The sequence below is a fragment of the Odocoileus virginianus genome, chromosome 31 (genome assembly GCF_023699985.2).
Source record: "Odocoileus virginianus isolate 20LAN1187 ecotype Illinois chromosome 31, Ovbor_1.2, whole genome shotgun sequence".
Classification (NCBI taxonomy): domain Eukaryota; kingdom Metazoa; phylum Chordata; class Mammalia; order Artiodactyla; family Cervidae; genus Odocoileus; species Odocoileus virginianus.
The window spans coordinates 26088103-26350810 of record NC_069704.1 but is presented as its reverse complement, the minus strand read 5'-3'; the positions used below and the strand labels follow the sequence as shown (position 1 = coordinate 26350810).

General features: G+C 45.1%; 3 protein-coding genes, 1 non-coding gene and 1 pseudogene across 9 annotated transcripts; 2 read left to right on the top strand and 3 right to left on the bottom strand.

Annotated features, from left to right (window-relative positions):
- Positions 1-21230: 21230 nt before the first annotated feature.
- Positions 21231-23662, bottom strand: LOC139032428 (iron-sulfur clusters transporter ABCB7, mitochondrial pseudogene; annotated as a pseudogene).
- Positions 23663-27286: 3624 nt separating this feature from the next.
- Positions 27287-27393, bottom strand: LOC139032502 (U6 spliceosomal RNA). The gene has a single exon (XR_011485044.1). It is a non-coding gene; the product is annotated as a U6 spliceosomal RNA (small nuclear RNA).
- Positions 27394-36037: 8644 nt separating this feature from the next.
- Positions 36038-40373, bottom strand: LOC139032427 (uncharacterized protein FLJ37310-like). 2 transcript variants are annotated; one of them, XM_070459436.1, is made up of 2 exons: positions 39332-40373; positions 36038-36751 (listed from the first exon to the last, which is right to left on the bottom strand). In XM_070459436.1, the coding sequence occupies exon 1, from the start codon at positions 40369-40371 to the stop codon at positions 40048-40050; it is 324 nt and encodes a 107-aa protein (XP_070315537.1). In that variant the 5' UTR covers positions 40372-40373; the 3' UTR covers positions 36038-36751; positions 39332-40047. The 2 variants fall into 2 exon arrangements, with proteins under 2 accessions (XP_070315537.1, XP_070315538.1); XM_070459437.1 differs by lacking the exon at positions 36038-36751 and adding an exon at positions 37307-38424.
- FAM120A (family with sequence similarity 120 member A) lies at positions 40291-155826 on the top strand. Of its 3 annotated transcripts, XM_020905481.2 has the most exons (18): positions 40291-40843; positions 64436-64682; positions 68085-68167; positions 83435-83563; positions 84318-84414; positions 103500-103597; positions 103837-104114; positions 114295-114382; positions 117372-117599; positions 120123-120297; positions 129909-130158; positions 136776-136890; positions 142198-142407; positions 144421-144604; positions 145190-145327; positions 147441-147582; positions 147879-147975; positions 153913-155826. In XM_020905481.2, exons 1-18 carry the CDS (start codon positions 40370-40372, stop codon positions 154222-154224), a joined length of 3345 nt encoding a protein of 1114 aa, XP_020761140.1. In that variant the 5' UTR covers positions 40291-40369; the 3' UTR covers positions 154225-155826. The 3 variants fall into 3 exon arrangements, with proteins under 3 accessions (XP_020761140.1, XP_070315536.1, XP_020761143.1); XM_070459435.1 differs by lacking the exon at positions 145190-145327; XM_020905484.2 differs by lacking the exons at positions 142198-142407; positions 144421-144604; positions 145190-145327; ... (1 more) ...; positions 147879-147975; positions 153913-155826 and adding an exon at positions 138260-138408.
- A 4807-nt stretch (positions 155827-160633) lies between these two features.
- Positions 160634-253823, top strand: PHF2 (PHD finger protein 2). Of its 3 annotated transcripts, none has more exons than XM_020905478.2 (22): positions 160634-160835; positions 215677-215762; positions 220988-221102; positions 226453-226613; positions 229388-229529; positions 230336-230522; positions 231599-231761; positions 232704-232791; positions 233262-233368; positions 234939-235030; positions 236368-236457; positions 237064-237423; positions 239078-239197; positions 239635-239753; positions 241549-241727; positions 241878-241948; positions 242779-242942; positions 247220-247494; positions 249447-249542; positions 250062-250171; positions 250778-251183; positions 251836-253823. In XM_020905478.2, the coding sequence occupies exons 1-22, from the start codon at positions 160822-160824 to the stop codon at positions 251922-251924; spliced, it is 3234 nt and encodes a 1077-aa protein (XP_020761137.1). In that variant the 5' UTR covers positions 160634-160821; the 3' UTR covers positions 251925-253823. The 3 variants fall into 3 exon arrangements, with proteins under 3 accessions (XP_020761137.1, XP_070315535.1, XP_070315534.1); XM_070459434.1 differs by lacking the exon at positions 160634-160835 and adding an exon at positions 169849-170291; XM_070459433.1 differs by lacking the exon at positions 160634-160835 and adding an exon at positions 170107-170291 and having other exon boundaries at positions 247241-247494.
- The last annotated feature ends 8885 nt before the right edge of the window (positions 253824-262708 follow it).

The following is a 262708-nucleotide window of genomic DNA, read 5'->3' as shown; positions in this document are numbered from 1 at the left end:
CCCATTTTAATCTATTGGAAGTTGGTTTGGACAATCACAAACATTTGAGAGGCAAACAGGAACAAGGTTCATCTCCTACACAAAGCCAATTTCTCAAGACTAGGGTAAGTGGTTGTTTCATTTAATGTAAATAAATCAATATAGAAATCAAGAAAAATGAAAACAGAGGGAAATGTTACAAACAAAATAACAAGAAAAATCTTTAAAAACCAAGCTTAATGAAGATTAGCTATTTATCTGAAAGAGAGTTTAAAATCGTAGTCATAAAGATACTCACCAAGGTAAGGAGAGCAATGCATGAACAAAATGAGAATTTCAACACAGAAAATATTTTTAAAAATACCACCAGAAATCATAGAGCTGAACAACAATAAATAAATTGAAAATTTCAACAGGGGTTTCAACACCAGACTGGATGAACCTGAAGAAAGGATCAATGAACTTAAAGAGAAGTCGATGGGAATCATCTATCAGAGGAGCAAAAAGAAAAAAGAATGTAAACCAGAGAAGATAGCATAAGGGACTTTGAGAATACCATCAAATGGACCAATACATGTGTTAGAGGTGTGCTAGAAGGAGAAAGGGGAAAATAAAGAGATAGGAAACTTATTTAAAGAAATAAAGGCTGAAACCTTTCCAAGCCGGGAAAAAGAAACAGACATCCAGACCCAGAAAACCAAAAAAACTACCAAAAAAGATGAATCCAAATAGGCCCACATCAAAATCCATTACAATTAAGTTGTCTAAAATTAAAGGTGGAGAGAAAATCTTAAAAGCAGCAGAGGAAAGCAAATTGTTACATGCAAGCAAACCCCCATGAAACTATCAGTGGATTTTTCAACCAAAATCTTGCAGGCCAGAGGAAGTGAGCTAATATATTCAGAGTGCTAAAAGAAAAAAAAAAAAAAAGACAAAAGATATAAAAGTTTCCCGGACAAACAAAAGCTGAAAGAGTTCATCAACACTACAAATGCCTTATAAAAAATGTTAAAAGGGAGTTCTTCAAGTTTCAAAATGAAAGAATACTAATTAGTACCATGACAATATATGAAATTGTAAAACTCACTGGTAAAGGTAAATATAGAGTTAAATTCATAACTCTAATATTACAGTGGTGATATGTAAATCATTTCTAATTCCAGTATAAAAGTTAAAAGACAAAAAAGTATTAAACACAACCAAAAACATGAAACAAGGGGAGGATTAAAATGTAGAGTTTTTGTATGCATATATATTCAAAGCAGAGTTATTAACAAACTAGACTATAAGATCTTTTATGTAAATTTCCTGGTAACCAGCTATATACTGCTTAAAGGGATTCACTTCAGCTTTAAGGACACACATAAACTGACAGCCAAGGACTATAAAAAAAAGATATTTGATGTAAATAGAAATCAAAAGAGAATGAGTGTAGCTATATTTATATCAGACAAAATAAACTTGAAGTCAAAAACTGTAATGAGACAAAATGGTCACTATATGATGATAAAGAGGTTAATTCATCAAGAGAATGTAATGATTATAAATAGTTATTCATGCAAAATCAGAATTCCTAAATGTATAATGCAAATATTAGTAGACCTGAACGGAGAAATCGACAACAATGCCATAATAGTAAGGGACTTCAATACCCCATATTCAACCATGGGTAGATCATACAGACAGAAAATCATTAAAGAAATCAGACATAACCATACTGTAAATTAAATGAACTTAACAGACATATACAGAACATTTCATCCAAAAGAAGTTGAATACACACTCTTCTCAAGTGCACACAGAACATTTTCAAGGATAGAGCAAGTGATAGACTGTGAAACAGTATTAGCAAATTTAAGATTGAAATATCAGTAACCTTTCCTAGGACTTCTCTGGCAGCCCAGTGGTTAAGAATCCACATACCAATGCAATAGAGACAAGATACCTGGTCCTGGAAGATTCCACATACTGTTGGACAATCAAGCCCATGCACTACGATAGGAGAAAAAGTGAAAGTAAAGTTGCTCAGTTGTGTCCGACTCTCTGCGACCCCATGGACTGTAGCCCACCAGGTTCCTCCGTTCATGGGATTCTCCAGGCAAGAATACTGGAGTGGGTTGCCATTTCCTTCTTCAGGGGATCTTCCTGACCCAGGGATCGAACCCAGGTCTTCTGCATTGCGGGCAGACGCTTTAACCTCTGAGCCACCAGGGAATCCCTATGATAGGAGAAGCCACTGCAATGAGAAGCCCGTGCACCACAATTAGAGTAATCCCTGCTCACTGAAATTACAGAAAGCCCACACACAGTAATGAAGACCCATGGATCCATAAAAAAGCAAATTTTTTAAAAAGAAAAATACTCATTCTTATTTTTAAAAAGAATCATTTCTAACCACAAACTAGAAACTAGAAATCAATAACAAGAGAAAAATTGGAAAATTAACAAACATGTGAAGATTAAGCAACATGCTCCAGAACAACCAATGGGTTAAAAAAGGAATAAAAGAGAAATTAAAAATTATCTTTAGACAAATGAAAGCATAAAATATTAAAGTTTATTAGATGCAACAAAAATAGTTCTAAGAGGGAAATTTATAGAGATAAATATCTATATTAAACAAGATAAATTTACACATCAAGGAACTAGAAAAAGAAGATAAAACTAAGCCCCAAAGTAGTAGTTGGAAAGAAATAACAACAGAAATAAATGAAACAGAAACTAGAAAATAGAAGAACCACAAAATGAAGAGCTGTTCTTTTAAGGGATAAAAAATAATCCACAAACTTTTAGCTAGACAAAGAAAAAAGAAGACTCAAAGTCACAAATGAAAAAGGAGATATTACAATTGATACCACAGAAATAATATGGGTCATGAGAAAATATTATAAACAATTATTTACAAGAAATTGGATAACCTAGAAGAAATGGATAAATTCTTAGAGATATATGACCAACCAATACTGAGACATGAAGAAATAAAGAATCTGAACAGACCAATTTTGAGTAAGGAGTTTAAATTAATAAGAAGCAAAACGAACAAACAAAAACCCTCCTGACGTGGAAAAGTGTAGGACCAGATCTCTTCACTGGCAAATTCTACCAAAACTTTAAAGAAAGATTAACTATTAATCCTTCAGAAAACTCTTCCAAACATTTAGGAGGGAACACTTCCAAATTCATTATATGAGGCTGGTTTACCCTGATAACAAAGGCAGTTAAGGACTCTACAAGAAAGAAAATTACAGGCCAATGTCTCTGAGAAATATAAATGCAGAAACTCCTCAACAACAGCAAAAAACTAACAAACCAAATCCATCAATACATTAAAAGGATTAAGTTTAGTTCAGTTCAGTCACTCAGTTGTGTCCGACTATTTGTGACCCCATGGATTGCAACACACCAGGCCTCCCTGTCCATCACCAACTCTCAGAGTTTACTCAAACTCATGTGCATCGAGTTGGTGATGCAATCAAACCATCTCATCTTCTGTTGTCCCCTTTTCCTCCAGCCTTCAATCTTTCCCAGCATCAGGGTATTTTCAAATGAGTCAGTTCTTCGCATCAGGTGGCCAAAGTATTGGAGTTTCAGCTTCAACATCAGTTCTTCCAATGGACATTCAGGATTGATTTCCTTTAGGATGGACTGGTTGGATCTCCTTGCAGTCCAAGGGACTCTCAAGAGTCTTCTCCAACACCACAGTTCAAAAGAATCAATTTTTCAGCGCTCAGCTTTCTTTATAGTCCAACTATCAAATCCGTACATGACTTCTGGAAAAACCATACCCTTGACTAGACGGACATTTGTTGGCAAAGAAATGTCTCTACTTTTTAATATGCTGTCTAGGTTGGTCATAACTTTCCTTGCAAGGAGTAAGTGTCCTTTTATTTCATGGCTGCAGTCACCATCTGCAGTGATTTTGGAGCCCCAAAAAATAAAGTCTGCCACTGTTGCCACTGTTTCCACCTCTACTTGGCACGAAGTGAGGGGACTGGATGCCATTATCTTAGTTTTGTGAATGTTGAGCTTTAAGTCAACTTTTTCACTGTCCTCTTTCACTTTCATCAAGAGGCTCTTTAATTCTTCTTCACTTTCTGCCATAACGGTGTGGTCATTTGCATATCTGAGGTCATTGATATTTCTCCCGGAAATCTTGATTCCAGCTTGTGCTTCTTCCAGCCCAGCGTTTCTCATGACGTACTCTGCATATAAGTTAAATAAGTAGGGTAACAATATACAGCCTTGATGTACTCCTTTTCCTATTTGGAACCAGTCTCTTGTTCCATGTCCAGTTCTAACTGTTGCTTCCTGACCTGCATAGAGATTTCTCAAGAGGCAGGTCAGGTGGTCTGGTATTCCCATCTCTTGAAGAATTTTCCACAGTTTGTTGTGATCCACACAGTCAAAGGCTTTGGCATAGTCAATAAAGCCGAAGTAGATGGTTTTTTTTTGGAACTCTCTTGCTTTTTCAATGGTCCAGCGGATGTTGGCAAGTTGATCTCTGGTTCCTCTGCCTTTTCTAAAACCAGCTTGAACATCTGAAAGTTCACGGTTCACATACTGTTGAAGCCTTGGCTTGGAGAATTTTGAGCATTACTTTCTCAGCATGTGAGATGAGTGCAATTGTGTTGTAACTTGAGCATTCTTTGGCATTGCCTTTCTTAATGATTGGAATGAAAACTGACCTTTTCCAGTCCTGTGGCCACTGCTGAGTTTTCCAAATTTGCTGGCATATTGAGTGCAGCACTTTCACAGCATCATCTTTTAGGATTTGGAATAGCTCAACTGGAATTCCATCACCTCCACTAGTTTTGTTCATAGTGATGCTTCCTAAGGCCCACTTGATGGGCCACTTGATGTCTGGCTCTAGGTGAGTGATCACACCATCATGATTATCTGAGTCATGAAGATCTTTTTTGTACAGTTCTGTGTATTCCTGCCACCTCTTCTTAATATCTTCTGCTTTTGTCAGATCCATACAATTTCTGTCCTTTATCGAACCCATCTTTGCATGAAATGTTCCCTTGGTATCTCTACTTTTCTTGAAGAGATCTCTAGTCTTTCCCATTCTATTGTTTTCCTCTATTTCTTTGCACTGATCACTGAGGAAGGCTTTCTTATCTCACCTTGCTATTCTTTGGAACTCTGCATTCAAATGGGTATATCTTTACTTTTCTCCTTTGCTTTTTGCTTCTTTCTTTTCACGGCTATTTGTAAGCCCTCCTCAGACAGCCATTTTGCTTTTTTGCATTTCATTTTCTTGGGGATGGTCTTGCTCCCTGTCTCCTGTACAGTGTCATGAACCTCCGTCCATAGTTCATCAGGCACTCTGTCTATCAGATCTAGTCCCTTAAATTTATTTCTCACTTCCACTGTATAATCGGGAGGGATTTTATTTAGGTCATACCTAATGGTCTTGTGGTTTTCCCTACTTTCTTCAATTTAAATCTGAATTTGGCAATAAAGAGTTCATGATCTGAGCCACAGCCAGCTCTTGGTCTTATTTTTGCTGACTGTATAGAGCTTCTCCATCTTTTGCTGCAAAGAGTATAATCAATCTGATTTCGGTGTTGACCATCTGGTGATGTCCATGTATAGAGTCTTCTCTTGTGTTGTCGGAAGAGGGTGTTTGCTATGACCAGTGCATTCTCTTGACAGAACTCTATTAGCCTTTGCCCTGCTTCATTTTGCACTCCAAGGCCACATTTGCCTGTTACTCCAGGTGTTACTTGACTTCCTACTTTTACATTCCAGTCCCCTATAATGCAAAGAACATCTTTTTTGGGTGTTAATTCTAGAAGGTCTTATAGGTCTTCATAGAACCGTTCAACTTCAGCTTCTTCAGCATTACTGGTCGGGGCATAGACTTGGATTACCATGATATTGGATGGTTTACCTTGAAATGAACACAGATCATTCTGTCGTTTTTGAGACTGCATCCAAGTACCGCATTTCAGACTCTTTTGTTGACTATGATGGCAGGTTCCTAAGCAATATTGCTCTTTACAGCATCGGACCTTGCTTCCATCACCAGTCACATCCACAACTGGGTGTTATTTTTGCTTTGGCTCTGTCTCTTCATTCTTTCTGGAGTTATTTCTCCACTGATCTCCAGAAACATATTGGGCACCTACCAACCTGGGGAGTTCATCTTTCAGTGTCCTATCTTTTTGCCTTTTCATACTGTTCATGGGGTTCTCAAGGCAGGAATACTAAAGTGGTTTGCCATTCCCTTTTCCATGGGACCACATTTTGTCAGAACTCTCCACCATGACCCATCCATCTTGGGTGGCCCTACAGGGCATGGCTCATAGTTTCATTGAATTAGACAAGACTGTGGTCCAGGGGATTAGATTGGTTAGTTTTCTGTGATTGTGGTTTTCAGTCTGTCTGCCCTCTGATGGAGAAGGATAAGAGGCTTATGAAAGCTTCCTGATGGGATAGACTGACTGAGGTGGATACTGGGTCTTTTTCTGATGGGGAGGGGCATGCTCAGTAAATCCTTAATCCAATTTTCTGTTGATGGGTGGAGTTGTGTTCCCTCCCTGCTATTTACCTGGGGCCAAACTATGGTGGAGGTAATGAGGATAATGGTGACCTCCCTCAAAAGATGCATGTACTGCTACAGTCAGTGCCCCCAACCCTGCAGCAGGCCACCACGACCCTTTGCTGGAGACTCCCGGATAACCACATTCCAATTAAAAGGATTATATACCATGAATTATGTGAGATTTAACCTTGGTATGCAAGAATGGTTCAACATATGCTAAACATATGCAAAATGTGAAACACTGTTAATATATTAACAAGATGAAGAGTAAGTCATATCATCAACTCAATAGATGCAGAAAAGACATTTGACAAAATTTAAAATTCAACATCCTTTAATGATAAAAACCCTCAACAAATTAGGTATAGATGGAATGTACTTGAACATAATAGAGATGATATAAGACCAGAGTTAACATCATATTTAATGATAAAAAGCTAAAAGTTTTTGCCTCTAACACCAGAATAAGACAAGGAAGTTCAGTTTTTCCAGTTCTATTCAACATAGTACTGGAAGTCTATGGAAGTACTGGAAGCCAGAATAATTATGGAAGGAAAAATAAAATTCATACAAATTGGTAAGAAGTAAAATGTCTCTGCTTGCAGATGACATGATACTGTATATAGAAAACCCTAAACGCTCCACAAAAGAAAACTATTTCAACTAATAAGCAAACTCAGTAAAGTTGCAGGATATAAAATCAATACATAAAAATCAGTTACATTTCTATACATTAACAACAAACAATTGAAAAGAGAAATTTAAAAAAAGATCTCATTTACAATAAATTAAAAAACAGAAACTTAGGAGTAAATTTAACCAAGGAGGTGAAATTTGTACATTGAAAACTGCAAAACACTGATAAAAGAAATTGAAGAAAGCTCAGCAAATGGAAATAGTCTGTGTTCATGGATTAGAAGAATTAATATTATTGAAATATTCATCCTAACGACAGCAATCTACAGATCCTTAATGAAAGGAATAGATTTCTATCCTATCAAAGCAACTCCTGTCAAAATTCTAATGATATTTTCCACAGGAAGTTATTAATAAATTTATTTATTTTCAATTAGAGGATAATTGTTTCACAATATTATGTTGGCCTCTGCCACACATCAACATGATTCGGCCATAAGTATACATATGTCCCCTCCCTCTTGAACCTCCCTCCCACCCACAGAAATTTTTTAAAAACAAAAGACCCTCACATAGCCAAAGCAAACTTAAGCAAGAAGAGGGAAGCTGGAGGTTTCCTTTTTCCTGATTTCAAACTATATTGCAATGCTATAATAATTAAAATAGACAATAAATCAATGAAACAGACCAGAAAACCCAGAGATTAACCAACACATATGATCAATTAAGGTCTATATAGTCAGAGCTATTGTTTTTCCAGTAATCATGTATGAATGTGAGAGCTGGACAATGAAGAAGGCTGAGCATCAAAAAGTTTCAAACTGTGGTGCTGGAGAAGTCTCTTGAGAGTCCCTTGGATACCAAGGAGACCAAACCAGTTAATCCTAAAGGAAATCAACCCTGAATATTTATTGGAAGGACTGATGCTTAGGCTGAAGTTCCAATACTTTGGCCACCTGATGTGAAGAGCCAACTCATTGGAAAATATCCTGATGCTGGGAGAGATGGAGGGCAAGAGGAGAAGGGGACAACAGAGGATAAGATGGTTGGATGGTATCACTGACTCAATAGATGTGAGTTTGAGCAAACTCTGGGAGATAGTGAAAGACAGGGAAGCCTGGTGTGCTGCAGTTCATGGGGTCACAAAGAGTCTGACATGACTTAGTTACAGAGCAACAATTTTTGTCAAAGGTGCCAAGAATACATATGGACAAAGGATAGCCTCTTTAACAAATAGTGCTGAGAAAACTGTATACCTATATGCAAATGAATGAAACTGGACTCCGATCTTATACCATACACAAAAATTAACTCAAATGGATTAAAAACTAGAATTTAAGACCTGAAACCATGACACTCTTAGCTTATAGGGGGTAAACTCCTTGACATTGGTCTTGGCAATGAGTTTTTGGATTTGACATCAAAAGGAAAAAAAAAAGGTCACAGGCAATGAAGGCAAAAATAAGCAAGTAGGATACATCCAATGAAAAAGCTAAAAGCTTCTGTACAGCAAATGAAACCATCAACAAAATTAAAGGCAACCTATGGAATGAGAGATAATACTCGCAAACCACACATCCAATAAAAGGTTAACGTCCAAAGTATATAAGAAACTCATACAATTCAATAACATAAATCAATAACCAGATTTTTAAATGTGCAAAGGACCAGACAGACATTTTTCCAAAAACAATAAGTACATAAAAAGTTGCTATCACTAATCATCAGGGAAATGGACATCAAAACCACAATGAGTTATCTTCTCACAACTGTTAGGACGTCTAACATTATTAAAAAGACAGGAGATAAATTCTAATGAGATGCCAGAAAAGGGGAACACTTTTACACTCTTGGTGGGGGTGTAAACTAGCCTAGTCACTATGGAAAACAGAATAGTTTCCTCAAGAAAATAAAAATAGAACTACCATATTTCCCAGCAATCTCACTTCTAGATACATATGTAAAGGAAATAAAACCACTACCTTGAAAAGATATCAGTTCTTCCATGTTTGCTGCAGTGCTGTTTGCTCAGTCATGTCTGACTCTTTGTGACCCAGTGGACTGCAGCCCGCCAGGCTCCTCTGTCCCCTGGAATTTTTCAGGTAAGAATACTGGAGCAGGTTGCCATTTCCTACTACAGGAAATCTTCCTAATCCAGGGAGTGAACCCACATCTCTTGTGTCTCCTGCATTGGCGGGTAGATTCTTTACCACTGTGCTACTTTTTTAATACTCCCAATGTTTACTATAGTATTATTCACAATGGATCAAGGTGTGGGAAAAAATGTCCATTGACAGATGAATGGACAAAAAATATCAGATAAGTATACACACACACACACACACACACACACACACACACTATGGTTTAGTTGCAAGTCATGTCCGACACTTGCGACCCCATGGACTGTAGCCCTCCAGGCTCCTCTGTCCATGAGATTCTCCAGGCAAGAATACTGGAATGGGTTGCCATTTCCTTCTCCAGTGGATCTTCCTGACCCAGGTATCAAACCCGGGTCTCATAGAAGGCAGATGATTTACTGACTAAGCTATGTAAAACAATGGAATATTATTCAGCCTTATAAAGGAAGAAACTCCTGCTATTTGCAACAACATGGGTGAAACTGGAGGGCATTATACTAAGTGAAATAAGTCAGACAGAGAAAGACAAATGCAGCATGGTGTCACTTGTTTTTTTTTTTTTGTCTTTTGGCTGCACTGGGTCTTCATTACTGCATGCAAGCTTTCTCCAGTTGTGGCAACCAGGGGCTACTTTTTGTTGCAGTGCGTGGACTTTTCATTGCAGTGACTTCTCTTGTGGAGCATGGGCTCCAGGCATGCAGACTCAGTAGCTGAGTAGTCGGCACAGGCTGAGTTGACCCCTGTCATGTAGAATCTTTCCAGACCAGGGATTGAATCCTTGTCCCTTGCACTGTCAGGTGGATTCTTAACCACTGGACCACTAGGGAAGTCCTACGTGGTATCACTTATATGTGGAATTTTAAAAAAGAAAAAAAATGTTGAACACTTAGAGAATAGGATGGTGGTTGCCAGAGGGTGAGAAGTGGAGGAAATTAGAGACTTTGGTAAAAGGGTACAAACTTTCAGTTATAAGAAAAATATGTGGGGGATTCCCTGGTGGCTCACAGGGTAAAGTGTATAGCCAGGACATGGAGGCAACCTAGACGCCCATCAGCAGACAATGGATAAGGAAGCTATGGTACATATACACCATGGAATATTACTCAGCCATTAAAAAGAATTCATTTGAATCAGTTCTAATGAGATGGATGAAACTGGAGCCCATTATACAGAGTGAAGTAAGCCAGAAAGATAAACACCAATACAGTATACTAATGCATATATATGGAATTTAAAGAGATGGTAACGATAACCCTATATGCAAAACAGAAAAAGAGACACAGATGTACAGAACAGACTTTTGGACTCTGTGGGAGAAGGCGAGGGTAGGATGATCTGAGAGAACAGCACTGAAACAAGTATATTATCAAGGGTGAAACATCACCAGCCCAGGTTGGGTGCATGAGACAAGTGATCGGGGCTGGTGCACTGGGAAGACCCAGAGGGATGGGATGGGGAGGGAGGTGGGAAGGGGGAATCGGGATGGGGAACACATGTAAATCCATGGCTGATTCATGTCAATGTATGGCAAAAACCACTACAATATTGTAAAGTAATTAGCCTCCAACTAATAAAAATAAATGAAAAACAAACAAACAAACAAAAAGAACTGATGTGCAGACAAATGGAGGATGGCTTATTTTTGTGTGTATTTCTCCCTGTTGTTAGTTTTTGTAATATAAAACATCAACATTGGCTATCCAGAAACAAAAAGAAAAATATGTTCTGAGGACCTAATGTAAAGCACGGTGGCGGGGAGGGTGAGAAGGAGGCTCAAGAGAAAGGGAATATGTGTATCATATAGCTGATTCACGTTGTACAGCAGAAATTAACACAGCATTGTAAAGCAATTATACCCCAATTAAAAATAAATTTTAAAAAGCATGGTGACTATAGTTAGTAATGCTGTATTGTACAATTGAAACTTACTAAGATAGATCTTAAGCATTCTCACCAAAAAAGAAAAAGTAACTGTGAAGTTATGAATGTGATTATGGGAATACTTTTATAATGTGTAAATATATATGTATATTTATATATATATATAAACTCATCACATTGTATACTTTAAGTATATTATAATTTTATTAGTCAATTTTACCTCAAAAAAACTGGAAAAATTTAATAAAATCATAAAAAAAAAGAAAATTGGGTAACCATAACACTTGGGATAATGGTATCTCCCATTCCAACAATTCTCTATGTTTTCAGTTTAGTATTTTCCCTAGATTTAGAAAGGCAGTGGGTTCAGGCCTAGGTGGTTTTGCTTGAAAAAACTCTTTAGTTTCATATTTAAGATCTTCTAAAGACAGATTGAAATTTTCATATCTTCACAATCTTAAAAGAGAAATGTTCTTATTTTTCTTTAAACATTTTCTCTCTGTCACATTAGCAACTTAAGGGAAAATTCAGTTCTCAAATATATAATAATGCTAACCATTTTATTTGGTTTTACTAAATTCTTTGTGCTTCAAATTTGAAATTTAACAATCGCAGTAAAATTTTATTTTTTTTGCTACCTACAAAAGGTGGCAGTTTTAGCAAAATGCATTGTATGTGTTAATAAACATTCACTTTATTATTTTTTTAAATTTTGATTTCATTGAGCTATTTGGGGGTTAATCTTTTGGCTGTTACACATGCAAAACTCCTTAGAGTTCAGAGCGTGTTATGTTCATGGAATAACTTGAGAACTGGGCCTTTGGTTTATTTCTCAAATACTCACTTGAATTGCCTTTGCTTAGCTTTCAAAAGGTAGTTTCCCGGATCTCTATTCATTTGTACTGTGCACAGTCTCTTTCTCTTTGTAAATTTGGACAATTCAAACCCCTACCCTCTATTTGGTTTTCAGAAGTTCTGATCTAGGAAGCATTGTTGCTTAGCAACAGGTTAACTAACTCTTTCTATGGCATTCTGCAAAAGAGCTGATCAAAACCTCCACACACTGGTACTCATCAAATGATTACAGATACAGTTTCTTAGGTTGCATTACTGATGGACTATATATTTTGTCTGTATTTAAACTGCAGCAAAATTATTAGAATGTGTTTTAAAATCAAACATTTCTAATTAAAATCTACCTACTTTTTTTACTTGATTTTAAAACAATCTTTTGCTTAAAAAGATTCCTTTCAATTGAAATAAGCTAAATCTTTCCCCCCATATTTAAACCAAAGAAACAGACATTACTTTAAGTTGATCATAAACTTCTTTAAAACACCTTTTCTTACTGAAATGTGCTTCATACAAATAGTGTTTTAAATAGAGGAGTGACAAATTAATCTTCATATAATTAAAATATATAGCAGAAGCCAATTTGGGATTCAATAAGTGCACTCAAGCCATTAAGTGCAGTACTTGTACTCTGAGAAATAAGGACTTTAAAAAATCTTTAAGAAATTTTAAAGTTAAGGACTATTGAACCAGGGAACAAGTGTAGAGAAGGTACAATTTGGTAGTTTCTCATTTAGCTGTAAACGATCATAACAAGTAGGATTCTTCACCTGCCAAATAAACTGTTATAAAAGTCCCTGTTGCTAGGGAAGGAGATAAAAAAAGAGAAGAAGAAGAATGCTAAATACCGCTTGGAAAAAAACATTTATCTAAAATAAATAAATTCAAGCTAACATTTTATAAGATTTCAAAGTTTTGGACTTCTCATGCTAGTCAAGATAGAGTAGGCACGCTACAGCCCATCTTTCCCACTCTATTATGACTAAACTTTCTGGACAAAATTATATAGCACCCACCTGTAAATTTTGTAAAGTAAATAACGTCAGGCACTTTGTGGGATATGGAGTCAAAATGTGAAAAAGCAACATGTATAGGAGTGAGTTTCCTAGTTTTTCATTCCGTTAACACTTTCAGCTTTGACACGAAAGTGGCCCCAGTCAGAGAACTCACCAGTTGGCACACATAACAAAACCTCCAAGAGAAGCCCTTTCTGGCTAGAGATCAGGAAAGAGGTCAGTGAGCCAGAAAGAGTGCAGGGGGAACTGGCTTTTGATAGATATAGATGATATAGACATAGATACAGATATAGATATGTTTACATGTATCGCTCATCCTGTTCATGACACCAGTTGTCTTGCTGTTCACACTGTTTGCACTGTTCGCTGAACCCAGGGTAGGCAAGGCTCAAGCTAAGAGGCTGGAAAAAGATTCGAGGAGCCGTGGGACTGCAGACATAGTTTCCTCTCCTCTCGCGGCTGGCCCAACGGACACAGCCGTGCCACAGCAGCCATAACATAACACAAGATAACTGCACACAACAAACCTGGGTTTTTCCAGGTGAAGTTTACATAGGCGTACCGCACAAAGTAGCCCATGACCAAGCGAGCGCCTCGTGATGCGCATGCATAGTGCTATCAATGATCTCAGTTATAGTCATTATTTACAGAATGTGGGGAGAGAGACTGAACAGGCCATCTTGGCTAATTTGCTCTCTCCCCACAGTTATATCTTCCTTTTTTTTCTTTTTCAGTTCTGCTTGAAGAAGACTCCAGGCCCGGCACTATAGAAAAAGGCAGCATGGGCAACAAAAACTCCAAAATTTCCTGTGAGCCAAACAGGTTCTGGGGAAATCCTACAGAAGTGGAACCCTTGACTCTGCATATGAACTGGCACAAACCCTGGCCTCAGGTTGAAGGTACACATTCATGGATAAACTCAAAGAAGTAAATAAAGTATCTGAAAACTGAACTGCCATTGGAAGCACCACCTATAGAAGAACAGACAAAATTTGCAGCCTGAACTTAACAGGGGTGATTGCCTGCTTAAAATAAGAATTCCCTGGGGGACTTTAATAGGTTGCAAAATCTCACAAATAATCAAAATGTCCAATACAAGATTACTTGGCACACAAGGAAGCAGGGACATATGATGTCCTCACAAGGGAAAAGACAAACATGTTCAGACAAAAATGACCCAGATGTTAGCTCATCAAACAAAAACATGAAATCAGCTATTATAACTCTACTCTTAAGACAAAAAACCAGAAATTTTGGACAGACACATAGAAGAAATCAAAATTCCAAATGGAAATTTTATAACTGAAAAAGTACAATTTCTAAAATTAAAAAAGTAATGCATGGAATAGCAGAATGGAAATAACAGAACAAAGAATAAATTGAAGACAGAACAGTTGTAATTAACCAATATTAGGAACACCAAAGAAAAGGATAAAAGAAAATGAACAGGTTCAGGAATCTGTGAGACAATATCAGAAGGCCTAATGTTTTTGCCATTGGAGTCTTATAAAGAGAAGGAGAAAAAATTATTCATGAGAGAAATGTTTTGACAAAATCATTGCTGAAAACTCTGAATTTGGTGAGCAATATAAATCTACAGGTTCAAGAAACTAAGTAAAACCTAATGGATATTAGTAAAATGCCCAGGATATCATAATCAAACTGCTGAACACCAAAGATAAAAAATCTTAAAAGCAATAAGAGACAAAGAACACATTCAATACAAAGAACAACAATTTGAATTGAGGATAACTACAAATACCCAATAAAAAATTGTGTAGGCCAGAATTCACTGAAACAACATCTTTAAAGTATTGATGTAAAAGGACGATTAACCCAAAATTCTATATTCAGTGAAAATATTCTTCAGGAATGTGGTGGTTCTAAAATATGTCCACAATCCATACTTATACTCCGTTCAAAAGTTGGAGCCTAATTCCCCTCCTGATGAAGGTGAGCCAGAATTGGTAATTCATTTCTAATGAATAGAGTATAGTAGAAGTGACATTTTATGATTCTGAAATTGCAATTACCACAGTTTGGTTGATACCAATACCCTAACACCATGGTTCAAATTTTAGTTACCACAGTAGATTATCTGTGAGTAAATGCTTAAAGAACGAACGTGCTACAAACTATACTGCTAGCTCCACAGTCCACCAATCATTATGTCAATTCAAGATATCACTCCAGTATCAGTGGCCAATGATGTCACTTCTTGCAGAGTCTATCAATGACTGATCACAAACAGTCTAATTAAGGAGTTAATTCATACACAGGCAGCAAAGCATGTGGTTGTGTTGCCTCCGTGTCACTCAGTGATAAACTCACATGACAATTTACAAAAATGGATCATCCAATGATGAAAGTCCAGTGAAGAAATGGAACACTAAAAGTGAAATTTAAATCCATTTAAATCCAACATAAGATATGTCATTCAAGAAGTAACTGACTGTGGTGATGTCAGTTTTGCTATCATTCCAGACACTCAGATGTGTAGCCAGGAGAACATAGTAAAGATAAATTTATCAAATACCTAAGGAAAGTGTTTGTGACGAAAGGAATGACGATGTTCTGGAAGAAGGGACACCAGCAAAAAGTCACATTAAAGAGACTTGGAGATAGTCCATGACACTAAAAGAATAAAGGACAAAATGTTAGAAGCTAATGCAGACTTAGGGAATATTACAAGTTGTCAAATAAGTTATATGAAGAAGACAAGTACTGTTCAAATGACTCTGAATACATTTTTATAAAGACTAAAAGCACTTTAATTCTCAGGGCTTCTAATGTTTTCAATTATAGTATACAAAATGAAGGTTAATTTTACTGCTTTGCTCATTTCCTTATACATTTATAAATGGTAGTATGTGTTTTTAATGTTTTGATGAAAATTTCTAGAAGTCAGGGAAAGTCCCCTTCATTATTAAAATCATATGGCACAGTTTCAGCTTGCACAGTCATTTTTATGGTCCCATACTGTTGGGCAAAACAAAAACCATCTGTGTTATTTTGGGAGGCCCAATGTGCTAAAATTATAAAAAATTTATCTGGAGAAAGTTGATTTTTTGTTTGCTTGTTTTAGTAGGCAATCACCCAGTTTAGCCTGACTGAAAAATCATGTCTTGCCCTCTGTTAGGGGTGGTTCCAACGTCAGTTCATTTTCAAAGTGCTGCTCTGCAGCTCTGTACTGAGCAAGACATATGTCTGTTCACACCCAGAACTGGGGAGCCCCCTTTCCAGGTGTCTAGTCTCCAAGATGTCCTCTAGGCTCTCTGGATCGTATGGACCCCCTTTCCCGGGTATCTGGCTGGAAAGATGGGGCTTCTCTCTGACTGTTACCTGTCGGTGTACCCCATGATATTGTCAAAAGGAACTGCCTTCAGGAAAAGAGAGGAAAAACAAAAACCGGAGGGAAAAAAAGAAACATAGACTCCTTCCATGTTCTTCAGAAGAGTCACTTCTCCATGCCTCTATGGCTGGAGAGACAGGTTTTTGCTCAGGGCTGAGCTGATTGCTATCTCCTTGGCCTCTCCTGTGCTTCTCCATGACTAGGGTCAACTTAAGGTCCAAGTCTGAAAGAGTAAAATGTCAGGGAAAAAACAAAAACAAAACAAGGGTATTGCCACATTCTGGCTTGCAGGGGCCCCGTTACTGAACTTTTAAAGAAAGTTCCAGGCTCTTTTCCTATCTGCATGTGAGAGTTCCAGTTCTAGTGCATCTTCATCAGCATTTAGTAATAGGCACTTTTAATTTTTGCCATTCCAAACATCACTGTGGTTTCTTTTTTGGTTATTGAATTCTAGTTTTTCATATGTTTTGAAAATTAAATCCCTTATCAGATATGATTTGCAAATATTTTATCCCATTTCTTGGGTTTCTATATACAACTTTGATACTGACCTTTGGTATACAAAAGTTTTAATTTTGATGAAGTCCCATTTTCCATTTTTTCTTTTATTGTCTGTGGTTTTGGTGTCACACTTGAGAAATTGTTGCTAAATCCAATGTCATAGATTTTTGCTTCAGTTCAGTTCAGCTGCTCAGGTGTGTCCAGCTCTTTGCAATCCCATGAACAGCAGCACAGCAGGCTTTCCTGTCCATCACCAACTCCCTGAGTTCATCCAAATTCATGTCCATTGAGTCGGTGATGCCATCCAACCATCTCATCCTCTGTCGTCCCCTTCTCCTGACTTCAGTCTTTCCCAGCATCAGGGACTTTTCAAATGAGTCAGTTCTTCACATCAGGTGGCCAAAGTATTGGAGTTTCAGCTTCAACATCAGTCCTTCCAATGAACATCCAGGACTGATCTCTTTAGGATGGACTGGTTGGATCTCCTTGCAGTCCAAACGACTCTCAAGAGTCTTCTCCAACACCACAGTACAAAAGCATCAATTCTTTGGCACTCAGCTTTCTTTATAGTTCAACTCTCATATCCATACACAACTACTGGAAAAACCATAGCTTTGACAAGATGGACATTTGTTGACAAAGTAATGTCTCTGCTTTTACATAGTTGTTCTTCCAAGAAGCAAGAGTCTTTTAATTTCATGGCTGCAGTCACCATCTGCAGTGATTCTGGAGCCCAGAAAAATAAAGTCTCTCACTGTTTCCATTGTTTCCCCATCTATTTGTTATGAAGTGATGGGACTGGATGCCATGATCTTAGTTTTTTGAATCTTGAGTTTTAAGCCAGCTTTTTCACTCTCCTCTTTCACTTTCATCAAGGGGCTCTTCAGTTCCTCTTCACTTTCTGCCATAAGGGTGGTGTCATCTGTGTATAAGAGATTATTGATATTTCTCCCAGCAATCTTGATTCCAGCTTGTGCTTCATCCAACCTGGCATTTTGCATGATGTACTCTGCATATAAGTTAAATAAGCAGGGTGACAACACACAGCCTTGATGTCCTCCTTTCCCGATTTGGACCCAGTCTGTTGTTCCAGATCTGGTTCTAACTGTTGCTTCTTGACCTGCATACAGCGTTCTCAGGAGGCAGGTCAAGTGGTCTGGTATTCCCATCTCTTCCAGAATTTTCCACAATTTGTTGTGATCCATACAGTCAGAGGCCTTGATGTAGTCAGTAAAGCAGAAGTAGATGTTTTTTCTGGAATTCTCTTGCTTTTTCGATGATCCAACGGATGTTGGCAATTTGATCTCTGGTTCCTCTGCCTTTTCTAAATCCAGCTTGAACATTCGGAAGTTCACAGTTCACATACTGTTGAAACCTGGCTTGGACAATGTTGAGCATTACTTTGCTAGTGTATGAGATGAGAACAATTGTATGGTAGTTTGAACATTCTTTGGCATTGCCTTTCTTAGGGATTGGAATGAAAACTGACATTTCCCAGTCCTGTGGCCACTGCTGAATTTTCCAAATTTGCTGGCATATTGAGTGCAACACTTTCACAGCCTTATCTTTTATGATGATGATGAGTTGGAATAGCTCAACTGGAATTCCATCACCTCCACTAGTTTTGTTTGTAGTGATGCTTCCCAAGGCCCACATGACTTCACATTCCAAGATGTCTGGCTCTAGGTGAGTGATCACACTATCGTGATCATCTGGGTCATGAAGATCTTTTTTGTACAGTTCTGTGTATTCTTGCCACCTCTTCTTAATATATTCTGCTTCTGTTAGGTCCATGCCATTTCTGTCCTGGGAAGACTTTCAGCACAATGTTGAATAGAAATGATGAAAGTGGACACCTTTGTCTTGTTCCTGCTATTAGAGGAAAAGCTTTCCATGTGTCACCATTGAGTATGATGTTTCCTATGGGCTTTTCATATTTGGCCTTTATCATGTTTAGGAAGTTCCCTTTTAGTCACAGTTTATTGAGTATTTTCATAAAGAAAATGTGTCAAATTTTTCTAATGTTTCTGCATCAATTATGATGATCATGAGGAATTTTTTACATTAATTCATTCTATTAACCTGGTGTATTGCATGTGTCATTGGAGAAGGAAATGGCAACCCACTCCAGTGTTCTTGCCTGGAGAATCCCAGGGACGGGGGAGCCTGGTGGGCTGCCATCTATGGGGTCGCACAGAGTCGGACACGAGTGAAGTGACTTAGCAGCAGCAGCATTGCGTATGTGCATGCCTGTATTGCTTCAGTCATGTCCAACTCTCTGTAACCCTATGGACTATAGCCTTCCAGGCTCTTCTGTCCATGGGATTCTGTAGGCAAGAATACTGGACTGGATTGCTGTGCCCCACTCCAGGGGATCTTCCTGACCCAGGGATCAAACCTGGGTCTTTTATGTCTCCTGCATTGGCAGGCAGGTTCTTTACCACTAGTGCCACCTTCGAAGCCCAACATGTTGTATTACACTGATTTTTTTTTTTTTTTAATGTTGAACCACTCTTGAATCATCCTGGGAATAAATCCCATCTGGTTATGATGTATAATCCTTTTAATATGCTGCTGAATTCAGCTTGCTAGTAATTTATCAAGTACTTTTTCACTTATATTCATAAGGAAAATTGATCTGTTTTCTTGTATTCGCTTTATCTGGTTTTGGCATCAGGGTAATTCTGGGCTCTTAGAATGAGTTTCAAAGTGTTTCATTCTTTTCAATTTTTTTTTGAAGACTTTATGAAAGATTGGAATTAAATTCTTCTTTAAATGTTGTTTTGAACTCACATTGAATCCATTTAGTACTGAAATTTCTCTGTTGGGAAGTTTTTGATTACTGACTTAATTGCCTTACTTGATGTGGACTTATTGAGGTTTTCTACTTCTTTATGATTCAGTTTTGGTAGATTGTGTGTTTCTATAAATTTGTTCAGTTCATCTAGGTTATCCGGTTTGTTGGCATACAAATGTTCATAGCATTCACTTATAATTCTTTTTATTTATGTAAAACTGGTAGTAATGTCTCCACTTTCATTTCTGATTTAAGTAAGTTTAGTTTTTTTTTTTCTTGCTGAATCTTTGTCAATTTTATCTTTTTGAAGAACTACTTTTGATTATTTTTATTTTCTCTATTACTTTTCTGCTTTCTATTTTATTTATTTCTGCTCTGACCTTTATTGTTTCTTAAATTACGCTAGCTTTGGGTGTAGATTGCTCTTCTTTTTACAGTTTCTTAAGGTGTACAGTTATTGGTTTATTTCTCCTTTTATAACATATATATTTACAACTATAAATTTCCACGTTAGCATTGCTTTTGATGAATCCCATGAGGTTTTGTACATTGTGCTTTTATTTTCATTTATCTCAATGCATTTTCTAATTTTCCTTGTTATTTTCTCCTTGACCCATTGTTTCTTTAAGCTTGCATTTTTTTTTGAGCACTATCATTATTTCTTTTTTTAATTTATTTTTTATTGAAGGATAATTGCTTTATAGAATTTTGTTGTTTTCTGTCAAACCTCAACATGAATCAGCCATAGGTATATATATACCCCTCCCTTTTGAACATCCCTCCCATCTCCCTCCCCACCCCTGTTTGGGTTTCCTGAAACATACAGCAAATTCCCACTGGCTATCTATTTTACATAGGTAATGTAAGGTTCCATGTTACTCTTTCCATACATCTCACCCTCTCCCCCCCTCTCCCCATATCCATAAGTCTGTTCTCTATGTTTGTTTCTCCATTGTTGCTGTGTCAATAAATTCTGCAGTACCATTCTTCTAGATTCCATATATACGCATTAGAATATGATATTTTTCTTTCTCTTTCTGACTTACTTCACTCTGTATAATAGGTTCTACATTCATCCACCTCATTAGAACTGACTCAAATGCATTCCATTTTATGGCTGAGTAATGTTCCATTGTGTATATATACCACAACTTCTTTATCCATTCATCTGTTGATGGGCATCTAGGTTGCTTCCATGTTCTAGCTACTGTAAATAGTGCTGTAGTGAACAATGGGATACATGTGTCTTTTTCAATTTTGGTTTCCTCAGGGTATATGCCTAGGAGTGGGATTGCTGGGCCATAAGGTGGTTTTTATTGCTAGTTTTTAAAGGAATCTCCATACTATCATCCATAGTGGTTGTATCAATTTACATTCCCACCAAGAGTGCAAGAATGTACCCTTTTCTCCACACCCTCGCCAGCATTTATTGTTTGTAGACTTTTTGATGATGGCCATTCTGACTGGTGTGAAGTGATATCTCATTGTAGTTTTGATTTGCATTTCTTTTTTTTTTAATGTCTAATTTTTCTTTAATAAAACAATTCTGCCTCAGTGCAAATGTGTAGTCAAGGTAAAAAGAGGAAGGAAGGAAGGAAATGAGAGAGGGAGGGAGTGAGTGAGTAAGGGAACGATGAAGGAAGAAAAGAAAATGTGAAAAGAAAATGTTTCATATGACTTAGCAGGAACAGTTTCCACAGCCTTTGACACTGTTGAAAATTTCTTCTTGTAGTCTCTTCCTTTCTTCTTCTTTGGACACATTTTCTTTCTCTGCATCCCATTTGGGGTTATCATGGTTCTGCACACGGCTGCCCTGTGTATGCCACATTTCTGAATAGATACTGCTAGGGTTAGCAAGCAAATCATGGTGGGTACCACGTTCAGCTACCTTACCCTGGTTCAAGACAATAATTTCATCTGCATCAACCACTGTTGACAATCTGTGTGCAATGAAAATAGAAGTTCTGTGTTTCACTGCATCGCTCATGGCACCAAGAATAGTCTCTTCAGTAATTGAGTCTAATGATGAAGTAGCTTCGTCATACAGAATGACTGGGGGGTTCTTCAAAATGGCTCTTGCAATTGCTAGTCTTTGCTTTTCTCCTCCTGAAAGCTTGAGTCCTCGTTCCCCTACTTGAGTGTCATATCCATGTGGCATTCGAAGAACGGCCTCATGGAGTCCAGCTAATTTTGCCACTGCATATACTTCCTCGGATGAAGCACTGATGTTTCCATATAAGAGGTTGTAGTAAATGGTATTATGGAAGAGGACAGCATCCTGAGGTACCACTCCCACTGCCCTCCGAAGGCTTTCCAGGCTCACATCTTGTATATTTTGACCAGCAAGGTAAATGTTACCCTTTCGAGGCTCATAGAAGCGAAATAATAGCCTCACTATTGTGCTTTTCCCTGACCCACTACCTCCTACAATAGCCACTTTCTTTCCTGCAGGGACTTCAAAAGATATTCCATTAAGGACTTTCTGCCCCTCAATGTATTCAAAATGCACATTATCAAAGGCCACCGTAGCTGTCTGTGGTGTGATCTGAAGGGGAGATGCCATCGCTTTGTCTTTAATTCGGGTGTCTACCTTGAGTAGAGTAAACAAGGTGTTCATATCTATAAGTGCTTGTCTAGTCTCTCTGTATACAGTTCCCAGAAAGTTAAGGGGTAATGAAAGCTGAAAAAGCAGTCCATTCACCATTACTAAATCTCCAACAGTAAGGGTACCTGCCACAATTCCCTGACTGGCGAGCACCATTATGGCTGTTAAGCCAACACTGAAAATAGCACTTTGACCAAAGTTCAGCATAGCCAGAGTAGAGGTACTTTTCAATGAAGCAGCTTCATATGTCTTCAAAAATCCATCATATCTTTGTGCTTCATAATTTTCATTATTAAAATACTTCACAGTTTCATAATTCAGCAGCGAGTCTATGGCAGCATTGCCTGCATCATTATCTGCTTTGTTCATTTCTATTCTAAATTTAGTTCTCCACTGTGTGATGGCAACTGTGAATGCTGTGTATGCACCAAGTGTCCCAAGGGTCACCAATGCAAACTGGGCACCACATCTATAATACAAAACACCACTGACAAGAGTCACCTCAAACATGATGGGAAGCAGATTAAATACTAAAGCACTCAGGACAAAACTAATACCCCTTGTCCCTCTGTCAATAGCCTTTGATAAAGCTCCTGTCTGTCTGCTCAGGTGGAAAGCCAGATCCAGGTTGTGAAGATGGAGAAAGACATTTTTGGCGATTCTTCGGATTGAATTTTGGGCTACCTTGCCAAATACTGCATTTCGAACTTCATTAAAAAAGGCAGCTCCTGCTCTTGATACACCATAGCCAATCAGAACTGCTGTTGCCATGGTTGCAACTGTATTTGGTGCATCACTCAGGTTCAGCATGTTTCCCGACATCTCGTTGAGACTGTCTACAGCATATTTAAACATGAAGGGAACCACAATATTCATGGCCTTTGCTCCACCTAAAAATCCCAAGGAAATGGCAACTCTAGCTCGTAGATCTGGTCTGTCTTTGGGCCATACATAAGAGAGCATTGCTTTTATGATCTTCCGAGTATCAACATCTTTTAACCCTTCTTTCGGGTCTGTGTGGAGTCCTCCTCCTGCATGACCATGCCAACATGTCCTCTTTTCTATCAGTGGCCATGCCTGGAGAGCACTTGTAGCATCTAATAACTCTCTTGAATTGCCTTTTCCTGGTCTCTGCCATGAAGTATGTCTTAATAACTCTGGGATCTGAGAGATTCCAGCAGTTCCTGAGCCGCGGAGCTGACGTGACCTCCACTGCGGACCTGGGCCCCGGAAAGAGACTAGAGGCCGAATCAGAATCACCCCGTGCCGGCGCTTTTCGAAAGCAGCCGCCGCAACTGTCCAGCGCCAAGAATGTATCGCGAGCAGCGCCATTTTAAGCGAGGAAAGAGGAACCGAAGCAGAGGATTGTGGGACGCTGGCGGTCGGAACTCGCGGCCTTAATCTTTCTCCTGCATTTCTTTACTAATGAGCGATGTTGAGCATCTTTTCATGTTTTTGTTAGCCATCTGTGTGTCTTCTTTGAAGAAATGTCTGTTTAAGTCTTTTTTCCACTCTTTGATTGGGTTGTTTGTTTTTCTGGTATTGAGTTGTATGAGCTGCTTGTATATTTTGAAAATTAATCCTTTGTCAGTTGTTTCATTTGTTATTATTTTCTCCCATTCTGAGGGTTGTCTTTTCACCTTGCTTATAGTTTCCTTTGCTGTGCAAAAGCTTTTAAGTTTAATCAGGTCACACTTTTTTTTTTTCAGGTCCCACTTGTTTACTTTTGTTTTTATTTCCATTACTCTAGGAGGTGGGTCATAGAGGATCTTGCCTTGATTTATGTCACTGAGTGTTCTGCATATGTGTTCCTCTAAGAGTTTTATAATTTCTGGTCTTACATCTAGGTCTTTAATCCATTTTGAGTTTATCTTTGTGTATGGTGTTAGGAAGTGTTCTAATTTCTTTCTTTTACGTGTAGTCCAGTTTTCTCAGCACCATTTATTGAAGTGGCTATCTTTACCCCATTGTATATTCCTGCCTCCTTTGTCAAAAATAAGGTACCCATCGGTACATGGGTTTATTTCTGGTCTTTCAATCTTGTTCTGTTGGTCTATATTTCTGTTTTCCTGCCAGTACCATACTGTCTTGATGACTGCAGGTTTGTAGTATAATCTGAAGTCAGAAAGGTTGATTCCCCCAGCTCCATTCTTCTTTCTTAAGACTGCTTTGGCTCAGTTCAGTTTAGTTGCTCAGTTGTGACCGACTATTTGCAACCCCATGGACTGCAACACGCCTGGCCTCCCTGACCGTCGCCAACTCCTGGAGTTTACTCAAACTCACATCCATCAAGTTGGGGGTGCCATCCAACCATTTCATCCTCTGTCATCCCCTTTTTCTCCAGCCTTCAATTTTTCACAGCAACAGGGTCTTTTCCAATGAGTCAGTTCTTCATATCAGGTGGCCAAAGTATTGGAGTTTCAGCTTCAATATCAGTCCTTCCAATGAGTATTCAGGACTGATTTCCTTTAGGATTGACTGGTTGGATCTCCTTGCAGGCCAAGGGACTCTCAAGAGTCTTCTCCAACACCACGTTCAAAAGCATCAATTCTTCAGTGTTCATAGTCCAACTCTCACATCTACACATGACTACTGGAAAAACCATAGCTTTGACTAGGTGGACCTTTGTTGGCAAGGTCCTGCTTTGGCTATTCAGGGTCTTTTGTGTTTCCATATGAACTGTGAAATTTTTTGTTCTAGTTCTGTGAAAAATGCCATTGGTATTTTGTGTGTGTGTGTGTGTGTGTGTGTGTGTGTGTTGAGTTTATTTATTTTTTTTTTAATTTTTTTTTCATTTATTTTTATTAGTTGGAGGCTAATTACTTTACATCATTACAGTTCCTATCCAGGAACATGGAGAGGTATTCCATGTTCCTGGATAGGAAAAATCAATATTAAGAAAATGACTATACTACCAAATGCAATCTACAGATTTCATGCGATCCCGTAGTATAGTCACTTTCTTAATATTGATTTTTCCTATCCAGGAACATAGAATACCTCTCCATCTGTTTATGGCATTCTTTATTTCTTTCATTAGTGTCTTACAATTTTCTGTGTACAGTTCTTTTGTTTCTTTAGGTAAGTTTATTACTAGATATCTAACTCTTTTTGTTGCAATGGTGAATGGGATTGATTCCTTAATTTCACTTTCTGATTTTTCATTGTTAGTATACAGAAATGCAAGTGATTTATGGGTACTGATTTTTGTATCCTGCAACTTCGCTAAATTCAAGATTAGCTCTAGTAATTTTCTGCTACAATCTTTAGGGTTTTCTATGTACAGTATCATGTCATCTGGAAACAGTGAGAGCTTTACTTCTTCTTTTCTGATCTGGATTCCTTTTATTTCTTTTTCTTCTCTGATTGCTATACCTAGGACTTCCAGAACTGTGTTGAATAATAATGATGAAAGTGGATATCCTTGTCTTGTTCCTGATCTTAGAGGGGATGCTTTCAGTTTTTCACCATTAAGAATAATGTTTGCTGTAGGCTTATCATATATATGACCTTTACTATGTTGAGGTAGTTTCCTTTCTATGCACATTTTCTGAAGAGTTTTAATCATAAATCAGTGCTGAATTCTGTCAAAGACTTTTTCTGCATCTATTGAGATTATCACATGGTTTTTAATCTTTCAATTAGTTAATATGGTTTATCACATTGACTGATTTGCATAAATTGAAGAATCCTTGAATTCCTGGAATAAACCCAAGTTAATCATGATGTATGATCTTTTTGATGTGTAACTGAATTCTGTTTGCTACAATTTCGTTAAGGGTTCTTGCATCTATGTTCATCAGTGATATTAGCCTGTTGTTTTCTTTTTTTGTGTTGTCTTTGTCTGGTTTTGGTATCAAAGTGATGGTGGCCTCGTAGCATGAGATTGGAAGTGTTCCTTCCTCTGCAATTTTTTGAAAGAGTTTTTAGAAGGATGGGCATTAACTCTTGTCTAAATGTTTGATAGAATTCTCCTGTGAAGCCATCTGGTCCTGGGCTTTTTTTTTTGGAAATTTTTTTATCACAGCTTCAATCCCTATGGGTTCAATCCCTGGGTTAGGAAGATCCACTAGAGTAAGGCATGGCAATCCACTCCAATATTCTTGCCTGGAGAATTCCATGGACAGAGGAGCCTGGTGGCCTACTGTCCAGGGGATTGCAAAGTTGGACATGACTGAGTGACTAACACACATTGCTGTATTATATGTTATCAGTGTATGATGGGTGCATGCTCAGTCACTCTGTCATGTCTGACTCTTTGAGACCCCATGGACTGTAGCCCACCAGGCTCCTATGTCCATTGGATTATCCCAGCAAGAATACTGGAGTGGGTTGCCACTTCCTCTTCCAGGAGAACTTAGCAAGCCAGAGATTGAACTTCTGCATTGACAGGCAGATTCTTTATCCCTGAGCCAGCTGGGAAGCCCCAATATATGATAAACCTTTTAAAATTTAATTTATATTTGTCTAATAACAGTACAACCAAGTCAGTTCAGTTCTGGTTATAGTTTTCATGGAATATCTTTTTCTATCCTTTTACCTAAAATTAGCTTTATCTCCATATCTAAAGTGAATATATTGTAAACAGAATGTTGATGGACTCTATTTTTTTAAAAATATAATCTTCCAAACCTTTATTTTAATAGGGAAGAGTCATCCTTTTATATTTAATTTGACTACTGAAAAACAAGCATTTACTTTGCCACGTGGCTATTTATATTTTATGCTTTCGTACCTCAATTTTCCATTGTTAACATTTGGAGGATATCAATTACCATGTTAAACTTATTAAACACATGGCTTGAATATACGTAATAGTATATAATAATTTACAAAAATTCTACTTCCTTGCATCTCCATTTATTTCCTTTTGAGTTCTCTGCTTCAACCCTTTGAGTTGTTATTTTTTTTTTTTTTTTCCGAAAGAGGTTTTAGTGAGGGCGCCGAGCCATCCCTGAGCCCCCGGGCACTAGTGAAAAAATATGGAACACTTCATGAATTTGCGTGTCATCCTTGCGCAGGGGCCATGCTAATCTTCTCTGTATCGTTCCAATTTTAGTGTATGTGCTGCCGAAGTGAGCACTGAGTTGTTATTATAACAGATTATCACCTTGTGCATTATAGTCCCCTTGACATGAATTTATAATTATTGTTTTACACATTTGTCATTTAGTTTATATAGGAACAAAAGGGAAGTTACAAATTAAATGAAATGTACAATTTCATTCATTCAAAAGTCCAATATTACTGAAACTTATTATTGTTTTATGTCTGAGAGTTACTGTCTGGTGTCCTTTCATTTCATCTTGAAGGAGTCTCGTTAGTAATTTCTTGTACAGTAGGTCTGTTTACCTGGGATTTTCTTAATACCTCTTTCATTGTTGAAGGATACTTTTGCCAGATACAGAATTCTTGACTGAAACTTTTTTTTTCCCCTTCGGGATACTAAACATGTCATCCTACTGTCTTCTGGCCTCTATGGTTTCTGGAGAGAAATCATCTGTTAATTTTATTGAGAATCACTCATATGTGATGAGTCACTTCTATATTCCTGCTTTCAAGATCAACTTGGTGTAGAGTCTGTAAGTATCAGCTTGGAGTTAGTTGAGCTTCTCAGATGTATGCATTCATGAATTTCACCAGATTTGGGATTTTTTTTTTTTGCCAAATATATTTTCCTATTCCTGTCTCAATATCTTCTTCTGGGAGCCTTATAATGCATATGTTGAACACTTAATGGTATCCCACAGGTCTTTCAGGCTTTGCTCATTTATATTCAGTATTTTTTTCTGTTTCTCTGAATTTATTATTTCATTTGTCCTTATCTTCAACCAATCCTTTCTCTGCCTACTCAAATCTGATTTTGAACACCTCTAGAGAGTTTTTCATTTTAGTTTTTGTACATTCCACCTCCAAAATTTCTATTCAGTTCCTTCTATCTCCTTATTTTTCATCTTCATTTGTATTTTAATTTTTTACAATCATTATTTTCTCAATTTCCTTTAGCTCTCTGTCCATGATTTCCTTAAATAAAATTAAGAAAGTCAATGTCTTTGATTAATAACTTAAATATCAGAGGGGAGAAGCACTGTCAGTATTTATATTTCCCTCTCAAAAAAAAAAAAAAAAACCAACAAACTTAAATATCTGGGCTTCCTCAGGGATGGTTTCTGTCTAACTCTTGTTCCTCTGAAGGGGTTGTACATTACTGTTTCTATGTACTGTATTTTTGTTGTTGTTGTTGAAAACTGGACTTTATGAGTTGTGGTAACTCAAACTATAATGCTGTGGGAATTCTAGGATTCCAATGCTGTCCCTCATTGGGGATTGTTAGATTTTGCTTGTTGAAGGCTGAAGCCATACAACTGTAACTTTTCCAAACTTTTTGGAAGTATGTGCTTCTTATGTGTGATCAGTAAAGTTTCTGTTCCACTGTCTCTGCAGACAAAATGCAACCTGACAAAGATATCCTTAAGCATTTAGCTCCCAAAAGGGGAAAATGTAAATGCTCTCTCTTTAAATCCTCTACAAATCAGGAAGACATGTTAGCCTGTTGGGAATGAAACAATGATTAACTTCTGTCTCAGTCCTTGCTGATTAGCAATAAAAAATCTATGATACCAAGTTTTTGGAAGACAAGATCCATATTCCCCACCATGGCCCCAGAAATTTGCACCAGGAACTGAGTTGCTGCATTGTGGGGTGCTGAGGTGTGAGGCATGGTAGCCACTACCATGCAATCACTAAAATTTACCAAAATTAAATTTACCAGCTTCTTCATCAAGCACTCCTCTGGATCCTGTAAGAGATCTATTAGACTAGGGCTGCAAAATAGTTGCTCAGACAGTTCCTACCAGCTCATATGTCATTTCTGTGGAGAGTTAAATTCCTGGGGCTTTGTACTCTGCCATATTCCCTGATATCACTTCACTGTGGCTGCTTTTCCCTAATAACTAATGATGTTGAACATCCATTCATGTGCTTATATGTCAGCTCTATGTTTTCTTTAGTGATGGGTCTGATCAAATTATTTCCCAAATTGTACATTCCTTTTTTTCTTAATGAGTTTTCAGTCTTATTAGGTATTATATGTATTAATGACTATGTATGAACTCACATTTTTTCATGATTTGCAAATATTTTCTACAACTGTAACTTTCTTTTCATTATGTTAACAGTATCTTCTGAAGAGTTCACATTCTTAATTTTGATGAAGTTAAATTTGCAATTTTTTCTTTTACAGATCATGCCTTTGGCACTATCTAAAATATCTTTAAAAACAAAATATCACAGAGCTTTTCCCTTATGTTCCTTTCTAGATATTTTAAACTTCTAGGTTTCACATTTAGGTCTAATAATTATTTTTCTTTTTGCTAATTTTTGAGCTAACTTTTGTATATGGCTTGAGATGTAGATTAAACTTAACTATTTGTTTTACTCCCGTATGATATCCAATTATGTAAGCACCACTTCTTGAAAAGGTTACCTTCCTCCATAAGTTGCTTTTGCATCTTTATTGAACATTAACCCAAAATGTTCGGGTCTATGTCTGGTCTCTCTACTTTGTTACACTGATCTCTTTATCATGATGCCAGTATCACTCTACCTTAAGTAATCTAGACTTAGAGTAAATCTTTAAATTAGGTAATGTGAGTCCTCTATTTCTGTTCTCTTTTTCTTCAAAGTAATATGGTTAAAGTAGGTCTTTTGAATTTCATATAAATGTTGGGTATCTCTTTATTTAGATTTTTTCATGATTATTTCATTAGCATTTTGAAGTCTCTTCTTAAATTGAGGTATAGTTGATTTACAATATTATATGTTTCAGGTGTACAGCATAATGATTCATAATTTTTAAAGGTTATACTCCATGTATGTGGTAGTGGTTTAGTCACTAAGTCATGTCCAACTCTTGTGACCCCGTGGACTCTAGCCTGCCAGGTTCCTCTGTCCATGGGATTTTTCAGGCAAGAATACTGGAGTGGGTTCCCATTTCCTTCTCCTGGGGATCTTCCAGACCCAGGGATCAAACCTGCATTATAGGCAGATTCTTTACTGACTGAGCTATGAGGGAAACCCATACTCAATGTATGGTTATAATAAAATATTGGCTATATTTCCTGTTCTGTACAGTATATCCTTGTAGCTTATTTATTTTACACATAGTAGTTCTTCTTTTTTTTATAAATTAATTTATTTATTTTAATTGGAGGCTAATTACTTTACAATATTGTAGTGGTTTTTGCGATATATTCACATGAATCAGCCGTGGGTGTACATGTGGCTCCCATGCTGAACCCCCCTCCCATCTCCCCTCCATCCCATCCCTACTTCTTAATCCCTTATCTCTATCTTGCTCCTCCCCTTTCCCTCTCCCCATGGTGAAAGCAAAAGTATTAGTCGCTCAGTCATGTCCGACTCTTTGCGACCCCATGGACTGTAGCCTGCCAGGCACCTCTGTCCATGGAATTCTCCAGGCAAGAATAATGGAGCAGGTAACCGTTCCCTTCTGCAGGAGATCTTCCTGACCCAGACTGGACCTGGATCTGGGTCTCCTGCTTTGCAGGCAGATTCTTTACCATCCGAGCCACCAGGGAAGCCTCCTCCCCGTGGTAAGCACTAGTCTTTTCCTTTAATGCCATTGTCACTAATTTTTTAATTTTTTATATTCCACATATAAGTGGTATCATACAGTATTTGTCTTTGTCTGATTTATATTAATATCACTTACCATCATATGTTCCAAGTCCACTCATGTTGTTCCAAGTGGTAACATTGCATTCTTTAATGGCGGAATAGTATCCCATTGTACATACACATCATATTTTCTTTATTCATTCATCTGATGGTGGACATTTAGGTTGCTTCCATATTTTGGCTATTGTAAATAATGCTGCTATGAACACTGGGGTGCATATATCTTTTGAATTAGCGTTTTTGTTTTCATCAGGTATATACACAGGAATGGAATTGCTGGATCATAAGGTAGTTGTTTGAGCATCTTAGGACAATTATTTTAAAGTCTTTGTTTAATATATATTTTATTAAGTCTACTTCAGGGACAGACTCTGTTTAATTTTCTTTGAATTGACCATACTTTCCTAAATCTTTGTATGCCTTGTCTGAGTTTTTGTTGAATGGACACTGGACATTTGAATATAATCATATAGTAACTCTGGAAATCAGATTCTCACCATTTCCCAAGGATTATTTTTTTTAATTGTTGTAGGCTCTCTCTGTGCCAAGAATCAGACTAAGGTGTGAAAACAATATCTTCTTAGGTCTTTTTAAATCTTTCTTTGAGCACATTTAGTCACTTTCTAATTTCCTCCATACCTAGTCTTTAATGTCTGACTCCCCAAATGGGAAACGCAAAAATTTAAGGGAGGAGAAAAGGGCCCTGGCCCTGTAAATTTCCCAGAAGGCTGTTCAGCTTGAGGGGATAGACTTGCAATGAGTTGATGGGTGGGGTCATGTGAGGGGAGCTGCAGCAACCATGGTTACCAGACTTCCTGCATCTCTGTGATCAGAAGAAGTGATCAGTGACCAGAACACAGATCCCCCTTTTTGCCTACCCTGACTCCTGCAGAACTGCAGGTAAGCTGCTCAGTGTCTGCTAAGTGGCTGGAAGTGGGGATGTGTAGCAACTATTGCCAGCTAAGAGCTGAAGACAATTAAAATCAACCAAAATTTATCATCCAAGCCTTCCCCAGAAGTTACAAGTTTTCAACAGACTTAATAGCTTCAGATTAGTTACATAAGACAGAGTCTGCCAAGTCCATTGGAAGCTGAAGACAGATTTCTTCTAGGTGGAAGACAGATTTCTGATGCTATCTACTCCATTATCATCCCAGAATTCTTGTCAAGAGTTAATTTGATCTCACTATTAAGGAAAGACCTTTTGAGTACTCTAGCTGATGACTCTGCTTCTGGCCTCATGTGAACTTCAGGCACCGTACACGTTCATCCTTCCCAAAGGCTTTTTCCTTTGCCTCAGGTAGCTTGCTCACACGTGTTCATTAATTGATTCTTAACTGCATATTTGTGGAGGAGTCTCTGCAGACCTCTGGAGTCTTCTCTGTACATCACTCCTCTTTCTAGTACTCTACCCTGTGAGTTTTAGCCATCTTGCCCCATCCCAATTCCCCATTACTTTCCCTCAACTTAGGGAGGCTGCCAGGTTCTGTGGGTTCGCTTCCTTACATCATGGTCTGGAAACGTTCACCAGGCAGTGAACTGGGTCACTTGGAGAGTTCATCTCCTTTGTTTTCCATCTCTGAAGGATCTCTGTCCTTCACTGACTTATGTTCAATGTTTTCAGAACGATTGTTTCACACTGCTGTCTGGGTGTTTTTGGTTATTACTGTATCAGGTGGGAGGGTGGCAGTCCCTTTACTTCAACTTGGCTGAAAATGATAGTTTGAAGCTTTGATTTAAAATTAGATGGACATGGACATGCATAGATGTACACACTGCTATATTTAAAATGGATAACCAACAAGGACCTCCTGTATAGCACATGGAACTATGTTCAGGGTTAATGCAGCAGCCTGGGTGGAGGGGAACTTAGGGGAGAATGGATACATGTATCCAGAGTACATCATGAATTGATCATTATATGCAAAGTACATCATGAGAAATGCAAGGAGATCCAACCAGTCCATCCTAAAGGAAATCAATCCTGAATGTTCATTGGAAGGACTGATACTGAAGCTGAAACTCCAATATTTTGGCCACCTGCTGTGAAGAACTGACTCATTGGAAAAGACCCTGATGCTGGGAAAGGTTGAAGGCGGGAGGATGAGATGGCTGGACGGCATCACTGACTCCATCGACATGAGTTTGAGCAAGCTCCGGGAGTTGGTGATGGACAGGGAGGCCTGGCGTACTGCAGTCCATGGGGTCGCAAAGAGTCGGACACGACTGAGTGACTGAACTGAACTGAACTGAACGAACTGGATACATGTATATACGTGGCTGAGCCCCTCCGCTGTTCCTGAAACTGTCACAACATTGTTAATCGGCTACAGCCCAATATAAAAGAAAGTTTTAAAACAAAATGAGTTTCTTTCTTATATGACCTCTTAGCATATATTTCTCTGATCTTCTCACTGGTACTAATCAATATACTTCTTGGTAATACAAGTTATACATGCAATTATTTTCTCAGTAGTTTGTGAGTTTGTGGAGAATAAGATATAAATTTGAGTCACTACATGTACTCTAAAATATGAAAATAAACATCTACTTAATAGATTAAACTATTAAAAATTACCCTTACTTGGCATAGATTTCTAGACTTGCAGGTCATAGAAATGTCATGGTGTATGTTGATGCTGCAAGGAATTTCATGCTGTTTCTTATGAGAAATATAGATAGTGATTTCTTACCGTAGTTAAGTAAATTTGCACTGAGTTAAATAATGGCAAATGGAAGAAAAATGGATCAAATAAAATAGGATATGTCATTTAGACATGTAGTTCACCAGTGAACTACAGTACATAATAAGTGGCTTAAGATTCAGAAGGCAAAAAAAAAAAAGATTCAGAAGGCATCGCTTTATAGTATCTATATCTTTTAAACAGGGTATAGGAGGGGTATTATAATTTATGTCATGAACATATGTATTTTGGAAATTTAGCATTTCTTTTCCCTTCCTAAAGATACCCAGATATCTTTCTCAGAAATTGTTTATAGATTTGGTGACATGGTCAGTCCATGTTCTTGCTTCCCCATATTAACACCAAAGGAGCCGTATTCTTTTCACCATTAAGCTGGGGACACATTAAATGTAATCTAATGTGGGGCCAGACTGATGCAACTTCTCAGTTAGTTAGGAGTTAAGCTCTTTTGCTAGTGTGCACTAGTCACATATGACCGTTTAACTTCAATTAAAAATTTAGTTCCTCAGTCATACACATCACATACTCAATAGCCACCTATGGCTAGTGGCTACCATGTTAGACAGTACAGCTCACTTCCTTCATCACAGAAAGTTCTATTGAATAGTATAGCTCAAGGAACATAAATGTTAGGATGAGATTATTGAGTATATAATCTTTTTAGTGACATGGAAATTTTTATTTTAAAATATTACCATTCATAGTGCTTCTTAGTTTGAGAAAACTAGAAGTATCTCTTATAAGATAGACTAACAGGTATTGTCTCATGACTGTGCTAAAATCCTAATTCTAGGTTGCAGTGATGTGGAAGATGGATCTCTGAGGCCCCAGTCCATCATCGTGGGCCAGTGTTGCCTTTACCAGCTACCTGGGATCTGCAAAGAGCAAGGGGCGGGGTGGAGGCAGTGAGCAGTGAGCAGGGGAGGAAGGGCTGTTTCTTGCTTTCAGTTCTTTCCCAAGCTCAGGCTAATGCTCCACCCCAAGGGCATCTGCATTTAAGGCAGAATGTTCTCCCTTTCAGTGGCACTTGCATTCTTGTAGTTCTAAAACCAAGCTCATCTTTTCCTTTGGCAGTACAGTCAGTGTGGAGAGTCTCAGCTCAGTTTCCAGAGAATGACGATGTGCTCCCACCTGTCTGAAACCCCAGATTTCCTGGAGGAAGTTGGATTCATGTGTTCGAGCTTTGTCAGGCCTGAGTGCTTTTCATGTTCTGATGTGAGAAAACTGCTTCTTCCAGAAACATTTTTATTAAACGCAACAGACCATTTAATGATAACTAGTCTCTAAATGGGCTCCCCTGGTAGCTCAGCTGGTAAAGAATCCATCTGCAATGCAGGAGACCCTGGTTTGATACCTGAGTTGGGAAGATACGCTGGAGAAGGGAAAGGCTACCCACTCCAGTAATCTTGGTTTTCTCTGGTGGCTCAGTCGGTAAAAAATCTGCCTGCAACACGGGAGACCTGGGTTTGATCCCTGGGTTGGGAAGATCTCCTGGAGGAGGGCATGGCAACCCACTCCAGTATTCTTGCCTGGAAAATCCCCATGGAAAGAGGAGCCTGGTGGGCTGTAGTCCATGGGGTCACAAAGAGCTGGACATGAATGAACAACAAAGCACAGCACAGTCTCTAAATAATTAAAATTTTAAATGGTTTTGTACTTATGAATGAAAATTCCTGGTATAAAAAGATAAAATTTTCACTTGATTTATATCATTTAAAAATAAAATTTAGTTTATTAAATAAATTGTGGAGGGCAGAGAAGGATTCCCTGGTGGTCCAGTGGTTAGGACTCCAAGCTTCCACTGCAGGGGCCATGGGTTTGATCTCTGGTCAGTGAACTAAGATCCTGCATATTGTGCAATGTGGCAAAAATAAGTAAATTAATTAATAAACAAAACTTTAAGATTCCATAAGGCAATAGGTAAGGGATGACTGTAGAGTTCTTCTATTCAAATGAGAACATATATGGCCAGCTGAGTGTTGTCTTCCAAAGTATCCCTGTGGATGTTTTTCTACTTACTCTTTAGCAGCTCCCAAATGAGAGGGTGGGAGTCAAGGAAGACTGATGTCTGAGTCTCTCATGTCGGTAATGGCTAATGTGGACAGCAAGAGGTCTTGGACACCCAGGAAGTGCTGGGAAGGCCTCTGTGTATTTCCACAGTGGTGGAGAGGGGACACAGACAATTCTTTACAGATTTCAGAAAGAACGGACACCAAAAAACTCCCGATTGTCGTGAGTTAGGGAAGGGAAAATTAGTAATCAATGAGTACAGCAATGGTAACCAATTCTTCAGCTGAGATGGTAACCAACTGATTATATCAAATGTTTGTCAGTCAAACATTTGGAAATTCCCTTTATTCTTGAAAAGCCTGAGAAATCTGCACTTAATGAAATTCACGTATGCTTTCCCATTGATGTACAATTTAAAATTACAACATATACTTGAAAGAGAAAATGAATCCATACTTCTGAAGAGAACAGGACTTTAAATCCACATCATCAAAGGCAAAAAAGCATTTTTAAATTCCAGAATGCTAAAACAACAACAACAAAATCCTCAAGACTGTAGGGATACATGTGCGCTCTTCCAGGTAATTTAAATGGACAATCAATTAGCAGATTAGTGCTAGGTAAACATTACACATTCAAATCCCAACCAGAGATTAATTTGCTCTCTTCCAGAGTCACAGAGTGCATGCTTAGCCCCAGCCTGCTGCTCTCCTAAATATATGCTAATAAGTACATGGGTCTCAGTCACCTTCCTTGAAACACTGAAAGCTTAACCTTTTATTACTGGATGTCTCTGCTGTGCTTAGTTGTTCAGTCATGTCTGACTCTTTGTGACCCCATGGACTGTAGCCATCCAAGTTCCTCTGTCCGTGGAATTTTTCAGGCAAGAATACTGCAGTGGATAGCCATTTCCTTCTCCAGGGGATCTTCCTGACCCAGGGATCGAACCTGGGTCTCTTGCATTGCAGGCAGATTCTTTACCATCTGAGCCACCAAGGAAGCCCCATTAATACTGGATAGAAGTCTCAACTAAGCAGAATATTAAGAATATTTAATATTAATATTAAAGTTATCATTCTACTATAAAACACTTTAATTTGGAAAGAATCATGTAAATAAGTAATATTTTCTTCCTTCGGGCAGTAGATGAATTGATCAAAACTAAATTGGCTGAAATAATGGAAGAGCTAAAAATAAGTATTTCTATCATTGGTTTTTCATATATTGGTAAATTTTTCACACCATGGGCTAGTTCTCTTTGTCTTTTTTTTTTTTTTTTAATTTTTATTAGTTGGAGGCTAATTACTTTACATCATTACAGTAGTTTTTGTTATACATTGATATGAATTTCTCTTTGTCTCTTAATCATAACTTTTTCTGAAATTTCTTTTTTAAATTTTTATAAAGCATGGGGCCATGTCTTTTTTTACCATTTTTATTTTTCAGATTTTTTTCTTGCTTGTAGGGCAAGAAAATTTTTTGGTGAAATTAAAAGTTTTCTCATACGCTCAAAGTGAAAAGTTCAAAGATACAGGTGGTTGGAATCAGGAAAGTCCCCAAACACTAGTTACTATATAGTGTGAATCCAAGAAGATATTATAATTTTATTAAATGTTAAATACAGATGTTTGCTTCTACTTTGACACTTAAAAAATTTAGCTTCAACCAACTTCTGAATTTGAAGATTATATAAAATATGGGTCAGCCAAACATTTTTCCAGCCACTAATAATGTTACTCAAAACATAAGAGAATTAGTTTTTTTTAAATGAGAACATATATTTAAAAAGGGAAAATAACGCCAAATGAATTTATACTTATGAAAATGAATTTTAAGGTTTCAAAAAGTAAGATAACTGTTACATGTCCTCAAGGATAAAGTCAATACAATTATAGGATGTGGAAGTAATAGTTATAAAAGTCAACATTTATTGAAAATCTGCGTGGCAAGCACACAAGTTACCTCATTTAATCCTTATAAAAATCTGGAAGGTAAGCACTATTAATACCCTCGTTGTACACATGATAGAAACCAAGGTTTTAAAAGTTTAAGTAAATTACACAAGGGCCCAGAGGTAGAACCAGACAGATTTGGTAATCTGATTCCAGAACCTTAGTCCTTTACACTGCCTTAAAGTGAAAATAAATTAATTCTCAGAACCCCAGACACTGGCACGAAAGTATTTAAAAGCAAGCCCATTTAAAAGAAACAAAAACAAACAAACAAAAATAATAAAAAAATAAACAAAAACAGAACATAGAAGAGTAAATATGGAGCAGAGTGCTATAGATTCAATTACGACTGATTAAAACTACTACTCCTAAATGTGTGAGCCTACAGTGGATTATAGAAGGGAAGTTGAATATTTTGGGTGTCAGTATTTAATGTGGCTTTAAATGACTAACTGTATTTCTAAATAACACATGATCCTGGCTTCATCGCTAACTTTGTGTATGAGTTAAGTGGCTTAACTTGCTAAAGTCTGTTTTTTAAAAAATTAAACACACTTATCAAAATACTAAGAGCATTTTACTTATGTATATATCATACTGGCCGATATTTGAGGTGAAGTTATAAGAAATGAAAAAACTCAACTTGCCTTTTTGGGGACAAGAGAGTATGGAGGCTTCTTGGAACCTGCGTGGGTGCAGGCTCCACTTGCTCTGCACCTTTTGTATGGGCCTGCTCCTCTACAGAGATTTCTCCAGAAAAGGATAGGAGAATTGGAGATAAGTAAAAACACCACTTCCAAACTCCTGAGTTCTGAGTTTATAAATGCTTTATTCTATAAGACATTAACCTGTTTTAAAAAACATTTTATTGATGCATAATGTATTTACAGTGTTAACCTCACTTAAAAAGTAATTACTGCAGAGCTCTGGGACAGAAGTCCTGAGAGGACCTCGTTTCAGAAGATGCTACTAGAGCAAGAAGGATTTAAATCATTTTCCTTAGGAGGGGCTGCACAGTCTCCGGAAAGGGGGAGTTAGAGAAGATAGATATTTCACAGTTGGAACCAAATGGAAGGGAGGCATTTCACGTGCTGTAACAGATCTGCTGTTTTTAAAGTCTCTTTGGTGATATCTGACACTAAGGCTACTTGTATATTACATTATAGACTGTCATTTCAGTGTCTGGGCTATGAAATGTTACTAGTGTGAAAACAAAAAAAGAGGAGCCTCCGGCTCCTTCAGATAGTGAGAGCATTTTGAGTGCGCTGAGTCAGATCTATCTGGAGGGAAATCTGCTACCTCAAAGGGAACCACCAATGAGGGTTCTGCTCACGTGGCTCTTAGATTTCTCCCAAAAAAGCAGTGAAGCAGTAAACCCAGCAGGCAGTGGGGTCAATCTGCCACTTTTCCAACTTCCTCAGAATTACCACCCTACTCCTGTGAACAACCAAAAAGTCTGGAGAGTTATTTCCCAAGTTAAAGATGCCGATGCAATTAAGGTGAGAGAGCAGGTGATCATTTCTAAAACCCGGTTGCTACACTTGGGCACACAGCGCAGAAACCGATTTCCGTTGGGGACTTGTGCTGACTCCTCCCCTAGACACATCCCTGACCGCCTCTATCTCTGCAGCCGCCTCGGCCAGGGCACTGGTCCCACCTTGGGATGGCTGGCCCTGTGGGACCAGGACGGGATCGCTTTGGGGTGGTCAGACCCCAGGCATTAGGCCTTCTCAGATGACTGGCTCTCAAAACGAACGCTGCCTCCTCGAGTTGACGAGATCCCAAGGTTGGGTTGGGGCCTCCTCAGGGTGACCAGCTCCTGGGGATGGAACTTGGAACTCCTCAGGTGGCCGACTCCCGAGAAAAAGGCCTTCTAGGGGGTGACCGGGCAGAGGGACAGGAAAGGGCCTCCTCTGGGTGACCGGTCCTTGGGGACGAAACAGGGCCTCTTCGGAATAACGGGACCCGGGGAAGAAGATGGGGCTTCCTTAAGGTGACTGACTTCCGGGATGAGGCTTCTTTGAGGGTAACCAGATCCGTAGGTCCGAACGCGGCCTCCGTGAGGTGATCGGCTCCGATCGTGGACGGGGACAGGGCTGCCGGACCGGCTTCCGGGGATAAGGCCGTCCCGGGGTGACCAGATCCTGGAGCCGGGGATGTGGTCCTTGGTGACCAGCTCTGGGAGACCAGGAAGGGGACGAGATGAAGCTACCGCCCCGACACCTCCTGGGAACTCGCGCAAGCACAGCTGCGTCGCTTGGACCCGATAGCTCCCTTCCCTGGGCTGGGCCTCGCGGACTCTGCCAGGGCTGGGACCGAAGTTCGGAGCCGGAGTCCGAGTCCTGGGCCGCCGGGCACCGGCCCCTCTTCTGGTTACCGGCCCTCGCAGCACCGCCTCTTCCGCCCCTTCCGCCGGCCCGCGTACGTCAGCTGGCGCCGCCCCGCCCCGCCGCCGCCCGCCCGCCCGCGCGAGGCCGCCTCAGCTTGGCCTGGGCCTGGAGCGGCGCACGGCGCAGGTCCCTCCCCGCCATGGCCCTGGGAGGCGGCAGCACATGGCGGCCGCAGCGGCCATGAGCGCGCCCGCGGCTCGGCCCGGCCCCCCCTAGAGCCCGCCGCCCCGGCCCCGGCCCGCGCCACGGCCCCGCCGCCCCCGGCCCCGCCGCCCCGCCGCCCCGCGCCCGCCGCCGCCGCCGCCATGGGCGTGCAGGGCTTCCAGGACTACATCGAGAAGCACTGCCCGAGCGCCGTGGTGCCGGTGGAGCTGCAGAAGCTGGCCCGGGGCAGCCTGGTGGGCGGCGGGCGGCAGCGGCCCCCGCACACGCCGCTGCGCCTGCTGGTGGACGCCGACAACTGCCTGCATCGCCTCTACGGCGGCTTCTACACCGACTGGGTGAGCGGCGGCCAGTGGAACCACATGCTCGGCTACCTGGCCGCGCTAGCCAAGGCCTGCTTCGGCGGCAACATCGAGCTTTTCGTCTTCTTCAACGGCGCGCTTGAGAAGGCGCGGCTGCACGAGTGGGTCAAGCGGCAGGGCAACGAGCGCCAGACGGCGCAGCAAATCGTCAGCCATGTCCAGAACAAGGGCACCCCGCCGCCCAAGGTCTGGTTCCTGCCGCCCGTCTGCATGGCGCACTGCATCCGCCTGGCGCTCATCCGCTTCCACGTCAAGGTGCGGCCAGCCGGGCGGGCGGGCGGACTGGGGTCCGCGTGGGCCGGGGGCGGGGTTGGAGACCGGGGCCGGGCGTGGGTCTGCGTGAATTTAAGGGGTCGCTTGCATTTGAGGGTGGGTCGGGGTTAGACTGGAGTTTGGGGGACCAGGGGTCTGGGCCTGAGTCCGGGTGTGGGGTCTGGGGTCAGGGTCCAGGCCTAGGTCGGAGTGTGGAATACGGTTGGGGTCTGGGTCTGGGCTCCGGGCAGGCCAGGGTCTGAAGTTGGAGCTGGGTCGGGTTTGGGGGTCTGGGCGCGGGGGACCGCAGGAGCCTCTCCCCTCCAGATCTGACCTGCTGCAAAATGGACGCGCCGCCTGGATCCCGGCCGGCTGCGAGTGCCCGGGGTCTGGGAACCTGGGCTATACCAGGCCGGCCGAGAACCGTAGGACCAGCGGATAAGCTGCAAGCTTGGAAGGTGCAGTGCCACTCGCTGAGATCCCGAGTATACCTCCACACTTTGAAGCAGGCATATTACTAACCTGAACTTTTATGAGTCGCTGGTTTTCGATTTTGGAAGGCTTGAAAAGCAACAGGTTTTTTGCGGGAGCAAGTGGGCTAGATGGCGACAGCAAGGGGTCTCCAGCCACTGAGGGTGGATAGGTCTGCCTACTGCTGTCACCCCGGTTCGACGTGGGCAAGGCCTGTGGAGTTGGCTTTCTCTTGAGAACACAGGGCTAGGACCAGGTTCCCAGTAAGGTAATAGTTTTTAGAGAAATTGTCGGATTTTTGTGTGTTGGGTTTTAAAGAACCATGTAGCTTGACATGATGGAATATTTTAAGTGCTGTGATTTAGCCTGCGTGAAAAAGTCTTTGGTTCTGTGTGTCTGATGTGAAAAGAGTAGTCCAGAGTCAGGCAAAGTCAGTGAATCAGTGTTTCCAGGATTTATTCTCCCTGCACAGAGAGAACTCCACCACTTTGGGCTGTGCACTCAGGTAATCAGAGCTTTGGGTGTCCAGCATTCTGCTGTCCTTTTGGCAGAGGGCTCCTCCCTGAACTCAGGCCAAGGAGTGCTTCAGGACCTAGCAGCCAGGGCAGCGATAACATGCAAACCAGTGACCCTTGACTTGAGTTTTGATTGCTTCGTTTTTCATTGTACTTCGTTTACAATTCTTAGGGGGAGCTGTTATATTTTTCTGACTTTGGCCACTCTGCCTTCCAATGTGTTTGTCATTCCTTTATTTCTGCTTGAACTGTGCTTAATCCCAAAGTTTGTGAAATTCGAACTTCCTGACTGCTCTTGCCTGTGCTGAGATGGTGGTGGTTAAGCCTAAAGTGATAGCGGAAGTCCCACCCCGATCCTAATGCAATTGGTGACAGGGTTTCCAAGTCTGCGGGTCGAGGCTGCTGGAAGAGCTGCGATTGGTCTGTGAATATGGCAGAGACCTAGCCTGTGTCCCTGGGGAAGATCGGGTGAGAGTAAGGGACTACTGCTGGCATTTTCTGCCCTGAAGCCTGGGCTGTCCGAGAAGTAAGACGGTGTAATTCCCCAGTGTGATACACCTCCAGAAGATGCTTTGAGTGTTAACACTTTTGTCTTGTGCAGAGATGGAAATTACTTACTACTGAGAAGACGATGAGCTTTTTATAGTCAAATGACTTTCAAAGGAACATCATAAATTTTACTTAGGATTAGATTCAGTGTTTGTACATGGTCTCTATCTTTTTGAAAGAACTGCTATATACTTTTTTAGTTGTAAAATTTCTTGATATTTCTCTTTGTACCCCTATAAATGTCTCACCTGCTAGGTGCTTAGAATTTTGACTAATGTGTGAGTAAGTAAGAGACTAGAATTAAGATCATTACTTCCACTTGATTTCTGGACACAAGGTATAATTGAGTGTATAATCACTTTGCTTTAGATGAACTTTGAATTCCTGATATAGAATCACAATATAATAATGTTAATTTTACAGTTTAATATAGTAGTGACTCAATTCCCTGGTGTACACATACCAGGAAGACTCACCTTTTTGGAAAACGCCTAAGAAACTTAGCTACTAAAAATTTCTCAGCAGCCAAATGAGAGGTCAGGAAGTTTTGGTATAGTGATCCAAAAAGAAAAGAAAAAGCTTTCTGTTTCCTCATTAAAGAATCAACTTTTCTCCCTTGTAGACTGCCCTCTCATTTTCAGATGTAATTCTGATAAGCTTAGTTACCTGTTTCTAAACTCAGCCTGAGAAAAGAGTGCAGAGGAAAGTCTGACATAGGCAAGCGCACCGTTAATAGCAAGAAGTGACTCTTTACCGGGGAGAAGATAGAAAATGCTATAAAAAGCACACATAATTCTGGGGCTTCTTTAGAAGCCCTCTGTACAACCCTCTGTACTTCAGTAGCCCCCGAGGGATAGTGTGGTTTACTCTTGAGGATGGTTTGGGGGAAAATGTATGTTCAGCATTCTTTAAAGAAGTGAAGCAGCATGTACTGTTTTTTAGGAAAATGCCTATTAAAATGGTTAAGTGAATTAAAACCATGATGGCATATCACTACATACTTGTTAGAATGGCTAAAATAAGTAATTCCGGCAATGCCAGAATGCTGGCAAGAATGCTGAGCAACTGGAATCGTCCCACATGGCTGGTGGGAATGCAAGATGGTATGCCACCCTGAAAAATAGCTCCCTAGTTTCTTATAAGATGGGTTTACCATATGATCCAGCAGTTGTACTCGTGGGTATTTTCCTAATGAAACTATTATTCACAGAACAACTATACTTGATTGTTCATAGTAGTTTTGTTCATAATAGCTCAAACTGGAAACAAGCAAAATATCTTTTAATAGGTAAATAGTTAAGCTATGGTACCAAGCGATACTACTTAGCAATAAAAAGGGAGAAAGTACTGATACACACAAGGAAGCTAGGCTCAAGAGGTATAATTCTATTTATATGACATTCTCTTGCAGATAAGACTGTAGATGGGAACCAGATAACAGGTTACACGAAGGTGTGAATATAAAGGGACAGCAGGAGGGAGCTTTTTGACGTGATGGAGCTGTTCTGTAGCCTGATGGTTGTGGTGGTAGCATGTTTTAAAATTGTAGAACTTACATCAAAAATAAATAAAAGTTAATTTTGTTGTATGATTTTTTTTTAAATAAATAAAAATTAAGTAAAAACTGGCAAAGCAATTTACACAAACATCTCACCATATATAATGTTGGGCATATGAAGCATTTTTCTTATAAAAATCCACCATTGTATTGGCCTTCTCCAGGGTTCTGTAAACTGGCAGAAAGTCTTAATTTCCTGTCAGCTTTGCTTCGAGAAATCTTTTTTGGCTTAGAAGAGTATGTCTTCACTAGAGTAATAATTGTATTTCTTTAACCATTAGAAGTTGGCCCACACATCAACTAATTTTGTTCAGGTCATTAAACTGCCTGGCCTGAATTTGGCTTCTGTTCGTTACTAGGAGCATTTCCTCTTGTGTGCCTTGAGTCATCATAACCTTTGAAACTTAGGAGTGATGTTTACTTAAAAATCTTGGTGGCATTAAATCCCTGGAACTTTCCTAAATGTTTCTGCCTCAAGACTTGTGGTGGTGGTGTGCAGGTTTATAACGAAGTCCTTGTGTATTCACTGAGATCTCACATAAAGCAAAGCTGGTGTTTTAAGTCACTGGAGGAATGTGAGATTAGACTGTGGCCTGAGATCCTGTGGTGATGATCTTTCTTTGTGTACTTGATGGGGTTGGTGGGACTACTCTGTAGGGTGCCAGTTCCATGCTGGGTTCTCTCTCCTGGTGCTGTCTCATTTAGCCCTCAGCGTTTTGTTGCCAATTTTTTATGGCAAGAAATGGGATTGAGCAGTGTCTGGGGAAAGGTAACCAGTAACCTCTTTAAGAGGGAAGTAGTGTGCTGAAGTCAAAGTTCAGTTTCATTGTGTAAGAATGCTATAGGGGTGTGCCTACCTGCAGTTCACTCTCAGGTCAGATCTGATAGCAAAAATGCTTTTGCTAGGTAGCACAGTTTCTATCTAGGAAACATTGAAAACTAGCAATATACTTTTATTCTTAACCATCACGAATTGATCAGGGAATACTTAGAATTCTAAACTGACCACATTATAAGTCAAACCAGCCATCCATTTAAAATACTCATTTAAAAAAAAATAATAAAATACTCATTTAAAAATATTTATTTTCTTCAAGTGTGCCAGTTTGGTGACTGGTTTGTTTCATTTAGCCTAATGTCTTCAAGGTTCATCCATATTATAACGTGTCAGAATTTCCTTCCTTTTTTCTGTCTGAATAATACTCTGTTGTATGGATGAACCACATTTACTTTATGGATTCTTGGGTTACTTCCCCTTTCGGCTCTTGTGAAATAGCCAAATGAATAGCCCTAATGAGTAGTGCTCCGGTGAACATGGTTGTGCAAAAATCTTTTGGCAGTCCCTGTTTTCAGTTCTTTGGGATATGTACCCAGGAGTGGAATTGCTGGGTCATTTGGTATTTCTATGTTTAATTTCTCAAGGACTCACCATACTGTTTTCCACAGCAGCTCCCTATGTATATTTTATACATCATATATTATCATAGTAGTTTTAGTTTTAACGTTAATGTGATCACTACATTATTCAGCAATTTGCTTTCTTTATAAGTATATAAAAAATCTTTTCATGTCTATACTTGCAGTTCTGATTCTTTTTAATGCCATAGTGTTCCATAATTTATCCATCTCCTACAAATGGTATGACACACATACTTGGTGGATCCAAGAGTGTGCACATTTTAAAAGCCTTACAAGACTATAGAAGCAACTTTGCCAGACCTTGAGATTTTCAAGGAAGTGAGAAATCCAGATTTTTATTTGAAATCATCCCATTTAAAAAACACCTTTGAGCCAAGCAAAATGGACTCCAGGCTAGATTCAGCTCTTAAGACACCAGTTTGTGACTTAAGCACTGATATTTATCAGCAATTACCACCCATTTCTAAATCTTCCCCCCTTCTGGCCTTTTTTTACAATTAAGGTTAGACTTATCAAAGCCCACTGCCTCTTCTCTTCTGCCTTGTTGAACCCTTTTTGTTTATCAAAGCACTTCCATTTCCTCGAGTTACTGAAATACAGCTTTCCACAAATGCCATAGTTCTCTGGAACTTTTCTGTTTTATTGTTGTTGTTTAGTTTCTAAGTTGTTTCCAACTCTTTTGCCACCGGGGAAGTCTGTATAGTATCAACTTCAAAAGATAATATTGGGGATTATGAGAAGAGTATATAACGGAGAGGGCTTCCCTGGTGGCTCAGTGGCAAAGAATTGTGGCTTCAATCCCTGGGTTGGGGAGATCCTCTGGAGAAGGACATGGCAACCCACCCCAGTATTCTTGCTTGGGAAATCCCATGGACAGAGGAGGCTGGTGGGTTACAGTCCATGGGGGTCTCAAAAGAGTTGGGAATGACTTAGCAACTAAAAACAAAACTATGCACATACTCTTTCAGCTTTTGACAGATTCCAGTGCACCCTTTTACTGTTCTCAAAGACTTGAACAGCTAGGTTAGCTAGTTTTATATACTTAAAGATTATTTCTACAATATCCTGTTCAGCACACAAACTGACTATTTTCATCTCTCATCTGGTCTCAGATTACTCACCTGTTAGTGACTGTTGTAATTTCACTTTAGCTACCCTAGAGTTTGTTCCCCATGATTATCAGGAAGATGATAAGTCTTCAAACTGCATGTCCCCCCCGCCCCCCAACCTGACTGCTACTGATGTATCCTTCATTCTTTTTTCACTTTCCACAATTTTCTCTTCTCCCAGTCTGTTCTGGTTTCACTTTTAGCCCTAACTGGTTTGAACCTCATGGTCACCCACTTCCAAGTTACACTTAACCACCCTAGAATCAACTTTGGCATTTTTATCATTCCATCCTCCACTCCCTGCAGTATGACACGTCAGTTCTAGCCCAGCAGCCTCTCACACTTCTCTTCCTCATTTCTGGTATCGCCAACCTGTGAACTCACCAAATTTACTGAAAAAGGCCTAAGTGCCTTGCACACATGCTGGTGGGTTGTAAAGCCAAATTATTGGGTGTTTATTGGCATTTAGAAAAGTTGACACAGAATGAAATAGAATAAAAAGTAGAATGCAAGGCATATACTAAGGGTAAATATCATATTAAATCGTGTCTTTACTGTGGGTGGTAGTCTGGATTGCCTCTGGATCTGACAGGTCCCCCACCCTGGTGTCAGCAGTGGAACTGTCTTGTACGCAATGTCAGAGCAGCCTGCAGGGTCATCAGGTGAGTCACTCTCCTGGCAGCGACTAGAGCGGAACCCTTAATCCAAACTTACTATTTAGGCTTTTAGACCCTCCTGCAGTCTGAATCCATTCTACCTTCTGTCATATTCACAATTCTTCTATTATACTTTTAAAATGCTCCCAACCAGACTGTTCACTGTTTCTTAACTGCTGATGTTGCTCCCTCTTGTCTGCCCCACTTTTGCTTGTTAGAATTTTACTTCTACCACAAAGCCCATCTCAAAAACTTTATTATAGCTACCTGTGTATGTATCTCTCTCATTAACTATAAGCTACTTGAGACTGGGGACTAATTTTACTCCTCCTGTATGTTTAGTGTAGGCATTCAGCTTGTTAATCATATATTTGCCTTGTTCTATTTATATAGGCAGACAAATGTAATTATTTTCTTTTAAAACCTGGATCAATGGCCATTAAGTAAGATTTATTTTCTCACCTTAAATTTCTCATACTCTCTTTTCTGACTTGTTCCCAATGATGATTCATGCTCCCTTTAGCAAATATTGAGTGCCTGTTATAGGCCAGGCATGGAGGAGTGAATATAACAGAAAAGAATGGAATCCTTTAAGGAGTTTAATGGAAGCTGGGGCTCCTTTACATCATTTTTCCCAGTCAGTGTTTGGAACTTTCTTTGATGCCATAGGACAGTCTGTTGAGTCAGTGAAGAGTAGTGAGTGGTTCTCAACCCGGGCTGGGGTCTGGTGGTTTTGACAATGTCGAGAGACATTTTTGATTGTCACAACTGAAGGCATTTCAGCTGCAGGCTAGGGATGCTGCTAAACGTTCTGCAATGCACAGTTCAGCCCCACAGTAAAGAATTACCCATTCCCAAATATCAGCAGTGCCAGTGCTAGGAAATCCTGGTGATCACAAGTCAGAAAATTCTAGGCTTTGGGCCTTAGTTCAGTTCAGTTCAGTCGCTCAGTTGTGTCCAACTCTTTGCGACCCCATGAATCGCAGCACGAAAGGCCTCCCTGTCCATCACCAACTCCCGGAGTTTACTCAAACTCATGCCCATTGAGTCGGTGATGCCATCCAGCCATCTCATCCTCTGTTGTCCCCTTCTCATTCTGCCCCCAATCCCTCCCAGCATCAGGGTCTTTTCTAATGAGTCACCTCTTCGCATGAGGTGTCCAAAGTATTGGAGTTTCAGCTTCAGCATCAGTCCTTCCAATGAACACCCAGGACTGATCTCCTTTAGGATGGACTGGTTGGATCTCCTTGCAGTCCAAGGGACTCTCAAGAGTCTTCTCCAACACCACAGTTCAGAAGCATCAATTCTTCGGCGCTCAGCTTTCCTCACAGTCCAACTCTCACATCCATACATGACTACTGGAAAAACCATAGCCTTGACTAGACGGACCTTTGTTGGCAAAGTAATGTCTCTGCTTTTTAATATGCTATCTAGGTTGGTCATAACTTTCCTTCCAAGGAGTAAGCGTCTTTTAATTTCATGGCTGCAGTCACCATCTGCAGTGATTTTGGAGCCCCAAAAATAAAATCTGACACTGTTTCCACTGTCTCCTCATCTATTTTGGGCCTTAGTAAAGCCATATAAATGTTTGAAACAGGAAGAGAAGTAATTAAAAAGAATCGCAACTTAGTTTTCTAAATAAGATACATACATATACATACCTTCTCTCTAATATATTTCTAGATCCACAGTGCTCTTCATTTTGTTTTGTACAGTGAGAATTCATACAGTGGACAGAAATGAATTAAAACATACTCCACATTCCAGTCTTAGTAAGAAATTGACCACAGGAATAAATGCCCTATAGTATGAAGAGGAGTTACTTTTTTAAAAAAAATTGAGATGTAGTGGACATACAGCATTATATTAGTTTCAGGTGCATGGCATAATGATTCATTATATATTTTGAAATTATCACAGTAAGTCTAGTTAACATCGATCACCATACATATACTTTTTTTTTTCCTCGATGAGACTTTTTAAGCCCTCTCAGCAACTTTCAAGGATACTGTGCTTAGTCTCTCAGTGGTGTCCTACTCTTTGCAACCCCGTGGACTATGTAGCCCGCCAGGCTCCTCTGTCCATGGGGATTCTCCAGGCAAGAATCCTGGAGTGTGTTGCCATGCCCTCCTCCAAATAGAGATGACCCTTGAATAGCACAAGTTCGAACAGTGCAGCTCCACTTACATGTGGATTTTTTTTCAATAGTAAATATTACAGCCCTACAACCAAATCTGTGGTCGGTTGAATCAGTGGATGCAGAACCATGGATGGAGGACTAACTATAAAGTTGGACACAGATTTTTGATTGTGTGGAGGATTGGTGCCCGTAAGCACTTCCCCCCCGGTTGTTCAGGGTCAACTATAACTGGAAGTTTGTACCTTTTGATTTTCTTTACCCATTTTCTCGACCCTCACCCTAAGAAAGTGATACTTTAGAATTTGAAAAGTTAGATTGATTTTCCAGTAGATTTATATAGAGAATGTTATAAATAGAACAGTTAAATGTAAATGAATCAGAGTTCAGATAGAAATACTCTAAAATCCTGCAAATGTCTCTGTATAGCTGACATCGTTTGTTCTTTACTTATGTTTATGTTTTCTCAAAGAGTCTGACACAACTTAGTGCCTAACAAAAATATTTTCTCTAGAAAGTAAGTCCTTTGATGGATGACCAGCATTCCTCAGTCCCCTTTGCGAGACAGTGATAGCAGAAAGATTGGTGAAAGTTTGTGTTCAAACCCAGACTCTTGTCATTTCCACAGATAAGTAGTCTCAGCTTGGTTACCTGGTGCAGAGGCTTTATCTTTGAGTAAACCGTTTATGCTGCTTAATTTAGGAGTCGTGTTGAAGAATAAAAAGGGTGACTGCTTAGGGTAATTGGCTGAAGTTAGCCATTGTTTCTCCCTTCTTATACGTGACTTCTGTCAAACATTGTTTCTAGGCATCTTAGAACTAGTGTCGAGTTGAATTTCGCACCCTGATTTATCTGCAAAGGTGATGGTGAATCTGTGGAATTAAGGATCTGTGATCTAGAAGCGTGTTTCTTTTGTACCCTGGTTACTTGCCTCCCACTTGTCTCTTGGAATAAATTTATTTCTTTGGAAAAATTGAAGCTACCCTGTTGATATTAGGCTAAATATTGTAGGGAGATATACTGAAAGGGATATTACTGGAGGGTTGAGTTTTCATGGCTCTGGAGTGTATTGTTCATCTTGATGAGCAGGAGTGCCAGCCAGTCCACACAGGGAGGGCCTCACTTGACTGCATGGATAAGCATAGACTCCATGGGTTTTCAATCTCCTGTACTTATGTGGGGGCTTCTCTCGTGGCTCAGACAGTAAAGAATCTGCCTGCAGTTTAGGAGACCTGGATTCGATCCCTGTGTTGGGAGGATTCCTCTGGAGAAAGGAACGGCTCCCCACTCCAATATGCTTGCCTGGAGAATTCCAAGGACAGAGGAGCCTGGAGGACTCTCATCCGTGGGGTTGCAAAGAGTTGGACATGACTGAGTAACTTAACACTTTGACTTTCACTCCTGTGAACCATGCCTGTGTACTTATGTGAGCCATGAAACTTTTAAATAAAAGAGGTTGCAGGTGTCACCCCCTTGAAATAGATTGCATCAATCTGAGATTCATTTTTCTAAATTCCAAAACTTGAATTTTGATGTTCTGGAACTAGATTTTTAAAAAGAATAGTATTGCTGGGAGTTAACTGACATCATTATATTAGTATAGTAGGCTGAATAAACACTGAATACAAATGATGTTGGTGTTTCTACACTCCTTTTATCATTTTATTTTAAAAACTTATGAAGTTTAACTTGCATTTCTTTTATGACATTTCACTCTTAATTTTTTTTTAAGCAGAGAAAGAAAACCGTTTTATTATTGAATGAGCGTTGAAACAGATTGCAGTTGCATCACAGACAACATGCTAAAGAGATTGCAAAGAAGAAATCTCACCCTTTTATGTAAGCTGGCAGATATAATACATTACATATATATTGTCATTACTCCAAGGAAAGATAAAACTTCTCTTTTGACAAGTAGGAAGTTATGTCTTGGCACCAAGTGCCTAGGTTTCCTGAGAAGATGGAGATGGGGTGCCACTCTTTTTTATTATTATATATTTTTATTTTTTAAATTGTGATAACCTATATACATAACAAAAGCTTTACCATTTTAAATATTTTTAAATGGAATTAAGCTTAATGGAATTAAGTACAATCTTCCCTTGGGTATATGCAGATGACTGATTCCAGGATCCCCCTCAGATACCAAAATCCAAAGATGCTCAAATCCCTGATGTAAAATGACATAGTACAGTGAGTGTAGTCAGCCCTCCCTATCAGCGGATGCAAAACCACTTTCGCATTGTCATGCAATCGTCACTAACATCAATCTTCAGAACTTTCTCGTCTTTCCCAAGTGAAACTGTGCTCATTGAACACTAACTTCCCATTCACCTCTGCCTGCCTCTGGCAGCCACCATTTTACTTTCTTGTCTCCATGAATCTGACTACCTCATATGAGTGGGATCACACAGAATTAATTTTTTTAACTGCATTTATTTCACTGAGCATAATATCTTTGAGGTTCATTATATCATAGCGTTTGTCAAAATGTCCTTCCTTTTTGAGGCTGAATAATAATTTGTTGTGTGGATAGACCCCATTTTACTTATCTGTTCTTCTGTCAGTGGACACTTAAGTTGCTTCTACCTCTTGGCTATCATGAATAATATTGCTGTGAAAATGGGGGTGCAAATATCTGTTTGAATCCTTGCCTTCAATTCTTTTGAGTATATGCCCACAAATGGAATTGCTAGTTCATATGATGATTTTATATTTTGAGATCTGTTATACCATTTTCCTTAGCAACTGCATCATTTCACATTTCCACCAGCAGCATGTGAGGGTTCAGGTTTTTCCAAATACTCGCCAACACTTGCTTGCTTCTGTCTTTTTTATAGTAGCCATTTGTGTGAAATGGTATCTCATTGTGGTTTTGATATACATTTCCCTATGACTAATGAAGTTGAGAGTATTTTCATGTGCCACTCCCTTATTTTAAAAGAAATTGCTTTCCCTTGCTTTTAAGAGCACTGTAAACAATTATTATAGAATAACCAAGAACTGTATAAGGTAAAAAACTTTGTTCAGCCACAATTTCAGATTTCCTGAAGAGGAGAGATTTACTTTTAGAGACATTGCTAATGTATGTTATGACACTGAAATTGCACAGTAAAATCTTCCACCAAATTGGCATTGACTTTCATGTTCTCACTTTTCAGCTCTACTTGTTCAGTTCAGTCAGTCAGTCGTGTCTGACTGTTTGTGACCCCATGGACTGCAGGATGCCAGGCTTCCCTGTCCATCACCAACTCCCAGAGTTTACTCAAACTCATGTCCATCGAGTCGGTGATGCCATCCAACCACCTCATCCTCTGTCGACCTCTTCTCCCATCTTCAATCTTTCCTAGCATCAGGGTATTTTCCAATGAGTCAGTTCTTTGCATCAGGTGGCCAAAGTACTGGAGCTTCAGCTTTAGCATCAGTCCTTCCAGTGAATATTCAGGACTGATTTCCTTTAGGATGGACTGGTTGGATCTCCTTGCTTTCCAAGGGACTCTCAATAGTCTTCTCCAACACCACAGTTCAAAAGCATCAGTTCTTCAGTGCTCAACTTTCTTTATAGTCTAACTCTCACATCCACACATGATTACTGGAAAACTGTAGCTTTGACAAGATGAACCTTTATTGGCAAAGTTATGTCTCTGCTTTTTAATATGCTGTCTAGGTTGGTCATAGCTTTTCTTCCAAGGAGCAAGCGTCTTTTAATTTCATGGCTGCAGTCACCATCTGCAGTGATTTTGGAGCCCAAGAAAATAAAGTCTGTCACTGTTTCCACTGTTTCCCCCCCCCCCATCTGTTTGCTGTGAAGTGATGGGACCAGATGCCATGATCTTAGTTTTCTGAAGGTTGAGTTTTAAGCCAGCTTTTTCACTCTCCTCTTTCACTTTCATCAAGACACTCTTTAGTTCTTCTTCACATTCTGCCATAAGGGTGGTGTCATCTGCATATCTGAGGTTATTGATATTTCTCTTGGCAGTCTTGGTTCCAGACTGTGCTTCACCCAGCCCAGCATTTCGCATGATGCGCTCTGCACATAAGTTACATAAGCAGGGTGACAGTATGCAGCCTTGATGTCTCCTTTCCCGATTTGGAACGAGTCTGTTGGCCCATGCCCAGTTCTAACTGTTGCTCTCTCGACCTGCATACAGAGTTCTCTAGGCAGGTCATGCGGGCCGGTATCCCCATCTCTTGAAGAATTTTCCACAGTTTGTTGCGATCCCACACAGTGAAAGCCTTTGGCATAGTCAGTAAAGCAAAAGTAGATGTTTTTCTGGAACTCTCTTGGTTTTTCTGTGATCCAGTGGATGTTGGCAGTTTGACCTCTGGTTCCTTTGCCTTTTTTAAATCCAGCTTGAACATCTGGAAGTTCACAGTTCATGTACTATTGAAGCCTGTCTTGGAGAATTTTGAGCATTCCTTTGCTAGCATGTGAAATGAGTGCAATCGTGTGGTAGTTTGAGCATTCTTTGACATTGCCTTTCTTTGCGATTGGAATGAAAACTGACTTTTTTCAGTCCTGTGGCCACTGCTAAGTTTTCCAAATTTGCTGGCATATTGAGTGCAGCACTTTCACAGCATCATCTTTTAGGATTTGAAATAGCTCAACTGGAATTCCACCACCTCCACCAGCTTTGTTGGTAGTGATGCTTCCTAAGGCCCACTTTACTTTGCGTTCCAGGATGTCTGGCTCTAGGTGAGTGATCACACCATCGTGGTTGTCTGGGTCATTAAGATCTTTTTTTGTATAGTTCTCTGTATTCTTGCCACCTCTTCTTAATCTCTCCTGCTTCTGTTAGGTCCATACCATTTCTGTCCTTTATTGTGCTCTACTTTGCATGAAATGTTCCCTTGGTATCTAATTTTCTTGAAGAGACCTCTGATCTTTCCCATTCTATTGTTTTCCTCTATTTTTTTGCATTGATCACTGAGGAAGCCTTTCTTATCTCTCCTTGCTCTTCTTTGGAACTCTGCATTCAAATGGGTATATCTTTCCTTTTCTCCTTTGCCTTTAACTTCTCTTTTTTCTCAGCTATATGTAAGCCCTTCTCAGACAGCCATTTGCCTTTTGCATTTCTTTTTCTTGGGGTAGTCTTGATTCCTTCCTTGTGTATGGTTTCACAAACCTTCATCCATAGTTCTTCACAGGCACTCTGTCTATCAGATCTAATCCCTTCAATCTACTTGTCACTTCCACTGTATAGTCGTAAGGGATTTGATTTAGGTTAAACCTGAATGGTCTAGTGGTTTTTCCTACTTTCTTTGATTTAAGTCTGAATTTGGCAATAAAGAGTTCATGATCTGAGCCACAGTCAGCTCCTGGTCTTGTTTTTGCTGACTATATAGAGCCTCTCCATCTTTGGCTGCAAAGAATATAATCAGTCTGATTTCGGTATTGACCATCTGGTGATGTCCATGTGCAGAGTCTTCTCTTGTGTTGTTGGAAGAGGGTGTTTGCTCTGATCAGTGCCTCCCCGTGGGAAAACTCTGATAGCCTTTGCCCTGCTTCATTCTGTACTCCAAGGCCAAATTTGCCTGTTACTCCAAGTATCTCTTGACTTCCTACTTTTGCATTCCAGTCCTGTATAATAAAAAGGACTTCTTTTAGGGGGGTTTGTTCTAGAAGGTCTTGTAAGTGTTCATGAAGTGAAGTGAAGTCGCTCAGTCGTATCCGACTCTTTGCGACCCCATGGACTGTAGCCTACGAGGATCCTCAGTCCATGGGATTTTCCAGACAAGAATACTGGAGTGGGTTGCCATATAGAAGTGTTCAACTTCATCCTCTTCAACGTTAGTGTTTGGGGCATAGACTTGGATTTCTGTGATGTTGAATGGTTTGCATTGGAAACGAACTGAGATCATTCTGTCATTTTTGATATTGCAACCATTTTGAGTACTGCATTTTGTACTCTTGTTGACTGTGGGGGCTGCTCCTTTCCTTCTAAGGGGTTCTTGTCCACAGCTGTAGATATAATGGTCATGTGAAGTAAATTCACTCATTTCCATCCACTTTAGTTCACTGATTTCTGAAATGTCAATATTCACTCTTCCCATCTCCTGCTTGACCACTTCGAACTTACCTTGATTCATGGACCTCACATTCCAGGTTTGTAAGTCACATCCACAACTGGGCGTTGTTTTTGCTTTGGCTCCATCTCTTCATTCTTTCTGGAGTTATTTCTCTACTCTTCTCCAGGAGCATATTGGGCACCTACTGACCTGGGGAGTTCATCTTTCAGTGTCCTATCTTATTGCTTTTTCATGCTGTTCATGGGGTTCTCAAGGCAAGAATACTGAAGTGGTTTGCCATTCCCTTCTCCAGTGGACCACGTTTTGTCAGGACTCTCCACCATGACCCGTCTGTCTTGAGTGGCCCTACACGGCATGTCTCATAATTTCATTGAATTAGACAAGGCTGTGGTCTATATAATCAGTTTGGTTAGTTTTCTGTAATTGTGGTTTTCATTCTGTCTGACCTCTGATGGATAAGGATAAGAGGCTTATGGAAACTTCCTGATGGGAGAGACTGACTGAGGGGGAAACTGGGTCTGTTTCAAACAGCTCTACTTGAGTAGGTAGTTAATAGCCTGAGTAAGTCTTACCCATCTAAAACCTAGTGTCTAGAATTCTTTGGATAAAGGTCAGAGCCTGATTTTTTTTTTTTTTTTTTTTTTTCAGAATTTAGCTCAACTTATATCCTCTTCTGTTCAGGTTAAGTTACATCTTTTAAATCTGGCAGTTGGTTGGAGGATGTGTCACGAAATTCCCTGAGCCTCTGAAAATTATTCTAAAGAAGAACCACATAGGATATTTTTTTCTTTGTGTCAGAAAATCTAAGAACTCATAGTGTTTTAGGTCCTGCATGAAAAGTGTGAACAAGCAGATCCTTTCTCACAGAGCTTACTAAAAGTAAATAGTAGCTGACATTTGTTGAGTGCTTATTTTTTATGAATGATTCTGAGCTGTTTACATGTAGTAACTCATTTAATCATCATGGCTACCCTCTAAGGTAGGGAGTAGTATTATTTTTACAGATGAATCAATGGAAGTACAGAAAGTAGGTAGTGGATCTGGTGCCAGAGATACAAAACCTCACTGTACAAGTGCTTCTTCACTGGAGATGAGGAGTAAGTAACACTGTTACTTTTTCATTCTTATTGGACTTTCCCCATAGCTGCTTTCAGCATTAATAAATGCATTTGCAAAGTAAGCTTGAGAATTCTTTAGTCATTATTCTTTGTAAAAATAGTGAATTTTTGATATATCTGCCTTTTTAATAATGAAAATTATAACTATTAAGATAAAAAGATTTACCTAAGATTCTGTGGCAGAAATACAGTAGCATAAAGTTACCCCTAGGTAAATATAAAGTACTTCACTGGGACCAAAAATAGGGTGCTTTGCCAGGTACTGAAGATCTTCCACATGGATTGTTGTACACTGTGTTTCCTGGTGACACCGTGGTTCTGGGTAGAGAGGTGAGGTGAGATGTTTGGTGGTTCCCAGCCTGGTTGTGATACCAAAACACATATCAAGAGTCAACATTGAATGCTCTATGCTGTGTACACAGGAGCTCCAGGGTTTCACACCCTTGATTTGGAGTTGCATTTTGATGCGGTGATGATGGCAGCCATGTCTAAAATCAGTCAAGGCCTAGCACCTTTTAAGGTGGTGGGTGGTCTTTGGTTCCTAGCCTGGGGTTTTCTGTAAGAAGGCTATGCATAATTCCAAATCTGGCTCACTCTCACAGGAGGCCTTTCTGTATCACCTGTAAGTAGGTAGGTCTCAGGGCTTAATTTTTTAGCTTGCTTTATACTCTTTGGAAGTTCAAATTGAAATAATCTTCGCAACATTGTATTTGATAGTTTTTACTCATTTCTAAAGTAAGAATTAAGAACTAGACACAGCATGTTCGTTAAGCATTTTATGCCCAGTCTGAGTCAGGAGCTGGAAGGCTAGGGAATTGGAGAAATGGAACACAGGGAAAGGGATAGAGTAGATAAGATGGGAAACAGGAGTGGAAGATGTTCAGACCAGAAGAAAGACACAACTGATACCTGTTAGACCCTAATTCTCAGAAGCTGAACCTCTAGAATTTAATTTTTAGTTTTAATTAAATAACTGCCTCTCAGGTTTTGTTTTGATATAACCCAGGCATTTTCCTATCCTCACCCAAACCTTGCATCGAGTCTTCTTTTCATCCCATCCAATTCTCTGGCCCAGATTCTTTACCAGGCTCTTTGATGTGAGTCTTGAATTGTTCCCTGGACCTCTTGCCACGTATTCTTGGTTATTGAAGTTCATCCATGCATTCATAGGTTTATGCCATCTGTGCTGGGCATTCCTACTTCCCTCAGTTGGACTGTCTGGGGAGAGTTATGTTTTCGTTTGATAGACTCCCGGAGACTTTGCCTTTCATGCCTTTCAGTGCTTTGTTCACCTCATGGAATAGTTTAAAACAGTCTTTAAAACAGTCTCCTGGTGTCTTGTAGACTTTTTTTTTCTTTTTAAAATAAACTCACTTGGGAATAATTCTGGTTTATAGAAAAGTTGCAAAAATGGTACAGAGAGTTGCTAAATATCCTTCACTCAGCTTCCATACATGTTAACATCCTATGAATTAGTCCAAGTATTAAAACTAAAAAAATTAACTTTGGTACCTCAGATATGCAGATAATACCACTCTAATGGCAGAAAGCAAAAAGTAGCTAAAGAGCCTCTTGATGAGGGTTAAAGCGAAGAGTGAGAAAGCTGGCCTTAAAACAACATTCAAAAAACCAAGATCATGGCATCCAGTCCCATCACTTCATGGCAAACTGATGGGGAAAAAGTAGAAACAGTGGCAGATTTTATTTTCTTGGGCTCCAAAATCACTGTGGATGGTCACTGCAGCCATGAAGTTAAAAGATGCTTGTTCCTTGGAAGAAAAGCTATGACAGACCTGGACAGTGTATTAAAAATCAGAGACATCACTTTGCTGACAAAGGTCTGTATAGTCAAAGCTATGGTTTTTTCAGTAGTCATGTATGGATTTGAGAGTTGGACCATGAAGAAGGCTGAGCACTGAAGAAATGATGCTTTTTTATTGTGGTGCTGGAGAAGAAACTTGAGAGCCCCTTGGACTTGAAGGAGATCAAACCAGTCAATCCTAAAGGAAATCAACCTTAAATATTCATTGGAAGGCCTGATGCAGAAGCTCAAATACTTTGGCCACCTGACGTGAAGAGCCAACTCATTGGAAAAGACCCTGATGCTGGGAAAGACTGAGAGCAGAAGAGGGCAGCAGAAGAGGAGATGGTGAGGTGGCATCACCGACTCAGTGGACACGAGTTTGAGCAAACGCTGGGAGATAGTGAAGGACGGGGAAACCTGGTGTGCTATAGTTCATGGGGTCACAAAGAGTCAGACATGACTTCGTGATTGAACAGCAACAAATGTACCATTAACCGCATTGTGTATTTCATTCAGATTCCTTCCATTTTCCACCTGTATCCATTTTGGAGCCCCTGTTGCCTTTAGGCGTCTTGTCTCCCTTAGTGACCTCTGGTTTCTGCTTGTCTCTTTGTGACCTCAACACTTTTGGAAAATTGATCAGGCATTTTGTAGGCTGGCCTCCAGTTTGAGCTGTCTGATGTTTTCTTGTGATTTGGGGAGAATGCTCCAGGGATGCAGTGCCCTCCTTCGGTACCGTGGTATTTACGGGGCATCTGCTCAGTGTCATGTCTGTTGTCCTCTTTGCTGGTTTGGTTCTTTGGAGGCTGTCATAAAGTGCAGCATATATCCCAAGGGAGGGGTCGGGGTTAAACGGCACCTGTTGGGAAGGGGTTTTACATTACTATTTGAATTCTGGGAGGAAGATTTGTCTCCCCTCCCCCTTTATTTCATTATTCGTATCAATATTGACTCATGTGTTCAATGTGCACTTTGGTTATACCCAGCACTACGATATTTATTTTGTAGCACAGATTGTTTCAGCTTTGGTCATTGGGCATCTTTCAGGTGGGCTTTTGTGTGCCGCTGATATACCCCATCTTTTGTTTTGTGAACACTACCTTCCTTCCTGGCACCGCAAGGTAGATATTCCAGGCTCACCTTGGACCTCTCTGCCCTGGCGTTACCCACTTTTTTCCCAGAGGCTCTGGGCCCTTTTAGTGGAGAATGGTATTTAGAAACCTGACTGGAGTAAAGATGTTCTTTCTCCTGGAGTGCTGCTGCTGCTTGGCTCTCTGCTGACAGATAGGAGATGTATGTGTGTGTTTATAGACCAGCCCATGTGCATATGCTTACCTCTGATGATTTCTGTGACTGTCTGTGTTGTCATCTGTGGATCTCTCCATGGCTAGCCTAACACCACAGGAGCATGCTAACCTCCTCCCTTTGCGTATTTGTAACCCTATTCTCTGACAGGGAGACACCCAGATCATCTCCTGTCCATTTACCCCAAGCTTACACATGTGAAAATGATTGCAGAGTTGTTCACCGGCACCCCTGTGACAGACAGTTTATAGTACAGTTCAGTACATTTGTCAGTTTGCATCTGTACTAGCATGCCTGACTGCGGGCTAACTTTTTTTACATTGTGCATATTAAAGTTGATTCTCCGTATGAGGTGTACAATGATGTGTGCTTGTACAAATGCAGTCATGTTGCATTCATCAACCAGACTCTCATTTAGGTGTTTTGTGAGGTTTTTATTTCCCTAATTGAGAAACTGCTGGACCATACTTCCATTGTTCATTTACTGAAAAGGATTTAATGTTTAATGTTCTGTACTCAGTCATGTCCGACCCTTTGCAACCCCATGGACTATAGCCTGCCAGGCTCCTCTGTCCATGGGATTATACCGTCTAGAATACTGGAGTGGGTTGCTATTTCCTACTCCAGGGGATCTTCCTGACCTGAGGATCTAACCTGCGTCTCCTGCGTTGGCAGGCAGATTCTCTACCACTGAGCCACTAGGGAAGTTTGCGTTTCTGTTACCCTGTGGCTCTTAATGCCATGTAGCCTCTCCTCAGATAAAGGCATAGTAGATGTTAACTAGTAGGGAAGAATACTAGAATTTTAGAAGGTGAAAGAACCTTGAAGATTCGTGAATTTTATTTTCCTCACCAGATAGGTTGGGCATCAAGCCAGAACTGGAACCTGGGCTTTTTGGTTTTTCTCCCCATCACTCACCATACTTGAAATAGGAAAGATGAACAGGATGAAAGATGAGCAAAGGGCACAAATTGCTTGATCTTGCTTTATTATTGTTATTATTTATTGAAGTACAGTTGATTGGCTTCCCTGATAGTTCAGTTGGTAAAGAATCCACCTGCAATGCAGGAGATCCTGGTTCAATTCCTGGGTTGGGAAGATCCCCTGGAGGAGGGATAGGCTACCCACTCCAGTATTCTTGGGTTTCCCTTGTGGCTCAGCTGGTAAAGAACCCGCCTTCAATGTGGGAGACCTGGGTTCGATCCCTGGGTTGGGAAGACCCCCTGGAGAAGGGAAAGGCTACCCACTCCAGTATTCTGGCCCGGAGAATTCCATGGACTGTATGGTCCATGGGGTCGCAAAGAGTCGGACACGACTGAGCGACTTTCACTTCATTTACAATGTTGTGTTAGTTTCTGGTGTATGGCAGAGTGACTCAGTTATATGCCTTGCTTTAGATTTGAAGTCTGTGCTTACTTAAGGGTGGGATTCCTTTATCTTTTGTTTTAGGAGATTAATTGGTCTTCCCTGGTGGCTCAGATGGTAAAGAATCCTCCAGCAATGCAGGAGACCTGGGTTTGATCCCTGGGTCAGGAAGATCCCCTTGAGAAGGGAATGGCTAGAGAATTTTATGGATAGAGGAGCCTGGCAGGCTACAGTCTGTGGGGTTGCAAAGAGTCAGACATGACTGAGCAGGTTCTTTTATCTTTTGTCTTAGGAGATTAATTCTAGCAGACAACTATTTGTTTCATGTTAGATGTGCTTTGGGAGAGGATTAAGATATTTAATCAAATGAACTTATAAAACAGAAACAGATTCACAGACTTGGAGAACAAATTTATGGTTGCAGGGGAAAGGAGGAGGATGGGGTAAAAGATACTTAAGGGGTTCATCTTGGGATGAACCTGTACACACTGCTGTATTTAAAATGGATAACCAACGAGGTCCTACTGTATAGCACATGGAATTCTGATTGATGTTATCTGGCAGCCTGGACGGGAGGGGAGTTTGGGGGAGAATGGATACATGTATATGTATGACTGAATCCCTTAGCTGTTCACCTGAAACTATCACAATGTTGTTAATTGGCTGTACCCCAATACAAAATAAAAAGTAAAAAAGAAGAAAGATAGTGTTAATCATTTGCAAATTAGTCTTGTAGTGAATTATTAATAGTTCATTTACCTCACTTTTTAATGCCATTCTGAAATCAAGTGTTCTGAATGAACAGGAAATTGTGTTTGGGGAAGGGTCTGTGGAAGGAAATGACTGTGAAAAGTGCTGTATGCCACTCTCTCCACATAGATGAAACCACTCTATAAGGCTCTGTTGGATGTTGGTTTCTACTGATTAGAGTTTATCCTATTAACCTTTATAGATACTTTAAAGACTGGGGGCCTCTGAACTGGGACCCCCAGAGTTTTTCATTTCTTAAGTAGTTTTCACTGTATGCCAGGCACCAAACTAGACCCTTGATACTCAGATGAGCAAGTTGTATGCCTTGTCTGGTGAGAGATGCATATGAAGGAGGAATATTTGACCCCAGGGCAGTGGCATAGTGATGGCCTTTTACTTTGAAAAAAAGTTTTTTTCTTTAAAAAAAGCATAATTGCATCACCCTGAACAACCATGTCAGTTTTTGCTTATTCCTTTGTGGTTGTGTGTACCAAATATTGTGTTCTGAAATGGTTTTGTTTAATATTTTGTTTCAAGCTTTTCTCAAGTTTCTTCACAATATTGTGTAGTTTCTGTATATGCCCAGCTCTTTAATATTATTTTTTCCGTAGAAGGCTACCTTCATCATTTTTATGCTTCCAGGATTTTTTTATCTGATAGGTTGGTTTCTTAGGCTGTATTTCCTGGAGTAAGATTACTCCAAGGTCAAAGAGTATGAGTGCTTTACAGCTCTGGAAATGTATTGCCTGTTGTTTTCCATTGCCAGTAGCCTTCCTTGAAAACCTGCCATAGACCTGTCCCACCTGCTGTGACTCCATCACCGGCTGCTTACCCCTGGGTCACTAGGATGGGGCTGCAGATACCACACTCACGTCTGAGCCAGTACGCTTGCTCTTCCCCTGCTTTTTGAACACCCTTCTGAGTGACCGCACAGGGCTGGCTCCTTTCCCCTTGCAGGGTTATTGTGAGGGTAATGAGGTAATATGCTGTGAGGCATGTAGACACAGGGTGCTCAGGGAGGGTGTCTCTGGACTGCTCTCGTCCTTGAGCTGGGCAGAGCTAGGTTCTGAACTGCTCTTAGCCTCAGTTTCCCAGAAGAATAGGTTACTAAACTCTTGCAAAATATACATTATACTCATTATATATTATACATTATACTCATTATACATTATTATACATTATACATGTATTATATACATTATTATGCATTATGACTCAACTCATACCTTTAATTCTGCCCCATCTGGTGGCTCAGTGGTAAAGAATCTGCCTGCCAAAGGAGGAGACGCAGGTTTGATCCCTGGGTCGGGAAGATTCCCTGGAGAAGGGAATGGCTACCCACTCCAGTATTCTTGCCTGGGAAATCCCATAGACAGAGGAACCTGGGAGGCTATCCTCCATGGGGTCAAAAAGAGTCAGACATGATTTAGCAACTATGTAACAACAATCTCCTTTACAGGATATCTAATTCTATGAAGCAAGCAGCCATGCTGCCTTTTCTAGATCTCCTGTGAGGGGAGTGGAGCAAGGGAATGGTAACTTACAGTCTCTTTTCATTTCAGAAACCTCTTAGGAGATTATGCAGACTTAATGTTAAAGATGTCTGGAAAACAGGAATCACTGGTGATTTTTAAATGCCTTAAGACGTTGCTGTAAATATAAAATTCTACCTAATAAAGTGATTTGATGTAGAGAGCATGGACTTGAAGATTATCATTTCTAGATGCAGCTGGCCTAATTTTAGAATTTTTTTAATTATAGTTTTCTGTACTCTCACATCCATACATGACTACTGGAAAAAACCACAGCTTTGACTAGACAGACCTTTGTCGACAAAGAAATGTGAGAATTGGACCATAAGGAAAGCTGAGCACGGAAGAATTGATTCTTTTGAACTGTGGTGTTGGAGGAGACTCTTGAGAGTCCCTTGGACTGCAAGGAGATCAAACAAGTCAGTCCTAAAGGAAATCAGTCCTGAATATTCATTGGAAGGACTGATGCTGAAGCTGAAGCTACGGTACTTTGGCCACCTGATGGGAAAAACTGACTCATTGGAAAAGACCCTGATGCTGGGAAAGATTGAAGGCAGGAGGAGAAGGGGACAGAGGATGAGATGGTTGGATGGCATCACTGACTCAATGGATACGAGTTTGAGCAAGTTCTGGCAGTTGATGATGGACCGGGAAGCCCGGCGTGCTGCAGTCAATGGAGAAGCGAAGAGTCAGACATGACTGAACTGAACTGAACTGAACACATGTTCATTCTTATTATCCCGTATGCTCAGTGCTTCAGGATCAGTATTAACTAGTAACAGACAGGTGGTGGATAATACTTGGCTTTCATTTTTGCTTAGAAAATCCTTCTGATTATTTCACCTATTTGCTATGGTCTTTGAAGAAATTATTTTGGTTTCACTGAGAGTGGCTGACTTCTTCCTTTATCTCCTTCCTTCTCATGTCATTTTCCTGCCCTGTCTTCCCCTTCTCCCCCCGCCCCTTCCTTCAAAATACTGTCACAGGGGCCACCTGGTGTTGTGTATTTTTAAATAGGGTGATCTTTGAATTTGATAAGAATTGAAAATTTATCTGCAGTATGGTTGGGATCATAAGTTAGTGACCGGAGATATTTCTCACTGAAATTCTTATTTGGGCAATGTGCCTCATGCTTTATTATGGCAGTTTTGACTGTTTGGCTCTCTCGCATATCTTCCATATCTGGCAGTTGCAGATTCTGTACAAATATGTCTGCATGTTGAGCACATGCTGCAGTGGTGCTGGCCTCTGATGAAGTGCTCTTCTTACTTGCACAGGTTGCACAGAGCATCGAGGACCATCATCAAGAAGTGATCGGTTTCTGCAGAGAAAACGGCTTCCATGGCTTGGTTGCATACGACTCTGATTATGCACTGTGCAACATCCCCTACTACTTCAGTGCCCACGCCCTAAAACTGAGCCGGAATGGGAAGAGTCTCACCACGAGCCAATACCTGATGCATGAGGTTGCCAAGCAGCTGGACCTGAACCCAAACCGCTTCCCTATCTTTGCCGCTCTCTTAGGTAAGTGGCAGTGTTAAAGCTCTCTCATTTTGTGAAAAAGTTCTGTGTATCAGGAACATAATATTTTGGATTGTGTCTTAAATTTTAAAAAACCAGGGAATGGGTTCCTCTTCAGTAACATTCTTTACTCATTATTTTTTGCTGATAATGTGCTTCTTTTGTTCTTAAGTGTTTGTTTATGTATTGTTTTGTCTAGGCCAATACACTAATTTTGGGGGAAAAGTGTTCTTAAATTTGGGGGTAAATAACATTTAAAAATCACAAATGCTAGTACATTCTCACTGTGAAGAACATTTAAACCTTTGACACAAATTACAGAAGAGAATTTGCTGTGAAGTTAGCACGATTCTCACTACTTTAAAAGGAAAACAACAGAAATAAACTATCCTACCTTTGTTTCCAAAGCCTGCATCTTAAGTAAATGTATAGATATCTTTAAAAACTCTCTTGGAGGAATTCTTTATGCTGAATATCTTAAAAGGATGAAATCTTGTTTTCCGTTCAGTTCAGTCGCTCAGTCGTGCCTGACTCTTTGCAACCCCATGAACTGCAGCACACCAGGCCTCCCTGTCCATTACCAACTCCCGGAGTCTACCCAAACCCGTGTCCACAGAGCTGGTGATGCTATCCAGCCATCTCATCCTCTGTTGTCCCCTTCTCCTCCTGCTCCCAATCTTTCCCAGCATTAGGGTCTTTTCCAATGAGTCAGGTCTTCGCATAGGGTGGCCAAAGTATTAGAGTTTCAGCTTCAACATCAGTCCTTCCAGTGAACACCTAGGACTGATCTCCTTTAGGATGGACTGGTTGGATCTCCTTGCAGTCCAAGGTACTCTGAAGAGTCTTCTCCAACACCACTATTCAAAAGCATCAATTCTTTGGTGCTCAACTTTGTTTATAGTCCAACTCTCACATAAATTTTTCTCTTTTAAGTAACTTGGTAATAGGTAATCCATTTATTTATCACTTTATGTCTGTAGTTTATAGTTATTTCTATCTTTTCTGTCAGTTTCCCTTTCTTGTGCTTGGAATGTGCATGTCTCTTAGCTACTTGAGTATCTGGCTCTAGTTTGCTGAGTCTGTAACAATTGTGTCCACAGTATAAGTAAATGTGTTCTGAGCAAGACCCTTACTGTGCAGGCTCCTCTGTCCACGGGATTTTCCTACTGGAAAATCCCGTGGACAGAGGAGCCTGGTCAGCTACAGTCCATGGGGTTGCAAAGAGTCGGACACAACTGAGTGACTTCTCTCTCTCTCTCTCATGTGAGTAAAACCCAAGAACTTCAGTGATGAGATTGAGAGCTGTTTGGTATACTCAGGCCCTCTTTGAGAGATGTGTGCTTTTAAGAAAAAGTGAGATCTTATTATACTCTCTCAGTTTTTATTCTGCAGTGCTTAGCAACAGGTTCTGGTTGTGCTTATGAGGGGGTCTTTTAGACCCCCTATTGTGGGCTCTTTTAGAAATTTCTAATTAGCAGATTTTTCAATAAACATTCCAAAAGAGTTTTATACAACTAGAAATTATAGTGAGGGAGCCATAATTTTCCATATGTTATTTGGTGATAACATTTCAAATTGTGTAACTACAAATTAATAAAAAAAAATTCTGATTTTACAAGTTGCCTTTATTTGGATCCAATCTCAAATACATGTTTTTAAGTTAGTACTTGGCTATTTTCTGTCCATTTTCTTAGTGAACTCCTGTGAGTTGGGATTCAGAGGATTAAAACCTAATTTCTAAATGCATATAGTACTTTTATATTTTCAGATATTAAAATATAAAAGGATATTTCCTCAAATGTTAAAAAGTGATGAAGTGGATGGACACATGAAGTTTCATATTTACTTAAATGTTACACCCATTGACTTGGGAATGTTAATTGACTTTAAATGAATGGGAATATTGTATACTTGTAGAATATAGGTACCTTAGCTACCCTGGGAAGGATATTTGTTTATCATATTTAAGAAACATTGAATAAATTTCTTGGGAGATAATACCAACTAATAGTTTATGAAATATTAAAAGAAATGAAAAAAAATAACATTGTGAATAATTTAGTAATGAATTAATTTAAGACTTGAAATTTCTTCAAAAAATTAGGCAAATTATAAACTCTTAATTGGGTGAACATTTTTAGAGCATTTTCGCTTAGATTTTTGTGAAAATTTGAGTGTCCTCAAATGAGAAATATTATTTTCCTTTTTTTAAAATAGAAAGTATAATTTTTCCTTTTTGTAATAGAAAGCATAGCAATATAAGATGTTTTGTTTTAGAAAAGTTGAGTGAAAATGAGTGAATACTCATTTAAGTATTTGGCCCAAGTTTTAACAGACTATATTTGATGTTGGAATTGGCTTAATATTTTTTCAGATAGTAGCTTCAAAAACAAATCTCAGATACGTTATACTTCACAGTAAAGTTCTGCAGTATCTATGAGCAGAGGAAAGTAATACAGAACTCAATAACTGGACAGTTTGGATCTAGCTCTGCGCTTGTGAATATCATGACAGTTTGGTACACCTGTGTCATGTGTCTGTTTAGAGTATTATGATTAGCAATGCTGAGATGCACTCGCCTTGTTTTACCTTCTGTTAGCAGCTCAGTAATGCATCTGCTTAGTGTGGAGGTGACTAAATCATAATATACAAATCAAAGAATTATTTAGGAAATCATTGCTTTTAAATTGTATCAAAACAACTAACAAATATGTTAGTGTATCAGGCATCCAAGCATTATAATGAAGGGAGAATGTTCACCCCAAAAATGTAGTTTCTCATCTGAATACAGTTCTTACTTGTGACACGGCCTTGGTGATAGTGCAAAGAGCTGATTGACACTTCTTGGTGGTAGTGTAGTCTGTGCTTTGTACATCTATTTTTTTGGGTGGTGCTAGAAATTTAAGGAGGATGGTGTTGATCCATGTCACAAACTGCAAGCGTTGTCACTTAACCTTAGGTTTTATAACTGTGTAGATTCTGCATCTGGTGTCGAACCTACTTCACAGAATGTAGTTTGAGCCGTAGTCTCTCATAACACATGAAAGCTTGTATCAGATTGGTATTTGGCATCTGTCATTATCAGACTGGCCTTAATACTGTGCTGGGGAGTTACTTAGGTTTTTATACAGTTTATTCAGTTTGAATGCTGTTAAACCTATAATGGAAATGTACTTGAAGCAGCTTCAAGAAGTTGGCCTGCTGTATGTTTTGTGTTAAAAGATGAAGAAATATTCTCAATGTCTGTGTGGACGTCTTATGTGGTGTATTAAACGAGGTGGTCCTAAGGAGTCATATTGCAAAGTCTTAAAACTAACAGAGGTAATCTACAGATATAACATGCAGTGATACTAAGTTTCCCCCATGTCAGTAATGGCTTCTGTGGTATCCCTGTTTGTATTCCAGGAAATCACATTCTACCTGATGAAGATCTGGCTTCCTTTCATTGGAGTTTACTTGGTCCAGAACATCCACTAGCTTCACTTAAGGTACAAATTCATTTTATTTCCAATATTTGTTGCTTTTCCTTTTCCTTTCATAATCTAAGTAATGTTTCTTTATTGTAGAAGGAAATATACCTCAAAATTAGCAATATCATGCTTCCCCCTAACTTCAGAATCTGTGCTGCCTTAAAAAAAAAATAAAAACCTACCTTATATTGTTCCCAGCACCCATATTTTAGGTAAATATATATAAATGTTGTTTAAAATTCCCTCATGAATTCTTCATGTCATGGACCTAGATAGGTGTAAATTTTTTAGCTAAAGTTTTTATGTATTAATTTTACTTTCTTACAAATATTATTTTTTCAATAGATAATATCATCTTCTGTTATGGATCAATATCTTAGCAGAGTTTGAATTTCATAATTTTCTTACTGATTTTCTAATATTGTAAAAATCTATAGTTTTAATGCTTTTTGAGTGATCAAGGAGACCCAAGTTCATTAGAAAAAATGGTCTATTTGTACTGTTTCATTAATATTTATTTTCTTATTTTTCTCCCCTTCCTGTTTGAAAGTAATGAACATCCAAGAAGATGTCCTTAACTTTGGTTTTCTAAAGTGGGAAGGTTTACAGTTTGATGTGCGCGTAGTAGTGGAATGGCAGTGGTCACTAGGGAACTTGTAGTTGTGAGTGGCTTCCTGTGATTTCCCGATCTCCCTTTGCCGGGTAAATTGCTGTGGTGTTCTCTGCTGTCAGTGTTCTGGCCAGAGCTGCCACTCACTAGGTCGGGAGTTGGGGATTCTGAACCTAGACTGGCCTGCAGCCCGGGCCTCAGTTCCTCGTGGTAACGGGGAGGTTACATGGGGTGGTTTCTGAACGCACGTTTTCCTATTGTCAGAATTGTCCTCCAAATAGGATTTTTCAGTGTTTAGCTTACAGCAAGCTTTTTTGATACTTGGAAGCTCAGGTGGCATTCCTCTCCTGCCTCTTTCATCTTGTTCCTTGGTGCCTAGAACCCTTTTTTTTTTCCATTTCTTATTGATGGGCCCTGATGTTTTCCTTTTTATCCTAACAGTTCTTGGTATGGGGCTTTTCAGCTTCTGTTGGAAGATCAGTTTTTCTCCTTTTGTTTGAGATTACTTGTTTTCTTTTGCCTTTTTTTTCCCCCTGAAGAAAACAGCTCTCTATTTGCTATTGGCCAGAGAGTTCTTCATGTGTGTTTTCATTTACAAAGTACTACAATTTGTAAACTTGATTCCAAGCTCCTGGTGATACCATTAATGACTTGCGGAATGGGAAAAGTACAGTCTGAAATCAGGTAGACTCAGAAGTATTATGCTCATTAGCTTATTAAACAGTATGCTTTTATAAGTTGAGACAAAATGAAAGCTCGTTTTTTACAGGGTTTGTATTGTTTTGAGTAGCAGGGGTGAGTGAGAGGCTCACAGGATCCCCAAACTGTATCAGTTCAGTTCAGTTCAGTCGCTCAGTCGTGTCCGACTCTCTGCGACCCCATGAATCGCAGCACGCCAGGCCTCCCTGTCCATCATAAACTCCCAGAGTTTATTCAAACTCATGCCCGTCAAGTCGGTGATGTCATCCAGCCATCTCATCCTCTGTCATCCCCTTCTCCTCCTGCCCCCAACCCCTCCCAGCATCAGGGTCTTTTCCAACGAGTCAACTCTTCACATGAGGTGGCCAAAGTACTGGAGTTTCAGCTTTAGCATCAGTCCTTCCAATGAATACCCAGGACTGATATCTTTTAGGATGGACTGGTTGGATCTCCTTGCAGTCCAAGGGACTCTCAAGAGTCTTCTCCAACACCATAGTTCAAAAAGCATCAATTTTTCGGTGCTCAGCTTTCTTCACAGTCCAACTCTCACATCCATACATGACCACTGGAAAAACCATAGCCTTGACCAGATGGACCTTTGTTGGCAAGGTAATGTCTCTGCTTTTTAATATGCTATCTAGCTTGGCCAGACTGTATACATATGTTTAAATTGAGCTCGCTTTATTTTGTGTGTCAGAGGTTAGAAGTGAGGAACTGTTTGAAGAATTATTGGAAAACCAACTCAATCCACTGATAGGTCACAAGCATCATTATCATGTATTTTTCCTAATAGTTTATTAATAAAAATAAAAATATGTAAAAAGTTGAAATAGAAAATATCTATTCGTATATCCATCACCTTGGTTCACCTGTTGTTAACAGTTTGCTGTAAAGTATATATGTATCTGTGTGTTTTTTAACTCAACTATTGGGAAGTAAGTTGCAGACATCATAACACTTTACCTGTGAAAACTTTGGTTTATATCTGCTGCTGCTACTGCTCCATCGTATCTAACTATTTGTGACCCTGTGGACTGTAGCCTGCCAGGCGCCTCTGTCCATGAAATTTTCCAGACAAGAATACTGGACTGAGTTGCCATTTCTTATTCCAGGGGATCTTCCCGACCCGAGGATTGAGCTAGCATCTTCTGAATTGTCAGGCAGGTTCTTTAGCCCTGAGCCACCTGTGAATCCCTTGGTTTATATCAACACCACCACCTAAAAATAAAGATAATTTCTTAATTATATTACTATTATCACATCAACTAAATTAATGTCATTTAATATAAGTCCACATTAACATTTTTCTGTTTTCTCTCAAAGTTGTTTGTAGGATTGTATGTGTGTGTGTGTGTTTTAAAATTATTTGTATATTTTTGGTTGCGTTGGGTCTTCATTGCTGTGCACAGGCTTTCTCTAGTTGTGGCGCACAGGCTTCTCACTACAGTAGCTTCTCTTGTTGTGGGACACAGGGTCTAGGCGCATAGGCTTCAGTAGTTGAGGCTCGTGGGCTTTGTTGCCTTTGGGCACGTGGAATCTTCCTGGACCAGGGATCAAACCCATGTCCCCTGCATTGGCAGCAGATTCCTATCCACTTGTGGATTTTTTAAAAAATCAAATTTTTTGCATTATCAACATGCATATTTTAAATATTAGCTAGGTATTTTTATGGCATAATAGCGAAGCAGTCCAGCATAATTTATCAATGACTTGATAAGTTGTAGGATTTTTTAAAGTCACATTATGAAAAGTAAAACATCTGGTTTTGAGTTAAAAAATTGCAAAACTTTTATGTTTTGATCTTTATACATAGTTTCTGTGTGTAGTATCATTTTAACAAAGACTGGGATTTTTTTGTCTTTTTAATTGGAGTATTGCTTTATAATGTTGTGTCAGCTTCTGCCACACAAAAACATGAAGCAGGCATAAGCATACATATGTCCTCTCCCTCTCAAACCTCCCACTCACCCCCCTACCCCGTCCCATCCCATCCCATCCCATCCCTCTCGGTTGTTACGGAGCACAATGCTGAGCCCCCTGTATAACGCAGCAACTTCCCACTATCTGTTTTACATATGGTAATGTATTTGTTTCAGTGCTACTCTCAATTCCTCTTGCCCTTTCCTCCCCCCACTGTGTCCACCTGTGTGTTCTCTATGTCTGTGTGTCTATTTTTGCCTTGCAGATAGGTTCATCAGTACCGTTTTTCTAGATTTCATATATATGCATTAATATATGATATTTGTTTTTCTCTTTCTGACCTCACTCTGTGTAACTAGACTGTGGGATATTCAATATGGTTTTTTTTTTCTCATGAACCTTACTACTGTTTACAATTGTCTGTACCCATCTGCTTTTTCAGTTGCTTCTTTTTCCCAGTAATAAAACTAACTACATCTTTTGAAAATTTGGTTAGTTGTTGATTATAAAACTTTATTATGATTTTTATTCCTTTTCAGCAGAGTATGTTGTATACAGTTTTTAAGGATACTTGATTTTGCTTCCCCAATTTCAAGCATTCCTTTTCTCCTACCTTATTTTGCCAAAGTATTTCACTGAGTTCGTATCTACTAGTTTATTGTTCACAGAGGGTTGGTGTTATATGAACTTATTATCTAATAAATTCAAATCCCCCCTTAACATGTAATATCATAATCGTATCCCTGTCATCATTTCGACATCACCATTCACAGTGCTGGCCGGGCCAGTAGGAGAGAGTGGCTGGGGCTCTGGATTCAGAAGCACAAGCAGAACCTGGAGTGGCTGGTGATGAACAGCTGAGGCAGTTGGATCATGAAGTGATGGCCATAAACATGTGCCAAATGAGTGCCTTTTTTATATGTGCTTTTTGAATTTTTAAAAATGGTTTTATGATTTTGCGTCCTTGAAAGTTATGGAACTTCTTATTTGGGTTTGGCATTGAATTTTTAAACTGGAAGTGTTTTCTTAAGTAGAATCATAAGTTGCAGGTCTTTGTATTCATTTTAATGCTTTTTTGTGTTCCTAAACTTCATATTCAGTTTCATGTATTTTGAATTTTATCCCTGTCAGTCATTCATGAGCCCCAAGAATTTCCTGCCTCAGAATCCCTTTGTCTTTTCCGCTTTGCAAGTTTTATGCTCACCTTTCCTCTCCTTAGACTTCCTACAAGTGTTGTTCTCCTGTATGGCTTTTCAGGTTTTACTTTGATCTCTCTATATCACTTCCCCAGTTGTGGCAAGCGGGCAGAGGAGGCCTTCCCCTGGACACAACTGCCCACGCCACCATCACCACCCCACTGCCCCAGCCCAGCTCTGCCCATCAGCCACAGGCCAGGCAGGTGCTAGTTCCTCTTGAACTCCTCCCTGTGTGTGTCCAGTTAAAATGTCTCCTCGAAAACATCCTTGCTTGCTTCTGGCTCTTCTCAAAATCTAAATCCTAGTTCTTGTACATGTCTCTTTCTGATTTAAATAGTCTTTAGTGTTTATACCTCTACCTTTGGATTCACTTTTTAGTCACCTTTCTTTACCAGCAATATCTTTTCCCTGAGGCAGCTGTATACCAGAACACTCTAGCAGGTCACCTCAGGAATGTTTTGATTTAAAGTTACCTAGAATTTTACTAAAAGTTACCTCTGTATGTTTTATATCTTAGTGTCTGCCACCAAAAGTCACCGAGTAATCCTTTTTACAAGTGTCTTTAGGGACGGGACGTGGCAGTTGACCCTGGGGAGGAGGGAGTCTGGTTCTGGGAACGTAGCCTGTCAGGGCCCCAGGAATGCGGAGGCGGACAGAAGAGTCGTCTGCGTCTCATCGTGCAGGCCACAGAGCCCCAGCGTCCTGAGTCATGGCAGACGGCACGGCTCGCAGTGGGCCCTCAGAATGAAGGACTTGATCTCCTCTCTCTTGGCTTCCCAGAGGGGCTCCTTGGGTAGCACCTGCACCTGCTGACCAGTGTCCAGCCCACCAGTGATTTTCATCTCCACTCCCCCTGGCCCCTCTCTGGGTTTCACACCACGGAGCCAGCTTCAGAGAGAAGAGCAGCATGATTTCGGGCCTTTTGAAGTTTTACGGTATATCTAACATACTGTGCAACTTTACTAGAGTGAGATTGGTGATCAGACTTTCTGGAATCTTTTTTGAAAGAAAGTTGAATGCAGCTTGTGCATGAATAGAAAGATGGGCTTCATTTATTTTAAAGAGTTCTGCCTTTTAAGGATTGCAAGAGGTGGCAGCATGGGCACTGTAGAACATCCTAAAGAAGGAATTCCTGCTTGTATGTTAGTGTTAATTGAAGTTAACTCATACCTTTTTCCCCCCTCAAAAAGTCGTTGTATCATAAGAGCTAAAAAGTACTTCCTAAAACCCAAGGACTTTGGGGGCTCTAGAGAAAATATTGTTAGGGACCTAGAAGCTTGAAAAACTCAACCATTATGCAGTGTGGAAATGGGAGCTATTTATAATTTCACTCTTGAAAGAGAACCACTTTTACCACTTTTAACAGATTGATATTTGTACTCCACAATTGTTTTAAAATGTACACCCTACTAATATTATTATTACAATGTCATGCATTCAGTGAGCTGCACATTGTTAACAGTCCATGGTATTTCAGTGCACAGATTCATGGTGCTGGGATGTAAGCTTTTAGGTCGTGGAAACTTAGGTAAGTTTTATTCTTTGCTCATTTAAAATTTATATAAGGAATCCTTAGATGGAAAATATGAGACTGAACTCAAAAGATCTTTGCTTATTTGTATCTTATCTGAACTTCTTTCCCTGTTCCCAGTTGCTTTTAGAGTAAAGATGGAAAGCTTGGTGTTCGAGGGAATCTTCTGGGATCACTGGGACTCAATAGCTTTTCTGTCTTTGGACAGAAGTCACTTTGCTGGGAAAGAGGGACAGAGTCATGGGAGAAGTCTGTGTTTCCTAGTTGTTGCAGGGTTACTTTTAGCTTAGCTTCTTTCTGTAGGGACTGTGCCTGCCTGCAGAACTCTTCCTGAGTGAGCCAAAATGCATAACCTGGAAGAGAGATTCATGGTTCAAAAGCTGTCTGAAAGATACAGTGTTTGTAGTGACTGACTTCTCAGGCCTGCAGTGGTGAGTGGTAGGGTAAGTTAAACAAAAGGAAGCTTACTGGAGTACTTTTGGTTTCTCTGTTTCTTCTCATGACCTGGAATATTCTAGTCTTATGTTTATTTAAGTGACATATCCTCAGTTTTTAAAATGTGTGCAGACACTTTCAAGTGTGTTTTCTCCCCTCTGGGTCCAAAACCTCAGCATTGTTCCTAAATAGGTCGTCTCCATCTCTCTAACAGAATAGATCACTTCTGAAAATGTGGCTTGCGTGGCAGCTTCCTCACCCTATATCTTGGGTGCATGCACCTATACCCCTCACCTTGCCAGTGGTCTCTGCCCTGGGCACTTCTAGGCAACTCAACCAGAGGTGTCACTTTTCTTGATACTATCCCAATCTGGGGCCAGGAAGATGTGACAAAACTGGGATTTGCTGGCAATTTACTTCCAAACTGCCATTCCTGATTAGAATGTTTTTAAAATTTTCTTTTTATAACAGTTTTATTGAGATGCAATCACATGTCATAAAATTTACTCCTTTAAAATACAATTCAGGGCTTCCGAGGTGGCTTAGTGGTAAAGAATCCACCTGCCAATGCAGGAGATGCAAGAGACGTGGGTTCAATCCCTGGGGTGGGAAGATCCCCTGGAGAAACTAATAGCAATTCACTCCAGTATTCTTGCCTGAAAAATTCCATCAAGAGAGGACCCTAGTGGGCTACAGTCCATGCGGTTGCAAAAAGTCAGGCACAACTGAGTGAGCATGTACGCAAAATGTGTAATTCAGCGGTTTTTAGCTTTCACAAAGTTTATGCATCTATCATCACTGTCTGATTTTAAAGTACTTTCATTCTCCCCAAAAGAAACCCAGTACCTCACCTGCTAGCAGTCACTTCCTACTTCTCTCCGTCCTCCACCCCTTGACAACCACTAGTCTGCTTTTTTCTCTATGGATTTGCCTCTTCTGGACATTTCATATAAGTGGAATTATATGACCTCTTGTGTCTGGCTTCTTTCATTTAACATTTTTCCCCCCAAGGTTCAGTCACATTGTCGCATGTATCAGTACTTCATTTTTTTAATGGCCAAATAACAATCTGTTGTGTGGATATACCTACCACATTCAATCTGTTTATCAGTCAATGGACATTCAGATTGTTAGCCACAGTTTGACTATTGTAATGCTGCTGTGAATATTCAGGTACAAGTGTTTGTATAGACATGTTTTCATTTCTCTCGGGTGTATACCTTGGACCGGAATTGGTGATCATCTAGTAACTCTGTGCTTAACTTTTTGCGGTACCGTTTTCCACAGCAGCTATGCTGTTCACACTTACCAGCGATGTGTGCGGGTTCTGACTTTTCCATGTCCTCACCAACACTTGTCTGTTTTATTTCTAATTGTCACAGTGGATGTGTCATAGTGGATGTGATATGGTTTTGATTTGCATTTCTCTGATGACTAATGATGTTGAACACCCTTCCTTTGCTCACTGACTATTTGTATACCTTCTTTGGATAAATATTCATATCTTTTGTCCATTGAAAAAATTTTTTTATTGGGTATATGAGTTTTTTTTTAAAATATATTCTGGAATATAAGTCCTTATCAGATACATAATTTGCAAACACTTTCTCGCTTTTTGTGGGTTGTCTTTTCACTTTCATGGCGGTGTCCTTTGATAACTCTTTAGAGACTCCGGCACGGTCATGTACTAGAGTTTACCCACAGATAACTTGGCTGCATATTCTTTCTTTGTCTCCAGTGGTGTCTACTATACTGCAGCCTTCTACGCCGAGTCATACACTGGGTCTTCTCCCAGAAGAGTTCTGATTCCTATCTTACACTTAATATCCTTTTGTCTCTGTTTCTTCTATCTTTAGTATTCTCACAAGCTGACATTTCGTTCTTTCACCCACCCTGGGGCTGTCTGCCCATTTACTCACTGTTTCTTTCTTCCCTAGCTGGCCTGGACCTTTTGATGGGTCATCTTGAACCAGGTGTATCAGCATCACCCTTCTGTTGCTCCTTCTTCCATCTCACCCATCCAGCAGACTTCTCCACCCTAGATAGGTACTATCTAGAGAAGATCTTGAGAACCACACAGCTGATGGGTTCCACTGCAAATTTATGATCTAAGTTAAAGAAGGATCTAAATAAATGAGGAAATGTATGTGTTTATGGTTCAAAAGACTATTGTTATATAGATTTACTACATCCTCATCAAAATCCACCCTATAGAAGGGAACAGCTACCCACTCCAGTATTCTGGCTTGGAGAATTCAGTGGGCTCTATAGTCCATGGGGTTGCAAAGAGTCAGACACGACTGAATGACTTTCATTTCACTTTCACATCAAAATCCAAGCAAGCTTTGTTTTAAAGTGGAAATTGAAAAGCTGGTTTTAAAATTCATGTGGAACTGCAAAGCACCTAGAATAGCAACAAAGATGTTGAAAAGAAAGAACAAATTTTAAGGACTTAGTGTTACCTAATTTCAATATGACTTTAAAGCTGTAATAACCAACTCAGTGTAGTACTGACATCAGGGTGTTGAATAGATCAATGGAATAGAGCGAGTTCAGAAATAAACCTGTATATACATGGACTTCACAAGAAGTCCATAAGTAACTAAATGGGGAAGGGTTAGTCTTTATAATAGCTGGATAGTCATATGCAAAAATGAAAAATATAAAATTTATTCTAGGAGAAAGTAGAAGATCTTTATGACCTGGAGTTAGAGATTTCTTAGTTAAAAGAATGAAAAGCAAGCAACAACAGTGAGAGAAGCTATTTGCACAATATAATTCTTACCAGAGGACTTGTATTCAGAATATATAAAGAACAACACAATAAGAAGATACACAACCCAACAACAAAGAAAAAGACAGGCAAAATTTTAACAGACACTTTACAGAATATTCAATAAGCACACAAGGAGATGCTCCATGCCGATAGGTAATGCAGATTAAAACCACCATGAGCTGCGCTACTAACCACTAGAATGGGCGAAATTAAGGAGACAGATGATGAGAAGTGTCAGTGCATGTCAGCACCTGCAGCTCTGAGATGTGGCTGTTGGGAAGCAGAATCCAGAATGGTCACTTTGAAAACAACCCAGAATGGTCACTTTGAAAACAATCTGGCAAAGTTTCTTACAAAGTTAAACATACACCTGCCATATAACCCAGCAATTCCACTACTAGACATTTACTCATGAAGAATGAAATCCTCTGTTCACACAAATGATTCAGTCTGAGTCCCCGGGCAACTTTATCTATTGTAGTCTCAAAGACACTAGGCAGTAGTCAGCTAGTGAATGGATGAATAAATTGTGGCACAGTCTTACAACGAAATGCTGATAGCAGAGAAACGGACCAACTAGTTTCTTATATTATGTATGAATCTTAAAGCATTATCTTAAGTGAAGAGTCAAAAACAAAGGAAATAATTGGTTTTATGTAAAATCCTAGAAAAGGCAAAAGTATAATGATAGAAAGCAGGTTAGTGGTTGCCTAGGGCTATGATGGGAAGGGGAACAGGAAACTGTTTGAGGTGATGGAAAAATTGTATTTCATAATTGTGGTAGTGGCTTCTCTAATTGGAGAAGGAAATGGCAACCCATTGCAGTAGTCTTGCCGGGATAGTCCCGGACACAGGGGGGCCTGGCAGGCTACAGTCCATGGGGTCACAAAGAGCCAAACATGACTGAGTGACTGAGCATGCGTCACACTAATGTATGCATTTGTCGGAGCTCAGAGAATTATCTGCCTCAAATTGGTGAATTTTACTGTAAGTAAAATATCTCAGTAATACTGATATTTAAAATTACCGTCTCCAACTTCAATCAAGCTATCAATATTAACAGTTAATCTTTTTATTCTCCTTAATATTTATCTTAAACATTGATCATGTTTACAGAGAGGTCCTTTGTCTAAGGATGATGAGAGTCCTTAGCTTTTTGTTGCCCTGTTTGCCTTCTTCTTCATCCAGGCTCACGTTACTTCCCTTTTCCAGCCTGAGACTAGACTCTACTGACGTTGTTGAGTCCGTGTCACTGAATGCATCCGGGGAGCCCTTCCTTGCCTCATCCGGTCACCTCCTTGCTCCTATGTAGACACTGCCTCTTTCGATCCTTGATCCACAGTTTGTAAATGTGGTCTAGTCTCCCATGTTCTCCTAACTCTTTTTTCATCCTCGAATCTTCCAAGGGCAATCTTCCACAGTTTCCCCAACAGCTTAACCCACCCTCACTGCCCGCTGTGCCCCTCCCCACGTATTTCTAGCAGACACAGGTGGGTCTTTGTCCAAGGCTGTGGATTTGACAAATGATTTGTCAAATGATTTTCAACCTGTTTGGAGCATTTGACAGTGTCAGTTCTCCTGTTCTCTTCACCCCTCTGGGAAATTCCTGCCTTGATTCCAAGACCCCAACTTCATTCTGTATTCCTTATTTCTGCATCCTTTCCTTGACTCTCCTGTGAGCTGGCTTCCCTTGATTGCATGTGCATTCCCTAGGGTCCATCTGTACCTTGCTGTGATCCTCACTCTTTCTGGCATGTCTCATTTGCCTTTAAGGTTATAAGTACCATCTCTGTATTGATGATTCTCCAGTGTGCTTCTTCCAGTGAGACCCCTTCCTTGAACTGCAGGGTGTATCCTACCATCCACTAAGTCATTTCCACTTGGGCATTCCACCTGTGCGCCAAATTTGATGTCTCTAAAAATGTCATCACCCTGCCTAAATGGTTTTGTCTTCCTGTGTTATGTTTCTCAGCTAGTGATACCACTGTCCCTGTCGTCATCTGGTTAGAAATTGGGAGTTATATTTGATTCTTCCTCTCGCTGGGTTTAACTCATCTGACCTTTCACAACTTGCTCATCCTAGCCTTCTCTACCACCTGTGGTGTTGTTGCTTGAGTTTGAGCAGGAGCTGCTAATGTTCCCTCCTTTGTTCTTTTGCCTTCATGCCCATCCTCTACATGTCTGACACCAGGCCTGATCTCATACCTCCCCTGTTGACAGTCTTTCTGTAGCTCCTTTCATCAACAACAGGAGTTTGGATTTCATAGATCTCTTGGGGGGAAAAAAAGTTGGGAGGGCTACTGTTGTGTTGCCAACTTCTAATTTTTCTAAATAAGAATGTTAGAAGAATAAGGAGCTCGCTATCGACCATCATTTTACAGAAAAGGACATTTAATGTTAAAAGAGGCATAATTTAGAAGACGACTAGGCCATGTGTGGTGGTCAAGTGTGCAGTCTGCGGGTCGGGTAGAGGCCCAGCTACTCACCTTGTTGGCTCCTATGGGTGCCTTAATGAGCTTCTGTCAAATGGGAAGTACATTTAAGAGTGCACCTCACAGCATTGTTTTGTGGATTAAATGAAGCGATGCCTGCCGAGAGCAGTGTGGCATACAGTCTAGAGGAAATCAGTCACAGGACCTTGCAGCCCCAGCTGGATGCAGACATTTCTGCAGGAGGGAGCCCAAGCCTGCCCTCCTTTCCATCAGAACCTCTGGGGACCCTTGCTCACAACATGTGATGGAACTTTTCTTTGTTTACAGTTAACGCTTTAAATTCAAATCTGTTGAAGTCTTCGGTATGTCTGCATAACTGTTTCCATGTGCAGAGGTCTCATTTAGCATTGTGTGTGATTAATTGCGTTTTAACATCCTTTTCAAGCTTGATGGCGCTAATGGTAAAGAACCTGCCTGCCAATGCAGGACACGAAAGAGATGTGGGTTCGATCCTTTGGTCAGGAAGATTCTGTAGAGGAGAGCATGTCATCCACTCCAGTGTTTTTGCCTGGAGAAGCCCATGGACAGAGAAGCCTGGTGGGCTCTGGTCCGTAGGATTGCAAAGAGTTGGACATGACTGAAGCGACCTAGCATGCACGCATGTACAAGATATTGATTCATGTCATAACTTTTCAAGAATCTCAAGGCATAGCCACTGGTAGTTACCTATGATTATAGTGTTTAAATGTTTTCCTTACTGTTGACTCTTCTAGAAACTACTAGGCTTCAGGGTGTGTTCAGTGATGCAATGGTTAGAAGGCTTATTACAACAAACTGCCTTAGCCCCCTCACATAACTCTTTTCATTGGTCTGGAGGTGCCAAGGCTACACTCAATTGGATCTCAGGGCTATGCTTTGAGAATCACAGAGGATGCAGAAACCTTTTTACCTCCTCAGCTGGGCCATGATTTTCCTCCAGGCTGTCCTCTGAGGTCTCTTTTGGAGTTTGGTCAGCATTTTTTTCTCCAACAAGAGTGTGAGCTTCTTGAAGTCGAGTACTGGGGAGCTGCTCCATATTCTTGTTTCTAGAATCATGCCTTACTCACAAGTGAACGTTGATCAAATCAGGTTTCTAGTTTTCTTCCTGAAAATTGCCAAAATTTGGCAGAATTGCCAGAATCATCTCCATGTTGCTGTTTTCCAAATGGCAGTGAAGTGGGTCAGGTTCTTCTGCTTCAGCAATGATATTATGTGCAAGTTGTGTTCATACTGAGTTTCGTTTAAAAAGCAGTTAAGAGATGGTTTGGGAGCAGTAGCGCCTACAGTCTCAGAGGAAGATGTGGCTGCTCACCCTGAGCTAGATTTGGAAGGCTGGATTGGGAATGAAGCTGGGGGAACGAGGAGGGGGTGAGGTGTGAGGGAAGAGTCTGGGCCATGGAAATTATAAAGGATATAGTTGACAGTGGTGTTAAATTAGCCACTCAGAAGGATTCAGGGGCCCTCTAATGACAGGATCTGTTTACTTCAAAGATTTTATGGCCTTAGTGTTGTAGAAGGTAGGAGTAGAGAAGACAGGGAGATCCATAGGAGCAAAAGCGACAGACTGACCTTTTCATTTGAGGTGGGATGGGGCAGTGTGTGGCTGCCCAGTCTGTTGTGCATCCCCTGGGAGAGGCTGCCTGCACCACCCCGTTAGCTCTCAACTCCTGGAGAAAAGCCCTTTTCACATTGTGGACATTTTCATTTCTAATAAACTCTTGTTCTCACCATGTTGTCATTTGTTCTCTATATAAACTCTTTCTGCAATGGCTGGCTTTTCCAGTACTCTGTGCAGCATAATGAGGTCACCATAGCCTTTCAGACTGCCGAGGGGTGTTCTGAGGCCAATTAGCCTCGAACTGTAGTCAGAGGCAGAAGGTTGAGGCCCAGAGAAGGGGTGTCCAGGGGCCTCAAGTCTGGTGGCCATTTCAGGCTGTTCCCTTCCCTGAAGTGTGTGCTCACTGGGAGTGAAATGTTGATGGTAGGAGGGCTCAGGGTTTCTCCTCTGGCTTCTCATTCCTGGGGCTGCCAGCAGCTGGCCCTCCTCCCTGCCCTGCTGTGGGGCTGTTAAACACCCCGAAAGACAGAGAGTGGACAAAGCTTCCATTTCTCCCAGACTGACTGGACTGTGCTGTTCCAGGGACCTCTTCACCGTGGAGCATGTGTATGTCAATAGTTTTTCATTCTATAGAGGGGTAATTGGGTTTCTAGGAATGTGCTTGTGATCTGTAGCCATGGACATCTTACTAGTTCCCTGGAGTTCATTATGATGGGATTGACCTTTATCAAACACTGACCAGAACAAGGAGACAAACCCTCTAGGAGACAGAGCAGCTAACATTTTTCAAACATGGAAAACATTGTTTTAAAAAAAAGATTGCTTTTCCAAAACGAAATTGAATATACTCTTGTGTGTTTGAAAATTTGTGTGATACTGTAATAGTGTAAGTATCTTATTTTTCCAGAGTTTCTTCCATTCTGTTTATGTTGAGTTTCTCTGATTTTCTTCTTTTGTTTTTTCTTTCATTTTTTCCTCTATTATTTATGTTTGGTGTCTTAAAACATCACAAAGTTAATAATCTTACAGAGATCACAACCAAAGTGGGTCTCACTGGGCTAAAAGCAAGGTGTGAGAGGGCCGTGTTTCTTCTGGAGGCTCCAGGGAGAGTGTTTCCTGCCTTTTTAGCTTCCGTAGGTGCTGTATTCTGTGGCTCATGGCCTGTCTTCCATCATCAAAGCTGTCAATGGCCAATAGGGTCCTGCGCTCCCCCATGTATGAAACCTGCTCCTCTGCCTTCCTTTCTACGTTAGAGGATCTGTGATGACATTGGACCCATCTGCATCATCCAGGGTAACAGCCTGGCCTGAGGTTAGCAGTCTGCCCACCTCTTCCCTCCTGCTGTGTAACGTACCACATTTATAGGTGTGGTGGGCAGGAGTGCACAGCTCTGAAACCACATTGGCCTTTAGAAGTTTTTGCCATCTTATTTATCTTGATCTTTGTGACTAAACAGGACATAAAACATCATTTTATATAATCATTAAATTAAAAATTTTATAAACAAAGTTCGTATGTGATTCATCTTCGTTTCAAAGAATATGGGCATACCTTAATTTTGCTAAATCAAGGTATCTTTCTTTCTTCACAGGGTTTTTTTTTTTTTTTTTTTAGTTTTCGTGAAAAAGTCCAAAAGAAACCTTTTTTTAAAAAAATTTCCTTACTTACCATTTCCTGGTGTCAAGTGTAAAATATTCCTACACTTTATTCCGTGTGTCTTTCACCAGATGTGTCCCTCAGCACTCAGGGATACTGTTTTCCATCCATTCCGAGTTGACCTTGGCTCTTTTAGTGGACTCCGGAGCTTGGGGCTGCATAGCCTTCTGCTGTGCTCACATGAGCAGGCTGCAGACATCTCTGAAGTGATGGAAGGCTGTCAGATGCTTTTTAACATAGTCAGGTTGAAGCCGCTGAGTTGTATTTCAAAAATTGAAAGGGAGATCCAGGGCTTAACCCTTAGACTTTCAAAGTCTTAGGGACAAGAACTTACAAATTGATAATAAGCAGGCCCTTCTAAGGAAAGCATTACCTGTAGTTTCTGGGCCCTGTGTTTGGAATTAGTGTATTGACATATGTGCTTTTTCCTTAGGTCCGGGCCCACCAGCTGGTCTTGCCACCGTGCGATGTGGTGATCAAGGCTGTGGCTGACTATGTCCGCAACATCCAGGATACCTCGGACTTGGATGCCATAGCTAAAGATGTTTTCCAGCATTCTCAGGTAGAAATGCAAGCTCTTGGGTAGTGCTTCGTGCTCTGGTGTGTGCTGAATTTGGAAGGGTCTTGAGAGGCACACACCAGCCATGCCCAGGAGTGCTTCCAGCTGTCAGGCCTCGGTGTCCGCCAGGATGGCTGGCCCCTCACCTAGCTGCTTCTCCAGCCTCCCCTCCGGCCTGCACAGAGGCAGACAAATAGTAAGGCCTCTGCTGCTCCTAGATCCTCCATCGTAATTCAGTGGGATTTCTACTAAGACAGACGGATCAAATGGGAGACAGAATTGTGGATCTGGTTTGTCCATCCCTCCAGGTGATGGTCAGGGATTTCTTCTTCCTTTTTTGAAAAGTAAGAAATTCAAGGGAGGTTGGACTTTGATAGAAGCAATGAAGTTTGTGTGACTTCCTGTTTGGTCTCTGAAGAGCTAATATTGTACCTCCACTTTGCTAGAGATGGAAAGTAAAACCTTTGCAGGTAGCGTCAGAGACCTTGCCAAGGAAAAGTTGGAGGACTGCATCCCAGAACTCAGGTCTCCTGACTGCCATGTCAGACTCTGATAAGTACAGTGTTCTAATAAGAGAATTAATGTTTGATTTGTTTCTTTAATGATAATCTGTTGATTTTCCTTAAAGGTTTTAATGTTTATTCTAAACTCTCCTCTAGCTTTAAAGGCTACAGACTTATACATGTGTTGAATTATATTAATATACAGATGACCAGTGGCATACTAATTTACAAAGGTTTTCCTGCATTTGTTTCAGTCTAGAACAGATGACAAAGTTATTCGATTTAAGAGAGCAATTGGCTATTATTCAGCGACTAGCAAGCCTATGGCATTTCACCCACCACATTACCTAGGTAAGTAATTCGAGGCCTCTGTGATGCTAACCATGCAGTAATCAAAGAGTTTTAAATATTCAGCCAATAATCTTGTGAGTTTATTGTTTTGAAATAAGATTTCTATCGTTATACAAATAAGTACTAGCAGAACTTCCTGGGCAGACTCAGTAGTAATTCCTGGAAGTGCTGAAAAGCAAGAGAAAACTTTTGAGACTTAAAAGACTGGAAGAGAAAAGGAGGCAGCCATAAGGACCAAGGCTAGCAGTAATGGTGATGCGTAAATCTGTGTCTGTGAGGTGTGGTCTTATAGAGTGCACCAGGGACACAGAAGACCCACCCCATCTTTAGGTGCCTTCAGCGCAGTGGATTGATGTCTCCTCTTTGTTGTCTTTTTGGGCAAAAGATCAGATTTCTCTCAGAGAGTTGAAATTGGGGAATTAAAAACAATTGTAAACTGCCTGAAGGCTGCTTGATAGTAAATATCTCATGGGAGGTTGTAAAGCACTAACCCTAAGTGCCAACCTCCTTCCTAAGTCAGATTGCATTTTTTAGGTTTCAGATCAGTAAAGCTGTGAGAAATCATCCTGCCAACTGTTGCTGCAGTTGTGCTTATTTTATATCATTTTATATCAATGAGACTTTTAACTGATTTCATATTAACTCTGTGGTTGAAAATGTTCCTGACAGTGTCCTTTGCATGATAGTATGCACTCATCCATTTAAGCACAGTGCGACTGTGTGGTGTATGTGGTTGGTGGGGGCGGGGGGGACGACACAGATAGAGGTAAGTGCTGGCTTTTGATGGCAGTCTCTGTGCATGGGTAGCAACAAGTGCATATGGATTGTGACTGTGGACAAGTGAATATGCTGTGTGATCAAGGAGGGTATAGGCCATTTCATCTGATGACCCAGTTCCCCATCATGGGATACCCACCCCCCTGTCCCTAGCTGTTTCTTTTCTTCTCAGCAGTCAGAGTAGTGTTTAAAAATGTCAGTCAGCCTATTCCGTTCCTCTCATGCTTGTAACGAACTCCCAGCTGCATACCTGCTTCCTGCCCCCACATTAAGCTCCTTCTCTTGCTGGCCTCTGCCCCTCATCCTCCAGGCCCTGCCTTCTTTCCTGGGTGAAATGTACCACACTGGCTCCTGCTGTGGGGTCTCGGCACTGGCTGTGGACCTGGAGCTCTCTCCCTGACTTCCTGGGCCCAGGGTATTCCCATTTCTGTTGTCCAGGCTTCACTGTCACCTTTCTTGGCTCCACTAGGCCATCCTGTCAAGTGATTTTCTGCACATCTCCTCAAACACGCCCTCTCAACCCCTAAGAATGTCAGGGGTCCAGGGATGGACAACCCCAGGATCTCAGCTGCCACCTTCATCCTTTACAAGAGTGGGGAGATATTTGCCCAAATGACTTAATCCATGAAGAGCTGCTGAATCAGGAAAGTGAAATGATTAGATGTAACTTAAGGTTACTCTTGGAAAGGCAGACAGGGAGCGCTGGGTGGGGGAACTCGATACCACGTGTCGCTTCAGTGAAGGTGAGATGTAACAGGGGCAGGTTGCGGTGGCTGCATTTTACTGCTGGCACGGGAATAGATGCTGTTGAGACTGGTGAGTAGCCGGGGTACTGATGCCAGGTTGTGGACATCTCTTTTTCATTGCCTCCTAGCTTCGTTTTTCCTGTTTTATTATTAAAATGGGATACTTATGTTAATATTAAAAGGGCAAATATAGGTAAAGTGCTTTAATGAGTGCTTGTTACAAGCAGATACTGTCATTTTTATTCTTGTAGGAAGGATGTCTGGCAAAAGCTCTGAATGTTGAATGATCAGATAGCCTGAAAGAAGTTAACACAAAGACGTACTTGGTGCCTCATAGATCTGTAGTGATGTTCTAGTCCTCATATGACAGTTGTACTTTAAACATTTATTATAATATACTTGGGACTGGGCTTCCCAGGTGGCTCATTTTGATAAAGAATCTGCCTCCAAGGCAAGAGATATAGGAAACTCAGATTTGACCCTGGGTTGGAAATATCCCCTGGAGGAGGAAATGGCAACCCACTCCAGTATTCTTGCCTGGAGAATCCAACGGATAGAGGAGGCTGGCGGGCTACAATACATGGGGTTATGCAGAATTGGATACGACTGAAGTGACTGAGCATGCACGTGTAGTTGGGATTAGAGCATTTATTAGAGAAGGAAAATAGGTGGGAGAAGAAGAGAGACAGGATAGATTGACTTACTATTTGGCATTTACCTGAGCTGATAACAGTTTGAAAGATGTTCTGAAGAGGAAGATGAGTTTTAAATTAGGTTTAAATTTGAGCTTCTTAAAAATATTTACTGTTCTATAAAGTGCTTTCTTGTTCTTATTAAATCATCAAAGGACATTATGGGGTAAGTATTTTATAAAAGAAGTTAATACTCTTAAAATTCTCTTTCACTTTCACTCAGTGGTTTATGAAGAACAGTGGTGTAATTGGTAAAGAACTGGAGATATTTAGAGTGATGTTCTCAAGCAGGTTAATGTAGGTGATAACCACCTACAACATCCTTCTATAAAGCATTTCCTTTTGCTTCTGACTATTGCAGTAATCTTAATTGTACAGCAAGGGACTTCACAAGGCACAGGCACAGATAGTTTGGGGCAGTGTAGAGTTCAGTGTATGACCCTATACTGACCTTGAGAGAGGGTGAGGCAAGATTGGGAAGGAAGGTTTATTTCAAGCAGAACCAGCAGAATCGGATAATGTAAAAATCACTCCTATTTTTTTTTTTTCTGGTTAAGTATAAAGAAACAAAAGTATCTGGAAATAGTGCTCACTGATTTTTGTCTACATGTGCTGTTGTTGTTGTTTAATCACTGACTCTTTGCAACCCCATGGTCTGTAGCACGCCAGGCCTCCCTGTTCTTCACCATCTCCTGAAGTTTACCTAAGTTCATGTCCATTGCATCGGTGATACCATCCAGCTATCTCATCCTCTGATGCCTTCTCTTCCTTCTGCCCTCAATCTTTCCCAGCATCAGGAACTTTTCCAGTGAGTCGGCTATTTGTACCAGGTGGCCAGAATCCTAGAGCTTCAGCTTCAGCATCAGTCCTTCGAATGAGTTTTCAGGGTTGATTTCCCTTAAGATTGAGTGGTTTGATCTCTTTGCTGTCCAGGAGACTCTCAAGAGTCTTCTCCAGGACCACAGTTTGAAGGCATCAATTCTTTGGTGCTCTTCCTTCTTTATGGTCCAGCTCTCACAATCATACATGACCACTGGAAAGACCATAATCTTGACTATGGAACTGTGTTGGCAAAGTGATGTCCTTGCTTTCAACACACTGTCTAGTTTTGTCATAGCTTTCCTGCCAAGAAGTGGTCGTCTTCTGGTTTCATGGCTGCAGTCACCATCTGCAGTGATTTTAGAGCCCACAAACAGGAAATCTGTCACTACTTTGACCTTTTACCCTTCTATTTGCCATGAAGTAATGGGGCCGGGATCTTAGTTTTTTAAAAATTTAGTTTTAAGCTGGCTTTTTCACTCTCCTCCTTCTTCTTCACAAGAGAGTCTTTAGTTCCATTTTGCTTTCTGTCGTTAGAGTGGTGTCATCCGCATATCTGAGGTTGTTGGTGTTTCTCCTGCCTATCTTGATTCCAGCTTGTAACTCATACAGCCCGGCATTTCTCATGATGTGCACAGCGTATAGGTTAAATAAGCAGAGTGACAGCAGGCAGCCCTGTCGTACTCCTTTCTCAACCATGAACCAATCAGTTTGTTCCGTAAAGAATTTTAACTTGCTTCTTGACCCACATACAGGTTTCTCAGGAGACAGGTAAGATGGTCTGGTATTCCCATCTCTTTAAGAGTTTTCCAGTTTGTTATGATCTACACAGTCAAAGGCTTTAGGTAGATGCCTTTCTGGTGATCCCTTGCTTTTTCTGTGATACAGCGGATGTTGACACTTTGATCTCTGGTTCCTCTGTCTTTTTTAAACCCAGCTTGGACATCTGAAAGTTCATTGTTTGTGTAATGCTAAAGCCTAGCATGCAAGATTTTAAGCATGACCTCACTATCATGGGACTTCCCTGGGGGCTTAACTGGTAAAGAATCCACCTGCAATGCAGGAGACCTGGGTTGGAAAGATCCCCTGGAGAAGGGAAAGGCTACCCACCCCAGAATTTCATGAACTGTATAGTTCATGGGGTCGCAAAGAGTCGAACAGGACTGAGTGACTTTCACCTTCACTTTACTAGCATGGGAGATGAGTGCAGTTGTCTGATGGTTTGAACATTAGTACTATGCTTCTTGGGAATTGGGATGAGGATTGACCTTTTCCAGTCCTGTGGTCACTGCTGGGTCTTCCAGATTTGCTGACATATCGAGTGCAACATGTTGATAGCATCATCCTTCAGGGTGTTGAATAGCTCTACTGGAATTCCATCACATCCATTAGCTTTATTGACAGCAGTGCTTCCTAAGACCCACTTAACTTCACACTCCAGAATGTCTGGCTGTGGGTGACAGACCACACCATCATAGTTATTCAGTTCATTAAGATCTTTTTTTTGTACAGTTCTTCCATGTATTCCTTTCGTCTCTTCTTGATCTCTTCAGCATCTACTAGGTCTCTACCATTTCTGTCCTTTATTGTGCCCATCTTTGGGCAAAATGTTCCCTTGATATTTCCAGTTTTCCTGAAGAGATTTCTCATCTTTCCTCCTCTGTTGTTTTCCTCTATTTTTATGCACTATTCATTGAAGAAGGCCTTCTTGTCTCTCCTTGCTATTCTTTGGAACTCCGCGTTCAGGTGGATGTACCTTTCCCTTTCTCCCTTGCTTTTCACTTCTGTCTTCAGCTATTTGTAAAGCCTCCTCAGAAGGCAAAAGCCATTTTCCCTTCTTGCTTTTCTTTTTCCTTGCAGGGATCCTCTAAATGAAGAGTGATAACTGAAATGGCAATCAGAAGCCTTGAAGAGTTAGGGAAATTCTTTCTTGAGTTAGGGAAATACTTTCTTGGCATGCCACATGAGCACCTAAGACATATTTTCCACAGAAAATATTCCTAAAAGCAGTAGGTTGATCATAAGTGGTCTTTTCAAATCATAGTTCGTTATGTCATTCTATAAGAAAACACATTCAGAATTTCAAACAACCAATAGCAGAACATAACTTCCCTGTTCATTAGAAGCTGTCTCTATTAATCATTTTAGAAACTGGAATATGTGTAGAATTTTGGGAAAAAATCTTACAGAACCATTGTAGAAGCTCAGGAGAATGAATACTGAGAATAAAAATGGGGAGAGTTGATTTTACCCCAAGTTCTTAATCTGGCTAGAATTTTAGGTTCTACCACAGAATAGTTTTCAGAATCTTACTTGGCTTCAGGATTCTGTATTTTCAAAAGAAAAACCTTCCTGGCCAGATCCATGTGGACTGGCATTGGGAGGTGACTGCTGAGTCTTACATGCTTTTCCTTCTGAGTCTAGGTAGTTTTCTGCAGGATTGAGGAAAAAAACCTCAGACCTCCATACTGGATTGTGTGGAATTTATAGAAGGAAGTGAACATGCTCCCTGTCCCATTGCTGGGAGGCCTCGTCTGCGTGATATATAGTCCGTTTCTTTTTCCAGTCCATACTGTATTTATACTGAGGACTCCCAGAAATTATATATTATAGATTAAGAATATATATAATAATGGATATATATAATATCTGTCTGTATTTATTCTATATATTTATGAATTATATCTATTAGGTAGATTTTTTAAGTAAGTTGCAGGTGAGATTAATATTAATTTTTAAGCATTTACTGTATCAGAAACACTGTGTTGGGAATTGGGGATCTAGAGATGAGTATATTTTTCCCCTTTCCATCATTGCATTGAACGTCCACCATCTCCAGAGAACCTCAGTCTAAATGTAAGCACAAATAACATGTGTCAAAATTGAGTTGTCAGTAGTATCTGGCTCCCTGATTGAATAAGTAGTTCTTAAACCTTAGCTGTGCTCCAGAATCATTGGCAGAATTAAAGAATAACAAATAACAGAGATGTTGGAGGCCACCTCAAGTCCGTGCATATGGATTCTGTAGGCATGAGCCAATCCTTGTCTATTTGTGAAAAGCCATGCAAATGATACAGAGGCCCACTGCATCAGCAAAAGCATGCAGCGTGTCCTCTTGGCCTTCCTCAGTGAAAAACAGATGCGCTATCCCTGCACACCTAGTAGAATAGCCACAGTCCACACACTGTCACCACCAAATGCTGGTGAGGTGGTGGGACACAGAGATCCTCACTCCTAGCTGGTAGGATTACAATATGAAGGTAAAGCCACTGAAGACATGCTGGCAGTTTCTTACAAACCCGAACATACTCTTACCATAAGATCCAGTAATCCTGCTGCGTGGTATTTACCCAAAGGAGCTGAATACTGATGTTCACACAGAAACCTGCACGTGAATGTTTATAGCAGCTTTATTCATAGTTGCCAAGACATGGAAGTAACTAGGATATCCTTAACTAGGTGAATGGATAAATAAACTGCTATATCCAGACAATGGGCTATTATTATCTAGTGCTGAAAAGAGATTGGCTATTTAGCCATGAAAAGACATGGAAAAACCTTAAATATACATTGAAAGAAGCTAATCTGAAAGGCTATATACTGTTTGATTCCAACTGTGACATTCTGGGAAAGACAAAGCTATGGACACAGTAAGATAGTCAGGGGTCCCAGGGTTGGAGGGTGAGAGAGGAGTGAATAGGCAAAGCATTGAGTATTTAGAGCAGTGAAAATGTAATGCTTTAGTTATGTCATTGTAAATTTGTCCAAACCCACAGAATGCACACCACAAAGAGGAAATCTTAATGTGAACTATAGACTTTAGTTAATAGTAATGTATCTAAGCCAGGCTTCAACAGTACATGAACCGTGAACTTCCAGATGGTCAAGCTGGATTTAGAAAAGGCAGAGGAACCAAAGATCAAATTGCCAACATCTGTTGGATCATTGAAAAAGCACAAGAGTTCCAGAAAAACATCTATTTCTGCTTTATTGACTATGCCAAAGCCTTTGACTGTGTGGATCGCAACAAACTGGAAAATTCTTCAAGAGGTGGGAATACCAGACCACCTGACCTGCCTCCCGAGAAATCTGTATGCAGGTCAGGAAGCAACAGTTAGAACTGGACATTGAACAACAGACTGGTTCCAAATAGGAAAAGGAGGACGTCAAGGCTGTATATTGTCACCCTGCTTTTTTAACTTCTATGCAGAGTACATCATGAGAAACGCTGGGCTGGAGGAAGCACAAGCTGGAATCAAGATTGCTGGGAGAAATATCAACCTCAGATATGCACATGACATCACCCTTATGGCAGAAAAGCAAAGAAGAACTAAAGAGCCTCTTGGTGGAAGTGAAAGAGGAGAGTGAAAAAGTTGGCTTAAAGCTCAACATACAGAAAACTATGATCATGGCATCTGGTCCCATCACTTCATGGCAAATAGATGGGGAAACAGTGGAAACAGTGACAGACTTTATTTTCTTGGGCTCCAAAATCACTGCAGATGGTGACTGCAGCCATGAAATTAAAAGATGCTTGCTCCTTGGAAGAAAAGTTATGACCAACCTAGACAGCATATTAAAAAGCAGAAACATTACTTTGACAACAAAGGTCCATTTAGTCAAGGCTGTGGTTTTTCCAGTAGTCACGTATGGATGTGAGAGTTGGACTATAAAGAAAGCTGAGCACCGAAGAATTGATGCTTTTGAACTGTGGTGTTGGAGAAGACTCTTGAGAGTCCCTTGGACTGCAAGGAGATCCAACCAGTCCATCCTAAAAGAGATCAGTCCTGGGTGTTCGTTGGAAGGACTGATGTTGAAGCTGAAACTCTAATACTTTGGCCACCTCATGTGAAGAGTTGACTCACTGGAAAAGACCCTGATGCTGGGAAGGACTGAGGGCAAGAGGAGAAGGGGACGACAGAGAATGAGATGGTTGGATGGAATCATCGACTCAATGGACATGGGTTTGGGTGGACTCCAGTAGTTGGTGATGGACAGGGAGGCCTGGTGTGCTGGGGTTCATGGGCTTGCAAAGCGTTGGACATGACTGAGCGACTGAACTGAACTGAATGTATCAATATTGGATCATCAGTATGCAAGGTTTGTACTTTGCTTATGTTTTCTATAAAGTATAACTCCTCAAAAAATAGTCTATTAATTTTTTTAAAAAGAGTAGATTAGCTCTTTGATATGTTTACTTACTACCAGGCACTGTGCTGAGTGTTGAACAAGGTAGTAGACAGGACAGATGTCATTGTTGTCCTTTTAGATGATTGAGATGAGGAATCATACAGGAATGTAACGAGACAGTCAAGGAATACCAGCCTGGTTAAAACAATACTTGATTGAACCGGTGTTTGGTTCTGTTCAATTAAATTAATGTTTAGGTGAGGTTTGAGTGTAAAGTAGGAATTTAGCAAGATTACAATAGAGAGGAAGAATACTCTGGTTTCTCTTCAGATGGTATAAATCTTTCGCCTTTTACTACAATAGAGAGGAAGAATACATACAGAGGAGACAGAATGTGTAAAGGTTCTGAGGTGGAGGACAGGATGTAGAAGAAACAAGAATATGGTTGGAACACAGGAAAGCAAGGGAAGGAGTAGTAGGTGATGCTTCTCGGGCTGGAGTGCAGTGACCATGTAGGACCTTAGACTTTAGACTTACTCTTTGGACCATGAAAGCTCGCTGAAGGCTTTTTCACTGTAAAAACTTAAGATTATTTTGAAACTATCATACACACAGTATATTTGTACAGTAAATAAAACAGACATCAGTGGAGTATCGCTAGTATCAGAGTCCTATCCTTGTCTCTCCCTGGGCACATTCCCCTGCACTCCAGCACCGTGAATTTTGTATTAATGTCTCCTTGCTTTTCTTTATTGTGTCTGTGCCCTGAGTACTAATTAGAGCCATGGAAATGGGTGGGATTCCTTGGGGAGATTTTTTGTGGAGGGCACTCTGTAGGGAGGTCTTGAGATCATGTGCCTCAGGTCGAGGAAGGGGGGTGGAGGTGGGGACACAGGGAGAGCAGTGTAACAGCCAGAGAAGTTGCGGCAGGAACAGTTGTCAGAAGAGGGGAGGAGGAGGTGCCTGCGGCACTCAGAGCTCCCAGACCCCGTGCAGGTGCATGTGGCTGCCTGGTTCTCAGCACGGTGTGAGGGATCCTAGGAAAAATAGTGTTTTAGCTTTGCACCTTCTTCTGTACTGTAAAATATGGAAGAGGTAGGATAGATGGCCAGCACCAGTCCCGCAAATCTACCTGAAGTGTTTCCATAAACGATAGGACTTGAAATGGGAGGGAGGTTTGAGCATACTTAACCTTTTAGGTGGATGATGAAATCTGTGAGGGGGGCTGTGAAGTTGGGAGGTGATCGTGGCCCCAGGCCGCTTGGAGCACAGATGTAGGCATCTGGTGGGGATCAAGGGATCCGTCAGGGCAGCAGTGCATGTGCAAATAATAGAGAATTGTGCAAAGAGAACCATATTGAAATAGGAGCTGTCACCACTAAAGCAAAGAACACATTCTATATAGTGATGACAAAGAAAGGACCTCTGGCTATAGATACTTCGTAGGTGCTGGTAGAGAGGCCCCATGGGCATTGTATCTGGATAGGCTTGCCCAGGTCAGGGGCCTGCACCAGCCTGTGTCCTGACATGCCCTCAAGGCTGGCCACATTCTTCCAGACTGGGTCAGAGGATTCTGATTTACAAAATGCTGAATGGCAAACTTCAGTTCCAACCACTGGTGACCCATCTACAGGAGAACATAAATGCCTCCTGTCTTAACAGGAATAATTAGACACTGTAGTTGGTGCTCCTGGACCCCAGCTCTGGGGATTGGGGCTCAGAAAGATGCGAGTTCTAGTATAAGGGAAAAATAAGAACCATTCAGTGGGCTGTCATTCTGGACCATGACTTTGCTGGAAAGCATGACTTTCTGTTGTCTTGAGAAGGTGGCTTCCTGTGAATATGCAGTCTGCACGGTGCTTTTTGAAAATATGACTCTACCTCCCCGACAACATGCATTCTCAGCATGGGAGGGAATGGCCAGGTAATGTCCCCCCTGAACATGAAGACAGTCTGTGAAGAAAGATACGGTACCTGCTGGGCTTCCTTGGCCGATGAGAAGAGGCTGTGAGGTCTCCAGGACCCAGGGCTGCCCGTTCAGGTCCACTGTGGGACACAGTAGCTGTGCAGAGTCCATGGTGTGACCTGACCAGAGCAGAGGGTGATGGCATTGCTCCCCAGCTGTCACTGTGCGCCAGGTGACATTGCCCTGAGGACCTCAGCCACCTGCTGCCATTGCCCGTGCACCCAGGCTCACGACGCAGGGTCTCCTGCCGCAAGCGCTGGCTGCAGCCAGGCCACAGGATCCATGTAAGGCAACCTGCCTTGTTCCCACCCAACAGTGTACCTTTGGGACTTCGTTGTGACTTCACAAAGGTTTGCTTTCGTAGTAGGTTTTTTTTTTTCTGCCTTACTATTTTTAAAGCTCGTCTAATGTTTCACAGATGCACTGTAATCTACTTAACCATGTCCTGTGGTTATCATATAGAATATTAAGTTTTTTTTTGTTTTTTACTGTTACAGTGATCATTTAAACATTTTTTTATTGTCACCAAGTATTTGACATTGTACTGTTGCTATACTTCAGTAATAAGTTCTTGAAATTTGACATTCTTTAAAAAAGTTATATAATATTCGTTCTTTAAAACTTTGTTTACTAAGCCCACTTTTTCCAGTATTTTTGCTTAAATTTTCTTACCATGAAAAGCTTTAAATGTAACTGAAAAATACAGAGGATAGTATCACGAGCATTAGGGTACCCACTAAATAGGTGGAACAGATGTCTTCAAAGACATACATTAGGCTTTTCTAAAAGTCATGTCTGTCCCCCTCTTAAGGTTTTTATATTTCTTTACCTCATATATGAAATAATAAATCATAGTGTTTTGATTGTTAATTAAATGCTGTATTGTACCAGCCATTCTGTATTTGCCCCCCCCCCCTTTTTTTGAGATGTGTGCATGCTCATCTTTTTCAGTTTTTATCTTTTTAAAGCTAATGCAGATGGCATTGATGTCAAGCCCCCAGGGGTCTGGCAGAATAGATACTGCCAGAGAGAAGCTAGGAAGTTTTCATGTTAAATAGAAAGTCCATTTATTCTTTCTCCTCCTTTCTCGTTAATTCTCATGCAGGTCATGAGAGTCTCTCAGTCCATTCCTGTGACCTTTCATTCAGTTCTTAGTGAGTTTATTTCAGTGGATGTGGTATGAAGTGCTATAGGCTGTCTGGTCTTGTGGTTTTTTTAAAGGTCATTAAAAAAAAACCCTGAAAATTAAATCATTTTGGAAGAACTGAAAATACGTCTCCTTTTACTTGTTGTCTGGTTTAAAAGACTGCAAGGGTATCTTCCTGAGGTGGACACAGCTTGTCATCGGGTCTGTTGGTAGCTTCTTAGTATTCAGTGACAGAAGGGGACTGACAGTTCAGTTTATCAGTGACTTCTGAATAAAGGTCTTTAGACTTTTCTTTGAGGTTGTGCTCTTTAGAATTCACAGATGGACAGAAACTACTTTGTCTTGATTTACCATTAACTGTGTAGGTGGCTAGATGAGATTTAAGAGTTCTTTTCTTATGCTCTTCAATGCCTGCGATTCAAACCTGATTAAGTGAACCCAGGAATTTAATAGATTTGAGTGAAATTTGGGATAAACTTGTCACTGCTCTGTAAGACTCAGTTAACACGTGGATTTGAATCATGCTGTATCCTTTGAGTTCGTGCACATGCTGTTTAAACTCAGGGGCAGAAGAAATTTGGATAGCCAGGGATTCTTTGTAAGCACCTGGCTACCTTCCAATTATGGAATGTTGCTAAGGGTTAAGCACCCAAAACAGTGCCGTCATTGGTGAGCTGCTCCAGTTCTCAGAAAAGTCTTTATATTTATGTTGACCTGAAATGTGCTTCCCCAGGTTGTTTCTCATTGCTTATAATTCTTTCAGGTACCTACTTCTTTATTCATGATCTTACTTTTCTTGGCCCCATACTTAATCTTCCATTGTGGGGGCTTCTCTCCTGAACGGTGACCTCTGACTTTTAACTGTGTGGTCTTGCCAGCTGATGCTCTAGGCTGGCATCAGCTGCCCCAGCTCTGAGCTCTTGGGAATTGGTACTCACTGGAAAATAAGTTCAGTCTTCTAAAAGCCCAGGACGACTTCTGTTGCCCCTTCCCAGAAAGCCCCATGACTCCCTTGGCTGAGCCCGCACACCTGGTCTTCAGTCCAGCCAGAGCTAACAGGCTTCATAGGCCACACCAGTGTCCTATTGGTTCCCACTGTCCCCTACCCAAACTTGTCTTTAGAAGTTATTCATTTGGGAGAGGTGTTAGTTGCTCAGTCATGTCTGACTCTTTGTGACCCCATGGACTGTAGCCCATTAGACTCCTCTTGTCCATGGGATTCTCCAGGCAAAAATCCTGGATTGGGTTGCCATTTCCTTCTCCAGGGGATCTTCCCAAACCACAGGGATGGAACCCAGGTCTCCTGCATTGCAAGTGGATTCTTTACAGTCTGAGCCACCAGGGAAGCCCAGAGATGAAAACAAATTATGTAAAATTCTCCTTCGTGTAACTTTGTGCCTTAACTTCTGTAGAATATTGGTATTGAGTAAATGTGTCAAAATGGTTACCATAGTTCGAAAATTTTGCATTGTTTTTTATAGGCACTGAAAGCTAGTTGGTGGTAGGGAATATACTGATTTATTTCATCTTTAATTTTTCAAAGCTATGTTTTTTGTGTAACACTTGAAAATTATGTGTCAGCACCCATCTCAAGTATTTTTAGAGTATTACTTTGTTACTGTTGTTTACTTAATGTAACAACATCACAGTAACATGCCTAGTAATAGATGAATAAATCTTACTTTCTAGAGAAAAACTGGTTAGCTTCATACAGGCACAGTGAGTAATTCAGGAGAGTGGATACTACACAACGTGTCTCATGAGTGAGAGTTCATGGCTAACTAAGAACAATTGAAAGGGCTGCAATGCCTGCTTTCTTTCTCTTATTCTCAAGTGTTTAATATTTACATATGTTTTAATTAAGATATTTTTCATGTAGTAATCGAACACTTTTTTCTCCTTTCATCTGTCTGCATGCTGCATACTTGAACAGAAGTCTACCTCTGTTAGTAAGCATTTGTGAAAGGAAGAGAATGAGAACCTGGTGGTGGTAATCTCCGCTCAGTGCACTGGTGTCAGTTTTGAGAAAGACGCCTTGTCACACAGAAGACAGACAATGATTCTGCTTAGCTGCATGAGGGCATTGAGAACAAGAACTGATTTACAAGAAGGCCTGCAATATGCAGAGGCAGGCTCTTGCTTATCAGGCATTTCTGCAGCCATCAGAGAAATGTAGACAAATTAATTCACTTAATAGACTAGGTTATGAGAGAAGAGTAACTAGTTCTGTGGGTTCTCAAAGGTTTGTTTGAAGTCAGTGATTGAAATATGACTTTAGAAAATATTCTGTCCTTGGGAATCTTTGCTTTTAAGTTATAATTTTGTGTGTATGTTTGTATTGGAGGGTTTCTTTCTTTCATTTTTTTTTTAGGGAAAGTGTGTGCTTTCAGGAAGTTTGTAGCATATGATGGTCAAAAATAGAGTGAAACATAAGTGTTCATCTTCACTTGAAAACTGCTGCATAATTGAAGGGTCCAGTCTCTTATTCTTATTACTTGGAAGTTAAGTATGGCAGGTCAGCTATAAGGCATTGTAAACTAGACTTTTCACAGTGATTTAAGTTATAGTATTAGAACTTGAGTGGACTCTGTAATACTCTCACCCAAAATCTGGCTAAAATTCATGATCACCAGGTAAGGGACTTGAACAGTTATAGCATCATGTATCTCATACTTGGAGGTTTGTTAACTTGTGGACTTACCTGTTTGATCAGGAGTGTCTCCTTGTGTGTGTGAGTGCACGGAAATGTGCATGAATGTATGTGTTCATGTGAGTGTGTGAGGTGAACATTTGCCTGTATGTGAGCATGTGGACATGTGTGTAGATGGGCCATCAGCTCCATATGCACATGTACCAATGTCAGCATTCCCAGCTGTTTGTCCTGCAGCCATCTCTCTTCAGCAAAAGGTGGAAGCTGGGCCACTGTTTGTGTCTGTGCGAGCTGGGATCAGAGAATTGTGGCATTTCCACCTTGAGCTCCAGGAACTAGGAGATGGGATCTTCCAACAGATCATGACTTCCGAGGCTCCTGACTCTCTAGGGTAGTAAGAAGTGAGCAGTGGCCCAAGCCTCAGTGCTCCCAGTGTTCTTTGAGTGAATGAGAGGGTGCATTTGGGGCATGTTATTATTTTGGGGGGCTATCACATGTACATTACCAGATGGTCAGTACTGAAATCAAATTGATTATATTGTTAGCAGCCAAAGATGGAGAAACTCTATACAGTCAAAAACAAGACCTGGAGCTGACTGTGGCTCAAATCATCAGCTCTTTTTTGCAAAATTCAGCCTTAGATTGAAGAAAGTAGGGAAAACCACTAGGCCATTCAGGTATGACCTAAAACAGATCCCTTATGATTATACAGTGTAAATGACAAATAGATTCAGAGGATTAGATCTGATAGACAGTGTGCCTAAAAAACTATGGATGGAGGTTAACATTGTACAGGAGGCAGTGACCAAAACCATCCCAAAGAAAAAGAAATGCAAGAAGGCAAAGTGAAAAAGGGAAAGATAAACCCAACTGAATGCAGAGTTCCAGAGAATAGCAAGGAGAGATAAGAAAGCCTTCTTCCATGAACAATACAAAGAAATAGAGGAAAACAATAGAATGAGAAAAAGACTAGAGATCTCTACAAGACAATTAGAGATACCAAGGGAAAATGTCATGCAAAGATAGGCACAATAAAGGGCAGAAACTACAAGGACCTAACAGAAGTAGATGAGATTAAAAAGAGGTGGAAAGAATATATAGAACTGTATTAAAAAGGTCCTAATGACCCAGATAGCAGTCATAATGTGGTCACTACTCTAGAGCCAGACATCCTGGAGTGTGAAGTCAAGTGGGCCTTAGGAAGCATTACTGCAAACAAAGCTAGTAGAGGTGATGGAATTCCAGTTGACCTATTTCAAATCCTAAAAGATGATGCTGGTAAACTGCTACACTCAACATGCCAGCAAATTTGGAAAACTCAGCAGTGGCTGCAGGACTGGAAAAGGTCAGTTTTCATTCCAATCCCAAAGAAGGGCAGTGCTAAAGAATGTTCAAACTACTGTACAATTGTGCTCATTTCACGTGCTAGCAAGGTAATGCTCAGAATCCTTCAAGCTAGGCTTTAGCAGTATGTGAACCGAGAACTTCCATACATGCAAGCTGGATTTAGAAAAAGCAGAAGAACCAGGGATCAAATTGCCAACATCCATTGCATCATAGAAAAAGCTAGAGGATTCTGGAAAAACATCTACTTCTGCTTCATTGATTATGCTAAAACCTTTGACTGTGTGGATCACAACAAAATGTGGAAAACTCTTAAAGAGATGGGAATACCAGACCACCTTACCTGTCTCCTGGGAACCCTGAATGCAGATCAAGAAGCAACAGTTAGAACTTTACCTGGAACAATGGACTGGTTTAAAATTGGGAAAGGAGTACATTAAGGCGTTTATTGTTACCCTGCTTATTTGACTTCTAGGCAGAGTACATCATGTGAAATGCCAGGCTGGTTGAATCACAAGGTGGAATCAGGATCGTTGGGAGAAATATCAACAACCTCAGATATGCAGGTGATACCACTTTAATGGCAGAAAGTGAAGAGGAACTCAAGAACCTCTTGATGAAGTTGAAAGAAGAGAGTGAAAAAGCTGGCTTAAAACTCAGCATTCAGAAAACTAGGATCATGGCATCTGGTCCCATCACGTCATGGCAAATAGATGGGGAAAAAATGGAAACAGTGACAGATTTTATTTTCTTGGGCTCCAGAATCACTGCGGATGGTGACTGCAGCCGTGAAATTAAAAGACACTTGCTCCTCGGAAGGAAAACTATGACAAACCTAGACAGCATATTAAAAAGGAGAGACATTACTTTACCAGCAAAGATCCGTCTAGTCAAAGCTATGATTTTTCCAGTAGTCATGTATGGATGTGAGAGTTGGACCATGAAGAAGGCTGGGTGCCCAAATTTGATACTTTTTTATTGTGGTGCTGGAGAAGACTCTTGAGAGTCCCTTGGACAGCAAGGAGATCAAACCAGTAAATCCTAAAGGAAATTAACCCTGAATATTCATTGAAAGGACTCATGCTGAAGCGGAAGCTCCAATATTTTGGTCACCTGATATGAAGAGCCAACTCATTGGAAAAAACCCTCATGCTGGGAAAGATAGAGGGCAGGAGGAGAAGGGGGTGGCAGAGGATGAGATGGTTGGATGGCATCACTGACTCAGTGGACATGAGTTTGAGCAAATTCCAGAAGATAGTGAAGGGCAGGGAAGCCTGTGTGCTGCAGTTCATGGGCTCGTAAAGAGTCAGACATGACTTAGCCACTGAACAGCAACAGTTATTTTTTGAATTAAATATGTGTTTATTTTTCTTGACAAATATTGATTTGTGGGTTGTTTGTTTTTCACCTGGTGTCACTTGGATTTTGAGGTAAGAAAAGCACTCTTCCTGTGCTAAATGACGTTTGTGCTGTGGTAACTCTAGACTCGGTTTTGTTCTGTTTTTAAATGAAACCTAATGAGATCGTGTGGCCATGGGCGTTTCAGTAGCGTCTATCCTGTGTTCTCTCAGGGTGTGTTTTCCATGTCTAATGCAGTCTGAGTCCTGATGCCACCCTCGGGTCTCGTAGTATCCATGCTTTCCCTCATAGGCTGTCTTCTCAGGCACCCCACAAAACCCTAAGGAGTCTCCTCATTTTTATCACATCAGTAAGCTGTGATATTTTGAAGGGTATTTAGCACAAGGCCCACACTAGTCCCCTGTCACTGCATGCTCAGGCCATTGGCCTGCCAGCCTTGCTCATGCTGGCCCCTCCTCTCCTCAGATCTACAAGGAGACCGAATGTTGTGGATGTGGAGTTTTCTGGACCTTGGACTGAGTTGATTGCTTTATGTCATGTCTTTAAGCTGATAGGCCACCCAATCCTGCCTGATGCTGTGTTTGGGGCTACTTCGCTACATGGTTTCTATTCTATGCTTGAGTTTTTTAAGTTAGCTGGAGGATAATGAAGAGCAAACTCCAGCGTACATCAGAACCGGTTTATAAAGTCATCTTCTAAGGAAGCACAAAATCCCAAGTTACTGACTCTGCACTGCCTGTGTAATGCATGTGTAACCTGATCATGGTTTCCTTAACAATGAAAAAAACAAGACAGGAATATAGCAACTACCACATTTCACTTTTTATACTTAAAAGCGTGCTAGTGGCTTAGAACCTAATTTTGGTTTAAACTGAAGAATTCTGTTGCCTCACATACGGTAGGGGAAGTGCTGTGTCCTTTTATTCCTTTCGAACCTAGAGTACTACAGGTCTTGCAGCTTTGTCAGCAATGAGCAGAGAATGAGAACATCTGTTAGGTTACAGACAGAGACAAACCAGGCATTCAAGGAAATGAACCTAAACAGAAACACTATCAGCTAGTAATTGAAAATTCTTGAAAGTTAGAAATCTAGCCCTAGTGTATGAAATTGATCATCATAAGATTAAATATTTTTTAATATTAAACATGAATTTCTTTTTTTTTTTTATAGTTATTTTTTTTTTTCCCATTTATTTTTATTAGTTGGAGGCTAATTACTTTACAGCATTGCAGTGGTTTTTGTCATACATTGAATTAGCCATGGATTTACATGTATTCCCCATCCCGGTCCCCCCTCCTACCTCCCTCTCCACCCCATCCCTCTGGGTCCTCCCAGTGCACCAGGCCTGAGCACTTGTCTCATGCATCCAACCTGGGCTGGTGATCTGTTTCACCCTAGATATACATGTTTCGATGCTGTTCTCTTGAAACATCCCACCCCCGGGTTCTCCTATAGAGTCCACAAGTCTGTTCTATACATCTGAGTCTCTTTTTCTTTTTTTGCATATAGGGTTATCGTTACCCTCTTTCTAAATTCCATATATATGTGTTAGTATACTGTAATGGTCTTTATCTTTCTGGCTTACTTCGCTCTGTATAATGGGCTCTAGTTTCACCCATCTCATTAGAACTGATTCAAATGAATTCTTTTTAACGGCTGAGTAATATTCCATGGTGTATATGTACCACAGCTTCCTCATCCATTCATCTGCTGATGGGCATCTAGGTTGCTTCCATGTCCTGGCAATTATAAACAGTGCTGCGATGAACATTGGGGTGCACGTGTCTCTTTCAGATCTGGTTTCCTTGGTGTATATGCCTAGAAGTGGTATTGCTGGGTCATATGGCAGTTCTATTTCCAGTTTTTTAAGAAATCTCCACACTGTTTTCCATAGCGGCTGTACTAGTTTGCATTCCCACCAACAGTGTAAGAGGGTTCCCTTTTCTCCACACCCTCTCCAGCATTTATTGCTTGTAGACTTTTGGATAGCAGCCATCCTGACTGGCGTGTAATGGTACCTCATTGTGGTTTTGATTTGCATTTCTCTGATAATGAGTGATGTTGAGCATCTTTTCATGTGTTTTTTAGCCATCCGTATGTCTTCCTTGGAGAAATGTCTGTTTAGTTCTTTGGCCCATTTTTTGATTGGGTCATTTATTTTTCTGGAGTTGAGCTGGAGGAGTTGCTTGTATATTTTTGAGATTAATCGTTTGTCTGTTGCTTCATTTGCTATTATTTTCTCCCAATCTGAGGGCTGTCTTTTCACCTTGCTTATAGTTTCCTTTGTTGTACAAAATAAACATGAATCTCTAAAGGTTTCTGGGAAGTGGGGCCGGTGATGTGCTTGCACCCTGGAGGTGTAAGTCAGATGGCAATGTGTGTTAGCTGTGCTGTGTCTTGGGGAATGTCCTGCTCACAATTGTTTATTGTTTTCTTTCCGCATTGATGAAACAGCCAGACCAAATCCATTTGGAATGCCTGGGATAGTGCCACCGTATGTCCCCCCCCAGATGCTCAACATTCCACAGACCTCTCTGCAAGCAAAGCCTGTGGTAAGGCCTTTCCTGTCCATCCGCAGCTGGTCTGCCCAGCCTTAGTGTGGGGGACAGCTGCCTTGAAAGCTACATATGAATCAAATCTTAATGAATGCTAAGATAATTTCTTAACACTCATAATATGTAAAGCAGGTGCCAGACTTTGTTGAATTAAAATTTAGCCAAGACCGGGTTATGCTAATGTGTTCTGGGTCATGCAGTGTGTGTGCACGTGTGATTTGTATGCTCTGTTTAAGGCCCCCCAGGTGCCCAGCCCAGGTGCTCCGGGCCAGGGTCCACACCCGTACAACCTCGCTGAGCCGGCTCTCACCTTGGAAACCAGCGGAAAGAATCTGACTGAGCAGAACTACAGTAACATTCCTCATGAAGGAAAACATACCCCACTGTATGAACGGTCCTCCCCAATCAACCCAGCTCCAAGCGGCAGTCCCAATCACGTGGACTCAGCATACTTTCCTGGTTCTTCTACGTCATCATCTTCAGACAATGATGAAGGCAGTGGAGGAGCTGCAAAGTGAGTGGTGTATGGAGTAGCTGCTGCTTCCTGGAAGTGTAGCAGCTGCATCCGGCTACTTAAGTAGCTTTTGGTCCGCAGGGAAGCCGCCGTCTGGCTGGCTGGCTGGCTGGCCGGCCCACAGCACTGATGGTTGTGCTCAAAGATGCTGTTTGTTGTAGGTAGATGACAGTTACCCTTTGCTTGACTGGGATTCCTCAGACCAAGAGAAAAGGTTAGACATTTCCTCTGGGCTTCCAAGGTTGAAAATGTGTACTATGCCAGCCCAAATTCTTGGGTTCCCCTCTCTTTTGGATGTAATTTTAGGAAAATTAGTTTGTGTGACCACCAAATGTCGTAAAGTTATCTGATCAAGTTCTACCTGACTCTCTTTGGACTGTGGTTTCCCTACTCCCACCCTCAGAAAGCATTTTAAGTTAGACTCGTATGGTTTTCGGTCTCTTGGCTTCTAGGTTGAAGGGGAATCAGAATTTCCTTCTGAATTCAGTAACTAGAATCCCAGCTCCCCAGATCATAGGACTATTCTTGACATAAGACTGTTCACTTAACCAGAACCGTAGAAAGCTGCCAGACCCAGGCTGAAATTCTCCCTGTAGAGAAGAATATTTTAAGCAATGTGTGTCCGTGAATAAATGAATTTTCAAATATTAATTTGTTAGAATCTGATTGAGAAAGTCTTGAAATGCATAGTCCTCCTCCTCCCCTTACATAACCTTATGTTTCTAAGAAACCTGGTTCAAAAAAAGAAAGAAGGAAGGAAAGGAACAGTCTTTCTCTTTGCATCTGCATCTCTTCCTCAGTTTGAAATCTGATTCACAGTAGATGCCTGAGGCTAGTTATTGCTATGTCAGTTTCTGCTGAAAGAAAATCTGAGACACAATTTCCAATCTTCCTGCAAGTTCTTATGGGTGTGTTACCTGAAGCCAGAGATTTTTCCTCTTTTGTACTCTTTTTCTCCATCTGTAAAATGGGCACTAAGTCTGCTGACCTCCCCAGCAGGGAGGTCACTGAGTCACCACTTAGTCACCACTAAGTCCCCAAATGGGCAGTTACTGAGGAATTTGCTGCCATCTAGGGATGTATGCTGTTCTGAAACAGAGAAGCATAAAGTGCACACACGTTTACTTGCTGTATGTGTAGTTCTGAAATTCTAAAGATGAAGTAAAAAGTTGTAATTTATTGTTCAGACTTTCAAATTAACCTTCTAGGAAGGTAACATATTGAAGACCTATGGAATGAGAATTGCTATGTTGGGGCTTAGAAATCTACTTGTGTAAATGACACCATGTGACTCTTTAGTGCAGAAAGTTTGAGAGTAGCTGATAGATGCCATAGGAGCCCTTTCACTCTCTAAGGAACTATATTGAGTGAGTGAAGTAGCTCAGTCATGTCCGACTCTTTGCGATCCCCTGGACCATAGCCTACCAGGCTCCTCTCTCCACGGGATTCTCCAGGCAGGAATACTGGAGTGGGTTGCCATTTCCTTCTCTAGGGGATCGTCCCGAACCAGGGATCAAACCCGGGTCTCCTGCATTGCAGGCAGACGATTTAACCTCTGAGCTACCTTCTTTTAAAAATCGACTCATGTCAGCAAGACCAAAGTATCTATAGTATACAGTGGTAAAGATCTGCCTGCGTGCAGGAGATGCAGGTTTGATCCCTGGGTTGGGAAAATCCTCTGGAGAAGAAATGGCAGCCCACTCCCATATTCTTGCCTGGAGAATCCCATTGACAGAGTAGCCTGGTAGGCTACAATCCATGGGGTTGCAAAAGAGTCAGACACAACTGAATGACTAAGCAACAAGAGCAAATTCTTTCTAGACTCTGAAACACGGGTAGAAATAAAACACAGAGCCACTCTTTGTGGCTCAGAGTGCTGTGCAGATGACAAGCTTGGTGAGCAAAGAAAGGCCCTGGTCTGAGGAGGTCCAGTGTCAATCCTGTTCCCATGGGTGGGGTTGTGGAGCTAATTTGAGTTACCTCCTTAATTTGGCAAACTGCCCTGTTAGGAAATGAGTTGGACTTGAGTGAATAAGATTGAGAGTGACTCCCTCTTTCTGTGCATACTCAGCTCTGCCCTGTTCCCAAAGATTCTGAGCAGTTGCCTTCTGTGGAGCTTTTTCTTGGTCTTAGTTGTCTCTCTTACCTCTAAGCTCTGTAGCACTTGACTGTCTGTTCCCCCAACTGAGGGCATTTTTATTGCATTTTTCTGGAAGTGCCTCTCTAAGATCTCCATATGTGGGAGTAGCGTGGGTGTCTCACCCTCTCATGGTGTGAATTGTGGTGAAAAAGGCAGAGCACATCCACAATCTGGAATTGAAAGATTGCTAAGATTGGATCAAGTTATGTGGCTTAGGAATGTTTTCATTTCCTTGAGTCCTTTTTTCCATTTATGATAACAAATAAGAAGTAGATGTGGCTGAGACGGTAAAGAATCTGCCTGCAGTCTGGAAGACTCAGGTTCAGTCCCTGCGTTGGGAAGATCCCCTGGCGAAGGGAATGGTAACCCACTCCAGTATTCTTGTCTGGAGAATTCCATGGACAGAGGAGCCTAGCGGGCTACAGTCCATGGGGTCACAAAGAATGAGACATGCCTGAGTGAATAACACACAAGAGGTAGACTTGTTAAAACTGAGAGGAAGGACAGAAGGAAAAGGGGATAGGGAACTTGTACCAGAGGTTCAAGGTCATGAGCCAAGCAGAGTAGGACCTGGGATCAACCCTGATTATGGGCACCCCTTTCTTGAAGGACAGTGTTCATTATTTCAGGGTGAGGATTCTGGTTGAATAAGTTGTGTGTGTGCACTTTTGAGGCCATGCGGCAGACAGAGGATTCCTTTCCTCGTTTAGAAACTAAGTAGAGGCAGTAAGTCAGTTAAGATTTGGTTTACCTTTGGTTTGGACTTAAAATTGAAACTCCTGGGTCTACACTGTGCTCTCAGGATGATCTTGAGGGAAAGAAATCATCAATTCATTTAGCCAAGCAACACTTAAGCACTTGCTGTCTATCAGTGAGCATGGTGGTAGGCAGCACCCAAGTGATGAGCATGTGAGGCACGCACCAGATGAGCGGGCCCGGATGAGAGTGCTTCCAGAGAGGCAGGATTTGAGCCCTGACAGAGTGGGGAGAAAGCTGGACGAGAGTGCAGAGTGGAAGAAGGGGAAGCCAGTGTGGCTGCCATGTCAAGTGAGATGGAGGCTGGATGGTGTGGAGTCTTGAGTTCTAAGTGTGACAGAAAGCATCCAGCATTTGCTTGGAATGATCCTGGGGCTATAAAGATCCCAGAGTTTCTTGGGAAATGAGTTTGCTCTGATCTGGGTGCTCTTTGCCCAGGGGATGGACATGTGTCTGGGTCACCAGGCCATTTGGCTGGGGAAATTACTGTACAGTTTAACTGAAGTGCGACTGTTCGTTTCAGCTTCTGCAGATTGAGTGTAGAAGCGTTTGTAACTGCCCTTCCCTCAGACACTGAGCTGTTCAGTAGAGAAGAGGGAGGCCTGTACTGCCCCTGGCTGGGCATGCCCTTTCCTGTTTGATTCCCTCAGGCATTTCCACCATGTTCCCCATGGTCCTGGGAAATAATCTTGAACCTGGAAGATTACAAAATAAGTGACCTCATTTCCCCAATGGGAAGGGAATGGCTTTTTTTTTTTTTTTTTTTTTTTAAATGATGGTGTGGACAAGTAATGGGGACTGATAAGAGTTAACCCTCCCCAAACTACCCCACCCCAGAATTAACCCCCAAATAAGCCCCTCCTCCCTCCAAAAAACACCCAGCTTCCTACAAATTAAAAACAATATAAACATGTGATTCACAGAGGAAACAGATGGTCAATAACATAAAAGGATGTTGTTTACTCTCATTTAAAGAAAAAAAAAAGGAAGGTAAGTTAAAACCTAACACAGTATCTTTTTTAACCTATGAAATTGGCAAATATTGGTGTTTTTTTCTTTGGTATTTATCTTTATGTATTTATTTATTTGGCTCTGCCAAGTCTTAGTTGTAACAGGCAGGATCTCTGATCTTTAGCTGCAGCATGCAGACTCCTAGTTGTGGCACGTGGGAGGGACCTAGTTCCCTGACCGGTGATTGAACCAGGGCCCCTGCACTGGGAGCATGGAGTCTTAGCCACTGGACTAGCAGGGAAGTCCCACATTGGTTTTTGAAGATAAAGTTCAGTGGGGGACGTTGGTGGAGTTGGTGGGGCATGAGGTTTGGGCTTTCCTGGCACGTCCTTGGTCTTTGTGCAACCTATAAAAGGTTGCTGTCAGTGCCCAAGGGACTGCTGACCATTGCAGGGACCCAGTGCTGTCAGGACCCAGCCCCCCAGCCTCCCGTGGGTTTGTCTTGATAGGTTCTAGTTGCCACTTGTAACCACAAGTGTGTGGCCTCCCGTGGGTTTGTCTTGATAGGTTCTAGTTGCCACTTGTAACCACAAGTGTGTGGCCTGGAGCTCCATGGGCCCAATGCTCCCAATGTGAATAGGAGGTCTTTGGGTTGTATATGGTTTAAATTAGTTGATGAGTGACCACAGTAAGTGACAGCCATCACTAATATTTAAAAAATAACCATGGAGCCAATAAAATGTCAAAACATTTACTTCACTCTTAATGTAAAATACCTAAAGAATTTCATTTAGCATCCTTCATATAGTGTCCCAGGAAACATGCTTCTAATGCATCTTTTTTCCTTTAAATGGTTTTGGTGTTCTACATTTCTAATATCTTCTGAGAAAAACTATTCTGAATTACTTTTACGCTTGGTTGAAAATACTTATTATCTTTGCCATCAAAGGTGGAGGGTCTGTGTAAGTTCTAGCCACTCACTGACCCATGCAGGCATTTAATGTCCAACTGGTATTGAAGTCCTGTCAGGCTTCCTTTCCAAAGAAACTGTTTGCAAAGATAGTTACATTTTACCCTGACCCTAGGGTACCCAGTCCCAGACAGGCTAAATAAGCTGCAGTTTTCCTTTCAGAGTGTCACACTGTTGTGCCAGACAAATGGCTACTTTATATTTATATTTTGAGGTTTTTTTTTTTTTTTTAGCACCAGGTAACACTTATAATATCTTTTGAGAAAAGCTATTCTGACTTATTTTTATGTTTGGTTAAAATTAATTATTACCTTTGCCATCATAGGTGGAGGGTCTGTGTAAGTTCTAGCCACTTACTGACCCATGTAGGCATTTTATGTTGAGCTCTTCTGACTCGGGTGTTTCTCAACATTCGCTTGGGTAGGAAAAGCCGTGAGAAGTCCTCTGGCAAACACATAAGAGGAGCGTTCGGAACATGAGCTCCATCCTGACTGCTGCATAAGAATGAGCAAGTACTTCTGAAAGAATCTGAATGTATGTGACCCTAGCTTAATTTGGGGCATAGGGAGATGTACCTCTAAAGGATATTTATGTATGTGATACTCTTGTGGCTTCCCTTATCAGGGAGCGCGAATCTTCACCCTCTGTTGTAGGAACACCTAGCAATCAGAACTCTTGGGGGGTCTGTTGAATGAGAGCAGTCTGTGGGTCAAGTCTCTTTTCCTTTCGTGGGAGCAGATGAAAATGAAAATGTATGTACGTTTGTTGAAACGCTCACATGGTTTAACCATATCTATGGCCTTATCCATATACACTAGATAGTGCTACTGAGGATTTGATCTTGCTCATGTTTTACTTCTTGCCATTTGTTTTTCTTAATTAATTAATTAATTATTGGCTGCCCTAGCTCTTTGTCATGTGGGCAGTTGGGGCAGGTGGGGGCTACTCTCTAGTTGCAATGTGTGGGCTTCTCATTGCAGGGATTTTCTTGTTGCAGAGCATGAACTCTAGAGCACTCCGGCCTCAGTAGTTGCGGCTCGAGGACTCTAGAGCGCAGGCTCAGTATTTGTGGCACGTGGGCTCAGGTGCCCCACCGCATGTGGGATCTTAGGTTCCAGACCAAGGATCAAACCTGGGTCCCCTGCATTGACAGGCAGATGCTTAACCCCTGGAAAGCCCCCCTTTTGGTTTTATTTGCCTTTTCTTCCTTTTTCATTGACAAATAAGTCAGCTTGTGGTCAATGCTATCTTCCTTTTCTGTTCCACAAGAGCAAAACCACACCCAGAACAGCTGTGCCTGAGAGAGAAGTCACTGTGATGGGTCAGACACTTGGTATAAATCTGGACACCAGTCTTCTTCATTCTAGCATCACCAACCTGCTAACTAAAAAAATGTGTTTGCGAGAATTCAGTGGTTAGGACAGTTGGCTACTTTCAACCAGCTTTAGTGCAGAAAAAGTCCCAGGTGTCCAGGAGCGAAGTGAGGCTTTGCATCGCCTGTTGAGAATTCACAGAGCCTGGTGAATTCTGTGTGGTACTGGCCTTCCCCTTGCCACCGATCTGGGTATGAGGGTAGTTCTTTTCTGTTGATTGCCTGCTGCATCATTAATGCATTTCATGGCTTTCTGGTAATAGCATGGGGTAATGTCTGGAATGGTGGGTCTAGGTGCTGTGGCTGTGAATGGATTCCTGAACCTGAATTTTACCCGCAGAGAGTTGTGCCTTTGGCTGAGCAGGAAAATTCAAATCCAGAACACAGTCAGGCTTCCTGCCCTGCCCCATCCACTTCCCTGTGGCCTGCCTGGGTCTCAGCAGGTTTTCTCAGCACAGAGCTGATGAAACTTCATGACACCATTAGCAGTTCCAAGTATAATCATAGGTGGGAGCAGTTGTGCAAAATGGAACCTAACTGAATATGCAAATATCCAGAAATTTCTAATCCATCTTGTTCTTCAAAGTATGGCATTTGTTGTATCAAATATTTTGTTTTCTTATGTTATAAAGTCATATAATTATCCTATTGAAATATTCTGAACTTTAAAAAATTAGCCACTGTCAAGATGATTTTCAGACAGAATTTTAGATTTTATAGTACAGTATTAAAAAATCTTGCAAACATTTAGGTTATGATAACATTTTAGCTTGGTAATCTTTATAAAACAAAAGTAAGATTTATAAATAAAACTTGTACGTGATCTTAAGTGGGACAAGCTTCCACGTTAGTCACATGGCATGATCTCCCCACTACAGTGTATCCATATAAAACCCAGATTTTATGCCTTTTTTTCCATATCCATTTAGGCTACAGTTATGTGATTTAGTCATTCAACTATTCTGTAGTGACTGTATGGTTTTATTATCTTCGTAGAGTTCATGACTGAGTGATACAAACAGACAGTAATTAGAAGTAGTGCTGAATGTGATGCATACCATGAAACACAGAAATGAGAATAGTGAGCACAGGGTGGTTCGGGAAGGCTGCACTCAGTCGCAGCCAGCTTGTACAAGATGAGGCATCACATGTGGCCGTTCTTCAGTCACCCAGTTGTGTCCAACTCTTGGCGACCCCTGCAGCACACAAGGCCTCCCTGCCCCTCACCGTCTTCCGGAGATTGCCCAAGTTCATGTCCATTGCATCAGTGATGCCATCCAGCCATCTCATCCTCTGGTGCCCTCTTCTCCTTCTGCCCTCAGTCTTTCCCAGCATCAGGGACTTTTCCAGTGAGTCAGCTGTATACATCAGGGCGTCACTTATAAAAGCTTAAATCTGTCCTAGAGAGGGAGGAGCGTCAGTCCAGCAGGACATGGAAGATGATTGCAGTCCATGCACCTGACCAAGAACCTGTATCCAGAACAGATGATGACTTCTGTAAGTCCTTAAGAGCATTCTGCACATTGTCCACTTACTGTAGAATGTCTGAACAGGCACGCCACAAAAGAAAGTATCACGCATGGGAAGATGCCCATCTTCATTATTATCAGAGAAGTGCAAATTAGACTGTGCTGAGTCACTGCTTTTCCTCCCAAGGCCAACCGAAGAACAACAGAGAATACTAAGTGCTTCCGGGGCAGGGATCTCCTGTAGGACTGGGTTGTAGACCCAGCTGTGGTGTGCTCCCACGGCCCTGAGTGCATGTGGCCCTGAGACGGAGCCAGCACTGCAATAATATTGTTGAGCCCAAACTCCCCGACATAAAAAGTGTACAGATGCATGACTGTGTACATGGTGTATAAAAGCAGTCTTTGCTGTTAGAAGTCAGAATAACTATTACCCTTGAGGAAGTCTCAGGAGCAGGTCAGGAAGGGGATTCTGATGTCAGTCCTGTGTTGCTTATGTGGTGTGTTTGTGGATACTCATTAAGCTGTTCATGTGTGCATTTTGTAGATAGGATATCCTTAAATATATAAAATTGTAGGTAATAAATGTTATATTTCTTTATAAAACGTGTCAAGTAATTTGTTCTAAAATTTCACACAATAAATGTTACTGACTTTTTAAGCAACTCTATTTATACCACCTTCTAAATAAACCACTTCAGAGAAGCTCACTTTTCCTCCCCTTTGCTTGAAATGCTCACTTTGGACCTGTGTATGACAAGATTGTACACCTTGTGATTCCCTGTTTCACAGGTCTTGGCACAGTTATCACATGACAAGTCCTGACCAGTAGATACTCAATGAATAATTGACTGACCAATCAGTTTGTCCAGCTTCTTATCTGCTCACTGATGTAGTAGCTGCTCTTCTCTTGGATTTCAAATAGGATGGATCACTATGCCCTTAGAATACTTGTATTTATTTTTATGCCTTCTCATCCCTAGAGTTTCATCTGGTTTTGCAAAGTTGTAGCCTGAGATTGTACACATGAGTAGCAAACTTGGACAGAGTAGTGGTTTCTCGGAGTCTTCACTGAAGCCTAGGAGCCTGGATTCTGGATGACCTTGTTTGATGTGGGGGTATTGGCATCAAGGAACTAGACTCCAAAATATCACAACATGGGACATGATTCTTGGTTTAAGATGGGTCAGTCTCACTCTCTCCTCTTTTTGGAGTGGCTTTTTTTTTTTTTAATAGAACTAAAATGAAGTTGATTGGAAGGTGGAATTACCAGGTTTTAAAATCTCTTGTCACACGAGTCAGATAAGGCAAGCCAAATAAAAGCTCTCTATGTTGGCTTGTCTTGCGGCCAGTACTGGTTTTAGAAGATAATTTTGGCTTGGAGCACTGCAGGGAGGGGGGCAAGTGAAGGGTGGATGCGTGGAGTGGCTCAAGTGATCCCCATGATCGTCAGCATCTCGTCCCGACTCAAGCCCCTTGAGACTCCCTACTCCCTCCAGGTTACTGCTTTTCACAAAGTTTGCCCGGGTACCAAAGTAAATTGTCTTTTACATTGTGGCCCACAATACACAAATGGAGAAAGAGTTTTTGAAGTAATGGGATTCATACCATACTTGCTGCATCTGGTCTATTCTGTTTCTCTCTCCCCTCTGGCATGTGGAACCATAGTTTCCTGACCAGGGGTCAAACCCCTGCCCCCTGCAGTGACAGTGAGGAGTCTTAGTTGCTGGTCTGCCAGGGAAGTCCCCATTTCCTTTTTTTTTTTTTTTTTTTAATGCTTGTTAAATCCCCTACATTGTTTTCTCAGGCTACTAATTGGTTACAACCCACAGTTTTTAAGAACATTGGTTGAAAAATACTTCATTCTGGTGTTTAAGATATATTGTAATCTTCTGCATCTTTTTCCCCACTTTTACTTTGCCAAAGAATGTCAATCCCCAAGTAAGATTCAGGTAACTTCTTATTCTCTGCACTCATAAATCCATTGCCTCTCCTCAGGCCTGCAAGGCGAACACCTCTGAGTGAGTTAGCGCTAGCCTTAGCTCCCATGCTCCCTACCATGAATAGGAGTGCCCCCCATGAATTGCCACTGGCATATAATACTTTACATTTATTTATAAATTATGAGTAAGATTTGACCTGGATAACATTTAATCTTCTACTGCCTGATGATTGTCAATTGAATGTGGTCTTATTTCTCCAAAATGACTGAGCTCCCAAAGGCAAGGCCTGCGTTTGTCTCCTATATACCTGCAGCACTAGCACATCCTAGACCATCTCTAAGCCGAGCCGTGAGGCATAGGTCAGGTGCCTGATTTCTCTTGCCCAGTGGGTGGTTACCGCTGAAGTAGGTGGAAGGTGTTGTTGTGATAGGATTTTCTGTGGACACAGGTGGTTTCACAAGGTGGGATCAGTAAAGCATAGGTATCCTTGGTTTGTAGGCTCAGGGCAAGCCCTTCTTATCATCATGAGTACATGTGGGAAGTGGTCAACACTAATTGGTATTTTGTTCATTTTATGTTCAGCCATATCAGTGGGAACAAGATTGGCTGGGAGAAGACAGGAAGCCATTCAGAACCTCAAGCACGGGGAGACCCAGGAGACCAAACAAAGGTAGTAAGTCTGTGTCTTCTCTTCTTTCAGATTCTCATTCTCTCAGCATGTAGTGCCAGGGATTGATTTAAAGTAACATTCTCTCTCTCTCTTTTTTTAAGCATGTTATTTGTGAGTAATACACTGGCAAGGGTGAGTGGGGAAGGGCTGTGCTACCCCCAGTTTGCTCTCTCTCCCAGGGCAGGGTGGTGACCTAGTAGAGATCTTCTTTTCTCTGCTCACCACTACATAGCCTTTCAGAGCCCTCATTTCTTGCAGGGTTTTGTCATGATTAGGTGAAAAAAGTTTTGTGATGTATACATTAAAAATGAAAAAATAAAAATAAAAATAAATTTTATCCCCCCCCCTTTTTTTTCTATTTCTACTTGTTAATATTCATCTCCAGATGAATATCTTAAACTTACAAAGCCACATCTGTCCCTACCTGTGGTCACTTAGGATGAGCTGGTCTCTGGCTGGAAGAGGGCTTGTTTTTATACAGGATGATAGAATGTTAGAAATATGTGTAAAACTCTGAAATACTCTCACTGTTGAATGATTATCCTGAAAATAAATAACAGAAATGCTTTCTGGATACATACTCCTTGCAAAGTACCTCCCAAAGCATTTTCAGTTGTTTATGTCTACATGCTATGGAATGGAAAGTGTAGAAAACTTGCGTGAGTTATCCATGAATTCTTCTTAAGGCTAATTTTGGCACTTTGTGTTTTAAAGGATGAAATTAAGCACTGAATGCTTACCACTAAAAGAATACATTTTGTTTCAGAACAGAAAAATCAATATTTTTTGTTGTTATTGTTGTTCAGTCTCTTAAGTTTTATCTGACTCCTTGTAACCACATGAACTGTAGTACGCCAGGCTTCCTTGTCCTTCACTATCTTCCGTAGTTTGCTCGAACTCGTCCATTGAGTTAGTGATGCCATCCAACATCTCATCTGCTGTCATCCCCTTCTCCTGCCCTCTAGTCTTTCCCAGAATCAAGTCTTTTCCAGTGAGTCAGCTGTTCATATCAGGTGGTCAAAATATTGGAGCTTCAACTTCAGCATCAGTCCTTCCAATGAATATTCACTGTTGATTTCCTTTAAGATTGACTGTTCAAGGGACTTTCAAGAGTCTTCTCCAGCACCACAGTTTGAAAGCATCAACTCTTGGGCACCCAGCCTTTTTTATGGTCCAACTCTCACATCCATACATGACTACTGGAAAAGCCATAGCTTTGACTAGATGGACATTTGTTGGTAAAGTAATGTCTTTCCTTTTTAATATGCTAAGTTTGTCATAATTTTCCTTCCAAGGAGCAAGTGTCTTTTAATTTCATGGCTGCAGTGATTTGGGAAGCCCAAGAAAATAAAATCTGCCACTGTTTCTGTTTTTTCCCCATCTATTTGCCATGAAGTGATGGGACCAGATGACATGATCTTAGTTTTTTGAATGCGGAGTTTTAAGCCAGCTTTTTCACTCACCTCTTGCACCTTCATCAAGAGGTTCTTGAATTCCTGTTCACTTTCTGCCATTAAAGTGGTATCATCTGCGTATCTGAGGTTGTTTTATTTCTCCTTGCAATCTTGATTCTAGCTTGTGAGTCATCCAGCCCAGCATTTCGCTTGATGTACTCTGCGTAGACGTTAAATAAGCAGGGTGTGATACACAGCCTTAATGTACTGCTTTCCCAATTTTGAACCAATCTGTTGTTCCATGTCCAGTTCTGTTACTTCTTGTCCCGCATATAGGCTTCTCAGAGACAGGTAAAGTGGTCTGGTATTCCTGTTTCTTTAAGAATTTCCAACAGTTTGTCGAGATCCACACAGTCAAAGCTTTAGCGTAGTCAATGAAGCAGAAGTAGATGTTTTTTTGAAATTCCTTGCTTTTTCTATGATCTGGCAGATGTTGGCAATTTGATCTCTGGCTTCTCTGCCGTTTCTCAATCCAACTTGTACATCTGGAAGTTCTCAGTTCACATACTGCTGATGTCTAGCTTTAAGATTTTTGAGCATAATCTTGTTAACATGTGAAATGAGTGCAGTTGTACAGTAGTTTGAACATTCTCTGGCATTGCCTTTCTTTGTATATTTTTTAGGGTGCCACAGAAGCAGTAAGTGAGCAATTTTTATTTCTAGAATTTATTGTGAGGAAAAAAATTTGCTGCAAAAAATAATACTTGCTCTTGGTAAACAATTAGGACTCTGCTAAAATTTGTAAAGAGAAAACTAAGAATCTCCCTTCAGCACTGAGGTAGCCATTTGGTGTCCATACTCTTTCCTATTCATGTACATATATTCTGTATTTTGGTGATTGGTTGTACAGAGTGGATATTTTTCACCTAACAATTTATCATGCACATATTTCTGTGTCAGTTTATGTAGATCTGACTCATCAGTTTTAATGGTTTTAGCTTGTTCTTTGGTTTTAATTTTTGGCAGACAGTTCCCTCTGTATACTTTATTTGGGACTTTAAGTACCCTAAGAGAATACTTGAGGTTTGGTTTTTATTTCTTCTTTAAATAAGAACTGTGGTGGTGGTGAGGACCTAGTGTGGTGGACTGAGACCCAGTTTTAGTCCTAGTTCACTAGTTACTGGTCTCATTACCACAGACAAGAGACATCCCCTCCTGGAGAATTAGTTTTTTCATCTGTAGAGAGGATGCTACCCATTGAGTTGAGGAAGGGTCTCCCAGGAAAGCAGAATCACAAGATTGGTCACTTGGGGGAGCCTACGGGGCTTTGGTTAGCAGCCACAGAAGGCTGTTCATCCTGTGGGGATCCCAGCGGAGGAGCCATGAGTGGGGTCACCCAGCGGAAGCTGCCCACCCCTGACACAGGCACAGTGGGCGTCCATTCACACTTCCTCTTCGAGGAGGAGTGGGTCACAGCTCCCCTCCTCCTCACGGAAGTTGTCAATCACATCTCTCTGTGCTGCAATTGGACGGACAGGCTAAAGGGGTGGGGACGTAACACGAGCCCAGTCTCTCCTCTCACCCTCGCTCCGCAGGCGGAAGGTTCGTCCACTGCCTCTTCTGGCAGCCAGCTTGCTGAAGGAAAGGGGAACCAGACTGGCACTGTTCAGCCAATTCCGTGCCTCCTGTCCATGCCCACCAGGAACCACATGGACATCACCACCCCACCCCTGCCTCCTGTCGCGCCTGAGGTGCTGAGAGTGGCCGAGCACCGGCACAAGAAGGGGCTGATGTACCCCTACATCTTCCACGTCCTGACAAAGGTATGCCCTGGGGCCGCGCGTGCGGCCGTGGTCTCTCTGTGGTCGCTCTTGTGGGGTGTGTCCTTGTTCCTGCTGGAACTGCTTTTTATCTTACAAGGTATTTAAATGAAGTTCATTTCCCCCTCTCTAAACTTGGAGGAAGAAGATGGATATTTATATCTATAATCACAATAAAATTAGAACTTGGGAAAAGTCTTTATTTTTCTCGTCAATTTAACCCAAAATTATTTTTGAAATTTCTAATTAATGGCACTTCATGTTATTCTCTGGTTTGTAATTTTACTTGTATCTCTAGTTTCAAAGTTTCCTGCATGTTTTTGCTGTAGTGTCAAGTTTAATTGTGATGTCAACATACTATATCTGGCTTGTCATCTGTCCTAGAGGCTCCCAGCTTCTGAGTGGCTGATGGCACTTCATACTTTGACTTATTCCTCTACCTCATTGAGTACTTACAGCAAACAATGGAATATGGGGCTTCATCACTTTATTAGTATCTTCCCAAATGTATGCTTAAATAGATATACAGTGTGGCATTAATTGTTTCTGAATCTTGGTGTTTTGAACAGATCTGCGTTTATTTAAATTTCCTCAGTGACTTGTCATATTTATGTTTATGATCATAGATCCACAGTTTAACTTGGTGACCAGATATCTGGTGTAAAATTGGTTCGTTACTCTATGTATTTTATTATGTTTTCATCTGTATATGTACCACCATATATAATCAAACTTTTTTCTTATTTTCTACAGTCCATGTATGGTTTATAGAATGGAGTCAGTAATTACAAGTGACTTCCATTCCACAGCACTCTCGAGCTGCACTTTTAACCGTTAATTGACTAATTTGAACTGCTTAATTTTATATTTTATAAAATAAAGGACAGGAAGACCAGTGATATTATTTGGGTCCTTTAATGTATTTTTGAATTATAATTGCCTCCAAGTCTCATCTGTTATTTGATATGGGTATGCATGTGTGGTATCACTTCTCGCATTATGGTTATAAAGTAAAAATTTTATCTTTCAGGTCCAACATAGATTATAAGGGTAAGTGAGGGTTACTGTTGTGGGAAAAGGATTTTGCTAAGTTTAAAGGGACTCGAGCGTTGGGAAGGCTGTGCCCTTTCACTCTGGGGTTGTTGGGGTACAAGGTCCCTGGACTCCCTGCTGTTTGTGCCCTGCCATGCTCGTGGGTCTGACTCAGGGACTTTGGTTAAATCAGTCTGAGTGATGCAAAACTGCCTGTCCTCCTCTTCAGTACTCACTGATTTCAAGGGCAAATACTGATGAAATGACTGTGTTGAGAAAAGTGAACTTGACTATCTTCAGATTTTAAGGTGTCACCTAAAATTTTTCAGTGTATTTGGGAAAAGTTTAGACTGAAATGTGTGCTGTTTCCTGCAAGCTGAGTGGCTCTGGTGTTAAATTTTCCAGGCTGAGACATTTGCTGTGAATTCAAGCTTGAAGTGAGAATGTAGAGAATCGTCAAAGCCTCATAATTTTGGGAGAGTAAATACTCACTAGATGAGTGTTAACCACATCTGTAGCTACTAGATTAATGAGTATGAAGGTTCTAATAAGGGAAAAGATCAATTCTAAATTAAATTTATGTGAAAGAAAGAATGAATGTTATGACATGATTAAAAGAGTACATATCAATAAATTTACTAGACATTGGGGTCATAAATACATTTTTATATTAAGAATATGCATAATTAAATTCCTTGTGAAGTCTCTTGAGATGTACCTTGATAACATAAAATATTTAGGACAGGATCACAGAATTTTTGGATTGATCTCAGGTGCAGGTGGTCACAGAGTCATTTGTCTCTTGGAGCCACAAGGAAGCCCCTGCTATGTTGGCAGAGAGGAGTGGGGGTGGGATGAACAGAACAGGGCTTCTTTCATTTCCAGCCCCTGGTGGCTGTCTCATTCAGTGGGACTCGTCTGTTGAGTTACGTGATGTACTGGGGCAGAGGCCTGATACATGCTGAATACTTTAAAAACAAATAGCACTTAAAAGAGTTCTCTTAGGTAGGTTTTTTGTACATGATAGTTTTTTATGAAAGAGCTTGGTAAAGAAAATTTGTGACCATTTTATTTTTAGGGTGCTCTTTTCTTGGGTTTCATATAGGTCATTGAAAATTATGAATTATATTACATATGACCATCTTGACATAAAATTTGACAGTTCTCAGCATTTTCTATTCTATTTGTTGTCTGGTGTTACCTATCTAGATTTTTTTGAAGACTTTGGAAGCATTTACATGGTTTTTGTTCTTGTTGTTGTTCCAGGTTAAAAATAAAACAATGTAGGTTTTATTTTGACTCTTTGAGCATATATTTTGACTAAACCTGAATGAACTCTCCCTAAACATCTTGATATAGGCAACTTGTTAAGCAATTGATTTGGAATAGAATTGCAATTTCGTTAACTGGAGATAATACAGTATATTTCTGTGAGTTTATTGTAAATTCAACATGAAAAATGTGCAATATTATTCTGCTTTCTTCCATGCAAAGGGTGAAATCAAAATTGCTGTTTCTATTGAAGATGAAGCCAGCAAAGACCTGCCTCCCGCCGCCCTGCTCTATAGGCCAGTTCGTCAGTATGTTTACGGAGTCCTGTTTAGCTTGGCAGAAAGCAGAAAGAAAACTGAGAGACTTGCTTTTAGAAAGAACAGACTTCCACCAGAATGTATGTACTGTAAAATCCATTGTTTGTTTTCCTCGGTACCTCGTAATCTCTTGTGCATTTTTAAAGCCTTAGAAGAATCGTGACTGAGTTCACCCTGAGAGTCCTCACATAAAGGAGATGGGCTCCATCGGGGCTCTTACGAAAGGAGGACAAGCCACAGGTTGTTTTCCTCAGTAACATCCAAGCAGTGGTGTTTATTCAGTAAAATGATAAAACAACAGGTTTACACTTCAAACTGAACGTTGATCTGGAAACAATCCTGACGGTCGCCACCCTCGTGGCTAACATGTCCTGGGCAGACTGATAGCAGTTTCTGCTGTGGTGTCCACGAGATGTGGTTCCCTCTTTGCAGAAATCAGTCTTCCTGGGGAGGTCCCACAGGCTATCCACTGGGCTGCTTCTGTGCAGTTGCTGAACACATCCCTGAAGCCAAGAGGGGACTTGTAACAATTTCCCTTAGAGGCCTCCAGCTGATTGATTCTGGGGATGGAGGGGGAAGCGGGAAGACAGAAACTGTTGTTTGAAATTTGGGCAAAAGTTGAGGTCAAAGTATTTCCATCTTCAGTAGGCCAATGTAATTTTGGAGGAGAAAATCATGCCTTTCTGTTCTAGGTAATTTTATCTACTAATGTAGGGAATATAAAAGTCACTGTATATTTAGTAGGAAATACAGAAATGTTTCCCAAAATGTGCAATCTAAGAGCATTTATGAAGTGTGGAAATTGTAGATTACTAAGTCATCCTCTAAACTGAGGATATTTAGTGACAGATAACCTGCTTGAATGGCAGGTCACTGCAGGCCTGGTGACATGGGTGAAGCTGAGCTCAAGGACAAGTATGAGAGTAGATCTTACCTTTGGAACTCAAAACTGGAGAGGTTCTAGCAATTTTATCTAAACATGCAGTTCTATAGATTCTTAAGTTTTCTGTTTCTATTACTGTGACAAAATTGTGATTCTGTAAGCCTTTAAAATGAAGCCATCTGTCACTTCCCTTACTTGAAGATAGTCATGCTGAGCTATTTGCGTGACTGTAGCCGGAGAAGGTGATGCCGGCTGCACAGGGCCTCCTCTAGCTGATGTTTCTACCACCTTGATCAGGCCGGAGGCATCATGTGAAACACCAGGTGTGTCTGTGGACACTTTTCAAAGGCCCAGTACATTCCAGGTATACAAATTCTTATCCTTTTCTCCCACTGTGTGACTTACTTGCTCAGAAAAGAAGACCTTTTTAACTTTGCACAGGATTGGCCAATTTTCTGTGCTGGCGCACCCAGGCCACCCTGGCCCCACAGCTGTGACCTCCAGTTCACCACCAGCCCTGAGCATCTTAGTCCCTGTAGCCTCTTGGGTCTCTGTTGGGCCTGGAATGCTGAGCGCTACAGGGTCCCATGCGGCCCTCCTTCCTGCTGTGTCCTCAGCTCCATAGCACCATATTGGCTTTCATGGTGAAAGGCTGTTCTTCATTTGCTTGTGTGTTCCAGAAACATAGTTATCTTTACACAGAAAATCCTCAAGAGTTTTCAGTGATCAAAACCTGAATACCCTCAGGTATATCCCAGGTTGGGCTCCACTTAACAGTGTCCATAGCTTCATAGAGCAGCCTGCATATGGCTCGTGTTCTCTGTTCATGTCCTCAGCAGTGGGCGCTGTGCATCCCTCGCCTGTTTCAGGGAGTTCTCCGTCACAGGTGAGCTGCAGGTGCCAGGTGCCCTTGGGAAGTAAGAGTCTTGGTCTCTTCTGCCCCGCGGCCGGTCTGTGACTTTAAAACACTGGGGGAAACACAGCCGGCAGCACCTCACGTGCTCCACTCCCTCATCACTGGATTTGTACCTAGTTGATACAGGTGTCTTACTGGCCTGGGAGAGGCTGGCCTTTTAGACAATAGGGGAAGCAGAAGCCAGGGGAAAGTATTGACTAAATAGATTAGCATCCTCTACACATAAGCAAGAGGGAGGCAAACTGTGGTAAAGAGCTGAATGTACAAACCACACCACAGGGCCCAATGCAGCTCTCACAGAGAAATAACTAGGTCAGCCTGCCTATGGCAGGCCAATTCTGGCTAGGGCTGGAGGGCATGGGGACTGGCATGATCAAGGGAAGGAGAAGGGTGGAAAAGTCTGAGGTGACTCAAATGAGCTCTTAGAGGCTCTGGATGGAGGTCTCTTGACCTCATTTGGAGGCTGGGAGGCACAGGGAAAACAAAAGAAAGGAGGAAAGTGTCCCAGTGTGAGGTAGATGGGGGAAGAGTCGGTGAGTGGGAGAAAGCCGTAACTTCAAAGAGAATTTGGCAGGCATGTCTGTTTCCTTTCCTCCTTCCTCTGCTCCCCTCCCCACTCCACTGACTTCTTTTCAAGGATGGCACACAGTCATTTGTCGTTGCTCTGTTACTTTGGGCCAGTGGAAAACACTGACTCTTACAATGCCACTGCTTTAGGTTTCCATACCTGAAACATCTACTAAGTGACTATTTTATGGAGAAAATACTGTAGCTTCTTTATGACCTAGATGAGATGGGAAAATAACAATGTCTGATCATGCCAGAGAGACTAACCTTGCGCAGTTTCTCAGGAGTTCTTGGTTGATAATATTTGAAATCTTGTTTTACCTACACTTATTCATAGACCATATGTAGATGAAATTTTAAAATCAGTGGCACTTTGCACATGAAAGTGCACCATAAGGTCCTTGGGACAAATTTGTTCTCCACGTGTCTGCTGCCTTTGCCTTCCACTTTGGTAGCCAAATCCGAGCTGTGTGGGTTCCAGGTAAACCCTCCTACTCATGTGGGTGATGTAGCTACTTCTGAATGTGAGGATTTTGATCTAACATGGTTTCAAAATGCTGTGCATACAGATGTATGTTCTTGGTGTGGTCACTGTTGCAATCAAGAATTTTCCCAGGAAGGGTTTGTTGTCAGAACTAGTCAAAGGGCACGTTGAAGCCTATAAGATTGTTCAAAAATACTTAGCTCCCATTAGATGTAAGGCATGTATCCATTTGGAATTATTTCTCTTGATTAAGGCATATGATAAAATGTTCATAATCTACAATGAATATTCATATGACTAACCAAAGTTTCATTTTTTAAAATATGGCTAAAGTAGGATATCTGCAATCAAATCCTTAAAAAAAATCATAGCCATCTAGAGAAAATAGACTTGTGGACACAGTGGGAAAGGGAGAGATTGGGACGAATGGAGAAAGTAGCCTCGATATATATACTCTATCATGTGTAAAATAGATAGGTGGTGAGAAGTTGCTGTGTAACTCAGGGAGCCCAGCCTGGCTCTCTGCAGTGACCTAGAATGGTGGGGCGAGGGGAGGCAAGGAGGGCTCATGTGGGAGGTGATATGTGTACTATTATGACTGAGCTGCGTTGTTGTACGGCAGAAAGCCACACAACATTGTAAAGCAATTTTCCTTTTGTTGAAGAATAAGTTATTAAAAAATTAAGATTAGATGATATGAAACATTCAACTTATTCATCGTCATTTGACAATTCCAAAAATAATTTAGAAGAAATACAAACATAAGGGGAAAAGAAAATTCAGCCTTTGAAAATCATATTGAATTACATGCTGGCAGCTTATTTTTTTGTTCTTCCCTGTCCATTTCCAGGTTCTATCATTTTGCTTTTAGAAGAGTAATAAGAATACTTGTTTATTGTGGGAGAATGCTACTGAAGTCACTGTTGTGGAATTCACGGTCCTACCAGTGGGTCAAGGAGCAGACTGTTGACCCAGCACAAACAGCCTCACCCATATGGGCTAAATGGTGATGGTGGCAGTTGCTCTGGGGAGAGATGGGCCCAGGGAGCTAGCTGTCTCTGCAGCTGCTGCAATAGGGGCTGGGCCTGGAGCGAGGCACCTGGTCTGAGCTGGCCCTGGCCTCTAGGCCTGTATGTGTGAGATCCAGGTGACGTGACTGCTCCTCATAGGCACTTCTGCCCTGGAAGCAGCTCTGACCTTTAGTGCCGTAGTGACGCTTCTTCTCCCTGGGGATGCTCCTCAGCCACCCAGGTACTCCCCAGTGATGAATGGGAAGGACCTGAAGAAAGGGATCTGGTACTACAAAGACTACAGGATGATGAGTCACCTCAGCTATAGTTGAAGAGAAAAAAACAGGCTTGGGAATTCCTTGGCAGTCCAATGGTTAGATTGCCACTGCAGGGGGCAAGGGTTTGACCCCTAGCCTGGGAACTAAGATCCCACAAGCAATATGGTGTTGTCCGTCCGTCTCCACTCCCCTTCCCCGCCCCCCCACAAATAGCAAGTTTATATACTATGCTTATATTTACTATACTCGTACTATGTTTAGGGCTTCCCCGATCGCTCAGCAGGTAAAGAATCTGCCTGCAAGAGACAGGAGATGCTGGTTTGATCCCTGGGTGAGGAAGATCCCTTGGAGAAGGAAATGGCAACCACTCCAGTATTCTTGCCTGAAAAATCCCGTGGACAGGGGAGCCTGGCGGATACAATTCAATGGATTGCAAAGAAACAAACATGACTGAGTGACTAATCACACAATACTACATTTGTATTTCCCTATATTTTCTCTCTTCTTTCTAAACTGTCAAGAAAAGCCAAAAGGAACACATTGATTCTCCCCACCACCACTGATCCAATTTGCTTTAGAAATTTTGTTAGTGCCAAGTCATTGGGATTGCTGATTGAAAATAAATTCGTTCATTGTGAATCACATTATAAAACAATACTTTAACATGACCAATATTAATTAGTGTATTGTTTTCATATGTGTGAAAATTGGTTGTCATAAACATTTTTCTTACGATTCTATGAAGGCTGTTTGTATATTAATCTGAATTTTTTTATTCCTCAAAGCTTTTCAGGAGTAGCATTAGCAAACTGCTTTTCCCTCGCAGAACTTTGAGTGGCTGAGCTCGAGAGACATCTGTGGGAAGAGCAGTGTTGTCTGACAGGAATTGTTTGATGGTACTCTTTTGGATTAATGTTTATGTCCTTGAACTTCGGAGTTTCTAATACAGTAGGAATGATGTAAATGGAGAAACTGAAGTCTAGGAATAGTGTTTAGCAAGTGTCTGTAACACCATGTAACACTGTGTTCTACCTGCCCTGTGGCCTACTGAGCATGTATATGTTTGTGGACTGTAAGATACTCCCAGCCTCAGATATAAAAAGTTTAAGGAGAAAATTCATAGTCTTTTACTTTGCAGAATCATGGAGGGTACTCACACGTGTCAGCATGAGGAAATGAGGGCTAGTTGGACACCCAGCCTGGACACAGAGGTGCTTGGAAGTTAACCAGCAGTTTTCCCATAAGGATAGACCAGCTGTCGTTGTGCCCATTTTCCTGTTTCTGATAAAACTCTGATATGAAGGAGTTGGAGTTTTGTTTTTATTTATTGTGTGTGTGTGTGTTTTCCTCTAACTCCAGAAGAGCTCAGGGAGTAAAACAGTGGCTTCTCCCCAAATACACACTGCACAGACCCAGACCAAAGGTCCAGTTGGCGCTAGCCTTGGAGGTTGTTTGTACCCACCTTTTCCCTTATCTTCTAACCATATTGTGTGCATGCTATAAATCTCACCACTCATGGTGCTCTGGAATGAGCCTAGAGACATAATTTATCGTATGGCACTGTAGGCAGCCACTACCGGTCAGTTGAAGTAGGCTCACAAAATGAAACATGTTCATTATTCCTGGCCTGGGATGGATCCCAAAATCAATATTATAACCGATTCCTGAGATAGCTAGTTGTCATATGTATGAATGTGAAAATAGAAGATTAACAACTGATGGAAAACATTGAGTTTTTACTAACAGCTTAAGTCTTCAGCAGTGTTTTATGTCTTGAAATTGTATTTTGAAGAGGTGCTTCCAGCAAAGAAACTGTGTTATAAATTTAGCTGCTGGCAGTAACAGAAAACTGGTACCCTGGAGTTGCTTTTTGCCAGTGTAAAAATTCAGTTTAGTTTCAGGTAGGGAAGACAGCCTGATGTTCAGATTTTTCAAAGTAGTCCACTTGAAATCATGAGTTTTTCCTGTCAGTAGAAAAGACAAGATAAACCTTTATTGATAGTGATACATGAAGATTTATTCATGTATAGTAGCTAGATTAGCTGACCTCTGGGATTCTCTTATCCTTGTTTTAACAAGGAGGCATGAACATGTCTTTCTAAAATGGTGCCTTCACAGAGAGGGTTTTATACCCCAGTGCTCTTGTCTGCACACAGAGTGTTCCCATAATCCAACTGTCCCATACCACTTGGATAATCCCTGTATGACTTTTTTTTCCAAAAATGATAAGATCCCAGATTACGTGCTATTAGTTGGCTGCTTTGCATCGGCTTATTCCTGTGAGCTTCAGGAGAGCTCATGGAGTAAAACAGTGGGCAGCAGCAACTTGGGAAGAAGTGCAGAGGCAGAGGGAGAGAAGGTACCCTGTGTGCATCAGCCACCCCACTGGATGAACTTAGAACACAGAGGCTGCTGTGTGTCTACCTGAAAATGGGATGTCCCTCGGAATTCATTCATTTATGAAACACTAACCTTTAATTAATCTAATGTTATGAGCCTATAAACGTAAGTTGACCTCACATACTTGTAAGCACATAACAGAGGTGCAGGTGTCTTTGCGTTTCCTCAACTGGACTGTGCGACAGAGTGAGTTGTTGGCCTCCCTTATTTTAGTGCCTGGTTCTAGGGCTGTGCTGGGGCAAGGGAAGTGAGGGACCCAAGCCTCAGAATTTAGGAAGACCCTTATTTTCACACTGGCACATGGTGGTTGACATCTGAGCCCTGGGTGCTTTTCCTACCTCACCCACTCCATAGTAGGTGCTCAATAAATATCTGTTGGGTGATTGGCCAAAGTTTCCACAGCTCTTAAGTGGTGGTATACACAAAAGATCTCCAAGTATTCAGTTTAAAAACAGATATATGAAAAAAAAACCAAAAAACAGATATATGTAGAAAATAAAGCAAATCAGGGCATCTTTGCTTTCGGAACAAAGCTTTTTGTTACTGCACATTTATTTTCTCTGAGAACATGTATTTCCCAAATTAGACTTGAACATTCTAGTCATGAATAGTGCAGATAGCAACAAAAATGCTTAGAATATAAGAGGAAGCTATTATATCTAATCCTTCTTTACAGCTACAGTCTCCCTTGCATGTACTGGGGAAGTCCGTTCACCAGGACGTGGGAGGGATGGCCAGGTAAGTTTTAGGTGGCAATTTTCAGGCACAGGTGTGAGCTCATCTGTAGCCTTTGCAAGCTGAATAGGCTCTGAGCACACAGCATCAGGCCAGGTAAATTCAGGCACACTTGGAGCCCCAGCTGGTGTAAACAGCTGTCTAGGGCAGCTTCAGGGAACACTCAGGAGAACTTGTGAAAGGACTGTTGGCATCTCTGACCTCCACTTCACTTTAGTGTAGGGTTTGATGCATAAAGTATATACAGCTATAAGCCTTTTGACCTTGAGAATGAAAATCCTCCACCAAAAATTTATTTCTAGAATGAAAACAATAAAACGATTGCTAAAAATTATTGAAGAGACGCAAGAGCAGAGATGACAAAGGGGAAAGATATAAATAGATGAATATAGTTTTAATAAGAATGCTTCTGTTGAGAAAACTCAAAGGAGACCCTGGCATTATAAACTGAGTTTTTTAAGATGCAGTAAGCTTAGGCTTTGTTTGTGTGCATGCATGTGTGTGTGTGTGTGTGTGTGTGTGTGTGTTTTGGGGGAAGAACCTGAGAGACCTTAGATAACTAGGTTATTAACCCACATTAACAGTCAAAGATAAAATATAATTAGTTCCATTAAATAAATCTTTGTCACCAAAATGAAGATGCTACATGGAAGAAATAGATTTATTCATTTTTACTGTGGGAGGGGGGCATGAAAATAAACTTTGTGGACTGACTGGAAACGCAGTGTACTGGTTAATGGCTTATCTTGTAACCTCCTTTCACTTGTTTTCTTGGGGCTGACAGCGTGCCAGCCTCTGTGAATGTAGTTGGAACAAAGGGAGGTGGGGTGTACTGCACCTCGGAGGGCGTTGTGGTGACGCCTCCCCTCTGCATACAGGTGGCAGTCTATGGAGCGGTGTGCACTGGAGTTCAGCAGGAATGGGGGTGGGCGGCTAGATTGTGAGTCCAAGGACAGGGTCTGCTGGACAGTAGGGACCTTACGAGTTTGTGTCTGGCACCTAAAATAGAGATAAATTTAAAGATGCATGTATTTATTTATACATGTGTCTCTCTGTTTTGACTCGATGGACTTGAAACCTTTTAAGTTTAGAATTTTTTTCAGCATTTAAACACTAAGATATTCAAATGTGATTTAAAGGGATTTCCTCAATGACAAAACAGTTACTTTTTTGTAAAAGAATTTTCAGAAACTGTCTTGATTTTGCACCCCTGCTCAAGCAGCCTGCTTCTGGGGGTTGGGGTCCCTGCAGAATGGCTGGTCATGGCCGCGCCTCTGCAGCATATTCCCACCTGACTTGACTGGGGTTGATTGTGCAAAGCTTGCTTTTCTGTTGCTAACAATCGTGCCTATCCAAGTATCTAACTCCTAAACTTCTTCATGACATTGGAAGAGATGATTGTCTAGACTTGGTGTGGAGCTGGAGATGAGCCAGTTAATCATTTATTTTGTCGGGATTTGGGTTCTTCATAGTCTTCAGTTTGCCTCAGGTGTTACTTTAAGGAAAATGAGCCCAGGAAGGGGGTATGGTTATTTGAATAGAATTGACGTGTCCGAGATCGCATTAGAATCATAGCACCATCCTGGCTTCTGTACCTGCTGTCAGCCCTGTGAGGGGAGGATGGGGGTCTCCATGTGGTCCTTCTTCAGCGCTCATGTTTATTGACCAAAGTAAGCTATTTGTTACAAAATGCACACCCACGTTTTACCATCTGACTGTTTATGTCAGTGCACTTCGGGGAGAAGTTTTAACATACGTCTGTGCAGTGTGCTTTATCTCCATTGTTCTCCTTTCCCCATCACCGTTTTTCCCTTAAGTTATTTGGGAATCTTGTGGAGAAATGTGCATGTTTGTATTTCCAGAATTAATTCCTGCTAATAGTGGTAAAACTACTGTTGATAAAAAGTTATTTATGGAGTTTAACAGTTATACTTGTTACAGTAGGAGATGCTTATGTAAAGTGGCTACCAAGGACAAATTATTTCTCAGATCTAATTAGTAAAAACATGGAGAAAAAGATCAGCTATCTAAATTGGATTTTCCATGATTTCTGTGATGATCACAAAATATGTATAAGTTGTACCCATTGTTATTACTAAAACTATTAATGGATTTATAATGTTAAAGCAAATTTTGTCTAACATCCTTGATTTACACATACTAGTTTTATGGGGAATCTTTGGTTGAGAAAAAATTTATTGATGGTCTGACTGGAATTCTGAGTGAGCCTCCGAAGTGCATAGAGTAGAAAACAAAATATTTTAGAGTTGAGGATTGAGAACTGATGGCTTACTAATGAGAGAATGCATTGTTACACAAGAAGTGGCATCTTCATACTGTAGTTACTAGAGCTGCTTTTGTCGGGCTTAAAGTGGCTAAGGTAGGGCATAAATGGTTCTCTCATTTTCCTTTCTGTAGTTTCACCAGTGATCATTAAAGAGTGGGCTGCTTACAAAGGGAAATCGCCGCAAACCCCGGAATTGGTGGAAGCTCTTGCCTTCAGGGAATGGACCTGCCCCAATCTGAAGAGACTGTGGCTGGGGAAGGCGGTGGAGGACAAGAACCGCAGAATGAGGGCCTTCCTGGCCTGCATGAGGTCAGACACACCAGCCATGCTCAACCCAGCCAGCGTGCCCACTCATCTCACGGTGCTGTGCTGCGTCCTACGGTAGGTGCCGCTGGCCGCCTCTTCAGCCACTGCATGTTCTCCAGCAGGCGCTTGTACAGATGCCTCTCAAAGAAGTGTCCTGTATGAAGTTACAGCTCAGTACCCCAGATTCACCTGGGGCTATTCCAGATGAATCAGGTTGTCAGTTGAATTTGTCCTCATCTAATATTTTCATATACTATAGAAACATAGGCCATGTAAATACAACATGAGTTTGAGCTGATGCTATATAGTGTATTTATAGAATAGGTAACATTTGATGAACCTGTATTTTATGTAGATATCATGATGATTTTAAACATAGTTTATCCTTAAATGTTAAAGCTTTTGAAGACTATTGGGGGACTATATTATATGTTTATATATTAGTAAGTTTTCTTTGGTAAAATGTGTCTCTTCTTCCTCCTTCATTTATTTAATCATATGTAGGTCAGTATGGACTTATGGTTATCTCTCTTCCTAGGGTTATAACCTGATACAACCTTGTTATTTGGTTGTTCAGTTTGTTCCAGCTCAGGCCTTGGGATCTTGTTAAGTGGCTCCTATGTCCTTTGTACCCCCCCACCCCCCTCCAGCATGTCCTTGCTTTCTGGTACCATAGGATGCCCAGGTTCATCCTGTGTCTGCCCTGCCCTGGAACCTGCCGTCTCTAAGGGGCTGACTCCTGCCTTGGAGAGAAGGTTAAAAACCCAGATATGTGCAGTGTTTTCTTCCAGACTCTTATCAGCCAATGGGCCACAAAGGCCTGGGTGGAAACTGTTGGTTTTTGGAGTAATTCAGTGGTAGAGTTCTCGTCTGCCATGCAGGAGGCCTGGGTTCAATTCCCGGCCAATGCAAAAGCAGCTCTGTTGAGCTTCCCAGGTGGTGCCGGTGGTAAAGAATCCACCTGCCAGTGCAGAAGACACAGGAGATGCAGGTTCAGTCTGTGGGTCAGGAGGATCCCTTAGAGTCGGAAATCTCAATCCACTCCAGTATTCTTGCCTGGAAAATTCCCTGGACAGAGGAGCCTGGCAGGATATGGTCCATGGGGTTGCAAAAAAGTCAGACATGATTTAACCAAACAACAATAGCAATATAGCATGGAATATAGCTTTCTTATCTTTATCTCCATTGAGGATTAGTCTAGTGGGAAAGACTAATTTTTTCATTTAGGTTTTAGAATCTTCTGATTTCCTCTGATGGAATTCATTTTATATTAGCCAAAACATTAAGACTTTGGCTTACTCGAAGATCAAATAGCAGTAGTGAATTTGGTTACTTTGTGTTTCTCTCTTCCAAGTTTAAAATGATGTGTGGCATTTAATATGTTGGGTAGACAGCTAACTGTCTACTGTATGCCTGGCTTGAAGGTCCCATTGGGCCCTGAGTAAGAGCGATGTGTGTGGCACTTGGGGCTTGTTTGGTTGCCCCTTGGCCAGAAGCAGCCATGCATTAGTGCGGGACAGCCTCTGTTGATGCTTGCACAGTGCTCAAAGTATTTCATGATGCTTGGGATTGTGGTGCTTTCACGTCTTGTCTGTTCGTTCACTGGACCTCATGGGGTACTGGGATACCTAGCAAGTGCAGACTGGACAGTGATCAGGCCCCACTCTTCGGCTCAGTCCTCCTGACTTCCTTGGCTATTACTCCAGAAATAGCTCTGCCTCTTAGGCACTGTTCAGAAGGCCTTTGGAAAGTCATGATTTCAGGATTGTCCTGGTTCCCATTTGTTTGTTTTATGGTTGTCTATAAACAAATACTCATTTTAGAACTTGAAAAGGTTAATAAATGCAACGAGTAATCTTGAGTTTGATTGAACCTCCTCTTGTGCTCATCTCTGGGGTGTTAAGAAGCTTCCATGAGTGCAGCACAGGTTCCCTCATACTTGCTACTTGGGTGGAAGCCAGAAGACTTGCTTGGTTGTGCAGAGACTGTTGTGTGCAGTGTGGGCTTGAAACCATGGAGTTTCCCACTTGGTAAGATTCACAAAGTTTCAGATCCTGAGGAGGGACTGGTTGGGAAGAGATGAGAGAGAGTGGCTTGTGGGACAGGTCTCAGGATTTCGAGTCAGGACATCAGTAAATGGATTGGTCCATCTCTGCGAAGAGAATTTGTTCTACCTTCAGTAGTGTTTTGGGCCACAGGGACAAGCAGGTAAAGGAGTTTACCCTGCATGGCCTGTTTGATTGATGGGTATGGCCTGCTAAGAATGTGGAATGAAGGGCATGGGGGTGGAGGCAGGGGCAGGTGCAAATGAATAAGAAGGTTGGTTTGTGTCTCCAAGGACTTGCCAAGGACAGGCTATAGTCTAGGGCCCATGGGCCCAGTGGTCTTTCTCTGGAGAAATGGCAGCTGTGTGACAGCGGTCTGCTGAGGTTGGGGGAGGGGCATCAAAGGACAGCCTTGGTGTCCCTGATATGGTAAGGCCCTGTTGGAGGCCATGCAGCTTGACCCTTGGCCTTGATGGCTGGGCTGGGCAAATGTCAGCAGCCACAAGGCCAGGCTGTCATCCCAAAGGCTCTTCCCTTCCTTAATCTTTTCTTTTTTTTTTTTAACGTAATTTTAAACTTGAAATTGCAAGATTAGTACAAAGAGTTGGTGGCTATTTTTCACCCAGTTTCCCTGCATATTAAATTTTTACTGCAGTGGCTATCTCCTCTTATCTCCTGGGTGTTTGTCCTGAAACCCTTGAATGGAAGCTGTGAGTATGATACCGCGCTTACCCCTAATCTGTTTCCTTTAAAACAAAAAAAAAAGGACATCCTCAAAATCAGAAAAATACTGATACATCTCATCTACAGATACTCAGATTTTTCTTGTTATCACAGTAACATCCTTTATTAGTAACGAAATCTTGCCTTGTTCTTGTGTTCAGGTGCGTGTCTCCTCCAAGCTTCTCAGGTTTCTTTGGGTTGATGCAGAGATGTTTCTGAAGAGTAAACACTGGTGTGTTTTGTAGATCAAGGATCTGGAGATTATGTCTTTTAGACAACATGTGAACTAATGGTTGTGGCTGCTCCAGGAAATTGTGTTTCAAAACAGTCAGCCAGTCCCTGGGTGCAGTTTGTCAATCTCTGGGTAGACTTTTCCTCAGTCTAGATTTGCCGATGTTCTTTCGTGATGAGGTTCCACTTCTGCCTTTGGGGCAGGCATAAGCTAGCCAGGAGGTGGTGATCTTCTCTGTGCTTTCACTAGTGATGTCAGCACCCATATGTTACATATGTTCCAAATGTGACATTGCAAGAGCAATCAGGACTTCACTGGTGGTCCAGTGGTTAAAAATTCCCTGCCCATGCAGGGGATACGGATTCCATTCCTGGTCTGGGAGGATACTGTCTGCCTTGGGGCAGCTAGTCCCATTCACAGCAAATGCTGAGCCTGTGTGCCACCACTTCTGAAGCCTACACGCCCTGGAGCCCGGACCCCACAACCTGAGATGCTGACGCAGTGAGAAGCTGGCGAGCCACAACCAGAGAAAGCCAGTGTGCAGCAGTGAAGACCCAGCATAGCCATAAATAAGTGAACGAATGAATAGAGCAATCAGAAAGGGAGAGAATGATAGCCAAATCTCTCGAATCCTTGTAGTGTCGCCAAGGAGGGGCCAGCATCTGAGCAGAGGTTCAGTGTGAGGGCGAAGCACGTGTCTAGAACGAAACAGAAAGCAGCCTTCCTGGGGGACAACTGAGACCAGACAGATAAGGTCCTTATCCAAGAGAGCTTCTGAGAAGACAAACTGAGTTACTTTCTGGAGGAACTTAATGAATTCAGTAAGGCAGATAGAGGGTTTGAGCCCCCCAAACAAGTGCAGCTTGTTGCAACACCCCCAGGAGCATAGCCAGGGTCCAGCTGCCCAACTGTGCCAGTCAGAGGCAGACCACGTTGGTTCTGTCCACCAAGCGACTTGGAGACCTGCTTCTAGTCCCGCTTCCGTGCTTCTAAACGGCAGTGAGAGGAGAGGTGACTAGCAGCGAACTCAGATACCCTCAGACTCCAGTGGTAGAAAACTTAAAGCCTGGCCCAGGAGGAAGACATGGAAAAGAGTGTCTGGAGAAAACTGAGAAACATAAAGAGATTGAAAACACTGTCAGTGCACAGATAAGAATAATGTGGACACAGGAGATTACCAAGGGTCAGCTTTTGTTCACTGCAGTGCCTGTGGTACTGTCCACGTTCTGTGGTATTTAAGCTGTCTGTCTGTGTATATGCATATCTTTAGGAACACACATCATGCTCTTTCTATATACAGAAGGTCCTTCTGAGGACTTGAATTGAAAGAGAGATAAAGGTTAACTTTGTTAAAATGTAAATAGAAAGTCAGACGGAGGAAATGGTGGGTATTGGGATTCTCTCATAGCTAAGTTGGTAAAGAATCTGCTTGCCATGCAGGAGACCCAGGTTTGATCTCCTGGCTCGGGAGATCCTGTGAAGAAGGAAATGACAACCCACTCCAGTATTCTTGCCTGGGAAATCCCATGGACAGAGGAGCCTGGTGGGCTAAAGTACATGGGGTCGCAAAGAGTTGGACACAACTTAGCGACTAAACCACCAGTAACCCCAAAGACTTTCTATTACAGCTAAACTGAGTGCTGAGAATCTTTGCTGCCAGGAAAACCAGGAAAGAACTTGAGCAAAAGAACCCGTCCATGAAACAGTCTTTTCCTGAATCATAATATTTAAAGAAACATCTAGCCTTAGGGCTAGGGGATGAAGAGGGGAATTAGTGTTTGCAGGATGAAAAGAATTGTAGTGATGGATGGTGGGGGATGTCTGTTGGAATACAGTGAATATATCTAATGTTGTTGCACTGTCCATTTAAAAATGATTAAAATGCTAGATTTTTTGTTATGTGTATTTTGAAGTGTTAGCTGCTCAGATGTTATTTGTATTTTACCACAGTTTTTAAGAAATAAAAGGGATGCATAATATGGATACTTAAGCAAAGAACATTTTTATATTGAGGACAATCTTTCCACAGTGATTTTTTTCAGAGAGAAATAGGGAGACTTTCTTCAGATTTGCTGTTTCTTGCATCAAACTCTGGTTAAAACTCAGTAAGACTTTTGTTTAAGATATTTGGCACTCAACCAATTGCATAGGGTATTATTTTTATCTTTGTAAGTGTTGACAGTTTAATGAAATAAAACTTTTACATCACACTTCTAAGTATATCTGATCGAATCTAAATACCATAGAGATTTAACACCCACCTTGTTTACCTTGTTTGTTTACCTTGAAATTGCATTTCCTTTCTGCTTCTACTGCATGATTTGACCATGAAGTACATAAGCTCTGTGCCTCCACTGCACCATCTCTATAATGGGACAGTAAAGGTTCCCGCCTCAGAGTGGCTGTGACCACTTAAGGAATCAGTTGTGTGTAAATACTCAGACTAGCGCCTGGCACCAGCGATCACGTTGGTTTTTCTATTGGGATTTTTACTGAAGATACTCCTTTTAATCATTTGGATAGAACTTTCTTCTTCCCCTTTTATGTTTACGTTCCTGTGGATGAATATTAATTATTACCGAAATGAGAGAAGGCTCTGCACTAACTCTGATCCTAATTTTTCTCAACTTAAATTTTAAGCACCGAGAAACCTTTCTCAGCAGACAGTACTGGAAAAGAGCTTTGTTAGGCATATCACAGTTCTCCAGACTCCTTTTAAGCTATTTGCGAGAGATCACATAGGGATCACCAGGAGTTATTTGGGGGGATCAGCTGGCAGCTTGATTAGGTCATCCTTCAAGTTTGCTGAGTGTAGACTTAGGAACCATTGGATATGCAGTGAGACTTATGATGAAGTTCTTAATGGCTAGCTCCTCACTCTCTCACACCCAAATACTGTTTGGGGTTGTGCCTTTTCCTAGTGCTCTGGAGGTTGCCACTGGGCCAGGGCTGAGTTGGCACGGTGAGTAAAGGGGAGTGATCCGTAGAGAAAAGGGACTGTGGACACCTGGCTGTTCTCAGGCAGATAGTACAAACGGAAGTTTGAAGATTTAGAAATTGATTTCCCTTTAGGTGCTTACACCAGGGTGGCCCCAGTAAGTCTGCACTGACCCCAGGGATTGCAGGCACTAGTTCTTCAGGTGCCGGTTCTGAAGCCTGAAGCTTTATTGTCCCTGCTATCACTTCCTATTCCACTGCAGGGCATTCACCTGCCACCACCAGAGCCCCTTCCTTGCAGGTGGTTTACACAAGACCTAACTCTTCATCAGGAGGTAAATCTTGCTTATTTGGACTTGGGGCCTGCCTCCCAGGTACCCTGTGTTGAATTAAAATAGATAAATCATATAAATTGGTGCTTAACATGTGTTTTCAGAGTTTAAACCTCTCAGAAAAATATATAAGTTGTATCAAAAAAAAAAAAAAATCACCAGCTGGTTTGCAGTGTGTTCTTATCTAGTGTGCTATTTTATATTATTCCAGAATCAAACATTCTGATCAGCCCAGCTAATGATTAGGTTTCCATTTGTAACTGACATCATCCACTGAAACTAGAGAAGCTGGCTGAGAAATCCGTGTAGGCCTCCTTGGTTTGCGTCATCCTGACTCTTCCCTAGAACCGGAATACCAGGTTGTGCCTGTGACTGATGACTGCTCCATCCTAACGCCAGACCCTCTCTCTCCGCCCCCTGTAGGTATATGGTGCAGTGGCCTGGAGCACGGATACTGCGTCGCCAGGAGCTGGATGCCTTCCTGGCTCAGGCGCTGTCCCCCAAACTCTATGAGCCTGATCAGCTGCAGGAGCTCAAGGTAATCTGCAAACCTCATTCTCTGTTTTGGGAGGTCTTGTTTCGGAGCCATGGCTCAAGCCACTCAGTGCACTAAACTAGTAATACTAATGCCGTGAACTTGAGAGCCTTCAGGGCAAAAGGAATTTCCTTCCCGGTTATAGAAACAGTCAAGTCTACTTTTGTGCGATAAAGATTTTTCCCTTGTTTACCTGTGGGTGTTTATTCTTGTTTTTCACATCAGGAAGTAAACTTGCCTTTTATTTCAGGTGGGAATCCCAAACCCTGGGAGGGCTTGGTCCTAAGAGTTTACTAACATCTGGCCAGGATTCTTTTTCTTATTTCGTTCTATTATTCCTAAATACAACATTCGTTTTCTCTAAAAAAAAAAAAAAAAAAAAAAAATAGTCTTTGCCCTCCTGGTATTATAAATCCCTTTTAAAAAACCACTTGAAGAACAATGTTATGTCATCATTCCTGTGCCCTTTTAGTCAGCATTTAACATCGTATTCCTTTTAATTTTCCCTTCTAGTATTCTTTTTTTCCTTTGATTATTTTGACAGTATTAGTTTTGTCCATTTTGTCACCTGAGTTTTTGGTGTGCTTATCTTTTCAGTGCACTTTTATTAGTCACTGTGTCCATGTGGCTGTACTTGCTTTCTAATTTCTACACTAAATTTTAGAAAGTTCAAGACTTCAGAGTTAGCTAAATTAGTGGATCTGCCTTTTCTTTTTAATGTGCAGGGTTTTGGTTTTTTCTTTGCCATTGGTTTGATTTTTTTGTTGTGGTTTGTGTTTTTTGTTTGTTTTTTTACAAAATTTGATTTGTAATCAAGTAATCTCTTTTGACAAAATCGCCTTCACTTTTAGATCTTTTTACCATTCTTTATGAAGGCGTTCTTTCCCTGCAGAAGAGTTTGAGGCTCATTTGATGGGTTTTCAGTATTCTACTGTTGGGGCGTAATAAATCTGTAGTTGCCCCTAAATTATGGAGTTAAATTCAGTAATCCAGTGTTGACCCTCAACTGTGTGGAGCCCATGTCATTTGTGATCACCTTAGGCTTCTGATGACTTTGAAACAAGCTAAACTAAAGACAACCAAACTTAGGAGAGTCTACCTCAAATTATATTCTTTACTTTGTAGTTTAAACTTTTCTGTTAGACAGACTTTTTTTTTTTTAATGGTTTTGAATTTAAGTTTTCGTTCTAGACTGTTTGGCCGGGTGTCCCCTGAGAGGCTGGTACTAAGTGCAGGCTCTGCGTCCTGTATCCCAGAGTGTGGTGCCATCACCACCGTCTTCATCAGCAGACTGTGCTCAGGGGTGTTGTAAATACTTTTACTAGAGTGTGGTGCCATCCCTCTACCTCTACTTCCTGTTTCTCTTATTTAGATTATTACATCAGTATTGACATCCCAGTTCTGAAAATCAGACCGCCAGGTATCAGGTATGCCCACCAAGCCTTATTCACCATCAACTTGCTTTTACTCAAAGTTCATCTTCTCCCATATCCTTTTCATTTTTGGATCAACACATAGGATATAACTTTTGAAAGACAGTCACACTCTAAGCTTTCATTTTGGTTCTTTTGAGGTCTTAGTGCTTTCATGATTTTCTCCTGATTCTTCATCTAAAGCCAGGCATTTCTAGAGCTGTGTTTAGAAAGACCCATTTTATGTGCAGTTACTTCAAGCCCACCACTATCCCTTTGGGTCTTGCTGGTCTGAAGGTCTGTGTTCCTTTCACCAAGGACAGCCTGCATCATTAGTGCTTCATTCACGAGCACCATAAATTCTGAAAGAGCTGAAAGGGAAAATAACAGCATTCATTGGGGGGAGAAATAGTTGGGGTGTTTTGTTTTACTTTGTTTTTTAAGATCAGTGATCCTCTCAGTTATCAGATTGAGAACTAATCATTTAAATGAACAAAAATCCTTATGCAGAGGCTGAGTCCCAAAATTCAGTGATAGAAAAGTAAATTTCAAAATTGCTTTTTCACTTAACCATTCAAGTTGTTTTGCTATTTCAAAAGCAGTGACAATGCTTTTTTTATAAAACACCATTTTCCTGCTTAGGATATAGTCAACTCTTGATTTTTGTTGTTGTTTTAGAGGCCATTGTCCAGTTTGTGGATTGCCCAGATCCTGTTTTTCTTCTCCCATTTTTGCCCATCATGTGCTTTGAGAATAAAGAGGAGAAGAGAAAAGACCTAATTTTGACAGTTTGCCCTCTTGATGGCTATTCTGATGGGAGGTTTGGGAAAAGATGTTGAAACCATTGGTTTAAATGAATTTGCAAGAGTTTCATCTTGTCCATTCTCTGTCCTCCCGCCACAACCCTGAACAATTGAGTGTTCTGCGTGGCTCAGTGATTGACAGCCCTCACTTTTTCCCTGTTATTTTTTTTTTTTTTTGGCACTTCTCCTAGGTTACCAGCACAAACATAAAGACTAAGGTAAAATCAGCACTGATGCTGTATTTGAAGGAGGGTGGGTAAAGGATGAAGAGAAAGATCTTTGTACAGTTTTAATATTTATCCAGTTTCTTTCTCCCTTGCTCTTGACATCCCTATAATTGCCTTAAATTCTTTTAACAGTTTCACATGCCAAGTGCAGAATTAAAAGATGGAAAATGAAGAGCTTTAAGACAGTATTAGGGACGTGCAGCATGTCTGTGATACCTGTAAGAATTGTTGTGCGTATAGGTAAATATGCCAAATCAAAGTAAGAGTCTGTTGCCCAGTAATTAGAAGTTGGACAAAGTAAGCCTCACTGGAATTTGGTTCTTCAACTAATTGCTGGAGATACGTTCCATATTTGTGTTTCCTATAAGATCAGAAAATCTTGTCAGTATTTTTCTAGTTGAGGAACTTTGAATAATGGTGAATATTTCATCTTCTGTGGTATAAGAGAATGAGGTTAAAATGTGAATTTTACAGCCATTTCTGTGATCAAGGGTTCAGATTCTGGTGCTACCAGTTATCAGTTTTGTGACCTTGAGCTCTCTGTGACTCAGTGTCTCCATCTCTGAAATGGAGTACTAACAGAAGTATCACACATACAGTTGTTGAGATGCTAATGAAATAATATATGAAAAAATACTTAGTGTGGTATCTGATACATACTTATTAAGTGCCCCATAAATATTAGATAGTGTTATATGTATAATTAACATGTAGGGAGTGAAATATAAAGTGCCATGTAAAATAATTAAAATTCAAAAAAAATTTTTTTGAATAAAGTGAATCCACACAGCAATTGAGATTTTATTCACTTTATTTAGACAGTTTCTAAGAATTTTCCTCTATTGAATTAATAGTAGTTGCTATTTCTAAAACTAATTGACTTGAAAATCATTTTTTAAACCCATAAAAACAGTTCATTAAGTAATGATAAGGTCGTTTAAAATAAATATATATGTGTATGGATAAGGTAGACGTAGCCATCCCTCCCATCAGCTCACTGGGAAGTTGTTTTAACTCCGGTGCTTCTGTGTTTCAGCTCTTATTTCTTAGCCTCAGCACTCAGATGGCCATCTGCCAGAGTGGTTTTGAGCCCTGTTAGTTAAGTAAGGCCTGAGGGTGGGTCTGACCAGCACCGCCAGTCACTAAGAAGTGACAGTAGGATCGAATTTCCCCAGGACACTGCTGGCACTGTGTTTTCTTCAGAGCAGCATCAGCACCATCGTTGCCCTCCCCTCAGCCTTGACCAGGCCCTCCCTCCCCTGGCCTCGAAGACTGTGGACTGGCAGCAAGAGCGTGGCTAGAGGCCGCATTGCCATCGTCCCTGCGGAGAGGCCAGGAGATGGGTGCTGCTCGGGCAGCCCCCAGGCTCAGGCTGGCATCACTGCTCTGACACTTTCCCACAGCGTCAGTGTTTAGGAAGGAGAAACTCTTTCTGCCTCGAGACTCAGAAGAAAGGAATTTCCACTTCCTTTCTGCGGTGCAGAGAGAGGCAGAGTCAGTGGGGATCTAAGTAAGTCAGGTGACCTTTTTTTTTTTCCATTTTGCACCCGCCCCGATTTCTGCTCATAAATGTAAAAATTCATCTATCATCCCGAACCCACCTGCCCTCAACTGAATATGCTTATTAGTTACTCTTTCCAGCACTACACTGGAGAAGCAGAAGCCAGCAGGCGTGGGCTGGGAGGGGTGGACAGACTTCTCCGGATTCAGGAAGTTCTTCACTGCATTGACTTCAAGTTTTGTTTTTTGTGTTTTGTTGTTTTTTTTTTTAAGTTGAAAAATATGGTGTTAGCTGATAATGGGGAATGTTGACACTGACAGCACGAAGCGTCAGATAATCATAAATTCATTAGTATTTGTCACTGGAGTCATCTTTTTTCTCTTTAATGAAAAGCTAGTTTACCTGCCACAATTAGGCATTGCTTAGTTTGGTACTCATGAAGACTGCATTCTCAAGATACAACCACCTTAGAAAATAAGTATGCATGGTGGGAAGACAGAAACCAGGACAGTTAAAACTCAGTCCTGGATAATCCACAAACTAGGTCCTTCACAGATAATCAAGAGTTGACTGTATTTGTCTTGTGCATTATCTTGTGCATTAGCTGCTAGAAGAAAGGGCTGTGTGTACAAGGGAAGGCTCACATTGCTCACAGCAATGACTTGAGGGAAAAGAACCCAGAAATGCAAGTCTCTAGACTCTGATAGTCTGCATGGTTCAGATACAGTGTTTTTGCTGTTGTGTTCTTTCATTTATAAGCTATCCATTTCTCCTAAAACATTTTGACAGTCTCATTAATAAGTTGCTATCTAAAACATTAACATATAAAATAATGTAGACATAAAATATAAGCGTTAGAATGAAATTACACCATGTAATTTCTTTCCAAATAATTTTTTTAAGATAACTACTTTAAAAATGTAGAATCTTAATACAATATTCCTTTTTACCACATTTCTGTTAATATAGTACCAGTGTTTAGAATCTACAGTATAAAATTTTATTTCATAAATGAATTGTGGGCTTCTTAACTGCTAAGGAGACCATGAATGACTTGTTACTTTGTCATGTGTCCACCTTAAATACAGTATTGCTTTACACTTATATAGCTCTTTACAAATTCCAAATGGAAATATTTCAGTATGTTTATAAAACAGCTTCTTAAACTTAAATTTGTTAAATAACATAAAAAGTCTTTCTGTTCAGATAGGTTAGTGTTAAGTCACTGTAAGATAGTGATAGGGCTACTTAGGGGGCATTTGGTTGAGGGGTGTCCTTATGACCCATGGAGAGTTATAGTCAGACATTGCAAGAATTGGATGCTGTAGTACTCTTACTCCATAGAAATAATTCTTTTCCATTTAAAGATTGAGAACCTCGACCCCCGAGGCATTCAGCTGTCAGCTCTCTTCATGAGTGGCGTGGACATGGCCCTGTTTGCAAACGACGCATGTGGCCAGCCAGTACCCTGGGAACACTGCTGTCCTTGGATGTATTTTGATGGGAAGCTCTTCCAGTCCAAACTCCTCAAAGCAAGCCGGGAAAAGACCCCACTCATCGACCTCTGTGATGGTCAGGTCAGTTGCAGGAAAGCAGGCTGGGTGGGGCAGGGAGGAGGGGGTGGCCACTTCTAACCAGAATGAAATAATGCTCACTAGCTAATCTGTTGTCTTTCCTACTGAATTTGTAATGAGCCCATGCAACAAGAATTTAATTGAGATTGAGCCCAGCCCAGTGTGTAACTAAATGTCAATTCAGTGCCCACATGAGCTAAGCCCAGGACATACACTTGGTTCTCATTATTCACAGTAATTGTATTGTATGAATTCGCCTTGAACACTGAATTAGCAAATACTGAATCTTTGCACTTAGGGGAAATACAGGATTAGGGTCCTGCAAACCTTCTGTTGCATCATCTTCATCAATCAGTCAATAAGACAATAACCTTATCTTATGTATATATCTGTTTAAATACTTCTTAATGCATATATATTGTTAACTCACTCACATTGAACTTACGACTGGCAGCGTTATAACTCAGCTTCAACAAAGCTCATTTAACTAACACACGCATTTTCTCTGTATGGTACATCACAGCCTGGCCCTTGGGAACATTAGCCGATACTCAGCACTGTGCTGTTCTAACAGCAAAATCATTCACGAAACACAGAACCTGGGGCACTCAGGAGACAGCGGCAGGACACATGTTTGCAGGATAAAAGCTGGAGCGTGAAGGCAGGGCTGCGCTTGCTGTAACCTTAGGTGGCCATCCAAGCTTTATCCCACTCAGTGAATGTCTTCAGATGACTACGGAAATGCTAGGAGTATTGATTTTGAGTTTATAAATAAATTTTAGCAAGTGGCTGAGTTTGCAGACGTGGAACTCAAGAATAGTTAGGATTGAGTGTACTTTTTAAAGTTCTAATTTAAAAATAAAGTGAAGTAGGTCATCAGGTTATCTTGTCCCTTTATATAAAAGAGGCTCACACATGCTGCAAGCTTTTTGCTTTTTAACCTTAGACTACAAAACATGTATTCTTCCACATGCTGCTTAAGTTAAGCTCAGTTTAAAGACAAATTTACAGAGTAAGCAGATTTTCAGGTTCTCTGATTAAAGATTGGTTGCTGGTATAACGACTTAGCACATACATATTTATGTATTTATTAACAAAAGACACTCTGTTTTTTCACAGTATAATTTGACATACACAAGTTGTATTGTTCACATTTGTGCAGGCTACCTCACTGGTAGCCCCATGGACAGGTCCATTGGTCTATTGTCCCTTTCTCTATTAAAGAACTCCATGCATCCCTTAAGAAGCATCTGCTACTCTTTGCCTCAGTTCCTTTTCTGTAAAGTGAATGTTTGACTTAAAATTAAATTGATAGGAAAGTAAATTTTAAAGATGTGAACTAGGCATCATCTACTCCCTGGTGCATGAGTGGAAGGAAGGCTGTAAGCATGACCTGTCTGGACTTAGTCATTGATTTTGAGAACCAAATTTATTTTCAGTTAATAAATTTTATTGTAAATGGTTCTTGTTTTATAAGATTAAGATTATGAGATGAAGTATCTTTTTTTTTTTTTGGCATTTTTTTTTTTGTGGTCAGGTTTGCATTCTGTGGCCTTCCCTGGTGGCTCAGTTGTAAAGAATCCGCCTGACAATGCAGGAGACGTGGGAGATACAGGTTCGATCTCTGGGTCAGGAAGATCCTCTGGAGAAGGAAATGGCAAGCCACTCCAGTTACTCTTGCCTGGAAAATCCCATGCACAGAGGAGCCTGGTTGGCCACAGTCCATGTGTCAGACAGGACTTACGATTATACTACAACATCAACAACATTGCATTCTGTAAAAAAAGTGTCACTGAGCAGATTGTGGTTGTGTTATTTATGGGTAAATAAGCACGGACAGAGGAGCCTGGCGGGCTACAGTCCATGAGGTCACAAAGAGTAGGACATGACTAAGCGGTTAACACACATGTAGGTGTAGCATAGTGGTCAGCATGTCTTATTTCTTTCCTGTTCATTCCAATTCAATTGAATTGAATTTGTGAATGAAGTTTTCACATGCCAGTCCTTGACTTCCAGGCCGAGCAAGCTGCCAAGGTAGAAAAGATGCGACAAAGCATCCTGGAAGGGCTGAACTTCTCCCGGCAGAGCCACCCACTCCCCTTCCCACCGCCAGCGGCGCTGCCTTTCTACCCCACCTCTGTGTACCCACGGCACTTCGGGCCCGTCCCCCCGGCCCAGGGCCGAGGGCGGGGCTTTGCAGGTGAGTGTGTCCACCACTGTAGGTAGGGACTTCCTAGTGTGGGGAAACACACACACACAACATGCAGGCCTTCTCAGTGAGCTGTATCCTGCTGTGTTGAGAGCTTGTAAATAATTCTCAGCCTTAGTTATGAAGTTTGCAGCAACAGCTCTTCACATTAGAAAGGGACAAACTTGATCCTGGAAGAGATTACATATGGGAAAGGGAGTGGGGGCTATAGAAGCTATTGCAGAGATATGATTTTAAAATTGGTCAGTGTGGCCAAAAACTCTGCTGACATTTGTGGTTTAAGATTTTCTCATGTTGTGGGGTCAGCGGAACTCCCCTCCACTAAGGCTGCCTCCCAAGCCTGTGGCAGAGCCCATAGCAATAGTGTTTGGTCTCCAGAGGCTCCTCCAAGAGCAGGCAAGGTGACATTCCTGTGTTGCTGGTGAGGAGAAGGGTCAGGCGGCTCTTCCTTGGCAGCTGATGGTGTAAGAGCAACTGAAGGACATGGGGGTCTCTCTGCCTGAAAGCCCATGGGTGGCTTTCCCTGAACCCAGTTCCTCATGGCTTCTCCCGTCTCTCTCCACCCGGGTCCCACAGGAGTCTGTGGCTTTGGAGGCCCCTATGGGGAAACTGTAGCGACAGGCGCTTACCGTGCCTTCCGAGTGGCGACAGCAACAGGACACTGTGGAGCCTTCTCAGGCAGTGACAGCAGCAGGACTAGCAAGTCACAGGGCGGTAATTATGCCACACCTCCTCCTAGAGCTTTTGTCCACCAGCAGCTTCCGCTCCTTCTGGCTCTTCTTCCTCCTGGTCTGTCCTGACTCCAGCACCAAGTCCTTTCTGATAGGCCCCCACTCTGGTATTTGCCGCTGCTCATCTGCCAGCCTCTGCCTGCCCCCAGGTTTCTGCGGCAGCTTTGCTCTGACCCATCTCTGTCTTCCAGCGGGACCACTGTGTCCACACACAGCCCTTCTGTGCACCCGCCTCCTAGTCGTTGCCTCCTGTGATAGAACAGGTTGCCCATTCATTGCCAGGGATTTTTTTTTTCTTTCATGTTCTTTAACAGCCCTCTGTCAGTAAAGAGGATCATGCTTATATAGAAGAGTCTAAGGGCATTGTACAGTTTTTGGCGTAAAAGAGTTTTTCAGTTTGTTTCAGAGAAACATCAGTAAAGAAAAATCTAATAAAATAGTCTGGTTTAAATTTCCATTGCTTCTCTTCTCATTCATATTAGGCTTGTGAAGGTGAGAAACAGTCTTAACATTGAGTTTTAAAATATTATCTTGTGATTTTGCTGTACTTTGAAGCCCATGACTTGTAACTTTGTCGTAAATGCCACATTTTGGGACTGCAAATCTAAACCTGTCAAGTCTGTGTTACAGGATTACTCAAATACAGTTTTGAAGAACTTTTAGGATAGGCAAGCCTTTCTTGATCAGAAATATTTTTCCAGTTGAGTTACTTGGGTTCTTACAGAAGCTACTAGAGACATCTTTTGTAACAGTAATACTCATGGATGAATGCTGCCCTCTCTCTGTAGCTGTAGAAGCCACTTTTCTTCCACTGGACGTGCATGCCCTCTCCTGCCTCCCCTTAGTTCTCCTGGCTCTCCAGGGTGCTTTCCTCCTGTTACTGCGCATCACACAATGCACAGTAACGTGTGTTCTCTGCTTTACAATCAGCTTCAGCTTTTTGCAACCCTTGCCTGGAAACTCATGCTGGCCTGCAGTTGTGATAAAATACTGTTGCGGGGGTGGGGAGGAGTCCTGACTATGAACATTGCTCTATTAGAAGTGGTTTAGTCTGAAATGACAGTAGGAACTTACTTCCTAACTTCTATCAATTTGTGTCTGGAATTCAGATCTCCACTGTCCAGTATAGTAGCTGCTGGCCATATGTGGCTTTCAAGCACTTGAACTGTGGCTCATCCAAACTGAGCTGTGTCCTAAGTGCACATCTAATTTTATAGACTTAACATAGAAAGAATGCAAAATATCGATTAGTAGTTTTTTATATTGATTACATGTTATTTTGGGTATATTAGGTTAAATAAAATATATGTTATTAATATTTACTTCATGTGATTTTACTTTTTTAATGTGGCTACTAGAAAATGTAAGACTTATTTGTAGGTTTTGTTGGACAGCGATACCTGGCTGTTTATGGTCATGGCTAACACCAGGATGATGGAGAATTTATTATAATCCTTTCCATCTCCCAGAAAAGAAGATGCTTGAGGTTCTATTTTGTTTTGTTTTTGTCAGAAATTTTGGTATCAGTTAATTGTCTAAGCATTTTCTTAGGTAAGTTAGAAAACTTTGGAATATTCAGGCTACCAGTAATTAATAGAAGTTAGTGAATACAAAATATTTGTAACCCTGCCTAAGGAAATTATCATTTAATAACACAATAAAACTTAACAGGCTAGCTTTACTGATTAATTTCTGTAATGTTTGGTTAAGGTAGTAAAGTCTTAAGTAATTACCCAAAGAGAAAAACATTTGAATTTGCAGATTTCTATCTTGATAATGTAGAAGGTATGCCATATATACCCAGTACTGTACTGGATCTGTTTCTACCCAACAGCTGTACTCATTTTTAAGTCATAACTTAATTTCAGTTGTGATTTCTTCCAGTAGCCAACACAGTTGTCTTACTTTCAGATATATTTTTAATGACAAATTAAAATCAAACTGTGTGCAAAGATAGTTCACATAATAAACAAGTTTTTACAAAGGAAGAGAAAGGGCTTCATGTGAAATAGAAACCACATTTGAAAGGAAATGCTTGCTTGTTTCTCTTTGCTGTTTCTGTGATTGTCAAGATTTTTTCATCTACTTTTGTGCAGGAATCCAACCTATACCTTCTCAGGGAGGGAAGCTAGAAATAGCTGGCACCGTGGTTGGCCACTGGGCTGGGAGCAGACGGGGCCGAGGAGGCCGTGGGCCTTTCCCCCTGCAGGTAGTTTCTGTTGGAGGACCAGCAAGAGGGTGAGTTCTGAACAATGAAAATGTATTTGTATAAATAAAACCAACCTCTTACTTGTTACTTTAATTATAAGCTTACTAATAACATCTTTATATCATTAAACATATTCTTAGTGGTTATGTAGAATTCCATTATATACAACATTATGTAATTATTTACACCATTGTTAAATCCAGAAATTAAAGTCTGTGCTTCCTATAGCATAGACTAGACACCTTTAAATCCATTTGATATTATTTTAAATGTTATCTTGAACAGATACAAGTCTGTTTGCTTTTGTCCTCTTTGATGTGTTTAGGCGTCCAAGAGGAGTTATTTCCACTCCAGTGATCCGAACATTTGGAAGAGGTGGAAGGTACTATGGCAGAGGCTATAAAAACCAGGGTGCGATTCAGGTAATAACACAGCGTAGTGCTGGTGCCAGCTCACTTCTGGGCGCCTGCTCTCCCTGACAGTATCTCGGTGTCCCTGATCAGGGAGGAGGGGCGTCAGAAGGTTTCTGTTGCTGCTGAGCTTCTAGCCCAGTAGTGGCACGTGGTGGCTTTCAAATGTACCTTCCCTCAAACCCAGACCGTTTCAGCATCGTTTGGGGTAAAGAGTGTGAGCTCATGTTCGAGTGCTGTACCTGGGAATTTAGCTGAGAATAATCCAGAAGCTGTTAATGCTATCTATATTATAAACCATTATTTAGGTAAATCACATCTAGGATTTAAAAAGAAGTTGTGACTTTGTAAGTGCTAGAACAGTGCATCTTCTTTTCCTCCTGCACCATCTACTAGTTCTTCCATGAAAGGATCAGCTCATGAGAAAATAAAGTCACATGTCTGTCTTCATGAAAGAGCTAGAACTTTCTTCCGCTTTGGATACTCCATTTTAGGACCTGGATTCTGATGGCTTTCCCCTTGAGAATGATGTTTTTAAAAGACCAATCAGCCCTAACACTGTATTACGTTGCCTCATTTATTGAATTATGGCTTTAATCAAAGTACACAATTTTTCCTTATAGCATCCTTGTAAACATTAAGAGGAGTACACTTGTGTGACTCATTTATTAATTAATAATCCTAATTTGGAAATAGTTGGCCAAGAGAAAATAAAACTCTGCCTTTGCCAGGTGATCTTAGCATCTTGATAGCTTCTGTTTTGGTGAAATACATCAAATAAGTCAAGTACAGAAACAGTCTCTTGCCTGAAAACAGGTCCAGGCAACCCCTGTTTGCCGTGCAGCATCCAGCAAGGGGGAGGTCCTCAGCTCATTCCGGCTCCCCTGTAGTCCCACCCTGACCGTCCTCAGCCTTCATCAAAATGCTCTTTTGAGCCAGAGGTACTCCCAGTCTCTCGGCAGGTTTATGAGAAGGAGAACTTTCTTCTCCAGCCTGGAGCTTGTCCTGTAAAGTGCCTCTGGGTTTTCATTACAGTCATCCTTGGTGGGTACAAGGGCCTTTCCTGAGCTAGTAGTGGGAAATATGTATCCCTGTATTGCTTAAGCACTTTTATTTTCATTATAAAACCTAGATACCAAAAAAACCACACACATGTATATCAAAATGTAGTTTAATGAGATATAAGGCAAATAGCCATGTAGCCATCACCCATGTGATGAATAACATTTTGCCAGCTCTTTCCAAGAGTTTTGTACTCACTAATTTCTCCCTTGTCACTTTCGGGTTTTTTATCGCTCATATGTGCCTTCCTAAGCACTTGTTGACCCACTCGTGTTCTTGCCTGGAGAATCCTAGGGACGGGGGAGCCTGGTGGGCTGCCGTCTGTGGGTTCGGCACAGAGTCAGACATGCCTGAAGTGACTTAGCAGCTGCAGCAGCAGACACTTGTTGAATTCTATTCATTTTCTTTAGTTTGCTATGTCTTCTGAGCCTCTCTGAATCAGCAGGTTTCCCTCTCTCCCTTTTTCCTTCGTTTAGGGACAACTCAGGCTATTTCACCTTCAGAATCCTGGCTTTTGCTGAGTGCACACTCACGGTGCTCTTCTTGTGTGACTCTGACCTTTCTTGCCCACTAGTAGCTGGATCTGGATGCTTGATTGTACTTGGGTTTGTCCCTGTGGCAAGACTGCAGTGGAGTCATGTGCTTTCCTGTCTGCTTATCTTTTTTATGTGTCAGAACCTCTTGATCTATTCATATATTGCAGATTGCAAAATGAAGATACTCTCGTTCCATCATTTGTTTTTCTTTATTGGGATATTTTTATAAAGAGATGCTTCCCATCGCTTTCTATTTGGTGCCTCAGGGTTACAGCCCTTTGGGAAAGCTATAGATCAACACACGGTTCTGTAGCTCAACTCACCTGTCCTTGGCCCCTGGGGCGCTTTGCTGTGACCTCTAGTCTTCAGTAGCTTCTTATCTGGTGTATCACCCAGCCCAGCAAACCAGTGACAGTCATTTCTCTTTGTTTCTTGGTTTCTTAAGTGAGAAACAGCATTTGAAGACCACAGTAAGAGCACTCCCTGATGGACATAAGCTGCCATAGTGTCAGTCACTGTTCCTAGTGTTCTGTGTACATAGACACACACAGTCCTATTTCTTTATATATATATAAACACACACACAAACGATATGCTTTTTATTATATTTTTTAAAGGTAGGATTCTCTTGAATCCACACTGATGTTTCCAGTTTAAACTGAAGACTGTGAGGCTTTTATTTAATTTCATCTCTGTTACATCTGTATGTTCTTTCTTCTAGACCAAGTCACCATTTCTGGGCTTTTCCTATGAACAGACCTAGAGAGAAAAGGTGTACCCATGCACGCTCATGTATAATGCACATGCAAACATATATACATGTAATCTGCTGTTCCCTCTCCCACCCCAATTAAATTGGCTTCTAATTCAAATTCAGAATTTCAGGAATTTGACTTAAAGTTTACTATTTATGTCAGTATGTCCTTTCTTCCCTCCTGAGAATCTTGGTTCCTAAGAACCCAGAGAATGATTAAATTAGAACATCCCATAACTCATCATTTATTTCATCTCACATTGCATACATAGTCTGTTGCTGCTGCTGCTGCTAAGTCACTTCAGTAGTGTCCAACCCTGTGCGATCCCATGGACTGCAGCCCACCAGGTTCCTCCATCCATGGGGTTTTCCAGGCAAGAGTACTGGAGTGGGGTGTCATTGCCTTCTACATAGTCTGTTAGGAATAGCTAATACTTCCATCACCAGCACAATCACAGGAAACAATTAAAGTGTTGGTATATGCTTCCCCCATTTCCCCCCACCATTCTCACATTTTAAAAAGTAGCTATGCTACTACTGTCTACATTGTCCAAGGTACATTATTCTTTCAGCTACATTTGTCCAGGGTCTGTAGATAACTATGTCCTGTGCCCCATAAGCCTTAAGGCTGCTGGTCCATTTGTCCCTCTGAGGCTCTTTTCTTTAGTGAGTTCCTAGGGAGGACTTAGGATAACAGTATTTAATTTGGAAGTAGTTTATTTTCCCAGTAATTAGAAATATTGGTTCACATCTTCTCAAGAGACTTTTACACATGTTATATGATTTTCTTCTGTCATAAAGTTTTGCTTTATTAGACTAATAAAGACTAATAATAATTGAATTGTCTTTACCTTTGAAGTTTTGACCTAAATTGTTTTCTGCCCCCCCTTCCCCTCACAACCCCTGGTTTCATTTTTTTGCTAAAGTTTAGTGACATGTCCTGCTGCTGGTCCTTCTTGGATCATTGCAGTCAGTATGCAATACTTTTTTCCCAAGCGCAATTTCAAATTTTATGTCAGAAAATTTTGTTGAATTGCTTGTTTTTCATTTCAGTTCTTTTGCTTTGGTTTCTTTTCATCTCTGGTGCTCTGTCTTCAGTGTTTGGCATACTCTGGATTCCTTTTTGTCTCAAGATGTGACTCATATACTATGCAGTTCACCTGTTTAAAGTGTACAATTCAGTGTATTCTCAAGGTCATATAGCAGTCACCCCTAATTCCAGAACATTTATCACCCCGAAAGAAACCCTTCACTCATGAGCAGTCACACCCCACCCTCACAGACTCTGATGATCTGCTTTCTGTCTGGACTTGCCCTCTGTACATACCATGTAAATGCACCTGTTGTACCCCAGACCGGGGCTTCATTCTCTATTATTGCTGAGTGATGCCCCACTGTCTAGATAATACTACATTTTGTTTACTTGTTCATCAGTTGATGGGCATTTAGATTGTTTCCACCTTTTTGCTATTAGGAATAATGTTGCTATGAACACATATATACAGGTTTTGTTTTTCGCCCCCCCAAGTTTTAATGAGATATAATTGACAATATTATATCAGTTTCATTTATACATCATAATGATTTGATACTTGTATTTACAAAATGATCATCAGAGTAAGTCTAGTTAACATCCATCACTGCACATAATTACAGATTTCGTTTTCTTGTGATGGGAATATATCTTTTAAGATATTCTCTCTTAGCAACTTTTAAATATATAATAGAGCACTGTTAATTGTAGTCTTAATGTGCAAGTTTTTGTGTGGACACATTTTCAGTTCTCTTGAGTGTATATGTAAAAGTGAATTTCTGGGTCATACGGTAACTCTGTATTTAAGCATTTGAGGAGCACAAAATTTTCAAAGTGACTGCATTTTCCATTCTTATTTGCATTGTATGAAGATTCCAATACTATACATTCATGGCAACACTTGCTACTCTCTGTTAAGGAGTTTAGCTGTCCTCGTAGGTGTAAAATGGGATCTCATTGTGAGTTTGATCCGCATTTCTCTTTGTCTCTGATTTTAAAATTTTTCTTCTTTAGCCTTCAGGTATTATATGATGTTTATTTAGTGGTGTTTCTTCTAGTTTAGTGTTTCTTTCTGGAATTATTTTTTCTTTTATTTTTAATTCTTCCCTAAGGTTTTCACCTCACTTGATGGCTTTTCCTGGTTTAATATGTGTTCCTCTTCATCCTGTCCTGTCATAGCCTGTTTTAAAATCAGAGGAAGAAGTCTTAATCATTTACTGGTGTGCCATCCTGACATATTTCATTGTCCTTGGGGATGCTGTTCCATCTTTAATTGGTATAATGTGTGAATTCACCGTGGTACTTCCTGTTGCTCATTTTTAAGTGAAAGTAGTATTCTTGCCCCTTGAGAAGGACAGATGGTAACTGGCACCTTGTTTCCTGAGTCGCTGGCCTTCTTGTCTCTGTTGTTGCCATCCTGATGGGGCAGTTCTGAGAGGCTGTGTCCGTGGGACAGGAGGCAGTGCCGCCCCGTGCTCATGGTGCTTATAGTGGTGGGCGAACCTTGCAGGGGTCTGAGCTCATGGGAGGAATTTGCTGTGGAGAGAGGGAGTGTCTGTTTCCAAACAGCTGCAGGCTGGCTTTCCTTCTTAGTCTTCCTGCATCCTTCACAACTATAGGGAGGTTCCCTGTTAAGCAGGCCCCTCAAAGCATTTCCTGTAGCAGGCATCTGTGAGGGAACTGCTTCATCACTACTGGCATCACCACTGCACCAAGTATGTGTTTAGTCTGGGAAGTGGACTTTTCCTTAAGAGAGGGAGGGCTTTGAGATTTGAAAGCATGTACTTGAAATCTTCAGTATTATCTTTCTTCCCTTTTGGCCCTCCTGTATTTTTATATTAATTACTTTCCTCAAGGTTTCTAGAGAATGACAGAAGTATTGACTTCTAGAAAAGTTTATATGAGTATTTTTGAACTACAGGATTCAAAACTAAAATGAGAAGACACTATGTGAAAATGAGCCCAGATGGGAAACATGATAACCCCTGGTGTACAAGAGGGTGTCTCTAAAAGTCAGGGTGATAGGTACCTCCAGTTCTACTCTGTATATGGACTGCAGAGTGGATAGAGTATATAACAGAATGAATAGAGCAGATATAGAGTGTATAATATAGACTGTATATCTATTATAGAGTGTATATGTATTATAGAGTGTATATGGGCTATGAAGTTGACCTTGGACAACATGCAGTCAAAAATCCACATATAACTTTATAGTTAGCTTTCTTCCATATCCACAGTCCACATTCGCAGATTCATTTAGTGCTATAGTATGTATTGATTGAAAAAAATCCATATAATGGTGGACTTGGGCAGTTCAAATCCATGTTGATCAAGGGTCAACTGTATAGAGAATATATAGTGTATATAATAGAGTGCATAGAGTATATTATAGTGTATAACATGCATAGGGTATAGAGTACGTACAATGAGGGACACAGCCACACATTCACTGCATTCTATTCTTGAATCTGCAGTGAGTCACCAGGCCTCAGTTGGTGTCTCCTCTCTCCCGCTGTTTATCAAACACTGCCTTATTGCTTGCTGTCTTTCATTTTTAACAGGGCAAGCCTCCTTATGCTGCTTCAGCAGAAGAAGTGGCCAAAGAACTGAAGTCGAGATCCGGGGAATCTAAATCCTCCGCCATGTCTTCAGACGGGTCCCTGGCTGAAAACGGAGCGGTGGCTGAGGAGAAGCCGGCCCCCCAGATGAACGGGAGCGCGGGCGACACCAGGGCCCCCGGCCACTCGGAAAGTGCCTTGAACAATGACTCTAAGACGTGCAATACGAATCCTCACTTAAATGCACTAAGTACAGACAGTGCTTGCCGCAGGGCTGATGCTCTGGAGGCAGCTGTCTTAAAGAAAGAAGAGTAAACTTATTTTTTATAGAGGGTGAAGGATGCTGGAAGGGTAAGGATTTAGGAATATCTGGAGAGAAAGAGAGCCTACAGTTATGTACATTTTTTCCTTTCCGTAAGAGAAAAATGAGGACTTTGGAAATTCGGATCCCTCTTTGATATCAGAGATTTAAACAACACATTTTTAGTTTTAACCAGTTGTAGTCAAAATGCTACAATAAAACAAAAAGAGAGAAAGAAAATGAAGAGCATTTGACTCCCACACTTAAAATGAAGTACACACAAAGTTTAAACTGGTTAATGACAAAAGCCTATAGTTGTGTTTCTTGAACTATAAAGAAAACAAATTTTGGCAGTCTTTAAGTATATATAGCTTAAAATATCATTTTTAGCATTTGGCACCATATGTATGCCATTATCTTTGATTTTGCATTACTGTTCACAAGAAAGCTTTGTCTAAGGCTTTGATTTTATGATTATGAAAGAAATAAGGCACAACCACAGTTTTTCTTTCTTACTTAAAATTCATCACTGTTGATGTGGTTCTTTTGTGTTAAGAAAAAAAGTGCAACTATCAAAACAAAAAATTATAGAGTAATATTGCCGTTCTGCTGATTTTAAATATACAGTACATCATACATACTTTACAAGCAAGTTAAATGGAGATAAAGTTGAAATCATAGAAGATGCAAATGACCTTTCAAAATCAACACAATGTGTTCTGAAACTTTTCGTGACTTAATACCATGCATCTGTGATCAATGAACTATGTGGTTTTGAATCGGATGTAGACCATTAGTGCTACTTACTTGAGCTAAACTTCTGCATGGTTCATAATTTTTAAAGTGTGTAGTTAATATTATGCATGTTATTGTCCTTTCTTCCATTCTTACCAGTATGTGCCCATTTGCAAAACAAAAATGCTAATAATCAGTAATAGTCCTATAAAAGATGTTAACTCTGTTTAGTCATTGACTGATCTTGCTCTAACCTTAAAATTTTGTGATTATTGACCTCTGTTGCATTTATTCTAAAACCCCCCAAATTATCTAGCTGTTTCAAATATCAACATTACCCTGGTGTATTCACTGCTGTATGCATTATTGTTCTTTGTTGCTGTTTTATGCCTTCATATTAGCAAAATATGAAATTCTGTGAAAAACAAAAAAAAATCCCTTTGATCTTTAAAAGAAAAAACACAAAAAAAACAACCCCCCCTTCTGTAGCAGGAAACAAATTGCTTGTTCTTGAGAACTTTCCCATCAAGAATTTAGTAGAAGCAGGTATACTTATATCATTTTGATGTTTTTGTTAATGTTTCCAAACAATGTACTTTGAAATCAGAATCACTTCTTATTCGTTTTCATATAATTCTCCTGATGCTCTTCATCACACATTAGTGATCAGAAATGAGATGTAATTCCCCAATCCCTGCCCGCAAGACCTGAGTAGGATCTTACTGTAAGTTGAAGGGAGTTTTGCCCTAACTCATGGATTGTGCAAGAATGAACTGCTGTTGGGTTTGACTGATTGTAGATGGGTTGTGGTGTGGTGTATCTGAAGGCTATTGAATGCAACTTACAATGCTTAATAAAAATCTTTATTCTTTTAGTATAAAGATGGTGTGGCTTTAAATTCTTTGTAAGAACATCCATTTTACTGAGGTTTAATGCCAAATGAAACAACTAATAAAGAACCTAGTCAAATAACCAAAATTTAGAAGTATTTTGCCCATTGCAAGTAATTCCATTTCTTGCTCTAAAGGAACATGTGTTGTCAAAGTGCAAGTTATGTTGATGCTGATGTCTGAATTTCATAATTACAAAAAAGACATTCTTTGATAGAGCAGGCTTAGAAATAGAAATTTAATTTTTTTTAAAAAAAGCCCAAGGAAGAAATACATTTGATCTTGATTAAACCACTTAAAAAAAAGCCAAATCCATACTGTATTTGTTTAGTTTTTACTTAATGCACTTTTTTGTTCTAGCACATTACATTTAGCTGTTTACATCTAGCACATTACATTTTTTGTTCTACCACATTACATTTAGCTGTCATGTCTCCTTAGGCTCTTCATTGTGACAGGGTCTCAGACTTTGTTTTTGATGACCTTGTGACAGCCTTGAGGAGTAGCAAGATATTTTGTCAAATGTACCTTAACTGTTATTTGTCTGATTTTTTTTTTCATGAATGGACCGGAGTTAGGCTATGTAAAATTAGCGTTCCTTATCACCGTTGATGGTGACCTTAATCAACTGACTGAGTTGGTGTTGTCAGGTCTCCTCACTGTAAAGCTGACCAGCCCTATCCCCTTTCCACGGGTTTCCCAGGGGGCCCTGGTGGTAAAGAACCCGCTTGCCAATGCAGGAGACCTCAGAAATGCGAGTTCGATCCCTGGGTGGGGAAGATCCCCTGGAGGAGGGCATGGCAACGCATTCCAGTATTCTTGCCTGGAGAGGCATGGACAGAGCCCGGCGGGCTACAGTCCGTGGGGTCACAAAGAGTCGGACGCGACAGAGCAGGCAGGCACTCCTTTCTGTACTGTGCTCTTTGAAAGAGCCACCGTGTTTCAGCCCTCAGAGTGAGAAGTCATGCTTGAGTTAACTAGTAAAATCATTTGGAATTGTGAATGGCAAATTTGTCCCTTCTTTCATTTTTCCATATGTTTTTACATCATCGAGTTCTGAGTGCTTAGCACCGAATGGCAGGCATTTAATACATATTATCGGTCCTTGTGAACATCCACTGCAAACCTTTCAGATTATAATAAACCTTAAATGATGATACTAAAAGAGGACATGCTTTTTTAGTAGCACTGCTCTAGGTTTTTGTTTTGTTTTTCAGATTCTTTAACGTTCACAACAGTGCTATCAGTATGACATTATCACCACCAAAGATGATTTTTAACTTATTGGAGGCCACACTGCTAGTGAGCGGTGGAAAGGGGATCTGAGTCTGTGCCCGTCTGAGCCTACGCTCGGAACCTTGCAGACACCCGGTGGTCTGTCAGTCCCCTCTGCGCTGCTCCTCCGGAATCGTTTCTTCGGGCCTGGCGGGGAGGTGGGGCTGCGTCCCCGCCTCCAGTGGGTGGGCAGGAGGGGAGGAGCCGCAAGGGAGAGTAGGAGCCGTGGGGAGGAGGAGCGATGTGGTATCAAAGATACAGGGACTGCGGGCGCCCGCTCAGGACCTACCGCGCGGAACCCCGGGGCGGAGAGGGGCGGGCCGCCTCAGGGCCCCGCCCTCCCGCCTAGACGGAGGAAGACGCACCCGGGATGCGCGCTTCCGGTCTTACGTGCAGCGGGGCGGGGCCGTGCGTGGGGCGGGCCGGGCCGGGGCGGGGCCTTGGCAGGGTCGGCGGGTTGTTGTCCTGTGCTGACTGCGCGCGCACCTCCTCCGGAGCTTAGGGCCCGCGTTCCGGTGCGAGCCTTTGCAGCTCCCTAGGCGAGGCCTGAGGCGACCGCCAGAAGCCGGCGAAGGCCAGTTCGGTACCTACACCGCGGGCACTGGGACTGAAATCCGCGCTCAGAGCGCCGACCGGATCCTCGGGGACCGTGAGGGTTGGGCCGGGGTTCCCCACACGGTCAGCACTCAAGTTCGTTCCTGGAACCCGATCGATCGCAGAAAACCCCGCCTGTCCTGGGGCTGGGCGCCGGCACCGCGTTCCCTGTAGCCGGGGGCTCTGCGCCTCTGTGAGACCGACCGTGGTCCCTGGTCCCCGGTCCCCGGGGCTGACCAGCCATTGTCCTGAGCTAATCCGTACCAGGCAAGCCCTGGTCCTGACGAGTGTACCGTTAACCCTCTGCTCCTTCAGATTGTGGCTCTGAGATCTGGAGGAAATAAAGGAAACACCCACACTTCTCCCTGACTCTTGTTTGGTCAGTCGTGCTGGCCCCACCGTTCCTCAGGGACTTGGATTTGAGCTCCTCCGCGTTCTATCGTGCTCTGTTCCACAGTACCAAGGGCCACTGTACGCCCCACCTCCGGCCCCCTCCCCCGGTCCCCCGTCCTTGCTAGTCCTCGTTTTGTGAGACACTGGGGAGCAGGGAGGGCTTCCGTTTTACAGAAACCACAGTTCCAGGGAGGACTTGCTATACGGCTCCCCTGAGTTTGTACCCGGAGCATTTAATCCAGTGTCCATTGCAAATGCCTGGCGAGGTTCTCTTCGGGGAGGGCTGTATTCAGTGCCACTGGCCTCTGTCCCCGGATGCCAGCGGGAGCTCCCCACCATGACAACTGCAACCCTTCCTTCCCCACCACCCCCGCCGCGTTTCTCCTCTCTGGAGCAGGTCCTCCCCGCTGAAGAAGAACCCTGTGTGCTGGAGAAGGGAGAGAGACAGGCGCAGGAAGCAAAGGGCCACTGAGGACCCCATGCTTTCTTGGGGATGGGCTGGCCGTTTGTCCCACATCAAGAGTCACAAGGGACAGCCTGCGTGGCATCTGGAGATTCGCAAAGAGCCAACAGCTGTGGGTGGCCAAGCTGGGACTCAGGGCAGCTGGATTCTGACCCTGGCATTGACCCCTGGACAATCCCCACACTCTCCTGGGCTGACGGTTACTTTCCCCTTTCTTTTTGAAAAAATAGCTTCTACTGATTTTTTTGTTTGTTTCAAAAGTAATATGTTTATTGTTGTTGTTTTTTCAGTTGCTAAGTCGACCCCATGCACTGCAGCACTCCAGGCTCCTCTGTCCACTGTCTCCCTGAGTTTGCTCAGACTCACGTCCAATGAGTCAGTGATGCCATCTAACCATTTCATCCTCTGCCACCCCCTCTCCTTTTGCCTCTAATCTTTCCCAGCTTCAGGGTCTTTGCCAGAGTCAGTTCTTTGCATCAGGTGGCCAAAGTACTGTTAATATTGTTAATTACCATACTGTTGATTTTCAGCCTTTATCTTTCCTTTTTCCATGCAATGTATAATTTTTTGTTTTTACAGAAAATGATAAAATCATCATACGTATTTTGTCACATTTTCTCCCTACCTAGAAAAATTTTATGGCTCTCTAAAGTTTCATATTCTGCCATAGTCCCACAGTTCCATGGGTGGCTGCTCCATGATGTACCTGCTTGCCCAGTGTAGCTGGACATTGCTTTACTTTGGCATCCTCCAGTACTGATGGAGGATCTGTGTTGGGTACTGCCCTAGGCCTGGAGGCTCAAAGAGGGCAGCAAGGGCCCTGCCTTTGAGAGCATTTACAACTGGGGACTGGGGGAAGTATACATGTGTACAGATAAAACTCTGACAGAGAAGATGAGGAAAATAAAATGGGGTGATGGTTGCATGGCAGGGCGGGCCTCTGGAATGAGGAATGAGAAGGATAATGTCTGTGGAGTGTGCGGTCAGGCATGGGCCCAGGGAAGGAAGTAATGGATCCATGAGTGAGGGGGAAGGGCAGTGCTGCAGGGTGAGGGTTCGGGGCATGCTGGTGGCCCTTTGGAGGTTGTGACCAGTCTCCAGGTGGTCACAGCCTGGGAGGCATGCAAACCCTACAGGTGATTAGCATTTTACCAACAGGACTGCCTAAGGTGGGATGTGAGGGCAGGTTGTCTTGGTCCTTGGTGTTGGCCAGACCTTGACTCTTTGCTAGAATGATGCAGAAGATGGGTTTCTGGTTTTCATCTGCATTGCTTGATTGCAAGCAAGGGTAATATATCCCTTCTTAGGTTTACTGTGCCCTCATGTCAAAAGAATGTCCTGGCTCTTTTATGATTCTGAAATGCCAGACCAAGGCAAGAATGTTAAGAAATAAGTCACCATTTGTACCCTTATCCGTACAATCACCTGTAAGGACAAAGGGAGTTTCGGACACCTCCCTCCTCACCCTCCCTCTCATACTTGGCCTCAGAGAGAGTCTGTTGGTACACTGGGTGCCAGTTCTTTCCTGATGTAGCTCTTGCTTCCAGGGAACTTATTCTACTGTCAGATTTCTTGAGAATTACTAAATTTATTTAGTCATTTACTCCTTAATCCCCACTTGGTAGAGTGGGCCCTTGCAGAGGCCACTTTGCCTGGAGCCCTGTCTTTGCTCTCCCCATGTGGGCCTAGGCTATTGAATGCTTGTCCTATGCTCCTTGTCCTGTTGGCTGCTGTAGACAGCCTGGGCCACAGGTGACCAGTGGACCTGTACACAAGGCTAAAATAGCTCTGCACTAGATGCTTTACCTTGTGCTATGAGCTGGACTGTGTCCCCCCAAGTTTCATATGTTGGAGCCCTAAACCCCAGTCCCTCAGAGTGGGACATTATTTGGAAATAGGGTTGTTGTAAATGTAATTAGTTAGGATGATGTCATCCTGGAGTGGGTTGGGCCCTAACCCAACAAATCTGTTGTCTCTATAAAAAGGGGAAATTTGGACAGAAACAGACACCCACAAAGAAACAAAATGATGATATGAAGACTGGACTAATGCTACCACAAGCCAAGAAACTACCAGAAGCTGGAGAGAAGCCTAGAACAGACACTTCCTGGGGTCTTCAGAGGCAGCATGGCCTTGTTGGCACCTTGATCCCAGACTTCTGGCCTCTGGAACCTTGAGACAACACATTTCAGTGGTCCTATGTAGTAGGACTCAATGTAGTACCTTGACAAGGAAGCCCCAGGAAGCCTGATGTACTCTGCATGCTGCTGTCCTGGTAAGTTACAAATTGTGCTCTGTCCAAGGGTCTCTGAAACCATGGGGGGGAGGGGGAACACCACCATCCCAGACCCTTAGCTGGGTGTGATTTAGCTGTGGATGCATGTGTTTCTTTTTTCTTGACACCCAGAACAGTGACCAGAAATGGCCCAGTCAGAGCTGAGTGCAAATGGTTCCACTTGGAATGAACCTGCCTGAACATAGCAAGAACTATGGCCCTGCCTCTCAGGCAGGCAGAGGCTAATTTCAGGCTGAAGATCTTAGATCTTTCTTGCTTAGAGAGATTCTTGGCTTTCCACTGGACTCTTTATCCATCTGTTGGTCCCCTGGCTGCTTGGGGGCTCAGCCATGAGTAGAACAGAGACCTGTCCATGCTGGTTCACTTCCTCTGAGTGGACAGTCATGTGGAATTGCAATGCAAAATTAAACCCATGTGAAAATGCAATAGCAATGATAATATACTCTATGAAGGAAAATGCAGAGGAAAGTAGGAACTTAACTATGATGGAGGAGGGTATCCCTCTGAGGGAAGATGTGGAAGCCAGGTGGGAATTACCTAGGAGAGCTTGAGCTGCTTCAGGGTGGGTATCCTGGCTGGCCTTAGCCTGCTGTGCCTGGCAGGCACTAGCACCCATGGTAGACCTAGCCAGACCTGTTCACACCACCTCTTGGCATCTTTGCATGTCCATTCCTGCAGACCTGACTAACCCAACAGTGGGCTATAGGAGGGCCACCTTATCCCAGTTTGACCAGAATAGCCTTGTTTTTCCCTGTTCTGGTGTTTTATTACCAGCACGTTTTTGGATAGTAAATTATATGGTCATCCAGCTGAGGGACCTTGATCTACAAACTCACAACTTCTAAACATCACTGGGCCATCCTAGAGATGGACAAAAAGAAGGCCAGTCTTTTATCAGTTCAGTTCAGTTACTCAGTCGTGTCCTGGCTTTCCTGTCCATCACCAACTCTCAGAGTTTACCCAAACTCATGTCCATTGAGTCGGTGATACCATCCAACCATCTCATCCTCTGTCACCCCCTTCTCCTCCCGCCTTCAATCTTCCCCAGCATCAGGGTCTTTTCCAATGAGTCAGCTCTACACATCAGGTGGCCAAAGTATTGGAGTTTCAGCTTCAACATAAGTCCTTCCAATGAACACTCAGGACTGACTTCCTTTAGGATGGACTGGTTGGATCTCCTTGCTGTCCAAGGGACTCTCAAGAGTCTTCTCCAATCAATTCTTCAGCGTTCAGCGTTCTTTATAGTCCAACTCTCACATCTACACATGACTACTGGAAAAACCATAGCCTTGACTAGACAGACCTTTGTTGGCAAAGTAATGCCTCTGCTTTATTATATGCTGTCTATGTTGGTCACAACTTTCCTTCCAAGCAGTAAGTGTCTTTTAATTTCATGGCTGCAGTCACCATCTGCAGTGATTTTGGAGCCCCCAAAGATAAAGTCTGTCACTGTTTCCACTGTTTCCCCATCTATCTGCCATGAAGTGATGGGACCAGATGCCATGATCTTAGTTTTCTGAATGTTGAGCTTTAAACCAACTTTTCCACTCTTCTCTTTCACTTTCATCAAGAGGCTTTTTAGTTCCTTTTCACTTTCTGCCATAAGGGTGGTGTCTTCTGCATATCTGAGAGCCCCATGAACAGTATGAAAAGGCACACTTTCATACCTATCAGAAAAACCCAGAAGGCTTCTGAAGTTCCCATGGCTTACTGTTCATTTCAACTGCTTCTGGTTTAGCTCACTGAGGTCCGGGTAATCCAAGAAGAGCCTGCTCTTAGAACTTTCTTTGCATTCATCACATGAACTCATCCACTAACAAAAGCACACACCCAACCTTGAATTAGTATCTCCTTTCTGACATCTCCCCCATGACAGCTATTAGTTGTCTGTTTCCTGCTCTGGCATATGAGGTAGGAATGGTGTATGCCTTGTCCATTACTATAACATATGCACTAGTTGTGTGCCAACACATTGGATAATCTAGATTAAATGAACAAATTCCTAGAAACACACAGTCTACCCAAATTGAATCATGGAAAAATAGAACATCTGAATAGAGCTAAAGAAAAACTCATAATTTAGCTTCACTGAATTCTATCATGCATTTAAAGAAAAATTAACACCAATCCTTCTTAAAGTGTTCCCAAAAACTGAAGAGGAGGGAATATTTCCTAATCCTTTCTATGAAGCCAGGATTACTCTGACAAAAGCCAAATAAAGATTCTGCAAGAAGACTACAAAACAATATCCTTTATAAACATATGTTGAGGATGCAGAATCCTCAACAAACTACTAGGAAACCCAACTCAACAGCATATTCAAAGGATCATGCACCCTAACCAAACGGGATTTATTCCTGGGATGTAAGGATGGTTCAGTATCCTTAAACTCAATTCTAAAAAATCAGTGTAATACAGACCACATTAACAGAATGAAGGGGAGAAAAACAACCATATGATCATCTCAATTGTTGCCAGGAAAAAGCATTTGACACAAAACAAACAAACAAAAATAAACAAAAAAAACCCCTACAGACTAAGAATAGAAAGAAACTTCTTCAATATAGTAAAGGCCATATATGAAAAGCCCAAACCAAACATCATACTCATACTTTCACCTACTCAATGGTGAAAGACTAAAAGCTAAAAAAATAAACAAAACTTTCTCCCTGAGATCAGGAACAAGAGAAAGATGTCCACTTTCATCACTTCTATTCAATGTGCTATTGGAAGTTTAGCCAGAGTAATTGGGCAAAAAAAATAATAATAATAATAAATAAACAAAATAAAAGAAAGAAAGAAAGAAAAGGCATTTAAATTAGAAAGGAAGATGTAAAATTATTTCTCTTCATAGATAATATGATCTTATGTAAAATCATCAATATTTAAGAACTCTGAGGACTCTACAAATAACAGAACTAAAAAACAAACTCAGCAAACATAGAACATACTGAATCAATAACAAAAATCAGTTTGTTTCCATATACTAAGAATGCACAATCCAAAAAGGAAATTAGAAACACAACTCCACTTAAAATAGCATCCAACAAATAAAATACCTAGAAATAAACTTAGCCAAGGAGACAAAACATTTATACACTGAAAATGATAAAACATTGCTGAAAGCAATTTAAAAAGACATCCCATGTTCATGGATCAGAAGACGTACTGTTGTTAAGATATCAATACTACCCAAAGTGTTCTACGGATTCAATGCAATCCTTGTCAAAATTACAATAGCCCTTGTGCAGAAAGGAGAGGCCAATCCTCATGGCTCAGATGGTAGAGAATCTGCCTGCAATGTAGGAGACCTGGGTCAATCCCTGGGTTGGGAAGGTCCTCTGGAGAAGAAAATGGCAATCCACTCTAGTATTCTTGCTGAGAGAATCCCATGGACAGAGGAGCCAGGCAGGCTACAATCCATGGGATCACAAAGAGTTGGACACAACTGAGTGACTAACACACAATCCTCAAATTAATATGGAATTGCATGGGGCCCAGAAAAGATAAAACAAGCTTGAAAAAGAAAAGCCAAGTTGGAGGTCTCATCCTACCAAATTTCAAAGCTTACTACAGAGTCATAGTAATCAAAATAATGTGGTACTGGCATAAAGATACACAAACCAATGAAATACAATAGAGAACCCAGAAATAAACCCTGGTCCAAATGGTCAAATGATTTTTGACAAGGGTATGATGACCATTCAGTGGGGAAAGGACAGTCCTTTCAACAAATGGTGCTGGGAAAACTGGATATTCACATATGAAAGAATTAAGATGAACCCTTACTTCACACATCCTATACAAAAATTAATTGAAAATGGACCAAAGTCCTAAACTTAAGAACTACAACACTTTTTTTCTTTTTTATATTATTAGTTTATTTTTTAGATTGCATATGTGAGTAATAACATACAGTGTTTATCTTTCTCTGACTTATTTTACTAAGGATAATTCTTTCAAGGTCCATCTGTGTAAAACTACAACACTCTTAGATGAAAACATGTGGAGGAAAGCTTCATGATATTGAATTCAGCAAAGATTTCTTGGATATGACATCAAATGCACAGGCAACAAAACAAAAAATAGATGAATTGGGTTTCATCAAAATTAAAAACTTAAAGTGCACAGGATGGGAGAAGATAATTGCAAATCATATATCTGATAGGCAATTAATATCCAGAATATATTAAAAACTCTTCTGCAACTTAGCAAAAAGCAACCAACTCAAATCAAAAATGAGGAAAGGATTAGAATAGATATTTTCCAAAGAATATATATATATAGCCACTAAACACACAAAAGATGCTCAACATCACTAATCATTAGGGAAATGCAAATCAAGGCCACAGTGATCATGGAGTTTCAGTGGAACTAAATTTTTGCCATTAAAAATTGGTATTATATTGGACTATACATCGAGAAATCAATCAAAATAGAAAAAAAAAATGTACGTCAAAAAAAAAAAGAAAGAAAGAAACACAATGAGACGCCACTTCCCACACATTAGGATGGCTACAAAAAATAGAAACAAACAAACAAAACCCAAACCAGAAATAATGTGTTGATGAAGATGTGGAGAAATTAGAACCCTTGTGCACTGTTGGTGGAAATTGAAAATGCTGTAGCTACTGTGAAAAACAGTATGGTGGTTCCTTAAAAAGTTAAAAATAGAATTACCACATGATTCAGCAATTTCACTTCTGGGTACACACACAACAGAAGTGAAAGCAGGGACTTGAGCAGATATTTGTACACCCGTGCTCTTAGCCAAATGGTGGGGACAACCTGTGTCTAACAACAGTGAGCAAATAAAGCAAATGTGGCACATCCATACAATGAAGTATTTTAAAGTCTTATGAAGTAAGGAAATTCTGACACATGCTACACCATGGATAAACTTTGAGGACATTCTGCTCAGTGAAATAAGCATCACAAAAGGATAAGTAATGTATGATGCCACATATTGAGGTCCCTAGAGCAATCAAATTCATAAAGACAGAAAGTAGAATGGTAGTTACCAGGGGCTGGAGGTAAGAGGTATTGGGGAGTTAGGGTCAGAATTTCAGTTTGGAAAGATGAGAATAGTTGTAAAGATGGATAAACTCGATGGCTGCACAACATTGTAAGTATACTTAATGCAACAGAGCTGTACACTGAAAAATGGTTAAAATGGTAAATTTTATGTTATGTACATTACCACAATGGAAAATCCTGCACCTGCCTGTGTACATTTTGTTGAGTAGTAGGTGAATGAATAAACACATACTGGTAGATGCTGCTTTTCCACTGGGTAATAAGGTGACTGAATCACGTCATGTCCTCAGACGCTTTCTGCAGAGCATGCAGCACTGCAGTTGTGCTTCACCAGAGCGCCAGGGTGGAGGGGCAGTGTGTGGGCCATGTAGTTTGGTAGCCCACCCCTTCACCCCTACAGTATGCCAGGGGTGAGTGGTGAGGTCTCAGATGCTTGCACAGACTCACGGGTGATGTGCCACGAGGAATGGGGCAAACTTGGAGGAATGGGTGTTGAGGCAAGGGAGAGACCACATGGAGGGCCACTGATCTTAGGGTGGAAGAGTACCAAGGCCACCCCCCATTTTTTTTCTAGGTCTTTCCATGTACATTCCCTTTGTTTTCCTTCCCCGACTCACCACTTCTAGGCCTCTGCTTTCAGGTCACCTCTGAAGCTCTCCGCCTCTGCCCAGCCCTGACCTTGTGCCAGTTTCCATAGGGTGCTATGGTGCCCAGCCCGCTACATGTGTTGCTGTCTCCCTTAACAACCATATGAGCGTCACGACACTTGGGGCTGCTAAGCGCCCTGTGGCTACAACACTGCTCGGGACACAGCAGGTGTTCAATATATGTTGACATCAGTATATATGGAAATAAATGACAGAGACGGAGGGCATAAAGATAAGGCAGGCTTTCTGACAGAGGATAAGAGAGAAATCATAGGGAGAAAGTCTCTTCCAAAGACAGGAAGAGTCTGGGACCCATATTGAGACATTTTAGTCTGTAATTGGCAGGCAGCCTTGGAAGTGGTTGAGTAATAGGAAAGTATCTCAGAAGACACTTCCAGATACAAGAGGTCATGGATGTAGACAGGGGAGTCCTGGAGGGCAGGGGGTGGAGATGGGTGGGGTGGGGTGGCCAGAGCCATCCCAGAGGTCTGCAGTGAATGACCTGGGGTGGAGGATGGGCTCCCATGCCTACGGCATGTGCTCAGGGTGCCCTTGGAGGCGACCAAGGGGTGGCAGTGCAGGCTCAGGCCCTGGAGAAGTCTGGGTTCCTGGCTTGCTCCTTCCTCTCTCTAGTCAGCTGACTTTCTCCATTCAGCTGCTCTGAGCCTCAGTTTTCACTTTCAGAAAATGGCATCAATACTCTACCACATCTATTAGTTGCTCAGTCGTGTCTGACTCTTTGCCACCCCATGGACTGTAGCCCGTCAGGCTCCTCTGTCTGTGGGATTTTCCAGGCAACCATATGGGAGTGGGTTGCCATTTTCTCCTCCAGGGGATCTTCCCAATCCAAGGATCAAACCCCTGTCTCCTGTGTTGCAGGCAGATTCTTTACTACCTGAGCCACCAGGGAAGCCCTGTACCTCTCTACAACACCTGTTTATATACCTATCTCTAGAGTGGCAGCAGTAACACCTAAGGTGTCAATGTGAGTGCTGGTTTGTAATAATCACTACCCAGGGGATATGCTAAGTGCTTTACAAGCAGCTGGGTGAGTTCTGGTCCATGTCTGTAGAACTAAACACAGTGCACTGTACCTGGTAAGCATTTGATAAATGCTGGGCACCTATTATCATTATTTGTAAAGTAGGAAATGGAAGTGTCAGAGATGAGGACTGCCCACAGTCAGGATGGCTTCCCCTGGACCACAGTCAAGTTGGTCTCTAGAAGTTTCTGGCTCCAACAGATGACAAGTGGAGGGATGGGGATATTGCTGATTTAAGTGCTTCAGTACTGCCATGAAAAGTGGAAAGTAGTGAAACTGCTCATCCCTCAGTCGTGTCTGACTCTTTGTGACCCCATGGACTGTAGCCCACCAGGCTCCTCTGTCCATGGGATTCTCCAGGCAACAGTGCTGGAGTGGGTAGCCATTCCCTTCTCCAGGGCATCTTCCTGACCCAGGAATTAAACCTAGGTCTCCTGCATTGCAGGCAGATTCTTTACCATTTGAACCACCAGGGAAGCCCATTCAGTACTGACACAGGAGAAGGTAACTCAGCAGTGCCCAGGCCAGGCTCTTTGGGCCTCCTCGCAGACTTTGATCTACAGGTTGAGCACTGTTTACTTGCACCAATTCACATCAGGGTGTTAACTGTGGACCATGCTTAATAGTTACTCCCTTTCCAGGGCCATCCAGGCTGTCATCAGAAGGATCAGAAGGAAGGATTCTGGAAGGGAGGATAACAGCTGGAATTCAGATAGGAAGGTAGTCCAGATCCTGGGCAGCTCACCAATGTCTAAGAGTGTGTGTGTGTGTGTGGGGGGGGGGTGGGGGTGGCGCAGAGATAATTCCTTTCTCCTCACTTCCCCTTTCTCCAGCTTCTTTTCCCCACTGTCACCTAGTCCCTCCCAGCTAAGGCCCAGCTCTGGGCATTGCTCAGGCTGCAGTGGAGGGGTCACCTGTAGAGGGAAGGTGGGCAACAATGTGAAGGCAGATTTTGACTCAACAGGAGAGAGGGCTTCAACTGAGCTGCCTACAAGTGGAGCAAGTGACCCTCAGGAGCTGTAGGCCATGGTCGGGTACCTGTCAGGGATGCTTCTGTGAAGTGAGCTGGACCGGGTTTCCTGCCCCAAATCTGGAATTCTGTGCTTGTGGCGGCCAGCATCTCCTAGCACCATACAGGGAAGATGGGGAAGACCAAGAGAGTGAGGGAGCACTGACAGGTTCCTTACTTTGAATCAGGAGCCAGCTCTGCTCTAGCATCCTGAGATGATCTCAAATGCCCAAAGTATGCAGCAGCTGGGTAGCAGGCAGGGGAGAGTCTGCTGTAGAATGCCTTGGGAAAAGATTCCTCAGAGCCAGGGCCTGAACCCCTCACCCCCCACCCCCCAAAGACCCTGACCATCATAGGTGAGGTAGGATGACCACTAGCCCAGAGCAACATGGCAGCCCTCTCCTCCTATATCCTTGTTGCCACGAGCAGAACTCAGCAGTTTGGGACACAGACAGGAGGCCTGGGGCCTACTGTCCTTCCTGCACCTTAGGTCTCCCAGGCCTGGGAGCTCCGACCAGGGCTCCTGGGCAGCTCAAATTCCAGGTAACCTCTTCCTCTTCACAGAGCTGACCCGTGCCGGCGAGCTTCTGGAACCTTTGAACTATGTCCTCCCTCTGCGGGCTCAGCATCAAGGGAAGTCCACAGATCCTGTGAAGGAGGGAGGGCAGTCCCCAGCCAGGAATAAGGGAGAAAGGGAAGTTGTATTCCAGCCAGAAACTCAGTTGGGAAGGCAGGAGGGAGGAGGGAACAGGAGGAACAACCCCCAAGCTGCCCTCCTGCTCTGCTGCTTATCAGAAGAAACTTGAGTCAAGTAGTTGCTCCTCTGCCTTCTTAACCAGGAAGGACGTTTTCCTTCTCCTCCTCTAGGGTCTCACCCCACACTCAGGGGTCTCCCAGATCTGCCTTCCCCTAGTATCCTCATTCCACCTTCTAACCCGGGAATCCCCTGACCCACCTTCCTCCAGGTGACGGTCTTCCAGCTCCCCTTCTCCCCTTCAGGGGTCTCCTTGCCCACTTTCTCCCTTGGCAGGGTCTCCCCAGCCCACCATCTCTCCCTGCAGGTCCCCCGACCCACCTTCTCCTGGCAGGGTCTTCTGGTCCCTCTTCTCCCCCAGCACGGTTCCCCCGGACCACTTTCTCCCCCGGCAGAGGGGTACCCCGGCCCGCCTTCCCCGCGGTCCCCGGCCCGCCTTCCCGCGGCGGGAGCGGCGGCCCTGGCTGGCGGGCGGAGGCGGCGCCACCCGGGGCGCTGACGTAGAGGCCGCTCGGCGGCCGGGGGTCCCTTCGGTGGGGCCGCGGCTCCCCGCCCGCCGCCCCCGCGCGTCCATTCCCTTTTGTGTCCCGCGCGCGGCCCGCTCCCCGCGCACACTCGCGCCCTGCGCCCCGCGGGCCGGCGGGCGGCTCCCGGCGCGGCCCTGCACCGCGCGCCCCGCTTTGTGTGGACGCGCCGGCCGGGTGCGCGCGGGCTGTCGTGCGCCCCCGGCCCCGTCCCCGGCCCCGGCCCCGGCCCCGGCCCCGGCCCCGGCCCCCGCCCGGCCCGGCCCGCCTGGCCCGACCCGGGAGCGCAGCGCGGGCCGAGGGGCGGGCGGGCGGCGCGCGAACATGGCGACGGTGCCCGTGTACTGCGTCTGCCGGCTCCCCTACGACGTTACCCGCTTCATGATCGAGTGCGACGCCTGCAAGGACTGGTTCCACGGCAGGTGAGCGCGCAGCCGCCCGGCCCCGGCCCCGGCCCCGATCCCCGGCCCCCGGGCCCCCGGCCCCCCGGCCCCGGCCCGGTCCGGTGAGCGCCCTGCAGGCCCCCGCCCGCCGCCTCCCGCCGGCCGCGCGCCCTTTTGTGCCCGGGGCGGGGGCCGGGGGCCGGGGCCGGGCGGGCGCCCCTCACCGCTGCCGCGCACAAAGCGGGTCCGCGGGGGGCGGCGGGCGGGGGCCGGGCCGGGAAGTTGGGGCGCCGAGCAGGCCGGACCGCCTGACAGCGGGCCCGCGGAGGCCGGGCTCCCGAGGCCCAGGCCCGGCGCCTCCCCCGCGAAGTTGCAGGAACTTTCCCCGCGCGGGCCCGGGAGACGCGCGAGTGGCGGGCTCGGACGCCGGCGGGGCTGGGACGGACGTGGGGCCCGGCCAGGTGGCGGCGGCGCGCCCACCGTCCGCCGCAGCCCGGAGCTCCGGCACCTTGTCCGGGAGGCAGGGACCCTTGCCCGGCCCCAGCGGGGCTCCTGGACTCGGCCGGCCTGCACATCCCCGGCAGGAGTGTGGGTGACAGAATGGTGGGTCTGTGTGGGTGCTGTGGCTTTGCCGCCTCCTCTTTGGCCGTCGCGTTTCCCCGTTCCCCTCCTCTGTGTTCCAGACACAGGCCCACCCTGGTTTTGACTTGACCTTCTGCTCTCAGAGGAAGATGGGGTGGGGGGAGGTGAAGCTTGGCCTTTGCCCGTGACCATGACCTGGCCCTGTGCCGAGTTTTCAAAAGCCAGAGGCCCCTTCCCACCCAGAAGTAAGTGGCGGAGGAGGAAGAGGAGGTGATCCTGCCCAAACTGCTCCAACAGGTTCTCCAGTGTTTGGGCCTCAGCGGAACCGCCAGAGGCTGGCCGGGGTAGTGTGCCCTCCTAGGCTCCAGTCTTAGACCCAGCAGGAGCAGGGCTGGGGGCAAGAGACTGCGTGTGTGCTGGTAGGTGGTCCCTCAACTTCCAGAGAGGCGAGTCCCATTCCCCCCGCCCCCCACCCCGGTTTTAACTGTGGATGGGCGAGTGGCCCTTAAAGGTAGGTTGTGTTATCTACTTCTGACAGTTTGCATGTGTGGGGGCTAGGCAGCCAGATGTGACAGGGCCTGCTTAGGTTGGTCAGTGCCAAGCCTGAGTCCCAGCTCAGTGCCCGTGACAGGGACTCCAGTGAGGAGGGGTGAGACTCCACGGGATAGGAGCTCCCACTGAAATTGTGGGGCTCCTGGGCTGCCTTCCCAGGACTGTGGAGACCCTGCAGAGCCGTGGAGGCTGGAGTCTGAACATTGGGCTCTGCCCAGAACAGTGCTGCTATGCACACCCACCAGTTGGCATCCTCTGAGCTCATGTCTGGATCAAGGGTGAGAGCTGCCATATGATCGCTCATGGCGCCTCAGGTCCAGAGATGCTGAGAAGCTGGCCTGGAGTGCCCTGAAAGTGGTGGGACCTCTCCCTCCTCCCCCGCCCCTTCCCAGGGCCTGCACGCCTGCCCAAGGTGCCCAGGCTGGAGGAGTGTGAGGGTCTGGGAGGACCCTTGCCTGGCTTCCCTCCTTTGAGTTGGGCAGGCAAAGCCAGTTCTGAGCTGGACTTTGAGAAGGGGCGCAGTGAGTGGGAGGAGCGGAGGGGGTTATGAGAGCAAGCCGGGGAAAGGGGCTGAGGGCTGGCCTGAGGGGATGGTGGCATTTACTGGATTGGCTTAGGTGGAGACAGGGAGAAAGATGCGCCCTGACACCTCAGGGGATGTTTTGGGGAAGTCTTATCTCTTTATTTCTTATTTCTCATATGACATCTTTGATTTAATCTGATATACACACAGATCATTTGATCAGCAGAGATTCATTTCCACCTATGTGGGGTCACCCTACGGTCTGAAAGGGGCTGTGCTTCCTTTGTGCCATGGGGCACATCTTCTCTGTGTAATCAAGGGTCGCTTACAGAAGTGAGTGAACTCTGAGGGGCCAGAACACCTCCTGTAGTTCTTCGTCTCCTGAGTGGCTCGAGGGAGGTGCTGGGATGGGAGAACACCGGGTCAGAGTTTGGGACCATTGTTGGCGAGGCTGGGCAATGCTATATGCCGCCCTCACACCCCTGGGCAAACCTCCCACCTCTCTTGTCATGACCCTTCACTGTGACAGAAAGGTGTGTGACATGATCCACAGTATTTCCAAATCTCCAGATATTCCTGGATGGATGACCCGCTACTCTTTGCAGATCCATGTACCATCTGTACTGTTGTTCACTTCATATCCAACATCTCAACTCATTTTCTAAAAGTTTGAATACTTCGTAACTTTTTATCTTGAGAGAATTTGAAGAGTTACAAAAAAAGGTACAATTTCTCTATACCCCACACCCTGCCTCCCCTGAAGTTAACATCTTATCAAATTATGTTGCAAGCATAGAAACAGGCAGAAACACTGGGGCCTCACTGCTAACCAAACTTCAGGCCTTGGACAGATTTATTTAGTTCCAGGACCCCACGTTGCATTTCACTGTGGTGTCTCCTTACTCTCCTGAATCTTTCTGTTCCAAGGAAACTTCGTATCATTCCCTGAAATAGAACATTAGTATAACTTGCTGTAGACAGTACTTGTAAAAATGAACATAACTGTGAAAGTAACAGGCTCCCTCTTGTTCCACCTGTGACCCTTCACATCCCTACAATGAAGCCCACTTTGGATGGATTAGAAGGGAGTCTCTAAAGTTACTTTCACTCCCAGTGGCCGTAGGACTCTAGCAGAAGTGCTGGCTGAGATCATGGTTGGGGCAGTCTCCTTCTGTAGGGGAAGAACCTGCTCCCAGGATGTGTTCACCATGGCAGGAAGACTGGAGAACCCTGGCTACCCCTTCTGGCATTCTCTGTGGCGGTCTTTCTGCTGGACTGAGCTGGTACTTGGGCAGCCAGGAAGGCAGGAGCTCATGTTCCACCCTGTCTTGACCATGACTGTCCACTCCTGGGGCTAGGATAACTTGTCAACCCAATCTGCCTTCCTTGCACTCACTGCAGTGTCACCTGGAAGTTGACTTTGACTAGGAAAGGGTGAATTTTGTGGCTGGGTGTCCTCAGAGCTGTCTTATGTGTCTGAGCAGATATGGCACTGCTTAGGCATTGGGAACCTTCCTCCTCAATTAGGGTGCCACAGAGCTACTTAGGCCAAGCAATGCGGGGCTTCTCATGCTCTGCCTCCTGACAGACCCTGTGTATCCCTCCATCCCTGCCTTTGGCAAGGCGTCTGACTGTAGACCAATAGCTCTAGGGAGTGACCTGGGCATCTCACCTTCTTACCATCTTGATGTGAAGCGTCTCTGTGGAATATGAAAATGATTCTGTTGAAATATCAGAGATCCCGAAGCTTCCTGATCCTCTTTAAGCTCCTGTTGTTTTGAGCTTGAAGGGTTTTGGGAAGAATAATCAGTAAAGTTGATTTTAAAGAGTTTGAAAGCTGAGGTGCTGTGCCAGTCCTTTAGAGGCGGAAGTTCCATTTATTCCTCAGCAAGTACTATGGGGTGCACGTTCTGTGTGGGGTGCAGTGCTAGTTTTGTGGTTTCCTGGGGTAACAAGGCAGATCCCCTTGCGTCTTACAGGTTTTCTCCTTTGGGAGTCAAACTGGGAGTTCCATCCCAGCCTGGGGAGTGTTTCAGAGCCGGAGGGAGCACTGCAGGGGCAGGGAGGCTGCATCAGGGACAGCCCGCAGGTGTGGCTGGAGACGGGAACCCCTCTGGGGCGCTGAGCAGAGCAGTAGGAGGGGACTGAGGACTTGAGAGGGCCCCTCTGGATGCTGTGCGCACAGCTGGGGAAGAGGACAGGAGCAGGAGTCCCTGCCCAGGTGAGAGGTGACAGGCAGGACCTGGGGGTGAGGACTGGGGTGGGGGAAGGGGTTGAATTCTACAAGTACTCAAAGGTGGGCTGGTAAGACTTGCCTGATGTAGATCCCCACTGATTCCTGTGTGTTTGTCCTGCCCTCTGGACTGCACGTGCCCTCCTTGCCAGGGTCCTGCCTCTGTGCCCATCCTCCCCAGGACTGGTTGGCCTCTGTGGGCTTCTGCCATGTCTTTCACCCCACCCAGCCTTAAGCTTTTTAGGGCAGATCCTCCTCCTGGGTCCTTGGCCCTCATGGCTGCTCAGTACCATAGAGTGGGATGGTGGCTAGCTCTGTTGGCCAGTGAACTATGTGCAGTTGGAGAGAAAGAAGGGCCTGCCAGGGCTCAGGCCTCAGTGTCACAATCTGGGAGAGCAGAGCTGACAATTAAATCTTCCAATGTGAGATCCCTTAATACAGTGGGAAGTGCCCTTCACATGGCGACCGAGTAGTGGCATGTTTGACGTGGTTAGGAATAATGATTTGTCATTTGAAAATGAAGAATTCTCACTGAATGAGCTTAAGAAGTTCCAGAAGAGGTTGGGGGAATGTCCTGCCAAATTATAGAGGGCAGAACAGATATCCCCTGTCCATCGATCCTTTCCAAATGAGATGAATCTCAAAGGAAGCTACTTGGAGCTCATGTTAATCACCAGAATGTTTGCTTTTATTGAAAATATTGGCCTGGAAGCATGCTTGATGTGAGCCTCTGCACTGCAGCCTACATTTGTTTGGGGCCTCTTGGGCTTAGGTGCGGCTGCAGATGGCCTGAGTTCGGGCAAAGTTTGGGATACTTGAAGTGGACCCTGCCCCTCTCGGGTACCATCTGTGGGTCCATCCCCTCACCTCTGTGATTATGGCATTTGGCCATGTGGAGGGCCTTTTTCCAAAATAATGAGAAGTTTTGCTGTTGGGAGGGAGTGTTGGCCAGAAAATAATGTTCCACAACAAAGTATGCTAGAAGAATCTAACTGCTAAGATTCTGGTGTGGGTAAAGCAAAGCTGTCAGTTGACTTCTAAGTGACTGATGTGACTAGTAGCACTGCAGGGCTCACACTCTGTCTGGCTTTTATGGTGTCAGCATTAGTTCCCAGTCATCCTTTTTTATTGGATGGTGGTGGGCCGGATGGGCCACCTTGGCCTCCCACTTATAGTAGAGGGAGAGGGCCCTTGTCTCCTCACCCACAGCTGGTGTATGCATCTTTGCCAGGGGTGGGGGCAGAAGTGGCATTTGGCATATTCTGGCTCAAGTGTGTTGAAAACTCCATACCTGCCCACGGTTTTGAAAATGCAATGTGGGTAGAGACATCTCAGCAGAAAGGCCACATCCAGTGGCAGGTAGGGAAGCTGGGCTCTCTGCAGCACCCTTGGTGTCTCAGGTGTCCCCAGCATCCCCCTGGCCCCCCACTTAGAGCTGCGTCTCCTCTCTGCACCTTGCCTCCACGTCTCACTCCAGCTCCATCCCCTACTGTCTGTCTCAGTTCTCAGCTTTTGGGCTCGGTGGTGAGGCTAATGGCCCTCTTTGGAATGGGTCTTGGCCCTGTGCTTTAGGACACAGGGTCTCTTCACATCCCCCCAAAGTGTTGGGTCATCTGTGGAAAAACATAGTTAGAATTCCAGCCGGTGTCTGGCTTTGTCCCTCAGCATAAGAACTGAAGGTCCTTGTGGTGTTTGTCCAGGCAAATGGAGAAACGAGCCTCTCATCCTTTTTTTAAAAATTAGGGTGAAATTCACATGCCATGAAATTAACCATTTTATAGTGCACAGTTAATAGCATTTAATACATTGAGGATATTTCGCAGCTGTCATCTCTGTCTAGGTTGTGAACATTTTTATCACCTCAAAAGAAAACCCATTCGACAACTTCCCCATTCCTCCTCCCATCAGTACTGGACAACCACCCATCTGTTTTCTGTCCCTGTGGATTTATCTATTCTGGACATTTTGTATAAATGGAATCATACTGTATGTAGCCTTTTGTGTCTGTCTTCTTTCACTTAGCATAATGTATTTTTAGAATCATCCACATTGTGGTGTGTATCAGAACTTCGTTGATTTTTTATGGCTGAATAATACTCCAGTGTAAGGATATACCACAGTTTGTATATACATTCATCTGTTTATGGTTATTTGGGCTTTTTCCACCAATGGCTATTGTTAGTAGTGCTGCTGTGAACATTTGTGTGCAAATATTTGTTTGAAGACTTATTTTCAATTGTTTAGGGATTTGCTGGGTCATATGGTCATTCTATGTTTAACTTTTTTGAGTAACCAGCAAACTGTTTTTCTACAGCAGCTGCACCATTTTACATTCTTACCATCAATGTGGGAGCAATCTGATTTCTCTTCATCCTTACCAACACGTTGTTTTCCATTTTTAAAATTATGGGTGTCCTAGTGGGTGAGAGGTGGTATCTCATTATGATTTCATTTTGCATTTCCATAATGGCTGATGATGTTGAATATGTTCTTGTGCACTTGTCCCTTTACATATCTTCTTTGGAGAAATGTCTGTTGAAACAGGTTGCCCATTTGAAATTTTTTTTTAAATTTTAATTAATTTAATTCTTTATATATACTGGACAATAGACCCTTATCAGATACAAAATTTGCATGTGTTTTTCCATTCTGTGGGTTGTCTTTTCACTTCCGTGTTAATGCCCATTGATGCACAAATGTTTTTAATTTTGATGAAGTCTAATTTGTCTTTTTTTTCTGTTGCTTATGCTTTTGGTGTTATATCTAAGAATCCATTGCCAGATTTGGAGGTCATGAAGATTTACCCCTTTGATTTCTTGTAAGAGTTTTACAGTTTAGCTCTTATATTTAGTTTTTGATTCATTTTCAGTTAATTTTTATATATGATTTGAAATATGGATACAACATCATTTGTTTGCATGTGGATGTCCAGTTGTCCCAGAACCATTTGTTGAAAAGACTATTTTTTTCCCTATTGAAAGTCTTGGTAACCTTGCTGAAAATCATTTGACCATATACACGAGGATTTAATTCTGTACTCTATTCCATTCCATGGTCTATATGTCTGTCCTCAGGCTAGTACCACACTGTTTTGGTTACTGTAGTTTTGTAGTAAGTTGGAAGTGTGAGACTTCCAACCTTGTTCTTTTTTAAAAATTTCTTGAAGTTTTGGGACTCCTTGCAAATTCCATATGAATTTGAGAATTAGTTTTTCCATTTCTGCATAAAGGGCTTTTGGAATTTTGACAGGGATTGCTTTGAATCTGTAGATCACTCTGGGTAGTACTGACATTTTAGTATTACATCTTCTGATGTATGAGCATGAGGTGTCTTTCCATTTATTTAGATTTATGTATTCCCTGATTGCTTTCAGCAATGTTTTGTAGTTTTCAGTGTACAAGTTTGAAATTTCTTGATTGAGTTTATTCCTAGGTACCCCATCCTCTTGGATGCAACTGTAAGTAGGATTGTTTTTGTAATATCTTTTTTTGTATTGTTCATTGCTAGTGCTCTTACCCATTTTTATTTAAAAAAAAAATCAGCTTTTAACATGTGGCAGTGAAATTTCCTGAACCGGACATGCTTGGGGTGCAGGTGCTGAGGTATTCACACACTCAGCTGCACGCCTTTGGATGTCATGTGTCCAGGGTGTCTGCATGCCCTGGGAGGGGTGCTACTTTCCTTTTTAACCTTTAGTGTCCATTGAGCCTTCCCTCTGTCCCATCCTGGGTTAGGCAGTTTTCACATACGTGGTGGGGGTGCTTCTGGTGTTGTCTGGGGATTGCCGTGCAGGTCTCTGCATCCTTTACGGTGACCATTGAGCAAGCTACAGCTGAGTAGTCAGGGCTCGCTGCTGGGCGTGTAGTGTATGTGGCCTTGCTGACCTTCCCACTGCCTCTGAGTGCTTGGTGGTGGGCTTTTCTGAGGCGAGCAAGCTGAGGCTAGAAAGATCAGCTGTCTGAGGTCAGCACTACAACATGATAGGCTGGGACAACAGCAGCTCCCTCTGCCAATGCCCCTTCATTGATGTTAATGACAGGGTTCGGTGCCCAGGACCCCAGAAGGCGAGAGTTCCCAGCAGTTGTGAACCTGCGGGTTGGGTCAGCACTGCGCCTTGGGCTGAGCAGGGCGTGAGGGCAGTGAATAAGCTCCTGGGATAGTAGTGCAAGCTGCTGACTAAACTGTGAGCCTTATGCTGGGGTAGGCCACTTGCCCAGGAAACTTTGGGCACAGTCTCTGGCTGGGTGCATCTGGATCTGGGTCCCTCCAGTAGGGTGCCATTTTCTGCTTCACATAGAAGTGCAGGGTGGAACTCGTTTCTTATGCTCTACACAGCATGGGCTGGGCACAGGTCCCATGGTACTGGATAAGTGTGAGTGGCTGGATAGGCCTTGGAGACTACCCTGGGGCCAGGTCTGAGCTCGTAGATGCCTCCCCCTGGGACAGCCAGACTTGGGCTGGTAATCCCAAACTGATGCATGATCAGCCCAACTACATGGACTCTGATACTTGAAAATCTTTTTGTAACTTTGTGACGTTGCCTCTCATTTTATCCAACCCCTAAGAACTGCCCCCAGATCAGAGTCTGGATGTGAATCCCAGTGAGGTTGGGCTGGAAGGGGAGTGAGAAAGTGCTTTCTGGGAACAGTGGGGGCACATAGGCCCTTCCCTGCCTAGGCTCCGTCTCACCACCCTCCTGGGCTGACTTGCTGTCACCTGGAGAGATGACACAGATTTAGGGGTTCAGCCCCCATCTCCTGCAGAAGAGGCTGAGGCCTGGGGCCCTGTGCAGTATGACTCTGGGCATCCTGGGACAATCAAGAAACTGTGGCCTGATCCACTCTGCCTTCCAGATGAAAAGGCCCAGGGAGGTGTCCAGTGAGCTCCCGAGGCGGACACCCTGGACCCTGTGGGGAGGGAGATCCCACGGCATCCCGTGAAGCAACACAGCGGGTGTGCATCAGAGCTGGGATGAGTTCTCACTAAATATCCTTCTGCTGCCATTTGCAAAACTCCAGGGTTAGTTGCCTTTGTTGGTACTTGTGGAGTCTCTTTCCTGGAAAGTTTAAGATAACTGTGGCTAATCTCCCAGCTGTTTTGGAGCTATTGCTCATAAAAAAAGGGGGTACCTGGGGGCAGTGATGGGTGTTTCTTGCCTCATTGCTCCCAGCAAAAGATACTTTCTGTCATTCCCTTGTTCTTTCAGCCGCTCCCCGAGGGCACTACACTTGGGTCTGCTTAGGAGAATTTGGCTTGGAGAGGGCCAGCAGCCAGCCTGGGTCGCTGGCTGATAAGGGCACGAGTGGCTTTGCCACCCTGCCTTCCCCTTGGCACATTCAAAGTCTGGCAGGCACTGCTTCACCCGTGCTTTTGGAGGGCTAAAGTCTTAGCTGCTGTCTGGTCTTATGGTCCTCATGATACCCTGTTGTCATGGTGACCTTTTGATACTAGTTTGGGTACTTATGTAGCCGACCCCCGTCCTATCCTGGTACTGCCCCTGGGCCTCTCCAGCATCCCTCTCAGAATCCTGGGCCCCTGTCTGCCAGAACCTCTGCTCCCTGCCCAGTGTGTAAGCATCAGGTATTTGCATTTCGGTCCCTGGCTCCAGAAGTGGAGGTGGACAGGTGAACCTGGGAGTAACTCGCTAAGGGAGGGTGGGGCATCTTTATGAGTCCTGGGGCCATGTTGTATTATACCCCCTCACTTCACGGGGCCACAGCTAGGTGTGGGACTAGGGCTCTGAAGACCTTTTCCCTAGGTTCTGCCTCAAAAGCCATGCTTTCCCAGACCCTCCACGCCATGTCCCAGTCCTGCCCATCCGGTACCCTTCTCCAGCTCCCCAGGGCACGTGGTTCCTTTCCTTTCCTCCACAGACAGTGTGACCCTCTGGAATAGAAGGTGGGTGTTGGTGGGACCAACATGTGGCTCTGCTCCTCCCAGCGCTCAGCAGCCGAGATCCGGAGGTGCAGCCCTGCATGATCCTTCTGCAGAGCAGCCGTCCCAACCTCAGGGCTGTGAAAAAACCAAGTGCTGGATTGAAGCTTGGAGAAAGAGGAGGACAGATTTGCATTCAATTTGAGAAAAAACTTTTTGATAATTGAAATCGGCCCCAGACTGGACATGTCTCGGGAAATACACCATGCACGTTAGAGCAGGATCTCTCCACCTGGGCTCTGTGAACGCTGGGACCAGAAAGTTCTTTGCTCTGCGGGATGTGGAGCAACCTTGGCCTTTGCCTACTAATCCAGGAGCACCCGCCCCTCAGCTGTGACAGCAAAAGTGCCTCCAGGCATAGGAGTGATGTCCTTCAGGTGATACAGTTGTCCCTGGTGGAGGCGAAGAGGTGCCTGAACATCTGCAGAGACATATTCACTTTTGTTGGGTGGAAAATGGAGCTTCTGACCCCTTTTCTTTTTTTATGTTTATTGTGATAGGAATAACTGCATTTATTCACTTAGAAATAGTTATTTGAACAAATTGCAAGTGGAACACTAGGACATGGCTTTTTAAAAAGGAGTGTGAAGGAATTGGTAGTGAAAAGTTATCTTCTCTCCAGAACCAACTCGATTGCAGCTCTTTAGGAAAAGCTCCAGGGAGATTTCTGTTTATACAGCATTTTGTGGCGCATCCCTCTCCCTTTCCTCAGGCACACAGGCGCTTAGGCACATGCTGCGGGCACGGTTCTGCCTGGGATAGGGTTCTCACAGAGGACTCCCTTGTGCCATCTGCACTCAGGGATGCATTTTCCTGACTCCTCGGTCCTGGTTGGCATTAAGCTTGCTTCTCATCTGTAGCAACTACAGTTTTGCGCAGGGAGCATCCTGGTACATACAGTTATGTGGTCACATGTACAACTTTATCTGTTGGATAAATCCCAAGATACAAGGCTGCTGAGTTGAAGGGGACCGCATTATAGGTTTTAAAATTGCCAGATAGGTTGTACAGATTTCTCTACACACTGGCAACGCATTTTCTGAACTTTTTGATTTTTTTTTTTTTGTCAACTCTGTCTAGAAGGTGAAAAATTGTTTATCTCACTGTGGTTTTAGAGTACAGTTTTTATATATTATTCAGTTTGTAGTTGTCTAATTATTAACTCACTTTTAAATTCTTTTCACCCTGCAATTGTAGGATTTTGGAAATGGCCCTGATGCTTTCTAATAAAGACAACAAGAGCAGGTTGAATCTGAGAAGTAAAATGAGAGGCAGCCTTCTTCTGTTGGGTCAGGGCAGGGTGGGATGGGGGTGTCACTCCCATGCTCTCCCTCCTCCTGCCCCAGTAGTATTCTGAGCCCCTGCAAACCTCTAGGACTGGCAGAGGGTGAAAGCTCACTTGTTTGCTAAATACCGCCTCTCCCTTCCTTTTTAAAATAATTTTACTTATTTATTTTGCTGTGTTAGGTCTTTGTTGCTCCGTAGGCTTTTCTCTAGTTGCAGCGAGCAGGGGCTACTCACTGCTTTCAGTGAACTACTTCCCATCACGGTGGTTTCTCTTACTGTGGAACACAGGCTCTAGGGCGTGCGGACTTTAGTTGTTTTCGACCCCCGGCTCTAGAGCACAGGCTCAATAGTTGTGGTGCATAGGCTTAGTTGCTCTGCGGCATGTGAGTTTTTCCTGGATCAGGGATCAAACCCATGTCTCCTTCATTGGCAGGCGGATTCTTTACCATTGAGCCACCAGGGAAGCCCCCACCCCCCCCACCTCTCCTTTCATTTTGAGCCTTATTGTGAGGTCAGCCTCATTTGCTTTTATTTCTTTATCAACTTTTATTTTAGACTTGTTTTAGGTTTGTAGGAAATTTGCAGCCTTGGTTGAGTTTGTGCATACCCTGGCTTAGTTTCCCTGATTGTTAGCATCTCACATCACTGCCCTACCCTGGTCACAGAGCAGGAATTCACGTTGTTCCATTGCCACACTCCCAACTCCTCGTCCTCCCCACAGAACCAGGTTTACTGGAGGCTTTGCATGCCTTGTCGTGGCCTCTCAGATCCCTTTGTCCTCTGATCCTGACACTGAAGACCCTCCAGAGTTTGTGTACCTTTGAGGAGCCATGTCTCTGGCTTGTGTGACTTCCTCGTGGCACCTTCACACACCCCTAAGCCTGGGACCCCAGCCCCAACATGGGCACTCTAACTGCTCTTGGGCTGTCTGTGATCCTGTGAGAGAGCTGGGCATCACTTCAGCAGCCCATGGTGGTCCCTGCGGCACAGACGTGCGGTGTATTCCACGTGGTCCTGATCACAAGAGCTGCCATTTAGGATCATGGTGCTGCTTCCCTTTCACAGTTTCTTCTAGATCTCAGACTTGTTCTGTTTTATTAGATTTCAAACTACTCTTTGGAAAAGAAAGATGTAATTAGAGTGGTCTTTTGCACCTCCTCTCTGAAAAGCTGACCGAGAGAGTGGTCCCTCCCCAACCCTTGTGCTCCGCCTTAGGGACCAGTGTTACCACCATCCAGACACTTCAATGGCTCCTGCCCTCCGGACACACCACTGGAGTAGGATGTGCGAGTGGGGGTGTCCCAGGGAGCATTTGGTCCAGGCCGCTCTTTTGCAGATGAAAAATGGAGGCTGCCCATCAATCTGTGTCCTCTCTTAGCCTGGTGCTCTTTCCAGACCCTGGGGTGTTCCCCACAGATGGGCTGGAACCCTCTTGGTTGGTTCTGCCCTTGGGAAGACCTCCTGCCGCCGGTGCTGAGAAGCACACGTTTGAGTGCTGAAAGCCCTGTATCCTCGTGATTCAGTGAGTGACGACTGTGAGCCCCATTCGCCTTGTGGTCGAGCTGCCTATCTGCAGTGGGAGGCTGTGACCAACTGGCCTTGAGGTTCTGAGGTCAGTAGGAGGCGGCCCGATGCTGTCCTGTAGAGGCTTGCCCGCTGCTGGGTTATCCTGCTGGAGCCTCCCCTCTCTGCCTGCCCTTTTGCCCTGTCCGCAGAGCCTCTATCACCTAGGAGGCCTGGCCAGCTCCCCGAGGTCCCTTGTTGGAACCGTGGATCAGGATCCAGCCTGTCTTCAACACCCCCTGCCACCCCAGAGCTGGTCACTAGAGGCCTGAGGGATGGCAGAGCTGGGCCTGGTTGTGGCCTTGCCACTTCCCTGCTGACACTCTGGGATTCCAGGATTCAGTTCATTTTTAAACTCCTGGGGGAGGCTGTGTACAGATGGTCCCTGTGCTGGGGCCGCGGGTCTGGATGATGGCTCATGGTCACAGCACCCCGTTGTACCAGGGGCTCCTCTGGGAGTGCATAGTCACCTCACAGTGCTGGCCTGTTCACCGTGATCTGCACGCACTGCGAGTTAGTGAAGGAAAAGGCTCTTGGCGAAGTCACCCGGCAGCGATTGGCAGCCTGCCACTCTTACCAGTCACTTGGCCGGAGAATCTTCAAGGCCTTTCCGGAAGTGTCCAGTCTGTGGGGCGGAGCTGTGGACACGGCCCAGCTTGCTGGCATCGTCAGTGTCGGATGGACAGAGGGCCCTGGTGCCCCCGTACAGTGAGATCTGGGGTCTTTGTGTGCCTCATCTCAGCCGCAGGGCCTGTTCCAGGAGCCAGGTGAGGCCCCTAACTTAGGCTGGATGTGGTCAAGTGCAGCCAGTGTCCTTTCGTCATGCTCACTGCCCACTGGTTATGCTGGCTGTGCTGTTAAAGTGTCCCTTGAGGCCCAACTTGTACCATCCTAGCCTCATGGCCTGGTCCCCTGTGGGACAGGGTCCATCAAAAGGTGCATCATGAGATGCTTATCTCAGAGGGCTGCAGCACATGTCTGCTGCAGGCCCCACACCTTGTGTTTGTGCATTCTGAGAGTCTGGAGCAAGGGCCCACTGGAGCCCATCCAAGTTTCCATATCCTGATCTTTGCTTTTCTTGTCCTCTATGGTAAACACACGAACACACACATACACACACAGACCAAAAAAAAAAAAAAAAGCAAAGGACAGATACTAGAATGTTCCAGCAGGATAGAAGCACACCAGTGAGTCCTCCATCCAGATGTAGCCACACTACAACCAGAGCACACCCTTCATCTGCGCTGTCACCTGGAGTGTCATGGCACAGACCTTGATCCCAGGCCCTACCCCTAAACACCCTCCAAGGGATATGTTAGGGGCTGAGGACAGGCACCTCACCTTCCTGGGCCTCGAGTGTTATTTCTGTTGATCTGACCTTGGATTGTATCTGCTCTCAGGTCAAATTTGTCTTCCCAGCCACCTTGTGAGTCTCTGAGGGTTTTATCCAGATGGAAGGCTGTAATTCTCAGAGCTTCTATTTGCTCTATATCTGCATACAATTGGTTTCCTTAGAAACTGCTGGAATAAATGCTCCAGAACCTGCTTCTGATTTTTAAAGAGAACATGCCATTTATCTGGAATATCTACTAAAAATTCACCGGAACAGGTTTAAAAATATATAAAGAGACATTTTGAATATTCATTTAATTTATCAAGGATTCTAGACTCTTATTAGATTGAGAGGATGATTAAATAAATTATAATGTACTCACAATAGGAAATTATCCAGTCACAAACAGTGATGTTTATGACAAGATTTTAATGATATGGGAAAACATTTATAAAACATATATTAAATAGGAAAATAAAACAAGATGCTATATCATCTATATAGGATGTTAGTTGGTATGAATCAATTAAAACAGAAGACATGCTGGAAGAAAATGTTAAGAGGGTTGAGTGTTTTTTTTTCCTGTTGCTTTCATACTTATCTGTAGTTTTCAGCTTGTTTTCTAGGAACATAAGGTTACTTTTATAATCAGAACTAAAATAAGCATGAAAATAAGATTGTCAGAGTGTAGAGGTCATCCTGCCCTTCCTTGCATTTCACAGGTTTTGTAGACTATAGTAAGGCCCCTGTATATGAACAAGCTGTGTTCTGAGAGCAGGTTTGTAAGTCCAATGAAGTTAGCCTAGGTACCTAACTAACACAATTGGCTATATAGTACTATACTATGATAGGTTTATATTACTTTTCACACAAATAATACATAACAAACAAACACAAAAAATAAATACCATATTTTTAATCTTACAGTACAGTACCTTAAAAAGCACAGTAGTGCCAGCTATATTGCCACTGCTTTTACGCTTGCTTCCAGACACCTTGGGCTTGAAACACACTGTACTACGGAACTCTATACATTACTGTAGTGAATACACAAAAGTACAACTGCTTGTAGAGAATGCATGCATGTGACACTTGTGTGATTGTACATGAGAATGTACATTCGCGTCTTTGAAAGTTCACGAGTTGAAGGTTCGTATGTAGGGGACTTACTCTATAGGTTTTATAGACACTAGGGAATGAGTGTCTCCCAACCTCCCAGCCACCTGGAAGCTAGGCTGAGGGTGGCCTTCTTTAGGACCCTTGACTCTGAAGGTCCTTCAGGCACCCCTTCTTCTGATGCTATCCCCCCAACCCCCAGTAATGCTTAGTAGCCTGGCCTGCAAACTGTCTGCTGAGAAGGGGCTCCATCTGCCACGCTTGTGGAGCTTCAAGCCTCATAGGACCCTGTACCCACTTTGGATCTCCCAGGGATGGGGCCTCAGGCTAATGGGTTGAGGTAGGCCCCTCAGCTAACTAGGAGCAGTGGCTGAAGCCCTGTGACCACTTCCCAGAGCAGCAGGACCATCCTGTCACCAGCTGCTCTCATGCTGGAGTGTCCCACTCTAGATGGGGACCCAAGAGTGCAGCCAGCTTTGGAGGACAGAGCCTGTAAGCCAACCTCCTTCTGGTCTGTCCTCACATTTCTCTTCTTTAGACTGGCAGCTAGTTACTGCGCTCCATGTGAGGGATGAGCAAGTGGGGCCTCAGTGCCCCAAAGTGTGGTTTGCAAGGCTCATGGGGGTGTTACCCAAGAGGGGGCCCTTGGGGAGATACCAGCGGACAGCAATCTTACCAGACATGCTCAAGGCACAGAGCTTTAAGCCGTGACTTAGACATGCCAAATAATTGCTGATATACACTTGGATACTAACAGATACTAAATTAATAGAGTAACCTAAGGCCAAAAGTATGGAGAGCTACTTTCAATTGGATCTACTTTAGGAATGATAGCAAAGAATTCTGAAAATACAATATAAGCCATAAGAGATTTAGGATTTGGTGTTATAGAAAATATTTCCTGACCACATTCACTGTGAGACCCTTCATTTTCAAAATGCTGATTCTGGAATGCCCTGAGAACATGTGCATCTGTGTGTCTGTGCACACGTCCTTTCTGAGTGTGCCAGGTGGCACTTTGAAGCGCACGAGGATGAACATCCTACAGATGCACCTGCTGGGCACATGTCCTTTCCAAGTACGTGTGTCCACACAGCTGGTTTGCACCAAATACGTGCATATTCAAAGAGGCCCTATTCTTTTTTTCTTATACATTTTAAAAAATTCAGTTTTATTCTTTCCTGCTTTATTGAGTTATAATTGACAAAATTGTAATATATTTAAAGTGTACAATGTGATGATTTAATATAGGTATACATTGTGAAAAGATTCCTACAATTGAATAAATTAACATATCCATCATCTCACATAGTTAATTTTTTTTTTTTTTTTGGTTGAAACACAAGTTTTAGTCTCTTGGCAAATTTCAGTTATATAATACAGTATTATGAACACTAGTCCTGTGTTATACATTAGATCCTCAGACTTTGCCCTTTTACCAGCCTCCCCAACTCCCCACAAAGATGCCTTGTCTTGGAGGGATGGTAGACCTGGGATTCCTAAGATGACCCCATCAAACAGAAAATCAACATCCCTAAGTTAAGTTACTTTCTCTACTTCACTGAGCTCATATTACTGTTAGTTTTACTCCCATCACACAGGTGATACAGTACTGTTTCAGATTTGATAACTGGTTTCTGTTTGAATTGTGTCTGTGGCAGTCAGCAGGAGTGGACGTTTTCCCAGTTGCTCACTTTCCGACCGTCCATCCTCTTGGGTGAGCTGAACCCAGCTGTTCCTGACTTTTCTTTTGAGTCAGGCTCCTCCTCTCCTGTTTTCTGGATATGGGGTCTGTGCTGAGACAGCTGCAGGGTGCTTGAAGTGGAAGAACCAGAACCAGGTTGAGTGGGTGGCTCTCCTGGGGGGCAACCTTGAACAGCTGTGGGTGAGGAGAAGTCAAGAAGTCGAGGAGGTTTGCTTGTTTCTGTTAGGACCCTGTGCCCGGAACAGGAGGGAGGGAAACTGCGTGTAGCACTGGGTCAGCAACCCAAAGGGGTCTGGAGGTACCCACCGAGAACCAGAGCAGAGACCACCCTGCAGAGACTGGTAGCCTTGTAGGGCCTTGCCTTCTCCACCTAGCCCAACCCCGTGTTGCAGGGGCAGGTACTGGGGCTCTGGAAATGATGAGCGGGCTGTCAGGTGTGGCTGAGACCTCTAGAGGAGAAGGTGATGTCAAATACTTTCCCAGCCCTAAAGTCCTGCGCTTCTTGAATGTGATTGTTTTCTCTGGTTGGTTGGGTCTGTCCTGGGGAGAGAGAGGGTGTCTGGCCATTGCAGCTGGCCCCCAGAGCTTTGAGGAGCTGGTAGGCAGGGCCAATGGGTAGAGTTGTTCTAGCTTCCTGGGGACTTGCCTCCTGGGATGATGCTGATGCCGACAACTAAAGGTGTGTCTCTGGACGGAGTTAGGGAAATTGTGCCTGAGAATCTCAGAATTTCTGCCAAGTCCTAAAAAAAATACAAAGTGCCTGGCTCCGAGGCACTGGGAAGTGTGCAGCAGGAGAGGCAGGCATTCTGGGACCTTTGTTCGGGTTCCTCTTTGCTCCTGGACCCCCACTTGCTGGCTATGGGAAGGGGGAAGACAGAGCTCTGGAAGGGAGGAGAGCAGAGTCTGCCAAACCTCAGTTGCCCCACCTGTGGAATTGGAAGTGGCTGCTGCTGGGTGTGTGGAGCGGTGGACATGCAGTGCCCAGAGTGGTGTGGCTTAACAGGTCTGCTTATATTGGGACGTGAGAGATGGCTGAGTGTTCTGAGGTCTGCTGGGGAAAGGGCCCTGATGTCTCTCGGAGGAACCTGGCACATCCTCTCAGGAGTCTGGGACCTATCCTGTAGGTGACATTTCAGTTTCCCAGCTGCTGAAGCCCTGTCATTCATCCCCTACTGCATTTATGGACTCTTTCAACCTCCCTTTCTATTCAGTGTGGGAAATACGTGAACAGCCACGAGTAGGGGGTTTTAAAGAACTCCTCTCTTCCTATCTCTCTGTTTCTCTGATTTTTCAACTCCTTCCCTGTCCAGGAGCACACCTCAGCCTGGCATCTTCTTCCTGTAACACCCAGAAGGGGGATGACTGGATGTGTACTGTGGTGCTCAGGAGCACCTTCTTAAGTTTCAACACTTCATGAAGCTCAACTCACAGGCCTCTGCACTTCATCTTTCTGGAGGGCCAGCCAGTCTGCCCCTGTGGCCTTTGACTGCTCAGTCAAAGGTGGGAGGCCTGCTGCCTGTCTCATGACCACCAAAGTCCAGAGGCCCCTAAGAGAAGACAGGAGAGCCTGATCCATTCAGGCACAAAGCCCCCTGTGAACCCTGTTTATTCTGACAGGTGAGAATCGGGCTGACAGATGATGATGACGCCAATTCCCTATGAACGTGGCTACGCTTTGTGGGAGCCTTGCTGACTTCCTCGTTGCCAGATCGTTGACACTTGGCTCCCATCCCACCAGAAAGGCCATGACGAGGGGCATTGGGTATTTGCAAGGGATGGGCAGCCAGCAGGGACCCCATGAGCTGGATGCAACTTCCGCAGGTGGTGGTGCTGAGCAGGGAAAGCCACCAGCCTCAGTCAGAGTGCTGTGCGCCTGCTCGTCCTGGCCCTGGCGGCTGTCCTCAGGAGGAGGGCACGGCCCTGCATCCTGGCCCTTCCTGGGAGGCTCCGCTCACCTTTCAGGCTGTGAGAAGGCCCAGCAGGGTGGCCCTGAGGCCTGGGGTGGGGTCCCCTTGGCCAGGAAGATGGGCTGAAGAGGAGCACAGGCCTTTTAGGCCAGGTTGGCTCCACAACTGGAGTCTTGGTTGCCATGTGCTCAGGTCTCATCCTTGTTTCGTGTCCCCAAGAATGGCACCCTCAATGCTGGCCCCTGTGGGCCTAGATCTCTCTGCCTCAAGACTGGCTGTGATCCAGAGAAGAGCCCAGGAGGGTGTCCTATTGACCTTGAGCCCCAGAAAGTACAGTTGTCCTCCGGAGAATTCTACCACGGGCATGTGCTGTTGAGTGTGTCCTGGTGGGTCAGCTGCCTCTGACTCCAGGAGACAGTCTGGCACAGAGGTCCCGGTGCTGGGGACTGTGATCACTCCCAGGAGGGCATTTCCCTGAGGCCCCACTCTGCCCCCACGCTACTGGGGGTCCAGCATGAGCCCCCACTTTTCCACACGAGTGCTTCTTGCCTGTACCCTCAGAAACGGTTTTTATTGTGTGTGTTCTTTGTAAGTGATTTCATTTGTACCAGTTTTGTTCCGCAGCCCCTGCTTCCCCTCACTGCAGGCCTCAGCAGGCCAGCCCTGCTGGACACCCTTGGTTGTCCCAGAGTCCCAGGGTGAGGTCTGCTGACTGGCCCCCGCGTGAAGGTGGAGCCTCTGAGACACCTATGGACCCTGCAGAGGCTCCCAAGGGCAGTTTCAGGGGTGGCTTGTGCGGCTGGGGCTACCCTCAGGGTTAGTTTTCATGTCCCGTACATTCACCTTCCTGGGGCAGTGACAGGCAGCGGAGCAGGTGGCACTGGGCTGGCCTGGAGGCAGACATGCACTGCCCTGGAGCAGGCTCATGGGGCGCACACTACTGCCGCCCCTCCACAACCCTGGGTCAGCCTCTCTGATCTGTAAGTCCAAGAAGTGAGTTTCCAGAGGGATCAAGGAGGGGGTTTCAGACAAATTCTGGGTGAGCGATGGTCAAGGTTTTGTAAGGAGATGGGGAGTGCCCAGAGGATAAAAGACCAAATAAAAGGAGTGTGCTGCATTCATTGTTTGAATGCCAGTGTTTCAAAACAGACCCAGTGCCAGTAAACAGCTCGTGAGGGAGCCAGCCTGCCACCTGGAGTGTTTGATGGTCACGCCCGCATTTCGCCTTTCCTGGTCTCCACTAGAGCATGCAGTGTCTCAGCTGAGACAGGTGGAGTCCAACCACCGTTTCACATGTTGTGGGACTCAGAGCCAGAAGGGACTTAGACATGCAGGTAGCAGTGTTAGATAAAAATAGTTTTAGTTTCTATTTATCAGAAATTCATATCTGACTGGGTGTCCAGGATTTCCATTTGCTAACTCTGTAGCCCACACCTGTATCTTTGTCAGCCAGGAAAGGTGGGACTCCCAGCACGTTGCAGGGAGGGAATCTGGCCATTGGGGTGCCTTGTGTCCTGCAGATTGATCCAGCCTGCTTTACCAGTGAGAGGAGAACCTTGCAGTGGTGTGTGTGTGTGTGTGTATGGGGTACATGTGGGGGGATGTAGTGTGCACGTGTAGAGTGTGTGTGTGTGTATTGTGTGGCATGTGGGGTATGTGTATATGTGTTGTGGTGTATTTGTGTGTGTATATATGTGTGTGGATTTGTGTGTGTATATGTGTATATGTATTTTTGTATATGTGTGTGGTGTATTTGTGAGTGTGTTTGCATGTATATGTGTATGGTGTGTGTGTGTTATGTGGTGTGTGTGTGTGTGTGTGCAGTCACAGAGCAATGCAGTAGCATATTGCCAACTGTGTCAGCACCCTGAGAATTTGGGAGGGCCCTTGTAAAACGTCGAGGCCATGGATGCTGCACATGCTTTCTCCAGAGGGGAAAAAGCAGACACACTAGGAGGAGAGTCTAAGAATTTTCCTGAGCATCACCTTGTGAATCTCTTGGTCAGAAATCTGCCCTCACTGTGGGAGCCCAGGACAGTGCTCCACTGATCTGAGACCGCCTGGCCTTCCTACAGGGTGGGATGGTTTTGTACCCTCGGATCTGTGCAGCCTCCTTCAGCACCTGGCCTGAGTGAGCCCCTCACCTGTCCCAGCTTCTCACCTGTAATGTGAAAGTGGTAGGACCACTTTGAAGGTTGTCGTGCAGATTGAGTCCCAGACCAGCAGCCACGCTGTGATCACATCCTTGTGGTCTGTCAAACTCAGCAGGCCAGTGTGGACAGGGTCTCAGCCCTCCAGCCTGGAGGCAGTCAGCTGGAGGCCCCTTGGCTCAGCAGGGAAAGTTTCAAGTAGCATTATGTCATAAAAGGGTTAAGCTTTGCTCAGGCCAGAGAGAGGGAAAGACTGTCATGACACCACAGTCATGTTGAGTTGATAGCCAGGCTCTGACTGGTGGAAAACACACAAAGGCGGGTCTAATCCTTTTTTTTTTGATGTGTTTATTTGGTAAAAATTAGAGAAGAAATTAGGCAAATGGACTTTAAAAACGAGAGTTTTGGGTTACTTGGCATTTTGGAAGGGGTAATTGATTGCTGGCAGGAGAATCGGCATCCTTATCCCGTTCACTGTTCCCAGGAGGGTCTCCATGGGCTAAGAGGACCTGGGAGGTAGCTCAGTGCCCAGTGAGAGCCCCAGCGCCTAATGCGCACACCAGAAAGGCTCTCAGGAGGGTGGGAGCAAAGCCAAAACATTGTTTCTGGAGGACAAAGGAGGGATTGTTCATTCCCTAGGATGTTCCAGGTATTGAAGCAACTGGTCCCCCCACTCCCTATGAACATGATGGCAGCAGTGGGAAGAGGTTCTTGGAGAAAGGCAAGCAGGGCTATGCAGGTGGCACCAAGGTGGACGTTGGGCTTCTCCAGCTGTTTACGTTCCATCTTGCCCTTGCTTTGCGTCCTAGAGCTGGGCTAGGCCTTTCTTAGATTGCACACAGCCCTCAGTCTGCATCTGTCAGCCTTCCTTCCATCCTCCTCTCACCTCCTGGAGCTGTTTTTCTCTCGGTTGGGCCTTCTCGTTCGCTTTCACGGCCCTTAACTTCGCTTTCACATATTCCCATGTCTTTTTCTGTGTGTGTTACGTTCTTGGTGACTCCAGTTCACCAATTCTGTGAACTCCATGGACACACTTTAAAAAATGTGTCTAGTTGGTTACTTAAACTGCCCATGGGATTTTAAATTTTAATACCATTTTTCATTTCTAGAAGTCGGAGTTTTTCAGATTTGTCTGATCATTTTTTTTTCCCCCAGCATGTGTGAGTATGTGTTTCATGCTTTTGAATCTTTTTTTCCCCCCTCCAATTATTTAAAATTGTTTTATATCTTCTATTAGATGACTATTATATAATGTACTTGGGGGTTTAGTCCTACTTTCCCTCAGGGTAGGTCATCTACTGTATTTAAAATTCTGTTCCCCCGAGGTCTCAGAGAGCTGCTGTTCCCCTTCCACCCCAAGGGGCTGTGAGGCTGGCTTCTGCCCCACAGCGTAGTTTCTGGGGGCTGTTGGAGCATCTGAGATGGCCCCCTAAAGTGACCCCCTGTGTTTTTTCCATGGCCTCAGTTTTCCCAGGGTGTGGCTCCCCGTGGGTGCCTTGGTTATTGGCATCTGTGCTTCAGGCCTCCTGTGTGGGATGCCCAGTGCATCAGAAACATCCGGGGTTCTTTGGAATCACCTCTTTGGGGGCAGTCCCAGCAGTGAACTTGTGTGGTCAAAGGAAAGGGCCTGAGGCTGGTAGTATGGCTCACTTGTTGCAATATTGCCGCCTCAGGGGCACACAGGAGTGGTTCTTGTGCTGTGACGGACTGGTGAGGCCATAGGGAGCCAGAACTTTCTAGTTCTTCCAAAGCCTGGGGCTGGGGGCTCTGCCTGAGTCTTTCCTTCAGGCTGAGTGAAGGACCCCTCCCTAGGAGGGAGGACCCCTGAATCTCCTGGACCAGCGGGGGCACAGATGTGGGAAGGGGGCTGAGACATGGAGACGGACTCCCAGCTCTGTGGTTTCCCTTTCCAGGGGTCCAAGACTGCAGAGGCAGTTGGCCCCGGTGATGGCGCTGATGCTGGGAGCCTCATAGTGGTGCCCTGGGTCATGGTGCCCAGTTAGGACGAGGCCCAGTCTAGATCCCGGCCCCCTTCCCCAGGGCCCTTTCACACTTGGTGGGCACGGGGCACTGGCAGGCAGTGGACACAGTCTGTCCTTTGGTTGACGCTGATGTGCCATGGGACCCCCAGAGTACTGCTGGTGCTGGATTCCCACTGCCCACACAGCTGGGGTCACAGTCCCTCCCTCCTCCCCAGGCTAGCCCCCACCTCGGGGCTTTCTCAGTTGGTATCTGCCTGCAGCCTCCCTTCGCTCAAGCCCGCCTGTACCAGCTGCCCGAACATTCTCTCCTCTAGGGCTGACCACGTGGAGACCTGGATGCCCACAGTGTCTGCAGATGCCAGTGGCGACCCTCAGCCTGGGTTGGGACATGCTGGGTGCACCTGAGTCCTTGCCAGCCTGTCTCGAGTCAGGACCACACAGGCTTCTTGATGCACCCTATACCTTTGCCCAGCGGCACCCCTTACATGCAGACCTGCTTGTGGAAGGAAGCCTTATTCTCGCTTCAGGCTGGCTTGTTCTGGATACTGCTGGAGCTTTTATCTGATTGCATCCCCATGGGGTTGTATGTTGGGCCTGGCCGAGAGCACTCACCTTCAATGCTCACCTTGTCGTTGCCCCATTAGTCAGCATCTGGAGGCTGCCCAGTGGCCACCTCTGAATCCCCAGGCCACAGCCAGTTCTGGTCCTGATGGGCTCAGGGTCTGGGGTGGCCCATCCTGCACTCACTCAACCCTGCTAGAGTGTCTGTGGCCATCTCAGAAGCCTGCTGGCCAAGGGGGCATTTTTGCTGTTTGAGGAGACACCGTGATCCTGACCTGGGAGCATATGCGGGAGCACCAAGAGGGGGAAGGAGGAGATCCTGAGATAAGGAGGCCCCTCTGAGGTGGGAGACAGATGGTGCTCCAGATATGAGACCAAGAGGCAGATGGTGGGTGGTGGGTGGAGGAGCCCCTTCACCAGGTGGGTGCTGAGGGTCATGGGGGGCCTCAGCCTGGAGCCCTGAGCTCTGCTTCTGGCATCAGGGAATGAGGGAGAAGAGTGAGCTTAATGGGGGTGAGCAGGAGGCCTAGGCCTTGCTTTTCAATTTAGAGAGATGACTTACATTTGTGTCGGGTTCCAAAATTAAACAGCAGCATATTTCACCATCTTATTACCCAGTAAGTCAGCATTTCTTATATCCTAGTTTTTGTCTGTTTGCTTGCTCATTTTTAAGTTGTTTTAGGTAATCTGTGAGATATATATTGTTTCTATAGGTTTTTATTAATGTTTCCTTCGTAAGATTTTCTCATAAGGTTTTCATATCTTTTCTCCAGCATTCTCACTGGATGGCTCCTCCCTATGTCTCTCTGGGATTTTTCAGTTAGTAAGCATGTGGACACACGTGGAACTTTGCCATGTGATTAAAAAAAGACTTTTTAGAAGTAGTTTTAGATTTACAGGAAGATTGTGTGGAAAGTGCAGAGTCCCCATGTATCCCTTCATACCCACCTCCAGCCTCCCCTATTATTAACATCTTGTCAGTGTGATGAATTTGTTATAATTCATGAGCCAGTATTGATATGCTATTGCTAACTAAAGTCTGTAGTTTACATTGAGATTCACTCTTGGTGTTTTACACGCTGTGGGTTTGGACAAATGCATAATGACATGTATTCTCCATTATAGATATAATAGAGAGTATTCTCACTGCCTTAAAAATCCTCTGTGACCTCTCCCCCCATCCATACGCCCTGGCAACTACTGATCTTTTATTGTTTCCGTAGTTTTGACTTTTCCAGAATGTCGTATAGTTGGAATCATACAGTAGATAGTCTTTTTAGATTGGTTTCTTTCACTTATATTTAAGTTTTCTCCGTGTCTTCTCCTGGCTTGATGGCTCATTTCTTTTTAGTGCTAAATAGTATTCATCATGGCATGGATATGCCACAGCTTATTTATCTATTCAACAACTAAAGGACATCTTGTTGCTTCTAAGCTGAATAAAGCTGCTAAAAACACCCATGTATAGGTTTTTGTGGGAATGTTAAGGTTTCAATTTATTTGAATAAAAACCTAAGACTGCCGTTTCTGGATTGAATGATAAGAGTACACTAAGCTTTTTTTAAATTGAACTATTTATTTTGTATTGGAGATTAGCTGATTAACAATGTTATGATAATTCCAGATGGACAGCAAAGGGACTCTGCCACACATATACATGTATCCATTCTCCCCCAAACTCCCCTTTCATCTAGACTACTACATAACGTTGAGCAGAGTTCCCTGTGCTATACAGTAGGTCCTTGTTGGTTATCCATTTTAAATATAGTAGTGTGTACCTATCCATCCCTAACTCTCAAACTATCCCTTACCCCTGGTAGTCATAAATTCTTTCTTGAAGTCTGTGAGTCTGTTTCATAAATAAGTTCATTTGTATCGTGTCTTTTTGAATTTACATATAAAGGATGTCATATGTTATTCTGCTTCTCTAACTTCTCTTCACTCAGTGTGATAATCTCCAGGTCCATCCTTACTGCTGCAAATGGCATTATTTCATTCTTTTTAATGACTGAGTAATATTCCACTGTGTATATGTACTACATCATCTTTATCCATTCCTCTGTTGATGGATGTTTTAGGTTGCTTCTGTGTGCACCCCTATGTTTATTGCAGCACTGTTTACAATAGCCAAGGATACACTTAGTTTTCAAAGAAACTTGACAAGCTGTTTTCCAAAGTGGCCATACCATTTGCATTCCTGCCAGCAATGCATGAGAGCACCTACTGTTCCACATCCTTCCCAGCATTTGGTGTTATTAGTGTCCCGGATTTTGACCATTCTAATTGGTGGAGCTGTATCTCATTGTTTTAATTTGCATTTCCCTGATGACATATGATGTAGACCATTTTTTCATATACTTATTTACCAGCTATGTACCTTCCTTGGTGAGATGTCTGTTGTCTTTGATGCATTTTAAATTGGGTTGGTTTTTTCTTTTTTCATTTAATTATTTTAATTTTAGGATAATTACTTTACAATATTGTGGTGGTTTTTGTCATACATTGTTGAATTTTTAGTAGTTCTCTCTGTATTTTGGATACTAGTAATTTTTCATATATATGCTTTGCAAAGTTTTTTTTCAGTTTGTGGCTTATCTTTTCATTCTCTTAAAAGTGTCTTTTGCAGAGCAGAAGTTTTTAATTTCAGTGAAGTTCAGTTTATCAATTTTTTTCTTTCAGAATCATGCTTTTTATTGTATCTAAAAGTCATAACCAAACCAAGGTTATCTAGGTTTTCTTGTATGTTATCTTCTAGGAAATGTATAGTTTTGCATTTTATACTTAGGTCTCCCACCCGCCTCCTTTAAACAAATATTATTTATTTATTTTTGGCTGCATTGGGTCTTAGTTGAGACATGTGACTCTTTTCTGTGGCCTGTGGACTTCTCTCTAAGTTGTGGCACGTGGTCTCCAGAGCACGTGGGCGTGGTGGTTTGTGGCACATGGCCTCTCTAATTGAGGCACGTGGGCACAGTTGTGGCACACAGGCTTAGTTTCCCTTTGGCATATGGAATCTTAGTTCCACAACCAGGAATCCAGCCTTCATCCTCTGCTTTGAAGGGTGTATTCTTAACCACTGTACTGCCACTTTTTGCATGTGGATGTTCAGTTGTTCTAGTACCATTCATTGAAATGTATTACCATTGTTTCTTTCTCCGTTGTATTACCTTTGTTTCTTTATCAAGGATCAGTTAACCACGTGTATGTGAGTCTATTTCTGTCTTTCTTTTGCTGCATTGATCTGTTTATCCATTCTTTCACTGATACCACGATATCTTGATTACTTCTGTTTAATAGTAGTAAGTCTTGAAGTTGGGTAGTCAGTCCTCCAACTTCTTTCTTCTCCTTTAGGGTTGGCTATTTTGTTTAAAATTTAGATTCAGTTTGTCAGTATCCACAAAATAACTTGCTTTCTTTTTGATTGAGATTGCATTAAATCTGTAAAGCAAGTTGTGAAGAACTAACATCTTGACGGTGTTGATTCTTTGTGTCCATCAACATGGAGTATTTTCCCATTTATTTAGTTCTCATTCATCAGAGTTTTATATTACAGTTTTCCTCATATAGACCTGTGCCTATTGTGTTAGATTTATACCTCAGTATTTCTTTTTTGGGGGTGCAAATGTAAATTGTAAAGTGTTTTTAATTTTAATTTGTCTTTGTGGTATATAAAAAGCAGTTTACTTTTGTATACTCACATTGGTATCACACAACCTTGCACTAATCACTTATAGATTCAGAGATTCTTTTGTTGATTGCTTAGGACTTTCTACATAGATGTCATGTCTTCTGTAAACAGGGATAGTTTTATTTCTTCCTTCCCAATCTGCATATTTTTATTTCCTTTTCTTGTCTTGTATTACGAGCTATATTTTAGGAGCTTCTAGTGCCATGTTGAATGAGAATGGTGGTAATTAATATTTTTGCCTTATTCCTGATCTGGTTTCTCATATTAAGTATGATGTTAGTTGTGGGGGAATTTTGTCTGTTTTTTGTTTACTTGTTTTTTTTTAGGTCTTTTTTACCAAGTAGAGGAAATTCCCCTCTGTTCCTAGTTAGCTGTGAATTTTACATGAAGGAATGTTGGATTTTGTCAAATACTTTTTCTACAGCTATTGATATGATTATCTAATTTTTCTTCTTTAGCCTGTTTTGTGGTGGACTGTGTTATATTTTCAAATATTGAACCAATATTGCTTATAGGGGAAATAAATCCCTCTTGGTCTTTTTATATACTGTTGAATTTGTTGCTAACATTTTGTAGGAGATTTTTGTGTCAATGTTCATACGAGATATTGGTCCATCATTTTCCTTTCTGTAGTCTTTGTCAGTCTGCTATTCCTTTCTCTGTCTTTGCCTGGTTTTAGTATTAAGGTAATGATGGCCTCATAGAATGAGACTGCAAGTATTTCCTTTGCTTCTAATTTCTAGAAGAGACTGTAGAGAATTGGTATAATATTGTCCTTAAATGTCTGGTAGAATTAATCAGAGAGTCCATCTGGGCCTAATGCTTTCTGTTTTGGAAAGTTTTAAAATGTTGATTCAATTTTTTAAATATAATAGTTATATAGTTATCAGCAGATTATTTCTCCTTGTGTGAGGTAGATTGACCTTTTAAAAAAAATTGGTTCATTTAATCTAGGTTATCAAATTTTTGAGCACAGAGTTGTTCGTAATATTCCCTTATTAACCTTTCAGTGTCCGTGGGATCTGTAGTGATGGCCCCCTTTAATTTCTACATTGGTTGTCTCTCTTTTTTTCTTTGTTAACCTGGCTAGAGGCTCATCAATTGACTGATCTTTCCCAAGAACCATACTTTACTTTCTTTGACTTTTTTCTATTGGCTATTTTCAATTACATTAATTTTTGCTCTTATTTTTATTATTTGTTTCCTATGCTCACCTTGGATTTAGCTTTCTTTTTCTAGTTCCTCTAGTGGAAGCAGAGATAACTGATTTTAGACCTTCTTTTGTGGTGTTTGCATTCAGTGCTATAAATTTCCCTCTAAACACTACTTTTACTACATCCCATAAATTTTCTGAAGTTGTGTTTCATTTTCATTTAGATAGAAATATATTGAAATTTCTCCTTAGACTTAGTCTCTGTGTTATTTAGAGGTGAGTTGTTTAATCTCCAGGTCTTTGGAGGGAGGGGAGTTTCTAGGTATCTTTTTTTTTTTACTTGTTTCCAGTATAATTCCATTGTGGTATGTGAGCATCCTTTGTATGACTTATAGTCTTTTAAATTTGTTAGTGTGTGTTTTATTGCCCAGAAATGTGATCTTTCTTGGTGAATGTTCTGTGTGAGCTTGAGAAGAATGTTTATTCTGCTTTTGTTGGATGATGTATTGTATAAATGTCAATTAGATCAACTTTGTTGGTGATGGTGTTCTGTTCGATTATGTCCTTACTTAGGTTTTGGACTGTTGGATATGTCAACTATTGTTAGAGGATGTGAAAATCTCTAGTATAATAATGAGTTTGTCTATTTCTCCTTCAGCTTATCAGTTTTTGCCTTTGGTATTTGATGCTCTGTTATTAGGCATAGACACATTCAGGATTGGTATATCTTCCTGGAGATTGAACCCATTTATCATTATGTAATGCCTTTCTTTATCCTGATGATTTTTGTTCCTCTGAAGTTTATTTTGTCTGAAATTAACTTAGCTACTCTGGTTTTCTTTTTCACTAGTGTAAGCAACAATATATATTTCTTCATCCTTTTGCATTTTCCCCTTCATCTAAAATTTTTTGCTTATTTCCTAATAGACTTTTAATTTTTAAAGCAGTTTTAGATTCAGACTGAGCAGAAAGCGCAGAGAGCACCCATCCTGCCCCACCCCCACATTGTCCCTTTACTTTTAATCTCTCTCTTAATATTTAAAGTGTTAAACATATGTTTTATTCCCCCTGACTCTTATTGTCTCTTTTAGTTTGTATATTTAGATCATTGATGTTTAAAGTGTTTATTGAAAATGTTGGATTAATATCTCTTTGTTTTCTTTTTCTGTTTGTTGTCCTTGCTGTTTGTTTCGGTTTTTGTCATCCAGTCTTTTTCTACCTTCTCTGGTTTTAATTGAGCATTTTATATGATTTTATTTTTTCTCCTCTCAGTATATACTTCTTTTTAAACTTTTTTTTTTTGTGATTGCCCTTGAGTTTGCAATATGTATATATTTATGACTAAGCCAAGTCCACTTTCAAATACACTCTGCCACTTATGGATAGCTCAAGTTCCTTATAACAGTGTCCCCTACTCCTCCCTTTCAATCTCCTATGATGTGACCATTGTTCATTGCACTTATCCATAAGCTATAACCATCAAATTCATTGTTGCTGTTATTATTGTGAACAAATAAGACTGGGCACACAGTCTTCAGTAAATGTGGGACATAGGCTTAGTTCCTCTGAGGCATATGGCGTCTTCCCAGACCAGGGATCACACCAGTGTCCTAGCACTTCCTCTTGTTCCTTTCTTAGGATTTCCATCTCTGAGCTCACCTGGCCCGTCTGTTCTTACATGTTGTCCATTTATTCCATTAAAACCCTTAACAAAGTGATCATGTGCTGTGCTTAGTTGCTTCGGTCGTGTCTGACTCTTTGTGACCCCACGGACTGTAGCCCGCCAGGCTCCTCTGTCCCTGGGGATTCTCCAGGCAAGAATCCTGGAGTGGGATGCCATGCCCTCCTCCAGGGGGATCTTCCCGATCCAGGAATTAAACCCACATCTATCATATTGCAGGCAGGTTCTTTACCGTCTAAACCACCAGGAAAGCCCATATAGTAATCATAGTTATTTTAATTCCTTATCTGATAATTCCAACATCCCTGCTTTCTCTCTCTCACAAACTCATGCTTTCTCTGTTTCTTCAGACTGTTTCTTTCTTTTTTTTTTTGCCTTTTAGTATGCTTAATTTTTTTGTTCAAAAAAACATTTTAAAGACAAGAAAACTGTCCCCTCTCCAGTGATGCTCACTTGTAACCAGTGTTCCCGGTAACCTCCCTCCCGTCTCTTGTGTGTGGCTGTCGGGCTGAATCAGTGTGCTGCTTCCTGTATTAGAGCACAAGTGTATCACTGTCATTACAAACCTTTGGATGCATAATGATCTGATAGGTGGAAACTAACTGAACAGCTCCCCTGTGGTTGAGTACTTTAGTTTGTGAGTTTTTTAGTCTCTCCTGACCTGGGGAGGCTGAAAAGCAGGTTTTCTTGCTGTAGTTTATGGACATGGAGACTGAGAGAGGCCCAGAGGGGCAGCCCCCCTCCTGCCCCCAGCCACCCTCCTGCATCCTGCTCACCCTGACGCTGCTGCAGGCCTGGGTCGGACTAGGACTCTTGGCATCCCGGCGTCGTGGCGTTCCACATACTAGCTGTGCTGTCAGTTCTGCAGGTCAGGGTCCCAGGGGAGCTCCAGGCCCAGCGTCTCCTAGGACAGATGCAGTCCCTTTGCTGTTGTGCTGCCTTCCAGCCAGAATGTGTGCAGACCCCATGCTGGTGGGGAAGGAGGGGTTGCTGCCCCAGACATTACTGAGGCCTGGTCAAGGACATCACTGGAAGGCCTCAGAGGCTAGTGGCACCTCTCACTACCCTGACACTGGGCCGTGCAGGAGGGCCTCCGCTGGGCTCAGCTGCCCAGAGCAAGGGGGTACCTTCTGACCTTGTGTCTGGGGTAGGGGTGGAGCTTGCAAACTGCCCACTGGACCACAGGTGTGTGCTGGGCCCGTGATGTTGGTCCACACAGGGTTTTCAAAAAGAGTTCCATTATCTACAACAAACTAAAATCGCGAGTTCCCTGGTGGCTCAGATGGTAAAGCGTCTGCCTGCAATGCGGGAGACCTGGGTTTGATCCCTGGGTCAGGAAGATCCCCTGGAGAAGGAAATGGCAACCCACTCCAGTACTCTTGCCTGGAAAATTCCATGGATGGAGGAGCCTGGTGGGCTATAGTCCATGGGATCGCAGAGAGTCGAACACGACTGAGTAAGTTCACTGGTTTCCTGGTCACATAAAGATGCGCATTCCTAGGTTTTCTTGAATAGTTGGGAGATCTGACAGAGCTCAGTGAGCATCCAGTGCACATCCACAAGGTGCCCCCGGGGGCCTGCTCGGCCCTGGGCTGTGGCATCCTCATCTCCATCGCTCGCTGAGCTGAGCCGCACCTGCCCGCTTTGCCCTGTGGCCCGCGTGCAGCGTCCACTGTGCACAGTCAGGGCCCACTTGGCGGGTTGTTCTGGATGACCCTCAGATCCCCGCCGTGCAGACATGTGGTGGGTGTCTGAGGGCCAGCCGCATGGAGACCGGTGAGCGCCAGGCTTCTGTTGTGTTGTTAGAGCTGTGTCAGGGAAGGCTGTCCCCGTGCACTAGGCGGCCTGCTTCCCGCCGTGTCCCAGAACAATGCTAAACGAGATTCGTTAGAGGAATTAAAGCTGGGTGGGCAGGCCGGCTGACCATACTAGCCTTAGTGTCCTTGTCTCACAAATGAGAGGCTGGGCGGGATGGATTTTTGCTGAGAGTCCTTTCATTTCTGATGCTACAAGAGCCTTTAATTCCAACCTGCTTGAAGCAGCTCTCAGAAAGTTCTGAGCACATACCATAAGCACATGCCGGCACTTGTTTATGACCCACATTCTATGCAGATTTATTTTCAAGAGCCTAAAAAGTATTTCTTTAAAAATTTATTTGTATATACTTAAAAAATTCAAATAGCTCTGATGTGAATCATATCAGTTTATTGGGATTACAGTTGTTTTTTATAATGTTTAAACGGAGATAGCAATATCTACACACAGGAAAAAACTTGTCTTCAGTGACAAGTCTGTCTCCTCCCTACTGGCCACCAGGTTTCTCCAAAGGTAGCCACTGGGGTTCGGTTTCTGAGTCTTTCCAGAACATTCTGATTACAGAGGAGCATGTGTTTGCATTTTCTTCAGTTCAGTTCAGTCACTCAGTCGTGTCCAACTCTGAGACCCCATGAACCACAGAACACCAGGCCTCTCTGTCCATCCCTAACTCCTGGAGTTCACCCAAACTCATGTCCATTGAGTTGGTGATGCCATCCAACCATCTCATCCTCTGTCGTCCCCTTCTCCTCCTGCCTTCAATCCTTCCCAGCATCAGGGTCTTTTCAATGAGTCAGTTCTTTGCATGAGGTGGCCAAAGTACTGGAGTTTCAGCTTCAACATCAGTCCTTCCAATGAACACCCAGGACTCATCTCCTTTAGGATGGACTGGTTGGATCTTCTCGCAGTCCAAGGGACTCTCAAGAGTCTTCTCCAACACCACAGTTCAAAAACATCAATTCTTCAGTGCTCAGTTTTCTTTATAGTCCAACTCTCACATCCATACATGACTACTGGAAAAACCATAGCCTTGATGAACAGACCTTTGTTGACAAAGTAATGTCTCTGCTTTTTAATATGCTGTCTAGGTTGGTCATAACTTTCCTTCCAAGGAGTAAGCGTTTTTTCATTTCCTTCAGTGCCCTCCAAAATGAGTGTGTGCCCTGCCCCCTCCTCCAACTTGTGCTCTTTGCTGCACAGTATTTCCTGGAGATTGCTCAGATAGCAAGTGTAGAGTTTGTATTTCTTGGCGCTCCAGACATTTGCCCAAGTCTCCCCTGGATGGGGAGCTGGCTGCTGCTGCAGTCAATGCCCTGTGCACACCTTCGCTAGTGTACCTGTGCATTCTTGGGAGAGGGTCGCAGACAGGATGCGTACGTTCCCAGTATCGGCAGCTCCCATCCTAGAGGCTTTACCAGTGTGTGTTTTCGCCGAGAACATAGAATGCTTGTCTGTCTATAGTGTCACACACCAAGTACTCTCCAACCTCTTAGGGCTGTGCCGGCTAACAGGTGGGAAATCTTGCAGTTTTAGTTTGCGTGTCTTACTACAAGTGCTGTTGCATCCCTTTCCATATGTTGAAAAAATGCTTTGTCCTTTTCTATACATTGTTTACTTAAAGCCATGATTTGAATCACTGGTCAGGCAGTTTCACTGGTTTTTTTTTTTTTCCCTACAAAAAGTCTTCCTACTGTTTCCACCATTCTTGACATGTGGTCCAGACCTAAACTGAGGTCTCCCTGAGGCACAGCTCTCCACAGAAAGCTGTCATTGATTTGGGTACTTGGTGTTTTTGACTCCTGCTGCTGCTGTTCATTGTTTGGAGTTATTTGGATTTTTGTGTCCCTGAGGCCAGAAGCAGGGCACCCGTTCAGGGGCTTGGGGAGGTGTTCCCCACAGCTGCATCTCTGTGGGGTGTGGGAAGGGCCCGGTTTCCCTCGGGGCCCATGACCAGCCCTGATGTGGCCTTGGTTAATTAATGAGTGCCAGGAGCCTCTGTGTCCTGCTTGCTTCTCTCCAACAAATACTTGCCTATGCAAAACCTGCAGATGTGGTTTTGTACTTTACATGCTTTAGGGGTAAAATTTTAAGAAGGCAACCCTTAGGAGGATTGTTTTAGCTAACTCTGCATGAGCATCATGGGACCTTCAGTGCTGACCTGCCTCTGGTCCCCTCCTGTTCTTGTTTGCTCATGGTTGAGGGGTGTCTGCTCCGTGCTGTTCTCTACTGGGGCCTCTGTGCTGACTGGAAATCAAGGACTTCCCTGCTTCCTCTGGGATGGGGCTGCCTGTGAGTTTCTAGGTTGTGGAATTTCAGTGCTGTGGGGACTTGGGCTGGGCAAAGCAGTTTGCTTGGGGCTGAGTAACAGGGTTCATGGAGGATAAGTGACTTATGTCCCACATGGAGGGGGTCTGCTCCATCTGTGGTTTCCACCAGTCAGTCGCTCTGGGGGTTTTCCTTTAGCAAATATAGTCAAGAAATGAGGTTGAGCAGTGAATTCCTAGGTAAAGCTGGCACCTGGGCACAGATCATGGCCGAGGGCCAAGGATGCTGACTGGGAGCAAGCCTGGGACTCATGCTGTGCATGTGGCCTGCTTTTCTGCAAGGGGTTGTAGCCCAGTGAAGGGAGTTATAGCCCCGATGGCTCACAGAAACCCCAGGTGAGAGCTGAAAAGAGCACAGGCTTGGCCCCACCTGGCTTCCCAAAATAGGCCCTGCTCTCGAAGCTCCTAGGCCCAGCTTGTCTTTAGAAATGGGTCTGATCCAGTAAGTTAGGTGGGGCTTGAGATCCAGATCTTCAAAGCCTTCCCAGAAGTTGTCTAGACATATTGCCAAGACAATATATTTGCCAGGACATATTGTTAAGTGGAAACCCCAGGGCAATAACTGGGTCAGCCCTGGACACTGAGGCTGTAGGTCAGACGTTGCGGGGGCAACAGAGTGACCCCCCTCCCCCCCAGAGTCCCTTCTTTTTGGGACTGTCCCAAAAAGACTGGGTGGGCCTGTCCCACCCAGGAGACTCCAATCTGCATGTCCATAGGGGCACAGCTTGATCCATGGGGACACAGCTTTACTCAAGTCTGTGATCTATGCCAGCGCTCCCCATGGGGCACCTGTGTCAGAAATGCAGCTCAGGTATGGTCGTGCAGAAACACCAGGCAGTCTGGAATGCAGTGTACATAGGAGACCACCGGCCTGGAGCCTGCAAAAGGGAGCACCCCCTCCCCCATTTAGGACTTCCCTGGTAACTCAGCTGGTTATCCAGAATCTGCGGGAGACCTGGGTTCGATCCTTGGGTGGGAAAGATCCCCTGGAGGAGGGCATGGCAACCCACTATAGTATTCTCGTGTGGAGAATCCCCATGGACAGAGGAGCCTAACGGGCTACAGTCCGTGGGGTCACAGCGTCGGACACAACTGAGCAACGAAGCACACACAGCAGCGCCCCCATTTCAGGAGCCAGAGGCTGGGCAGCTGGTGCCATGTGTGATCTGGGGTCAAATACAAACAGCTGTGAGGAATGTTGTTGAGACAACTGGGAAAATATGGATATGTAGACATGTGCTTTAGGATATGTCTTATGGTGTTAACTTTGATGTTGTGGTTATGGTGGAGACAGCTCAGTTCTTAGGAGACTGCAGGGTGATGAATTAGGGGGCCGGTCCTCACGTCTGTAACAGATTTTCAAATGTTTCAGAAAAAAAAAAAAACAAACTACAGAGATATAAAGCAAATGAGGGGAATTGTTAACCATTGGAGAACCTGAGTGAAGGAGACACAGGTATCCATTGCAGTTTTTCTGTAGGGTTTCAGATTTCAGAACGGGCAGTGGGTTGGGAGAGCCCTCTCAGGTGATGGTGACATGGGTGGGCAGCACGCTGTCACCTGCCTGCCTCTGCCTGTGTCTCTCACCCTTGTTGGGGAGAGCCCTGTCTGTCCCAGAGTGGCAGCTGGGTGTAGACTCCCCAAGGCTGCACTCGGGACCCTTCCCAGGCCCCTGTGCTCGCTCCCCCGACCCTGCTCCTCTCTGTCCTGTCAATCCTCTCACTGCCCCTCGCACTGCCTTTGTGCCTGTACCAGATGAAGGAGACTAGGAGCATGAGTCACTTGCCTCAAGGTGGCTGGCAGAAAAGGTATGTGAACGTGGGGGACCTTGACCTCCACCTCTACCCATTAGAGTGAGCGACATCAGTTTATAAGGTCTGACCCACCTTGTTTAAACCTTTGAACTGGGAGAGAGGAGTTTCTTCCCCTACCATGGTGCTTCCTTCAGACTGCTGTGAGTGGTGCTCTCGGGTTGGCCTGGAGGATGAGGGAGACTCCTGTCCATGCTTGTCTGCCTATGGCTTCTATCTCCCTGGGGCTTTGATCCCCCCCATGGCTTCCATTCCCCATATCTTCCACCCCTCTGGAAGCTTATGTTCCCCTGGGTGCCCCATCCTGCTGAGGGAAATGTGGAAAAGCACTAACATAGACATTACAGCCAGGAAGGAAAAGCTGTGGGCACGATGGGGTGGGTCTCAGCTGATCAGAGGCCACTGGCCCCTCATTCTCTCCTTGGAGACAGGGAGGGCTGGCTGGAGTCCATTCACCTCTGAGTCCTGGAGGAGTGGACATGACACATCTGGGAATAGGAATAGACGTTGGCATTCTTTCCATGCAGATTCTTTGTTTTGTGCTGGAATTTTGCTCTTTCTGAGCCACTTGCTGACAGAAGGGAGAGCTTGTGTCATGATCCATCAGCTCATCAGGAGAAAATGATGACAATGATGATGATGGTGATGCTGGTGATGATGATAGTGATGATGGTGTTGATCATGATGCTGATGACTATAGTGGCCGTGATGGTGTGGGTGATGGTGAAGGTGGTGATGACTACAGCAGGCAGTAAACTGTCTTTGCAGGCTCTTGCATTGTGTCAGGCATGGCGCTGGGCATTGTATATACAATCCTTTCTGAGCTTACTTGCCTCACTGGCAGGGGTTAGGAGAACAATTGTCCTTCACGTTCTGGAACCTCTTTTCATTTCTTCTGAGTATTCAGTCCCTCCCCACAGCCCTAGTTATCTGTGACTGTGTAATAGCCACCCCCATATGTAGTGGCTTCTGACAATAACTGCCTGGGTTTTTTGTTCAAGTCTATGTCTGGGCTCAGCACCACCAAATGGGGGGCTTTGCCCCCAGCAAAGCTCTGTCATTGCTCTATAACTGGGTCCCCACATGGTCCAGATGGAAGCCACATGGTCTGTGTGACCCTTGTTCACTCTCTAAGTGATATCCAGCCCTTTGCGCCCCCATGGACTGCAGCATGCCAGGCCTCCCTGTCCCTGACTATCTCCTGGAGTTTGCCCAAGTTCATGTCCATTGAATCGGTGATGCTGTCTAACCATCTCATCCTCTGCCTTTTGCCTTCTCCTTTTGCCTTCAATCTTACCCAGTCAGGGTCTTTTCCAATGAGTTGGCTCTTCACATCAGGTGACCAAGATATTGGAGCTTCAGCTTCAGCATCAGTCCTTCCAATAAATATTCAGGGTTGATTTCCTTTAGGATTGACTGGTTTGATCTTGCTGTCCAAGGGACCCTCAAGAGTCTTCTGCAGCACCACAGTTTGAAAGCATCAATTCTTTGGTGCGCAGCCTTCTTTATGGTCCAACTCTCACATCTGTACATGACTACTGTAAAAACCATAGCTTTGATTCTATGGACCTTTGTCAGCAAAATGATGTTTCTGTTGTTCAATCTGCTGTCTAGGTTTGTCAGAGCTTTCCTTTCAAGGAGCAAGCGAGCATTTTTTAATTTCATGGCTGCAGTCACCATCCACAGTGATTTTGGAGCCCAAGAAGAAAAAAATCTGTCATTGCTTCCACTTTTCCCCCTCTATTTGCCATGAAGTGATGGGACCAGATGCCATGATCTTAGTTTTTTGACTGCTGAGTTTTAAGCCAGCTTTTTCCCTCTCCTCTTTCACCCTCATCAAGAGGCTCTTTAGTTCCCCTTCACTTTCTGCCATTAGAGTGGTATCATCCGCACGTGTGATCCCTGGGGGTCCTGATATACTGAGTCCTCAGGCTGACTGCCTTCCAGAGTTGGGAGCGAGACCCTTCTCTGTGGCGTACTGTCACCTTCCACTGCCCCCCGCCCCCCGCCCCCCAGGCCATGGCTGGCACTCTGTCATCCCGGGCACCCTGGCAACCCACTGGCAGGCTCCTCCAGCTGGGCCAGGTCTGGCTGTTTCCTCTTTTCTGTTCCTCTTTATGAACTTGTCCTTTGAGGGCTCAGCTTCACCGCGGGTCCAGTCCTTATTGCACCCCTGCCTCCTTCTGTGGCATAGTGTTTGCTGCCCACTTCTGCGCAGCAGGCCTTGACTGGCTAGGAGCTGTGAGGGCTCCTGAGGTGCATAGGAGGTGTGGGGTGCAGACAGACCCGGCTGACCTCACCTGCTCTTGCCCCACTTCTGTGTGGTCCGGGCAAATGTGGGGCCTCTCTGGGCCTCAGTTTCCCCCTTGCACACCATACCTGAGGGTCTTAGGGTGAAACCACAAAACCTGTGGACAGCTGCTGCCTGGGAGCCCCTGTATGGCTCTGAAGGTGTCAAGTCCCTTCTCCCGCTGTGATTTCTCCCCGTCGTGTGGAGGTTGTGCGGCTCCTGGACTCGTGGCTGGGCACTCAGAGAGCGGTTGCTCACGTGACCACCTTAAGTTTGATGATGTGTGGCTGGTGACCATCTTGAAGCAGAGTTGTGACTGAGTTGTGGTCCCTATGGCTTTGTCATGTGGAAATGTGCCAGTGACCAGTTTCTGGGCGCCTGCTAGAGACTGCAGGCAGGAATGTGGGAGAATGCGGGAGGAAGGGGATGGCCCTGAAGTGGGGCTGGCTTGACATGGGGTGAAGTCATCATGAGGGGAATCGCTGAGCACCCCCAGGCCTTCTGGGGCTCCCTGGCCCACCCAGGCTTGCATACAGGTGTCCACCCGCCCTGCCTCTCCCTGTTGTCTGCAGCGTGGACTCTTCCCTCCACCAAGCTCCCAGGGGAGGCCCAGGGGCCCTGAGATGGGTGTCCCAGGATGGACAGCTCAGGTATCCCCCTTCTCAGCGGGATACCAGGACCTGAGAAATGTGGAGGAGATGAGCTAGGAAGGGACATCGTTCTGATCTTCTGAAAAAAGCAAGTCTTTTGCTACTTGTTAGGAAAAGGAATACATACTCATTTCAGTGATTTAGGAAAATACAAAAAGTGTAAAGAGAAAACAAGCTTGCCATTGCCCGGTACCAGTGTGGAGCCCTCTTGTGTCACTATGTGCCGGGGCTGTAGTTTGAGTGTCTGCACATTGTGAACACGTAAACTCAAAAATGTATAAAACCTGAGTTTTGATTACTGTGTCATATCCTGCTCTGTGAGCATAGCATGACCTGGGTCTCTGACCTCCTGGCTGGAAAAGTTTACTGCTCTTAATTTTTTGCTATTGTGAATAATCATGGGGTGGACCATCTTGCATGTGAATCTTGTGTGCATTTCTACTTTCTGCCGTATACTAGGTTTGAGATTGTGGAATTACTGGCTCAAAGGACGGAAACCTTTTTTAAACCCAGGCACACACGACTGTGTCTGGGGAGGCTTCTTCCCATGTTAGATCCTCCATGGGCAGGATGAGTCCAAGTGGCCCCACGTGCCACGACCATTATTGACACATCAGCTGTGCCACCTCTGCCCTCCTGGGTGCTTCACAGTGCGGGGGCTGGAACGTGAGGGCAGTTCTGCCCTTCCACCTTCCCTCTGGAATTAAAAGGGGCCACCTCCTTTTTTGGAGGCTCCTCCTCTAACTTAAAAAAATCAAAACAGTGTTACAGAATTTGTGATTTACGGTAAATCAACATCCTTGACAACACAATAGGAAGAAACCACAATGCAGTCTAATTTTGGATTCATGAGAAAATTCCAGCCTTGATTCTCAAAGGCTGAGCAGAGGAGAGTGGTGCCCAGGCCGGGCCAGGAGCCTATGCCCTGGGGAGCTCCTCTGGCAGGGCCATTACCACGAGGTCATCTTGCTTGGGGGTAGGATTCTAGAACGTGCTACTGGAAGTCGCCCTACTGGCAGGCAGAACTGGGATTCCTGTGGGATGGCCACAGAAGAACTGTTCTCTCTTGATCCCCCTTGACCCTTGGTTCATGAGGGTCTCACAACCGGACCATCTCCAAGGGGTAGTTTTGGATTTTGCACAAAGAACAGGGAACCCAGGCTTCCTTGGCAGCAGGACTTCCTGGAGGGTGGATAGCCGCTTTGGCATTTCTGACCTCATTTTGCCACCTTTGCAAGTGTCTGAAACCTGCAGCATCAAACTCCTCAGTTCTCTTTTTCTTGGTCATCTTTGGTGTCTTATTTCCCACTCACCTCTGTCTTTGCAAATTCTGTTGTCTTTCTACTTACTGGGCTCTGGGCACCAAATGAACTTAACACTTGTTTGGGGTAGACTTTCTGGCATGCTGGGGTCCCTGAGAGCTCAGATCAAACCAGTCCCTAGCTTCGCCAGGTCATGAGCCCCTGAAAATGCAGTAGAAACATCACTCATTCATTTCAGCCTTCTCCTCCCTAGGAGGAGGACCTGGGGTCCTGGGTGCTCCTTCTCCTAGGGACTTGGGGTCCTGGGTGCTGACGACCTGGATTTTCTCCAAGGTAGGGAACGTGGGGTCAGCAAGGTCCATGTTGATGTCTTAGGTGGTCCTGGCAGTCTGTGCTTCTGCCTGCTGTCCACCACCTGGGTGGACCACAGCTTTCCACCCTGGGCATTGGGGCTGGGCAGGCTGGATTTGGCCCTCACAACTTCCTGTCCTTTAAGAAGGCATGTGGCCTGTGGGGTGCTTGGGGGACCACTATTCTCATCAGAATTAAAAAGGACAAATGCTACAATTATCTGGCTGCCTGTGTCTTTTTGCCAAGGTGTCAGAGCTGTTGAAGCTGTTCTGCTTTTGAACGGATATCCTGGGTGACGTTTGTCCCCATCTAGCCTCTGAGGTCTATGTAGGGTTCCCCTGCCTTGGTCCCACAGCACCTCTCCCAGCTTCTGGTCTTTCCCTTCTGCCCTGAGCTGCCTGCCTCCACTTTCCCTCTCTCTTGCTCCCCTCCCCTTCCTTACCCTCAGGCTCTCCCTAGTCTGCTCACCTGGCCAGCTCTGCCTGAGGCCTGGCTGACCCTCCCAGGCTGCACTTGGGACTGCCTTGTGTGGTTGTGATGATCCTAGGGACACGGATGCAACTGGGCCCAGCCACGTTTGAACCCTTTGAATCCTTGCTTGGGCCTGGAGTGTGTGGCAAGCTCCAGTGCCTGCTTCCCAGGAGGGCAATACCCACCTTCCATCGAGAAGCCCCTGAGTCTGGGGCAGGGTGCTGCGAGGACCATTCTCACCGCCTCTTTGGCTCACTGTGTCCGCAGAGAGCCTTTGCCTGCTGCAGTCCCACCAGGGGCACAGACAGGCGATAACCTTGGGCACCTTGCCACAGATGCAGAAGGACTAGCAGGCTGGGCCTGCTGAGCTCCATCCAGAGAAGTCCTTGGGTGCCCAGCTCTTGTTGTGAGCCAACAGGGGTCTCCAGTGGAGAGAGGGCCTTCCAAATTCAGTACAGTCTGGCTGCTTGGGTTCAGGCGGCCCTTAACAGGGCTCCTGTAGGGGGCATGCATGTGCAGGCACATGCATATTTGGAATTTTCTTCAAACTGATACTCGTTGGTGGGCTCAGCAGTAAAGAATCCACCTGCAATGCCCAGAGCTGCAGGAGGTTCAGGTTCGATCCCTGGGTCAGGAAGCTTCCCTGGAGGTGGAAATGGCAACCCACTCCAGTATTCTTGCCTGGAGAATTTCATGGACAGAGGAGCCTGGCAGGCTATAGTTCATAGGGTCGCGAAGAGTCAGACAAAACTGAAGTGACTTAACGTGCATGCTGAATGCTCTTTAATTATTGATACTTGCCCACTGTACTTAGTGAGGGCAAGGCAGGGGTTTTGTGTGTATTAATGTGAAATGTGTGCTTCTTTTTTTGTCTTTAAATATTGACTCATCACACTAGCAGCCACTTAATGTGAATACGTCTGCATTTCTCTTTTCACCATGGGATGGCATTGATCATGCACACTAAACGTGTGATCGATCCAGGTGCAAGTTGGGGTGACAGTCTCCATCAGAACAGCAGTGTCTTTGCTTCTGGCTTTGGGGCAAGAAAAATGCTTCTGATGTTTCTGTTGTTCTGATTTTTTTTTATAATTTCTCAAATAATTTCTTAGGAGCCCTCAGAAAGGCTTAATGTTGGGATAAAATAAACGACCGGTTTTCAGTAAACAACGCTGACAGAATGGCAGCGAGCAGATGTGGTCTAGTGCTCTGCACACAGGATCTTGAACTGGGCAGTGGGTCCCTGGACCCTTAAGACAGGATTAGGGGCGGTTCCCCCCTGCATATGGTACACCCAATGGGCTGAATCTGGGGACTTCATTTCCACATGTCAGGTGGCCTTGTTAGGGTCATGGGCACAGACAGGCAGGGTGGTGATGCATCTCTCTGACGGGGGTTGCTGCTGGTATTTCCCATTAGGAGAGGGCAGGCTTGCCTGGGGTCACCCCACTGGGTGGCCCAAGCCCTGGGTGGCTCTCCTAGGTGAGGGGCAGCCCTCAAGTGTGCCCAGCAGAATGGGGCCCACCTTCCTTGTTTCTCACTTTCGCTTTCAGTCCCGGGGCCTTCCTGCTCAACACAGCAAACAGCCAGACCCGTCGTGGTCCAGGTGAGACCTGTGCCCCCCAGGTGGTGGTGTTCTAAAGAGGGAGCTCCCAGGAGTGGGGTGGGGGTATCTGCATGCACAGTTAACATGGCTGTGACCTCCGGGTCTGTTTTCCCATCTGTCACAGAGGCCCCTGCTGTGGGCCTTCCAGAGCATGATGAGGCTTCAGCAATGTGTGGGACCAGCAGGTGGTGTTTGGGGGAGCCAGCCCCAGGAAGTAGGCCTGAGAAATGCCAACTGGGGGGGGGTTGTATTTTAAGGCGCTTTGGTTTCCTTCCCTTTGATTGACTTGAAACTCAACCCTTATGAGGCCTTTGGGTGGGAGTGGTTCCCGCTCTGCCCTTAGAGCCTACATTGGAGAAGCCCCCTTGGGCCTGCCATGGTACACCTGACTCCTGACCTGTTGAATGGGCCCTGTGTCACCTGACCTGAGACCTTCTGCCTGCCTGCAGGGTCAGTGCTGGCACATAGAGGCCTTGCAGCAGAACCATTGCAGCCCTTCTCGTTTGTCCCTGGGTCCCTGGGCAGGCAGGGGTTCGCAGTGGGCTGTGGGCATGCATGACCTCTGCTGGGACAGAGACAGACCCTTCAAGGGAGGTCGCCATCCTCAGCGTTTGTGAGCTCCAGAGCTGCCAGTGACGAGCAGCCTAGAGCCAGTGCCCAGTGTGGACATGCAGTCTGCACTGTTGATCTAAACTAATAACACAGCCAGCTATTTTACCAGCAAAATGGGTTTATTCAGGCACAACAAAGAATTACGGTTTGAGACATGCAGTCTCTGGTGAGCACAGGCCCGTCCAGGGAACAGAGGAGAGGACCGTTCTTCTATGGAGGAAAAGGGAGAGTTGGGAGGAGCTGCTGTTAACAGAGCCCCTTGGAGGAAACTGGGAATTTGAAGTGTAGTGGCGCTACCAGCAGGTCTCCGTCTTTCTACATTTACCTATGCTGGGTGTGATCATCTGAATGGAGTCACAGTTTATGGCCTTCTGTGTCTGGTTTCCTTTGCTCAGCACAATGCTTTTCAGGTTCATCTTTGTTGTGTGTGTATCAGTACTTCGTTCCTTTTTAAGGCCGAATAGTACTTCGTTGTATGGCAGCGTCGCAATTTGTTTATCTATTCATCAGTTAATGGACATTTGGGTTGCTTCCATCTTTTGGTTCTTGCAACTACCGCTGCTGTGAATATTTGTGTACAAGGGTTTGTTTGAGAAACTGTTCTTAGTTCTTTTGGGTCTATACCTTGGAGTGGAATTGCTGGGTCATCTGATACTTTTATGTTTAACTTTTTGAGGAACCGCCATACTGTTTTTACATAGAAATTGTACCATTTAACATTCCTACCTGTGATAAGTAAACCATTGTGAAAGTCAGTCAGTTGTGTCTGACTTTTTGTGACCCCGTGGACTGTAGCCTGCCATTGTCTTCTGTCCATGGAATTCTCCAGGCAAGAATACTGGAGTGGGTTGCTGTTCCCTTCTCCAGGGGATCTTCCCGACCCAGAGATTGAACCCGGGTCTCCTGCGTTGCAGGCAGATTCTTTACTATCTGAGCCACTAGGAAAGCCCTGTGATAGGAGAGCGTTCTAATTTCTTTGCATCCTCACCAGTCCTTGCTCTTTTCCCATTTTCTTTTTTTCAACTGTAGCCATCCTAGTGAATGTGCGGTTGTGTCTCATGGTTTTGATTTGCATTTCAGTGACATCCAGATGACTAACAATGTTGAGGATCTCTTCATGAACTTGTTGGCCGTTTGTATTTCCTTGGAGAAATTTCTATTTGGAACCTTTGACCATTTTAAAATTGATATGTCTTTTTTGTTGTTGAGTTGTGAAGTTCTTTATTCATTTCAGTGATAGATCCTTATTAGGAACATGATTTGCAGATATTTTCTCCCATTCTGTACAGTGAAAAGCCTTTTCACTTTCTTGATGTCCTTTAATGCAGAAAAGTTCTAAATTTTAATGATGTCCAATTTATCTCTTTTTCCTTTTGTTGCTTGTACTTTTTTTTTTTTTAAACTTTTAGTTACTTTGTCTTTTATTCACAGTGTTTGGGCATATTAATTTTATCTTTTTTTTAAATGCTATTTTAAAAGCAACAGTGGAGGTAAGAAAATATCTTTTACTCTTGAAAATATTGTTAGCATGGTCTTCTTTAGTTGCTAAGTCATGTCTGATTGTTTGTGACCCCATGGGCATAGCCTGCTAGGTTTCTCTGTCCATGAGATTTCTCAGGCAAGAATCCTGGAGTGGACTGCCATTTCCTTCTCGCGTTGCTTATACTTTTGATGTCCTATCCGTGCCCAAATCCAAGGTCGTAAAGAGTCACCCCTGTGTTTTCTTCTAAGAGTGTTATAGTTTTAGCTCTCATATTTAGATTGTTAATCCATTTTCAGTTAATTTTTGTGTGTGTGGTGTGAGGTAATTGTTCAGTTTTATCCTTCTGATATCTAGTTGTCCTAGCTCCCTGGTTCAGCTCCCTGGGGAAGGTGACTTACAGCAGTCCTCTTCATGGGGTCCGGGAGGGCCCTGCCCGCGGCTGCAGACTCTATGCTGAAATGATGGGAGTGCCTGGGCTCTGAGACACCCCACCTCCCGCCTCCTGCCTCAGCCTCTCTGGACCCTGTGGTGACAGGTAGTGGTGGCTCTCTTGGAGGCAAGCCTAAAGCCTGGCCAGTCCCCTCTGCTTCTCCCAGTCACATGGTGAGGCCTTCCTTGACCCTCCCTCTCCATTTTGAGTCCCCCACCCCATCCCTGTGAGCTGCTGTCGCCACACATACTCTGCCCCAACTGCCCTCACACCACCTTCCCTTTCTCCTGAGGTGTTGCCGAGCTCTGCAGGGGAAGCACTTGAGGAGTTGCTGACTGCTGGTGATAATCTGTTTCTCCTCCGTTTCAGCTGTGTTGGCGTGGAAGAGGAGGAGGCCCCGGACATTGACATATACCACTGCCCAAACTGTGAGAAGACCCACGGCAAGTCCACCTGTGAGTATAGCCCCGTGCTGCTGCCCCTTGGATCTGACGGTGGGGCTGAGGTCTCTGCGTGACCTTGATCCCAACCCCAGCTGGACCCTACCTTGCTGGAGTCAACTGCCCTGTGAAGCTGCGGCCAGGGGCCTCTGGTGCCTAGAGACCTCCTCCTGTCTCGTTTATTGCCCCTCATGGCCTTAGTAGGCTGGCTGCGGCCCTCCTGATCATCTCCTGCCTGCAGATGCAGCTAGGGCCCCTCATGGCCTTTAGAGAGCCCACCAGCCTCCAAAGGCCTGGACAAGGGTTGCAAACTCTAGCATTTGCAGTGACCAGGCAATGTGAGATGGGGACATAGACTGGGAGATGTCCAAGGGGCCATCCATCCCAACTCTGCCAAGCTCTGCCCAGCTGGCCACTTCTTATCTATGTAGCGGTCTAGGAATGTGCATTATTGGGGACCTGTTCTTCCCGTCTCTAGCACTACTTGCTTGGAATCTTAGGTGATCCCCTTTCTCTATCTTTTTTTCAGCAATGAAAAGCATTTTATTTCCTGTTGGTTCCACATTATTAATAAATAAGAGTACAGAGAGGACAACTAATAGTTTTTTTTTCTTAATTGAAGTATATGGCCAAGGAATTTTGTATTTTTGAAATGCAAAAGAATTCCCATTCTCACACTACTATTTGTGCATCACAGAGACTTTTTCATGGTCCCCTTCCGTGTGGCCCTTTGGGGGTGTGGGGGAGGCCCAGTGGGTGCTCTCCAAGGCATGGCCTCATCCAGGGTGGCTCTGAAGGGCCCCACATCAAGGCTGGGGGGCAAGTTCCAAGGCCAGGTCCACATGGGAGAACCATGATCTGCCAGGGCTGGAGCCCTGGAGCCCTAGCGGGGTAACCCTGTGGATCCAGTGGGCATAGAGGTGTGGAGTCCTGTGGATCCACTGGCGCGGGGTGAGCCCACCCCCAGCAGACCCTCAGCAGTCCTGTTCTGTAGGTTGAGGCCGGCCAAGGGAGCCCGTCTAGCCCTTTGGGAAGCTGGGTGAAGAGCGGTCTTGCCTCACCTTGACCTTTCTTGGGCCTCTCTTTTTGCCTAGCCTGTGCTCCATCATCACTGAGTGACCGTAGGAACTGTATTCATTTTGGCTCTTGTGCCCTGCTCTCCAGCACATTGTGGGCATGTGGTAAATGCATGAGAAGAAGACAAGAAGGCCTAGTGGCTTCTGAACTTCCCAGGCGTGAAGGTTCTCAAGTTCCTAACCCTCACAACCCTAGAAGTTGACAGCACTGATGCTCACAATACGTCTGCCCTAAATTACCCCATCCTTCTGATAATGGCTTCACAGCAGACACAGGAGGATGCCTGTCGCCCCATGGCTTAGTCTGCATTTGTAACACCTTATGAAACTCCAGGAAGGCTGGGAGGCTAGGGGAGATGAACAGGGTATGCGCTCAGGTCTGCCTCTCATGGCCCTGGGAGTGGGGTCGGGGACCATTAAGGGCTGGAGCTGGGAGACACCTCCCATATAGATGTGAGTGCCAGGGTAGGCACTACCCTGGGGTGTGCTCAGGGAGGGTGGGGGGCCAGGACACCTCTATAGCACTGTTCTAGATCAGCAGTGTGGGACCGCAGCCTGGGGGGACCTGGAAACCCCTCCCTGATTGTGTGCATTGCGTGTGTGCATGCACATGTGCGTGCATATGTGCTTTATAAATTCTGTGAATCAGACTCCCCTGATGGCCTGTGTGTCCAGCAGGGATGAAGGCACACCTTCCGCCAGTGTGCATTCCTACACTGCCCATCACCCTTCATTTTACATGTGTGTGCCCTGACCCGAGCCTGTCTGTGACAGACTGGTTGGTTTCTGCTGCGTGGACTCCGGTCACACCTTCTGCAGGAAGGCCCCTTGATGACCCTGTGCCCCCTGGGAACCACCCAAGCCCACGCGCCTGCCTCGTTTCCCTGTCCTGGCCTGGGTGTGGTTTGTGGTGGGCACAGTGAGGTGAGGCCAGCAGGAAGAGGGCCAGGACAGGATGGAGTGGGGGATGGAGCACTAGGAATGGATGGAGGCAGGGCTCCCAGAGCGAACTGGACCTGAGGCCACATCCCTCGTGCTTTGCCTTGTCTTTACGAGATCACAGGGTTCCCCCTCCACGCTGCTGCCATCTGTCCCTTTGAACTGATTTTGGTTTGTGACTTTCAGGCTCACAGGTTTACCCATGAAGGCTCATGGGAAGCAGGTGACATGACCCTTAAAGTGATTCTGAATCCTAGTGTTTCCTCTTGTTAGCTCCATGACTGCTTAAGAGGTTTTGTTGTTGTTCGGCTGCTCATTCGAATCCGACTCTTTGCGACCCCACAGACTGCAGCACGCCAGGTTTCCCTGTCCTTCACTATCTCCCGGAGCTTGCTCAAACTCATGTCCATTGAGTGGGTGATGCCATCCAACCATCTATCTGTTGTCCTCTTCTCCTCCTGCCTTCGATCTTTCCCAGCATCAGGGTCTTTTCTAATGAGTTGGCTCTTCTCATCAGGTGGCCAAAGTATTGGAGCTTCGGCTTCAGCATCAGTCCTTCCAATGAATATTCAGGATTGATTTCCTTTAGAATTTAAGGAAAATTTTAAGAGGTTACTTACTAATTTCTTACTTTCCTTCTCCCTGAGGCAAGCATCGCTGTCACACCTTTGGGATGGGGCAAGCCGTGCTTAGGAGGATGGGCTCAGCTGTGTTGCCGAATGTCTTAGGGATACCTATTGCCCCTGTAACCCAGGGGGATCCGCTGAGTCCCCGCCAGCTTCCATCCGTCCCTTAGGTACCTTGTCAGAGGGTGTCTTGGGCCACCCATAGGCAGGAAATGCTCAGCCTCAGAGCTCAGGAGGGTCTTAGACCCTGGGGAGGGAAGGAGCCCACCAGTCAGGGCTGCAGAGGTGTTCAAGAGTAGCCCTGTGAGCTCAGACCTGCCTCACAGCTTCATCTTTGGCTGTTGTCCTAGCATACCTGCTCCAGCCACAGTATCAGGCATATTCCAGCCTCTACCTGAGGTGCTTGAAGCTGCCCAGTCCCGAGTGAAGGCCCGGGAAGCCCAGATGGCCCAAGACTGCCACTGGCTGCTGGTCAGCAGGGGCCCCAGGCCTGGCTCCTGGCAGGCAGAGGAGATGCTGCTTCTTTCTTCTGCTGCCCACTGGTGCATGCATGGGCTCCCTGCATGTCTGCTGTCTCTGGGCTGTATGCCCCCTCCAAGACTCGGTCACCCCCTGTGCCTCCTGGCACAGGGCCCTCCATACTCACGAGGAGCCCAGAAGGCCAGAACCAGCATTAAAGATGAGACAGAGAAACACCCAGTAACTTGCCTAGAGTCACATAGCCTCAGGATAAGTGGGCAAGAAAGATTTGGACTCCTCTCTGGGTCTGGTGGGGCTTCCCTTATGACTCAGCTGGTAAAGAATCTGCCTGCAATGCGGGAGACCTGGGTTTGATCCCTGGGTTGGGAAGATCCCCTGGAGAAGGGAAGGGCTACCCACTCCAGTATTCTTGCCTGGAGAATTCCATGGACTATAGTCCATGCGGTTGCAAAGAGTCAGACAAGACTGAGCGACTTTCACTTTCACTGGGTCTGGTACTGCCACCAAAAGTTCTAGCTCCAGCACCTCCTTTCTAGGACCTGGCCTGATTTCCATAATATGCATTTGCACTTTGGTCTGGGAGACCAAGCATGATGTAAATATCACCTATTTTAGAAGACAGTCTCAAGGAACTCTGACTTGATGAGACAGGGAAGAGGTGGCAATTTGGAACAGAGGTCAGCTCAGCCACCCCACACCCAGTGCCTTCCTCTTCCTGCTTTAGGCAGGTCCCACCCAGGAGCAGTCTTCAGCTCCCTTCATCCCCACAACCACTGAAATGCAGGCGGACTGCAGCCCCCACCAGATCCCTGTCTGTGAAAGACAGACACTCTAAGGGCCCCGCCAGCTCTCCCTCACCTCCAGTCACATCTCTGCGTGAGGATCATGTTTAAAACCCTGCCAGGCAGCCCCCCAGGATGGGTCTCCATGCCTGGCCCATCTTCACTCACTGAGTTATCCATGGCTGCCCTGAATGGGGCGGAAGATATCAAGGAAATAGCCTCCTTCCCTCTGGGAGCTTGAAGTCCAGTAGGAGCGTATGTTAGTGTGTGTGCATATTTGTCCTTATATTTATGTGTGTCCTAATGTGCATGTGCGTGTCCTGGTCCAATAAGGGCATGTGTGCTGGCATGTGGATGTGCATATGTATATGTGCGTGATCATGTGTCTCAGCCCAGGAGGGACAGGTGTGCATTCTCATGTGTAAAAGTCCAAGATGCGTGTGTCCAGTGCCCTGGGAGCAGGTGTGGCAATAGGATACCCTGAGGATGGGCAGGCAGTGGTGAGCAGGGCGTGGGGAGGGCAGTGGGCATAGAAGATACCCTGAGGACGGGCAGGCAGTGGTGGGCAGGGCATGGGGAGAGCAGTGGGCATAGAAGATACCCTGAGGATGGGCAGGCAGTGGTGGGCAGGGCGTGGGGAGGGCAGTGGGCATAGAAGATACCCTGGGGACGGGCAGGCAGTGGTGGGCAGGGAATGGGGAGAGCAGTGGGCATAGAAGATACCCTGAGGATGGGCAGGCAGTGGTGGGCAGGGCGTGGGGAGGGCAGTGGGCATAGAAGATATCCTGAGGATGGGCAGGGCGTGGAGAAGGCAGTGGGCATAGAAGATGGGGCTGGCCTGCCCTGCCTGCGAGTTGTGGGCTGTCATGGCAGCAAAGATCCCAGTAGGGAAGAACAGTGGTCTGTCAATTTAAGGGCAAGTCCGGGGGTAAGACAGGTGAGAGGGGTCCTGAAAAATGAGCCTGGGTGGGAGCTTCTCAGGGGGCACCTCTGACGAGTTCTCAGCGGACTGAGTGCTGAGTGAGGTGGGGCCCTAGGAAGCCTCAGCTTTTGAGTGCCATCGTCTGAGCCAGCAGGATGGAGAGTATGGAGTAAGAGGTGAGGTGGGGGCTGTGACTCAGGATGTGAGAGGTGGGAGTTCCTGACCCTGTGTCACCTCGGGGTCCTGAGAGGCCGGGGAGGCTGGGTGGGTGGGGGCCAGGGAACCCCAACTTCTTTGCCTCCGAGAGGTCTGAGTCTTGCAGCAGTCATGGTGGCTGCCCTCCTGGCTGGGTCTCTGCAGGCATGGGGAGAGGAGGGGGTTGCAGGTGATGACCTGCCTCCTGTTTCCCCCACAGTGAAGAAGAAGCGAACCTGGCATAAACATGGCCCCGGGCAGACGCCGGAAGTGAAACCCGTGCAGAACGGCAGCCAGCTCTTCATCAAGGAGCTGCGGAGCCGGACCTTTCCCAGGTGAGCAGGCCTTGTCCTCTCCAGCCTGAGGTCTGGATACGCACCCCGCACTGGGGCTCCAGGGCCATGGGCTTCCCTCCAGGGAAAGCAGCAAAGTCCCAGAAGCTCCAGGTGCTCCCAGTACGGGAGCTGATATCTCCCTTCTCAGCACCTCTGCAGATAGGTGATTGTGACCCTCTTCACAGCCCTGGAGGGAAGAGTCTTATCTCCCCCACCTGGTACAGCCCTTCCCACAGCACATTCCTGAGAGACAGCCACTGTCCTCACTTTATGGACCAGGAGTGGGGGCTGGTATCCAGCCTGAGCCCACCCTTTGGATGTGGCGGGTCCTGGTGTCATATAGCCGTGGGCTTTCCTCCGTGCGCATGGCCTGCAGGGGTGTCCCTGTTCTTCTTAGAGTGCCCCTCCCCCTGTACACCCTTGCCCCGTGTGAGGGCAGAGGGCAGGATCAGGGTCATGGGAAATCACTTCCGGTGGGGGGGCACCCTGACTGTGTGGATATGTGGTTGTACAGACAGCTGCTCTGAACCACCCTTGGCCCTTCACGTCTGGAAGACAGCTTCTGTTTGTCTGACAGTCTTTCCTTCTTTTTTGAAGGATAATTTGATGGACACAGATTCCTAAGTTGGTGGGTTTTTTCTTTTAACATTTTAAACGACTCATTCCATTCTCTACTTGAGTGCATGGTTTCTGGTGAGAAATTCAATGCAACTCTTTTCCTTGCTGCTCTGTGGATAAGGTATTTTCCCTCTCTGGCTTCTTTCTTATTTTCTTTTTTCCCATCTTTATTGAGATATAATTCATATACCATACAATCCATCCATTTGAAGGGTAGAGTTCAGTGTATTCCCAGCTCTGGGCACCACCTTCAGTAAATTTTGGAGGGTTTCCATCACCTCAAAAATAAATTGATGATCCACATTCCTCCCAGAAGTCCTGCCACTAATCATGCTTTCTATCACTGTAGATTTGCCTGTTATGAACATTTCCTCTAAAAGAAATCATATAATATGTGGCCCTTGTGACTGGCTTATTTCACTTAGCATAATGTCCTCAAGGTTCATCCAGGGTGTAGCAAGAATCAGTGCTTCATTCCTTTTTTGTGGCTGAGTAATATTCCTTTTGGATAGATCACACTTTGTTTATTCATTCATCAGCTGATAGAATTTGAGTTATTTCTGATTTTTGACTACTGTGAAGAATTCTACCATAAATGTTCTTGTAAAATACTTTGTTTGGACATATTTCTCATTTTTTTTAGAGGTTACTTAATATATAATTGTTTGAAGAACTGCCAGACTGTTTTCTTTTTTTTTAATTAATTAATTTTTTAAATGGAAGGATAATTGCTTTACAGAACTGTGTTGGTTCCTGCCAAACATCAGCATGAATTAGCCATAGATATACGTATGTTCCCTCCCTCTTGAACCTCCCTCCTCCCTCCCTCCCCACCCCACCCCTCTAGGTGTTACAGAGCCCTGGGTTGAGTTCCCTGCATCATACAGCACATTCCCACACCACTTTCCCTTCCCATCAGCAGTGTCTGAGGGTTTCAGTCCATGTCCTCACTAGAATTTGCTATTATCTGACTTTTTGAGTTGCTTCCCTTGCGGCTCAGCTGGTAAAGAATCTGCGTGCAATGTGGGGGACTTGGGTTCGATCCCTGGGTTGGGAAGATCCCCTGGAGAAGGAAAAGGCTCCCCATTCCAGTATTCTGGCCTGGCGAATTCCATGGACTGTATCGTCCATGGGATCACAAAGAGTTGAACACAACTGAGTGGCTTTCACTTTCATGGTGATTCTGTCTATCTATCCTTGCAGGTGTGAAGTGATCTCTCACTGTGGTTTTAATTTGAATTCCCCTGATGACTAGTGATGTTGAGTACCTTTTCATGTTCTTGTTGGCTATTTGTCATTTGCTCATTGAAAGTTGTTTTTTGTCTTTTTGAGTTGTAAGAGTTCTTTGTGTATTTTAGATACAGACTCCTTATTGGATATATGATGTACAAATCCTTTCTCCAATTTTGTGGGTTGTCTTTTCACTTTTTCAGTGTTTTTTGAAGCACAAAAGTTTAAATTTTCAGTAAGTCCAAGTTATTTTTTCTGTTGCTGCTTGTGTTTTTAGACAAAAACAAAAAGAAACTATTGCTAAATTTAAGGTCATGAAGATTTATGCCTATGTTTTCTTCTAAAAGTTTTGTAGTTTTAGCTCTTATATTTAGGACTTTAACTCATTTTGAGTTAATTTTTGTATATGGTATGAGGTAAGGGTCCAACTTCATGCTTTTGCATGTGTATATCCAGTTCTCCCAGTTATTAAAATAATTATTCATTTGCCATTGAATTATCATGATACCCTTGATGAAAAGCAGTTAACCACAGATGTTTGGGTTTTTTCTGGACACTCAATTCTGTTCCACTGATCCATATGTCTCGTATTATGCTAATACCACACAATCTTGATTACTGTAGCTTTGTAGTGAATCTTGAAATTGGAAAGTACCCTCCAACTTGTTCTTCATAAAAAATATTTTGGTGATCTGTGTGCCTTGTATTTCCTTCAGTATTTTAAGTTCATCATGTCGTTTTCTGCAGAATAGTCAGGTGATACTAAGATAGGGATTGTGTGGAATCTGGAGATCAGTTTTCCATTATTTCTTGAATCACACTCCTTCCTTCAAGATTTGGTTTCCTCCTTGTTGAGTTATATCCTTTAGTAGTTCTTTCAAAAAAGCTCTATAAAAATATTCTGTATGTCTGAAAATATGTTTATTTCATCTTTATTTTTGCATGATTCTAATTTTCTAAAATGGATCTAAAATTCTGGTTATAAGTTATTTTCCTTTAACTCAAGAAATATTATAATATTTTGTTTCTTTTGACATTTCTTGTTACTGATATCAGCCTAGTTCCTGGAGTTTTTTTTTGTTCCATTTTCATTTTTGGTGAATAATCTGTTTTTCTGTCTGGAAACTTTTGAGATTTAAAAAAAAATTTTCATATACCATACATATAATGCAATGCTTCTAATATGTTGCTTTTATTTATCCTTCTCAGGACTCAGTAAGCACTTTTAATTTGAGGAATCATATTTTATCTACATTCTGAAACATATTCTGTTCTCTGTTTTAATATTTTCTTCCCTATTCACTCTTACTTTTTCAGATCTTTTTTTTTCAATCAAATTCAATGTTGTTTAGCCAGCTACCATATAATGCATCTGCTGAGTTGTAAAAATTTCAATCATCATATTTTTCTTTTCTATAATTCCTATTTCTTTTCACTGTTGCCTGTACTTTCCCCTCCTCCTCTGTTCTTTGCTTTATCTTCTCTTTATTCCTTTGAATGGATTTAATGTATTTGTCTTAAAATCCCCTTTGTGATTATCCTATTATCCTCAGTTCTTGGGCTCTACTTCTCTGGGCAGAAGAGGCTGCTGGCTCTTCCTCTTGAGGGTTTACCTCCTTGTGTGATGCGTGATCTTCAGAGGGCAAGATTCCCCTGGCAGCCAGTCTGCCCTGGGTTCTGAGGTGTCCCCACACGATGGTTTCATATTTGCCTCTTGCTGGGTCCTCATGGGTTTTGTAGCTCCAGACCCAATCCACTGGGTATGGTGTGAATCCGGAACTCTCACTAGTGACTAGGAAAGAGCCTGGGATTCCAGCCCGTCAAGGGCAGCCTTATACCTCCTGCTGGCTTGTGGCTTCCACGGCTGACTCTGCTGTCCCAGTGCTCCCAGAGCTTCTCACCGCAGTTGCCCAGCACACTCCTCCTTCTTCCTCATCCTCCGCTCTCTCCTTCTGGTTTATCCCTAACACTCCGCCCAAACCCCAGAATCGCTCTTCAGTCCTCGCTTTCACTGGCCCCTGTTAACATATGGCAGTGGTGCGGGCACGCCTCCTGGAGTCCTGTCCTCCGTGGAGGTGGACCGTGACACCATGCTCTGCTGGATGTCCTGCCCTCCTGTCTCCTCCCCTGCTCACGGCTCTTCTGAGGGATTCTGGAACCTCTGCTTGCGCCCCACTGTCTGTTTCTCTGGTCTCATAGATTGTCCCTTGGCCAGCGGTTCCTCAGCTTCTTTCTCCAGCCCCTAGTCCTTCTGAGTTCCTGACCTGTCTGGATGTGCACTTGCATCCACTGGCCAGTCCCAACAAGTGTGTCCCTACTCAGTTCTGGGTCTGCTCCAACCCCACTCCTGCCCATCCCCAGGCCTCAGTCAGCGGCCCCATCCCTTGATCACAATGACCAGTCCCTCGGCTGCTCACCTTTGCCCACACATCATCTGATTCTTGAGTCCGCCACCCCCCTCTCACTGTCCCCTTCTGGTCCAGGCACTGCACGCTGAGCCTCCTCCTCCGTGGTCACCGGCCCCACCCTGGCCCCGCTGCTGTCCAGTGTATGTCTGCAGAGATGCCAGATGAACCTCTGACTGTCATTGCCCTGCTCACACTGTCCAGTGGCTCCCTGGTGCTCTCAGCATGAGGTGGCCTGGCCCACCACTGACTTGGGTGCTTCCCTCTGCCCTCCTGCCCCAGCCACCCAGGTTCTTCTCATTCCTCACACTTGTCGCATTTTCCTCTTCCCAAGGCCTTTGCTAGTACATACTTTCTGCTCGGACCCTGCCCCTCTCACTCCCATTCCCCCAGGCTTCAACAGGCCCTGTCTGATCCTGCTTCCTGCCCTCTCTGCTGTAGCACTGCTCTCAGCTGTGGGTTAATGGCATTGCATGCTTGTCTGATGAAAACCCTTCTCCAGCATCAGCACACAGGGGTCTTTGCAGCTGGGCCCCGCAGGTCCCTGGTGCCCAGGGTGGCATCCAGCACACAGGAGACAGGAGAGCTGCTGACCACAGCACCCCAGCCCAGCCCTGGGTCCTGTGCTTTGCTTGTCCAGGGGGTAGGCTCTCTCTGAAAGGAGGTTTATCTCCATCAGCTGTGCCCATAGGATCTAACCCCTGTGCAGCAGTTTGACCTCTGAGTACTCAAGAAGAGTGCTATTAAATGAGAGGCGAGTGGAGAGCAGGGAGGTCGAGGAGGGATCTTGCTCATACCTCTCAAGCCTCCCTCTGTCGTAAGAGAGACAGGTGTGGTGTGTCCCCATTCTCCACTCACCCTGGCCCTGGACTCCTGGACCTCAAGGGTCTTGTGATGAGTGTGTGTGGGACCCTGCCATGTCCACTCTGTGACCACTGAGTGAGGTACTGCCGCAGGTCCTCCTTCTGGGGCGTGGGGGCGGGGGTGGTATGGCTTAAGCTCAGGCTCCATGTCTCCGGCCCTGAGGCCCTGTCCAGGCCTGTCATGGAGGCTGGGACCTGGGTTTGACGTGACCTCCGACTTGTACTTCCCTGCAGTGCAGAAGATGTGGTAGCCCGCGTGTCGGGCAGCCAGCTCACGCTGGGCTACATGGAAGAGCATGGCTTCACCGAGCCCATCCTTGTCCCCAAGAAAGATGGGCTGGGCCTGGCGGTCCCAGCGCCCACCTTCTACGTCAGTGACGTCGAGAACTACGTGGGTAAGTGTCGTCTCCTGCGAGTGAGTTATGGGTTCCCTGAGCCAGGAGCCCCTGTGTACACTGTGAGCTGGTATGACTCTGGATCCCTCCCCATGCTCCATTGTGGATGCTCTTAGAACGAGACCCCCATGCCCCAGCAAATGACGTGTGACCCAGGCCTCCTCCCTTCTCCCTGCCCATACAATAGAGGCTGCATGGGGTCCCCTGGCTTCTGCCAGCTACAGATTTCCTTATTGTTGGGTGCTAATGACAGTCGTGCCTGGGAGGGCCTCCACTGTGTGGTCCTCTGCCCCTGAGGTTTGGTCCGTGTCCTCCCCAGCTGATCTCCCTTGTTTGCCCCAGACGTGCCTTCCCGTGGCCCCAGGGCTTCCTGTCCTTCTGGATCCCTTTGGGTTCTCGCTGGAGCTGTCGGTGCTCTGTCTTGTGTTCCCCGCAGCTCTCAGTGCTGTGGGCACACTTGATCAGGACACCTCTGCGTGGAGCAGGTGCTTGTATATGCCGGCATCATCTGGCACAGAGAGGCCAGATGTAGCCTCTCTCCAGATAGCCCAGCATCATCTGGCACAGAGGCCAGCACGTGCTTGCAGTGACCTTGGAGGGGCTGGTGGCCACACTGCCCTGGCTCTGAGGTTGCCATGCCATGGTTGCCAGGGCTTGGGGTGGTCACAGGGATGCCTGGGTGGCCAGTGCAGAGAGGGGAGAGGAAAGAGCCTGAAAAGGCAAATGCCCCAGCCCGCTCTGGCCACATACTGGACAGGAGGGTTCAGGTACTTGAGGCGCTCAGACAAGTTGATCAGTCTATGAGCTCTTGACCCTCTGCATCCCTGATGCTGTGATTTGGGGGTGGGGGGCAGATGGGTGTGAGAATTCAGGGAGATCATCTGTACAAGCCATTCAGGAAGTCAGTGGCATTCTGGAGAATGGGGCTGGGATGGGGAGCACTCCTTCTCTGGAGCCCACCAGGGGAGAACCCAAGGATGACCAGCTTGTGGCGGGGAGGAAGAAAGGACTCACATTTTCATTCTGGCTGTGACCACCGTCCAGGGCAGTTTCTGCCATATTGTAGCACCTATAATAACAGGTAATATCTAGTGAGTGCCTGCCAGGTGTCAAGCATTTTTATAAGCAATTTCTACATAGGAGCTAGCGTTGTCCTGCTCACAACTCTGTCCCCAGGCCCCAGGCTCAGCCAGCTGTGAAGGGCAGGGCCAGCCCTGCCTCGGACACTGCCTCTCCTGCTCCCCAACCAGCTGTGCCTACAGGAGTGGGAAGAGGCTTACCGAATAAGGGAGGAGATGGTCCAGAGGTTTAAAGGTCTTTCTTTCACTTCTTAGTTTGTTTTTTCTTTTTTAATGCAGCTTTTCATACACACACAGAATAAGAGAAGTAAGCAGTGAACCCCTATGTATCCAGTACTGGTCACACAACCCACCAGCTTTGAGCTGTTTATCCATCTCCCCAACTCTGTCCTCCCCCAATTATTTGAAAGCAAATTTCTGGTACATAACATTATTTAACCCATGAAGATTCCAGTACACAGCACTAACAGTTTTCAAAAATATATAATCATTATTATATATTCTATTATTATTGTTATATTATGTAGTTATATATTATACAGTTATATATTATATAATTATTATTATATAGTTCCATTATTTCCCTTTATGACACTAATAATAATTCCTCAAAATCACCTAAGGCTCACCTGCATTCTCCCCAAATGCCTCAAAAACACCTTTCTTTGTGTCTGGATGTTTGAATCTGAATCCACACGAGACCCTCACACTGCATTTTGGGTTTTATGTCCCTTCAGTCTCTTCTGTATCAGCCTCCATCCTTTTCCCATTCCCTTGGTTTGTTGGAGAAATGAGGTTGTTACTCCTGGAGAGTCTTTCATATTTGTGACTTGGGAAAATCTTCTGTTGGGGGTTTGGTTGATAGCATCCCTGTGGTGTCATTTAACGTGTTCTTCTGTCCCAAGTGGTTGCTGTAACAGGTGGTTAGAGGTTGCTTAGATTTGAGTTCATGTTGTTGGCAGGACTTCTTAGGGTAGGGGTGTTGCCACCCACTTCTTTTTAGTGGTCAAGGCAGTGTGGTCTCAACTCTCCACAGAAAGCTCCATCAGCCTTTCAGCTCATTGTCTGAGCAGTGGTGAGGACTGTTGCAAAGGAAGAGTTGGCTGCTTCTGTCCTTTTCTCTTCTTCTATTATGAGTCTTCTGTAAAGAACTTTTCCTCATTACTTGGTTATCCAGAATGCTATGTCTGTCATTAAAAAATTTTTACCCTGAACTTTCCCCATCAGCTATAGAAAATGTAGGATCAATGTTTTTCCTTTTATTTATCAACCTTCAGAATGTGGAGTTGGCATCCTAGAAATGCAATTTTTTGATTTAAGAAATTTTTAAGTGTAAATATGTCCCATGCGTTATTTTGGATATATCTACAGTAAAAGCACCTCCATTGTTTAGCTGAAGTTTAAGTTCATGTGGTGTCCTGTATTTTTATTTGCTTATCTGGCCACCTCAGCTGAGGTTTCTGATTGTGCCACCCCACTGCACCAGGGGATCTTCATGGTCACCCAAGGGCAGGAGTGGGCAGGGCAGGTGGGAGGAGGGTCCTATTTTAGAGCCTAGAGCCTCAGCTTTCCGCCCTCCCCTCAGTTGTCTTCAGAGGGTGAGTGAGCATTCTCTCTGCACATCCTGGCCCCTGACCTCGTGGGAGGCCACATCACCATCCTGGGTGCACTCACCCTCCCCTGCTGCCTCCCCAGGCCCAGAGCGAAGTGTGGATGTGACAGACGTCACCAAGCAGAAGGATTGCAAGATGAAGCTGAAGGAGTTTGTGGACTATTACTATAGCACCAACCGCAAGCGGGTCCTTAACCTCACCAACCTTGAGTTCTCTGACACCAGGTGAGTGGGGCCAGGGCGGAGCGATAGAGAGAAACACGGGTTTGGAACATGCGGAAGATTTAAAGAGGAGGGCCTGTGACTGAGGCTGTTGAGGTCAGGGTGGCCTAGTTTATGATTTGTGACTGTCTTGTCTGAGCAGGCATGACCCTGAAGGCAGAGATGTGCCCAAGGCAGCAGGAACACTGGAGCTCTGTCCTTGGCTTGGCTGAAGTGTCACCGCACAGGTGCTGCTGAGCTGGACATTTTCGATGCAGTATTGTGTGTTCTGTCCAGGACAGTGCCATTGAACAGAATCACAGGCTGTCTTTGCCTTTTCTCATCTTCCCTGGAGATGAGCTCTCTGGTCTGACGTGGCCCAGCCTGGCGAGGAGTTGCCGCACCTTGTCTGTTCTGGAGGGCAGTGGCTTTTCCTTCGCCCAGGCTATTCATCAGCAATGACGTTTACTCTCAAGGCCCCATCGTTCCCAGTGACACTAGCATGAGCCCACCTGAAGTCTCTTTCCAGTTCTCCAAGAAGGAAGTTGTTTCCGGGGTAGATAGTTCTCGGGCCTTCTCTTTGGGTGGAGAGCCCAGTGTTAGATGCCTGCCATAGCTACACCTAGTAGCTGGGCTCCTTCTGTGAAGGAGGACCCTGTGAACCTCGGTTTGCTACCTGGGAGAATGGGAGCAATGCCCTGTAGCCTGAGGTGGAGAAATAGGTGTGGGACTCATATCGCAGAGCACCTTGCCCTCCCTCCCCAGGGGGCGTAACAAATGTGCTGATGGTTCCTGTCACTGTTGACCGCCCTTCTTGTCCCTGACCCCAGAATGTCCAGCTTCGTGGAGCCTCCTGACATCGTGAAGAAGCTGTCCTGGGTAGAAAACTACTGGCCTGACGACGCACTACTGGCCAAGCCCAAGGTGACCAAGTACTGCCTGATCTGTGTGAAGGACAGCTACACCGACTTTCACATCGACTCCGGGGGCGCCTCTGCATGGTACCATGTGCTCAAGGTGAGCGCTGGCCTCTGCTCCCCACGGGGCCCTACCTGAGCCTTGAGGGCAAGACCTGCTCTTGACCAGAGCTGGCAGGACCGTCTGTAGTCCCCACAGGCCCTCAGAGTGGCCAGCATCAGGTGGGAGGAGGAACAAGATGTTTCTTCACAGAAAGGACACAGATATTGGGCCCTTGGGGAGCAACTCAGGACCAGAGCAGCACACGTGTGGTGCTTTTTCTGAAGATTGAGGCTCATGAAGCAATGGGAGGAGGCCCACTGTAGTGGTGACCAAGAGCTGTGTCTGGGGAAGGGAGAACAGTGCTGGGGAGCCTTCCTGAAAGAGGGGGTGAGGGAATATCCCCCACTTGGAGAATGAGGGGTTGGCCGGGGGCCAGGGAGCAAGGCTGCGGTGGCATCTGAGCAGCAGAGAGAGCTAGGGAACTTCTGGCTGGGAACAGATAGGGAAGCTAGAGGAAAAGGGAAATCTGAAAACAAGACCCTAAGCATCGGGCTCACCACCCCGACCGGAGTCTCGCAGACCTGCTGGGGCCTGGGCTAGGATAGGCGGCTCAACTTCTGATCCCAGCCCTTTGAGGGCCTGAGCAAGTCCTACCACCCACTTCTGCACCCTTTGTGCATCTCCTGTCCTCAGCCTGTCTGCCCTGGGAGTGAGGACCTATCGATCTCCCTAGACGAAGCACAGAGCTGGGCTATAGCTGGCAGGGGGTACCATCCTTCCATCTCCCGTGGGACCCAGGCTACTCTCAAGAGAAGAGCTTTCTTAGAACTCGTCAGACTACGGGTCACAACTTTGTTCCCCTTGGCATGTACAGCATCCATAGTGCTGCAAAGATAGGGAGTGTGGAGTGGCAGGGGTTGCCCTGAACATGCTGGAGCTGCCTATGCCCAGGATCTTCCTGACATACACACTTTTGGATTGCAAAGCACATGTGGCCCCAGTGTTTCAGGGGAGGAATGGTGGGCCTGGGAGGATGGTGTTGAAGCTGGGACCCACCCAGGGACATGGTGGGCATTACCCACCCCCAGCATCCCAGCATATGACAGTTTCTGCCAATGGCCTTTTGTTGGCAGGGGGAGAAGATCTTCTATCTCATCAAGCCAGCTTCAGCCAACATCTCCCTGTATGAGCGCTGGCAGTCGGCCTCAAACCACAGCGAGATGTTTTTTGCCGATCAGGTGGACAAATGCTACAAGTGCACCCTCAAACAGGGCCAGACCCTCTTCATCCCCTCGGGTGAGTGCCCTGCTTCTGTGTTGTGTCCCCCACCTCTGATGTTTGGGAGGTCATGCCCTGGCTGTGTGCTGCCTTGCCTTGGGGTTAGTCCTGCTCTGTGGTCATTTCTGGGGCCACCTCAGGGCCATGTGCTCCTGGAGGCCAGGCCTGTGGGATTGCATGGGGCCCTGAGAGCCCAGCCCAGAGAGCCCAGTCACACTGTCAGAGGCGGTGTTTGCTGATCTGGACATTTCAAACACAAAGGGGAAACCAGGATACAAGCAGATAATGCCCTTTACAGATGTCACTTTGCTTCACCTGTAAATACTTCACCTTTTAAGGTGAAGGTATCTGTAAGTTTTCTTTTTAAAAATAACATAATTACAATACTATCATCACGCTTTAAAAATGAACAGTTAACCATTCCAGTATTACCCAATGGCCAATTAGTGTTCAGATTTTCTGGTTGTCCTATATGGAGGCCCTCACATTTCCACTGACTTATGTGCCTCTGAGTCCTTCCTGATCTAGCCCCTACTCCTGTTTCCTACAACCACAGTTATTTCCCAGAGTCTGGGGGGACAAACTCAGCTCTCCTGGGAGTTGTGGCAGCTCTGCCTGTCCGTCCGTCCTGCATGTGGAGATCAGGAATGCCAGGCAGCCCACCCCTGGGTTGGGCCTGAGCAAGTCTCCTGAGCTCCTGGGCCTGGGTTTCCCTGTCTATACCACACAGGACTGGATAGAACAGACTGGGCCAGTTAGAACACAGGCTGTCCTGGGAGGGCTCACCCGCTCATTACATAGAAGCCAGGGCCAGAGCACCTGCCGGGGCCCCGGATGGATGGGGGCACAGAGGAAGGGCTGGCAGGAGCCGGAGCCCATGCCGGCTGGAGTCAGGCCAGGTATGCCACGAGCCTGGCATGAGAACACTGTGAAGAGGTGGCCTCATCCCTGTCCCCGCAGGCTGGATTTACGCCACTCTGACGCCTGTGGACTGCCTGGCCTTCGCGGGACATTTCCTCCACAGCCTGAGTGTGGAGATGCAGATGAGGTAGGGCCACACCTGACTCCCAGGCTCCACCATGGTATGATGATACTTCCCCTGAGTCCTGGCTGGGCCCAGCCCATGGGTGACCCTCGGCATGGCTGTTTGCCTAGCCAGGTGTCTGCGTGGTGGGGAGGAAGGAGGAGATGAACTGTGATCCTCCCAGGGCTCCTGAGTTGCCTGGTTGCCGGACAGCCTCAGGCCTGTAATAGACTTGGGGGGAACTGAAAGGCCAAGCCGCCTTCTCCTTGGGCACTGACCCAGAGCTCTAGAAGTCATGGCCCGTGGGCCTCACCTTCACGTCAAGTGGTCATCCTGAGGTGGTCCCCTGGTTCACCTTGTTGTTAAGGCCCCGCAGGGAGGCCTGAGCGGGCATGGCCGCAGTGTAGCCTCTGGTTGTGGCGTGGGTTCACCTTCCTTTAGCATTACCTGCTCAGGGCTTCATACACTGAATAGTTCTTTGCTGTGGCTTCCAGAGCATACGAAGTGGAAAGACGGTTGAAACTGGGCAGCCTGACTCAGTTTCCCAACTTCGAAACTGCCTGCTGGTACATGGGGAAGCACCTGCTGGAGGCGTTCAAAAGTACGTCATCTCCCGGTCAGCGTCTTTGCCTGTGGCTGTGGACAGTTTGCGGCCGGAGCTCAGGGATGCCGGAGAGTGGTCACAGTTCTGCCATCATGCAGCAGGGCAGCTGGGCCCTGGGGCACAGGCTGAGCGCTGCCCTCAAGGGGCCTGAGCGGAAAGTCCCCGCAGCTCCCAGGCCTTGCTTTCCCTGTCTGTGTGCTATGGGGCTGGAGTGGGCTCCTGCCTGCAGGGTCGTCTGGAGTTGCAGAAGGAGCTCTGGCCACATGTTTCCAGACCTGGTGTGTGTTCTGCTAGGTCCCCGTGGCCCTTGTGTGGTTACTGACAGGGCTCATTTGGGACATCGAGAGGCCTGGGGTCTGCCTGGCTACCAGCCGAAGGACCCCAGTAGCATCCCTGCTGTACCGGGGGAGTGTGGATGCCAGAGTCTCCCAGGGAAGGCTGTGGGGAGGGATGGGCTTTGCTGGGTCCCTGCCCTCCCTGAACATGGCCCTCCATCCTACGTCCTGCCAACTCTGCCTTTGGGATCAGCTCCTGAGCTGGCCAGCTCAGGTCTCCAGACTTTCTGCAGCCATGTGAGGGATACAGGAGGAGCATTTGCTTTCATGGAGAGCTTCCTTTTTCAGCAGCACCTGCCTTCCAGGAAGCTGCTCTTTTGTGTTCTGATAAGAGCCGCAAGTAGAGACCTTCTTATCGGACTCCTTTGTACTTTGACTCTGATTTGAGATCAGAAAGATGAAAATGGTTCTTAACCTGGGCTGGCTAGGTTTCAATGAAATTCATCCATCATTTTCTAAACTTTAGCCCTGTACTCCATACAGAAGGAGTGCCCTGCTCCGGGGTTTCTTGCTGGGGAGATGGAACGGGGGTCGTGTGGGCAGAATCACACCCTGGGGACCTGGGGACAGCTTGACCAGGGTGACTGCTGACTAGCTGGGTCTTGCTGGACTGCCCTCGCCTCTCTGCCCTGGGCCTTCCTCTGTGATGGGACTGACAGTTTAGCAGCCTCAGAGCTGAGAGGGCCCAGGGGTTTGCCACAGGCCCTCTGGTGGTGTCAGAGCTCAGGGCTGCTCCGCCTCCATGGTGAACGCTCTGCCTGAAGGGGGAACACTCTGTCCCTTCTGTTTGGGGGCAGCTCTGGCTCCCAAGGATGTGATTGAGGTGGTGCTTGCCTTGGGCTACCCCACTGGGAAGTGGTCCCACTGCCTCAGCTATGCAGGGGGCTGTGAGAGGGTGGGAATCAGAAAGCATCGGGGATACTTGGTTTGGGGCATGACTGTGGTCCCTCACTGTTGCAGGCTGGGGACCAGTGGAGCGGGGAGCCAGCCCACCTGCCTGAGGGGCCTGGTGGGTGGACAGTGGGAAGGCCAGTCCTGTCCCTTGCAGAGCATCTTAGATGGGCATCCTCTGGGTTCCAAGAGGAACTGTTGGCAGTTGGGCAGGTGGTGGTGGGCACATGCCTCTGAAAGGTCTGGCCCTGAATATCCCCTACCACCGGGGCTTTAAGTCACCTGCAGGTGGGAGGGGAAAGTGGGTACCCTCCTGAGCAAACCCATCCGTCTTCCCCCAGGTTCTCACAAATCTGGGAAGCAGCTGCCCCCTCATTTAGTCCAAGGAGCTAAAATTCTCAATGGTGCTTTCAGATCATGGACGAGAAAGCAGGTAGGGAAGTGTGCTAGGCGTGACCCAGGGCAGGAGGGAGGGTGGCAGGCGGGGCGTCATCCCTCGGGCTTGTCCTTCCTTCGGTGGGAACTAGCATGTGAGAAGCAGGTGGGGGCCGCCTGGCCAGTCACATATCTGTTGGTGGGGGCAGATGCGGGAGAGGGCCCGCCACCTAGATACCTGGCCTGAGAGGTGGGGCTGGGTGGCAGGGAGATTCAGTGAGAGGAAGTGAGGTGGTGGAGACAGCACTGCGTGGACTCTGAAGGCCAGGGAGTGGGGAGGACTCGGGTCAGTGGCTGGCTGGAGGGTCACGTTCTGAAAAGGAGAGTGGAGATGCCCTCGTTGTCCCACTGACTGAGGTACAGGCGTCACCTCAGGGGCTGGCTTTGCTCTGTGACTAGGACAGCCCCTTTGCCCTATGCCCCTCCATCCCCCCCACCCCCGACCACAGGAGCACTGCCCTGCGCCCCTCATGACTCCCTTGAAGCAGCATTTCTGGGTCCCCCCCCCCTGGATTGAAAGCATCAGCACCCTCACTAGCATCCATGCAGTGGCTACTTCTCCCCAGGGAGACTCCAGAAAAGCAACTTCCAACTTCCCTTGGCATCCTGCCTGGATTGTTGGTACAGAGGGAGGGGAGAGGCCTGGTGAGCCTCGGGGCTCCCTGTCTACTGCCTTGGGAACCCCTGCCAGTCAGGGCTGCCAGCATAGTCTGAGCAGATCCCACCAGGCCCCCGGAAAGTCTTGAGGAAGTGGGGAGTCCAAGAGGGGAGCACTGTGCATCTCTCATGGGTGGGCTGAGTGGGGTGGGGCAGCAGGTACCCTCCTAGGGCCCTCCTTCGGTTCTCAAAGCCTGGAGTGGGACAGGGTGTGCCCCTGACTCACACCAGTTGTCTGGCCAAGACAAGGGTCACTTCACATTGGCCAGGTGAAGTGGCCTTCTGCCCAGGAAGAAGGGATGGCCTACATTCACATCACAGCTGGTAGTAGCACTGGGCACCCTCTCCCCTCTGGGACTTACTTGTCCATCTTTAAGAGTGGGATCACGGCAGAGCCTCCTCGTCGGCACAGTGCCTGGCTAGAGTGGGCTAACTCCCTTAGGGGCCCCAGCAGGCAGTCCCCGCCTGTGGCAGGGCCTTCCCCTCGGCCTGTCTGGGCAGCAGTGGGGCTGGAGGTCCTGGCTGGGTAGATGGGGGACAGCCTGGAGGGACAGAGGGCATGAGTCAGGAGCCACAGCAGCTGAGCCTCCTTGGGGCCCCTGCAAGTGGAGGGGGGTGGGCATCTGTGCCCAGACTTGGCAGCTGACCCTCTGACCCTGTGCATGGGCTGTCCTGCAGGCTTTGGCAGAACATGAGGACGAGCTCCCAGAGCACTTCAAACCCTCGCAGCTCATCAAAGACCTCGCCAAAGAGATCCGGCTCAGTGAGGTAGGGCTCACCCTGGTGGCCTGCTGACCCCGCTGGAGGGATGTCTCTGCCTGTCTTGCCTGGTCATCCTGTGAGGGTCGGCCACATGAGAGGCAGCCCCTCCTGCAGCCCTCTGGGGCAGGGTCGCCTGCACAATGACGCTGGATCCTAGGCGCTGGGGGCAGACTTGCAGTCTCCTGGTGGGATCCTCGGGAAGGAGAGAGTGTGGGGGCGCTGTGCAGCCCCCTGTGGGGTGGGGAACGACTGCAGCAAGGACCACTTCAGCCCCTGAGACCCAGCTTGTGCGAGCCTGTCCAGCCCCCAGCCTCCCCGTGCCTCAGGGTGGGACAGTAGTCCCCACCAAGGAGGTAGAGGGGTCAAGTGGCTGCTGATGTGGATGGTGTGAGACAGGTGTGAAATTGTCATATGGATGGTGTAGATGGTGTGACTGTGTTCATAGATGGTGTAGCTGGCCGTGAGCTTGTGATACAGATGGTGTAGTATACATGTGAGCGTGTTACCAGTGATGCAGACAGATGCCGCTTTTCTGCCTGTTTCCCGTGGCCTGGGGCTGTGAGACCCTCCTAGCAGGGCACTCTTGGTCACTTCTCCCTGTCCTTTTCCCAGAATGCCTCCAAGGCCTCCCGACCTGAAGTGACTGCGGCTGTCTCCTCAGACGAGGTCTGTTTTGGGGACCGGGAAAAGGAGGAGCCCCCATCCCCCATTGAGGCCAGCCCTCCACGGTCCTTCCTGGAGAAGGTGTCCAAAAAAAAGACTCCCAAAACCGTGAAGATGCCCAAGCCATCCAAAGTTCCCAAACCTCCCAAGCCCCCCAAGCCTCCCAAATCACTGAAGCTTAAGGATGGGAGCAAGAAGAAAGGGAAGAAGTGCCGGGGCTCAGCGTCACCCACCATCCCCAACCTGGACCTGTTGGAGGCCCACACCAAGGAGGCACTGACCAAGATCGAGCCTCCTAAGAAGGGCAAGGTGGGTGGTCTTGCCCTCCCTACCTGTAGGCGGTGGGCCTGCAGACACCTCCGGGGGGCAGGCCTGTGGACTGGTGCTGGACCTGCTGCGTCCTTGTGCTGGAGACCCAGGGCAGCTGGGCTCTGCCCCAACAAGCTTGGTATAGTGGGCAACTGGGGAGAGACCCTCATGATAAAGGCAGCGGAGTCTCTCCTGGGTCAGGGTGGTACCATCAAGGGTCACCTGGGGGGACAAGCCGACTGAGTCTTCCCTGGGGCCCAGACATTGGCTGAAACCTAAAGGTGGGTGAGGCACCCAGTGGAGGGCAATGGGGAGGCGGGAATGGAGGTGGTGATGGGGCCAGGCTTCCTTGGGGCCCTGAGCCTCTGTGACAGTAAGAGAAGCAGGCCTGGCCCTGAAGACCCGTCAATGTGAGTAGAGGGTCTTAGGTATGGATGTTGGGGACTATGAGTCTCTGAAAGCAGGCCATACTGAATGATTTCCTGCTAGTGGGAGATCATTACCCAATGTTTCAGGGCTTAAGTGGGGCACATTGGTTTTCCTTTTCTCAATGCAAAGAGGGTAGATGAATGTATGAATTAATAGATGGGTGGGTGGATGGAAAGAAGAGAGGGAGGAAGGAAGGGTAGGAGGAGGAAGAGTGGTTGAATGAATGGGTGGGTGAATGGCTTATGAGTGGGTGAGTGGATGGATGAATGGTTGGTGAATGAATGAGTGGATGGGTGGGTGGATGGTTGGATGGTGTGGGTGGATGGGTGGGTGGGTGGATAGGTGGATAGTGGATGGTGAGTGGTAGATAGGTGGATGGTGAGTGGTAGATAGGTGGATGGTGGATAATTGGATGGGTGGGTGGCTGGGTAGGTGGATAGTGGATAGTGGGTGGGTGAATAGGTGGATAGTGGATGGTGAGTGGTAGATAGGTGGATGGTGGATAATTGGATGGGTGGGTGGCTGGGTAGGTGGATAGTGGATAGTGGGTGGGTGAATAGGTGTAGATGGTGGGTGGATATGTGGATAATGGATGATGGGTGGGTGGATAGGTGGATAGTGGATGGTGGGTGGGTGGGTGTGTGGATAGGTGGATAGTGGATGGTGGGTGGGTGGATAGGTGGATAGTGGATGGTGAGTGGTAGATAGATGGATGGTGGATAATTGGATGGGTGGGTGGCTGGGTGGGTGGATGGTGGGTGGGTGGATGGGTGGATAGGTGGATAGTGGATTGTGGGTGGTGGATAGGTGGATGGTAGATAACTGGATGGGTGGGTGGATGGATAGATGGTGTGGATGGATGGGTGGGTGGGTAGATGGTGGGTGGATATGTGGATAATGGATGATGGGTGGGTGGATAGGTGGATAGTGGATGGTGGGTGGGTGGGTGTGTGGATAGGTGGATAGTGGATGGTGGGTGGGTGGATAGGTGGATAGTGGATGGTGAGTGGTAGATAGATGGATGGTGGACAGTTGGATGGGTGGGCAGATGGATGGATGGCTAGTTGGGTATATGGTTGGGTATATTGATGGATGGATGAACTGATGTATGTAGGCCAGCAGGAGGTGGGGACTCTGTGCTGTGAGGTTCTCACTTTGCACTGTAGCCTGATGAACCCTGCTGCCCTCCCATGTCTGCTACTAGATCATGGCTAGTATTTTCTAGGCCACAAAGAATGTCCTGAGTGTGCCCAACAAGGAGGTGGTCAGCACGCAGAATGACGTGGAGCGGCTGGAAATCCGAGAGCAAACTAAGAGCAAGTCAGAGGCCAAGTGGAAGTACAAGGTGAGGTGTGTGTGTGTGCAGGTGTGCTGGTGAGTGCATCTAACCCCAGGGAGGGGCTGTGTTAGTGAAAGAAAGTGCTGTGTGAGGCAGGTGTGGGCTCAGTAGTGTGTGCTTGTAGGATATGTCAGGGTGTGTGCTGTGAAGGTCTTTGAGGGCCTGGGCGTGCACATAGCCTCCTGGAGCCACCTTCTGAGGGTTGGTGAGGTCACGTCTTAGCCTCAGAAGATGGACAACGTTGCCCTTAGTGGCCTGCCCTGGTTCAAGCTGGCAATCCCTGGAGCTGGTCAGCATCTGAGGGCAGTTCCTGTGGACCTGGGGCTGCAGTGGGCATGGGTCCTCAGGTGACATGTCAGAGGGAGGAGGCTGGCCTGTCCTGCTGCATCTGCCCACTGGTCACCTGCATGGGGTTCAGGGACGGTCCTGGGTTTGCTTTGCAGAACAGCAAACCCGACTCCCTGCTGAAGATGGAGGAAGAGCAGAAGCTGGAGAAGTCACCTCTGTCAGGGAACAAGGATGCCAAGTTCTCCTTCTCCTTCTCCAACAAGAAGCTGCTTGGGTACGTGCGTGCTTGTGCCGGGGGGGCTGGTTGTACACACACCACATGTCGCACACGCATGCCCTGAGCGTCCCCTCTCCACGTCACACACACACATGCCCTGCTTGTGCCCACCTCACAAACACACACACTCTCCTGGAGGACTCTGCAGGTGAGCCCTTGCCCTGAGCTAGAGGGTGTGGCCAGGCACACCCCTCATGAGGGTCTCACCAGGCTGACCCCTTTCCTGCTTCCTAAACCAAAGAGCTCAGGTAGGTAGGCATGGAGCAGTGGTGTGTGCGGCGAGGAGGGGAGGGTATGACTGGGCAGATATTATCTAAGTGCTGTCCTGAGCTGTCACAGAGGACATGCTAGGGGTCAGGATCTCGGCCTAGGAGTCCAGAGGCCAGTGGGGAGAGGCTGGTGTGAGCCGAATACTGTCAATTCCACCTGAAATGATGGCTGTGATTGGGGCCATGGAAGAAGGATTTGTAGGGCCTGGGGTGCTATGGCGTCCTTGATTGCCCAAGGGAATCTGTGGGAGGGCTTCCTGGAGGAGATGGCCCTAAGCTGAGAGGTGGGGCACCCAGCCTGGGTGAGTCTAGGTGTGTGAGCTGGTGTGTTTAGGTCCCAGGCTGTATGAGGGATCTCGGTCGACTGACCAGTGTGGTGGGCTGGCCAGATGTGAGGTGGGTGGGCCAGGAACCCCGTGCCCACCGAGAAGCCCCTCCCTGGCCTTGGTCTGACAGTTGTATGCTGAATCCAAAGTGCAGCGTGAGTGCCTGACAAACAGGAAGTAGACACATCCCGGTGGGAACGGGGCCACTTTACTCCTGTGGATCTGAGTTTTCTCCTCTGCAAAATGGGAGAAGGCCATTTTCAGGTGGTGAGGGACAGAGCTGTCAGTGTCTGGTGGTCTTGCAGAGCCTGGCATAGGTGGGCCTATTTTTCCCAAGAGCTCATGGCAGTGTGCCAAGGCCTCTTGGCAAGCAGATGGGTTAGATCTGTTGCCATGACTTCATGGCCCTGGGCATGTCCTTGATTTATCTGAAGCTCAGCTGGTGGGTCCCGGGGAGCTTTTGACGGCCTTAACTGTATGACTGACTGACCGTGCTAGAGCTTAGAAATGGAAGGGAGAGTAGGAGACCTGATTCTATAACCATGTGCATACATGGGTATGTGTGTGTACACGTGTATGTGTGTTGCATGATGTAGCTCATGCCCACACCCAGCAGGGCTCACTGCCAGCTGTCCTTGGTGTTTCCATTGTTGGGAATCGGAGCTGTTCCCATTGGGAATTGCAGACGCCTGTGCCCTGCCTGTTGCTCCCCACTGCTGAGTGTGCACTTGCGCCCTCAGCTGATCCCAGGGGCAGCAGCTGGAGCATCGAACTCTCCTCGTTTGCAGTAGCCCTGTGGCCCCAGGATTTGTTATGTTGCTCCTATGCCTCAGCCCTGAAATTATTTTTCCATAATAACTGTGTGAATAAAAAACCCAGGCCGGTTGGCACTGGCCGTGTCTGACTCTGAGCTTGTATCAGGCCCCAGAGCAGGCTGACAGAAGTCTGTGCTCGTCCAGCGGCTAGGATTGGGGAGCAGTTAGGGGCACAACCTCACACAGCCTGAGGAAGGGCCAGGCTATCCCGTGGGTTGTGTGCTATCCTTGCTGGGGTCATGGCATTGGAGAGGAGGCTGTGCGGTTGGGAGGGGTCCAGCCCTTACTGTTGGTCTTCCAAGGCCTCTTGAGGGGTGGAGTGCTGGGGACACTGGCCTGGCTGTGCAGATGCCCACTGACTGACCCTTTTATTCCACCCCAGCTCCAAGGCCCTCAAGCCGCAGCCTGGCCCAGGGGTGTTCGGGGCCTTGCAGAACTTCAAGGAAGACAAGCCCCAGCCGGTGCGGGATGAGTATGAATACGTGTCGGATGATGGGGAGCTCAAGATTGACGAATTCCCTATTAGGAGGAAGAAAAATGCTCCGAAAAGGGACTTATCCTGTGAGTTGGAGGGACACAGGGAGGGGGCAGGCCCAGCCCTGTAGGGTCCATCCCGGGCATGTGGAGTTGGGTGGCGTTGGATGTAGCTGGACTAGGGTCCCCCCCTGCCCCTCTAAAGTTGCCATTGACTCCCATCTGCTCTGCTTTCAGTCTTACTGGACAAGAAGGAGCCGCTGCCCACACCCGTTACGAAGCCAAAGCTGGACTCGGCGCTCTACAAGGTAAGCAATTGCCTTCTGGGACACTGGTCACAGGAGTGAGCGAGACAGCCATCCCTGCATCTGGCTGTTCTTGAGGCAGTGGCCTGCCTGCCACTTGGTGGGACATCTGACTGAGCTTTCTGGGTGGAACGTTTTCCTGGGGAGGCTGGCTGGGCTCCAGATGTGGGACTGTGAGCCCTGGGGCCCTGCACAAAGGGGCAAAAGCTGAAAGTCGGGACTTGCGGAAGGTCTACAGCTGTCTGGAGCTGCGCTCCTCAGTCAGATCCATGAGTTTCCTTGATGTTTGAGGATGGTGGTACAGAGGGTAGCAGGCCAGGCTGCTGGGGCTTGGTTATGGGGGTTACGTTATGGGGGAGGTATGGGGGTTAACGTTAGATAACCTCCAAGGCCGTGCATGTCCAGCCCAGGATGTGGTGGCCATCTCCCAGGAAGCCAGGTTCCAGGAAGACGGGTGATACCCCACGTGCAGAGCCCAGGGTGTCCCTGCGGAGCCGCCGGCCAGGGGCTGGTAACTGGTGTCCTTCAGGTGCGGGATCACCCGCCTGATCCCTGTCCAACCACAGCAGCTCCTCTGTGTCTGTGCTCAGTACTGGGGCTCCCACATAAGGTTTTGTAAGCCAGGCCTCATCTGGGAAGGTGGTGCAGATAGGGCTCCAGGCTCCCAGCACAAAGTTCTGGCGCCCACACTCTGCAGTGTGTGTCTGGTCAGTCAGCCTCCCGGTGCTCAGCACAAGGACAAGCTCTTTAAAAACCTCTTTTTCTCACTGGAGTGAAAGAGTCCCTACCCCTACCCCCAAGCCCTTTTCTGACTGGCTGCTCTGTCCCCGCAGCCGAGCGATGACTCCTCTGATGAGGGCTCACTGCACATAGACACAGACACCAAGCCCGCCCGCAATGCCAAAGTGAAGAAGGACAGCGGGGGTTCAGCTGCGGGCATCCTGGACCTGCTTCAGGCCAGCGAGGAGGTTGGCGCCCTCGAGTACAACCCCAACAGGTAGGCCCGGTGCCCTTGGGGAACTGGGGGGAGTCGGTGCTTCCACGGAGTTGGGCCAAACAGGACTCCATCAGCCCACGTCCTGGAGGCTGGACAGTTGGAGTGGGACGTCTGCCTGGCAGAGGTGGTGCCAGGTGGCCAGGGAGGTGAGCGGGGGCTGGCTATGTAGGTCCTTCGTGTTGCAGAGCTCCTGCAGGAGGACTCTGTGGGGCCACCATACCCGTGGGAGCCTGCGGGGAAGCAGGGCCAGGCTGGGTACCTGGAGGGTGTCAGGGTGTTTCCAGACTGGGACATCCAGCTGTCTCTGCCTCATCATTTCCCAAATGTCATAAAAATGACCTAAGAAAATTCCACGGTGTGTGCCCAGTGTCAGGGTAAAGAGCATTCATGGGCCTCTCTGGGACCCCAAGCTGGCTTCCCTGCAGAGTCATCATCTGCAGCAAGGGAGATGATGGCTTCAGAGCTTGGGATGTGAGAGCCCACTCCCTGAGAAGGGGCTGGATCAGCCAGGGTCCCAGTCTCACCCCAACTGGGAGTGTGTGGGAGCTAAGCCAGGCTGCCCTTGAGACCTGTTTGAGTCCACATGTGCGGCCTCAGGCCCCACTCACTGCTGGTGTATATGCTGCCCTTTCCCAGAGGCCCTGAGCTTCCAGGCAATCAGAAAGGCCAGGACATGTGTCTGCTCAGCTCAGATTGTCCTCCCTGCCTAGGCCTGCCCAGTTTCAGTCCTTTGATTTGAGAGAAATGGATTAATTCTCTTGGGGTTTTGCATTGGATGGGAGGCCATGGGGCTTGTTTTTCTCATGATTGTTGTCATTTAGTCGCTCAGTCATATCTGACTCTTTGTGGCCCCATGGACTGTAGCCCAGCAGGCTCCTCTGTCCATGGGATTTCCCAGGCAAGAATACTGGAGTGGGTTGCCATTTCCTTCTCCAGGGGATCTCCCCAACCCAGGGATTGAACCCGAGTCTCCTGCCGTGTAGGTGGGTTCTTTACCACTGGGCCGCCAGGGAAGCCCCTTTTCTTAGGATGGTCCCAGTTAAATTCCCTTTTGGTCCCAACTGGCTCTTGTTTTTAAGCATCATGGGGCATTTTTTTTTCCCCCCACATGGAATTTCTACAAGTACCACAGACAACCAAGGGATGGAGGCCTGTGCCCCCTGCAGCCTCCCCATCCTGGAGATGTCTGCCGCCGTGGTGAGGGCTGGCTCCCCTCCTAGTTCTGGAGTCATCAGGAGATTCCTGCTGTGTCGATGGGGAAACTGAGGCTGAGAGAGCTCAGGGGGCTTGTCAAGGCCACACAGCTAGGGGGCAGCAGATAGGACTAGAAGCTCCATCTGCTAATGATGGAGCCGAAGTGTGGGGGTCCTGGAAGGCTGACCATGCTAGACGGTGTCATCCAGCCAGGGCGGGGTGACTTGGCCTGAGGGAGGCAGGGCTTACATGGTCTGCTTGGCATTTGTTTGGTCCTCCAGATCTGCCTTTCAGCCCACGCTACCAGGATGGAAGTCTGAGGGCCACCTGAGCCGGTGGAGGCACATGTCAGCCCCATCTCAGACAGCGGGGCCCCAGCAGGAGGATTAGGGCTTGATTGAAAAGTGTTCTTCCTAAATCAAATGGTTGTATTTTCTTTCACGGATGACCATTTTTTGTGCAGTGTTATGCTCACAGATAGCCATAGGCGCCTTCTCTCATGGGCGTGGAGTATGGTTGGAGGCTTCTACCGAGCTGTGGGGTACAGATTTCCTGTTCAGCATGGTAGTTTCTGTAGATAAAGCAGACCCAATCCCCTCAACTGCAGAGATGCCCTGGTGGTGGCAGGAGGGACCCTGGCCTGGGACCCCTTTGCCGGGAGGAGAAGCCTGACTGTGAGCCCCCTTCTGCTGGAGGGGGCTGGTGCCTGGGCTGGCCCTGCACCTCTTCAGAGGTGCCTCTTTTCTGGGAATGCTCTGGCTAGCTGGCACCTCAGTGACTGAATGACACTCACCCAGGTCCCCTGTGAGCTCCATGGAGAGCTGCCCCCAAAACTGGATGAGGGCAGATGAGGCTGGTGCCAGAATTCTGCCCGGAGCTGGGACACAGGGCCTGCAGCTTGGGCTCCTGACTGAGCCTGGGCATCGCCTGTTGGGAGAGGGTGGCCAGTCTGTGGATGCGTGTGAACTGATCTGTAGGTGCACACGTGTGTGCTCACACACGCCTGCATGTGCCTGCCGGGGCTGGTCTCCTTGGCTGCCGCAGGCAGTTCCTTTCCCAAGTCTCCCATTTGGAGTGTAGGTCAGTGTTTGATGGTCCATTTGCTCTGTTTTAAGTATTTGCTTTTTTGGGAAAAAAACAGCTGAAGAAAATGGAGGAAAATATGTTAATTTCTTGTGGATGGTTTGCTGAGTGTTTACCGCCGGGGGGAAAGGAGAGGATTTTGGTATGATAATTGGAGGATTAAGGTATTATTTTCCATGCACACTGGTTAGACTTTGCTCCTTGATTCGCCGGCCCACGTGGCCAGTCTGCAGCCCTGGGCTCCAAGGCCCCTCCCTCTCAGTTGCAGCTGAGCTGGGCTGGGACCACGACGTCCAGATGGCACAGGCAGGCGGCTGGCTTCCATGCTGGCTCCCGGAGGACCCTCGTGGTGGGTGTCCTGGCCCCCACCCTCCCATCCCTGCAGGAAGTCTGGCATTTGTCCAGGCCATGAGGCTGGGTGAGGATGCCTGAGACCTTCAGGGCCTCATCCGCAGAGCACTGGAGAGCCTGGTGTGGAGCGTGGGGGGCCATCTATCAGCTCTTGCTGGCTCTCATACTTGGCCGGGGGTGGGGGTCTGTCCCTGCTCAGAAAGCATCAGTGATGATGGTGTAGCAATGATACTACCATTACCAAACGCCCTGTTCTCCTGACTGGGTCCGGGCATCCCTTTGCCCTCATGGCACGGGATAGTGGGGGTTGGGAGGACACTGGGGCAGGTGGAAGGCCTGGTGGAGGGCTCCTAACTCTCCACAGCGGTCTGATCATACTTGATTTTTCCCACTGTTTGTGGCTTTGGAACCATAATCCATCCGCTTCTAGCAAAAGCCCAAAACACTGCGGTCCAGTATGTCTCGGGCGGGGCTGGGGGAAGCGGTATTCATGGAGTACTGCCCAGAGAGGCGCCCGTCCGTCGCTGCCTCCTGGCTTAGGGCAGAGTCCCTGGCCTGGAGCCAACAGTACCCCTCACAGGACGACTTTTGTCCAAGCTTGTCTCGGTGGGCCTCCAGGAACACAGGGGACCACCTTCTGTGTCTGTGCTTCCTGGGGCCAGCTCCATCTCCCTGCACCCTCCAACCTCAGTCTTGGGAACCTTATGTCTGAGCAGGGATTTCTTCTCATTTTAATGTCTTACTGGAGATGCTTCAAACACTTCTTGGAAGTGGGGGAGGGGGCGGGGACCATGCAGAACCACCAGGGTGGTTCTGTGGGGACACTTTTGGGCGCTGCTTTTGTGTTCTGGCAGCCCTGTGGGTGTGTCCACACCCCGGGGGCACATGGGGCAGGCCGGAGGGGGCCTGAGTGACACACATGCAGGACGGCCCGCTGCTGGGCCTCCAGGGCCTCCTGGGTCTGTGACCAGGGAGGAAAGCCAAGCGGTGCCCCATTCCAGGCCCTGCTTCCTCAGGAACCAGGGGGCAATGAGAGGTATAGGCAGGCTCTCCAGAGGCTGGGGTGGGCTGTCCTGACCCAGGTGGACAAATGTCTGGGGTGATGGGCAAGGGTGAGGGTGTGGGTGCAGGTGCAGTCATGGAAAGACGGTGCGGGTCACGGGGGAGATGGAGTGCCATGGGAGAGAGAGGCCTGAGCCGCCCCATCTCAGGTGCTGGATGAGATGTGGGGGAGGCACCCACGACTGGGGCTTACTGCAGGAGCCCATGGTGGGCTCAGGGGTGCACGGAGAATGGAAGAGGGAGAGGGAGGTGGCCTGGGTCCCTGGGGGGAATCTGCTTGTTGACTTCATGATGGGAGAGATCAGGAGTACCTTTGTCTGCCACGGTCTATCTGTCTGCCCCTCCCTTGACCCCTCCCTCCACTTCCCCTCCCTCTTTTCTCTATGTATGCCCCTCTCTGTCCCAAGGCCTCCAGCCCTCCCTTCGATGTTGGGGGGCAGGGGGCAGAGGGTAGAGGAAGCGGGTAGCTGGTCCTTTCCATGGGGAGGCCATCAGCCGCCGCCGTCCTCCGCCCACGCCCTCTGCTGGTTGCTGAGTGGGAGGATGTGCGGGCCGTGGGCTGAGTGCCTGTCTCTCTGTGCCTCCAGCCAGCCCCCCGCCTCCCCCAGCACACAGGAAGCCATTCAGGGAATGCTGTCCATGGCCAACCTGCAGGCTTCCGACTCCTGCCTGCAGACCACGTGGGGTGCTGGCCAGGCCAAGGGCAGCTCGCTGGCCGCCCATGGCGCCCGAAAGAACGGGGCTGGCGGGAAGAGCGCAGGCAAGCGGTTGCTGAAGAGGGCGGCCAAGAACAGCGTGGACCTGGATGACTATGAGGAGGAGCAGGACCACCTGGACGCCTGCTTCAAGGACTCAGACTACGGTGAGCCTGCCTGTCCTGGGGGCTGGGAGCCAGACCTTGCGGATGTAATCCACAGACCTTAGACGTTTCCCTTTAGAAGCATGCAACTCAGAGGTGCTTGGTGTATTCAGAGGGAAGGATGTGCCGCTGTCAGCACCCCCAATTGGAGAACACTTCATCAAAGGAAACCCTGCCCTGTGCCCATTAAGAGTCAATATGCCTCCCCTGATTTACGCTGATTTCTGCCAACGCATAGATTTTCCTCATCTGGATGTATCATGTGAACAGAATTGCACAGTACTTGGCCTTTGGTGCCTGGCTTCTTTCATTAGCATACTCTTTTTTTTTTAAAAAACTTATGGTAACGCGTTATTTATTTATGCATTTTTTTTTTGGCTGCGCTGGTCCTCATTGGTGCATGTGGGCTCTCTCGAGTTGCAGTGAGAGGGGTCTGCTCTTCTTGTGGTGCACAGGCTTCTCACTGTGGTGGCTCCTCTTGTGGAGCAGAGGCTCCAGGCACACAGGTTTCAGTACTTGCCACACGCAAGCTCAATAGTTGCCGTGTGTGGGCTCTAGCGTGTGCAGGCTTCGCTAGTTGCATGTGAAATATTCTTCCTGGACCGGGGCTTGAACCCGTGTCCCCTGCACTGGCAGGTGGATTCTTATCCACTGTACCACCAGGGAAGTCCTCATTAGCGTACTCTTGAGGCCTTATCCACATTGTAGCACGTGTCAGCTTTGTCCCTTTTAGCGGCTGGAGAGCATTCCACTGTGTGGACACACCACGTTGTTTACCCCTTCATCCATCCCCAGGCACTTGGATGGCTTCCACCTTTGGGCAGTTGTGACTAGTGCTGCGGCAGGGGGTTTTGGGTGGCCCGTGTCCGTGGTGTCTGCCTGGGTCGCTGCCCCTGGCACCTTCTGAGAACCTGCCTGACTGTTCTTCACGTGGCTGTACCATTGCATAGACACGTGGAGACCACGTCCATCCTGTGTCTGTGTAAACAGAGAAACCAAGGCCCAGAGTGACTCTGTGGCCTGAGTCTGACGTGGGCAGTAAGTTGATGGCTGGGCCATAGCTGTGGCCTCTGCCCAGGGGCGTGGCCCCTCACCTCACACCATAGCCCATCCAGGCCCAGCGCTTCAGGTTCCACTACGGCCTGAAGGAGTTGCTGTTGGCTGCTTGGCAGGAGACTTGGAGCAAGGACCTACCTCCATGCCTTGGCCTGCTGCCCAGGATGTCCCAGTCCACATGGGGTGTGGTGTGCTTCTAGGGGTGAGGGGTATGCTCACCCCCATGGTGCAGGGCCTGTCTTCAGTGCAATCCTGATGGTGCGAGGATGCACCTTTGTCCTGAAGAGCCCTCCCGTGGTGAGGCTGGGCCTATCCTATCCGGTGGACACTTTCAGGCCTCACTGACGGGGGCTGTCATGGTCTGAAAGACTAATAGTGGGGTGAACTCCATTTTGGGGGCACCCTTGGGACACGGGGCAGGTCCTGGGGGTTAAACCTATTGATAATAGGAGGAGGCACCCAGTGGGTCTCCCAGGACTGCAGTGTGGGTCTGCCTGCTCTAGGGACTTGTTGAGGAGAGTCTGGGGTCCTTCAGAGCCAGCCGGCTCTAGGGACATCAGCGGTTCCCTTCTCTGACAGCAACAGAAGAGATGTCTTGAGAATTGGGCATTCAAGTGGGCATGGCAGCCAGGCTGGGGTAGGCATGGCCGGTTGGGTGGCCATGGGGGCTGGATGGAACCCCTTGTCTGGCCTCTCTGGACCCCAAGGGTGCCTGGGCTGAACGATTTCAGAGGCCAGCTGTGCCTATGTACAGGCCAGCTGCTCCGGGAGGGCTGGTGCTATGGAGTGTGCAGACAGCCCTGGGGGATGCCGGTCACAAGGTCTGCCAGCAGCCTGCAGCACCCATCCTCCTGGGGCCATACCAACAGCTCAGTCCTTCCTCCTCTTTCCCCCTCTAGTTTACCCCTCCCTGGAGTCGGATGAGGACAGTCCTGTTTTCAAGTCCCGGTCCAAGAAGAGGAAAGGATCGGATGACGCCCCCTATAGCCCGACAGGTAGCGCTGGGGGCTGGGAGGGGAGCTCCGTGTACACGGAATGCCGATAGTCGTGTTGCACACCCACTGGCTCTGTGGCTCAGACAGGGTGTCTCTTGCCTGCAGGAGTCCGATTGGGATTCCACTTCAGTCCTGGACCCTCAGCCAAATGCTCTCGCAAACACTCAAAGGCGCCCCGGCTCCTGCCAGGGGAGCAGTGCAGTGTCCCTGGGGTGCGCTGGCCCTCGGCCTTGGCTCTCATCAACGAGAAATGCTGGGAGGGTCCCGTGTGCCCCTGGCCCCTGTCATGGCAGCCAACAGAGTGGGGTCTGGTTCCCCTAACACACTCCCTTCCTGACCCCTCCCGTCCTGCTGGTGTAGGGCAACCACCCCCACACGAGGTTGGGGCTCTTGCTGACCTTCCCCAAAATGTGACTTGTCCCTGGGCTTCAGGGACAGATGAGGGCAAGGCTGGGAGATCCGGGAGGGCGCTCAGGCGCTGGGTGGCGACTCGAGGCAGGCTGACCTTCTTTCCTGCAGCGCGGGTTGGCCCATCGGTGCCAAGGCAAGACAGGCCTGTGCGCGAGGGGACCAGAGTGGCCTCCATTGAGACTGGGCTGGCAGCCGCCGCAGCCAAACTGTCCCAGCAGGTGAGGAGAGCGTCCCCGCCTGGGCTTAGGCTCCCCCTGATGCCTTTGTGCCCCCCACTCTCATGCACGGGGATCACCCAGACTGGGGCTGTCACAACCTTGGGGACATTTGAGTACTGCTGACCCCGGTTCCTTCAGGTTCCCAGGTCCATGCTAGTGGGAAGCAGAGAAGCTGGGAACTGGTGTCAGACGCCCCATGGCAGCTCACAGTGGGGTGGCGGGGAATGGGGGCTTAGGGAGATGGGGGAGGGGGCCCATACTACATGTCCACCTGTAGGTAAGCTCAGATTGGGCAGGGTCTGTCCACTGCAGCTGAGTGCTGATGCCATGTCCTGCACGTCCCCATGTCCAGGACGGCCTGCCTCACAGAGTGGGGCCTGGTGGTCCCTCCACAGACCCCCGTACTGTTCTGGGGGGCTCGTGGTGGCTGGAGGTGGGCTCGGGCGTGGTCCAGCCCTTTCTGCTCCTGCAGTGCTGCCTTGCTCAGCTCCATGGGAGAAGCCTTGTCCACAGTAGACCAGGCTGCTCCCAGGCTGCAGGCTGCTCCCCAGGGTCTGAGGTCTGGCCAGCCCTGTGGGGTGACACATCTGCATGCTTTGTTCAAAGGAGGAGCAGAAAAGCAAAAAGAAAAAGAACACCAAAAGGAAGCTGGCTCCCAACACCACCTCCCCCTCTGCCTCCGCCTCTGCCGGCACCACCTCGGCCAGCACCACCTCGGCCAGCACCACCTCGGCCTCCACCACCTCGGCCTCCACCACCTCGGCCTCCACCACCCCGGCCTCCACCACCCCAGCCTCCACCAGCACGGCCAGCAGCCAGGCCTCACAGGAGGGCAGCTCACCCGAGCCCCCGCCAGAGTCCCACAGCAGCAGCCTGGTCGACCATGAGTACACAGCAGCCGGCACCTTCACTGGGGCCCAAGCCGGCCGTGCCTCTCAGCCCATGGCCCCCGGGGTCTTCCTCACGCAGAGGAGGCCCTCCTCATCATCCCCCAACAACACCGCTGCCAAAGGTACCTTGCTTGTCGACCCCGAGTGGCCTGTGAGTGACCACAGGTCTCTGTCCCTGCAGCCATGGGTCTCTGGGGCCAGGCCCTCAGTCAGTGTGCGAGAGAAATGGCTCCTTTCAAGACGTGAGACCTCTGGTTACTCACCAGGGGGGTTCTGGGTACCTTGGAGCTAGGTCCATTCCTTTAGACTACCAGGGCCTTGGTTTTGGGTCCTGGCCTGGAGACAGTGTGGGTGATGGTTTGCTGAGGGTTCACTGGGAGTGACCTAAGGTGGCCCGGGCTCCTCCTTGTGATTTAGGGGTGGAACAGCTGGCTGGGTCCTGTGGTATCCCCACTGTCACCCCAGGCCCACTGAGCCCTGGCCGTGAGCCCCAGCCAGCCATGGACATGGGGAGTGTGGCTGTAGGTAGCCCTAATGCCATCCCTGGACTGTCCCTGCTGCACATGCCATGCCCTAGCCCCTTGTCGACACGGCCGCTGAGTGGGGCATCTTGTGGACAGTTGATGGTTTTGGAGGGATGCAGAGCTCCCTGTCCTTGGGCATCGCACGCGCATCTTACAGAAAGGGTGTGGGCTTAGTGAGGGATTACAGACCCCCATCCCATATGCTGCTCCTCTCACTTACCTATCTTTTTTGTGTCTCCACCTCCCCCAGGAAAACGTACAAAAAAGGGCATGGCCACTGCCAAACAGAGGCTGGGGAAAATTTTGAAAATTCATCGGAATGGAAAACTGCTCCTTTAAAGTTTGGAAAGCCAGGATCCTTCTGCTCCACTCAGGACCCCCGGAGCCCCGCTAGAACATCAGCCCCCAGGAGGGTGGCCTTGCTGCCTCACCCAGGGAGGGCCTGGCCTCCTCCCAGCAACCACCCCCCTCACATGAGCATCTGTTGCTTCAACAGGCGGAGCTCGCCAATGTGGACAGACGTCCTTTCTCAAGTTGCTTAGAGTGACCAGTTCCCGAAACATGGCCCCGCCCATTTGAGGACCATTCCAGTTTCAGGACAGCCTCCAGGCATCCCCGAGCATGGGTGTGATTGCAGGGCTTCTGCAGCTCTGCTGGGAGCATGAGTCCTTCAAGGAAGGAGGAGTGAGCCAATGCTCACCAGGCCCAGAGTCTGAGCTGGCCACAGACTGGTAGCCTCCAGAGGCTTAAAAAAAGGCAAAGAACACTAGAGAGGAAGAGGAGGAGAAATCGGGGTGTGTATGTGCCCCCCTTCTCTTCCCAAGTGATTCTCAGACAAGTCCAGAGAGTGTTCGGTCCGGTTAGGAGAGGAGCCTCTGTGCTCCCCGGATAGTGGGTGGTGGGCCGGATGGTGGGTGTTGTGCCCTGAATGTCTAGGGCATTTCTTGGGGCCGGCTGGGGCTGGCAGCAGGGTCAGTGTGTCAGTGGGGGCGAACTGGAGCCATCATGGGGTCCGCGGGGAAGGGCTCGGGCCCAGCCACAGTGTGGCACCCCGGGGGCCCAGGCTAAGCCACGTGGGTGGGCCTCATCCAGCCTGACCATCTATACTCCGAGAAGCACTTCCCAGCCAAAGCACTCCGCCATATGCCTGGTGGGGCAGGTGGTGGCCGGGTGGCCCAAGGACTTGGGGGCCAGGCACTTCTATCTTGTCACTTTTTGACGTTTGGTGTCGAGTGCATGGGTGGCTCCTGGACCACGTGTCTGCCCATCGACACGGAGGGGCTGGATTTGTTTCTCAGGCAATCCTGTATTTTAATTTTAGATGTATTTCCTGAAGCATATTTTTCATAGAATGTAGCGTGTAAATAGCTTTTTAAATAACTTCTTTTTTATAAGAGTAAAAGTATCTTTAGGAATTTCTTTCTATAGAGTCCTTCATTAACATTTATACGAGTTTTTTGCCGAGTATGATGAACAGTTGGGTTTCCGATGCTTTTCCTTTTCCTTCTTTCTTTGTATTATTATGGTTATTATTATTATTTTTTCTTTTAGGAACTAAGGTATTGCCTGAAAAACAAGTGATGTCTGTGCAGCCTTATATCTGTCTTTACAGAAGCAAACAGTACACAAAAGATCTATTTCAGACACATTTGAAGAGGAATCTTCAACTTGAATACCAGCTCTTTCTTTCCTTCTTGTTGATGAAGGGGGTGGGGGTACAGTTATTTTACTAGCACCTTGTGAAGTGTTTCTGTGTTTTGTGATGCTGTAATTTATTAATGTTTGTAGCTTTTTATATTTGTACATTTCTTATGAGCTTTGTTTATATGCCCATCCCTGGGTGTTCTGTCCATGAGGAGAGGCAGCTTCGTGTGGGCCTTGCCATCCTTGCTCATCCTGTTTGGGGGACACAGCCCCAGGGCCCAGAGGCTGGAAGGGGCGAGCCTCACGGGGCCCTGACTATTCTGACCCAGCGTTTTGAAGGTTTCCTTTCCTGTCCTTGTTGAACATTTATATAATCTAACCTGGCCATCAAGCTGTTCTCTCTCTTCCTCTCTTTTATTTTTTTAATTTTATTATTATTATTTTGGCAACATGTACATTTCTAACAAAGTTTATTGTGGCTATTAAAGTGTTTTATTTCCCAATTCATATTACTCTTGTATCGAGTCCATGAGGTCTAAGGTAACTTAGATCAAAGTTTTAAAAGAGTAAAAATATTTCCGGTTTTGTACAGAACCATGTCTTTGTCGTTTCTGCCTCGTTCGCTGTTGTCCACTCTGCAGTGAAGATGGGGGGGGTCTTGGACACTGGGGAGAGGAGTGTGGTGGGCTGGGTTTGAGGGTGGGCAGTCAGGCCAGGCCCCCTACCCAGGCCCAGGCCCCGGCTGCCAACATTCCCCATGGAAAGCCCTTGGGTTGCCCATAGGACATATGTACTGTCCTGTACCCCAAAGCTACAGCACCCTGAGCCAGCCTGTAGGAGCAGGCAGAAGAGACCCTTGGTCAGAGTGGGCAGCCTTTGAGACCCTGGCAATACCAGCCCCAGCGCCAAGCATCCTCAGGTGCCTGTAGTACATTCTTAGTGTCTTAGTGTTCACAGGCATGCAGTTTAGTGAGTCCAGTGACAGGCACCCGAGAATGTGTGCAGGATTTCAGTCTAAATCTGATGTTATTTACAACGGATGAACAAAAGCAGGACCCCCTCCCCCCCCCCCATCTCACCTTAACAGATGCACAGTGAAGGGCACAGTGCCCTTCAAAGATTAGGGAGAAAGAGCAGCTAGCCAGACGGGACCGCCACAGAGGAGACCTTGGACCCACGCAGGGGCTGCCCCAGCTGCCTGGCATCTCAGACTTTGCTGGGCCCTGGGATGCAGTGTTCAGCTGCACAGCCTGAATCCGCTCTGTGGGACCCCACAACTGTGGCCTCTGCACACCCCCAGGTTGGGCACTCACGCTGTCTGGCAGCTCTCCTATCCCTGCCCAGATCCAGCCAGATTCTGTCCTGTGGCTCCCCCAGGGGTCCCAACACCCTCATCCCATAGCCTCCAAGGGACCGTCCTGCACCCTGGGCTGTTCTGAGCATCCTGCCCCCCAGGACTGGCTCTGGCTGCCCAGCCTCTGAGTTGGAGTCCTTGAGGCTGAGTTATCTGGGTGCTCCGTGGGCCTCCCCACCCCAGCATGGCTGTGGGGATTGTGTCTTCAGAGGGCCACCTGAGACCTGGGGCCCTGGGCTTGGGGAGGGCTCCCAGAAGGTGCCCAGAGTCTCTTCCCTGGCCCTAGGCCCTGTCCTGGGCTGTACCCACATCGTCCTGGGTCAGCCTGGCCTGGTTGTGCCCTGGGTCCTCGCTGTGACCCCAGCAGTCCACATGTCCAGGAACGACTGTAGGTGGACCCAGGCTGTGCTTTTCTTGGTATGCCTGTAGCGGGGGCAGCAAGGGGCCTGCATTGCTCCATGCTTGGTGCTGACTGGCCCTTCTGGGGTCTTCTCATCTCCATGCAAGGCCACTGAGAAAGCCCCCTGCCTGGCCCCACGGACCCAACCCCTCACTTGACAGATAAACTAAGGCTCAGACTGAAGCCCTCCGTGGATGAGACTTGAGTGCTCCAGGATCGTCCCTTGCTCAATCATTATTTCTCAACCTCCTGGCAACAAGTGGCTGGCCATGTAAGTGGAATACCACCGTCGAATCATGGCAGTTCCAGGGGGCCACAGGATGCTGGCAGCAGGGTCTCGGAGAGCCATCTGACCAGCAACAAACTTCTCAAAACGTAAAGGGTTGCGTGTTAAGCCTCTGAGATGCTGGAGCTGTTTGTTTGTTATTGCAGGCTGCCCTGGCTCTGCCTGAGACTCGCGAGTGGCTGGTGTCCTGTGCACTGAACATGGCATAAATAACAAATTGCCTCAACTCAACTTACAAAGTTGAACTGAATTTTGCAGTCATTTTCCTGAGCACCAATTGAGTTCCAGGCTCCATGTTGAGAAACTTACAGAGGCTTCATCAGGGCCAATTTTGCCAAGGGGAAATTTTGCCTCACCTGGGACTCACAGTCACCTGCTCCCTTGTGCAGTATGACAGTCTGTGATGAGACATCCATGGTGTTGTCTTATACTCCAGGTGAAAGAAGGGAGTTTGGGAGGTTCCCTGGAGCAGCCCATGAGATGAAAATGTCTTCAGCAACACAAGCAAAGGCCTCAGGGCAGGTGACCAGACCTCGTGTGAGGTGTGGCAGCAGCTGGCTCAGAGCCGCGGAGGGTGTCCACACAGTAGGGATGTGGCAGGCCCTGGGGAGCCCCTGCAGGTGAGCAAGCAGCCTGCTGCAGGAGGCTGAGGAAAAGGGGATTACTTTCCACCCGGGCTCCTGTCCCCCTAGGGTCCCGCTCCTTCTAGGGCTCCCTCCCCTTCTGACATCTCCCCCCGCCACCCCCCTCTACCCTTGTGCCCATCAGGCACATGTTACCACTGTGTAAGTGGAGAGGGAGCTCAGGACCACCAGCAGCCCAATCTGCCTTGCATGGTCCTGCCTGGATGCTCAGCCTTAAACCCACCCAGGGCCGGTCCCCAAACTGGCAGGAAAAGGTCCCGTGTGGTGCCTTGGGGCAATACTGGGAGTGACCACCAGGGGGCAGGGGAGGGCCAGGAACGATCTGTCCTCCAGCGATAGCAACGTGAGTTCATTTAGTGCTAGGTGTCCTTCAGGCAAGACCCTGCGGCTAATGGCGGAAGGGACTGATGTGGGCAAACAGAAGTTACCAGCATGCTGTGAGGGTTGGGAGGGAGATGATAATAATCAGTTCACCTTGGTCCTGAACTACTGAAGCGCTGGGTGTGCCAGGGCCTGTTTAAGTATCTGGCATATATTAGCCCATTCACGCCTCACAACTGCCCTCTGACGAAGGTCCTACAACTGTCTCTGTCTTACCGACAGGGATGCTGAGGTACAGACTCTCACAGCTGGTGGAGCTAGGGTGCAAGTCCAGTCCAGGGGGGACCGTTACAGGGCCCCTGAGCTTATGAGAGAAGCCCTGCTGCAGACTCCCCAAGATGCAGGAGAAAGAGCTGTGCCAGAGAAGAAAGGAGCAACTGCTCAAAGGCCCCGAGGTGGGGACAAGGTGAAGTCCCATCTCCGAGGATGGCTGGAGTAGAGGATGAGCAGAGGGGAGGAGACAGAAGTCAGGCAGGGCAGCAGTTTTCTTGCCTGACTCTCCGCTCCATCACGGGAGTCTCCCCCTTTCCCAGGCTGCACAGAGACCTTCGAATCCCCCCTCCCCAAACCCCATGTTCCCCTCTGGACCCAGCCCACCCTCCCTCTGTGCACAGCCCTGAACAAGGAGCCCTCTTTGCGATGAGGACCCTGAGGCAGGTCTTCTGTCGGACACGTGGCTACCGGGGGGCTCTGCTTCCTTGCCCATGGTTCTGAGAGGCGGCACAGTGTGTGGGAGAAAGAGTGAAGAGTGCTTACCATCCAAGGTTTAAAGAAAAAGATGCTGCTGATATAAAACTTAAGACTGTGTTCCCAGCCCTGTGGGGAAAAACCCCTTAGCAGTAAGGATAATGGTACATAAAATTCATGTCAAAGACATTAGATGCTGGTGCTAAATTCCATGGGTTTCGTGTTGTGATTATGCTGCCAGTGTGGTACACTTTCCTGAGTGCCTACTGTGTGCTGGGCAGAGTGCCATGCAGTTTCCCAAGGCTAACCACTTACCACTGCCCCCCTACACATCAGGTTTGGGTCCTGGGGCTGGGAGGCCTTTCTGAGGAGGTGATGTTTGGGCAGAGCCCAGAGATCGTGGGGGAAGAGTGCCAAGGCCAAGCAAACAGTAGAGCAAAGGCCCAGGGGCAGGATCAGGCTTTGTGAGGAACCGTGGGGATGGTGTGAGTGGAGAGCTTGGCGGGGCCTGGGTGCCAGCAAGGCTTCTTCTGCCCCAGTCCTTGGTCCAGGCTGCGTCCTCTGCCATGAGTCGCTATATTTCTGACCCAAGGAGCCCATGGAAGACCTCACCTCACCTGGCTGTGGAAACTTGGGGCTGGCTTCAGCTTCTTCATCTTGAGTGACTGATATCTCAAACCCACACAGAAATCCCATGGGGCTGATTTCTCCCTATGGGTCACCATTCCCACCTGGCCCTTTGCTGGAGCACGCTCCTGTCTTCCATCTGCCTGACCTGGCAGCCTGTTGGCTGTGTTATCTCAGGCAGGTCACTTCCCCTCTCTGGGCCTCTTCTTCCATCAGCCTTCCTGATGATGAGGAGAGGGATGAAGCAGGAGCTGGAGATAAAGGGGTGGAATGTCCCCACCTGGTCTCCCCCAGATCTTCTCTGCTATGGCGTGCAGACAACTGCCTACTCAGGAGGGAAGCTGCAACAGGACACAAGACACAGCCAGGCCTCAGGTGGCCAGGCCTGGCCTGAGAGGTCTGCCAATGGACAGGCCATGCACACCCCGACTTGCAGAGGTGTGTGGAGCTGAGGCTGCACCCTGGGCTGGGTGTGAACCCAGGTGGTTGTGTCGATGCTCAATTAAATGTTTGCTCACTTCCAGCTTGCAGTCTCCTTCCCATATTTTGGAGTGGATCCTTACTTCTCACGACTCAGGGTTTTGCGTCCCCAGAGTGCTTTGGATGGAGGGACAGCGGGCGGGGCTGCGGAGCTGAGGAGGGGTGATGGTGGGAGGGGTGCTCTGTGGGCTGTCGGGCAGCCTGACAAATGGACTCCCTCCTTAGCCGCTAGCCCGCCTTTCCCAGGCCGAGTCCCATCGGCTGCCTCATCCAAACATCCCAGGGGATGCCACCTCGGCAGAAAAATGATGCTGTTCCATTAACATCTGACACGGATTTGCAGGCCCCAAACAGACGAGCGTGCATGTAAACACCCGGCCTAGCTGGGCCCTCGCCCGGCTCAAAGCGGGATCCTCGTAATTAATTGTCCGCCTGCCGGCCCACCGGCCTGAACCCACACTCCAGCCAGTGTTATTTCAATCCCTCCTGCCACCCCCGCTCTCAAGCTGCATTCACCAAACGGCGGCTATGCTGGAGCTTGTAGGAAGGAGAATGGAGATGGCCTTGGCGCTCCAGGCCTCGGCTTCCTCCCTGCAAAATAGAGGCGTCGTCCTGGCCTCCTCGACAGTCAGGGGAATGAGGCCCCTGTGCCTGGCTCATGTTAGGCCGGAGCACCCGCACACCCACAGGCACGCTGTCTCGGCTGCTTGGCCCGAGTGGATCAGGTGCTAAGCGAGCAGCCTCCACAGGTCAATGGGCTCTCCACGCCGCGGATGTACATACACTCAACGCGCCTGGCATTGACGCTTATCTTTTCTCCTCATTTTGACTGATTTAGTAAGTGTGTAAAGCCACATGTGTTACAACATGTGATTTTTTTACCCTGAAGAGGGCGGAGTTTTGTAGACTGCTGTTCTAGAATGTGGTCTCCAATCAGTCTGTACAGGTACACCACAAATACTTCTGCTTTTCAAAGAGAAATAGCGTATGAATGGGCTACACATTTTGTAGAGTAAGCTTTGGTCTGCCACATTTATCTTTCCTTCCTTTTTTGGTTCATTTATCTTAGAGTTTAGGAAAACTGCATGATTTTGCCTGTGATGGGGCCTCAGGGGCTCCTTGCTCTGCACCTGCAGCTGATGGAGATGCCACCTCTGGGAGCTGCAACATGGGGACAGATATTTTACCTCTGATGCAGTCATAGGGATAAACCAATGCCAGGCTCACAGATGGGTTCCTGCAATGTGTTCTGAGGTCAGTATCTTCGCTCAAGTGTCATTTACTTCACCTTTAAATCTGGGGGAAAACCCAGTCTTATCTTCTTATCCTTTTCTTTTTAGATCTCCTAACTGTGACCCCCTGCAGTGAACTGTAATGACCAAGAGTTAAGATCCTGAGTCCTAAGTTCCTGAGTTAAGATCCTGAGTTAAGATCCTCCATCGACATACAGGCATTTGTGACCCATATCACATAGAAGGTTATTGGTGGCTTTCTCTCAGTGGCTGTGGATTAAGCTCTGGAAAGTTTATTGGTGTCTGTTCTCTGCTCTTTCCATGGGGTTACCAGGAGAAGTGTCAGGGTTAGGAGATGTGTGTGTGTGTGTGTGTGTGTGTGTGTGTGGCGGGAGAGGTTCCTTGAGAAGGAGACGTCTGGGGGTGTGTGTGGCGAATGTGAATAAGGATGCTTTCTAGGGAAGTTTTTCTTTTTTCCTCTCTGTTTCATCCATTCTGACTCAGACCATATAGTTTTCGTGCTTGCAGCTTTAGGATGTATTTCCAATCTATCAGACCTTTCCTTTGCTTCTTGAATTACTGTGCTACAATCTGTGAAGCAGTTTTGAAGGTGGGGAAAGGTGTGCTCCAGTTACAGTCTCCACTGGGGAAGGAGGGGCTCCCTCCCTGTCTGTTCAAACCCTCCCTCCCCCTCTCCCCAGATGCAGACATTCTCTGGGCTTAGCTCTCCAGGCTCCACCCTGCAGTCTTCTGGAGGACCCTCAGCTGTGCTCACTCAGCTGCTCCAGACTCTCATTTCTCACTGCCTTGGGCTTCAGAGGTCCTTTCTGTCCTTCTAACACGCTTAGATGGGTTGGTTCTGGCTCCATCGGGTGTCATGGCCCTGCTGGCCCCACCTTAGCCTTCCCCAGAATGCCTTATGCCAGCCCTGTGTTGACTCTGTTTCCCTGATTCCCTTCTTCACAGTCCCCAAATTCAGCCCCAAACACTACCTCCTCTTGTCAGTCTTAAGCTCAGCCGCTGTCTGCCTGTGGCATCCCCACATCCCAGGCCTTCCATCCTTTCATGCCTCAACTCCTACAGCCCCATCAGGGGAGCTCTGTATGGTCAAATGGACCCCCTCCTGACCTATTTCACTCCAGAAGATAGTTTATGTCCTTGATGTGGGCTCTGGATCCATGGGGAGCCCCTGGTCCAGGGCAGGCAAGGGCACCGGTGCCTGGTAGATGGTGGGAAAGCAAGGTGGATCAGGGACCCTAGAGAGGGAGGAAACAGAAAGGTGGGAGGGGGACAAAAGAGGACTTTGAGAAGAGGGGTATTCAAGTGGGGGGAGGGAGCTTACAAGGAAGGCGCTCCAGACAGAGAAGCTCATGGAATGTGTGGAACAGGGGCTATTAATTCCTGCCCTGCAGGGGTGGATTAGGACAAGCAGCCAGGGCAGCCCTTCTGGGACCTGGGGTTATCACTGCTTCCTCTTGTAAAGCTGCTGGTGATTCATGGCCTGAGGGCTGATGGGCAGGTGGTCAGGGGCATGGTTAGGCCAGCAGGGAGGGGTCATAGACATTCCTATTGTGGTGGACCGGGCTGACCTGTGCAGGCGGGACCAGGCTTCTGGGAGCCTGGGTGACAGAGTGCAAGATCCCCTAGCTATAGCCTGGGAGCCCACTTCAGACAAGTGCTGTCTGGCCTTCAACCCCACACCCCTGATACCTCTGGTGGGGCATGCACACCTTCCTGGATTCTCTGACTCACTTTTAAACTTGGCTGAACTCAGAGATCTGGAACTTGCCTTCTTAGGCTGGCTCTGGAAGGACTGGAGAGGAGGTACTCTGGGGCTTATGTCATAAACCAGGTCCAAGAGAAGGAGCCCTGCAGCTCTGGGGCAATTTTTCCTGTCCCCATTTTCTGGTGGTCCACTGGGTGACTGAAGCCAAGTGGTGCAAGGGACATGGATGTTCTTGGTCACCCATTTAAAAGTGGGGGCTGCTCCTAGAAAGCATAACTCAGGCCTATAGGGGAAATAGATCATGCTCTGCTGGGAAGTCCTGTGGGGCCCAGGTAATGGGAGCATTGTGATTTGAGAAAGGTGGTGTAGGGACATATCACTGTGTTGGAGGCTCCGTCTGGAAGCAAAGGTGGAGAATGAGAGGAGGCAAAGGGATCAAGAAGAAGGGAGGTGGCCACAAAGCCCGAGATGGGACCAAGGCCAGAGTCATCAAGAGGACAGGTGGTTTCAAGAGCCACCTCGCCCTCCCAAGACCCCCAAGAAACTTAGAAATGTCTAGTTAGGAGAGATGAGATCTATTGAGAAAACAGACCTTCCACCCTTTGGAACAGTGCTGACCAATAAACTATTTTCAATGAAGAAAATGTTCATATAGTACAGTTAAACACTTGAAATATGGCTAGTGTGTCTGAGTTTTGAATTCTTACTTTTTATTTACTTTTACTTTTAAGTTTACATTTAAATGGCTATGTGAAACAATTACATAGAAAATGGAAAAAAAATAAAGAAAATTAATGAACTCCCAATTTGGTTCTTTGTAAAGATCAATAACATTGATAAATCTCTAGCTGGACAGATAAGAAAATGGAGAAGATACACATTTCCAGTATAAGAGTGAAAGGGTGGTCATTACTGCTGATCTTGCAGTCATTAAAAAAAACAACAAAAGCATATTATGATCAACTTTATATAAATTTTTAACAACTGCCATAACATAGACAAATTCCTTGAAAGGCACAAACAACCAAAATTGATGTACGAGGAGAAAATCTGGATAGTCTTCTGTGTGTAAAAGTTTTTGAATTAATAATAAAAATTATTAATTAATAATAAAATATAAATAAATAAATATATAAAATAAATAATATATATAAGTATAAAAATAAATATAAATAAATAAAATATAAATAAATAAAAGTTTTTGAATTAATAATTAAAAATTATTAATTAATAATAAAATATAAACAAATATATAAATAATAATATATTAAAATATAAAAATAAATATAAATAAATAAATAAATAAAATATTTTTAAAAAATTCCAGGCCCAGATTGCTTTACTAGTGAATTCTAATGTCTAAAAATTTATCCATATGTATATGGTCTATTGATTTCTAACAAAGTTACCAAGGCTTTGATATGAATTCAAATTCACTATGAAAAGAAAACTCTTTTCAACAAATGGTACTGGACAAACTAGATGTCTACCAGGAAAAAAAGGGCTTTGATCCTTACCTCATTCACACTCAAAAATTAAGGTCAAAAAGATTAGAGACCTTAAAAAGATAAAACTATACATCTTTAAAGAAACATAGGAGAAAACCTTCATGACATTGAAAGGTAAAGATTTTTTAGAATGGACAAAAAATAATTTAAAAAT

Excerpts from the sequence above, each read along its gene's own strand:
- FAM120A (XM_020905481.2), top strand. The coding sequence starts at position 40,370 with ATGGGCGTGCAGGGCTTCCAGGACTACATCGAGAAGCACTGCCCGAGC. Across the intron at positions 83,564-84,317 it reads ATGTTTTCCAGCATTCTCAG|TCTAGAACAGATGACAAAGT; the intron begins GTAGAAATGCAA and ends CATTTGTTTCAG. Across the intron at positions 142,408-144,420 it reads TCGACCTCTGTGATGGTCAG|GCCGAGCAAGCTGCCAAGGT; the intron begins GTCAGTTGCAGG and ends CTTGACTTCCAG.
- LOC139032427 (XM_070459436.1), bottom strand. The coding sequence starts at position 40,371 with ATGGCGGCGGCGGCGGCGGGCGCGGGGCGGCGGGGCGGCGGGGCCGGG.
- PHF2 (XM_070459434.1), top strand. The coding sequence starts at position 170,194 with ATGGCGACGGTGCCCGTGTACTGCGTCTGCCGGCTCCCCTACGACGTT. Across the intron at positions 170,292-215,676 it reads AAGGACTGGTTCCACGGCAG|CTGTGTTGGCGTGGAAGAGG; the intron begins GTGAGCGCGCAG and ends CCTCCGTTTCAG. Across the intron at positions 242,943-247,219 it reads CTCGAGTACAACCCCAACAG|CCAGCCCCCCGCCTCCCCCA; the intron begins GTAGGCCCGGTG and ends CTGTGCCTCCAG.